The 288,358-nt window shown below is 42.8% G+C and overlaps 1 protein-coding gene across 1 annotated transcript; it reads right to left on the bottom strand.

The window, feature by feature from the left end:
• Positions 1 to 150,406: 150,406 nt before the first annotated feature.
• Positions 150,407 to 283,507, bottom strand: LRRTM4 (leucine rich repeat transmembrane neuronal 4). The gene is made up of 3 exons (XM_065651712.1): positions 283,268 to 283,507; positions 279,659 to 281,205; positions 150,407 to 150,929 (listed from the first exon to the last, which is right to left on the bottom strand). Exons 1-3 carry the CDS (start codon positions 283,269 to 283,271, stop codon positions 150,708 to 150,710), a joined length of 1,773 nt encoding a protein of 590 aa, XP_065507784.1. The 5' UTR covers positions 283,272 to 283,507; the 3' UTR covers positions 150,407 to 150,707.
• Positions 283,508 to 288,358: the final 4,851 nt, after the last annotated feature.

Here is a 288,358-nt window from a genome sequence, read left to right as displayed (position 1 = left end):
TGCTCTTACATCACTACTGAACCTCAGTGGCCTTTATCGCTTTTTTTTCCCACCGGGACCCAACAGAGGTGAATTCCTGTCGCATCCTCCTCCTCCAGCGCTTGTTCATCTTTTGCTTTGCTGGAGCCTATTTCCCAAAACACGGTTTGATTCCTAAGCAGAAATCCTCGGGGTTCTCCCCAGCCACCAATCTGGGCTGCTTCCCTGTGTGTATTTTCCTCCTAAGAGTTCCAAAGCCAATAGCTCTGGATAGGGATCATTAAGCCTTAAATGACCTATAAATTCCTATTAAAAGGAAGTTATATTTAATTCATTTCCCAAATGTCCACCCGGAATCGCCTCTGACTGTGTCAAACTCCATAAGGATCAATAACTCCAAACCTGGTTGCTATCGCCTCCCTGCACAGGAACAATTAATATCTATCTTGGGGTTTTACGCTGCCTCATTGCTATATAGTTTTGAATATTCTCTGCATCAAATCAACCACAACAATAAAGTCCTTGGAGGATATGAGGGACTCCCACAGCTCTGCCTTTTGTAAAGCTGTTTCTGCTTGAAATTTGTTTGTTTTTTCCTCAGGTAGGTGGAAATAGGAAGAAATAGGTAAGCAGAAATTGCTCTTGAGAAAAACATTCAACGTCAATAAAACACACATTTCCCTCGGGTTTTAAGCAACATAACCCCTTGCCAAATCTTGGAAAGCAGAGATTCCCCTTCTCAATCACCCTCTGCAAAGTTTTTATTCGCATCATAGTCCTTTTGCTCGTTGCTTCTTGTGTTCTTTATGGACGTGGGTCACTGAAGAACAGCCACTAGTGATGACAAGCCCATTTAAAAAATCCTGTACCCTCTATACCTTCCTCAGGGGGATTTATTACGGGAAGTTTAATCAGCTCAAAGAAAATCTCTGTGGTAAAATGCACTGGGACTCCCCTCAGTTAATACTATCGTACCTCTGCTTTCTGCCACTGCCCTGGTTCAACATGGGGTTTATCTCCTCTGAAGGGAATTCACGGGAAAACAGGAGAGCTGCTCATCTCATCCATGGAAAATCAGGGCCCTGGAAATCACCTTCGCTGCAGCGAGCACCATCGGTGTCGAAAGTCGTAACTCAAAACTGAACACAACAAACTCCGCAGGACTTTATCGGTGTCCAGCACTGCTCAGAGGAGCCCGCCCTGAGCAACAGAATCATCGATTCACAGATTATAGAATCATTTTGGTTAGAAGAGACCTTCAAGATTGAGTCCAACCGCTCCCCCACCCCCGGCACTGCCCCATGTCCTGAGAACCTCATGTCCGTCTGTCCAACCCCTCCAGGGATGGTGACTCCAGCACTGCCCTGGGCAGCCTGTTCCAATGCCCCACAGCCCTTTCGGGAAGAAATTGTTCCCCAGATCCAACCTCAACCTCCTCTGGCGCAACTTGGGGCTGGTTTCTCTCATCCTAAAATGCCACCGACTCCAACAGTTCCTTCTGCAAACAACTGCCAAGGACCAGACTTCAGCACATCCCTCACAGCTCTGGCCCCACCACCTTTACAAATCCTAATCCCAGATGCTGGCTTGCTGAGCCCTGGATTAAGATTTTGGATGCCTGTACTGGATCGTCCGCCTTGCTCTGGCTTAACCTTGGCCACGGCCGAGCAGCTGGAAGGACAGTTGCTCATTTGCTTTGCCTCTGCAAACACGAATCCATCCACCCATCAGGTAGATGCGATTCCCAGCACGTCCTCTCCCCACCTTGCTCTGAATCGCCCGTGTCCACAGTTCCCAGCAAAAGATCTACCTGCAAATAGCTCCGGCGAGCTGACAGCAGCCTGGGCTGGCATAGTGTATACTGGAATAAAAGTAAATATAAAATAATAAATATAAAATACTGGCCCAGAGAGGTGGTGGATGCCCCATCCCTGGAGACATCCCAGGCCAGGCTGGACGGGGCTCTGAGCAACCTGAGATGGTGCAGATGTCCCTGCCCATGGCCTAGATGAGCTTGGAAGGTCCCTTCAACCCAAACTATTCTGTGATTTTATGATATAACTCCTGAGCCTGTCCCTACATGACTACAGACACCAAACCAGCTGCTTCCATGGGTCAGTTTAAAGCATTTCCCCCCATTAACTGCACGTTAAAAGCCGCCAGTTTTTCCATCAGAAAAAAAAATAGAAAAAAAATTAAAATAATCATATATTGCATGTGGACTTCTGTCTTAGGGGGTGGTTGTGGGGTGGGAACCACACAGGCAGCACAGGGATGGGATAAAAGTGCAGAGCGGATCATCTGTTCTCTCACTTCAATGAGCAGCAGCAGCCCATTAGTCAAAAGAAAGCTTTTATATGTTTCATTGTTGTTAAACATCTGAGACAAAGCAATGTTGACATCGCGTAGATAACCTCCCATTCCTGCTAGCACATCAGATTCACGCTTTATTACTCAGGATCTTCCCTACCACCTCCAAAACGCCTGGGGAAAACATTAAGAGATTAAAAGAAAAGCTATTGCTCAATATTAGAATGAAATGGATCCAAACTCACTTGCTGTTTATGTAATAATAATTACAGCTGGGCGAGTCTAGCCCGGGAGAGCCTCAAGTCCTCAAGCAGGTTTGTCTTTCTAAATGAATTTGTCCCTAAACATGCTTAGTGATCTCATTACCAGTCTTGTATTGTTAATAAAAGTCATTAAATACGACACAGCCAAGAAGAGCTTGGGAAGAACGTTTAAGCTCGGGTTTGAAGTTCAAATTCAAATTCCTACGCTGCTGAGGCGACATCTGTGGCGGACTTTATCCATATTGTGTCAAAATATACTGGGGGGAAGAAAAACCTAAGATAGACGTCCTCAATCCTGACTTGTACAAACCTGGTTTTGGGGGAAATGTAATTAAATGTTCAGTGTTTTCATCCATGGCTGCGTTTCATCACCACTTCACTTCCATCTGCCTCTCCTCCCTTCCAGTCTGGTCCCTGGGACCTCACCGGCACAAAGAGAACAGAATAAATGTATGGTTTACCTCCGGTTGGACCAGAGACACCTAAATCTTTCACAGTTCTTTAAGGGGGCCTGGAAATATTTGCAGCCAGGCATCCATCTGATCTAGTTTGCTCTGGGCTGACTCTGAGCCATCTTGAAAATTTAATGTAATTGGAAAGGCAGGAGGTGGTTGCTCTGTGATGAAATGTCAGGATTGCACTGGAGACAACGGCCCTGTAAATACCGTCCTCAAGGATGCCTTTGGTTTTCCTTCCCTTAAAAAAGGTGGGGAGGCAGGAAAAGAGAAAAGAAACAGATGATTTGTGTCAGATGATCATTTTGACGCCCCATTCCAAAAAGAATGTTTTGTTAGAAGGAGAGGCCAATTAATTTGATCCTTCCCTCGGTGTGCTCTGGGTGTACGCAGATTTATTCAAGTAGAAAGACCTCTGACAGATGACGTGCTAGCACCAATTCTCAAGGCTTTTGGGCTTGATTTAAGACAGGACTAAATGTAGCTGCTGCGGATGGAAGCGGAGGCTGCGTAAAGGACACACCTCAGTACTCACATTATATAAATGTCTCTGCGGATAAATGAGCAGAAGAATCATCTTGCGGCCGAGGTGTGAGGGCAGGAAGGATTCGGGGTCAGTCCGTGGTTCTGCCATTCACACTCTGCAGGACATCTGGCAAATATCATAATTACAGTGTGCCTCAGTTTGCAAGGCAGAAGATGATTTCTCACCCATTTGGATCAGAGCTCTTCAGAGCAAGGACTGAAAAAAATAGAATACATCCAGAGATATCCCGGGTTTTGACACAGACCACTGATGAGCTGCAAATCGAGAAGTGCCGTGTAGGGGAAGACACAGATCTTGAAATAATGCACCTAACTAAAACCATCACTGCCAGGAGTCACTCGAATTTGTCCTTAGTTCTGGATTTCATGATCAAAACACTCGGCTTTTTATATAAAGCTTTACAATGGATTCGGGCATCACTTCACAGGTGGGGAAACGGAGGCACAAAGAGGTGCAGAGGTTTGATCTCCAGAGGTCCCTTCCAACCCTGACCATTCTGTGATTCTGTTCCCACTGAAGATAAATTAGGGATAGAAAAAAAGACTGAGCACCGGTCCCAGGCTGTCCTACCTCCCGCTAAGCCAAGCTTAGGAGCACTGGGCTAACGTTGGGCATGTCAAAATACTAAAGAAAGATTGCTTTAGCCAAATATTATGCCAAGGCTGTTGCCTCCCTTACCTGCCAGGGATAATCTCAAGTGGAGGTCTTAAATTCTGCATCACAACTTGCCATGGCAGCAGGAGGAAAGATGCGTTTGCGCCTGACATGGGCACAGATTCGTGCGCCGCGCTCGGTGAATCCCCTCCAGCTTCACCCAGTGCGGAGGGGGCCCCGAAACCACTGAGAGAAGCACCGAAACATCTGAGAAGTCGCTTTGGGCTTCCTTTAAAAACACACAAATTTCCTCCAAGCAGAGGGCTTGTATTACTGAAGTGTCTGAGAATGTCACAAACATTTATCAGGTCCGCCTTTCCAAGTCAGGATTTCTTCTGCGTGACTTTGTGCTGCTTAAAAACACGCTAAAAGATAATCCTCGCTGTAAAGAATTCATACACAAGACACTCGAAGGGGACAGAGAATATTAATATTTTATATTTCTACAGACTATCCACAAGGAAAGCAAATGTCTGTTGGCGATTAAGAGCAGGGCAGGAGTTCAGGGCTGCGCTACTGACTATGCTAAAGATTTTGGGCAATTGGTTTTTCCTCTGAATGCCTCATTCCCCCCCATTGTGTTCTCTTCCACGAGGATCTGATGTGAATTAAAAGCTTTGAGCCGCTGCACTAAAAACGTGAAATGCTATTTATCGTATTAATGCTTTTGCCTTTGACCATTACTGCAATCTTGTCAAAGCTAAACCTGAAGATAGATGTTGTGTCGTATATTTATATAAGGGTAACCGCACGCACCGGAGACAGACTGGAGGTCTATGATATCCGTGTATTGTCTATGGAACATAAAAAGATAGATCTAGACGCAACGCAGATGTCTTTTGGGTTGCACGATTTCAGATTTTTATGGTTAACTAACGGCGCTCATAATGAGCCTGATATTTTTGCATATCAAAATTATCCTACCACTTTAGCAGATGATGTAGCACATTAATTTTTATTTCCACAAATCAAGGCTTCTGTTTTGTGGGAAAGAGCGTGCAAAACTGCGATATTTAAAGTACCTGGAGTTCACATGTATTCATAGGTTTCTGACTCCCTTCTAAATGTAAAAAGGAGGATGATCCACCTTGAGCTGCCTGTGGGTCTATCTCGCGAGCACAATTTCAAGCATCCCTGGTATTCCTATTAAATAGCCTCGATTTATCCTAAGAAACATTCCTTGTTAAAAGAAACCCCCAAAAATCCAAGTCCTTCCCCATCAGAGTGACGACCGTATGCTCCAACCCGAAATGTCCTCAGAGTGTTAGTGACACCAAAACCTTGTCACAGTTTCCTCCGACTCACTCCTGACTCTAAAAATTGGCAATTTTAACGCAATTACAATGAGGAGCCCAGATCTTCTTTCTAAGTGAACAGCAGGAAGTTCAGTCAAATAAAACGAATGGGCCACAGCCTCTCAGATCTACGTTTAGGTGAAATTTTAGCTAAATTATGTAGTTTTATAACCCTTAGGACGACGGTTGTGTCACTGTTAAGTAGTTTCTGTTACTCTTGATGCCTCTGTTGTAACAGATCCGAACAAAACAATTAAAACAGCCAGTTATTTTCCTTCTTTGGGCCCCATTCAGAGCCATTCGTTGCTGTTCAGACCTGGTTTGTACCTTTACAATTGTAGAGGCACATTTTGTTTCCCACCTGCCCGATTTAGTATTTAACTCCCGAGTCCCACAGCCTCCCAAAATACCCACCGACTTCTACACTAAGAAATGGGGTACGGTGAATCTCCTCTGAAGAAAAAAACCAAGCCAGGACTAGGATATTACCGAGTTCATGTGATGCAAGCAGTATATACAATTTTAATCCCTAACTCCCATCAGAGAGAACAATCCCAGGGCCAGAGAAGAATGATTTTTAATGACAGATGGCATCAAAAACCTCATTGTATCAGCCAAAAAGGGGATGCACGTCACATAAGTCTGGAGAGATATCTACCCTCTTTCTCCATTTCACAGCTGAATTAATACGCACCAGCTTCACACACGCCTAAAATCACAGTTTCAGCTTTGAATAACATTAGTGCTATTGGTCTTTATTTACTTAATGCTGCTATTTTCCATGGCGGTGACCTCAGTTGGACAGTTATGCTCCAGCAGATCCCAATTTTCAAAACCAACTAGTCTCGGGTTAAGAATTCAGAGGACTAATTACAAAGGGAGCAAAAGCCAAAGGGCTGTGTGTACTGTCACAAGCGGGTTTTTTTTTTTTGCCAAACAGCAAATAGCTTCTGCGAGCTATCAGCAACCATGTCTAGCCAAACCTAAAAAAAATAATTAAAAAAAAAGCTTTTCCAAAGTCTAAGCCTGGATTTTGCATGACTCAAATGAGACTGCAGAAATCAGAGGTTAAGCTCAAAGGCAGGCCTGAGTTTTACTAGAAACGACCGTAGGTTTATGATATAAAGAGACTTTCTGATTAAAATCCCCACCTGTAAAGCAAAGAGCGATTTGGATCTCAAGCCAGCTCTGCTGCCCGTCCCCATTGTTGTGCCCACCTGTGCAAGTTGCTGATTTTCTGCACCACTTTTGCCAGGGACTCATGTGTGATTAGTGCCAAAAAGCAAATAAATAATACTGACTAATTACGGCAGAGTATCAAATCAGCCACGCTGGAGTTTCAGAAATCCAAGAGAGGCGCTGGTAAAGGCACAGAGTGACTTAAGAATCCTATGATTTTTAAGCAGAAATGACCCCAAGCCACAGTGTTTTAAGTCCTTGTCTTCCATTTTTACCTGGTTTGCAGAGCTGGATTTGCAATGCCTCGCAAGTCTCCTTTCATCCGTTATATTTCTTCCCTTGCTTTTCACTAAGAAGTAATAAACTCTCTTAAAGCGACAAGGGTGTCGGAGCTTTGTCTGGGAAGAGGCTTATCCAAGACTGACAAATGTTCTCAGCCTTCGTGTACCTTGTCCGGCGCATCGATGAATTCACATCATCAATTGCCTGCTACTCCAGGACTGATAACAAGTGTCTAATCCAGAAGAAATGCTCCTCTGACGTACTTTTGACAGCACCCAACCGTACCGACTCATCGAAATGATGGAGAAGGTCTCTCGGAGCCGGCTTTCTATAGTCCATCCATCTGACAATGAGAGAATACTCTCAAAAGCATTCTTTATATCATTGTCTGGTCCAAATCTCACGGGAGACTATTTCAGACCTTGCTTCTTTGAGATCTTCCTGGTAAAACAATCTAATTCCTTTGTTTACCGCCATCTCGTCAGCGCTCTGGACGCTTTCTCACCTGAAAGTTGCATCTCGTAGTGTTTGGAGCCTTCAAATTTATAGGCTGCCATCAGATGATATGGAACCCGAATCTCAAGGAAAAGCAATAACATAACATAACATTCATTCCCAGATATTTATTTTCCTGCGCTAACCTCACATAGCATCCACGGTAGCTTCAAGGGCTCAGGTTCATGATTAATTTATGACACCTTAGCAGCATCGACTGACCAGAAAGGATGCCCCAGACCCCACTGGTGCCCTCGACACCAGACCTAAGTGATACTACAAGTTTTGCATCTGATTAAATTTTGTCTTATGACCACGAACTCTGTTGACTTGCCTAATCCAGTGATTCCACTAGGCAGTATGTTTTCCTGCTTTATCACATCAAGCAGCCCTTCGGAAGGACTGTCTCCCAAGTCAAATTCTCTTCCAGGAAACCACAAGTCTATTGTCGGGCCAAGCAAGCATGACTTTGTTTTCAAAATTTTACTCCATAAAGACAAAAGTTCTATTTAGAGACACATCAGACAGGAGGAGACTGCCTAAAATAACCACCAGCTAACGCATGATGTTCTCAGGCATAGCAAAAATTCCTGTAACACGGTTTGGGCCGTAGAGGTGAGTCCTTCTCCAGCTGACACCCCACCACCATCTTCCGAAGACTTTCTGATGAAAAATTCCACCTACACTCACTCTTTTGAGAAAGATCTAGAGCATTTTTCTGATTTTTTTTTTTTTTTCCCAGGCGGGATGCCTCCCCAACTTTTTGTCACATCGGTTGGGTGTGAGTGATCCGAGCGCGTCTGACGTGCCTCCCCCGGGATGGTGACAGCTCGGGCGGGTGATGGCGCCAGCCGGGCGGCCGGGCCTTGTTCACAGCTCCACCTCTGAGCGCTGATGCCAACTGCGCTCCCTTCCTCCTCCTCCTGCCTCTTGTCTGCCTGCCAAGCGGAGCCTGAGCTTTTCAGGACGGGAACTTCTCCCTCTCGGTGGGTGCCAGACGTGATGAGGTGAAGACGCCGGGTGCTACGTGCTGGTAGAACACGAGCTTTCCCTGCGCTCTGTGTGACAGAAGATTGACGGAATAGAAGAGATTGTGTTGGAAGGGACCCTCAAAGCTCATCTAGGCCATGGGCAGGGACATCTGCACCAGCTCAGGTTGCTCAGAGCCCCGTCCAGCCTGGCCTGGGGTGTCTCCAGGGATGGTTCATCCACCACCTCCCTGGGCAACCTGGGCCAGGCTCTCACCACCCTCAGCGGCAACAATTTTTTCCTCATGTCCAGCCTGAATCTCCCTCCTTTAGTTTAAAACCATCGCCCCTTGTCCTGTCACAACGGGCCCTGCTGAAAAGTCTGCCCCTATCTTTCATATCAGCCTCTTTAAGTATTGAAAGGAATCAAAATACCTAAATTCAGGTGTTCCCGTCTGAAGGGGGAGACACCAGAACGGAGTACACCAGCAAAGCACTTCTATGTGCATAAGAACTTCTACATGGATAAGAACTTCTATATGTACAAGAACTTCCATATGGACAAGAACTTCTACATGGACAAGAACTTTCAGGCTTCCCGAAACAGCAACAGGTTGAAACTTTAAGCTACATAGAAATTTAATAGTTTGGCTGCCCAAAGGACATCCCTTCTCCCATCCTCCACACTTTCAGCAATCATCTTAATTTATTTCTAGTCATTGTTGGCTCTTTTTTAGTCTCTCTGAGATGGTGTTCAACTTCACATCTAACAGAAATGCAGAGAACAAATAAGAAAGGAGTAACTTGCTCCAACTTTCCTCACAGCAGAACCGGAGCGAGAGCGCAATCTGTTCACTACGACATTTTTAATATTCCAAAACCCCGGCAGAATCACATCTGCAGTCCATCCCGCATTGAGAGTTTTTCTCAAATTACACCTATTGAAAACCCAACTTTCTTTCGCACTCAGCCTAACAAATGACAGAGTGTGCGCGGAGAATAAATAAACACGCATATAAAAAAAATTGTGAACCATGTCGGAAAGCCCACAGTATTCTATCTTAAATCTCTCCCTTTGACAGACAGTGGATTAAACAGAAAATGAGTTACATCTCCCCAAACCATATAAATGTGAGTCCCACATTGCAAGGTAGCATGACAAATAGCTGCTGATATATAAGAATAAAAATAAAGCATGTCTGAGATCAGTGCAGGCATCTCTGCTTGTATCTGCCATGAAAATCAACTCAAAATCTTGGATAAGAATTTGAAGTGCATGGTTTCAATGGCATAAAAACTATGAAACCTTAAAGAATAAAGGGGAAAAAAAAGAGAAAAGATAGTCCATGGAAAATATTTTTTTACTCTGGCAAAACAGATAAGAAAAAGAATGCTGTTTCCAAAGGAACACATTCTCAGAAGTTAAAAAAAAAAAAAAAGAAAATCAAAGATGTCTCCAGAAGCACAAATGATACATACTCAGATGACAGTAATTCTAAAAGGAGATCTGGACTTCTTATAAGGCACTTCAAAACGCACCCTGTACCTTCAAAATCATTCAAAGCTAGGGATGGAATTATTTTCTCATGATGACAAACGTTATGCAATGAAAAATCACATCACCCAGCAACAGAAACACCAAACTAGAACTTGGGGCTCCTGAATCTGAGATGCTGCGGAAGGGGCTGGTGGCGAGGGCGCAATGAGCATTCGCCACCTACATACCCGGGTGTCTTAAAGCATCTTAAATCAGGTAGCTAAAAAACGGCATAAATTTTGATATCAATTTAGTTGAAATGTACTCGTTTTCTTTGCAGAAGAAAATACCTGCGGTATCAAGCAGCAGAACCTTTACAATTTTATGATTTTTTAAGTTTTTTTTTTCTTTTTTTAATTTAAACTTTACTAACAATGCAGTTCTCTGATGCAGAAAGCAGTAGCACAGTGGGCTTTATCGTCGTCTCTGGCCACTAGAAATCTTTTTCTTAATTCCATGTCATCTTCCCTCTTCTAATCTCCTTTGACAGGTGCTAGCTAAACGCAGGAGCAGGGAAAAAAAATCAAAAAGACAGTTTTCACTGTTGGAAAGATCCTTCTCATGGTGTGACTTCTCACACGCCGCTCGCTGCTGAGCTTTGGCAGATCGATCCTGCCCGGTGCTGGGCCAGAAAAGAGCGTTTCCTTCCAAGTGACCAGAAAAGAGCATTTGACGCTTGGCAGGATCAGGCCCTTACAGTCGCACCCAAGTATTGCATTCCTTTAATTCAGGTATTTTTCACGCATTAGAGCGTAAATAACGTTTATAGCCCGTGTGAGCTCCAACGACACGTTTGCAGAAATCTCGGTGTAAGGCTCGGGGTGTTTTAGGCAAGAGGCTGTTTGTTGCTTTCTGGGACGACCTGAGATTTGCAAGACAACGCTGTGTCCAGGCAAACTCCAAATTTCCCCTTTTTCCAAACAGTGGATCCTTCTACAATTCCCAATAACTGCGGCTGACTCAAAAGCACAGAAAGGAGTGAAGTTATTAAGGGTACCGCAGGCACAGCACAATTATCCACAGTTACGGGAGGGCATCCTTTTCTCCCCGAATAATTAAGCCACTTTCCATCTCTGAGAGTAGGGGATGGGATTTGGGGAGAAACGTTTGGAGGCAGAATAGCAAATCCTCCGTTTCTCATTCTCCTCCGTTATTGCAATCTCTTCTTGCTATCTATCTGGGGATGCTGCTAAATGAAAAGGTTTATGACAGCTCTTCAGCACTCAATCATGGAAAACACTCTCCAAAAGATGTTCAGTAAGTCAAACGAACTGCCAGAACTCAAAAAAAAAAAAAAAAAAATCATAGATTGGGACTTTTGGAGAAGTAAAGAAAGTTGACATGCCTAAATTCTGCCAGGTGTCAATGGGATCTGGGCTCCTAACTCGCTCAGGTTTCTGCAAAAATCCCCGTCTTACTCTGGATTTGCATTTCATCTGAGGAAAGAATAGCTCGCGGTTAACTCGCAGAAATAAGGTTAAGAATGTTTCTAAATGAGCAAGGATTTGAAAGTCAATGAGTTACTCCCAGTTTACACCATAGCGTCTAAAAGCAGAATTTGCATACCCCTTTTTAATTTTTTTTTTTTTTAAAAAAATTTTTTTTTCCAAATAAAATGAAGTTTCTCTAACACAAGGAAGCTAGCATTTCTATCGAGCTTACTCTCCGGCAGAGACTGGTTTTGTCTAAGCAAAAATAACTCTTCTGGACCAAATCCTCCTCCCACATCAGCTACTGGAAACCTCCAGAGACTGCAGTGCAGTTGCTCTGGATTTATCTGGATTTACTTGCCCTGATCCTTGATGATGAACGGAGAAATGTAACATTTCTGGGAAAAAAAAGATGGTCTCTCCGCGTGGCTGCTCTTGCCCTTCGCCTACTAGTGAGGAAGCGGCCCCAGCAGCTGCACGGACTCAAAACCACAAACCACTACTAAGATTTGATGTGAAAATAGCCATTTCCCAGAAATTTCTGCTCAGCAAACAAGGTGCAGGGTGGGGGAAGCATCTCCGCGCAGATCCCGTTTCCATGAAACAAGCTGCGCGAGATGCTGCTGGTTTCAGCAAGAGCGGCATCGGGAATTAAAAAATAAAAATACAGCAGGGTTTCTAACTCATTTTAAGCAAAAGATGGAGAAATCGTGGGTTTTCTTCTCTCCAAGACAGGTCTCTGGGGGCTGAACTCTCACATTTACACTTGTATCAACCCGGAGTAATTTTTTTAAGTCACTATTTAATCTGTAGGTTCTTCCAGGAAGAGGATCTGATCTACAGAAAACCTAAATCAATATCAGCTGGCTTTAGGTCAAAGACCTCAAGCATTAAGTATACCTGTCAGCTAGATATATACAGCCATATATCACAGCCCGCGTGATAATTACCACTTATTCCCCTAAGGAAACTAGTACATAAGTAAAATATCATTAATTATTGTATTTTTCTGGCCTTTGCTAACAAAGGGAGCCAAGACATTTATTTGTGCTCAGCATCGCCATAACTATTTCATGAAGAAAGCAAAATTCCTTTATTTTCTTTTCTCTGCATGGTCGAGTTTATTTGCACAGAACAGGGAACGGCTCCACCGAACGCAATCAACCGCAAGAGACAACCCGGACTGTCACAAATCTATAAAACATCCCTCCCTCCTGATCTGTCATTCACCTCCCGGTTGCTCCTGCTCTCCCATCTAACGTGTTTTCCTTGCTGGTGAAGGAGATGCTAAATTAAGTTCGTCATCTTGGAAATGCACAGAGCTTTGAAGGCCTGTCAATGGGGAAGATGTTAAAAGTAGTGCCTTGGTCCCTGAGATCTCCCCTCTATCCAAACAGACCCTTACCTTTTGAAATAAAAATATAAAGAACAGCTGCCCTATCGAAACATTTGCAAAATAAAAAAAATCCAGAGTTGATAGCCAGATACTGCTTTGTGGCTGTAACTCAGCGTCTTTTCTATAGGTTAAATCTGGTGTTTTTACATATTTACACCAATATTACCCATGAAATGTCTCAGAACTACATCCTGATGATTAACAGACGAGCCGGGGACATGAAAGAATCCAGGTTTGGTTGCTGCCATGCCACGAATTTCCTCTGTCAATCGGGGAAAGTCTTCAAACAACACAAATATAAAACTGTCATTTGCCTTCAGCAGACCCTCTGTCATCTCTAGCATGGGGATAAAAACTTTTGCCTGTGTCAGATAATTTTTTTTTTTTGGAGGAAAAGCACACCGAAACAGCGTGCTCTGCAAAAGATGAGTCAGATAATGGCGACATAAATACCTTTGTCAGATATTTTTTGGCTCTGCTCAGTGATTTGAACACAATCCGCTGGATTATATCAGCGTCCGACCACCAGCCGTGAAACTTTGCATTCCAGCTTTGCCGTGGAATTACGCGAGGGACTCGATTTGGCTTTTTTGTCGCGAAACATGCCTGGTTGTATTTTACGACTCTTGTTTCACATCCCAGTTTGGAGTGGGAGGCTGGGGGGCAACGGGAGTTTGCACCTGGCGCTGACAAGTCCAGAGCGTCGTGTGCCAAGAGGAAAAATTTATTTTGTTGACGATTGTTTCTGACTTTCACTTCCCCCAACTGGCTAGAGATGCAATTTTCAGATCTGCCCGAGGCTATCCTCTTTATTTAGAGCAACAACAATAAAAATCCCCGATGCAAACTTAACTGGTATATACGAGCTAGTTCTGGGAGCTTGTGTTACTCGCGACTAACGCGGTTTTAGGGAGCTCATTGACTAATTATTTTCAGAAGCTAGCAAGGTTCATTAGATAAAATGGACAGCGGTAATAAAAACTTGGAGGCTGCTCATGCAACATTTGGAGAGGGGAAAGAACATCTCTGACAATTTCTGGACGACTAACAAAAAGCTTGAATTTATTCTGACTTAATTTTTGGATTTTACTGTGAGGGTTATGGAGCTGGGATGGGACTGGATTGTCACCGAATCATAAAAAAGGGCTGAGGCTGGATGGGACCCTCTGGAGATCGTCTCCATCCAACCCACCAGCTCAAAGCAAGGTCAAGCGCTCCAACCCTTTAATCATCTTTGTTTGCCCCACTATGTCCATGTCTCTGTTGTACTGGGAAGCCCAGGACTGAACACGAGACTCCGAATGAGTCTCACCGGTGCTGAGAAAATGGGAATAATCATTCAGCCACCTCTACCTCTGCAATCATGCTTCAGGGTGCAGTGTCTGCAGCTCATTTCCCCAGCAAACAATCCCCAGGCAGTTTCTGTCATTAAAAGTCTTGCAGAAGATTCATTTTCTGCACACCGGGGCCTGGGAGCTCAATCTCGCACCTTCTCATCTGCCGCGGGATCACGGCGCACAAGATGCTGAACCATCACAAGGGGATTGGATCTCAGAGAAGGTTCCGGAAAGATTACTGCCTGCTTGGGCTATTTTCACTGTATATTTCCACCGAACCATTAGTCACCATCACAATTCCCATGCCTGCGTAGATATCCATATTTTAGCGCATTATCTAATTCACAGAGGTCTATCGATTCCCAGTTTTGCTCTGAAGGGCAGTGACTCATCTTTCAGGGCAGACAATAGAAGAGCTGCTAATAAAAAAAACATTTAACATTTAGATCCAGAGTCTCTGGATGAGAAATGCTCCTCCGCTGCAGACATCCAGGCATCGTGAGCTGGATTCAGAATCAGATGGTTTTTTCCCCCTGCCCCAATGCTCAATATGCTCCCGATATTCTCATTTTTCTGGGGAGCTGGATTTACCCCAGGTTTATAGGAACTTTCTTTGTGTGTGTAAATGTTGGAGAGGGTTTCTGGAGGGGGAAATTCTCCCCTGCCCACAAAAGGACATGACCACACTGGTTTTATTCCCCCTAAACATTCCAACTGGGATCTGAACAAGAAACGCACAGACCTCGTACCAGACTGATTCTTCCAGAATGAATCCATACTCTGAAACTTCCAGAACCTATTTTCTTTTAAAGCCAAAAGGATGAGAAACAGGCTGGAGCGAGAAAATTGCATACACAAAAAGGGAGATAGCGCTGCCGAAAAACACAAGAATCATCTATCAGTCGCTAATCAATAATGCCCAAGAAGCACCACTCGCAAAACTCTCATTGATTTCAATAGGAATCTTATTCAAAGAGACTCGGTGCCACCTATTGTGATGATTTCTCAGACTCAGGGCATTTTTTCTTAATAATTATTAAAACATCTTCCATTTTTTTTTTTTTTTAAAGCCAGTCTGCAGGAACCACGAGATCAGGTGAGAAAAACCTCAGAGGACTTTGAATAAAACTGCACAGGGCTCAACCGAGAAAGCAAACTATGTAAGAAAGAGATATAATTTTTTTATTATTATTTTTATACATGCCTCTTTTTTTTTCTTCCCGTGACCTCATAAGCTCTTCTGCCCAGCCTTGAATCCTGCCCTGACGCACGCAATATGAATTGAAAGAGATTAAACACGTAGGTGTGGTGACTGGGAATGCAGAATTCCTTCTCTCTGTTGCAAGCAGAAACAAATAATTTGACTCATGTGGCACTTCGAATCATTAAAAAAATGAGAAGTAAACTGGTTCGGTACATTGTAGGAAACGGGGACCACAGTTTGATGTGTAATTAAGCATCTCCTCTTGTCTTTTATGCCTTTTTTTTTTTTGACTTGATAATTTTTCAGCTGGCACATTTCATTGGAGAGCCACACAAATCTAAGTGGAAGGCAAGGACCGGCGCTTTTTCAGCCGTTCAGACATTTCTGTATTACAGTTACAGCAACTTAGTCTCCGCTTTGACCTCCCGATAGTGCTGGGGAGGTTTAATACCTGCTTACTAATGGTGACTTTCTATCTGAGAGCACAATGCGCTTAATTGGCAGGGTTTAAGTGATGCACAAAAGTTCTGGAAGAGGCTACGATCAATTCAACCTGCAGCTTTCCTATCTGGGAAAGAAGGAAAAAATAAAAAAGAGTAGGAAGGCAGGGAAGCAATTTTGGTCGCTTCTCTGAGGGACTGAGTTGTGTGAATGATAAACCATATATTACAACGCCAATGCTAACGCTCCTCGTGCTGAATCCATCAATTCACAGGTCACAAGGCAATATTATGGGTCTTATCGTGCAACCCGTGTGGCATAGGCCGGAGCATTTTATCCTCTGCTTTCTTTATCAAGCCCTTGATAAAGAAAATATTGCCTTCGACACTAAAACCAGACCTTTTGGCAACATGTTATCAGAGCCCAGCTCTGCAGAATCTCACCCTCCTGCCATCCCCTTCCCAAAATACCACAAAATTTGTGCAGACAGCTGGGGGACGGCGTTTGCTTCGCAAGTTATCGGGTGGATCCATAAGCCATCCCGCAAAGCTCATTTTCCAGCCAGTGGAGCGAACTAAACATCTCCGCGTCTTTAGTTCTGACACTTTGTTGTACTTCACATGCTGTCAAATGGAAGCCTCTGCCACGAATAAACCAAGATTTGTTAAAGGAAATGAACCTGGATAGGGTGAATGTGCTGTCTCAATCCTTCAAATATTTCTCCTGTTCTCATTTTCCTTCGCAGAAAACTTGCTGCTCTAGTAGACTTTCGATTCTTCTCGACCGTAAAAAAGTGACGTTTACAAAAATACCAGCTCCACTAAAACTCCTGTAATAAAAGAAAGTGCAATACTGACCAATGCTGCTCATTTTAACAGAGGATGTTAAGTGGAGATTTTTTAAGAGTCAAATCAGCTCAGTAAATTGGGGACCGTTATGCAAAATTTCCCCAATAGCTCCACCTTATTTAATCGAATACTTAACTCCACGCCACTCCAGGCCAGCAATTAAGCACGGCAGGAATAGAACTAAGCGTGGGCTTCAATACATTTTTTAATGAGGTTGTTTCCCAGGATTGGGGCCAAACAAGCCGAAATTCATCACTGCTTAGAGGTAAGCATAGTGCTGTACAAGGGAAAGGAGAATCATTAAGTTTCCTATTTGGACTAAACCTGAAGCATTAATCAGGGCATTAATTTAATTTCCCGTCCTACGTCAGCTTTTAATTAAGTGTTAATTTACCCTCCCCTGTGCTGGCTTTGGGGATCGCATGGAATTGCCATGGATTCCGTGGGCAGAAGGAAACGGGACCTTCCATCCCCGGGGCTGGATGTTCGGGCAGAAGGAGAATGGAGTCTCCAAGGTCTTAATCTGGCTCCATATCTGAACGCATATTCCACTGGCATGAATCTCTGCAGATGCACAAATTTAACTCCTGTTTCAGATCTGGCTCTAAAATGAATGCAGAAAAAAAAAGTACTAATGGTGTCTTCGTTAAATTATCTCTCACTTAAATTCAGCTCTTTAAAATGTAATATTAAACTAACAATGTCTGGTGGCTCTTAATTCATTACTCCTCTATTTCAACTTTTTAAGACTTTCTTTTCATTTCAGGATATTAGATTTGATATAACAACAATGGACTTATTAGAGGAAAAAAACTTTGTCCTAAATAATATTGTACAGCTGCGGAACGATAGCTCTTCATGATATTCATTTTCGTTGTACGCTTGATTCCATTACTCGTTTCCATTATGCATTAGAGTTCAATGAATAGCCACAGCTACTCAGAAATACAGAAAGACCTCTCATTTAGAAGCTTTTAGGGAATTAAGACCTTGCTGTGGATAAGGAACAAAATTGGGTTGGGTAATCTGGATTGTAATCCTGTTTCTGCCCTCGTTTCCCTGGATGATGCTGGACGAGCCATTTCATGGGTTCAAAGAGGATCCATCCACAACCCTTGTGGAATGTTGGAAATAGTTCCGCCTCTTACACAAAACTATTTGTGCAATCGGGAAACAGAAAGGACGCTGTGTGATCTAAGCGAAAAGGACTGAGAATCGGGAAATGGATCGACTTCCCCATTCCTACAGCGTTACTGCCGGAGTCGGCACGACGTGCTGGAGGGATTGCCGCCCTTGTTTCTATGTTCTTATGGAGCTGGGCTGACTTGTACCTAACTTAATCATGTTTTTCCATTCAACCGACCTTATTTATGTGGTGAGAACAGGATCAGGGGTTTCAGAAGGACAGAGGGCAGGCGGGAAAGGCAGAACGGGCCTGTTGGGACGTGCGAATCCCTCGCCGTGCAGGATTGCAGCCTGAGGCCTACCATGGAAATTACGAGTCCTACGCTTGCAAAAAGCCTATTTGCAGCCAGCAGAATAAGCTCCCCAGCAGAAAAACATCGCTCACATTGCTAAAAAATACCCTTCTCCTCCCTGAAGAAATCGGTCAATCGCTACTGAGGTGCTTTGTCACCCCATTCAAATAACCAGGAATCTGTTCCTGAATTTAATGGGGCTGGAGTTTTCCTCATCACATCTCCACAGTTTTAGAGAAGAGATAATTGAAGTGCACACGCATGATTCGGCAAAGTCCCTCCCCATCACCACCCTATTTCCAGCAAATTTGGCCAAGCACAAACTTTGGCAGGGGGGGTTCGGGACGATATTCAAGTGAATCATATTTTGTCATATTAAATTAGGAGCGGAATCAGTTAAAAATCATTTTAATCAAGGAAATAAATGGAAAAAGAAATGGAATGATCCCTTGTAGACTGCTTTTGACATTTGTAGATTTGTTTTGTATTCCCTCTCACTCAATAAACTGAAGGATGACTGAATTCATTTCACAGAAGATGGATTGTATTTTCTTCCCTCGGCTCTCTGATGTCCATCGAATTCAACCAGGAGAAAAAAAAAAATTACTGTGCTTTAAAAACTCATGATTCCTACATTATTAGAGTCAAACTGCACACCTGGGGCAAGGGGGAGGAAGTGAACACAACCTCCATGTACGAGATCAGTGATTATCTAATAATGGTGGTTAATATTTGGGGGAACTTTTCACGCAAACATGCACCAAGACACATTGATGAAGCCAAAAGCAAAAAACTTAGTTTATATACAAACCGTCACCCAACCCAAACAGTTGATTTTTTTTGGTGAGCCAGTTTGAGACTGGGCTCTATGCCTTTGGTTTGAAGAGGCTTTTAGAATAAATATTCTGGGGAAACTGGTCTTCGCTATGTTTCGACATCCTCTACTGGCACGGCAGCTCCTATCAAAGCCTCTGCGGCGACGCGTATCAGCTGAGCATCTGCCTTGGTATTTTCACAACAAAGGGCAGCAGAGAAGGGAGGTGAAATTAAGAAAGAAAAAAAGAAAAATAAAGAACAAAAAAAGGAAAAAAATACATAATGCTAAAACCGAAACCTGCCTATTCGTGGTGGGGACTGAAAGCAGAGAGAGGGAGATTGTTCCTACACCCAGGAGGTCCTTGTGTGTAGTAGCACCAGTTTACAACGCCCAGTAAATCTGCAGCCTGGATAAGAGATCTGCAATACAGATTGTACGAGACACATTTTCCCTTGAGGATTTGGGCTTTTTTTTTTTGGTAAATACAGAAGATAAACCTTAACCCTTTATCGGCAGAATAATGATATCTCCTGGTTTTAAGCTTTTGTGCTTGTAATATTATTTTAAGTCCTCTGGTGTTTAAGGGCACTAGTGGAACGCGACGATGATGTTACTGTGAGCACAACAGAGCACACAGCCCAAAGTAAACCCCGATTTAAGGTTTGGTTCTACAATTTCAGCATCGCACAAGTGCAGCTCCGATCTCTGTGCAGAATATCAAACCGTAAAATGTGACCGACAACACCTCTCCCTGCCTTTTCAGTCAAATAAACTGCCCACATGGGCTGATATTTGCCTTCAGCAAAGCCGAAATGTCAATAATTTTTTTCCCCCCCTCCCTCACCAAGATTTCTTTATTATCTCACAGGTGACAGGTGCGAATTGTGCACCGAGGAAATTGGAATTTGCAAATTGGCTTCGCTATTCAGTATGAAAGAAGGTGGTTAAAGATTTAGCGGGTCTAGTGCCAAAAAACTACTCTGGGAAATTGGTGGGGGTTTTTTTTGATCAAGTCTGCCCTCCATAAAGTCTCATTTGAATGCTGTTAACACACATCACAGACACTGATGGCACTGAATTATTTAATGCTACACACCTATCATAAATGAAATGTTGTAGAGCAAAAGGAAATGTTTACTTCAGTTGGGTGCAGTTTCTTTATACACAATATATGGTGATGAGACAGGCACTTGAAAACATTACAGGAACCACATCTCAGGAAATGAATATAAATCCCTTTCAGCTGTTGAACTAAAGGTTCAGTTGGTTTTAACTCCAGAATTTTACAAACACTTGTGACCCTCTCAATTCATTCTTCAGGCAGATAAAAAACACGACAACAATGTCCACGCAAAAAGTAAATCGGAAGCGTATCTCTTTGACACACCATCTCAGATCTTCAAACAGAGGAGTTTCAGATGGGATGCTACAGTGTGGGAACCTGTTCTCTTGAGAAACCCAATTTCAGATCACAACAAATGCATTTCCTTATGAAAACGCAGACAAGTGAGCTCCAAAGACTTGAACAATTAATAATATCAGTACTCCAGGCTGCACTCTTAAAAAACTGTGCGGCCAAAAATTAGGATTACGTATTCCCAACAGGACGCACTTTTCACTGCAGGCATTTGCAGAAGTACTCAACAGCCGACGCACCGAGCTAGTGAGAAATCTGAAGTTCTTTTGTTGGTGTAAAATTAAGCTGGAGACCTTGGCTCCAACGTCTTCACGAAGGCAGATGCGAGACCAATAGACTGACACACACAGCGATGAATTTTAAATATTCATCCTCACTGTCTAAAGTTGAAAAGCATCTGTAGAACACACGTTTGCACGAAGGCACCGCTTTTATATGTTTTGAGAAAAACTCTACTATCATATGGCCTATCTTTGGATGCTTCGTATCATCAAGCAGAATCCATGTAAAGCTAATTAAAACCTATTTGTCAAAGGGCAGAACTGACATCATAACACGCACGGTCTGCTCACAGCTCACTAGCTGTTACTCCAAGTCACAAATCACAATAACTCTTCTGCTGAAATTGTAAAAGAGAAGCTAGAAATCCTGCTAAACTCAATGAGCCATTAAATAGTTGACAATATTCTTTATAGGAACCTAGAATAGTTAATTAGTCCCAAAATACAAATGGTGAGCATGAGTAATTACCACCATAGATTCCAATCAAGATATCCAAGGCTAGATCTGCAGCTAGCATAAATTGACATTGCTTCATGTGCGATGCCAGCTCATCGCAGCTGTGAGACTGGCCCTAAATTGTGCTTAAAATATGGGGGCCCTAGTTAAAAAATGCCTTGGTTCTGTTCCCAATGCCGCCACTGACTTTCCATGAAATCTTCACTTTTTTTTTCTATTGGTTTACCTGCTTGCGGTGCTTTTGGCAGCATAGTTCTCAGCAAATCGTTATTTGTTTGTTCCTTCATCTTCCTCGCGACAAGAGCTGCTTCAGCTGCTCTCTCGTTATTCCTTCACCTCTGCTACTCAAGGTGCTCCATGCCCTTCCCTCTCCTGTCCTCTCCATTTGGGGGTTTCCAGTATCAAACCAGTAAGGCTCAGCTTACTGATGGGTAGAACATCCCCCTCGATTTTTGTCCTGATGAGATGCAACGTTCCAAAGTTACTACATTATACAAAGAAAGAAATGCCATCAAGTTGAGCGCGGGGAATTTCTCAAGCAATCAATATTTGCATATCCTTGGATGAAAGGCATCAGCAGTATTATTATTATTATTATTAACATTTAGTTGCAACAGCTCAATGACCTGTCGTGCATCTTTGTCTTTCAAAACGAAAACAGGTGCTTGAGCAGGGAATATTTGAGGACTTGTAAACTTCTTCTTTTGCTGGCGCGGTGTCCGCAGAGACCCAAGCGCCAGAATGTGCTTGTACAAATAGATTTGCTCCAGTAAACAGCCCAAGGCCATTTGCTGCACCCAAGGTCCTCGTGTTGATGCTGCACCGTTCCTTGGAGCATTCGTTCCTCCTTGCAAATTTAAAGACGTGAGACTGGGAGGGACCAGAACTTTGCTCCTGTGCATTTGCCAGCCTGAGGCCAGCCATGCAAAATGGATTAATAGACGCTGACAATTTTCTACGACTGCGCCAAAAAAACACCCAGAGTGCTAAAAACATCTAAAGCAAATAATACAGGGAGAACACCGGAAAAAGAACCAAACGTTATTTCTTTTCAGGGGTGCCCTATAGCATCGCACCCTAAGAAATAGAATTTGGTGAATATTTGAGGAAAATATTAAGAAAACAATAGTCTGCAGCAGCACTCACTTACTGCTCTTAACTTGGAGCACATGGTTCTTAGTCATTTCAATAGGAGTATTCATGTTAAGAGGGAAAAAAAGAAGAAAAAAAAGCCCTCCCACTCCACAAGAAAAATGCACTTAATTAGGTAGCACAAATCTAACGCCTCCAGCGCTCTTTGGTTTAATCTTCACAGTTGTCCACTTTTGATGGAAAATTTGTGCTGATTTCATGGTGGCTGCCTGGAGAAAAGTCACCACACTTCATGGTTATTTCATGGCTTGGGGGGAGGAAAGTGGGGAACAATGATTTAATTCGCTTTCTGTAATAACATCTCAATTTCCAAATGGCTGCCCAGATGTATTAACAGGGAATGATCTCGATTACTGTATTTTTTTGCATCCACGTGCAAAAACTGTGGCTGTATCTAATCAGTGCAAACACTGATATCAGAGACACTGCTGCTGGATCAAGCCCCTCGTTAGAACGGCAACCCTAAAGAAAGGAGTATCCTGATGCATGGACCAGTTAAGATAATTTAGCTTGCAGACTAAAGAAAAGCTCAGCCAAAAACCTTGTGGCATCCCCTCATTTTTGACTTCAACCCCCCAATCCCATTGCATCTTCCAAAATCCTGTCCATGTAAAATATCTGCATTCTACCCACGCTCACACGGTGTATTTTGCCTGCAAATTTCAGGAGATGGCATATATACAATTTAACAAGTCTTGATGGTCTATCTTGTCCGTAGGACTGGGTCAGACTCCTTATAGATGTGTAACTGTTGACATAAATAACAGGGCAAATATAATAAAACATAACTAGACCCCAAAGAAAAACCCAATCAGTAGCGTCTGCCTTCTAATTCCTCATTAGATAGAGTGTCAAAGCCTTGGCTAATCTCATCTTACTGTACAATCACTCCATCTGTTCCAGCCTCTAATTTCAATATGAATTGAAATAACCATAATTCCTGAAAATGTGAAAAAAGCATCTCTGATTTCCAAGCTCCTTTTGTCTCTTCGTGAATTTTACGCCCCCCTGTTTGGCACAGGGAGCTTTTCAAGCGCTACCGAGCTGATTGTATTAGAGAAGACGACAAATTGGATAACTCCGAACCCTCCTCGAGAGCTCTCGTATAACCCCACGCTCGGATGGAAACTGGAACAGATGGGCGAGCTCCACCAGGCGCGATATTAACCCCGCTGTTTGCTGACTGGTGGCCAACGACACATTCGAAAAGTACGGATCTAAAAATAAAAGTCTCCAAAACACAAGATGATCCCAAGCTTTTAATACACGGCGGCAAGACAGATGACCACTTGGTGACATGCTTTTGCTGTGATTGCAAACAACTTCTTCCACGGAAATACAAGCATTTCGGCATCTCGATGTCTGAAAGAGAGGAAGTATTTAAAAGGGAAAGGCCCGTTTCAAGGCAAATTAGTGGCCATTTGCCCATTGCAGCTGAAATACCTCAACCATCACCTCGTTACATATAGAGTAATAGCAAGGAGATTGCGACAAGAGCCGTAATTGGAGAAATGGAGCAGGAGATTCGCGATGCTCTGGTCCGTGCCGCTCTATAAAAACATCTCTGGTTTTGCTGCTGAGTACACGAATTCCCATTAGACTCGAAAGGAGCTTTGGGTGCCCAGAGCCTTTGAATCTCAGCCCACCTGAAGTTTTAAATACCCATTTTTTTCCTCCGTGCCACCGGTGAGTTGAATGACACGTTTTCACAGTTGGCCTGCGAGTTCTTAGATACCAAAGGGTGAAGATTTTGGAGATGTCCGAGGAATTCGGGCAACCCCAAGATGCTTGATGTGGAAAGTGAGACCTAGTCCTGGGGTGGGGGAACCAAACAAACGAAAAATCCATTAAAAAAAATCTATTGCTTTTCCCTCATTAGGTATCAAAAAGCCTCATCCAAACAAGCAGATCCCTGCACTTGTTTGTAGATGCAGTTTGTAGCATGATCATTCCCCCGAATGAACAAAACAAGTTCTATTCTTCGTCCTTTATGCTGACAGGCGGGATGGCTAATTGTTTAGAATTGCATTTCAAATGTCCCAGACGAGATAAGTGCCAGGAGGTAGAGTTAAATCACACAACTACCCACTTGCTGCCTCAGAGTTTAAATAAATCGAAATTCAGGGCTAATTAATACTTAGGAAATGCAAAACTTGTCATCTTAAATCAGGCTGAAACACAATAATCACATTAAGTGCTTACTTCAGCAAAATACCACAGAAATGCTAAGTGTTAGCGAACTATGTGCCTATTTATCCACTTAATTGACTCCTGGCTCTGACAGAACTCTATTACCCAGGAGTTAGAAGGAAATTTAATTCTGATCTGCATGTTTGCACTCAAGGACTTGTGTTTGACTTCAGCTTATTTTCGGTGGCAGAACCGAAGTGCTACATTTTTCCAGCTGTAATACGACTAAGTGGAGCAACAAATGTGACATTTAGCTTTTTGCGTGACGACCTTCCATTCATATGTGGGAAATTTTTCATCCTGCTCCACTTCAGTTTCACTTCCAGATGTCCTTTAAATAAAGAAGCCACTCGGTGCTTGAGCAGAGACAGAGTCTGAGGGGAAGCACCGAGGCAAATCGCCAACTAGAGTCGCTAAATAAGTAGCGCTGCTGTTATTTGATATCTAAATTTTGTAATATATTGTGCCACTGACACACAGACATCAGCTTGTTCTGCACAGTTTATAAAGGCTGCACGGAATAAAATCAAAAGCGCTACAGACCTACACAATAATTGAGTGTTTGAGCATCATTTCCTGCACAGGCCGCAGTTATGAAAACCTAAAACCCTTCGTTTTTTTGCAGGGTGGATGGCAGCTCTTGTGCAGCCGCCTTCGAAAGCCACAGTTCAGTGACAGCCTGACACAGCAGACAGCTGTACAGTGCTCCTCTTAAAAGCCAGACTTAAAAAAAAAAAAAAAAAAAGAAATTTAATAATCTCTCTGCTGTAACAGGGTGAAGCGTGATCCCATCTGACAGCTACGCCTTTGCTGGGCTTTCACAGCAAACCGGGACCCCAGTTTGCAGCAGCAAAGGTTTGTACATCAGCTGCTGGGAGCACTGGGCAGTGCCCGGGGATTTTTCCATTTTTGTCCTGCACATGATCTGAAAATCTGTTTTTTCTTTTTTTCCCCCACAGGCACAAATTTTGAAGGGCTGGGCTGCTCCTTTCACTTCTTCTGCATGCAACACATTTAAATCTTTAACAAGTTCACAAAGTATTTGTCCTTGCCTTTCCTGTGCTAATACACCACTATGAGAACGTTCACATTTCACCTTTCAACATGAAGCGACATCAGCCGAGCTAATTACACCTCTCAGATTGAAAGCCAACTCCAACAGACATAATTCTGAGATTTTCTGGAGCTGGGATTAAACAGGAATGTAAATAAATGTACACGTCTGTCAGCACACAGGACTTCACAGATTAAAGAGAGTATCTCGAATCGCATCAGGATACAAAATACAAACTCATGGAAAATCAGTGTTGACTGTTCTATGCAAAGAAACCTTATTGACATCAATGGGACTCCTTTTGCAGACAAGATGTTTGTTAAACCAGGTCTTATTTTAGCGTCTGTAGCCAGTTTCTGAATGTTTTCAGTGAGATAACCTGGCCTAGAGGTAAGAAAGTCGAGAATAGATCAACATTCACAATTTCCAGCCCAGGTAATGGTGTTAAACACTGATGCCAGCCCTTGGGTCAAGAGAATCCCCTATAAATGAGAAATATCTGCGCCTGCAGGTGATGGAGAAGCAGCACGTGATGGGGACAGCAGGACGACGCTGGCAGCGATTGTGTGTGCCCAGATACGGAATAAAAAAGCCTCAGTACTAGCAATATTGGGCAAAACAACAGAAGGGACTCCTTGTCCAGCTCCGATGCTCCGAGACAAGCCAACTGCAACAAACCTGCTCTCCTGCCCTGCCGCAAGGAAATAAAATAAAATATAGGGGAGCTGGTTTTGGGTTTTTTTTTTTCTGCTCAATGAGGAAACTGAGATAAGGTTTCTGCACAAAGCCAAAGTGACAATCCTGCTTCACTTGACAACAGAAATCGATGTTTTCAGATCCCTTCTAGGGACCTTCAGATAAAGGGAGCGCCTTTGATTTCCGCTCTGCGAGGACAGGTATTGGAACAAAGCTTTTGACGGATGCTCCAGCCCGTGCCAGCGCCTGCTCCTTTCTACAGCACCAGGAGCGCTTTGCTGGCACCATCCCGAGGACAAATGCATCCTCCAAACGCGATGTTTTCGGCTCTGGCCTCCTGTAGCAGACAAAGCAATTAGCAGGAGGTGCTTTGTGCGGCGCGGATGCCGGGGGAGAAAGAGCGAAACGAGCTCTGTCCTTGTTGTGCGCTCTCACACGGAAGACGACAAGTGCTGGTGTTGGCCAAAGCCGGGGACGGTCGGGGTGGCGAAGGTCTGGCAGAGGTGAGGAACCACAGAATCACATTAGAGAATCATTTTGTTTGGAAGAGACCCTTAAGATCATCAAGTCCAACCATAATCCAACTCTAGCGCTAAACCGTGTCCCTAAGAACCTCATCTATACATCTTTTACACCTCTCCGGGGTGTCACCCTTCCCGTGGTGGAGATGCAGCCACCAACGTAGGCACCTCGGTGAACTGGATTGCACTGGAGAAGCAACCGTTTGCACTGGCAGAGACACTGGGAGACAATTCCACCAGTGTCTCTTGCTGGTGTGTCTTCCAGAGGTGGGTGTGGAGCAACGCAGGCACTAAAGCACTGCTTGAATAATCTTGCTCAGTGTGCTAGATCTTTTTGGTTTTCATAAAAAATAAGGCGCAGAAAAGAGCCTTGTGGAGTTGCAAACCGGGCCTGGAAAAAGCTCATTAAAGGCAAAGCCTGGCTAAGCCATTATTACGGATATGCCAAGTTTAATTCCGCAAAGAAACAAAATGCCATTAGTGCTCCCTTCGAGTAATCAATACACACCTTGTATCTGCCTACAACAGGGAACACAAACCGACGGGGGGGACAGCACTGAACAAACCACCGCACACGTTCACGAAGTCTGAGTACTCAGACTCCTTTATTTCCATACTATTCCTACCTGAGTCATTACGAGACATTTTGTACCGTTCTCCGCCACGAGGACTCGCCGCAGGCCAGGATTAATGAGTCTGACTTCTATTGACTCCCTTGCACCCAGATCAGAAACGCTGGAGCTACAGAAGTTCCACACAACACACAAAGAAAAGCTCTTGGCGATAGAAGAGAGGACCAGACCCACAAGATACGAGCTACCCAGGGCCCCGTCATTTATTTCCGTCTGTCGCCAACCAGCTGCGTGACCCCGTGAAAATAGCTCTGTGCTTTCGTTCTGCAGCTCGGAACGATTCACAGGAGGATGAACAACACAGTTCCACTTTTTTGTACTCAGATACGTACGTGTGCATGTACAGAAACACACAAAAAATCTATATATCTCTGTATAAGCCTGTGCTGAATTAAATGTGCATGAAAGAAAGAGGGACTCCATGTTGGTAATGGAACATAACACAAAGCGCTTGTTCATTTTGTAACATCAATTCCAAAACACACCCACCAAGCCAGGCTGCCAGTAACGCCGTCTTGTTTGCTACAGGTTCACTCTTACAAAGCAACCAAAAAACCTACAATGACAAGGAGCGGTTGCAATTCCCGGATTGCCAGTTAGTCCCTCTATTCTTGTTTTATTCAAATCAACAAATGCTCACCCACCTTGGCAGGTAAGAAGACTTGCCCGAAGTTAGAGTCACCAGTCTGGGATTCAGGATCAATTCTTTGCTAAAATTTCCTGTGGGAGCTAATAGTAACTTCAGCCTGTGTGCCTCAGTTTCCCTGTAAAGCTGAGCTAATTCTTCCCTACCATACACAGAGACTGTGAACATTCACGTACCGCGTAGCGGCTACGAACGGGTAATATACCCTGTGTTTAACATATGCTACTAATAACCATTGTTCTTTTAACTACACACGCCTGCATGGGAACACCTGAATTTATTTATTTGTTCTAAATTGCATGTTCTAATACTTTCAGTTCAAAAACTCTTACCTGCAACTCAATTCATCAGCGAAGGAAACGCGGCTGGCTTCATCCCAACCAAAGTTCCTGCCAAACAAGTAGAAGCTGCCTGCTCGCTCTATACCCCTCCTTTTCAAGAGTCAAAAACTGCCTCTGAAGGTAATTAAACTGAATGAGCTTGATTATAAACATGACATCATTCCACACTGGATCTCAGATGAGCTCCAGACAAAAATCCCTTGCACAGTAACTGCCTCGTTCCACGCACCTGTGCACTTTGTAAATGGCTCCATATGCTTAATCGAAAAGAAATCTAATTACCTTAATTTACTTCGTCCAAAAGTAGAAGAATAAACTATATGTTTAATTATAAACTTTCCACTTTGGGCAGCTATAATTAATGAGTCAAGGAATCATGCAATATGCCTAGAGCAACCTTTATTACTCCTGAGGTACTCGTGGTTTAGAGCAAGTCACTTCCTATTAGTATTAGGAGCTCAAGTGCCTACCTAAAGCATTAATCACGGAGCGCTACAGCCCTAAGACTTTTAATTACATGCAGTGGGTATGCTATACATGGATCGCAGACATAGCACGATGTTAATAAATAGCCTTCCCGGGGCCATCGAGGGCGGTCGTTTGCTTCAGTGCACATTGTGAAGTTTGATGCGGACACGGGCAAGGTTTTTGGAAAAAGCAGACTGGGATTTTTGACCCCGAGGGTGGTGAGAGCCTGGCCCAGGTTGGCCAGAGAGGTGGTGGATGAACCATCCCTGGAGACATCCCAGGCCAGGCTGGACGGGGCTCTGAGCAACCTGAGCTGGTGCAGATGTCCCTGCCCATGGCCTAGATGAGCTCTGAAGGTCCCTTTAGCCCAAAACCAGTCCGTGATCTTATGATTTCTATCACTGGTCCAGTACAAGCCGTAGGTTCACAAATACCTTAGAGTCCGGAGAGCGGGATGCTGATGGAGGGTGAGGGAACTCGAGCACCATTCCCTCTTAATTAACCAACTTTGTCCCCTCTCTGAGGAAGCTTTGCCTCCGATTCCCCTTGGCGATGGATTCCTCTGGAAATCTCTCCACCAAAATTTCAGGATCATTTTATCCCTTATTTCAGTTAACGTGTCAGACAGCACCAAGATAATGGCATCGAGCAAATTAAAATCCCCTCCGTGCTCAAAGGAAAACACTACAGAGGAGAGTAGATGGTTTCCCAGATTCACCGCTTTTTGTCCCTGGATGAATGGCTTTTACCGAGGTCATTTTTCTCCAGTGCTCGGGCTCTGCTTGAGCACAGCTAGGAAGGCTGAACTCTCCAAAGCTATTAGCATGGAGGAAAAGAAAAATCTTCAACAGTACAGACACAAACAGGACAGATAGGAAAAGGGAGAGGAGAGGTATTTGGATAATTGCATGGTTTGTATTGCTGCCAAATGGGAAAAGTCAGGGTGATAATAGCTGAGGTTATTGCTAGTCCAGAAGAGAAATAAAGCGTCTTTGGTAGCCATCTTTGAACATGGAAAACAAACATTATTTTTCAAAAAATCTGCAAGATAAGTTGCTTCAATATTTTCCCTTAGTAAAATAAAACAAATCAAAAAATCTCTAGAGTGCACATTGCCTTTCTATCCTGCTATTTCTGCTGGTTTGTGGTTGCTTGAGGACGGACAAACTCTGCGCTGAAATGAATAGCAAAACACACCAGGTACCCAGCTGGGAGCCACTTGATGCTCAGTGCACATTCACCTGCGTGACCGCAGATGGTGAAACCAGTGGAAAATGGGTTTCCAGGCTTGTAAGAACCACCAGGACCCATCTGCATCTGGGCACAGGCCGACTATAAACACGGGACACGAGCTTTTAAAAAATTTAAACACAAGTCTCTCCATTTCCTTTTAAAATGTTACACAGGTGTTATCAGTCCCCATTTATGTCTGCTGTAACACTGCCTGCAATGTCTGCCTAAGCATGCGTTAACCCATACTGTATAGAATTGATTTTAAAAAAATCTGAATCCGCATGTTTAAGAGTCACCTGGACTAATCCTCAAGTCTTGTTTCATCAGGGCATGACAATACGTACAAGAGCGCAAAGGATTCCTTTGTAATATTTATACTCTGCTCCTCCTCCTTGCCCAGGGCTGCTGAAATTTTCATTTAAGGACGAGACAGTAAAAGCAAAGAGTTTTGTAAACTGGGAGACTGTGAACCAAAAAGGAAAGGGGGGACTTAACTCATCTCAGTTCTTGCTGGAGTCTCGGCACAGGTATAGACACAATTCTGTTCTCCACAGGTTCTTGAACAAGAAACCCATGAGAAAACAGTCAATCAGCCATTTGCTCCGACGCTGGAAACCGCCTATAGACTGTCCCATGAGCGGCTGCGACTGTAAAAATCTCCCCTTCGAAACTCTGGAGATAGTGTCCCTTTGTTCTTCAAGTGCATCATGTGTTATTCCCAGGTTCAGGACAAATGCCTCTGAAGAAAACCTCTCCAAAATGCCCCGTCACACCGACGACGCTCTGAAGAGCTCTTCAAGTATTCATACAACAGTGTAGAGCATTTCCCAGGCAGCCTTTACATATCTGTTACTCAAGGCTACCCATATATTAAGTTCCTCAGGTTTTGGGTGCAATGCTACCTCTTGTTTTCCTGTGCATTCAGGACATACAGTCCTTCAAATTGAGGAGGGAATGGAAGGACGTGGTATCGTTACAGCTGCCAGGAACAAACCTGCATCACTTACATCTGTCCTTGGTTACTCCCAATAAAAAAATAATAATTTCAGATACTCCTCTCACTACCACAAGAACAGGACCCAAATCCTCCCGTGAAAAGGGGAGTATTTTCATCCCTCTTGCAAGAAAATAACTAAATGACTTACCCAACATCACAGAAGAAATCCGCGGGAAAGCCTGAAACAGCGTCTCACATTTAGGACAGTCCTGTGCACACCTTTGCTTTGTACCATGAATGCAGAAAACAAATAAAAAGGAAATAAACTACGAAATTTTTTATAACTTTGGGAGTGCCGAGGGATACCGTTGCGATAGCTAAGAACCTTGTTTGTCCTCCTTGAGTAGCAGGACTCTTTTTGATGAGCTTGGACCCCGTTGAGCTCTCAACAGGAGCTCCCTGCTCCCCACATCTCCTGCATTAGCAGCCACAAAATCATCCTGACTCCTGTTTTCCTCCTTTATGCGCTCAGCTGTCTCTGTTCTCAGCTAATTACGCAGCTGTGAACCCTCCTGCCATGGAGCAGCAGAGGGCCCGTTCGCAGGATCAGGTCCCTTTTACTGTAAAAGCATCCAGACAGGCAACTGGTTTATAGCTGCAATATACAGTAATTCAGATAATAACTCTCAAGAAAGACTTGGTGCCAGGAAAAATGACTACCACTGGCAGAAAAAATAAAGTAATAAGCTAAAGAAGACGTTTCGCAGGTGATCTTTATGAGATGGGTAGGCTAGAGAAGCCCATTAAAGAGAACTCTAGTGTCTGTCTGTACTAACACGCCTGAAATCTTTCCATCTCAGAGTCTTTTACTGGCTGGCAATTTGTTCCAAGCTCAGTCTAACTGTGCTGGCCTCAGCTTGCCCTTTGCAAGGAAAGCTTTGCTGGCTGTAAATTGAGAATATCAGCCCCCTCCCGGCTTTGCTTTGGGGTGACCCCGCGCACTCTTGGTCCGACGAGCTGTCACCGTTCTGCTCCTACAACACGTCGCTCACCCCGATTGTTCGAGCGCTGAGAAACTGTGTTAAAACAACGGTCGGGGTCACTCACCGCGCTGTGGCTTTCTGTGGGACGTGGAAAAAAGATCTTCTGGTTTTTATAGCTTCATTTCCAGTGCTCCAGGCTGCTTTTCCTGTCAGCCAGTGCGTTGCTGGAGTTAGAAATCTCAGCTGGGATAGCGCGCAAACTCAGGGATGGTCCCTATTTCAAAAAAAAACCTAACTAAGACAGCTAAATAGCGTGAGAAAGGATTCTTCTCGCTTGGGAGGACTCAAAGCTGGATGGAGAGGCTCAGGTGCAGTCGCAATGAGTTGTGTGACAGAACCAAGGGCTGAGCTCAGATCCCAACATGTTTCGATTAACCAAGTCACGGAAAACCCCGGCAAGGGGTCCAAGCCAAACAGGTAAAGCAAAAAACCAGAATGACTTGAGGAAGAGAAACCTCAAATGAGCGAGTTCACGGTGTTTCATTCAAATGGAAAGGCAGGCTGAGCGCCCAACACCCGGCCACCCCCAAAGTTGGTGTAGGGAAGAACAAGACGCGCAATCGCGTTCTGCACGCGGCTCCGCACGCTGGACCGTCTGCTTGAAGCAACCGATACGGACCACAAACTTCAGAGGAAAATACGCTACCTCGGATGAATCGAGACTTCAGTTATTTCTAGGCTGAATCAGTAAAGTTTCCAAATATTTCTTAAGTGCAGTAAGGTCCAAGCCTGGCATCGCTCCTCTGCTGGGAGCATCTCCAAAACGATGCTCGCCAAAATCCAGTCCTCGCCCCTCTGATGGGTGTCCAGCAGCTATTTCTGAAAATATAAGCACTTCAGTGGGGCAAATTTCAGTGTAAACTTGTGCAACTCCTGCAAAATCAATCAGGCTACTTAGACTTTCATCAGCCGTGCTCCCTCCCATGCTTCTTTCCCCGCTTGCAGGAACAGACCTACGTAATGATGGTCTATAAATGTAAATTAGCACTTAAACACTAATTATTATAATACTATATTTGATCGTCTATAAGGAGCTACAGTTATATTTCTGGTTCTTGATGCAAAGGAAAAAGAGAGGAACATCATTTTAGGCACAGTTCTTCCTTGCTAAATTTATCAAAGACTTTAAGATAGGTTGCAGAGAGAATACTGGGAATAGGAAAACTTGATAATTCATTAGATATCTTGATTAACTACGTCCATTTATGATATTTACGGGGGGGGGATTATGATGGTGATTCTCTGACATATTAAAATACATCGTCTGCCTTCTAAAAAAAGCTGCGCTTCAAGATGACACTTAAAGCCTTCTCCTTCACAAAATGTACTCAATCCAAGCAGGATCAGGACAGCCCTTACCACTGGCTTTCTACGCTGTCTCATCTTCGCCCTCTCCTGAAAAATCTAACTTAGATTCTTCACGGCCCGTAAAATCCGTCTCAGTTGAACAAGTACATTTCCACCTAAGGAACCATCTCACGAACACTTTGCTGTTAAAAACCGCACAGTCAATAACCGATTATACGCCAATCACAGGATCCTGGTTTGTTGGTTTGCAGAAGGCAGGCCCTGGTTGATTTTTCTGCTCATTCAGAAATGTTAGAATGAAGAAAAAAAAAAAAAAGGGGACAGGGAATACAGAGATGAACACATATGAAGATTAATTTTGCATCCTAAGCTGGAACACGGAACAATAGTGACTTTATCTCAGGGGGCTGTGCTGCAAAAACCTCAAATGGGGCCAGGGTGTTGCAGCGAAGTTTCCAAACCGGAGCAGCAAAATCATCTCACAAGTGTTAGAAAAGCCTTGGTCGTATTTTATCAATCTCCTTGATTGTGCCCAAAGGTAACACGTGGGGAGACGAGGATGGTCTGAAGTTATTGGGCAGTTATTCACAAGAATTGAACTCAGGACCTGGACCTGGCTTATTTGATAAACTCAGACATATCACCGCTCCACCTCCAAAGCCTAAACCAGCCAAATACCCCCCCAGACCCTCCAGAATTCCTCTTTGCCATCCTCTCCATGATTTTTTATTAGACTTCGACGTCTTAGGCAGAAGTTCTGCACCTCCTACTCATATCTGAGCTAAAGATGACATGCACAACATTTATTGACTGTAGAATCTATTTAAAAATACTTTTATTAAAGGCTGAGCCTCAAGTGAGTACTTGGTGCCTTTGTGCTGGGCTTTTCACGCTTGCATTCATTTAACCAGGGCCAGAGATTAATTCCCTTTGCATTATCATTGCAGTGGTGACCTGCAGTAAATGCTGAGTTATGGCCAAACTTATCACCAGACACTGTTGCTGTTCATCATACCTCGCCATAATTCTCATTTCTACTCAACAGCTCAAAATGGAGAAGCGGCGAGATCCCTACAGTAAATCTTGCAAGATATTGTCTGTTAACATTTAATGCACGTCACCACGGTATAGTAAATAATTCCTTCCGTAAAAAACCTAGAACTTGGCCCTTTTTGTTATTCTCTGAACACTGGCAAAGACAAAAAAAAAAAAAAAAAAATCCAACTTGAGATGTTAAAAAAAAGGTCCTGATTCTGTCAAATTAGCGTCCTCCATCTCGCACGCATTAGCACTGAGTGACGTTCGGCTCAAAAATGTGCATTACTCAGCGCTGGGGACAGAAGAATCACCATCCTGGTTTATGGGGATGTGTTTGGTGGGTTTTTTTATACCCTGCCAGGGAAAAAGAAGCTGCAAGAGGAAGCGTGACTCAGCCTTTTGTGTAATTTTTACAATCTGAAAGTCATCATTTTAATGATTTTACAGAGCTATTGTAACATATACCTTAAATGGCTCTTTTGGGGAGACACAGGTTCATTATTTTCACTTTAGAATCAAATCACCCCCTCCCAAATAAAACAGCACACTTTTGTTCAAGTTGTTACTTGCTCCTATGACAACATTTTCACGTGTGCATTTTTTAAAAACACGTTTGTAGAGATGTACCAAATTATCTATACTGAGACGTATCCCAGAGACAACACCTTACAGAACACCCCCGGTCCACTGGCAGTGACCAGTTCTGCCTCTGAGTGGCAATAAAAGATGCTTATTTAGGCAGAACTTCCAAATTAAGCCACTTTTTGGTCTGTGCCCCTCATATTTCCAGAGCATCCAGGACTCTGTACCCGTTGCCTATGAAATGGGCATTAGCAAATTCAAGCGTTTACTTCACCAAGTCAATTATGCTGCTTCCTTTTAATCATATCCAACAAGACAAACACCCTTCGAGCATTCTAAGAATGAACCGTTGCTTCTTACAGTATTTCAGACAGAAAAATGAAAACCAATGGGAAGGCATACGACTGGAACTCGGGTACGATGCAAACACAAACTGCAATCAAAGTCTGATTGGGAAGGTTTGAGGAGAAAAAATGGTACGGAAGAGGAGCATCGACATGGAATTCAATAACTAAAGTCACACAAAATGGCTGTTTTACAAGTCAAGTTGAGGGCAGGAGGGAACAGGACATGACGGAACCAAACCAAGCATCAAAATCATGCTCCAGCACATACTGGTGACGTGCATCTTCCTTTTCTTTGGGCCTTTGCTCCTTTAAAACCAGAGGAGAAATATTTATTGCGCTACACGCACACACAATGACTAGGCTGTGTGCTACTTTTAGCCAAATTTTCTTGTTCTCAGTGTAGTACTCCAGATCCCATCTCGTATTTGAACATACATTTGCTTCATTAGCACTTGCGTGGGAGAGAGACGGAATGCAATTTCTGTGAATATTGCAAAAGATGGATGCCAATATATATGAAAATACTAATGCCCTGCAGTGACAAATCACCGGTTTATGCTAATCTCAAACTTCTTTATGACAGATTGAAATAATCCAATTATTCGCGAAAGATAACCCAGGCGCATACAGATCTAATCATCATAATTGGCCAGAATAATTTTGTTGGAAGGATGCGTAAAGACTGATCAATAAGAAATCCTCACGGCAGACCGCAAACAAACCCGTAGCAGCAGACAATTCCCATCTTAAAAAGCTTAGGACCTAAGTCTGAATATGCCAGCGATGGATCCAAAAGTAGAACCTAAAAATAGGAAAAAAACCCCACCAAACTGGAGCCAGACGGACCCTGCAGTGAGAACTCCAGAAAGGAATAAAACCCCCACAACACTGGCAACTTGAAAATGCTGCTGCTTTCAAAGTTAAACATTTGGGAACAGGCACGACTTCCTCTGCTTAATACAGTTCATCAACAGAACACCGAGGCATCCAAAACCACGGCAAATTTATCAGTAATAAACCTCAATAAAGAAGTTCTCGGAATGCATATGGAGGGACTGGACCTTCGTGAGATGAGAACAGAAAACAGAAAAAAAGACTCTAGGAAATTGGAAAGGACATTAGTGGAACTTTTTCCTGAGACATTAGATAATTATCCAGAAAAATATCGACCAAAACCAAACCCACCAAAACAGAAAAATTCAGCCAAGCCGAGATGAACCCAAGAGGTCTCCCAGGGCCTGCAAACTCCTATTCCTTGCCAGAAAAAAATCGCAGGTGGACCTTCCACACCTCTAATTGAAAGTCAAAGGCTGAAAGGCCTAAAAAGGCCTCAAGTTCTGTCCTCATTTCTGCAAGCGTTGCCCCAAGCGCTCTTTGTGTCGGCTTCTGATCCTGTCATGCAACCCCCAGACCTCACGTGAGCTTCCTAATCCTTCCGCAATCACGGCTACAAGTTGCCAATATAATTTTATTTTTGATCCCCCTTGCTCTCCAAATGAACTCGGGCAGCGCTGACCATGAAATCGCTCGCTGCGATTTGTTTGCATATATATTGAAAAATCAAGCGATGTTCGTTCAGATTTGTGAAGAAACGGGTGGGGGCAGAGAAAGGAAAAAAAAAAAATCTCAGTTGCCTACAATCCATAAACTGAATAACCTGCTGCTTAATGCTGCGGGGGCTCTTGCTCTTTCTTCACACCTCGTGCCTAGTGATGGTTCACATGGCACTATCTCGTAAAGCAAGGGGAACCTGGAGCTAATGCAGCGGCAAGTTTATTACAGGAATAAACAAAACGGTCAGAGAATAAGTCGAAGAAACGCAATGAATGGCGTAATTGAATTTTAGTCTGAACTGTAAGAAAAACACAAAACCTGATGCTCTTGTGCCTGACCCTTGGTTGTTTAATCCCTTCTACTCACAGGATGTTTTTCTATACAAAGGGCCCAGATTGCTGGTGTAAATCAGCATTAGCTACGCTGGCGATGCCAACCGAGGGTCTGGCACGAACATCCTAATATGAGGCCAGGAACGACAAACGTTAAGGAGGACAAAAGAATTCAATCCAGGAGAAAATGAGAAATCAGTATTTCCTCCACCAGCTGATCCTTCCAACGCCATGGAGAATAAACTCTGGTCTCAGCAGAGTTATTGTAAATCCAGACTGCACCCAGCTGTGTTTATTTTATATTTTGGAGCAGTCCTAGCAAAGGACTGAAATGGTAGGACTTGGTCACTGAGGCATCCAAAACCGCGGCAAATTCATCAGTAATAAACCTCCATACAGAAGTGCTCGGAATGCATATGGAGGAACTGGACGTCCCCAAGATGAGAAAACAGAAAAAAAGAAAGACTCTACGCAATCGAAGAGGACATAATGGAAAGTTTTCCCAAGAAATTACGTAGTTATCCAGATAAAACATCCACCTCAAACCAACCAAAACGGAAAAATTCAGTCAAGCTGAGACAAATTCAAGAGGCATCTCGGTGCCTGCAAACTTGTATTCCTTGCTAGAAAAAAAAAAAGACCCACAGGTGGAAAACTGGTCTGGTCACAGTGCTATGGCCTAAGTCCAACACTGAGGTCGGACCCAAAAGCACTTACACGCTTTCACAAAATACCAGGTTGGACGGGCCACGAGGATCATCTGGTCCAACCTTTCTTGGCAAAAGCCCGATCTAGACAAGAAAGCCCAGCACCCCGTCCGGCTGAATCTTAAAATTGTCCTAAATTGTCCAGTTTGTCACCTCTGAGTGACTAAACTGCGGGTAAGAATTAGGAGGAGGCAAGACGCAAATACGGAATCGAGGCGGCAAAATCGTCGTGAAACCTTGTAGGTGCTACAGGGCTCCAGACGGGATGTTTTTCAGCTGCCTTCTCTCGCTCGGAATCCAAAAGCTCAGAATTAAAAAGCACCGTAGCTGTGAAGGTTAATAATTGGCAACGGACAGTAAAGAGTAGCTCAGCCATCTCGTTGGAATCAATGATGCTGAACGCATAATTGTCCAGTACAGCTCTATTTGTTTCAGGCATACTGCAGAACATTTTCTCGTGCCCAAGGTATTATTCTCCTGCGATCACAGGAATATCTGAGCCAGATCAGCCTGCAAATGCTTCTTGAGGAAATTGGGTTTCTCCGCTCTATTAGGAGCATTTCATTTTTATGATTAAAATCAGAAAACAATGTTCTTTCCCAGTTAAAGTGAAATGTGCAAAATATGACTTTCCCATAACTAGGTTTCCAAATACTTATCTAAAGTGCTCTGAAAAGGCATTAATAAATAAGGATGAAAAATGAAAACTGCATAGCTAACATGTTTCATAATCTATATTTGCTGTGAGTTATGGACAACATGCGTTAGAGAAATAATAATAATACTTTACACGTCTGTACAGCACCTTTCGGTAGAGAAACTTCCATAAATAAAACACTGAATCTTAATCAGAAAAGGCGGCGTCAATTTCTCCATCACACAAAATTAGGTAAATCAAGGCAAAGACTAATAACCAGCCGACAATTAAAATCACAGTAGACAAATTTCTGCATAGACCCTTATTGACCGAAGTACTTTGATGCGCACTCACGATCCACTCGAATCAAAGCGATATCGGACTACGGCTAAAATGAAAAAATCCACAAAATTTTGTGTGGTTGTGACTCATTGAGCACATGGGGAAGAAAAATTATCTTTTCACTCTACTACGTGAGCTCAGATCGTACAATGGCAGAAAAAAATATCCAAAGCAAAATACATACAGAAAACGTAATGCAACACACAAACGGAGGTAACCGAGAGGCCTTTTCTTGAACAGAACTTAAAAAACCCCTAAATTCCAGGGCTTTACGCCTTCCAGACCATACACAGGGGGAGAGCAGCAGGTTTTTGCAGGTTACAAAGGTCTAAAAATGTGCCACTTCACTTGTGATGAAGGACAACTGAGAAAAAAGGAGCAGAGTTGAATATTGATTAAAACCCAATAATAATAATGAAAGTCCTTGAGGCAAGAATTAAAAAAATAAAAAAAAGAAGGATTCCTTGGCATACAGGGGTATGCCGAAAGTTCTGAAAGACCAGAATCAAAACACAACCATTTTTAGAGTACCTTTTCTTCCCTGCTCAGGTTGTCGTCTTTTGTTCCATCTCATTTCAGTGACCATCAATACATCTGTCTTCTCCCTTCTCCGCTGGATGTGGTTGACAGTAATCCAATTGGATCTAAGCCCAGATGCATTTCTTTCTTTCTTCCTTCTTTGTGATCTGTATAAAAACCAAAATCCACAAAAGACAAGCATTACTTACAGTTCAAAGTCAACCTCTATTTCAAACTAAGCCCCCACCTTAAGCAGCAAGAAAAAAAAAAAAAACAGAGGAAATTTATTAGAGAAATTAACCTGATAAGAATTATTTCCTTGCCCCTTGATGCCTGTACTCTTTTAGTATGGCAGGGCAACCTGACTCGGATAATCTGATCCACTAAATATAATGCATAAAATAGTTCCGAGGCATCTTTGGTTAGGTAATAACATGGAACTCAACAGCGACGGGGTGGCCAACTTCACAGAATCATAGAGAATGGTTGAGGTTGGAAGGGCTCCACTGGAGATCATCTAGTCCAACCCCCTACTCAAAGCAAGGCCAGATGAAGCCAGGGGCTCATAGAATCACAGAATCATTTTGGTTGGAAAAGCCCCTCAAGATCAGAGTCCAACCATAACCCACCCCTGGCACTGCCCCATGTCCTGAGAACCTCATCTCCGTCTGTCCAACCCTTCCAGGGATGGTGACTCCACCACTGCCCTGAGCAGCCTGTTCCGATGCCCCACAGCCCTTTGGGGAAGAAATTCTTCCAAATTTCCAACCTCAACCTGCCCTGGCGCAACCATGATCTTGTCCAATTGGGCTTTGAGTGACTCCAAGGATGGAGGCTCCACAAAACCTCTCTGGGCAACGCCGGTGTCACCAGCCCTGCTGAGCACATGGATATTGGCCTCAGCAGAGCTCCTGGGCCGTGACCCTTCCAGTTGACCCTCGCTTTGATTAACGGCTTTTGCAAATCTTTCTTCCTATGATCATATTCTCTGTTGAAGAGAGGAAACTTCAATGGTGCAGTTTTAGAAAAGTGCAAAGGACGAGCAAAGGGATCAGAAACGGACCCCTGAGAGGAACTTTCCGAGCTGCTGTACAGTCTCGGCCCCGGTTGCAGATGCTTTTGAAGGCACAGGGAACTATGTGGGGGCAAAGGCCACCAAGCTATTCCTGATTGCCTCCTGAGGGTTCCTAACATTCAGTAGCTGCCTTGCCAATTCAATACGGCCACGCTTTGGTGCCTAACAAAGTATTGTTGAGGATCCCACCCCCTCCTTTTCTTTTCAGATAAATGCTAGCTGCTAAGTCTGCAGAGAAAAAGGCTGAAAATGTAATTTTAAGTGTACCTTAAGTGTCAAAAAGCATTTCTCTCCCCCCTGCTCCTTTCTCTTTTAGCACGCCCGATTGCAGATTGGTGACTACTCTGAACTGGTAACGCTGTTGGATGCTTTTCAGCGTAGGGTACACATTCCTATGGATTTTCTTGACACATTCCCACCGGGTTTTAATAACAACTGGGCACAGACAAGTTGTCAGCCCGGCAGAACCTTCCGGATTTTTCCGAGCATCTTTGCTGTGCTGTGTAGCACCTGCAGAGCCCTGGGGACACGGGAGCTTTGCCTTCGGGAATTGTTCGCATTTTGTTTTCCTCGAGTCTGTGTCACTTGGCGCTAATGTGAAAGGAGTAAGACAGAATTTAAAACCTCTGGCTCTGCCTCCTGTCGATTTAATCTACCCCGTTCTCGTGCTTTGTCTGCAGGACATTGCTCTGGCCTCGCAAACATCAGGTAGCTGCAAAAACTTCTTATATACACCTCCTCCTCCAGCGTATCTATTACAAAATGCATCATTTTGTGCTCTGCAGAGCCAGGTAGAAGCTCTTGTTACAGAAGCTTGGGCAGAGAGAGCAACACTTGTTGAATTTATTCCTCTCCAGGAGCTCAAGTTGACCGAGGCTTCCAGTTCTTCCTTCTCTAATTGCGTCTCATTTGAATCTACCCTGAAACAAGGGAGGCTAGAGTGGTCCAAGCAGGAGAGCTGAAGATGACAAAATGGTCTTGGGTAGAAGGAAGAACTTGAAAAAAGCTTAGGAATCAGAAACTGAATCTCCATTTCTTCCACAGATACCCTCTCATGACTTGAAAGGAATCACACAATCTTTTTACACGCTCTATTCTCACTAGAGCAAGAGTTACAAGTAGTTTTCCATCATTGTTCATCAGTTTTGCCTCAAACACAGGGTTTGGCCAATGCTTGTTCTTGCTCAGGGCCTCAGAACGTCCCAGCTCTGTTGCTAACGAAGAAGAAACCAGGAAACTCAACCATTAGGGTCTCATAACCTCAAGTCCATTGATCTTCACGCCAGGACCTGTCACCAGCAAGAAATTTCATTTCCCAATTTTCCAGTATCCTTTAGTAGCCACTAATGCATGTGACCTACCAACTACCACAACCACAATCAATAAGTCCGCTCATTTTCCACCTTGACAACACTTAAACCAAAATATTTTAATCAGAGATGGTTAAAACCCAACCTGATTATTTATGAAGCAGTTATTTTCACCTCTCCTGTTGCCTCCTTTGCTCCACTTAATCACCACGGTCATTAATTTTAAATAGCACTATTTAAATAATAGCCCATCTTTTGGCCTTTCAAAGCGCATCTTGCCCATCTGCACTGGCAAGACCTCAATGCAATAAAAAATAAAACCAAAAAAACAAACCAGGGCTTGAGTCTTGTCAAAGCCAGGGAGGACGACAAGGGAGAATGTGCAAAGACACAGCCAAGCTGGTGAAGAGGAGGTGTAAAAGACACCATCTGGATATCCCGCATCACAGGGTGGATTTGCTCAAAATTAGGATAGACAACGTTGAAATGGCAATATTCTTACCCAGCCATGTTTAATTTTAGTGCTTTGGTGAGCTATTAAATGGCTATATTGGGTCAAAAGGTCCATCCAGCCCCACATTACCACGTCGGTTCACGAAATACAGTAAACAGCAGATGAAGCAAAGCTTCTCCACGTACCCTCTCCCAGCCACTGGCACCACGGCTTTCAAATATTGCATCGTCCTATCTGGTTAGGTATTAAGAAGCACCCACTCTGCAGCTCTCCGAAAGACTCCCTGTGCAAAAGAGAGCTTTTGTTTTCACCATTCTGCAAACATTCTGGAAATCTGCCTATTTCCAGGAGGCAACCTGAACCGAGAAAGCCCAGAAGATGCTTCTCTATGGAGACAGACGTGCTAAAATAAAGATATCACACCAAGTTAGAGGCGAAGGTGGGATAACAGGTGGGTAATGTCCCATCTCAGTTATTCTTATTTGAGAAGAATGGAGCCTAACGTATTTTGAGACAAAAGCCCCTGCCCAAAGTCAGCTGGACTCTGGCTCACGCTAAATGAATAGAATTTAGGATGAAAAGGAATTATTAGGTCCCCTAATGTGACATGCTGTGGAGTTGCTCAGTATTCAGGCCAAGCGAAACCAATCCAGCCACAGGCTCAGGAGTCAAATCCAAACCAAAATGGACTTTTAATTGTGTCTTTGCGTCTGTGTAAAGTTTCTCCTTTTCACCTTTGGTCATTTCTTTGTGCCAATTAGTTCTAAACGAGGGAAGGGGTAGAAAGCTGCAGCATCTTCCGACAAGAATCTGTCTTCAGTTAAATTTACAGCTCGGTTTTATACACCTCAAAAATTCTCACACTTCGAGGAAGCCAAGGACAAACTCGAATATCTGAAATGAACCTCCAAACCTTTTGAATCCTCCCCAGCATATGCAAAAGAAGGCAGCTGCCAATCTCAGTATACATCTACTTAGGCTGCTATTCAGAAATATATAGTAACTATTTTACAACAGAGCCTTGCTATGATTCAACTTAAGCTTGAGTTGCCACATTCTCTGATTAAATATTGGTTACACAAGAAGGATTTTGGCCCAGTTTTCCCAACGCTGCTCATGGCATCTATTTGCTCCGTCAACTAATAGTGTTGCTGATTTGTCTTTCGTTTGCTCATCTGTTTAAACTGCTGAACATTCATTCACAATACTGCTTGGAGAAGCTGAAGTGTGTTTGAAAAGCACCTAATCCTGCTTTTACTTACACTGGTGGGGTAAATGAAGTTTGGGACGAGGTCGACTCCAGTCCTGACTATTTTTTGGTCTTAAGACCTCCCACGGCACGTAGACATTCTAGGTGTACGTCTAAAATGTTGTGCTAATCCCAAACATGAGTATGAATAATTGCTTTTTTTATTTTTGCAAACCAACTCCCCGTACCCCACAAACTCTTCCAACCCAGGCAAGCTGCATCTTCTGCCTTAATTGCACAAATACAGAACCAAAGCAGACCCGGGATCTGTGAACACTTCCCTTTCCAACCACAAAAACATTGGTTTTTTTAAACCGCTACCCAAACCATATTGGCAAGCTGGAAACAGAACACGAAAAGTAAAAATAAACCAAGCTGAGCAGGCTTAGGTATAACAGCTTTGTTGCAAAGCTTTTTCTAGTGAAATCCAAGCTCAGCTGACGGAACGACGCAGCTTTTCTCCTTGTGTTTCTCTGCACAGGGCACCTCTACAAATAAACATTTCGGAAACACAACCTTTCTCCCTCTCTCTCTGTTCCTACCACCGTGATTTACAAGGTGAAATTAAAAATACACGCATCCCGGTGCTTGGGGTTTTACATCTTGGGTCACTGATTTATAAAAGCTGCCAAGGAATTTCAAATGCTGAGTTTTGATTTAGAAATCATTGCTCGAAAGTTGCATTTATCTCAAGTATTCAGCTGTATTGCACATGGCTGAAAATCTGATCTACGGATTGAAAAATGTATGCAGATAGACTTCAAAATGTATTTATAGATCACTCCCTCTAATAATAATATATGCAGCTCACCCACCCAAAAGATATGCACGTATTCACACACACGTGTACATGCATATATGTAGATATATCTCACATATTTATATTAAAACCTTCTCTCCCTAACCACATTTTTGATGGCAAGAGCAGGTAGCGTGTCAATATATAATGAGAGGCTCTGTGATGTCTTCCTTCCACCCCCAAACCTTATCGTTGCCGCTAACACGTGTAAAATTCAGCTTTTAGCTCAATTTCCAGCTCCCCAGGTGCCTCTTTCTCCCGCTGCTGCTGTCAAAGGCAGAGAGGCTGGATCCCAGCACGACAAACTGGAGTCGCGGGGTCGCAAAACTGAAAAAATGAAGGATAAAGGGACCGGATCCTTCATCCCATCCCTTGGGTGATGAGGTGGGATTGCTGCCGGTGTCCTCTGTCCCCACCAAGCTGATCTCTTCCCGCTGGGCTAGAAAGAGATCAGAGATATACAATGGAACCACGGGGGCATTGCTTTCCTTAAAGTTGAAAGGAAAAGACCTGCTTGTCCTTCCCAACTCATCCCAGGACCACTGGAAGAGGAGGAGGAAGGTCGGGCCCTCCCTGGGAGGATGAAACGACTTAGAGATGAACACGTTTCACAACAGCTTCATTTTCTTTGCCCAATTTCATGTCTTTAAAAGCCAACGATTCCCGGTCTTTCATATACAAAGCGCATCATCTGCTAATGGCATCACACAATGCCTCATCACCCGCTGATTTTTATTAAATAAGCCCAATGGCAGCAAGAAGTTGGGTCCTATTGTGCGAGATGCTCTAAAAAGCTCTTTTCAACCAAACGCTCTCCATCTAAATAACCACCGTTTGCAGGTAACAGGGCATGGGAAGCGATGAGATAATTAAAAAAAAAAAGCATAAATTAGATATACATGCTATTTTAGTCAGTCATTAGCACTTATTACAGGTTTTCCCACCTCCCTTCGCACTTGCCCTTGCATCTCCTGCCCGATTGCCACAAATTGACCAATAGATCATTAGCGAAAACGCTCCTGAGCTTTTATCCCTGGTCCCTCTTTAATCTGTGTCATATACGGGAACAGATCAGAAATAAATCCACCGCAAATCTACCTTACTTCGTATTATTCAAGATCTTGCCAGCTGTTAAAAACTTTGGTCTAAGCTAAGGAGGAGGTTTCGTTGTCCTCACTCCAGAAGTGTCACAGGGAAGCATAGTTAAGTTCCTAAATAGCAGATTTTGAGTGATTTTAAGGATAAGCCAGCACGGCACAACGTGGTCTGTCATCTAAGGAATTTGTAGGATTAAAATTTGGTTCATCCTTACTATAGACTAAAGAGATGGGGCTTATTTATGGCTAAGATGTGGTATTAATAGTTCTCAGTGCTGTCAGTCTTATGGTTTCCTCCACATCTGAGAGCTGAAAAGGCTGAAGAAGTCGGGTACTTCGGGAAAGTCTTTAAAAACCTGATATCGAACCTCTCTGGATCCAAATCCAAGAGTTTCCACGGACCACACAATCATCCTGTCCCACTGATCCGCGTCTTCTCCGTTCTCTTCTAACAGAGCTGTGCGGAACAGACGGAGGAGGCCGCAAATTCCAAAATATCGGTGTCAATGACTAAAGACACGTCAGGGCTGATGGAGAACAGGAACGCTAAAAACTGTCCCAGAGCAGAAAATGCACACACGGAGGGAAGGACGGTGAAAACAGACATTTACATCAGTTATCTGCTCAACTTTCTGCATAAATACACAACGTATACTATGTTTAGAAAGCATTAATAGGTATTTCTTCAGCTAGAAGGCAGGTTTATGAAGATACTCTATAAAATTACAATGTTGGACAGAGAGAAATAACAATAATAAAAATATAATATACGTGAATCCATCATCTGACTTAAATCGGGGTAATTAAAAGCTACGTATTTCAGCTGCCAAAAGTGGTAATTCGAGCCATACAGCAGCTTTACAGACACATTTCCATTAAGATCATCACTTATGAGTAATATAATTTCCTTTTTGCTGAGCATTGCTTACCTAATTTCACCTTTTCCTTAATAATATACATGACTTCATTCTCCAAACAGCTGTGTAATTTAACCAGGCGTGGTAAAAATCCACTGATTAGCCCGCCTGCAATTCTGAACATGCAAAGCAATCTACAGAATATGATTCTTCAAAGAAGGTTTCAAATTTAGGACAGCAGTGGGATTTGGGGCAACTGTCTAAAAGGCGCAATTAGGATAATATGCGAGGAAGGCAAAAGATTAAGATTTTTATTATTCTGTAACATTTGTAATATTTTATTGCCAATAACTACGCAGGTTTCTTTTCTATTTTCATTGCCTCAACATCTCCCAGGTTAATTATGTTGTCAAGATCATGTCAAAAAGCCACCGCTAAAATTATGATTCTCATTACACGATGATCTAATCAATTTTGTGTGGTCATTTTGGTCCAACCTGTTCTACCAACATACACATCCTGTACATGGAAAAATCTATTTCTCTGTCACACTGTATTATACTGTTGTTCTTGTGCCACGACAGCGAAGAGCCTGTCAGCAGTTCTGCTACAACCTCTTATATCCACGGTTTATAATATAGACATTTAAAAAAATAAAATTATTTCTGGCTGACATTTGATAGGCATTTTCATTATGGAGGCCAATTAGATCTATTTGGAATTTTGGTTGCGCTGGAATAGAGTCTCGAGTCTTACCTGGTATCCAAAGAGCTGTTAAAACTAGGGATTGAGCCAGGACACAGAACCACAAATCTAAACCATTCGTGAAAAATAAAGAGTTCAGCCATAGGTGAGAACATGAAACCGCAGAATGTTTTGGGTTGGAAAGGACCTTCAAAGCTCATCAGCTCAGGCTGCTCAGAGCCCCATCCTGGGATGTCTCCAGGGATGGAACATCCACCACCTCTCTGGGCAACTGGAAATAATAATTCAGAAGCAAATGGGAGAGCCTGGAGGTGGCCAACCCGACAGAGAAAACGCCAAAGGAACTTTTCATATAACACTTCCCCATTGCCATGGTTAACTAGATACATTTTGGTCCTGCCTGCGCGCCCGTATCTTATGTTTGCTTCCTACAAACATCGCAGCGATTGGCTTTTCGCCGCCAAAAATGTCACGGGGAGGGGAATTTTACAACGGTGTATGTGAATAGGCACAGTGGGAATGTTTTCAAACATCTCCACGCTTGAGTTTTTGCTCCAGAACAGCTCGCACGATCCATAGTCAAAAATGATGCTGAGTGGTTTTCCAGGCTTAGCGCAAAATGAATGGCAGAGCTTGTGTCACAGACTCCCACAGCAAAAAAAAAAAAGAGGGAAGTATCTAAACCACTGGAGAAAATCAAGAAGTGCTCATGGAACGTAGCTGCTCCCAGTAGCAGTGAGGCTGAATTCCATTTGTACTCAAAATTCAAAGCGTCGCTCCAGCCCCACCAAGATCCGAGCCGTGCGGAGAGCTCAGCAAACCGCACAGAGAATTTGTGCCACTTCGACTGAATTATTCAGCACAAAAATATTTTGCAAGATGTAATTACCTTGGCACACTTTGTTCAGAGAGGGATGCGGGCGGAGGAGGCATTAAAACCCTCGTCTCTTTGATCACGACGCGCAAGTCTCTCGCAATCCCTGAACAGCACGCGGAAGAATTTAAAACACGTGTGATTTCAAAGCAGAATGCAATATATATACAAATAAGAAATCAGGCGGTACCATTAAAAGAGATGGGTCAGATCTGCTCAGAGCAGCCCAGCTCAATGAATTCCGCACAAGTATCAATATTAGCCAGGGATCAGGCATAAGTAGAAATGAGTTCTATTGCTGGCAAGACACAGATTTTAAATGGGCTTTGCATTTAATAACACGTTTGAACTCTGCTATAAAAACAAAAGCATTCCCTCCTTGTACCACCCAGAATGATAAAAAAGCAGCTTTATTCACTACCTGCTTTGAATTCTTCCAAACTGCATCTACGTTTATGTAAAAAAATAGGAAAAACTGGTCATTGGAAAGAGTAAAAAATAATTTCCTGTTCAATTTTAAGTTGTGCACGTGATGTGGGCTGAGAGACCAACCACCTTCTGACCTCTTAAAAGCCAGAAGCCGAACTTTAACTCCGCTGCGGTTTGACACACGTGATAAATATGCTTCATGCAAACAGGCCACTGATATTTTTTTTCTGCTTAGCCAATGCCTCTAATTTTTCAACTGATTGACAATCACCAGCAAAGTGTAAATAGGTTGCCATGTGGATTGGCTAAGCTACCTATTAATCAACCAGATTAAAAAGATGATGGCAAATCTCCAATAATTATGTGGCATAATTAAAAGGATGGGAAGTCTGATTTAGGGCTTATTAGCCCTCTAAGTCCTTCATTAGCCATATTAGTTTCCTGCTTCAGATCCCAAAGGGAAAATATTACTGTTGCACCACGAGTCACAAATATCTGACCAGTACATTTAAATATCAGACCGACTCCTGATTTTTCTGATTTTTGGAATCTCAGCGTATAAAATTAAAATATTTTTGCCCTACGTTCTTTAAGTGGAAATAATGCCCACACGTTTTATGTGTGGCAAATACCCTTTTTTCATAGGGGAAATCCAAAAAAGAAATCCATGCTGAACAACCTATTTCATCCTAATGGATGTACCTCTCTCCTCCTGATCTTTAGGATGGGTGAGAGATACTGATCTTGTTTAATGAAACATTTTAACACGTCTGCTCTTTTTCATCTTATGCATGTTTATATTTTTCAAGTATATTTACTGTTGGACCATTGGAAAGAAAGGAGTGGGCAAATCAGTGTCTCAGCCCTTCAATCAAAAACCCAAACCAGGTACCATCACGTAGAATTGCAACGTTTGTCCCCCTTTCATTAGTGTTAGACAATCTCTTCAAATTGCCACTAAAACTTTAGATGATGAAGGCGAACATAGATGACGAGGGCAGAGTTCACACAACCTTGTACATCAAACCACTTTCCTACGTGCAAGATCCACAAAACAAAAGATAATTCCCCCCAAAACTTAAACGCTAAACAAATTGGTCCAACGCGCCGAGGTCAGGACAACCCTGAAGATGTGGAAGATACGTCACTTTTTCTTCAATAAAAATCGGTGTCTTCTGGGTTAACAGGTAATGTGTTGTAGACCAGCACCTCCCAGTGCGACGTTCTCATTTTCTCTGCTGCCTCCCACGTCGCACTGGAATCCCATGCCTCACCTGTCAACCAGACACTCAACGAGTCCACCCATAGGAGCTTCTCATGCTGTCATTTTGGGTACCCATCCACCGACTACTGCCACATTGACTAAGCAAGGACCGTAGGTCAGTACATAAGAATTCCTACCTAAACATAGGCGCAAACAGGTTCTGTACCTTAGTTTCTCTCTTTCAAATAAAACCACTCATCACTCCACAACTTCTTTCATCTCCAGCCTGCATCGCATCTTTAGGTTGTCTCGGACAAGTATTGGCACGGTCCCTATTAGCATGGTTCTGCTCTTTAGTTCTTAATGAACTTTGCTGTGACAATCTCGATCTCGTTTGCGTTTGGCGAGAAAAACCTCATTTACATGATCAGATAGAGGGATGCTCTCCTGACAGAATCAGCCAAAACAGGAATTGCCCGTTCACCTGATAATCACCCAAGTCCATCTCTGCCATCTAAATCAGGGCAGGATCCATCCCCACGGCATCATACTCTGTTACGGAATTACTGCCTGTCCTCCAGCACCTGTAAAACAAGAAGCTCGTCCTGCCTTCCTCTTTAATGGAGCTTTCCAAGCCCCATGAATTATTATTTTGGCTGGGCTGGCAATAAGCTAATCAGAGCTGCTTGTTTCTAAAAGCCTCTAAAAAGCAAAATCCAGATTGCTCCTTGTCTCTGCGGTGCTGAGGCACCACTCTTCCCAGCACTACGGATGCCGCTTTTCTACAAAACAACACCCCTGCTGCAAAACGTGAAGGGATCTGCTAATTAAGTCCGATTGCCAGTGGCTCCTGGCGGGGAGGCAGCTGCACTGCATGTCCCAGTGTTTTAAAAGCATCCCAGTGCTCGAGAACATAGTCATTATTTTCTGTGCGACATCCTCTGAACACCATTAAGCACAGCGAAGCAACGCATTTGCTCGTATATCACGTTGCAGGTGACGAGGTTTCACTGGAAGACGACGACCGTGAATCGCCTCTGCTTTGCACGCATCCTTCCCTCCCGCTCCTCCGAGTTGTTTTAAAGACCTTACAGCCTAAATGCGTGAAAAGAGGAGGTAACAGCAACAGCGAGAAGCACAAGGTAACAACAGGCAATTATTTTTGGTGCTTCAAGCAGACGCAGCTGGCTCCTCCATCATTACTCACACTCGGACTCTCACACTACAGCTTCATTCCCTTTTACTGATGCACAAAAAGGTCAACCCCCAAAAAAAAGCCCCTGAAGCCACCAGTTCCAGCTGTAGAAGAATCGTTGCCAACGTCATCGTGGAAAATAGTCAAAGACTGTGTGAAGAAAAAGATTTCACAATTCTGGCCAGGCTTTAGGGTTTTGTGGGAGAGTCGGGGAGTGCAAAACCACATCAGCTCTAAGCAGCAAAGCCCAAAACGGTCTAATTTTGCTCCTCATCCTCTGGCTGAGCAAATACAGCAATTGTGCATCTAGAGCACACCGGCACCTCACCCAGACCTGTTCAAAGTGGTAGGAACAGGGAGCTGAGAGCTCTGATAATGATCTGAGAGCTCCGATAACGACCTAAGAGCTCCAGTAACAACCCGAGAGCTCCGATAACAACCCAAAAGCTCCGGTAACAACCCAAGAGTTCCGGTAACAACCCAAGAGCTCCGGTAACGACTTCCCAAGCCGCTCAAAATCAGAGAGGTGCAAAAAGTTGGGTCAAAATCTTCTTCACCCACCTGGGGATTATAAATGTGGGAACAACGAACCAAGCACAGTCCCAGAGCTGTCAAGAGAGAGCAGAAGGTGGAGCCAAGTTTTAGGGGTTTTGTAGAGAGGACTAAAGTATTTATTTATTTTTCTGCTGAGGGTCGGGATGGGCATGGATGGGCACAGCGTAAGAGATGACAGAACAAGCAGGACCAGGTCGCGAAGACCTTTTAAAATAAGGACAAGTAGTTCCCATCACAGGGTATCCACAGCCTGGAGTGGAAGCCTGATCGTTCTGCTCTGGTTTACGTCAGTAATGGCAAAACACACCTGCCCAGCTGTTGAAAAGACAAAAACCAGGCTCACTTAATGTCTCCATAATCGCAGAGATAACAACAGATCTCTTGGAGCACCTCATTAGGATCCATTGCTTTCAGTTTGTCTGATGAAAGCGACACCACGGCGCAGGTAATTCCAGTTTTATCTTAGTGAGACTGCTGTGAATTTAAAATTACATGTATATATGATGGGAATAAATACACCTCCTTCAGCGTCTAGTCAACAGAGGAAAAACCACATGCGAGAGCTTTTAAAAAAACACACATACCAACAGCTGCATCTTAATGAATCCTCATCTAAACAAGCCCTTTAAAGCTTTAAACTGACAATCACCTATATAAACTAAAAATCCCAAGTATGATTGGGTTCTTACACAGATTCTGGGATTTTGTATTAGGCAGGACAAAGAGCTGAAGGCAGCTCAATGATACGGTTAAATCAGGGCTCCTTTCTTACGCCGTCCACTAGAAAGGACGAGCTTAATCCGTAGGGCAAGAGTGAATCATAGAATCATTTTGGTCATGAGACACGAAATCTAGCACCAAATAATAAGGGTCCCTCTAGCTAAAGAGAGGACAACGCAGGAAAAGCTTATTCTGCTTATCCCAGACCTATTCTAGGCAGAGCACCTGAGTTTTCAATTAATAAAGCGGGGCCAAGAGATAACTGCTACTATCACAAGTAATTGCCAGGAAAAAAAAAAAAAAAAAGCATTAGGGCAAGAAAACACAGAGCACATAAAAGCACTCGTTAACATTCTTTATACGTGTTTATCATGAATTTTATACAGGGTTAAAATATATTTTCTGGTGACTAACACTGCAAGGCTGAGGATTAAAAAGGATAATGTACAATGTGATTTATGAAGTTTTAATGGAAAATCCCCATGGGTTGTGTATAAATCTTATTTATAGCTTTAAAAGTATGTAATATACTTATTGAATATTTTAAAAACTGTGGGAGTGCAGTCCCTGTCATAGTTAATCCATTAAAAAAAGCAACTCCTAGGGGGCTCCTAGGGATAAAGCATTTGATATTTTAGAGACTATCAGTGTGTTCAGTGTGAAATGTCCAATATGATTTAGTTAGTGGGGGAGAAAAGGGGAATAAAAGAACCCAAACTGTCTTGGAGGAAGGAACAGAATGGCTGTTTCAGAAGTCAGCTCGAACCATTTGATAAAGGTGATGAGTCTGTGGGGGAATTAAATAACTCGCTGTGGGCTCTGTCCTGATGCCTTTGCGAGCTAATCTCTGCCAGAGGCCTGAACTTTGAGCTCCGTCTTTGTTTTTAGATTACAAAAGCCACTACGGGGCCTTGGATCTTAGCTGTCAAACGACGCACATCCTCCTAGATAAAGTTAATCACGTTAAATTGAACGCACAGAATCCAGTAGCTATATTTGGGGAGGGAAGGTGCGGTATCGTCTACCTGGTTTTGTTAAGTTGCTTCATCTCATCCTTGTGAAAGTAATTTTTTTTTTTTTTCCTACAGGTTATGGAATCAATTTTTTCATCAATTCAGGATATTAGCTCATGGGCTCTGTGCTTTAGACTTAAAGGGAGGGGGGAAAAAGGGACTCCTGTCTGAAAAAAACCCTGTTGCTCCAATGTAGATAAGGCAATAAAAGAACTAACTAACAAATTTGCTGTTTCAGACCATGCAGGTTTGTTCTTCTCAGTGGTGAATGTCCATCCTTTGGCCATCAGCCCAGAACAGCCATATAGCTCCTAATGAAGAAGTAGAATTATCTTGCAGGATAAAATCCGGCTTTACGAAGGATCCTGACATATCCTGTGTCAGGCTGTTGTTTGGTTCTCTTTAATAATAGGAAAAAATCCCAGGGTCTGACCAGGGAAACAAAATCCCTAATCTCATCTAAATTAGGTACAGAGGATTGAATGAGGGTGTCTGAAAGTTAATTTTGCTTTCTTGTATTTCCTGCAAATTCTTAGAAGGATGTTGATATACGGGAACTCCTGGACTAGACAATCAGGCCCAATGATTCACTCCCAATGTGCCAAAATGAGCTAGCGAGGTACTTTGGATGAGAATATTCCAAGAAATACAATTGTTTTTAAGGATATTTCTGAGAAATGATGATTCTTCTCTCCCAACACACTCCACGCAAATTTGTTTTAACTATGTCATGTTGCTCAACATTACTGCTGGTGCCTTAATAACAACGTGAGGTGTTCAGACATATTTTCAGCCTACCCAAGAAATAAAAGATAAGCATGTGCTAGACAGGCTTACCTTTTGAAAGGTACATATTGCTGCATCTTACATTTTACATCCAGGTCAGCTGCTGACTTTCTACTTCAACGAGGCAACATGAGGACTCACTGCTGTGGAAATCAAAATAAACGCCCTCGCAAAACTGGATGTTTGATGAAATCCATTATTTTGTGCAGTTGTAATAAATCTGGTCTTCAATGGAGCGTAGACATTGCGGGGAAGACCGAGGCCCCCCGAGGCCAAACGCACCCCATGGCAAGAGACGGTCCCCACTTGAATTAACCTCCAAGCTAAATCAACTGGGTAAATAGGAAACATAAAGATAATGAATTATAGAAAGAACACAAGTCTTCCCGGTCTTACGGCACGGCATCTTATCAGTGCATCACACCTTTGTATCCCAAGGTAAGACTCTGATCCCAATCTGCGTTCTCCCTTTCAAGTTCACACATACAGATATAAATCATCTCTTTTATGCATAGGCCCCTGCAAAAAAAAAAAACCCGTCGATGATGCCAAGATCTGGAGCATCTCCAGTAAATGGACTGGAATCCTATAGACTTGTCCTCACCTTCCTCCTTGGGGAATAAGCCAGAATGATGGAATTATTATAGAGTTATTCCCTCTTGGAAAAATAAATTGTCCAGATCTTTCTCCACCATCCCTTTCGATGGTGTCTTCATTGCCACTGTTTTTAACCTTGATAAATTGGCAGGCGCAGTCTGCTGCTTCTTCCCGCAGTAAATTACCTGCTTCAGCGATGGTGCCACATCCCAGCTGCACTCGACATATGGCACAGGGAGGGCGCCCAGCCAGCCCCTCATCTCCTGATGTTCGCTTCATTGGAGAAGATGCCCAGATAGAACCCCCGCTGCCTTCGAGCTGCAATCGCTGGAGACGGGTTTCACATCGTGGATACCTCAAGCATCTAATTTAGGTGAAACTGGGGGAATTTGGGCAAAGAGTCTCAGGTGATGCTGCTGAAGGAATGAGTCAGGGAATGGAGCTGGGGAAGGGGCTGGAGAACAAGTGTGATGGGAACGGCTGAGGGACCTGGAACAGGATGAGAGGAAATGGCCTCAAGTTGCGCCAGGGGAGGTTGAAGTTGGAAATTTGGGATAATTTCTTCCCCAAAGGGCTGTGGGGCATTGGAACAGGCTGCCCAGGGCAGTGCTGGAGTCACCATCCCTGGAGGGGTTGGACTGATGGAGATGAGGTTCTCAGGACATGGGGCAGTGCCAGGGCTGGGGGAACGGTTGGATTCAATCTTAAAGGTCTTTTCCAAGCAAAACGATTCTCTGATTCTACGATTTAAGATAGATCTAAAGCAGTCTAAATGGATCTTGACCCCATTTCCACAGCTTGGGCACTTTGGAGCTTGAGAAGGAGGTTACACCAAGCCCTTTGCTACCAAAAGGAAAGGGATCAACCAGAACTTGCACCACAGCAAGGAGGAATAGCAGATGTCACCACAGAACTTCCTTCACCACCTATGGAAACACCTCATTCAAGGGATCCTTCGGGCCACCACTCTGAAACACAAAATAAAGCAAATTTCCACTGTTTCCGCAAATTTCCTGTTTCCGCACCAGAAAGGCAGATGTGAACGCAGAACCGACGTGCTGGTACGACAACGTTTTATCAACCTGGCCCAAAAGGTTCTAGGGGATTTCAAGAAGTGCTAATTTATTGGAAAGCCAAATCATCACCTATAAAATATTTACCCTTCTGACAGCCTTATAATCCGAAAATTCAGAGAGAGAGATCTCATCGGCATTTTTCAGAACGGGAAAGACAGCTGAGAAATTAAAGAAGGGGGATAAAGTTTTACTGGATAATTGCGAAAAAGCAAGCTTGAAACCAGCCCAGCTGAAGATACATTACCCAGCAAAATGGCCTCTTGCTGTTATCAGAATAATCCTTAGGGGCATCTTCAGTCCTATAGAATTTAACAGGAATGAAGCCCAACAGGATTTTGCAGAAAGTGCATTAAAAGTCAGTATTTGTTATAGAAAATGATAACCTTTCTATAGGGTTTTAGAAGCTCTCCAGCAGAACTATTAATATATAGCACAGCCGACATTTTCTGTTATATTTTATAGGACGATTTTAAGGTTTTTTTTTTTAATGCCAGTGATACAGATATTGAAAAGATCACTACTGGTTATCTTACAAAGGAGGAAAATACCTACTAACAGAAGAAAAGTACGACGAAATAAACCCTAGAGAAAACAAAATTAAAATTCCTGTACCTCCCTTAATAAAGCATTAGGACAAAATTAGTTTCTTTCAACATCATATTCAGGTTAAAAAAGAGAGCTCGACTAATTTCAGAAAAACGAGCCAGAATAAAGAACATCGGGGGCATAATATAAATGAATATTTTGTCATAAATGAATTTAACAGACTTGGTCAGAAAACGGCATCAACAGCCACTCCCCGCAATCAAATACAGAATTAATAAGCAGAAATCGTTTCTTCATGTTGGGAGAAGGCTCTTTCCAAGTCTCGTTTCTACAAAAACTACTTTACAGCGGTGTCAAACTGGAGATAAATGACAGGCAAAGACCTCTCCATTTTGCCAAAGGAATACAAAGGTGCTTTTTCAGCAAATGAGAAACAGCACCTATAATTTCTCCCCGACAGCTCCGAGCTGAGATGGGTGTAAACCGGCACCCATCCCAATCAAAGGCCTGACACCATTTAACACCAGTTTAATTGCTTTTTCCTTAGTATTTAAAAGAACCCCAGAAAGTTCTTGTGCGTACCAGGACGTGCCTCAAATACCATTGAACTGAGAGGGTTAAAACCTGCCAGAGCCTAAAACATTTGCATGAATGGAAAAAGCACAAAAATCCTCCTTTCTTACTAGTATATTGCTACATCATTAGCTCCGGGGGAGTTGTTTCTGATTTGTGGCAGAGAATAGGAAAAGTGAAACCTATTTATCTTGCTGTTGGAAAGTCTCTCCTACATTAAAGAAATCTTCTTAGTCCTTTGCTTTTCTATTGAGTTTGCAAAAGCAGAAAATCTAGGAGAGCATTGCACTCAGAACCGAGGGTTGTTTTTTTTTTTTCCTTCAGCATTCAGTCTTTCTCACATAACCGCCAAAGTTATATCAAAGCAGCAACAAATTAGGTTCGAGGATTAAGGAACGGCAAAGCTTTAAGTGTGCTGTGATTTCTCCCCGATTTGCACCTCAGAGACTTCACGTACTTGTGCAAAACGAGCGCACGACCTTGTGCAAGTGGCGGAGAACCAAGCTGGAAGTTTGTGATGAATATTATTCCAGCATCAACAGCAGAAATGTTATGAAGGGGGAGCCCCCTCCGCCCCAGTTTCCTCCTATTCTCAAGATTCAGGCAGGGACAAGAGGGGGAAAAATTGCTTAAACTCTCTATTAAGCGCAGAAATTTGCTTCGTAAAAATAAAATCCTACTTTCTCGTAGCGCTGACTGCGCCTAAGCAAAAGTGAGACCAAAGCACGTCTCTGTAGGGTGTGTAAATCTCAGTTCAGGCCACCCCTGCGTTCTCACCTCTGGTTGAGCTGGACTTGAAGTCTAAAAGCGCTGAAAAGTACTAGAACTACAACCAGTACCAAACCATTTGAAAGTCAAAACAATTCCAGAAGCAAAGTAAGACTATTTAATCCTGAATTAGGGGGTCTACGCAGAAGTTCAATATAATTTAACTTGGGTCAAGTTAAACTAGGTCAACTTAAATTCACGTTTACCTGAGTGTCCCAAACAAAAAAACTAATTTAGCTATGAAGGAGGTGACTTTCTAACAGCAGGTTTATTAAAGCATGCCACTCTAAAATCTAAATGAACCGTTCTGAGAATGTTCCGATTGTGCCAGCTGCCTAATTCCTCTGCCTGCGATTAACTCCTTGCCATTGTCCAACATGAGCAGCCAAAAGCCGGTAACTCGGAGTTCTTATTAATGGCAGGTGTAGAACAGGGTCACGCCTGCATTTCTTACCACGAACAAGTTCTAAACCAGAAAGGAAAGGGGCTTTTGAACAGGATAATAGATACAGAAGTCCCAGCTAAATAGCTACCTGGACCTGGGCTGCAAACCGCAAACTTTAAGAGCTGGAGATGCCCAGATGTGCAGAAGGGTTGGGACTCGACGGGGATGTTTGTGCATTTAGGCAGCAGGAAGATTTTCATTGACTCTTGACAACAATCTATCCCGATAATTCGTTCCAGATGTCCTCCAATCTGCACACGCGGCCCCTCCTGCCATCTCGTTTTGGATGGGGCGCAACACCAGCCGTCTAAGCGCTTGGGATCGTTAAGAGATCTGATGGCGTTTAACGGCCCCAGAATCCTTGCCAAACTCCAATTTGCTTTATCACCTCCTGCCTAACTAGAGTCTTTTTCACGTAAAACCAACGGATGGTTTTTGACACAACGCCAAGTGAAACCCTAACTGCAAAGTTGTGCAGGCTCTGGACCATTCTCAAAGAAATAAAATGAATCGATACCAGGGAAACCCCAGTCTCCAACAGCATATTAATAAAAACACAGACAGCTAAGGAAGAGCCATTCCTCTCCAAAATCAGTGCAACAAAGACTAAGATAAAGAGGATTCTGATATATTTGTCAAGGCTACAAAATCCATCAGGAACGGACCCAGATGTTCAGAATCAGTCACCTTAACCACAAACTATAGTCGTGTTCAATTAATGTTGTAACCATGAAAATAATTCAGTAGCCAGAAAGTCAGCCCAGATTATCCCAATTTTAGGGCCAACCTAAACAGGACAAGTTTCTTGTACAAGCTGCCATCATGACGGGCGTCACGAAATTTCCTGATGGTGCCCTAGCCCAGCAGCCTGTTCCGATATCAGACCTCAAATTCCTGCGATGAGCTGAGCTCTACCCCGTGACATCTCTGCAGCACCGATACCCACGTTCGCGCTGAGCCGAGCACCATCCACAGGCAAACCCGGCCTAGCTGAGTCAGCATCGTGTGGCAACCGGCCTAATTACCCATGTTAAGAAGATAATTATCCCAGGCAAAGTACCGTAACGATGCCGCTTCTGGGACTGGAGCTAATATTGCTGAGATGGGGAATGCCGGTTTGTGTCAGGCCATATAAACGTGCTCTGTGCCCTGCTGGAAGGGAGGAGAAGGTGGGGGCAGCACTTCCACCCTCACCAGGGTATTTAAAAACTTAATTTGCTGAGAAGGGGGACAGGCAATGAAGTTCCAGCAAGTTCTGCAGCCACATAGAGCTCCTGGATTTCAAAAATCCCATTTAACTCGCGGGGACTGGCAGTCTGGGTTTGTGTTCATGGCCGGTTACCAAGTGAAACTAAATAGAACAGCAGCTTTAAAAAAGAAAACGGCAGCAGCGCGACTCTTTATCTCTGCATTAATGTTCCAGAACCTGCAGAGAGACCTGGGGTTGTGCGTCTGCACCCATTAACTTTTGCTTTATGGTTCCTTTTTTTCTCATTACGACTTCATTCTTCCAAAATCTCAATCGAAGGCGTTTTTTGTTTTTTTTTTTTTTAAGCAGATCAGCAACTTACGGCAACAATCACACGCAAGAATCCACTGAGAGGAATAAAGTGGATACGTGGGGGCGGAGAGGAGAATGGAAACGATGCTGCTTTGTGGGCAGCTTTCATCTAAGAAAGGAAAGTGGGTCACGGTGGCAACGTACGGAGCGAAACTCAGCGAGCCAGAGTTCGAGATCCACGTTAACGAGCCGCCCCTGATAAAACGCGGGAGCAGAACTTCACCGTCGAACTGTCCAAACCAGCTTGGAAACAAGCAGAGGAGTCAACGGTCGCAGATGTGGCAATGACAACATCAACAGGGTGTCACAAACGGCGGCAGGGGCCTCTCCCGATGTTTTCAAATGGGGAAACTGAGGCAGGGGTGTGAAGCGACTTGCAGCTCAGAGACGACAGCACGCGGATCTCTCGGCTCCCTCTGCTCTTTACACCGAGTTCGTTGCCGAAAATGAAACAAACCGGCTACAGGATTTTGGTGCATCTTTCAAGGGATGGATAAACTACAACCGTAGCAATTGCTCCAAATAGTTACTCACTTTGTAAGAGTTTGCACCTGATTTCTAGCACGAGATGGGGTTTTTTTTCCTAGACAACTTCCAGCTATCCGAAATTGTTAATTCATTATCTCTTAGCATAAGAAGCCCTTTTTAATCACGTAACTTCTCCCTGGGGGGACAGACTGTGATCAAGCTTCCTTTAGCAGCATTTTGATTAACTTATAAACTGAACTCCTTAATACTTTTGTTGCAAGGGGTATTTCCACCTCTTTTCTCTCAACCCGATCCTCAGAAATGGTGATATCCCTGAAGAAGAAAAACCTGTTTTGCTTTCAATCGCGGGAGTCTGATGACAAAGAAAAACCTGTTACTATTCACGGTGCACATTTTATCTGGAGAGAGACGCACAAAACCTGCCGCTGCCAGTAGAATTAAAAAAAAAAAATAAACAAAATTCAAACCTGAGATGCTCCGGAAAAAAAAAAAACCAACCAAACGATTTTATCAGCAGGGGAATTTTCCTTACAGATCTCAAAACCAAAGTTTGTCAGGGATACGTGTTCCTTTTGTGCCTTTTTTTTTAGCTCAGCAAACGTGCGTCTCCTCAACTTCGTGTCATCCTGCCTCCTAAGTAATTTAATAATGAGATTTTAGTGACCTCCTTTGTGATCCATAGACTAATCCCAGAGCTGCTAATTCCGAGTTTGACCACTGCGACTGGAAAGAGGACAGGAATTGTTAGAAATCATACCATTAAAATCTGAGTTGGCGACTCGTTAAGGATACGCACATGAGTGGAATCAGAGACACTTCTACCTAGACCAGTTCTCAGGTTTGCTTCAGTGTTATCTCCCCCTCTTCGCATGAGTGAGTTTCTCACAATTCGTCCTACTTGACGTTTTAGATATCATTTTTTTCCCTTCTTAGGTTTAGCATTTTCTTTCCTTTAGCTGATTCAGTGAACCACTCAGACTGAGCAGGGTTGTATTCTCATGTGGTTCACAAGTACATTGACTTTCCTGTTCTAATTCTTTGTTTTGTAAAGTAATATTTGCCTGATACAAATAACAAGAATTAAACCAAAACAAACAAAAAAATCCAAACCACCACCCTCTCCCCCAATTAATAAAAAAAAAAAAACAAACCAACCAAACCAACCACTGCCATTGACTCAGAATGCTAAAAAGACATTTAAAGGGGAAGGTTTTTCCAGCCCCTGTTTCACAGGATGCAGAAACTGATTATCAAAACGATCCCTTCTGGTCTGAATAAAGGAGGAGCTCTGAATAAGAAGCCGCAGAAGAATAAAATTCAGAAAAGAGGCTTCTTTCAGGAATTTGAGAAAGGCGGCCTCAAAATCCATGTCTTGAGGTACATCACAACATTACTCAAAGTTCATGAACAAACCATTGAGTTGCAGGCTAGAAAAAATCAGATGACAACGTCGATCCTTTGGGGAGCACAGTGCAGCCAAATTCCTTTTAGTTTGAAAAACATGTCGGCTAAGGGCTTTTTAAAAAAAAAAATGATTAAGATCTCGGTGGCATATACTATAATAACCGGCTTTAGGATGTTACAAAGAACAAACCTTCGGCTCCGCAAGCAAGACGGGGGGAACGAGCCTTGTAAAGCTCTCCCCAATTACCACAGATCCACGGAGGAATTGTATTAATAGGAATCTTTTATAAATAATAAGCATACTGTGTACTTAATATTTTGCCTGGTTTCTAGGTGCCACTTATTTCCCAACAATGTCCCGGCTGTCAAGACGCATACACAGAACTACTCATTAGCGCTATTGAAGGATGGTTTATAGAAGGTCAAATAATGGGCCATGACAACGCAATTATGTTCCCTGCTATAAAAGGTCACTTTTACTCATCATACTAATTATCTTGACAGGACTACATTTACTTTGGCTGATTTCAATGCAGAAACTTCTTCGGTACCTTGGCCTTTCTGATTTCAACACGGCGTTTGCCCTTATTGCTCTTTTTAATGCAAGACAAATAACAAAGAGACAAAACCGGTCTCCTAGGAAAAAAATAAAACCCACAACAACAACAACAACCAGGAAGCACTGTAATTAAAAGTTAAATAAAAAGTTAGCTTGTAGTTTTAAGGAGAGATTTTTCACACATTTAGCCTTAGGAATCATTATGGTGCACAAGGCAAGACACAGAATCACAAATAACTTGGAAAATCTGGGCAATTTCGTGTTTGTGATCCAGAGGATGTTGCAAGAAAGATTTTGAGAACCACTGTAAGAGACATTCTCAGACTCTTAGTGACTCTATGCATGTAAGTCCCACATTCTTTAAAAAAAAAAAAATCTTTAAAAAAAAAATCAATCGTATCCGGAATAGTTAATTCATTTAAACTGATCTGTTTCTCTTCGCCCTCCACATCCCTCACCTCGTCCCCTAAACAAAGAAAGTAGGAGAAAATAATTTCTCCTGTAAACTCAGAGTGGTCAGTGTCTGTTAGGAAGAGAATATATGTCCTATAATTAATTTCCTGATATGGTGGGTTGGAAAAAAATTCCTAAGTGCGGTTAACCTTTAAGAATGAAGGAGAAACAAGGCTAGGAGGAAGGTTTTGTGAATAGCTATGAATAACAGAGACAAATAATTGGTGAAAGTAGATAACTCATGTTACATGCTTTAATTATGGAAAAAAATGTATAGGTACTAAATAAATTATGTGCGAGTAATTTAGAAATATGAAGGGTGAGCAAAAAGCTACAATGAAGCTTTCGAAATGAGCTGGTAATATGTCTATAATTCTAATAGTAGTTGAAATATATGCGTAAGAAAGACTTTGACTTGCAGAATAAAAGTAAATACACACAATTTCACGAACTAGATGGGTCAGATTATCACCTGGGGTAGGTGGGAGTACTGAATTTCAGACGGTGGATGGTATGGATGGCTTTATCGTGCAGAGTTTTGCTAATTAATCCCAGCTAAACATAAAGCCGGCGTGATCTAGACCTCGCACACCAGCAGCAGGGTTGGAAAAGTAACGTATGCACTGATGTTATGGCACTAAAGGAGATGCACAGAGTTGGCGGAAATAATAATACATGGACTCTCAAGCAAAAAAGAACTTGTATCATGGAGGGGGGTCAGTTTATCGCAGCAAACGGGAGTCGCTTGTGACAACTTCCTCGGTGCAGAAAACACACTAAGCGTTTATCCTTCATTTCTAGAACTGCTTGGTCTCTCTCCATAACCTCTCGTACGAGCAGAAATTGCTTGCGAGCACCACGGAATAAGTTGTATTCCTTCAAAACACCCACGGTGCTGTTCTAGAGAGATGTGACGGCATCTTTGCTGCTGACACTGTACGGACACCGAGTCCACAAAAGCAATATACACATCAACTGTGACAAGATTCTTAGTTCTCTGTGGTTCTCTCCCTGGCCTTTCTTAGCAGTGGGATAAGCATAAAACAGTTAAAAGGCAAGTACGCCTTGATTCTTCACTGCGGTCGGGACTAAGTTCACGACTCTGCAGTGGGACATGGCCCAGTTTCAAGTCCTGATCACACTGCAGGAGAAAATGAAGCAAATGCCAACATCTCTTCCCAACTCTAGTGTGTTTTACTCTCCTTGGCTGAGAGAATCTGCTCTGCTCCTGCGTGATTTAATTAACGAGCTGCTAAGTGTGAAGAAAGAGGGAGAAAAGCACTTCCTCCCAATATTCTTTTCCAATACCGTGCTCAAACACGTTTCCCGTGCACGTGAAATTCCCACCAAGTTTAGGCTGCGCTTTGAGTCCTGCCGAAAACAGAGGCTCAGTATTTATTGCCACCCCATCTTTCCATTTTAGGGTCACTCTTCAAACAGATTTTCATTCTGCTTTTCCAGCCCAACATCGCCGGTCCAGGCGACTCTCTGCACTGATGGATGCGGACGATTTGCTACCAGAGAACGCCCAAGTCCCTGATTTTGTAGGTGAAACATGGGCTTTGTCCCACAATTTGATAGGCTGGGTCACCAAAGACAAGTCACTTCACGTAATCTGGCAATTACGACATTCATGTTACTTTGTAAAGCGCTTCAAGGCCACATATGTAATGAAAAGTATTATTAATGAGCCGGTAAGCATCTCTTTTAGGCAATAAACCTTTTCTCTCTGAATTGGAAGTTGACTTGCCCTTATTAAAACGCAGGCGATTCATTTGGAAAGGACAGGCAGGTCTCATAGACAGCGAAGAGGGCTTGGAATAGGACAAAGAAAACGCAAAGAGCCCCCTCAGACACAGCGATGATACGAGTGCAAAAGCGCTCAGCATCCTCCATCCTGCCGGGGAATCCAGGATCAATCCATCAGAGGAGCCCCCAGGTCAACGGTTACACACTCATCGAAAGGTCAATTATTTGTTTACAGCCTTCCTGGCACCGCACCATAAGACGAAGGGGAAAAATGGTTATATGTATGGCTGGTATAAATCATCTTAACTAAATTACTGGCCTGCTTTATTCCATTCATCACGAAGTATACTTTACTGAAAGGAGAACCCACTCTCATTTACCAAGGAAAAAAAATGAAGGAAACAAGCTCCTTCTCATATCGGAGTAATATGGTCATGATCCCATAAATATGTCATATTTCAGATTGTTTTTAAAGTAATCTTTATAGGGAGTTCACACCCTGATTTATGGCTGTGCAGAAAAGGGAAAAGGTGGCGACGTTTCCTCTGATGCTTCATAGAGCAACAACGGAACTGGGTCAGAATAGACAAGCAGGTTATTCAGGAGAAATGAAACAATCAGAAATAGCCCGCCTTGTACATTTTGAGCAATGCATAATTAAAGAAGTCAATTCCCAGCTGGGCATTAAAAAGGCCAAATTAAAAAACAAATAAGATATGAAACGCAACCAACCAAAAATCCAGCAATCTGAAAATGTGGCTGCAGATACCACAGCGGGGATTTTTGAGGACTGATTTTAGAAAATCCATTACTAGTTTGTCATCAAAACCTTTTAAGACGCACTGTTGGTCACTACGAGATGAACACTCCCCGTCCATCTTCCATTGGGGGTACAGAGGTGGGAGAGGGTCTCATTTCTTAAGAGCTAAAAACCTTTCGTAGAAGCAAATGAGGCACCACGAAATCCATCTGGCAGGAAAAGAACTTCGGAACAAACGCAGCACGTCAGGAGAAAACATCCAGTTTTGATTCTTCGATGAGTACTAAAAATCGAAGAAACTTAAAAGGGGAAAAAATGGGTAATAATTACTGCTTTCACACAAATACCCAGACACCCATTTCATTCCAGCACTGTGTTCCCTGTCTTTCCTTAACTATTATTACCTCGATGAACACACTTAATCATTCCACAGAAAACTCTTCCCCACACACGCACGTATTTTTAGCAGAGAGGGAAGAAAATATATCCAATTTATCATTATCTATTTCTGAGTCTCCATCAATTTGCATTTAATGCCAACTATAAAAGGGGCCTAAGGAATATGGAAGGCTGTTTAGTCATCAGTTTAAATCTGCTTTGTATTTTTTTTTTTAATATAAAATTGGTGTTTTAAACAGTAGCAAATGTAGGACACTTGCCTACCAAAATTAACAGACCTTACAGTTAATTTCAACGAAGCAGCGTGGCCCTTAAGTATTAATTAAATCTTAAATTGCTTTCTGGGGCAGAATCACTGGTCTAGTTTATGGCCACAGAAGCTTCGCCAAAAAGAGACTCCGATGTGCCCAAAGCCACTCGGTGAATCAACGAGATCCAGGAGAAATGATAAAGAACTGAAGAGTCAAGGCTCAATTTTCCCCCGCAAACACTCCAAACTTGAAAAGACCAAAGCAGCCAGAGAGAGAAAAGTGGGGACAAGACAAAAGCCCAGAGCTCACACCGAGAAGGCAAATTCTTGTTTGTCCAATTATTTGAACTCGGGGAAAATGAGATGGGAACATAGTATGAAAAGGATGAGAATGATAACAGATAATGAGCCTGTTTTTCATCTACACCAAGACCTCTCTGGAACACTTTAAGCCTTAAAATGACATAAAACCAGGCCCCAATAATTCATTTTTTGCAGCTCATGTAAGGACTTGCCTCTTGGTACCGTTCCCGCTTTCAAGGTGAAGTGAGGAGCAAACCAAGGACACGTTGAGAAATTCATTTCAAAGGATGGAATGTGCATCCATTTTTTCTGAGGCCAACACCAAGCCCAGTTCATTACAAAATTCCATGGCCTTGAACTATGGGAAGCACAAAGATGTCTCAAAACTGCGTTTGCTCTTTCCAAACAAGTGGTAGAACAGTAGCTGGAGATCGGGCCAAATACGATTCCAGCTACGACACCAGCCTCCCAACAAACGGCCAAGAAATACATTGTGGAACAGATGTCTGGCAGATATTTTTCAGCTTTGCCTGAATAAATATAATTTCCTAGCGCCGAAGGACAGGCCTGCTTTCGAGACCACAATCATATTTTCCCCACGGACAGCAGACTCGTATTTACATGCTAATTAGGACACAAAAAAGCAAAACAAAGCCACTTTTGTTTTCAATCAGACATGCCACCAGCAACGCTCGTGGCGATGCTCCTCTGTCACCCCGTGTCCTGCTACAGAGACGGGAGGAGTTTGACACATCAGAGAGTTCAGAATTATCCCACTTGAGCATCTTTCAAAATGCACTTGCAGAAAAAAGGACGGGCAGAAAATCCAAGAAATCACCTCAGCTTCACTCATCTCCAGGCTTACAGCAACCTCATCATCATGGTATTTCTTAATCGGAGCTTATTTCTCAGGTCATCAATTCAATTTCTCAAATTCTTATAGGTTTTGGTACTCTTTGTTAAATAATGTCAGGTCAATCAACCATTATCTCTAGGGCTTCAATTGTTCTTTCAAACTGCCATTTAAAACCCCGGGTTTCAGTCCCTCTTCTTTACTTCTTGCCTTAAATTCACCTGCTTCAACTACTCAGTATCTTCACTTGTCACCTTTGTGATTTTATTTTATCTCTGCATGCTTGGTTGGCAGAGATAACACGCACACAAGACTGGATTTAATAAATCTTACCTGTACCTCTGGGCATTCTGTTTCAGTGTAATGACTTATTAAAGGTCCAGAAACAAAAAAGAGAGACTAAAAGTAATAATTACTTTCCAAACAAACAGAAATACTCGATTCAAAAACTTGAAGTGTGAGGAAAGGAAGAATAGGCCACAGCTTTAAATAAAGCCTTAAATTCCATCAGGCTTCAAATGCAGGACTTGGTCAAACTCAGCTCTCGCCTACGAGCTTCAAAGTACTTCAAAGAAAGACTCCTTGAGAGTACATGGACACATTTTCAAAACCCCTGGAAAATATATTCACCGATGAGAGCTGATGAAAACATCCCTAAGTGCAATCACTCCGAGCCCTCAGGACACGGGGACTGGATTTTGAGGCTTCTCTCAGCTGCCAGAAGGACACAAATCTCAGCATTCGCTCCAGAAAAACTCCCAAACAGCGGCGGGTGAGATTCGGACTCCAGAAATAAAGGGACTAAGTCAAACCGCAAGGGTTTGAAAATCCGCATTACAGATACATGCACGTTTTTCGGAAAGCTTAGCTTCGAAAAATCCCACCAACCTGCGAGTTCGCTACATTTCAAAGGGCTGCATGGGCAGGAGCTGACCTTTTTATTTTAGTCTTTCATCAGAGATTGAGGGAAATTTCAGTCAACGGAGAACAACCCGGGTTTGCCTGGTGAAAATTCCACGCAGCCATTCAGATTTTTAAATGCAGCAAGCAATGAAAAACAAATTAAAAGGAAAACACTGTTGGAACAAACAATAACTGGCTGATAACACCGACGGCAAGAGACTGCTATTTAGCAATATCTGAGATAATTAACCCATACGTCATTAATACTTAGAGGCTTTTGGTGTATCTAAACTTCCAACATGTATCTGGCTTTCTCCCATCATCGACAATTACTTCGTGTGATTTACATCACACGATGCTCGAATTTTTGCCTGGTAACATGGAATCAAGTGGCTGATGCTTCAAGTTTGATACACAAGCATGCAGAAAACCTTCAATTCTTACGAAGTATTTAGTCAAGAAAACAGGCCTAAGCTACTTCAGCAAACCAAAGAAATGTAACGCCTGCAGTTGGGGAGGAAAGAAACCAAAGCAATCTAAAAATTCTTTTCCTCCCTCCAACCTTCCCTCCTCGAATCGCATTGATTTTATTTCAGTGGTTTCAATGGGTCCTGAAAACAGGTATTAACTTGAAGGTAACAGGTCTGAATTAGACTGAAATGCACGAACGCTGCCCCTCTTCTTTTAAGCCAACACTTTTTTGTTCACTGCATCATAAGGGTTTTTTATACAGAGCTATTGCAGCTTCCTTGAAATACACAGCCTTCCCATTAATATTTCCAAAAAATCTCAGAAGATTTTGGGGTCCACAAGAACTCCAAGTATTAAGTGGTGTCCAGAAAGATGGTGGGTGAATTATTATATTTGATAGAGCGTTTTATCATCTTTATCCATCAGGAGAGAATTCAAGAGTACGTAACGACCTTTGCGGGGCTGCTCAGAAGAAAACCTGCAATGATAAAAAGCATTTCTAAGGCTAAAATAAAACGAGGGTAAGTATGTAATTGGTTGCACGCTGTTCAAAATGGGATGGATTTGTATGTGTTCTGCTGAGCTGCTCCTTTCCTAGAGTCTGCAAGACATGAATTGCACTAGGAGGAACCTGGAAATATTCCAAAACTGCACAGGGCAAACACAAAGTTCACCGATTTGTTAGTGAGCTGCTGCTATCATGTTTCAAGTTGATTAGCAGCAAAAATTAACACTTCATTAAACCCCCTGACAGGAGACAGGACCCTTTCATTAAACACCAAGCATATAATTAGCAATAACTGTACCTGGGGGTTCTTTGTACCAAGTTCCTTATATTTGAGATGCAACAGGAAAACACTGTTTGGACCCATCATTGTGAGCCGGAAGACACCAGTGCATTAAAAATTACAACCTATTTTGTAATTGGTACTAATCTTTTTTTTAACATTCACAAGAATGAAAAAATAATCACTTTAGGTCTGAGCTACATGTACCTTTTGTCCTTAACTCTAGGTCAGAAGGGCTTTTTAATTGGTGCAGTTCTAACTGTAAGACTTAGCGGTATGTGTGCGAAGTGACGGAAAGGCTCTGTAATTCCACGTCTTTCAATGAACTCACGAAGTAAATCCCATACTGAGTTTATCGGTGAGGCTGCGCGTTGCTTAGGATTGCTGAGACTCTTCATGTATTTAAAGCAGGAGGTTTAAACAGGAAAATCTAGCAGCGTTTCCTAAGGGGAAATCCACGCTGTCTTCAATATAACCCGCGATGTCCTTGCCTGCACTCAGAAGCCCCTAAATAATTCCGAAATTTAAAGAAAAGTCTCTTGGCAGAGGCCAAACCTCATCAGGGTGGTGCGCTCAACAATTTAGTCCATAACCAGACACCCAGAGGCTCCATTTCTTGATGTAAATGGTCTCTGAGTGATGCCTCGGGAACGGCGATGTCAAGGAGACACGTTTTCCATCTGCCCAGTTCAAAACAAGTGTGTATTAGCAGGTGTCTCCCTTTTTATCCAATTCTTCCCCACAAGGGCTTATCAATTTTGTACCAGATTCAGTCACAGTTCATTCCCGTCACAGACTTATCAACACGGTAATTCAAATTTTGCAGGTGCAATCACACCTACATGAATACTGATGAGCTCGAAGTCTGGGAAGAGTTTGAAAAATGTGGACTGGTTGCAAACTGCTGGAACTACTCGGTGCTTCTTGGCAAATTTAACATGCGACAGGCACGACTTGAGAGAGGGAGGGCAGAAAAAGGTATATCAAGCACGAATTTTCATTTAGGACATGGACCTAATTTTTGTTAGATGGCAAATAACAAAACAGTTGCAATTTCTATTCATTTGGGATGACGGGATGCCCAGTGTTGCTGGCAGTCCTGTCATAAGATTTTATTTAAAGCGCCGTTGATTTTGGAGATGACGTAAATAAAAACAAGACCTTGGTCCCAAGTTTTAATGAGTCCCAGAGAATATAACGCTATCCAGTGTTTGCAATTCATCAATCATCTGTCCGATCCAGGGTAAATTAGAAAGGAAACAAGGCTAGAATTCAAATTTCTCCAAAATCCTGGCGCTCTGGATTTGAAAAGTTAATATTTTTCCATGCCGAACATGTTAGTGGAAGAAAACTGTTACGATAATAAAATCAGGAATAGTATGAAAGTAGGATTTTTTTGGCTCCTCTCACAGCAGATACTTTTCGGGGCAGGAGTCAATAGCAGAGATTTCCAAACAAAAACCACTGAAACATTTCTTGTGGACACAGACTCATGAAATGCCAGGTCAGGAACAAAGCTCCGTGTTCCATCTGCCTTCTGAGACCCGTCTGCGGCCAGAATTGGCGGCAAGTTGACCGCAATCAGTTCCACAGCCCGTTTGACGCCGTGTGCCGTTTCTCACCGCGTCAAACCCTTTGAAAGCGGGTTTATGGAGGAGCAGAACAACTTCAGGCTATACAGCTCCTGCAGATTCTCAGCCATGCTCCTGCGAGGCCCTGGGCTCCTGGCAAGAAGGATGGATCCCAAAATTCTCCTGAAAACACTTTATTAACATCGCACGCAACAGAAACACCATTTTTCTTTCTCTTGCTGATCCCACGGAGCGTTACCAGCGTAACTGCTGTCTCACTATTTAGACACAGTGCCTTATAACAGAACTGTTCAATAGTTTTTCTCACAAATAAATGCTGGTTATGAGTCTATTTTTCACACCCTGGACACAGAAACCCCACCAGTGACCTCAACAGAAGCTCAAAACCTTCAACCATTCAGATCCAGAAGCGATCGCTGCCCAACTTGTGACAGCAATACCTGTGCTTCTCTCACAGGAGACCTTGGCTGCGACAGCTGACCTGAAAATTAATCCTTCTGCACCGAACTTTATTTATTCAGGTTATTTAACCGGTAGAGATTGTAAGATGGTCGCCACATGCTTCTCTGCACTGTCTTAAGGGAAAGCTGACGGTATTAACCAGGTGAAAATGCTGCCTGGATTCCTAGGAATTGAGTTCTGACATCCTTTGCTGCTTCGTCCTTCGCAGCTGGATGCTCCCAAAACCAGTAGCCCACAAAACGAAGCTGGTCCCACAAATTCTAGGAGGCACCTCCCCTTGACTGCACCGTTTTCCTCCATGTTTGCCTTTATTGGCTTAGTTAAGGATTCGCCGCACGACTCCAGCTGCTCTTCCAGAAACCTGTTCGGCAGCAAGGGAACGCGATTTTTGCCAATGTTTTTCCTGTGCTGACTGACAACTTTCCAAACTCACAAAAGACAGATGATGGGATTGGCTTACAAAAAAATCCCAGGACTTCTCTTGTTTCGCCCTAAATCCCACTGATATGCGGCAGGAGCCATCTCCGAAACGCACGCAGCAAAGCAACCGATCCGTGGGAGGGAAGCACTTATTTCAAAACATGGATGCAGGGATAATGAGACAAAAAACCCCCACATGACAATGGAATAATAACAGCAAGTAGATGCACCATTCAAGCGATAGGTCTAGCTGGGGGTACACAAAGCTCGCGGCAAGTTCATGTGCCAACCAAGTCTTGGCCAACACTTGAGCAGGTTTATAGCTCCAGGAGACGCTGCTGCCAACCTGACACAAAAAGAAACTCCCCCTTCATTTCTTTAGGACAGGAGCGTGCCTGAAGTCTAATTATGCCCTCTTGCCTAACGAGAAATCTTAAAGCGTCATGTCCTTCAAAACCGCATGTGTTTGGCGGTCTCTCAGTCTGCCTTTTCCACAAAATAGGCATCTTCGCTATATATATAGATATAGATATACATAATAGGCTCTGCATCATGTCAGGTTAACAAGGTACCAACAGATCCTCCTTTAACAGCTTCTCTCAAGGATACTGGCTACACGTATTTCAAGACAATCCAGTGCAGCTATTAATCCCTGGCGATGTCCTGTGTTTGCTTCACCTTGTCCTCCCACCACCGCGACCCAACCACACTCACCGCAGCCGCAATCGGCGCCGCCAACTCCCCCAGGACCCACAGGATTTGCTGCCTTTATTCTCCAGCTGATGGATTCATGGAAATACGGAATAAAACTGAGGCAGAAGCTTGATTTTTGGTCTCTGCTTTTCATGGCTTAGCGGGTGAGAAAGATGACCTGAGAGGAAAAAGCTACAATGACTGAAAAGGATAATAATAATAATAATAATAATAATAATAATAGTAATAGCAATAATAGTAAAAAAATAATAATTTGAGTTAAGCATCTGAGTTTTCCATTCCATCTGGATGGGACCAAGCCCCACCTTTTGTTTTAGGCAGTTAAAAAAACAGGCAACACAATCCCAAGCAGAATTCACATATTAGGAGTATGTGAGCAATGGAATTTGGTTTAGGCTACCAGAAATAAAACCCATCGCCCCCGAAAAGCCTCTGGGGAGGAGAGGAGAGGCTGTTTTGGGGTTAATCACTGGCTAAAGAAAAGCCACGCAAGTGAACAAAGAAACAGTCCCCTGCTGCTTGATTCCTTCTGTACCAAGGGAAACAGAAGTTCAAGTACATACCGTAACAAGGACTGAATCCAAAGGGTATCTGACCTCAAAACCGATTTTTTTCTCTGAATTAAAATAACCTGCTAGACCTCAAATTCCAGTTTTTAGCTCATGACAAGCAGGGTACAAGTAAATTTTAATTTATCTTGTCTATTAACTTATACTTAAATGACCTTTTCTGAATGTGCATCATTTGGCTTTCATTTCATACAGTCACAAAAACATATCCTTGAGAAAAATCTTCCGTGGTAAATAGGTTTTGTCTACAGGGAGACTCCACAGGTTTTCACACCTGCCCAAAGTTCTAATTTTTGCTTCTAACATATTGTACGGCATAAATAGCTTAAATATCTCATTACCAGGATGGCTCCATCAAACAATTTTCTTGTCATTAAGTGCTCCGTAGATGCACTTAATGGGCAGCACTCAGATGCGAGCAGAGAAAGAAAACCAAATCCTTCTGAAAACTAACCCCAAACTAGTTATTCATTAACTTAAAACACCTCTGGAATAGGCAATTATTGAAAGAGCATTATCTAATGCTGGGTATATTTTCACCCAAAGAAATAATAACTAATTGAGAACGGTGGCGTTGCTAATATTTGTCTCTGGAAGCTTCACTGATTATTCATCTTTTACACTGTCTCTTTCCCTTGGAACGACTCGAGCAGCAGAGAAAAAGCTGCTGAGCTCCCTGGGGTTTTCCACAGGGATCGCAAATTCGGGAGGAACAAATGTTCCTGCTTGTTCAGCATCCATTTGAGAATCCAAACAGAAATACTACAGCAAATACAGTTTTTCCTGTGACGTTGCTTCTGCGGTTAAAGATGAGCAATGTCTTTACTCGGCTGTCGTGCAACTTTTCATTAGGCTGTTCAGTAAAAGCTTTAAGTTCGGAAAAAGCTTTAAATGAAAAAGGAAACCAAACAAATGGAAAAAGCACCTGTAGGAATAGCAAAGATTCCTGGGTGGGAGCACTGTATTACCCAAATCTAGTTGTTTTTCACTCAGTAACCAAATCCATAAAGATGTAAAAGAATCAATTACATTCATGTGTTTAGCATCCCTTTCTTCTGCCTATGGAAAACAATCAGCACAGTAAAATCCTGGTAAAGTTGGTGGAACTAGAGCAGAAATACTCTCCCAATCCTAAATAGCTCAACAGATTATTCTGTACTGCCATCTTCATAACATCAGGGCTCTCCGATTTTATTAAATCGCACAATGAGCTCTTGTTGCTTTTATTAAACTGTCACATCGAAATTCCAATCACAGGTCAGTACCCGACGACGAAAGGTCCTATACAAATCTAAAACCCAAGAAAAACCTCGCAAAGAAACAAAACTGAAGGCAACCTCAGGGTTGTTGTTTTTGGGGTTTTTTTTTAAGAAAGGCCAGGGCCCTTTAACAAGGACCCTCTGCCATCAGGGTTAATACACTGGTGCACCCATTTCTTACCGTCTCAGGGCAAACCCTGTGCTGCCTTTGATTGTCCTTCCCTCCCTGCACCCCCGGGTAACATTTCTTCTTGTATTCTCAGGAGATACGGGAATCGTCTCGGCTAAACCACCGTGTCACATCTCCAGCCCCCTTTGTCATCTCAGAGCACAACGAGATCAGTGCAGAAGTGCCTTGGTATTCTAAAGCACTGCGCTAACTTAAATTACCTTCACCTCAAACCATGTCTGCTTTAAAATATCTTTTCTTTCTTAGTAATACTAATAAGGGGCCAAACTGCACGGACGCAGCGAAGACAGGGCTTTGGATTTAATATAGTACATTTAAATTAAATGGGCCTAACGCCGCTTTCTTCTTTTCAAGTACCACCTTTCATCTGCAGATCCTACAGGTGTTCCAGCCTTGGCAGAGCTGGAAAAACTGACGGCTCAAATACATATTTTAAACATGCAAGGCAGGTCTGGATCCCTAGGGAAATAGCTCAGCTTTTCCAATATTCACGTTTGATTATTTATGCAGTTAAATAAGAAAGGAAATTGCTAACAAATGCACGCGTGGGTTTGGCGAGCTGCTCCCATTTGCCTTTTCCTGCTCTGCTCCCGTAATTGCTGCCTGATTGGGAGCGAGGAAGAACATCCTCGTTTCACACACCGGAGTGGGACGTGAAACCAGTTTTCCTAATTCACAGAAAACAAAAACCACAGACAAGTCATTTGCTGTAAATCCATAAAAACGGGGAAAAGTGACGCTTCCTTTTGCCTTTGCGCATTTTAGAGGCCAGGTATTTGATGCAGTGGCTAAACCCTTCTTAAGTCAAAACACCAACATGTATTTGCTCTGGCTCAGATATTACAGCACATAAATCACATTAAAAAGGCGTAAACAGTAAATATGAGGATGTAGTTCCTTTAGGTGCTACTGCGCATCCTGCCTTCCAACCTCATCTTCAGCATAGGAGGTAAAAAATAAAACACAAAGGACTCTTCTGATAGAAGTCGATAATCTGAAATTATCCTAATACAACCATGCTGCCCAATTTAGAGCGATTCTGCTCTAAAGCGGCATCAGGCCTCACACTTGGGTAAATCAAATTAGTTATAATCTCAAGTCGATGCCCGCATCTGCTGCTGTCTCTGCCACCTCCAACCTTTCTGCTTCCTGACAGGGTTGGTTTTTGCCCGACCTTTTGAGCGAGTTTCTGGAACTGTATTTTTGTCCGATACACAAACACAAATTGAGCTGGAGGAGGTTGTGAGCCACGGAGATTTACCTTTATTAACCCTCGGAAATGATGCACAGCTCGGCCTAAATGCCTTTCTGTTTAAATAACACAAGTGTTGCGATCTCTCCATTTCCATTACATTTGTGTCAACTCCTCCTCTCTCGAACAACACTTTACCTTTATCACTAGATTTGCCTAAGAGCGCTGTATGAGGTATTTTGTGTGAAGAAATTTTGCCTCAATCACTTAAAAATTAGTCCTTTCTTCCCCTTGAACACTTATCTGCTCATGTTTATGAACAAGTTACAGCTATAAAGAATTTACCGGCATCAGCAAGTGCATGTTGTTATTCTTTTCAGATTTTAGTATTCTATTTGAAACGCTTGTTCTGTAGCTTTGCAGCTTGCAAGGGCATAAATAGGAGGGAATGTGAGCAGATAAATACACGCATTAGTAAATACTGACCATTAAAAAGGGAATTACAAAAGTTACTTTTCGGAAAAGACAGACAAGGACTCGATAGCGGAGACCAAGAAACCCAAACTGTTCTATCACTGTAGCATCGTTCTGATGTTTTGAACTCCCTTTCAAAACTTCAACCTATTTGCATTTCATTTTTAAATATTAAATACATGCAAGAATGGCAAAATTAATGCTGCTCCAGTTTCTTAGCTAATACGCTCTTCACCTTTTTGGAACTTCTGCTCACACCTCAGTTACGGGGTAACCGGCATGTCAGCTTCCAACTTGCTTTGACCAACACAGGCAAAAACATCCTCACATGTAGCAACACTTGAAAAGGGTCAATCACCTCCATTTATTTCATCAGAGACCTACTAATTCATGGCAACCAACAGCCTAGGCTGTATCTGGGGAGATCGTCTTCCAGGAATCACATTTATGATGGTCTATCACAGGCATGAAGATAATTTTCAACTGTTTACTTCAAAAACGCAGAATTTAAACCTAATTAAAATAACTGAGACCGTCAACCTGAAGTTTGGCTCTTTATTTGTCTTGTATTCTGACAGAAAGGCAAAAATGAAGCCAAACAAAGCACCGACTCAGCTCAGTAGTTTTAGAAGTTACGATCATTTCAATTTGCCAGTTTTACTGGTATATATTAGGCATGTTCCATAACGTTTAATAATTCATATTTTTGGGTTACATTTATCAGGACGTCAAAAGGTAACGGGTTGAATTCATCACGATGCAAGCCTGACACCTGAATGAGAATGCTGAAGGATTCAGCCCTTTAAAAATTTCAGGAAAATAGCAGCACATTAGAACTGACAGGATGTTACTTTGATGTGACAATCATGACTGTAACTCACGTTGAATATTGAATATCAGCTCCCTTTTATTTCCAAGAAGAGCGGATACTCACAATGTGGTTTGTGCATCTCGTCGTGTAACAACTGACAACGCCAATAAGCTTTCTGAAAGTCAAGCGCTTGGAAGAACTCTGTATTATTTTGCTTTATTTTGACACCCACATACTCAATAGAATATATCTGAAGATATATTAAGAGTCACGTGCATAGGCAAAGATGGCAATCTGTCACTCACCATGAGAACTGTATCTTCTCTATAAATACTTCTCTTGCTGATGTAACAAAAGGAAGGAGGTTGAAGCAAGAAGAATTTTCCATTTGCAGTTTCTATATTCTGTGTGGTTTAGACCGGGTTGTTTTCGGTTAACAGACAAATGACAACTCTATGCAGTGTTACATTAGCAGAGACTGAAATGCCATTTTCTTTTTATTAAACATCCTGAAATCAGCTCTCCTGCCCAGCTGAGCCGAGGGAAAAATATTACCATTAGAACTACCACAGTTTCAGGGACTAAAACAAGCAAGCTTTAGGATATTAAATTCTTCCTAAGTAGGAATGAGATGAAATTTTGGAAATGACATTTTGGTGTCCTCGATCCAACAGAAAAAGCGCTGCTGTGATTTACGCAAGTCCACATTTAAGCTATTTGTGGTCTCACCTCTACAGAGACCCCAATATCTCTTCTGCACTTTCAAACCATGATGATTAAATCCATCTGAACATAGGAAAACACATTTTTTTTTACCGTGCAGGTGGTCCAGAGCAGTTGTGGAATCTCCATTCACAGACGCATTGACTGGACACGTTCCCAGACAAACTGCTCTACCTGACCCTGCCCGAGCAGTTGAACACGGTGACCTCGACAGGTCTTATCAAGCACTGGACTTGAAAATGACGTTTCCATTCACAAGCTATACAGACAACATGAAATGTCTCTTTAAATACGCTAAGTCAGAGCAAACTTCATTAATTAAATAGGCAGCACTGAGGTCATTACAGGATTTCTTGACCTGAAGGTGTATGGGGCTCTAAACACAACACTGAGCGCTTCAAGACGCAACATTTACACCTTCCAGCATTTGTTCTTCTCAACGCTTCTCAAAGAAACACCATCGTCTTCCATTTGCAACACACAACAACCAGTTATCCACATGGGGTAATTTACGCCATTCTTTCTTATTTTTTGATAATTACATTCTTACTGTACAGACCCACATACATCCAGCAGTAGTGCGGTAGGTTCTCCCAGCCCACGTTAACCTCACGCTTTGAAGTTCAAGCCTTAGGAGTCCTGTATCTCCCTCTAGTGCCTGCTCGACTTACTGGATGATGACCTGCTAAACTGACCAGATTCTGACCTGCTAAACCGACCAGATTCTGACCTGCTACTGCTGCCAACGAGTGGATTCTCTTTACACCTAATGGTTTGGAAGGGGCAGGATTCAGAACTTTCGCAGCAAAAAACTCAAGGAGATCTTCGCCCAAGGCACAGTCCTTTGTGTTGACTATGTAGACTATAGAGTATGCTCCCAAAAAGTCAACTTTGGAGACAAAGAACTGAAAAAGCTGGGAAATATCAGCTTTGCTCTTGCCCGTTCTGAGGTATAGCTGCATTGCTCTGATGCAGATCGGTTCCATCTTTCACAATCATATTCTTCCTTCACCTCAGCCTTAGTCTCCCCAGACAGAGGGTCCATGATGTACAAAATCAGGTTCTCCTCACTTAACCAACAGCTATTCAATACTTTGTCATGTCCTTTATTGTTTGCTGAGAGGTCCTATATCTTATTTACAGCATATTACTCTAAACCTTCCCCGAAGATACAATTAAGCTCCTCACTGGGCTTTTTATTGCTCTCAGCACTCTATTTTTGAGATTTTCAGAAACAATTTATTCTTCGCAGCATCTCTAAGAGATAAAAGACATCATGTCCAGATGACAAACGGCAAACGGAGAGAAAGAGGGGCCTTTATGGTCAAGGGAGACCACTAACTTCAGGTGTTTAATTTCCAGCACCCTCGAATCTGACATAGAGAGTAACACGCGTTTGGATGGGGGTTTTCCATCACTTCCAAGCCCGGCTCTGATCGCTCAGCACTTCTGTGCTTAAATACGCAAACTAGTCACGTTTTTGCTGCAATAGTAGTCAGCGTATGAATGAAAGTACATACACCAGGAGAGAAATCTCATGTAATATTAGATATCCCCCAAGCAGTGTGTTTGCTTCCAGGCACGCCAGCTCCCCAAAGCAATTTATTTCAATCAGGAAGGGCATTGCTGTAAGATGAAATTTATCCCTATAAAGACTATGAGCAACTTAGATCCCGTTTTGAGGCTTTAAATGGTACCCAGACCACGTGAAGACAGTGAATTTCATCTTGTGTGCTCCATTATGCTATTTTCCATTCAGTGTTACCATGTTTCCTCTTGTCCCTCAATACAAAACAACAATGCTCTTAAAGATTTCCTAATTTTACTGCATATTTAGACAATAACCTACGGAATTGTTTGCCTTCCCGGTGCATATAACTGGGTAAAACCAACCTGAAAATGCAGGTATACAGATTACGCCACTTCTAAAAGTGAAGGAAAGCACTAAAACTCATCAGTAGGTACGAACTAGAAATATAAAAAGGCTGGAAAAAGGAAGCAGCCGTTAATCACAGTAATAACCCCGCACAATTAGTAAAACTTGGATTTCTATTGCACTGAATGGAGCTTTACAGACTGTCAGCAGGGAAGAATTATCTGTATGAAACTCACTTTCTGTAGTTTAAGATCACTGTTCACACACATCCCAGTTCCAAAGAACTAGCGGGAGACAGAACAGCAGCCCTGAGTTCCAGTAATAAACAGCTTTCTTTTTTTTTCTGTGAAATCATCTCCCCTCACAGGACTTTCTACAATTTTCCATATCTGTTCATAGATACAGAGCTCATTCAGATGTGTGTAAGAGACTCACTTTTGCAATCTAGTGCTTCATTGAGCTATAACCAGGCAGTTCTTTTCTATCCATTTCTGACACTCTCTCCACCCTAAGCAGGAATTCAGTTATTTAGAGACTTTTTTCCTTCCCACTGGTAGGCTCAGGAGTGTGACATGGTCACGAACATCACCCAGTGTCCTCAGAATTGCACCCTTGTCACCCTGAAGGAGACGACTTTGTCTCACGGGCTCTAGCAGGTTCTCGGACCCATTACTGCACTTCACGCAACGTGACGAGCGCCGTGCACAATAAAACGAGATTTTATCGATACGGGAAGAAAGCAAAGAGGCTGTAGCCAGCATTTGCCAACATATCGGTGCCTTGAATGGTCACAACAGCCTTACAGACCAACCACCCACGTTACAACACTTGTGTTGTAAAAATGGGAGGGTTAAGTTAAGCTTTAATTTAAACAGCCAGTTCCTCAGCAATAGGCTCGGCAACGTCTTTTTCCTCTGCTAGAAGCAGGCACAAAACTTTTCCTCTTGTTAACCTGTTTACCCATCCATCTCTACAGAAACGATTTCCCTGCTTTTTCATTCCATGTGCATCTACACATGGGCACATGCATGTTCCACAAAATCTGCCCACCAGCTGGCTTAGCAGAAGAGCTAAAGAACTTTCTTTGCCACTAAGGCAGGGCTTAAGGTACGTGATTCAGGGGACAACAGATGACTCGAGGGCTTTATTAACCCCCTCCACCTACCAGCACCTCCCACCACAGCCCTCCTCTCTGCATCTCAGCTTCCTCCAGCTTTTGACATTCCTTTTATTCAGATTAAAACACTGCTTTAGCCAAAAGTCAGTCTAAAATACGGTTGAAAGCTTAATTCTGGTATTTTTTCTGTTCTCCTTCCAGTCCTGGTTCTCCTCCTCTCCCCCAGCCACCTCCACCACTCTCCCACTTCTTTCCTCTTTCGGCAGCTCTGCTGACAAAACCAAATGTTTATTCTGAGTTCGCCAGCTGAGAGCTCAACCATTTCTTGTGGAGGTGGGAGGGAGGAGAAGACCCAGGCATTTGCAGGGCAAATTGTTCAGCTCACAGCCATGGCAGAAGCATCATTTTCCTCCTCTTCCTCCTTCACAGCCACCGGCACAAACAGCTCAGCCCGGGCTCCCATCCTCCTCATCCCCAACGGAATTGGGGATGGAATTTCCCAGCCTTGCCGCGTCCCTTCTTGCGATTTCCTTGCAATTGTGAGTCTTCTAACACCATGGAGTTTTGGCTGGGAGAGATTAGCTCAAAATACGCCATTGAGATAAACCCAAACGCTTTGCCAGGACCGGCACTGGCCTCGCGATCACAAGCAGTGGCTTTGATTTCCACGTGCCATGCCAGGGTATGGAGATTACTCATGAATATACAACAATGCAAGTATGTTGGTTTTTTGTTTTTTGGGGGTTTTTTTAATATAAATTAAAAAATAATTTCAAAGTAAGCAGAGACACAAGCAAATATCAAAGCACAAACTCAAGAGTCCTCGTGCTCTCAAGGGAGACAACTCAATCTCAAGTGTCCTTTAGGTAGAGCCTGATGTCTTTGATAGTTCACCATATTTGATCAAATAAAGCTATTGATCCTTAGCATGAAAGTTCAATACAGGCTATCAGTGCTGTAAGAGTAGTACAATAAAATTCTTGGTCTTTTTGATCTCTGCTGAAGCATTTCATCTTGACATTTGTTAAATGTATCAGTAGATTGCTTAAAATGAGAAGCAGGTTTTAGAAGCTTACTGGAAAAGCAAAGCTCACATAAAAAATTCAACTTTTACATTTGGTAACTTTCACATTTGGTGCTTTTCATTAACTGTATTGCCCAGGCAGGTATTATTATCCAACTCCATTTTAAGCAAGATGGTGAGACCTAAATGGATTTCTAAATATATATTCTTGACTTCATTCTTACAAGTGTTTTTTATGAGGGGTTATCTGCTTCTGCACCTTTGCAGTTAATCATCCCTTCAGACCACCTTCTGACCCCAATCCAGCAAAAAACCAGGGGGTTTATATCAGAATATCCCTGAGCAAGACAGAAGCCAAATGCCAATGTTAGCAAGCAAATAAAGAAGAGAGAAGGACTAAAAGAATGTTTTCAATCATCTGCTCCTCCGTAATAGTCAGGACAGATTGCCATCTCCGTGACAGCAGTGCAAACTCAAAGCAAATGGCAAAACCACGGATTTTATTACTGTTGCTCAGGGCAGGATCTTGTGAAACTGGGTATATACATATAACCCCGCGCAGGGCATGGAGGTAACGTGTTCTGAATCATAAAGATTTCTTTATCATTTGGAGTTTGTAAGTTCTAGAACAGGTTCTGCATTGTAGTTACTGCACCTGCCTCCTTCAAGGAGATTTTTAAGACCAGCAGAGGAGGCCTTTGTCAAGCTAACCCAGCTTTAAGATGAGCTCTGGTTTGAGGATGAAGCCGGATTAATTGACGTGCAAAGGCCTAACGTGAAAACTTCTACAAGCTCGTGTCTTAAAACTCTAAAGACATTACCATGGTCACAACGCAGCATTAAGTCACTGTGAATTTCTCACTCCTTACCTCAGCACCTGTTCAGAAGCCAGAGGAAAAAGTGAACTTTTCAGATATCTGGCCTGGGCTGTGCCAGATTTGAGGCAGGAGGAAGCGAGTCGACCATAATCTTCTTTGTAGGGCCAGGCTGCTGGGAAATATGGAGACAAGTCCAGCATTTACTTACTGTCTGGCTTCTAAAGTTGTATAGAAAACAGACTGTTCACACATAAAAATGGCCTACGTATCTTCAATTACACAGGCATAGGAGCAGCAGCATATATTTGGAATATTATCTCATATAGTCTTCCTACAAGTTATTTTCTGCTGAGGTGATCTCACATGTTCCAAAGCTGGTTTGTTATTCACAGATGTACACGCTGCTTCTTTCCATTAAAGCACAGATCACACACACAAAGGAAAAAAGGTCAGAGCATTTCACTGACCCGGCGTTCAGTTCTGCCTGTACTTCACCCTAGAATATCAAACCTTGAATCTGCCAGTATGTCATGAATCCTGAAGGCTGGGAATACACAAACTCAGGGTTAGAGTCTCAGCTGGAGTAAACTGATGTAAACCCACACAGGTTTATTAATTTATACTCCTTAAGGCACTGACACCTAATCTGTATCTTTTGAGAGGATTGAGATGCCAGAAATGTCTTTTTGTTTGATTTTAAACCCAGTCAAAGCACTGTATCTGACATTTTGATCCTGGCTGCATCATCCCTGTTGCTTTGTAAAGCGGAAAAAGAAGAGACTGAGGAAGGTGAGGTGAAAGTATTCCGGAAGAATGAGAAAAACAAATGGAGATGGGGGGAAAAAAGCAGAAGACAGCAATGGATGTTCTCCTGAGAAATCAATATTATTAACTTGGTTCTTCCATGATTAGTTTGATTCTTCCCTGCCACACCAGGCCCAAATCACACACCAGGCCCAAATCACCACACTAGGCCCAAATCAAAGAACACTTGGTGAAGGAAAAGGTTTCACCTACAATTACCACATCCACAAACATGCTGTAGTAACAAATGGGTTTCTCTGTGGAGAACAATACAGCCTGATGACCTCTCATGCTGTTTCCTATGTTAAATTAGCAAAAAAAAGACTTAAAGGTCTGTTATAGGCACCCTCCAGCACACGCTTGCTGCTGCTGTCTTCCTTGAGAGGAGTCACCTTTGCAAGTAAATGGTTTAGAATTACTAGTAGGTCTGTGTGGATCAGTCTGTGTGATTTCAAACACTATTTCAAAGCCCTGAGAAACATTCAAAGATGCACGTACGCAACCTCGAGCTCCTGATGTTCCCTCGCCATTAGGAAATTTTCTGAGGTGATGGAGAGAAAAAGTTCGCGAGTAACTTCAACTCAAAGCGTTTCTTTCTCTTCTTTGTGGTCAGCATCCAAGATGCCCCACTGAACAGAGATCAGGCTGAATGACTGAAAACAGAAGCACTCAGGGGAGCAGACAAAAAAAAAAAGCAAAAAGAAAGCTCTTTTCCCTTTGCCTTTAAGCTAAGTTTATAACTGTGTTGGAAAGAACAATCAAGAAATTCCTTTTGAGATGAGAGGGCAGGGAACTAGGGGAGAAAGAGGCCAGAGTATTTCTTTAAGGGCTTTTTTTTTTTTTCTTTTTCCTCCAGTAATATTAGTATCAAAGAAACCATTGTTAGATTTGCTTAAATGCTGGGAACTGGACTGAAATTTGCTACTAGTCAAAATGAGACCTGCAGATAAGTTGCACCTCCCGAAGTAGAAATGGAAGAATTCTGCAGTCAATGAGGTTTATCTGATAGAAGAGTTCAGTAAAACCTGATGACGAGCCATATAAGATTTCTGTAGAGACCTAAAACACCCATATATGGGCCCAAGTTCTTCTCTGAGATCATGTGGCAAGTCCTGTACTCATAGAGATGACAGGAAGCCAGAACTCTGCTGCTGTTTGGCAAAGAGACAGGCAGGGCAGTTGTCAGGTTAATATTCTTTAGAGCGTCTTCTGTCCCTGGAATGGAAGGGAGTCTCAACAAATATGGTAGCTGGGTACCAGATAGTCTTTCCTAGTGAAATGAAGGACACGCCATAGTCAAACAAAAAGGGGGAAACTCAGATATGGCCAGGAACACACGTGTGGAACCAGACAATGCATCCAAATCCTCTTCAAAGACAGCACATTGTCTGGAGGTAACACAGTCTGCACCATAGGGGGAAAAAAAAAACCAACACAGGAAGACTAGCTGGAGCAGAAAACCACAAATCCACGAGAAAGAATCCGCTCTGCTTTGTTTTACAGTGTTTTTTGCACAAGAGGAAACAAGGCTGGACCAGGTTGTCCAGAGGAGCTGCGGATGCCCTGTCTCTGGAAGGGTTCAAGTTCAGGTTGGACGGGGCTCTGAGCAACCTGGTCTGGGTGAAGATGACCCTGCTCACGGCAGGGGATGGAACTAAACAACGCAAACCATTCTGTGAAACAAACCTCCCTGCAACCGTAGTTCTATTCAAAGGAACACTGAGCACTCGGTCTCTGCTCTGGGATGAAGTGGACCTAATGCGACTGCTGAGCGGCCCCGAGCGCAACCACAGCAAAATCAGCAGGAAGGAGTGAGCGTCTGGAGACTGCTTTATAGGATTCGATAAGCTCTATTGCATGTATTAATAGTACAGCATCGCCTAGAGAGGACATCCGAGATGCTTACAGGAGATGGTAGAAACAGAACAACCAAAAAAGATTATCTGCGCTCCCCAAACTTTCAGATAAGTGGGGGAAAAAGAGAGAAATCAATTTCCCAGGGTGTTTACACAAGCCAGTAACAAAGCAAGGAATATACCCCAGAAGGCCCTACCCCAGTCCCCAGCATCTTATTAACAATCACTTTGTGAGAGAATAAGCTGAACCGAACTAACTAAATGTGTCATTTTTTTTCCACTGTGCTTTTCTACAGCTTTAACCTCTCTCCATTCTTGCCTGGCCGGTTTTGAAAAGCTTAATCAGAGATGATACTCTAAATCTCTTCTTGGCAATGTTACTAATCTGTTTATTATTTTCCTGCAAAAGCACAGCCCTGATATGAAGCCGAACACAACTAAAATGCTTAATTACATTCTTTCCCTTGGGATGGGGAAACGATTTCTGTCTGTGTGAAAAGCTGGGGAAAACACCTTTATTAGAGAAAATGGAACAGCACATTCCGGGAGAAAAAAATGGAACACAGCCTTTAATCTACCATCATCCCTCAAAACAAGGTGGTATATGAAAGATGAAGTCCTCTATAAAACTGATAATGTACCTGTTAAATGTCAGTCTTGGCTGCAAATTTTTAACATTCCAGCTATTTAATGAGTTCTCTGCTTACTTGTTTTCTTTCAAACAAGTAAATGAGAAACTGCACTGCAAAGTTAATAATCATAATAGATTTCTTCGCAAGCGCCTGCAGGAAGATAAAGGATTCTGTCTGGAAAACCTGTCGAGAGAAACCAGACAGGGATCCCCAGACGAGCCTCCAGTTCCTGCGCAGAGACTCAGCCTCAGGAACCGCTTTTGTCTCTCCCCCGGCCACGGATGCACCATAGGGCAATTTTACTGCCCAAAATGAGACGTGGGGAATCTCTGGAACTTTTTGTACAGCTACTCACACAGGAAATGTGTGGTGGAACAGAGAATTAAATCCAGGCTTCCCAAGTTGGTATTGTAACCACATAATTTTACTACCCAGTGTAGTCATTGGCTACGATCTCGCTCTTGTGATTTAACCCTGGAATAGACGTTTGTTTTCAAACACTCCAGAGTTCCCTATGGCTGCTCCTGCAAAAGGAATGGATAAAAATTCCCCAGGTTTTGGATATTCCTCCCTTCCTTTGTAATAACAAACACCCTGGGGCCCAGTTCTGTCTTAAAAGCATCGTATACTCCAAGGCACTTTTTTATTTACTTCAAGTATTAAGTGGATTAACAAACCAAGAGGATATTAACTGTATCTACATACCTGTTATAACTATTAATTTGTTGCATTGTGCAGTGTAGAACAAGCCGATATTAAACAAAATGAGGAGCTAATCCCCCAAACGGTATAAACCTTTAACAGTCCTGTCCCCTTTCCTGGAAATGTGCCACGTGCATCACTAATTTTTCCTTCCAGGTGTCACAGTTTTTTGCCAGATCCAGCTCAGAAAAACGCCTTGCCTCAATAAAAGGGATAAAAGGCAAGAAGTTTCAGATTCAAAGCCTCAGATTAATTGTTGGAACAGCCAGCAACGTGCTCCCGAAACAGAATAATTCCTTTTCCGCAAGCAGGGGAGGAGATGCAAAAGGAGTGGGGAGCAAGCAAGACCCCGGCTCTCAGGCCTGAAATGCGGGAGGTAGTTTTGCATCTACTCCGGCTGCTCCATATAGGCAGAAATAGGCAGGAATAGACCCGAGAGCACCTTTGGGACTACGCTGCAACAACAGAAGGTCCATTAAAGCCCCTCGGTTGACAGCGCAGGGCAAAAAGATGTAGGATATTGAGCATGCTATTAAAGGAGTTAGAACTGCGCTTTGCCAGGCCGCAGGTACCGCCAACATCGCTCATTACCAACGCGACAGGGGAGAACAAGGACCTCGTTCACACCAGCATAAACCGGGAATAAAAGCACAATTATACCAAAGTCAATGAAGTTAAGATGAGAACAGATTCAGCCTCTTTGAAGAAGGCATTTGGATATATTACACAGGAACCTTTACGATGTGATATTTGGCCTTGGAGATGACACTGGAATTTCATCGGATAATTAAAAGACTGAACCAAATGCTACTTTAGAAGACACTAAAAAGATGCCCCTGCACCTCAATAGTACTAATGTTAGGATTGAAATAACATTAAAGCGAGAGATTCATTCTGACCTTACTTTAACTAATTGAGAAAACGTTCACCAGATGGTTTTATTAGACAACCGAAGGTAGAAACTGCTGCATCAGCCGTCCCCATATAACTTAATTAAACAATGCGCACAACTCTGACGGACTGTACAGAGTCTTTGGGGAGAGCAAAGGAGGAAAAGGCCACGGATAACAAAGGTTAATCACATTTCCTAATGTACTTGCATGCTCCGGTGGCCAGGAGGACAGCAAAAATAAATAATAACCCCGACAGCAAATAGATATCACGGATCAATGCAGGACAGATGCAGTTAAGTCAGATGGTAACAACTGCTTTGTGGATTCCATATGGAACCACTGGATTGCCTTCTAAAAGACATTAATGTCTTTAACTAGATACTGGGGCTCCAGGAAGATAATTTAGACAAGCAATTGAGTTTATGGAGCAGAAAGGCTGTTTATGATGAACTGCAGCCAGTCAGCTTGAAAACGAATCAGGACGAGAAAGCTGAGATTAAGACAAAAAAGTCCATGAACATCAGTAATATCGAGGAGAAGCCTTAAGTACAGATTATTATGATTCTTATTTTAAAATCAGTGGCCACTCAATGACACCTGAAATCAACAGGAACGAGGTGAGCGGGTAAGAGGGATCAGACTGGGAATCGCACCTGGCGATGGAATTGTAGGGCCTGCACACCAGTCCAAAGTATCCCTATACACAGCTGGATATGGACTGTGCCCTCAGCCTCATGGAATTCCTTAAGACTGAAATTTTCTTCAACTTTCCAGAGTCTGAAATATATCCCACTAACCCTAATGGGCCCGATTTTCCAGTAGCTACAGCCACGCGTAGTACAGCATGTGCAAAGTAACATCTAAGTGGATGAAAAGCTATTACCGTGATTTGGCAGCATTTTACATTCATTTAGCACTAACTTTGCACGGGCTTAAATGACTATGCTAGGTGTGAGGCAGGAAGCAAACCCAAAACCACGACCACACTGAAGTCAATACAGTTATTTCTGACTCAGAGAGGATTAAGTTTGGATGGCAGAACTATTCCCAGCTTCCCATCCACCCCCTTGGAACACCAAGAGACAGGGAACTACAGAAAAAAACACTACCCAAGAATAAATCCTGATCAGTATTAGACATGTTTCCTTAGCAACAGGTGCAGATATTCATCTGATGGCAAATAATTGTTGGGTTTTTCCAGCCCTCTCCCCAGCGAATCACTGAATTTCAGAAAAACCAAGTCCATAGGACACGAACATGATCCCAGTCAACCCCAGTCATTTAGCTTTTGCTGCCCTGAAGGCAATAAAGTCAAGAGTTCCCTGTCTCCTAATGTTGCTCAAAAATGCAACTTTGAGATGAAAGGAATTCATCCCAGCCTGGATATCCTTCAAGATATTATCTTTTTTTTTTTGGTGAGTGGCTGCAAACCCAAATGAGAAGCGTGAGAACGCATCCAAACCAGGGACGAATCTTAACCAGTGAAGATATATAGGATAGCAGGAAAAGAGTTACAGCTCCAAATAAAGTCTAAACTTACGACCCTCATTCTTTGCTGCACTTTATGGAGTAATTCATGTTGAAGCAGAAAGAGTGTTAAATGCTACCAAGTCAGCACGGTGGCTTTTTGTTCTAATGGATGAATATTACTCCAGGGAAGCAAAAGATGCAGCTCTGCCATGGCTCTGAGATACCCTGGAGCATCCTCATCCTTTTAAAGCAAAGAATGCGAATAAAGAGCAATGAATTTAGCTCTTGATTTCTCCGGGTTGAATTAAGAGCACAGAAAGTTGTGATGCAACAAAATGAAGTATGTAGAAAATTAAGTACAGATCATCTTTCTTTGGGCATTTGCTTTTCAAGGACATTACATATCCCATTGTCCTGTCAAAATGACTCTCCTTGCACAGTTATACTCATTAACCAGTTCAGCAACAATTTCATTAACAAGTTCTGTAGGTCCTGAGGACCTACAGAATCAGATGTGGAATCCTGTAGCTGTGGGCTACAGAAATAACTAGCCAGATAGCTGCTATTTCAGATAATCTGGGCTAAGCACCCTGAAATAAGCAGTTCCATCAGCTGCACGGCTGTGCGAGAGCAGAATCTGGTGTCGGCTGGAACAGAGGATATTTATTTAAAACCAAAGGGGCAAAAAACGTCTGCCTTAAGGAGATGATTATTATTAAATATAGGAAGATACACGGTACCTTTGGAGCAGGCTGAACGATTCCATTTTAAGAAAAGAATTATTCATAACAGCTCAGAAGATGTGACGTGGTCACCAGGATTCAGTTCCGACAGAAATTCCTTATGCGCTGATACAGTGATAAATTAACGTTTGACAATCCAGCGAAAAAGATCTTTAAATTGAACCATCATTCTTTTTAAAACGAAAATCAGGGTGGACACAAAAGCTGCTGCACAGAATAGAAAGATGCCAGTGCTGCGTTCTAAATAGAAGCATCTAGAAGAACATCACTTGCTGTTTTAAATCAGGAGGAAGATCAGAGAAGATCAAGCGTGTCGCGGGATCCAAAATCCCTGTCCCAGAAGAGCTGGGGCTCCATGGTTGTGTCCCCAGCATTTTAAAGTCCCTGTCTCACTGTGAGTGCCAGAGACAGTCTGGCTCATTATACTGAGAGTGACAAATTAGAGACATCTGAATAGGTAAAATCTGAACTTAAAATATATATATATATATGTCAAAAACCCACCCAAAGCGGCCTTCGAAAACTGAGAAGTAGAGAGGAAAAAAGGAACTAGCAGAAAATTTAGGGAGAACAGAGAGAATGCTATAAATACCTTAGAGAAACATTCTCAAACTATCTTTTTCTGTAGCAGCACAGACTAAAAAAAGAACATTGTCTTACGCTTTAAATTCTTAATGACTTAAGTGACTGGATACCCAAACTTTTCTCCTGGTTCTATGCACAACAGCAAAAGGAAAAAAAAGGAATCTTGGTTTCTGGGCAAAGAGCTGAAAAGAAGGTGCAATGTATAATATTTTGGGTTCAGCTGCTGTCTAGCCTGTTTCTGTGCGAGCATGCAAAAGATGGTCTTGCAAGGCCCTCAAAAAAATCAGAAATAACTGAGTCCTCTTGCACATGCAAATCTCAAAAAGTTCAAGTCTTCACAAGCACCCCAGGATCTGAGAACTATAGAAGTGAAAAATGCTCATTCAAGCCTTGATCCAGCAGCATTGGAATAGAAGCCTTGAAAATTACATCCATACATGTAAGACAAAATAATAAACTATGTGCGTAACCATCTCCTTCCAACCTCGGAGTAATGAATTTTTTAAACTATCCGACCACTGTTATAGTGTCTGCTGGAGTTTTGAAATATGGAGAAAATTAACACAAAATTACAAGGGAAAAAAAAAAAATCAAGGTTCAAATAAACGTCGAGTAACTTCTAATATTTGCAGTAATAGGATTTGGTGCAGTAATTTATAATTTTTGTACAAGCAACAGCTAAGATTAATGTTGCTAGTTATTATATGCAATAATTACAGGTTTTTTAGAAGCTGCCTGGCTGGAGGGACACTGCCTGTTTGTAGTAAAGATAATTATGGGACAAATTTAATTTTCCCATTCCCCTAGTTAGGCAACAGATAAACACATACCTCATTTTCAAGTGCTTGTTCCTTATCGCTGCCTTTGAAGTGTCACAACCCTCATCAAAAATTGAATTTTCATCCGCTGCCCAAATCGAGCCAAGTTTATCAAAGTACTTACACAACTCCTACCATTAGCGTTACGTTAGTACGTTATAACCTGGGAGATTTTTAGCCTGAAAATCCCCTTTTTAAAAATAAAGGGTCGCTCCTACTAATTTTCTAATGCCTTGTAGGAAATATGGCACTGATGTCCAACTACGACAACTTATTTGCCAACACAGCCTTTAAGCCCAAGTCAGACCAAGAGCAAAACCACAGGAAAAGATGAAGTTATGAGGGTCCATCTGCCAGGAAAGTAAACCAGGAACGTCGCATTTTAGTGAACTCGGGAAGAGCACAGAGCACTTGCTGGATTTGGGTCTTTTATTTACCCAACACATCCCAGCGACTCCAAACTTCAAACGCCTTTAAAACACAGAATCACAATGTGTCCCAAATGGGAAGGGACCCGCAAGGACCACCCAAGCCCAACTCCAAACCCAAATAATGGTTTCTAACCCAGAAGAACCTCGAAGGAAAGACATTTTTGCACCGTTTGCTCGGCTGGTTTGATCCCGCAATCCATCTCTAGCATTTTCCCTCGCAGAACTCCATTCTCTCATCAAAAGCCAAAGAGTTTTGCCATTGATTTCTTGGATTAAAAGCCAGACGAGGCTTTCAGCCCAGAACTCTGCTGGCTGCTACAAGAAAAGCCTTCAAACATCCCTCTTGCTGCTACACAATTAATTTCTTTTCCCGCAGGCTTTCAGAGTCTATTGAATTTTACTTTCTTTTTTTTCCCCTCTGCTGACTCTTCCGCCCTCTCTAGAAAGTGTTGCGTAGAAGTTAACGGGCAGAAAGGGCATTAACGAGATGAAAACAAAGAGACTCCAAACGGTTTCCTCATTCCGAGCAAACTCCATCCTGCACAGGGTTGCCCGTTTCCTGTAGTCAAAATCAATTGGTAGCAACAACGCGGGCTTTGAAACCAGTAATTTCCTGCTATCTTCCTTCTTGTGTCAAAATATTTACCTTCCTCTTTTTTTTAAAATTTTTCTTCAGTACCGTCACCCCTAATTCTGCTCTCGTTGTCTCGCTGCAGAGCGCAGCGCCCTGCGTTCACATTTACAGCTCCTCATTTTGGAATGAAAATCACCTCTTTGGCTCAACTTTCCTTCAGCCCTGTTGGTTTAAAACCACGAGCTGCCAGTAACTTCTAATTTCATCGCCAAGATATTTAATTCCACGCTCTGGACCTCCCCGCTCTGCCAAACACGCGTGACATTTCGGTGATTTTTTCCTTAGCTTTTCTCTATTTTGCTGACGCAGCTCCTGTGCCAAAGGCTGGTTCTCATCAAATTTCTACAATGCCAACATATTGAGATGTTTGTTTGAAATAAGAGCTCAAAATTACAATCCAATTAGTTTCCAGAATATGAATATAAATAGCTGGGACCTGTTACATCAGAGTTAATCATTACGTGCTCTCCACGGCTTTTCCTCCCAGAAAAACATCTGTTCCTAGGAAGGAACCAAACCCAGTTTCCCCGGGTGTTCTTGTTTGTTTATTTGCTTCCACGGCCGTATCACAGCAGAGAGGATCTACAGCAGATTTACCCTTCTGAAGATTGTTCTACGGACATTTATCCTTGAACTTATTTTAAACAACATACACTCAAAACTATGTGCTAAATTCGTCCTTCGAGTGAACAAATCTATAATTTGGAGCTTGTTCAGAGAAAGATAAAGAACATTAAAGCAGCTGGCAAGTACAAAAATTCAAGAACAAAACTAGTCTCGAGATCAAAACCACATTTCAGTATAATGGACCATATAATTAATCCATGAACGAGATGACAAAGTCCCTAATCATAGAGAGACTCAGCTGTTTCTTTGTCGATTTGGTTACTAACTCAACTGTTTCATTTAATACTCTGAGTTAATGAGGGGTCTCATATCCTAACAAGCCGAACATTAGTGGATTTCTACACTGAACCGAAGAACTTGAGAAGGTTTAGTGACAAACAGAAGCGCTAATTATTAAAATGAAAAGGTGGCAATGATGTTGGGAGTTTGTATGAGTTCACGGCGTGTTCAAAATAGGAATCGTTGACTTGGAAGTTAGTTTAACTTGGAGATTTATTTAGTGAGAAGATGAAACTCATTAGAAACTGATTTCAGTGCAGAAAATGAAAACTCAGGTGACTGCAAGACTGTGGTGGGAAAAACCCTTCCTGGTAAATACTTGATACGAAACAAGGTGAACACCTGGAAATGCTTTTCAGCAAAGGTCTTGCCGTGTTTCTTTTTCTTTACCCATAATAAGTCTTCTGCTAGAACTGACTCCCGCACAGATTAATGACCGGGAATCATTAAAATGTTGTTTAGCATTCCCAATTAAAAGCCCTTTTTGTAATATCAATTTGCATAATTACATTGGATGTTACAGGGCCCAATTCTCCCTTACTCTGGAGTCTCTTTATGTCATCTTGATAGCACAAAGCTTTACACCAAAGCATTACACCTGAACAGCTTTTCATTTTCACATTTTAACTATGGCCTTTGTTTCCACGCTTTTAATTCCCCGTCTTCAGCTGGGGGCGGCTGCTGCTGTTTGAGATGCAGAAAACTTGACAATTTGCACTAATATTGGTGAGAAAAACAAACCAGCAAAATGTGTAGCAGCGTGGAATGTAAATCTAAAGAAAAGATAGGGACAGCTGTCCTTGTGATGTGTTGTTATTTGGGATTTTCTAAAACATCATTAGTTTAATTGAATATATATTTAAATGGAGTGGTTCAATGGTTATTCTGAATGTACAGCTAGTTGGAGAAAATTAACACAATCTATTTACTTCAAAAGGCTTCGGAATGAGTAAATCAACATCATTTACAAATTATATTATAGCACTTGTAACAATTTATGTCATTGAATTCGTGCTGCAGGGAGCAGTTTGGTTGCAAATGTTTTGGGAAAGAGCTGCTTTAGGACTTGGGGAGCTTGGTGAACGCTGGATAAATTCTCACAACAGCTCCAGCCCGTGGCCTTCAAAACACATCGTTCCTCAGGAAACCGGGACATCCTCAATGGAGGTTCGCCAGTTGGCGTCTGCTGAGGGTCCCATCTCTTTGGACTGGAGGGGAAAGGAGAAGAAGAGTTGATATTGTGGCCATTAAAAAGTCATTGTGTGCCAACCATTGCCACTCTGCGGTAGCCGAGACAACCGGAATCCGTCTCTGCGTTAGCCTGGGAAATGACAGCGACAGTTCGTCGATTTATTTTAAATAACCACCACTGCACCAGCACGCAACGAAAACTACACACGTGGGTTTTCAAGTCAAAAGCAAGGGGTGGGAGAGGAAAAAAAGGAAACTTTATTTTTTTTTAATAGCAGTTAAATGTCACCATATTAATTCTTGCAGGGTTGAGAACACCCTGCAGGCTTAACCTTTAGGATTACTTAATTCCTGAAAGCAATAACAACCCTCTGCATCTGCCAGATAACCAGGAGAATGAAATCCCTATTTACACGTTTAGTATCGAGACATATCACTGAGTGCCTTGGGTTCGGTTGCAATGCCACCCTGCCCCAAGCTTTTCCACCCGAAAATCGAGATGAGCATCGCAAACGAGGGCTGGGTGAAACCTGAGGTCCCCGACAGTTGTCTCACGATTGAGCTGACACAAGAATGGAGTCTGCACCGAAATAATTCTGCTGTGTGTTGGTCCGAGAACGTCACGGTCCAATACTCAGTTTCCAACACACATCAGTGTCACCTCCCATCACGCTGAGCCCGGCTGATGAAGCCAAGATCCCGCTTCACCTCTCGCTGTCAGACCAATTCATCTGGACGCTTTGTGCGGTTTTTCTGCCAACAGACCGGCTGGAAAAGCCCACGGCAAACGGCAGAAGGGATGAGCAGAAATTCCTCCCTCAAGTTTGCTCCTCAACAGGTTGCGGGGAGGAAACGCGCCAGATGCTCAACTAACGCTAAGTTACATCCCATTTATACAGCCAAGCATCTGCTTTAGTACCTTTTAATATTTCTTTAGGTGGAGTGCACTGAAAAAGGCCGTTATCAACCTAAACGTGTGTAAACCAACAGAGCTTCGAGGTGTCTTTCTGCCTGCACACGTCCGTGATGGTTAATGCCAATTAAGCATCTAAGCCAATAGCAGCTAATCGATTTATGAAGAGACCGTTGAATCAGATAATGCTCCTACTTTGTAGGAGCTCTGACACAAATATAAGACCAACCGCAACATTTTTGGCCTCCAAGCCTTTGGGTCACACAAAACACAGATTACTACAGACTGTACAAACCATGCGACTCTGGCATCGCTTTATTTTTTTTTCTGCATGTCCATTCTTTTATACAAGACTTCTATCCATGGGACGGTACCAGTTTTTAAATATCCTGTATAGAATAAGAGAAAAGGAAGTGATAACTCAGAGCTATACAAAGAATATAGGGGAACGCAGAAAGCTCCGTATCACTTATTACACCCTGTTGAGGGCCGTACCCTATAACCATCTAATTAGCGACCCAGTTGGTCCAGAGGGGTCAGAAAAAGAGATTAAAGGCACATTTTTGCCTTTTTCCTAGTGACACTGAATCCTCCAAGGGCAGAACAGATGAGCACCTGCTGTTATTCCACAAGTTTAGGTCATTATAGTGCTGCCCTAGAGCGAAAGAATGATTTATTACTACCACTCACCGGCATAAGAGATGGTCTAGATTTAATCCTAAACTGAAATTAAGAAGTGGTTGATCTTGGCAAGATGTCAGACTGACAGGAGAGCAGATATAATATACAATAAAAGGCTATTTTAGAAGAATTTTATATAGTAGCTATGCACACAAGCTTCCTCCCGGAGCCCAGTGCCTCTGGAGCTGCACATTTATTAATACTCACACATTTGCTATAGTAACACATTGTATTTGCACGAGTATCTTGCTGCACAAGCGAGGATACACGTTTCCACGTGATTTTACAGGGGACCAGTCCCTTCATATGCACTCAATTCACCAGCCACATTTTTAAGGCACCAACATTGATTTGCCAAGAGTTCCACACACATCACGTAAACCAACATTACTCTGCTAGGAATAGACACTAAATCCCAAAAAAGCCTTTCGTTTTCAATCAAATCTGAAAATGAAGGGGACAAGAACTGAGGTGGGATCTTAGAATAGTCCCTTCTGTAGAAAAAAGGCCACCAATCAACCTCCCCTCATCATGGAGATACAGCAAAGAAGCTCAATTTTTTTTTTTGTTCTAGCGAATCTCAACAGAAGCTTAATTTTCACGGAATGGTTACTTGGTTTAAGGGACTGTAGCTCGGCTCTCACCCGAGTTGCAAACACGTTAATCAACCAGATGCAAAATCCAAGGGATGGGTTTGAACTTGCAAGGATAACTCATTTTTTTTCCGGGTTCTTTTAGTTTCTTTTTTAAATTCATTCTGGTAATGCAGTCAATTGACGTACTGCAAACAGACCGCACTGTTAAGAGACCATTTGATTTTCTAATTCCAGAGCTTTTTGCAAAGGAGCTGCTGCCGCAATTTTGTTGATTACTGTTATAAACCAGAAACATTTGATCTATTATAAACACTATACAGAAGACAGGTTTTTCTTTCGCACTTTTTTTCTAAGTGCTAAATGACTGATTCGGGGACTTCTCATGAAGTGCCTGCCTGTCCCATCTTTTTGATTTATTGCTCTTATACGACAAGATTGAAATCGCTAAATGTTTTCGTGACTCAAAGATTCTCATTAGGAGTTATCAACAGAAAACTTGAGAAAGTGGCTTATTTTGCTACTTGGTACTTGAAAGACAGATCAGTGTTTAGCAGCGACTGTTTTTTTCCAATTCTCTTTGGGGAAATATGTTTATTTTATCACAGACAGTGTATCTATATTCATTCATAACCGTTCGGAGAATCAGCATAATACTCCCTTCCCTCCATTATCTTTTCTTAATAACTTTTTTCTGCTTAGCGATTTTTTTTTTTCTTAGGCAGTAGTTTAATATTCTCTTTGGACAGTAAGAAATATTATCCCTGAATAACGATTGCCATTTACTAACTTTGTCCCTTTATCCTTGACTCCATTATTATTCATTCTGGATTTTACTCCTAGTACTTTCAGTGAACATTTCTATAGTTCGGGGGAAAATTTCACCCATTTCTGTTACGGTTGCAGAGGCCACTAACGGGGCGACCTCAGCTCTACATCTTCTATCGGGTTGAGCTTTCTCTGCCCAACTCTTTTCACATTTCAAGGTCAAACAACCCGAGAGCTTCTTTCTATACGTGCATGGACTTATCATCAGCCTTTTTACAGCATGCAAAAGTGATTATTTCTCACCCAAGTAGGGAAAAGGTGGAAGACGCTGGTCCAGAATACGCAATCACCAGGAGGCTTATGTCCAATTTCTATTCAAACCAGAGACTTGCAGACTGATAAGGGGTAAAGCTAATTGAGGACAGGTTGAAAATTGGATGGCAACCTCCCAGTTTTAAGCCTTGAAAAGACCTCTGCAGCTCGCCCGCCACCGAACTCATCTCCCAAATGGAATCGCAGCCCATTTCCAGCCAGCGCTTTGTCTGGGTTTTCTATTTAGACTCCGAACATCTTTCAAGAAGGAACTGACTCGCCTTTGCTACGGGCTGCAATGCAAATTTCAATTACCAGGTTGCAGTCACCTGCTGCCGTGAACAGGGAGCAGCGAAGCGGCACCCTGGGAAGCAGTTAAGGGCATATTTGGGGATGCAGGAGCATCAGCGAGTGTTATCAGCTGCCACTTGGCATCTTTTTCCAATTCACTTCGAGTAACTGCAGCCTCCCATGTCATGAATTTCTCTGGAGATTTAACCAGAGGTGTTTCTCGCATCTTAAAAAAAAATATATATATATTTGCATTTTAAAAATTACCTTTCAGCCCAAAGTGAGACCTTTTTGGATGGGGCAAGAAATTATGTGCTCAGATGCTAAAAGAAGGAGAGTTTCTTAGGGAATGAAAGACTGATCATCTGAATACTCCAACTTCAGCGTTTGGCACTGACCCTGCCTCGAGTAAGGCGAAACGCAGACAAATTACAGAACGCTCCAGCACTTTATCAGTTATACACAGGCAGACTATGGAAAAAAAACCAGGAAAAAAATCTGCCAAAATAAATATACTCAAGGGGGACTTGAGGTGCACTCGTAGTGTTTAAGCTGCAACTACAAGACGTGTGAAAAAGGGGTTTTTCAGTGATCTGCTGCTATCCTGACAAAGCCCAAGGAAACCCGGATTGTGGGCATTGGCCAGATGTTGGCAGATGTTGAAGACCAGCAGCTTTCTCATCAGCTGAATGGAAGGTCTGGAAGTCACGCCAAGTGTTGAGATGGGAGAAGTTTCAAGGTCTGACTAAGACAAAAAGCCTTTAAAGGGAAGGTCTGGGCATGCTTCCTGTGCCCCTGCTATTTGGATGTATAAACGGCAGGTGGGAAGTCAGATCTGTATTGTCTCAAGAAAAAGTATAAAAGAAAAATCTGCTTTTTCCAGCATCCGTATCTGAGACGAGATCCGGGCTGACGTGGATCCAGTCTGGCTGTCCAGTGTTGGCAGAAGTTGAAGTAGATGAGAAAACAGCTGTAGCCAAACCATAACAGCTCCAAAAGGAGATGTCGGAATAGCTAAAGACAAGCTGTAAACTAAACAGAAGCAACGGCAGAGAAGATATTTCAACAGCTTCCTTGGACCAAGCGCAATGTAATTCCCTCTGGGGAAAAAAAAAAAACCAAACCCTTCTATTTTCACCAACGCGTTCTTAAGGGCACCAGTTCTCAAAGACGAGGTGTAATGAAAAGGATAAAAGTTTAATGCGTTAAGTATGTGAGCACGGAACAGTCTGTGGCTATTTACAATATTTATGATAAAGCCGTGTGAGAAAGAGTCATTCGGAGAAGTGATGGGGCATTGATCACCAGGATATCAGGGAATAAACACCAGCAGAATGCTCTCATTCATCTCTGGATATTTACTGTGGCCCTTAAATTCTCAGTTTTAGCAAAGACTATGGAGAATATGCTAAGTAGCCTCATTACCCTAATTAACTTCTGCTAATGGGCCCGATTAACCTTAAGGAAAAAGGTTAAAAATCTCTTCAAACCAAAGTACACAGGGTATTTTTCTTACGTTCTGCAGTGATAGGGCAATGATGAGAACTTCGAAGGTTTGGTGAAGGGTTTTATTAATGAAAAGCTTGTGCGTTAAGAGTCCCGATATTCCATGCAGAGGTCAAAAGAAAAGCGCCAGCATTTGTTCCTGAACACCTCCGGAGATGCCTTCACATCTGCAAGCAGGGAAATCAATATTAAGAACATTTCTGCAGCCGCAAATATCCTTTCTCGTTGCAGCTTGGGTCACACGATGAAAGAAAACAGGCCGAAATTACAAAGATATGATTTATCTGCTGCAAGAGAAAATTGGGAGATAGGAGCTTTCAAGTCATGTGGCTCCAATACTAATTAACCCAGAACACCCACAACTAAAGAACAGAATAAACTCAACCAAATAAAGGTACTTTTACCCGCCCAACTGTTAAATAAGCACGATTCTGATTATCAGCTAAAGCCAACGTATTATTGCCACTTTTACCACAAATTGAGACCGTGCTTACGAACGTTCGTGTCTATCTATGGAGCAAAAGGACTGGGACACTATTTTATTTTTAAAGCTTCTTCAGCGTTATCTCCTGCCATTTTAATTGCACTTATTATTTATTAAAATTCCCAATTCTAAAGTCACATGATGATGTCAAAAGCTCCACATTTTTAAGCCTCCCAGCTATAAAGAATGAAAAGCAGAAAAATATGTCCTAGAGGGCTCCACATTTATTTTTCATGATTTCTAGGGGACAGGGGAAAGTGAAGATGATTTATGATTTTTCAATGCTTAAGTTGTCACAGCTGCTTCACTTTCCTCTGTTATTTGGTAACAAAATAGAGCGATCCATTCTTAACGCATGGCTAGAACACGAATTTTCATGTTCTGCTGTATAATACAAAGCGACAGCCTCGGAAAAGGAACCAAGAAACTTCTCCCAAACTTTTAAGATGCTCCAACCTTTTTGTTGTGTAAAGGGGGAGGATCAACAGCCAAACCTGCGTAATCCAGGCAACCAGGCTACCACCATGCACAACACAATTAAAAATAAAAAAAAGAAAAAAGCAAAGCCATTCCCGTTTCCTCCAGCTGAGCTCCTGGCAAAACCCCGGAAAAACAACTCGGTTTCTCATGTCACTTCGCCAAATTATATTCTCCTTGTCCAACTAGGTAGAGATCGCGGTTCTCTTGCGCATTTATTCTTAATATTCATGATGAAAACCATGATGAGTTTCTGTTCGGTGTGAAGCACAACCAGGAAATTCACCCTAAATTGAAAGATGTTTGACGTCTGTTGGGAATGAGACAGAAGATGCATCAGGTGGGAGGTTTGGTGTATAACAAACACCCAAATCGGCGACTTTTTTCTGAGTCAGCCAGAAGCTCAGTAAAAGCACAGATGCCCCCTTAGCAGGGTTTCCCCCATACCCCTCTTAGCTGGGCACAATTTAATATTTGGACTATTTATTTGGACTAAAATCCCAATATACACTCACAGCTACACCATCCTTTCAACTTTTCATTAAATCTGCTTCATCAAACCTGTTTCTCCACTTGAATTCTATTATCTCTGGCAGCAATGAAGTCAAATCTGAATATGGAAAAAAGGGAAAAATCCCCACAAAAAGGGCAAACCTGTTGCAGAGGCGATCTGTCCCTTTACAATATGGTTAAATGGTTAAAGAACAGCACCGGGCACAGAAGACAGCGGCGACTTTCCAGCTGCTGTTGTAAGGTCAAGGGGGGAGCGCCCGCGGGATTTCCAGCTGAAAAGTCGACGTCGGTGTCAAACTAAAGTAGCAATCGGAAAAAGAATTATAGAGACATGGTCCCCGTGGAGCTGGCGCATAAGGGCGGTGCAAGGAACAGACATCGAAAATTCCATTTATCGGGATTACAGCAACGCTTTCCGCTGTCCTCGTGATACGTATTGAATTCACAGCTCCTGTTCCACCCAAGCACTTAATCATCTGTTTGGAAACCAACGGGACTTACGGTACTTGTGGGGAGCGATGGAGACTGTTTTGCTAAACTGGTTCCTGTTCTCAGGAACACAAAACCTGTGCGAGAGGATCAGGGGCAATTTTCACCTTTTTTTGTAAAATTAACAGCATGGGCAGCTGCTTATGAAGCCCAATGCAGATGGAAAACCAGGCTCATTGCAGACCAAGAAGACGCTTGGAGCTCTACAAGAACCCATCAAAAGGTACCACACTGTTCCTTTTTGAGAAGTTTCCCGTACCCTTTTCAAAAGGATCAGATGCTTGTTGCTCTTAGAAACAGGATGCAAAACGATGGTCCGTCAACATTCGGGTGTGACTGCCACAGCAACCTGGCCGGTTCCGACCGCAGAAATTCAGTGCGGATCCAAAGAAAGGCTGAAAGAACAGTTCCCAACGCTATTTCCCATCGCCCGCAGCCCTGGCAATCTGCACAGACGCCTTTTGGATCTGTAAGCAGAGAAAATTTGATCTGGGAGTCTTGGAGAGAGCGAGCAAAATTTATGATGCTCTCCAGGTAATTTATTTTTTCATAGCATCATTTTTCTGACCTTAACTAAGTTTTAAATGGCAACAGCAGAGAGCCACTGAAGTTTCTAAATTAAAATGAAAAAGCCCCATGGTTTCTTTCTCCTTCACTGAATAAACATATTTAAAAGCAGAAGAACTGAGCTAGAAATCACTAGTAACAAAGCACTTTCATCACCACTTATTTGTGGTAGCCTCCAAACAATATGATACCATCTGTACTTTTCTGATCTCAGAAAGCAGCCGTGAGTAATAGCATTTGATTGTCCGTAGGAGTTGGGAGGAGGAGGACTGAACGCTATTCCACCACTAAACTCCTTGTTTTATAAAGATCAAGGAGCCTCATTTTCATCCTATTTACAAACCAGTATTAAACTGACTCCCAGTATAAGCTCTGCTGGGAATTAGGCTGCTGTGGATACACAAGAGCCTGATATTGGGAAGAGCTGATCTAAATTTTCATCGAGAACAGAGGGACCCTTTTCTCCTACTCTGTATCAGGCATTCCTGGCTCAGGCCTTGCAGATGCTCTAACACACATTATTACACACATGAAAAAAAATCCTCATTGTAGTTTTGCTAGTAATATATTTCCAAAAACCTTGAGTAAACCTTGGAATTAAACATTTCTTGTACTTATTCCATTTCCTCCCGCCAGCTCCAAGGCTTCCCAGCTCCTCTTTTGCATTCACCACGTGCATTAATACCAGCTTTTTGTTCGAGAACCTTATCTTCAGTGATAACTATCTAGCCCTAGAATTCTTTCTCAATCAGCTAATAAACCATCCCTGCTCCCTGTTGCCTCTCTCCTTCTGTCACTAAGCAGCATCAATTCCCATGGAGCAGAAATGGCGCAGAAAAGCAACAGAAAAAGCTCCGTGGCGACGCCGCCCGTTCTTTTGGGAGCGCGCCACGTGCAGACTGAAACACCCGCGTGCTCTTCAGAGCTGTGCTTTGGATCAGAAAGAAAAGCTGGAAGCAGATTGTCTTCGACAAACCTCTTGCAGCAGGGAAGAGCTGCTCCCGCTTCACGGACGTGCTAAATTGCAATTGGTGACTGAACGAGCAAGTCTGGTTGACTTTAAGTCACCCATCCATGGATCTTAGTGTGTTTAGGGGACACGGCAACAGCCAGGCTGGGAAGGATGCAAGGAATTCACCTCAAAGAGTTAAATTCAGCGAGCGGAACCAGAAAAGCAGCTGCCAGCTTTGCCTTTAAGCAAGGAAGCAATCAAAGATCGCTAACTGGACTTTAAATGGTCAGCGCTGAAATCGGGCGCTGCAGCTGATTTAGAAGCGTGTTCACTTACCTGCCTAAACCCAGAGTCGTTTAACCTTCCTGCGTAAATCAAAAGGTTAAAGAGCGATAGGAGCAGGCAAAGCAGCGACTGTAAATCAAATGATGGAGGGAAGGAAGCCACACAAAACACCGCCCGTGCAGTCCCTCTCTGCAGACTTATGATCCCAGATCGGTACGTCGAGCAATAGCTTGTGTTTATACGCTGCCTTTCATTCGGTACAACCAGAAAGCACTTTCCTGATTATATACAGATAGAGGTCGGTCATCTCCAAAATCAAAGCAGCCACGGATGCAGCGGAACGTGGCAGCGGCTCTTTGCAAAGCAAGCCAAGAGCTTCTGAAAAGGGAAATCAAAGAAGAAATTCTCTGAAAATGCATCTCTTTGTGTTTTGGAGATGCGGAGTATCATCAGCTCGGCAAACATTTAGCTAAGACAGGGCGATCACAGCTCAAGGGATAAAGCAAGGGGCGGGGCGGAATGCGGTTTTATATCCCTTGTTTTCAAGGTACCCACTTCAGCTTCATACAGCATCAGACTGCATGTTCTGGGTCAAGAAAACAAACCCAAACCTCAACCAAAAACAATCTGTAGGAAAACAGATCCACAGGATCTAAGTTGCTTGAAGTTCTTTGGAAAATGAAGCAGTCCAACCCAGTAGCAGATCTCTCGTTAGCTTCCAGATGTCACCTCTGGTGTCCGGGAGGCGGATGGAAGACACCAGGGTTAGACCTTGAGCATCAGCCTATATTTCAAAGGTACAGAAGGGGCTAGAAGAAGAGAGACCATGTGAGATGTTACTTTATCAACTACTATAGCTGGCTTCCTTTGTGTCCCTGCCACTTGTCGTACTTCTATGATGTACACTTTTCTTCCCTAAAACCAATTTCTACAGCAAAAAACCTGAAACCTAAAGGAGTATCAAGCAAAAAAAAGTGACTGTTACAAGGTTGACTGGCTCCTGGTATGGTCTGTGGCAGGAGTCATATATTTTGCTTAATTAAGATAAGGCTGTTGCTTCTTTGCAGATTTCACTAATACGGAATTTATTGATGCAGCATTACACAGCATTTTAAAGTGATAAAATACAGCTGACACAGAAGCCAAAGGCACCCTGAACTGAAAACCAGAGAACACGCTAATGGAGACAGATCTCGGTGCTTTGGCCGAGCATGAGTGCTCTCCACCGAATCCAATATCTGGTCCCGATTCAAGGAAGCAAGCACTTCGAGTACTGATTTAAAATTCATCCCTGCTGGTTTTAACTCAAGCTCAAGTGTCTGTACTTAGTCCGGGTGTTCTGCCACATCCCTACACACCGTTTGAAGCAGTTCAGCGTGCCACAAATTCAACCCGGGAGCCAGATGAACACCAAGTGACACTTCCAAAACCCACATCCCAAATTTGACGCTCTAGACCTCCATGGTTATTGAAGATTACAGAAGCTAAACGCTTGACTGTCCGTGCTATGTCTTAGATCTGCACGTAGAATCATTTGGGTTGGAAAATCAGATCAACAAGTCCAACTGTTAACCCAACACTGCCAAGTCCACCTCTAAAGACATCCCTGAGAACCTCATCTCCGTCTGTCCAACCCCTCCAGGGATGGTGACTCCACCACTGCCCTGGGCAGCCTGTTCCAATGCCCGACAGCCATTTGGGGAAGAAATTCTCCCAAATTTCCAACCTCAGCCTCCCCTGTTGCAACCTGAGGCCGTTTCCTCGCAGTCCGAGCTGCAGAGCCGCTCCCAGAACCACGGTCACCTCGGGGTTCAGGTTCCTCATTACCGGGACAATGAGCCTTTATAAGGCGACGGTTGGTCATAGCGGTGAGATAAGCATCTTCAGAATTGTACACGGTATTAACAAGTCATGAAGAGGTTTTGCTCCGAAGAACTTCAAATGCTACGCGCGGTTCCACAAATCTTCCTCCAATTAGTGAAAAGGGTAACAATTTTCAGGCTAAAAGAACCTTTCAAGCAAAATCATTAGTTTCTCAAGGAGTGCTTAATAACAGAAACCAGTTCCCGTGTCTGCTGCAGAAAGGCAGTGATTGCTCTGTAATGACCACCTGAATTAGCAGCACCTGCATCCAGAAATCTCAAGCTTTGCAGAAGCCCACACGGGCATTTAGATGTCAAGGCAAGGGCTTATTTCTCGATTTATCTACCCCGTAGCCCAAGAGAGAGCTGAAACAGATGCAAACATGCTTGTTAACAGAATTATTAGAAGATACCGCACTTCCAAACACGCCGTTCAGTGTCACACTACTGAAATCACGTCGTGTCATGCCCAGTTTAAACCTGACATGCTGTGCTACAAGATGCAGTTCAACAGAACAACACGCAAGCTCATGTTTAATCCAGTCTCCATTTGCTGATTATCTCTGAGATTCAGGAAAACAACTGTGATAAATTACTTGACAAACAAGATTAAAATCCCTGAAGTTCTTTATTGTTCCCGCTAGCTTCCAGGTACTAAAAGTGCTATGTCACATTAATCGAAATTCCTTTTTATTCTCTTAGACTTTGAATGTCAAGTATATCGTGTTACGATTATTTTCTGGTATTACTCTATATATGCACACTTCACAATCCCTCAAACCATTCTCAAGGGGAAGACATTTCTTTCCCATTTGACAAACCTTCCCGAACCCCAGTATCTGCTCTGCATGTTGACAGCATTAGAGGTGGGCGACCGTGCACAAATAACAGCCTAAAATAACTGCAAAAATGGCTCCTTCTCAACTGCAAGGAAAAGAAAATAATCAAGCACATTCCCGCTGTTTAATTGTTTTAAACTGAACATTCAGAGCGATGTTTTAACAGTTGCCTGGTGGCTAAAATATCGGCCCAACACAAACCCCTGTTCTGATCCACGCCGTGCGCTATTGTTTCAAAACAGGTACCTGAAACATAACGTGAAACGCAACGCAAAACAGCGTCAGACTTTTTGGCCCCATTTTCGATAAATCCCCTGAAACGCTCCCGTTTCCGGCGGCATTTTATCTAAACAGACCTGCTCGTCCTGCCAACTTTAGAGCTTCATCAGCGCGGGTTTTCCCAAATTTTCTGCCAGCAGCCTCGCTGGGTTTGATCACGCTGAAAACTCTGCAGAAATGCTCCTGCTCCCTGGATTCCCTTCGTGTCAGTGCTGCTCAAGGTGGGCAACGGACAAACACCACGGCAGCGAGATAATAATATTAATTATTATTATTACTACACTAACAGCTCCGAGTTATTGTTCCAATTATTTACTGATTAGATGCTATTAAATAGACTATTAACAGACTTGTGGGTAAAGTGTTAATTTAAAAAAAAGACAGCAACGTGCTACTGTTCACAAAGGGTAAGGAAAAAAATAGGGCATTCATCAGCTTTGTAAATAAACTAATAGCTCAGGGAATTTGGGAAGTTAAGTGAGAAATCAGCTAAGGATTCAAACTCTAATGCCATTCTGAATAAATTTATAGCCCTCTTTACAAATATATATAGGATTTTTCATGCAAAATATATATAAAAAATAAAAACGATAAAATGTATAAATGAAGATAAAAATACTGCGTAAGATGCCAAGTCCCAACATATGTGCATATATGTATACATGCCAGATTAAAATATACTATAAACCCTTGTAAATTAACGCGATGCACGGATAGAATTCGTCAGATACTCCTGGCAGATCTGAGTCAGATTCCTGACCCTCGAGCTGTGTAAAGACACTGGACATGCACAAATGAATCAGAAATGTCTTGCCAACGGGTCCTGCTCTGAAACAAAAAAAAATCCAAAATCTGAAAAATTTAGACTATTAGAGGATCTTCTACGTTCTGCAGGTCTCAGAAGCAGTCGTGTCACTTTGAGCAAACTTCTCTTGCAAACAGTTGCTGGAATTTTAAACAATACCATATATATACACCTCAATTTTAATCTTCATTTTGATCAAACCCAGGAAGCCAACCAACGAAAAAGCGATTCTTTATGATTGGGTCCTCGCCTGCACACACAAATTTAAATGGAAATCAAATCAGTCACCTCCGCCAAGAGTGAACAAAAGTCAAGAAGCATAATCAAGGTTTTCTTGTTCAGCTGACACTTTGCAACTCGTCTGCTGCAATCTCGACAACGCCAAACGCATCGTGCCACCAGATCCCCAACCCTGAGAGATGCACAGCATAGGACGAGACCAAGGTACGATCTTAGAAAACGCAACTTGTGATTAAAAACTGGCTACAGATGATTCTGAGTTTGAGAGAGACACCTTTTTTAACATCAGAAAAGGTCAAATAAACTTTTCTAGAGAGTTTTCCTTGCTCCTTTCCTCTTTGCCAGCGATTCAATCGTCCTTTTTCCTGAAGGTTTTGGCAGCATCTCGGAGCTGCTCACAACAGCAGCGTTAACCACGCCAGAACTTTCTCCTCCTTCTAAAATCCTTCTGGTACCTGCTATGAATTCACTATATACCTGCAGCAGATTCAGCTGACGTAGCACAGGTCTGTTCTTGGAGGCTGCAATAAACATGATGAACAATAGTTTGGAGAAGTTGCGTTTCCTGAACCACGAACACGCATTGGGAATTACCCTGGAGGGCTCCCATCCCATTTCCAAACATTCCACTATTGCTGGAGGGCACCAGCACTATATGCTCAGACCCTGGGGAAGGGAGGGTTGTGTCCAAAATTTTCAGTTTATTTCGGAGAACCAGGCTTGGCATGAATTTGAGAGCAAACAAAAAAGAAAAGCCATGTTTTCATTTTCACTAATTCAAATTGTTGTTCGCTAGCTTCACAATATCAGTAATTGTACAGAAATCCATCTCGAGTGTCATACAGCAGGGTATAAAGCATCGCAAAATGATCTCCTTGAACGGGAGAATCGGACCAAGGTCACTCCAAATGCTTTGTACATCTTCCGTAAGTTCATGTAAAGTCCAGGTTCAACAGGGGAAGAAATAAAATTTTACTGAAGCATTTAAGTGGCAGCTGCAGCCTGCTTGGAAGGCTTTGGATGGCCGGTATGTTAAGAAAAAAAAAAAAAACAAAACAAAACATATTCTCCATTAGAAAAGGAGGAAAAATTATGCAAGGATGGGAAACACCTGCTCACACCTCCCTAATGTGAACTTGCCGGGCTCTGAGGCAAGTTCTACACCCAACGATGAGACACATGTGCGGGTACACCCAGCAGCAATGCGAAAAGATCCCTCAGCATCTCCTTTAATTAAATCTTCTCCCGGATTTATACCTGGGAACCATAAGCCTGAGCTGCCCCTTACCCCGGAGGGCACAGATCGGTCCCTGAAAGCATCTGCCCCGACATTAATAACGTTTCCAAACTGCGCCTTTTTCCAGTGCTTTATGTGCTGCTTTACGGCAGCTGGTTGGGCCCCCGAACAGGAACAGAAAAAATAGTGGAGATGATGAGGTGTAACCTCACAGCCTCCCCCCACCCCCTTTACCCCAGGTTTTCTGAGGATTATTCTAAAGCAGACAGTGCGTCTCTAATTACTGGGTCAAAGCTGCGTAACAAACGATGGAAGTGTCTTCAGCGTTCAGGAAAAAAATAAAATAAGATCCAGTTTAAGAGGAGAGAGGGGAAAAGGAGGACAGTCTGCAAGCCTACGGATTGCTGCACAGGGTCTGGAGGGATGTAACACGGAGCAGGCTTGTTTGAAGGTGTTACTACCCTGGTTTGTGCGAGAATTCCCCGGGCTTCATCCACACACGTTTGCAGAGGATTATGGCTCCTCTGTAAGAATTTATTTTTACCCGGAGAACGGGGCTTGCTGCACTTTTAATGGGCTGGATCCTTGGCAGATGGAAAGCGGTATCGCTGCACTGACGTCGACAGCCGCAGCTTGCGAGGAATCCCCGAGACGAGGGTTTATCCTGAATTAATCTCCCCTTTCTCTTGATTTGCGTTGGAGAACGCGGCTCACGCCTGGCGCCGACCACAAAAACATCGCGGCAACACCCAGCGACCCTGTCCTGAAACACAGAACCGCTCGTGCACCTGCAAAAACCGCCTCGCTGGTGAGAAACGGGGATTTGCAAACCTGGCACGTCCCGCGCTAACGGGACACCGGGATGGAAACACAGCCCTGCGGCGGGTGCCCGTAACATACGCTCTTGTGTAGCATCCACAGACATCGCGACTCCAAAGCGGCGCTCAAAACATGCCAAAGATCACCAGTTAATAACGTAGATTTTAATAAAAATCCTCGCCACATTACAAGTTTGTTCCCTAAGGAAAACTGTAACTTTGGAGCAGGTTTGATTTGTTTTCTAGCTATGAACGCAATATACTCAGTGGTTACTTAGTTCTGTTCCCTGGAGCTACAGGCATCAGCTCTAAAGCAGCAAGTGGAGGCTTCTACATACGCACAAGACACCCCAAAAATTGGCTTTAAGAAGACAGCAAGTGCTGGGTCCGCCACCGAGCTATACCATGGGTGTAAAAAACAGCAATAAAAGACGACAACACAATAGAACGAGGCTTAATTACTTATCTCATGCTTTCTAGACTGCAGAATCGCGCGTCATTCCTCAGTCAGGGAGCAAGTGATACTGGGTGACTGTGAGCTCATCATTTCTGAGGGATTGCTGAACAATACACCAACAACCCATCTACAAGATTTCTGCGAATTACTATCATTCTATTACGTGAAGCCATTTCTATATCATTAAGAATATTTAATAGCCTGGACAACCGGTGGCAACCAGCACAAAAATAACTGGGTTTCATTTTGGAGCAAAAAGCCTGACTTAGAAAACCTTGTGGTATTAACAATGTATGTTTAACTACCCCAGTGCAACTAAGGTTTCACTTAAAGAGTGAGTAATGGGGACGGGCGGATTTTAAATGATTCCCAGCAAGCCCCTGACCCTCTTGTTTCTAGCCATTAGCAAGTTTCTGAAGCCTTCAGAGTAGTTTCATTTGTTCTCAATCACCAGGAGTTTTAACTGTGGAATTTAAATGATTCTCTCCCAGACAGACCTAATTTTAAGAGCCATTCAAGTGACATCCCTTTGAGCTACGGCACTTTGAGAAGACACTCCACGAGCATCCACCGTGCTGTTTGCTCCACCGCAGCACAGCAGAATAAATACCATTTATCAGAAGTGGGACGTGATCTCTGGGATAGAACCAAGGAGCTACGAGCAAAGGACAGTATGTGCAAAAAAATCCCCGGCAAATTTGGCACCTGAATTTGCAGGTAGAAATACTAATTTCTGAAATACTGAGGACCTGCAGCCCCAATGACTCCACAGAAACGTGAAGATCTTCGGCTCTTCTGAAAGATCCGCAAGATGAGGGTCTGTCTAAAGGAGAGATACAAGTGTTCACACTGAGATAAAAATGCTTATAAACCAGTTGTCATCTCTTTGGCTTGAGTGTTCCAATCCACACCAGAGTTTCCTTTACAGAAACTAAGACAACGTTTCATAAAGCCTTGTGTATGGTATGCAAGGCATACACTGTGGAGGAACCGTGTGGGAGCTCTCCACAAAGTGCCGAAAATAAAATACGCTATTTTATTAAATATCAGCCCGATGACCGCATCCCCAATACGTTCTTTCATATTACTGGTATATGAGTTTATAAAGCGGACTTGCTTCAAGCAGGTGCATAGTGGTGCGTTTAACTGACTGAGACGACAAAGTTGGGATTTTTTTATATATATATATATATGTATAAATCATATATATATCTATATATCTACACAGCAAGAGAGCTGTAAGAACCCAGCCCTACTAAAAATACTGCTGCTTTCCTTTCTGTCTTGGACTGAAAATGAGGAGAGAACTGGTAGGGACAGAACAAGCCTCACTAACCTGCTAGGAGACATTATAAATCTGATTTTCAGGAAGAACACGGACGCAGGTCGGCAGAGACGGGCAACAAGAAGATTGAGCGACTGGGAAGAAACGAAATGTGTTTTGTCTTCATTTGTTCACAATGTAGATACTTACCTTTCGCAGTAAGTTTGGGGTTTTTTTCTTCTAATTTTTTTGGTCATATTAATCCATAGACTTGCTAATTTTCAGAATTTGGTAGTTTGCAATGGATCTTCATCAGCTATTACAAAATGCGTTTAATCACATTAGCAGTGAAGAGATGTTTGCGGTGCAACGCTCCCTGTGCAATTTTCCCTCCTTATCATTCTCCGAGCAGCACTTCATAGCGAGGAGATATGCAGCATAAAACCTGCCAGAATAGGAAATTTTCTGAGCAATTCTGTCCCAAGTCTCCCAGGACACTCTAGTCAAGGATGAACAATTCAGTAAAAGCCCTACAGAACAGGAAAGAAATTAATCATGTATTTTTAAGTGTTTCAAAACTCCTCGTAAGATTTAACAAAGAATTCCGTTGAGGTTTTTAAAGGTAGAGAGAAAAAAGTCTTGCTTGGTCTATAAATCAAGTTCTCGGTGTAAATTAAATACATTAACATAAGAGAAGGTCTTGTTCTATCAATTCGGAGGCAACCCTTGGTTTCTTAGTGGACTTTGTGATTTTTTTTTTTTTTAATCGCCTACACGACCGCATCCATTTCCGCAGAAGTCAACAGCAAAGGTGCCATTAACTCGGGACCAAATCACTTCCAAACACTCGTTCCATTTTTAATGCGCCAAGAGTGGAAGTCATCCACTGGGCTACTACATAAGCTGGAAATTTTTAGCGTCATTAAAAAATAAATGGTTTCCCTACATAAAGCAGCGAGTAGTTTGCTTGGGAAACAAACCCTTTCATTTTCTTTCATTTAAAGGGTAAAATTGAAAGCAGGTATGGAGTGTTTCATACCTTCCCCGCTAAGTGCAGCGGGTCCAGGCTGTTAAGAACTTTATGAAGTGGCTGAGAATCGCCTGTACCTTTAGATAAATGTGATTTGCTTTAAAATACCCTGGGCACTCGCATACGACACTAAACCACAGCAAATATCATTGCTTTAGGTTATCATTTCAGGATAAGAGTTGAGCCAAGGTCACAAAAAGGAGTGGACATTTATAGGGCTAAAAAAACCCACCCGGAATTGGTGCATATAAAACCCCGGCCCCAAAGAACCTCATTTTCAAAATCATAAATCCCCGCCTTACTTCCAGAAACAGCCTCTAATTAATTGATGCCAGGAGGAAATTTTCCCTCGAGGGTACTTTATTTTAGGACTGCAAACAGGGTATGTTTTTTGCTGTCAAAAAGAGGATATTGAAACAGCCTCTGATGCAGGTGCTCAGGATAACACAGAACAAAGAGCTGCTGCCCACGGTACAGGTGAAACTCCGGCTTTTGAGTCATTATCTTAATTTTTTTTAATGGCATGCAAAGACTATGTCAGTAGCACTTTTCATTATCCACTTCACCAGTCCAGAACTCCCCGGTAATTGTGCCCATCCACTCTCCTTTGACAGGGCTAACGAACAGAACAAGAGCTCTGGATAACACACAAGCTGCTTGTAAAGAATTCGTGTACGGAGGCAATAATGTAAATGGCCAAGCAGATGAGTTTGCACAGCGCCTTGCTCTGGGGAATATGCATTTTTTCTAGTATCGAGCAAACACCTCACATTTGGGGAGCAAAGAGAAGGACTAAGATATAACTCCTTTAAAAGCAATTAAAATAGAGCTCGGGTGGCCAAATGAGCAATCCAGGCTGTCAACGGAACTAGAGAAATAGCCCCAAATAAAAAAAATTATTTCTTGTCGACCCCAAACAATGTATTTTCTGCGTTGTTTTTAGGTCCTCCAAAGAAGAGGGAAAAACAAAATAAATCTACTATTCACACTGATAGAGAATCCCCTCCCTTGTGATGCAGCCCAGATACCTTAGGGTGTGATGATGGTACCCTAAGGATGCTTAAATGGGACACTGAATTGGAACTATTTAGGAAAAGGTGCTCCTGTCCCCTCTAACCCAGCTCCCGTGTACCTCTTATTTTCCCCTTTATTCTTTAAACCAACAACAGGGCTCCAAAAATCACCCTTCTACATAAATCTCCCTGATAGCAGCTAAAAATCTCATTTGCTCACCTTTCATCCACCCATTCTTACAGGAAACATCTTACAAAATGCAATTAAAAACATGTCAAGATAATCTCAAATCTACAAAGTCTCAGACACAGTGTTCCCCACTGGCAATGAAATTAATTTAAAATATGAAAAAATATTCTTAGAGCCTTCATTTGTTTCATTATAATCTAAGGCACTCCTTTAAGATTAGCACAAAATCTATAGGAGCTTCAAGCCATTTTCTGCTGCATTTCTAGAATACGTCGGTAAGTTAATTGAACTTGCCAGCTCAGAGATCATCACCATAGCAGCATAACAGAGAAAGTTCAGACTACACAAACCGATGTATCAATCCGTCTCAGTCCTTGTAAGATATCTGAAGATTAAGATTCTTGGCTAGATCAAATACACTAGATTAGCAATAATGACATATTTTAGGCTTTTTCAACCTATATTCATAGACCAATCTTCTCAGTGGTGCAGATAAAGCTGCCTCATTAGACAGTTCTCCATACAAAGGCTTATAATATTTCACTTTTTCATCTTCCTCGTACCTTTAAGCCAAAAAAGAGAGATACCTTATTAAAAAAAAAGGAAAAGGAGGTATTTCAGCTATTCACTGACACACCTGACAGGATTTTGCATATACGACTTACAGAGACCATAAAGAATTTTTAAGAACCAAAGAGTCAGCCTCTTGAAAAGATGTTTTTATGGGCAAAATACCGAGTTCTAATTTTTATACTGCAAACGCTTCCGAAGACTTATTTCCTAATCCGTCCATCCACAAAGAAATAAAAACCTATTTTACTCAAAGAACAATTTGGGGGGTTATCTATATTTTGTCATTGTCTCTAAAAACGACACTGAGGCGTTCCATTATTTTATACACACCAGTTCATCCCAGTTCATCCCAGCAAACGCCAGCGCTCATGCCAAGCCCAAGTTCCTCTGCCTGGTGTCAAAGCACATTCTTTGGTTTCAAATTGTTCACTTCGCTATGGAATATGAATTTTCAGAGAGCAGGTGGTTGGGTTTTTTGCTTCATGCCCTGGATGTCTGTCTGTTCTCAAAGTTTCTTCTGCCTGGGAACCATCTGAACCAGCAGCTCCCCAAGACAAAGTGGGGAGGGAATTCGTGGTGTCCACAGGAACAGAAAAAAGGAAAGGAAATCATTAACATTCCCGAACTGGCAAAAGAAATAGGGAGAGAATCCAAACCTGAGACAAGCTCAGAGGCTGAGTATCGCTCTGGATTCCATCAGGTAAAAACATCCTTAATTTCAATTGTCATTTACCTCTGGGGATCCAGCCTTCACTTAAAACCATACCCCGGCACCTTTTTGTTAGTCATCCACGTATTTATATCCCCCTTGTACATTTTATCCCATTAGAAGAGTTATAAAGAAATAAATGAGAATCACAACACATCTCCAGCTTGTTCTGAAAGAGACTGCTAGCACTTGACTCACCTACTTAGGTGTCAATTTAGCACTCTTAGTGGGATTTAAATGGAGTTAAAACCGAACTGCTTAAGACAGAATCTGCATCTGTCCCATCAAGACTCAAAAGGATTAGAATAAAAAAAAAAAAAAAAAAAAAAAAAAGAAGTGGAATATTAATACAACCTGGGAACATTCAACAATTCTGAGTATGACAGGTTCATGCCCCTGCCCCACGGGGTCACTGCGTTGATTTTAGATACAGTTCTTTTGATGCAATGTGACCACTAGTTTAAATATAGACTCCGCATTTAATCCACATTATGAGCTAGTAATACCAGCTTTTCTAAGTTACGGGTGTCTGAGTTTCGGATATGCCTAAAAAGCAAGATCTTCAAAAGCAGTCAATAACTGTATCTATGTTCTTTTTTTAAAATCAAATACCACAGCACAGAAGCCTTAGGAGCCTGGTTTTCCAAGCATATCCAACGATTTCCCAAACCAGGCTCTCACTCTCATCCCGTTTTGAAAGTTGGTCTCGATGTTTAATTATTTGTCCAAAAAAAAAAAAAAAAAAAAGCCCGAGCAAATCCAATTCCAGACAGAAAACAGACGCGTGCAATGTGACGTCTTCTAAGGAGAAAAGTGCTGCCCCAGCTTCTCGGAATGCATCAATTCCATAATTAGGTGTATTAAGAGCTGTGTCTGTCGCATTTCACTCATTTCCACAGACATAAGAAGTCACATTTATAAGTCATTAAGCTGAAATAAAATCTTTGCCGGGCTTAATTAATTTAAATATTCATGGCAACAGGATAGCAGGGGAAAGTGTTGCTCTTAATCAAAACAGACATTGCTGTTCTATAATGCAAATTGCTATTTCTTATGTGGACAACGCCAAGTACCTACAACAAAAGGGAGCAGAACATTAACGGTGAGCATATAGAAAATGCAGCTAAAAAGGATGCACATCGTCCTTTACCTCTTGAATTTGCTGATCCAAACATATGCTTAATAATAATGCCGTGCCTAATAGAGTAGTTACTTCCAGGGTAATCTATCACACTTTACTCGAGCTGAATACAACACCCACCCTCTCCCCAACCTGCTTTCTAAAGGGAGTTATTCATTCATGTCTCAAGGCCTCAGTACGTTCACAGCTCCCAAGTCGTTCTCCTTTGGTGTAGAGCCCTGGCTCCAATCTACAAAGCCGTTAGCAAAGCCAGTTCCTCATGAATCACGTCTCAGGCGGCTGCATCGAAAATTCCAGCCCCCAACACCACGACCGAGCTTATTCCCCGTCCTCTGCTACATCAGGTCCTTCTGGGACCCCAGTGACAAGCAAGTCCTCTCCTTCTTACCCAACACCTTTTCCTGCTCAGGCCTTGCCCAACCCCTCAGCATCCGCAGAGGTTAATTCGGAATGCTGCGCTTCAAACGAGCGGAGCTGGAGGGCGAGCTGAGCTTTATCCAACCTCCTGCCTCAACGCGGCACCTCCCTTGTGCACGCGTAGACCCAGGATGGGTTTCTAAACCTGTCTTAGCTCCTCCACGGAGCAGGTAACGCTGCTGGGATGGGTTTCCAGCTTCCCGGGCTGCAGGTCTGAGAGGGACGTTCGAGTTTAAGCGGGTTGAAAAAGGCAGAATTTCTCCTCCTGGGAGCTCCTACAGCAAACCCACCACGCATCCACGGAGACGCGCTCTCTCCTTGCAGTGCCACAGTAGACAAGATTTTCTTTTGAAGATACGGCAGAAGCGGTAGCGATGGCTCCTCTTTCTACAAACCTTTACAGTGAGGGCACATGCCCGAGAGGTGGGAGATCAAAGCTCCTTCCCCTTGTCTGCCAGAGGGAAATCCAGAAAACTCAATTGCAACGGATGGAAGTTCTCCCTCCTACGGCTGACCTGTGCTGCTTAGCAGAAAAAAAATGACACTGCTTTTGCCGGGCTGAAAAGTGACACAGCAGATTGCTATGGTTTGCAGAAAAACTACTTGAAAAAAAAAAAAAAGAAGAAGAAGAAAATACAGTTTCTAATTTTTGCCTGTTAATAGCAGCTTTGGTTTCATTATCTGCCATGCCTGCATTCGGCTGTGGATGCAATTAACATCATAGAAATAAAATACTAGATGGAAATAGCAACATGTTTACTGGTAATGAAATGTTTATGGATCAATTTGGTACACTAGTAAAGAGTGAACGAATTTACTTCAGGATGAGAGAAAACAAAGTGTAGATAACTGCTGAAAATCACTTTAACTCCAGACAGTCACGAAACGTTATTATTATTCCCCCCAGAAAAGATAATATTGATCGCTGAGAATCATTTAGGCAACGACAACAATGTGTTTTCCTGATAGAACGCAACGACCCGTTTAGTAGATGTCTGGACAGAAAACAGCGCTGACCGAAATTCCAAATTTAAAATCTCCTTTGATAAACACCCGCAAGAGGAAACCTTGACGTGACCTCCTCGTTCTTCTCTCTCCAGGAGAATAAGCACCAGGCTATTGCTTGACGTGCGATGAATTTTGTCCGTCGCTACTTTATTTCCCGCTTTTAGCACGGGCAAAGTAGCGTTTGCATATTTACAAACAGAAAACAAAAAAGAAGTTCCTAAGGGCAGGAGCAGATTTAGACAGTGCCTAGAATAACAAAAGCTACTGCTACACCTCTGCTAGACCAAACACCTAAAAGAAGTTTTGATCTGAATGTAGTTTAAGCCATATCGCAGGGGGGAGAAAAATTCTCAGAGAATTTTACCGCTTTTAACAACGATTAAATGCTATGTATTCTTCTGGGTTCAGCCGCTATTAGGAACAGCATCACATCAGCATCCTACAAATGAATAACAAAGGTTTAGGCGGAATCAGCGGGATTCCCTCGCTACTATTTTTACGGTGGCTGGCGAAAGAAGAAACACGTCTTTCTCTAATGTGATGGAAAATAAAGAGTTTCATGCAAATCACCAGGCTTGGAACGGTTGTAATAAAGGTGCAGAGGAGCCGCAGCTCCAGAAAGTGTCAGAAATGGGGAAAAACAGGGCAAGGAAAGAAAGGGAGAGGAAGGAGATGCGGCTTGAAACGCAGGGGAGCTGGAGAAGCTTCATTCATCTCAGCAGAACAAAAGGTGACGAATAATAACATCGGATCCCGAAGAGACCTCGGCACGGCGGGCGGTCCAGGTATTCCTGGAAATCGGATGGCACCAGCACGACAGCTTTTGCAGAGGCTCGGAAAAGGCTCAAAAAATAAATTTATCACACGCTATTTCTGTTGGCCCCAGGAGGTGGCAGGTTAACCCCAACCCGAACTTTTTCATCCATCACGTCTAATCCAAACCGGCGGTTTTCAGCCATTTTTGACAGCGGATTCTGCTAAAGGCTTCACTGCACCTCACCCCTCCGCTTCAAAACAGGGAAAAAACCAAGTCCTAACACCCTCCTGACATTTTGGTGTGACCTGCAAGACACAAAATCCCTTTGTTAAAATCTGCCGCTGCACCCGCCGAGTCACTGGGGTTTAGTTTCCATTGCAAGTGACAGCAGGGTCAGGTCTCCAAAAAGAAAATAACTCGTCCCAATTTTGATCGCAAAGCGCGCTCGCCAGCGAAAACGCTTTTGAAAATACAATACCTGACCTACCATGGCAGAAAGCGGCACCTCCCGAAGAACCAAATAAATCGAATCTCTCGGCATCCGCTCTGCTTTTTTTCCCCCCTGAAGTGTAATAAAGTTGAAAAGTCACGATTCAAACTAACCGGCGACGCTTCAGTGCAAGAGCCAAACTCCCCCAAGAATCCTGACGAGCAACAAATGGTATAAAATATGCAAGGAAAGACTCATCTCTGCCTCAGGACTGGAAAAGTTGCTCAAATTCCAGCCCACGCACCTCAAAGGAGGTTTTTTGAAAGAGAACCGATGCTCCAGGACTCTGAGCAACGTGGATCCAGACTCCATAGAGGTTAATGCTCAACACGCAAAAATGGAACAGCAGCCAGAAATAGTCCATTAATTAAGTGTTTACATACAAGTTCATTAAAGTTCCCAGTTTCAGGTGAACTTTTCTGATGATCCCAGAAACAGAAGACTTGAGGGGCCTCCGTGCTTGAGCACCCCATCTGAAACACTTTAATTATACTCAGTTTTCAAAAAATACTCTATTTCAGGTATCCTTTTTAAGGGGTTGTAAACCGAGCTTACCAAAAAGCCTATTTTCTCTAATATACTGGACTTCTGTACCGCAAGCTGAATCATACGGTAGCATTTCAGTTCCTGACTGATTTTAAGCTGGAGAGTAAGGTATAAAAATATTTCAGGTAATAATCCATGAAATCTTTCCTTAGGCACAATCTTTTGTTATTTTTAAGGATATTTGATCCTAAACAATTTACAATTTTTTTTTTTTTTTCCAGTCCGTGAAGAATTATAAAGTAACCACATAACACAAGCAGGAGCATCCAGCCATTCCTCCAGCAAATGTGTACCAGCCTGGAATAAACCATGATGAAATTTCTGCAGACTTTGCTCCATGGATTAAAATGGAAGCCTAAATTTGCCAGTGTCAATTTCTCTATTTTCCATTTATTTTCAATTTGTTCAATTGCCTTCAGGGCGACAAGTTTGATCTTATGAAGAGCATCGTACCTCTCAAAGAATTTATCAGCCTGTTTATTCATTACTCACTTGATTTGACCTGTACTGGCTCACCTGCCACTTCAAGTCATCTTCAGGGAATTTAATTAGTCACCACACTGAAGAAAAGCTCTTAAACCAAGTTTCAACGCAATTCCCCACCTTTCCCAAGTGCTTCTTCATGTCCCAGCTATTATATTAATAGGAGAATCTGGAAATACCCAACAGCTTCAAACCAACCGGGCTCAGGTCACGTTGCAAATTCCAGATCCAGCTGCAAAATGCACTAATAAAGCTGTTAGAGAGGAAAAATGCAACATAGAAAGAGCCGGAAAAGATACACGCTCAAAAAAAACACGCCCCAAAATTTCAAAGTCTTCTAAAATATTTGGTTTACTCTTCATAGAGTTTCTTCCATCAATAAGTCAGGAGAGACTTCAGACTATCTTGCACAAAGGTTTCCATTACATAGCAGTGGAATTTCAAAGAAGTACAAGTGGCATCAATGTGATACAAATCAAACTTTTTTCTCCCTCCTTTATATTTTGTATTTCCAGCCTGATGCTATTTTACTGAGAGGGCAACAGATGCAAAATGTGCACTGTCTCGACAACAAAACGTGTCAGCTTTTGCAATAGTAGGGAAGGAAATGTGTGCACGTGGAAGAAGAAAGGTATTTATATTTTGGGGGGTCTTTTATTCTTCCTCGCCACCGCCAGCAGAAATATCTGCCCAGCAAACCCAGATTACACAGACAACTGCTTTGTAAGTGCTCCCACCTTTTCCTAATAAACTCATTTAACTTCCACACCATCCCCTCAACTATTTCAAGGGCTATTCAGACACCGCCTCCAGCTTAACCGGGTTAATCTGCTCTATCTACAGCTGACAAGAGGAAAAAAGATCCTTTCAAGAAGGATAACACCGTTCCTATCAAGCCACGCGGTTATTCCCGTTGCTGTGAAATGCCACAGCCAGTGCAAACAATTCTGTACTTCTTTAAAGCCAAGCCCAATCCTTCTGTTCCGTCACGTTTTAAAACAAACTATAATGCTGCTGGAGTCCCCCCCGTTACCGTTAAGCCGAGGCCAAGCTGACACCCCCAAAAGCATCTTCCCAATTTGTGTATTTTCCATCCCGTCCAATTTTTGACAGGTCAATCCCAAACTTCCACTTAGCAGAAATGTGAAATTTTGAATTCGCATGAGCAAAATGGCTCGCTTCCATCATAAAAGAATTAAAATTAGCTTGTTTTGAACAGATTGCTGGAAACAGAATGCTCGGAGGGGTGTTCAGAGCCTCACAAGCTGGTTCTATCCCATGCAATAAATGTTTCATCCACCCGACTCAGTTGAGCCTATTGGCAGGGAACTGCTTCCCATCCATCTTTACCTGCTGAAAAATCCACTTGTTCCTCAAACAGACAGTAATTCTTCAAATTTAGACAGAATTTCTTGTTCAACTATGACAATGAATAAGTAGCGATGAGTTTCAGAAAAAGGAGCGAGTCGACGACAGCTCAGGTGGAAGAACATGGAGTTGGCTCTGCTGAAATCGATAAAGCCACAACATATTTGTACCAGCCAAGGATACAACTTCTTAATGAGGACCATAAAATACAAAGAGAAATTCCCAACTAATTCCTCCTTCCATCACCCCAGCTCACAAAAGAACTAATAGCTTAACATAGAAAGAGCACTTGAGCTCCAAGAAGGAGTAATCTCTACCAGAATACTTTTAATAGAGTAATTTCATGGAATTGTTTCAGGAAACCTGTCAATTCTGGTAGAATCTCGGAATGGGAATTCATTTCCAGGGCAACACTGGTGGGAGGTGAAACATAAAAGTGAGTGATGGCTTAATGAAAATAAATGGTCTGAAATAACACTAGTACAGTACAGCAGATATTTATCGTGTTATCCAAGTTGGCTACATGAGAGTTATTAAGTTAAATCAGCCCTCATAGAGCGGAATAAATGGAGACAATTCTGATGATCCCAATGCTTTAATCTCACCGTTCAGAGTATATTAGTCAGGGACAGAAAGAGCAAGAAATTGCCACAAAGAAATACTTTAATTTTTAATGTAAACCTTTTGCAGAAAAGTCACTTTAAAACAGGTGTATCTCTTCAATTTCTAATTAGGACGCATTAAAGTTATTAGAAAAGGAATAATTTCATCCTTCCAGAACCTACTTGCCACTTAAAAGAATATTTGATCGCGTGGGCAAAGAGGAAAAGCTACAAATCAAAATTCTGCTGTTTGGTCCTTATCTTCCAAGGACATGGATCCTCTTATCATCAACATCGTTAAGTATCAAATTAAATAAGTTTGCTCAGCAATAGTGAAAAGCTGATGGCTGTACAAGCCAATAACGCCAGGAACTTTGGATCTTGAGAGATCAGTCCTGTGACTATCACAAGAATAAATCAATCAAATCTCCATTTTGGCTCATGTTTTTATGAAGGTGTGTTACAGGAACGCTCATCTCCTGATCACGCTACTGTATCAAGATTGAAGAAGCTACAACATCAAGATTGAGGGAGGACTGTCAGTTGGAATGGTATCAGTCACTGTGCCTCATTAAAAAAAGAAAATAAAAGGAGAGAAAAGAGAAAAAAGCAAAGAACAAAAAAGCCCACACACCTTTTAATCCCCCGTCGCAGCTCACTGAAAGCTCAAAGATGCACAAAAAAAGGTTTTGACTGAAAGCTTTGAAGAAAAAGAGTAAAGATCAGTCACCTCCATTCCCCAAATGAGAACATTTCATCGCCAAGATACAACAGCATTTCACCCCGTCCAAACTCAGCATTGCCTTCAACACACACAAGATCCTGGCAGATGCTTCGTAAAGGTGTGTGGGAAACACAGACAACTAATAATCCCTTATTTTCATGCACCCTTCCAATTTCCACAGATAGAGCAATCTGTAAATTTTTGAAGCCAGAACAACTTACATTATCATCTTTGTTTATTGGTCCCCAGAGGCTGTTCTTTTCTCCGTATATCTTATTTTCTCTCTCAACTTATTTGAAATTTTTTCCTCCAAAACACCCTGCGGCCATGAGTTCCACCATTGGATAACATGCCGCAGGAAAAAAACAAACCCCAAACTTTCTTTTTTAAAAAAAACCAAACCCAAACCTGCTGATGAGTTTTAAATGACCCTGCAGATGCTTTTAAGTCTGAAAGAAAAATAAGTGGCAAATCATCATTCCTACCTGTAGGCTGATTTGGAGTCACTATCACCGACTTGCTCCATGTCATTTTTTGCCTAAGTACCGTGTAAGGAAGAGCCGACAATGGACCAATTTGCAGTTACATCAACATAAATCCGGAGCAATTTCATTTACTTCGTTACACCATAAATTTAACCAAGCGCTGGTTTTACTAAAAGCAGAAATTTCCTAGCAACTCACTGGGTTTTTTTCCATCCAAAACCTCCTCAACGTTTTGCACAACAATGAGCCAAGCGCATCTATTGTTGTACACACCAGATGATATATCTGCAGCTATACACGATTTAATCCGCCACTGAAAAATGGGCACCTCGCAAAAGCTTATAGAAAGAAAATTAGAGTAATACACGAGGGAAAACGCAATCAGCCTTTCCCATATCTCCTTACAACTTATGGACTCTGTCGGGCTTTATCGAGCCCTGTCGGGTTCTGTTGGGCTTTACTGAGTCCTGTCGGGTCCTACCAGGCCCTGTCATGCTCTGTCGGGCTTTATCAAGCCCCGTCGGGCCCTGTCAGGCTCTGTCAGGCTTTATCGAGACGGTCACCAGCAGACCAGGCTCTTGTGCCACTGAAAATAAAGAGGAATTTTCAAGAAACTGAACGCTGTCAGACTGTTTCTCGCTGCCTTTTACCTTGCTGGCACCTACCCCATTATTTCCAGATGACATCCAAGAAAAAAAACGAACTCCCTTACCTACCTGTTGCCATGAATCAAGTTTTCAGGCCAGAGGCGGTGAGATTTTGACTATCATTAATTCCCACCGGGGATTTTAAGATACAGACGCTGGTCTGTGGTCATTCCTTTGCAATCTTGCAAAGGGCACAATATCAACTGACTGAAGATAAAAACAAAGCTAGAACTGAGAGCACCTCGGTCCTGTAAATTAAGAGTAACCAAGTGTGAATCTACGCCCCCAAACACCTTCCGTCCGGGAGAAGCGTAAAGCACCTGTGGGGATCATCAGCCTTGCGCATTTAAGAGTTCAGAGTCTATTTATATCCAAAAGACTTCACTGAGGAGGTATGTTGGCTCTCCGACTTAAAAAGTCTTTTTAGTGGCAATTCTGCCGCAAAATATAATGATGGTTACAGAGGTCATAAGAAGTATTTTCATAAAATATTACCTTCTGCTGACACCGTCCTCTGTCAGTGCCTTGGTCAAGTGCTTGGGACTGATCTCAGCATTTCCTCCAAAGGTCCGTTCCTCCTCTGGTTGTTGCTTTAGTGCCGCAATATTACAACCTCATAAAAATTCTAAAGGTCAGGCTTGAGCTCAAAGAACGCATCAGCAAGAAGTACAACCTGAGCTACATCACAACTTGCTGCACAAACACTAAATATCAAATTAATGCTCAACAGCTGTGTTTTCACCTAAACCCGCAAAGCAAAACCAAGCCAAGGTGAACCTGCCCTACAAGATAAACATCTCATTTCTTGCTCCTTTTCCTTCTCGTTAAGGCATTGCGATGATCTTTTTTTGGAGAGTGTTGCAGTGAACAGTAGCAGGCAATACCTACAAAATAATTAAGCCTTATATTAACGCGACCGCCCTATAACTTAGTGATTATACATTAATTCGACCGGAGGATGCTGCCGGTCTCATTTTTGATCTGAAATTCCATCTTGATGCAGGTTTAAGTAAAACCTGCATTTTGCTGATTAAAGACGACATGTCCAAGTGTTTCAACGAGCTTGGCAGATGCATCAGACGCAACATTCAGCCTCTAACCGTCTCAAAAAGCTTTGAGCTCACCGTGCAACTTCGGATGAAGAAAAGAAAGAGAGTTAAAGTTACACCAGTCTCACCAACCTTTGCCCTGTTCCTACCCGATCTTTAGTCGATGGCCCCGAGAGAACACGCACCTGCTGTTGACGAGGAGGATCTGACAATAGGGTAAATCTCATTATTGCATCTTCTGCCCTCCAAAGCTCTCGAGGTCAGCCGGCTTCTCCTTGTTGTGGCTTTCCACAGTTGATCTGGAGAAGTCTGAGGATGAGCACAAAGCCGCAGAACATCTACCGAAGGGTGTGTCGTGCACTCGCTCTCTGAAGCATCGACTTCTGAGCCGCGAGTACCTTTCATCGCGGTGACTTTTAGGTTCTCTCTGTAGTGGCCTCTTCAAGGCCCCCTCGCCAAGTCTTTTCATCCAAGTCAGACAGTCACATCTGCTTTCTTGGGTAGCTTTGAACGGGCTGTTGTAATGGAAGGAAAAGCTCCGTTGTTCTGGACCTCAGCTCTGTTTCATTTATTGTGGCTTTCGCAGCTGCACAGCACCCAGTTTTGTGAGGCAGGTCAGGAGGTGAAGGAAAAAGGGGCAAGAAATAAACTTATCTCCCCAAGATAGAAATTAGTGCTCACAACGATGCACGGGGGAAAGAAATATTATATGGTAAAACTGGCTACACACATTCCAGGGGCTGCAGTGACTTCTTTCAGTACAAGGCCCATTGAAACTACCTGCAATTGAATTAGCACTCCATGACCAGAAGAAAAGGCAAAACTTCGGCTTATGAATAGTGAAAGTTAGGGCTAAAAGTCAGCACAACTCATATTTACGACCTCCAGTAACAAAGCTTTGCACAAAAAAAAATAAAATAAAATGTCTGGTAAACAAATCCAATGATACTGCATGTTGGGACACAGCATAAAGCACGTTAATTGTCAGCAGCGCCTAATGTGATTTGGAGTCCATAGCAGTGATTGAATGAACGTTGCTCCATCTCTAAAACAAACTTATTCCTTCGCCTTCCCCATCCCTTGTTATACTCGCATGCTATTAATTCAGGCACCTAAAAAAGCACTGAAAACCAAGAGCAGAAACTGGTTTCCTATTAGTCCATGCCCAGCAGCTCTCTGCTCGGTGGTTTCTTTAAGCACCGAGGGATTTCTCAAGGCTTTCCCAAAGCCTGAGCCCGTGTCACTCGGAAAAGATCAGGCGGAATTTCCACCGCCTGAACACGGCCTTCGAGGCACAGACTGTCCTAAACCTCTATTAAACTCCGGCTGCATTGCAAACGAGCGGCATTTCTGGAAATCAGGTCACGGGAGCGTCAAACTTGGAAAGACTGAAAATTCAGAGCAGGTTCCACGGTGAGACGACCCACGTTAAAGGGTTCAGACGTCAAGACGAAACCATTTCCCCCGGCAAGCCAGAGCTTTTCCATGTTGAGACTGGTTTTACTGCCCCTGAAAGAATCCCCTTTTCAGGGTTTTGCAGAAGGCAAGAGCTCATTTTCTACTTTTCAGTATCTCTGTTGAATGTTAACGCTCACAGACGCTCCAGTGAGACTCGGAACGCGAAGGATCAAGAGCTCCTGGTCTGGAAGCAATAAGATGGTTTTGAAAGTATTACCCTCCATCTACAATACGCTACACTGCCTATTTATAAAGCGTGGGGATAGGTAAAGATTCCACTTTTTCAAAGGGTCTTTCCTAAAAACGACAGTCGTAAAATAAAACCAACCTAAAGTTAAAACCCCAATTTACAAATCCCATGTACAACACAATTAATAAAGCTGAGTTTTGAGTTGGTTTTAAAGGCACCTACATGAAAACTGTGCAGCAATCGATGAGTAGTTTGGTTTTTTGGGGGGGTTTGTTGTTTGTTTTTAAACACGCTTGCAGAAAAATTAACTATTAGAGAAAGTGCTTTCAACAGGCAGATTCTGTTTGCCATCAGAACCACCCCAGCAAGGTCATTCAACTCCCTCGCGTTAAAGCTTTTCATCCCCAGGATGAGACGAGGGCAAAGCGCATTTGGAGCCTGTGGAGAGCCCGATTTGTCAGCGGGGACTTGCTGCTTCTGTGCCAGGTGCACGGGGGAAAAGAAGGAATATTGCAGCACAAACAGGCTGGAAAAAGGAAAGGAAATGGGGAGAAGAGGTAGAGCAAGGCAGAGAGCGGGAGAGGGTCCAGGAAAACAGCGGATGGAGGTGTTTTGCTTGCTCTGCTCTCCTAGGTTGCAAACATCTGGGAAAAATTAAAATAAATAAAACAAACATCATCGCTGTCCACGAACCGCAGCTCAACCAGGCTGGTTTCAGCAGCTGAGCATGGAAACCAGACGTCCTTGATTGATTTTATTCCTGTTTCCCTGCAGGCAGGGCAGCCCTGCGTCCCTCACGTTCCCGCTCTCTATTTTTGTAGCTTCTCTCGCTCTTTTCTGCGTGTCCGGCGTCACGGGCGGCGCTCGGAGAGGGGCACGGCGCACACTGGGCATTTGCATCATGCTTATGCCAGCCGGTTCTCTAGGCTCAGCTCAGCCCCTCGGATCCCCACGGCTAAGTCCAGCCTTAAACACAACGGGCAACCTCAGAATCTCAAGCTATTAATATATAGAAAACCCCAAAATACACTAAAATCTATTCCTTGTGTATTTTTTATGCTCCCTAGCTCCGCATTATCGTAAAACAATATTAAAATGAATAGATGCTTGGCCAGAGGGTATGTAACAGGGATAAATTATTTACGATGTTTGTTAATTTTAACTGAAGTTGCTCAGTAACTTCCAAATTCAGTGGTTGCTCTCAAATGGAATTAAGTTTCAAAGGCTACTATAGCTCCCATCACCTTTAACATATGCTTTGAATTAGAAGAAATAAATTACTAACTACCAGCAGCATCCTGTTGGTCCTGTAATAATTTGCAAATGTGAGAAAAAAAAGACTAAAAATGACCTTTTTGGAGAGAAAACAACCAGTGGTACCATAGAGTCATTTACTGTGATGTCTAAAGCAAAACCAGAACAGCTTCACTAGGCTCTGTGGAAGTGAAAAATGTGTTCGGCCTCTAAGATAACAGCAGTTTTAAGGCTACTGGAATATGGGGAACATATTTTCTCTAATAGTTATTTCCAAAGATGTGTAACCACAGCCAATGTAAGAACAGATAAAAGTCCAGATTTTCAGCAGAGCTCAGCATGTTGACACCAAATGCTTTTGACAACATTGTTCACAGACAAAATGCTAAGTGCAAGCGACACGCTGAGCAATTTGGCAAATCAAGCCCTTGAGACCAAAAGGAGAACGTGGCTTTAAAATTGTATTGACCTCCAGTTCGGAACACACGTATTCCGGTGACTGGAGCCATTTACAACTGCTGGCAACGTAGATACATATAAAAGATGAACGTAACCTGGACCTGCTTTGCACGTTTTAATCCTGTGGGAAAAGTAAAGATTACTGGCCATACGGAAATCAAAATTTGATCAACATCTTGTATCTGCTGGCTTGACACAGCTCTGCGGTCTTGACGTTTTCATGGACACGGAAGACATGCAACACGAAGAGCCAGTCAACAACGTTCAGGGAACAATTTTTGTTGCTGGAAAATGTCATTCTGTTGAAATACGCAGCTCTGTAAGAATCAGAATGGTTTGCAAGAGAATTCCAATTTGAAACAGAAGAAAGAAACGGAGCAGATATTCATTCTCAAATGGAAGACGTGCGGACGCTCGGCTTTAGTCAATAACTACAGAGCACAGAGTGTCCAAACGCGAATGGACTCAGTAGTTTAATCTCAGCACAAACCAGACGCTCCCCATCTCCGTTTTCACCTCAGGTCCCTCCACCATTTACAGGAGCAGACAACTCCCTGGCCAACAAAAGAGCATATCACCCATTATTTAATTTCATCCATTACACACACAGATACTCAAAAGTCCTCTGCATTTGCGTAAACCTAAACAGGGTCTGAAACCAGAAGAACCGACTCCTAATTTATACGAGACCACATGGCTCTGGGAGTTAAATTTAGATGATGTGTTAACAGGCACCAATTTTCCACACTGTATTAACAGATCTGCTTGCTGCAGTGTTCCCGGAGGTGCGGGAGGCCAGATAACAGAACTGAACCCGGCAACATCACCAATATTGTTTGAGTGCGCACAAGGCTGGAGCATCAACTGGTTTTCTGCAAAAACGACAGAAGTCCGCAAGAAAAAAAGCGACGTCCCAAGGCTTTAAGCAAAGAGGGAAACAAGGACTGTGTTGCCATCACCGACCACCAGTTGAGCAGGAGCGTGTTTGTCAGGGTAAAATTAACCCATCACAAAAGCGTTATCAGGACTGGGTGCAGAGATGTGCAGCATATTCGTGAAGCCGCATGAAACAAATCTGTTAGATCCAAACAAAAATATCTCCTCTGGTCTTAGAAGGTGTGGGATCTAACGTGGCAGTTTGAGCTCAGGAGGACATTTCAAAACCCAGGTCTAATCTCCACATGAAGCAGAAACATCATTGCGCCCGTATGCTGTCGGTGACGAATCTATAGAATATGGGATGGGTTTGCTCTAGAAACAGCAGCGTGGAACATGGAAACAACATCGACAAGTTTGAAATGACTTCCACTGCCACCCCACAAGTGTGGAAGTGTCACAGCATCTCCCGAGCCGCGGTTTACGGAGAAATAAAGGGTTTGCAGCCCTTGCTGGTGGCAGCGGCTCCGTGGGAGCCGGCAAAGCTTCCCCAGGACCTCGGGGAGGGGAATCGCCATCAGCAGCAAGAACTCGAGCACGAACCTCCTGGCAGGACCTTCTCGAGTACAGACGGGTCCGGAGCAGCAGTTCAGACCCCACGCCCTGCGATTTCTCAGGATATTGCTAGAAAGCATCAATGCAAAGGCTTATGTGACACATGCTACTGATCTCTCTGCATACCCCTCTCCTCTCCACGTACTTTCTACAGAAATAGAACAAAAGAGAAATATTTTCAACCTGTTTCTTTCAAGTCAAGGCGAGGAAGTAACGAAAAAGCAGAGCAGCTTTCCAACGAACGCTCTGTGCGTTTCTGGGTAGCCAAGGACCACATTTGTTAGTTCCACTGGAAAAATAAAATTGACTTTCAGCTGGTGCCATTCCAGAGCGTTGGCTTTCGGCGTGCGCTGTCTTTTCACATTAGTGAACCCGGTGCTGCCGCTCCAGCCCAGACTGACATCCAAAGAATCAACCCTCAGCATCCACAGAATTGATACGGAGGTGATGGAGCAACTTCTCCCAACCTGCCTATTCCGCAGGCACCCCGAGGGCAGTTCCCTGGGACACATTCGTTCCTTTTCTGCCCAGGACACTAAGAAATGTGCCAATTAGCAGGAGGAGAACTGGACTGAAGTGACAACTTCAATTAGATGGGGACGGTGCGTAGGTCTCCTACGGCACTTCTGGAAGAGAAGGGTATTTGTCCTCCTTTACAAAAAACAAAACACAATTTAAAGGATCATGACATCTTATCCGTGTTGAAGGATTTCAGCAAAATCTACCTTCAATCCTTTTGGGTGCAGGAGGCAGAGGAAAAGGAGAGCCAAATGGGGACAGAAAAACACATTCTAGTGGTAAAGTGACACCGACTTCAGTAATGTGATTTCTGTAATGGGTTGGGGGCTGGAAGGCTCAAAGAAACAGAACTGTACAATATCTTCATTTGATAATTCAAAATTACACATTTCAATTTTAATTATTCAAATATTTTTTGTTGTAACGTAAAAAAGAGCATTAAGAAATCTAAAAATACCTTGATCTATGTGAAAATAAACTTTGAATCAAAGCAACCGAAACTGCTGGCAAAGCAAAGTGTGTGTTTATCTCTTCACTCATACAGTTCTGCTGCTGTTTAATATCTCGCTGACTTCAGAGGGGATTTTGAAGACCCATCTAATCAACTTGCACACAGACTCCATTTCATAGGTTTTCATCTACGTTGCTTGGATTACACAGAGAACTTTCCAACGCTACATGTACAAACAGGCAAATACTTTCCTATTGACCAATGCAGAAAAATAAATAAATGTTTCTCAAGTTTCCTCCCAAAATGTATCGAGGAAATATTTGCAGCTCCTTAAGCAGAAGTTCCAGACAAGCTATGAGGAAGCTCAAAGGAGAGCTGGGCACCAATCGCTCAATTTATGAACATCTAGGTCTCAAACAAGTCCTGAAAATCAAAATATTTTATAAATCTGGCATCTTTACTTTGAGACTTCCTCTGTAGTTTCAAAACAGATTCCACCCTTCCCCCAGAAAACGCAAAACCAAGCAGTCAAGGTTTTAAGTTACAGCTTTTTCTTCCTGCCACTGAACGCCAAGTCCAAATTTCTTACATCGAGACCTGTTAGCGTGGTGGAAAAAAAAAAAAATAAAATAACCAAACCAAAAAACTTCTGTTTCAGCATGGAGAATCGGCACATTTATCTGGACAAGTCTGAACTAAGTGCTAAAGAAAAGCTGCTCGAGCTCTCCATATGCTCGAGCTAATCCTGGGAGCGCCCACATCGCACGCGCTCTGCCCAACTCCAGCAGATGCTCCTCACGTCCACGCAGCTGGTGCTGCCTCCGAGTTGCTTTGATGTGCTTTGGGATTTGAAGGATCCTTTCTGTCAAACAAACCTGTCACGGCAGCCGGAGAGCACACGAGGAGATGGAGACGGCGACGTGAACCGGAGAACCAAAGGGAAAATGTTTGCTCCCGGTTCCTCTCTGATTTCTGAGAGCCAAGCCCTGAGCCCCATCCTAATCTTGGCCTGAATCATGGACACAAGTTTGAGCCACAATTAAGCATAAACCCATCTGCTTTTACTGGCGCCAGCCATTCTGAGCTCCAGGAGCTTGGCGAGTCGAGTCACTAGATTTATCTCTTTTTTCCAGAGAATACTCCAGAATGGGGCATCCTCGCCTTCAGCTCAACGTGACATGCGAAAGTGATGAGCTCTTTTTTTTTCTTTTTCTAGCTATTTCAAACAAAACACTCTTATCTTGTCGATTAAAATTCTTTACTGGTACAAGATTTCCAGTGAATGCAGACGTTGGCTTTGCCCTGGGGATTCGAGCTAATAGCACGGTACCAAACAAAGATTGTCTTATTTCTGAATTTTTTTTTTTTTTTTTCCAAACCCAGTGACCTTTAGGAAAAAAGAAAAATTCAAGACACAGAATGTTATTAATGCTTGCATTTATGTACTGATACGCTTTAAAACCTTTGGTTCCCCACATCCATCTGTCCTACCTATAAACTACAGATACCAAAGCAGAACCTACAACATACTTGGATCCCACCTCTATAAAACTCAGCGAGAAAATTCACGGGGTTCAGTGGCAACTGGGTCAGGCTCCTTGAATGAAAGTTGATTTTTATTTTATTCTTTTTATTGCTGCATCAGCTCATCCCTTCTCCTGGTTCCACCAGCATTTTGAACACCCACACAGCACCGATGTCACCCGCGAGACAACAGACAAATCACCAAAGAACTGAGCCTGACTTCACTCCTTTGGGTTCACCAAACTGCCAAGATACGGCGTCAAGAGGCAGAAAATACACCCCAGCTGACTCTGGAATCAACTTTCAATTTAGTAGCTTAAAGCTGCATCCCTGCCCTCGCCATGTGGCGCTGGATTAAAGTCTTTAGCTCTGAGGAGCATCATCTCAACTCCTCCTGAATCCGTTCCTAAACAATCCTTTTTCAGCTCAGCATATTAAAGTCAGCCAGGGGACATGGGGACTGCAACGTCGTCCCGACACACTGGGATGTGGCGGACCCAGATCAGCCAAGGGACATGGGTGTAAATGCAATCACAAAAATTCCAGCTATTTTTTGTGTTGCTGTTATTCAACTCTGAAGTTTTCCAGGGCCGTTGGTGATGGGGTGCGAGCGGCAGGGCTAGATGAGACAGATGTGCCATCCCAGTAACAACTGCGTTAGAAAAGCTGCGTGAAACGGCTGTTTCTCCTGCGCTCTCCACAACCGTCTATTGTTTCTCTCCCCCTGCCAAGATCTTCCAGCCCAAACCGCAAACACGGTCAGTCCCTAACACAGCAGAGTGTGCCAAAATAAAATAAAGAGACGCTTAAAAAAAATAAAAGCGCCCTACTATTTACGATCCTTGAAGTAACCTGATTCATCAGCAAAGGAAAACAGCGCGCTCCATTACGGACCAGAACAAATATTTTTCCTGCGAAGGGTTTGCCTTCATGGCGTGCTCAGATCTCATCTTTTGCCTCCCCGCATCCGCACGCAAGGAGGTTTCAAATCAGGAGACGCTTTCTCCCCAGGATAGTCAGTCATCCTTGGAGAGATGCTAAAATGCAAAAAACAAAGCTGTCACTTCAACCGCGAGCCTGCCTTTCTGGCAGCCAGGACGGCAGCTCCGCTCTTCGGGGTGCTGAGCGTCTTCCCTGTGGGTTGGTTGGCAAAAAAAAAAAAAAAAATAAAACAAGTTACATTTCAGGAAAAAAAGTCATGGTTTGCAACTTGTTTCCATAGCACGGCAGAACAAAACAACCTTATGACAGGGTTTAAAAGAAAAAACCAAGCAAACAACCCAACGCAGAGAAGGCAGCTTTGAGAAGCCACCTGAAATGATATGGGATTTAAGTTGAAATTCTCTTCTCTCTGGTACGGTGCAAGATGGTGAAGCTGAATCACCGCTACCCCAAGGAAACGTCCTGTGGCTAAAGCTGCGGGATCTGTCGTTGTAAACCAATCCATGCACAACACAGAGGCAGCTCAGAACAACGCGGTGTCTGACCTGACAGTTTGGGACGTAAAATCCTCCTCTGGGACACGGGGACCGAGCGGAGCAGGAACCGGGTACCTAGCTCGGCCCGTCCAGGGGGATTCTCCACCAACCGCTGGCTGTTTTGTGCTGAATCTACCTGCCTCGGGCTGGAAATTTGGGCAGGAAAAGTCACAAACAATACGTTTCACCGAAAAGCTTTGTTTTTGAAAGACAAATACTCTGCAACCAGCAGATTTTCCTAAGAAAACTGCCTCCCTCGGGTCTCCAAGTCTGAGACGTGCAGCGTACACGGGCACAGAAGACAGACAAATACCCTGGAAAAGACTCAAAAACCAGCACAGGAAACCACAGGCAAAACACCTACAGTTCCTGGCAAATATATCACAAGCGAGAACATAGTAAAATCCGAAATTGCTTTGCAAGGCGGTAATTTATAGCCAGGCTGAGGCCGCAGTTCCACATTAGTACCGGCGTTTACCGCATTCGCTCTCCCCCAGGCTCTTGTTCCCCCGTCCCCACCTGAGGATCGCTGTCTACCACCTCACACCCACACGCGGCGCCAGGAAAACCTTGACATTTCAATTCGAGTGGCACTCAACCTGTTGTGTAACGAGTACGTGCCCCAGCTGAAGCACGTCGGGCTCTGAGCAGACCCCGCGGAACTTTCCGCAGCGCGTCCAAGGCACTTGGGATGCTCCTGTCTCAAATCCCAGCACATTGCCCCAAAGCAGCACCGCGGAGCTTCATCTACAAGCAAACACCCACTTTTGCAGAGGCATCCAGGTTATTCTAATCTGATTAGGCCCACTCATTGTTTGCCATCAGTTCTGCAAACCCACAGCATCTCCTCCCTGCACCCACACACATCTGGTCACAATCATTTTCCTTCCTAAATAAACTTCGGAGCACAAAGCAAAGTTTCTAGGGCTTGGGCTTTTTTATGTTTTTTTTCTATCATCTCTGCACTTCAGCTGCTTATATCCCATTAAGCGTGGCTGTTCCACATCTGGATATGCCCTGTCAGGTGTAGCAAATGCTACAGAAGAGATAAGCAGCGTTCAGGCCCCTCTGTTTCGCACTGAAGGATACACACAAGCAGCCCAAGGCAGCAAACGTCAGCTCCAATGAATCACCGCTTTGACTCCACCGGCAGCGGAGCCTTTACAGGATCAGAGCTTTTCCTGTCTCCAAACACAAAGGAAATGCTGGTAGCTACATTCTCAGTCCAGCTCTTTACTTAGTCTATAATCCACTTCTCACCTCGATACATCAGAGCCGCGCTCCTCCCTTGGAGATTTACCCCAGTTCGAGTCAGCAGCAGCTGAAAAGCGCAACACCGGTGGCAAGAACTGGGTAAAACGCTGTAATGCTCAAAATGCAGAGATGAAACTGGGCTCAATTTCAAGCAGCGGCGAGTCACCGATGTGAAAAGCGGTGCCTGCTTTGCCGCGGGGGGATTTCCCTTGTCCCCTCCGGCTGGAAGCATCATTTCATATCAGCAGCGGGTCTCAGGTAACTCCTCTCCAAGGAAAGATGGTCGGTTGTTCTCCTGCACCCCAGTCTGTCCACGCTTGCCCCGCAGAACGAGCCTTATTGATTTCAAGTAAGTGAATTAGGGTTGAAGAGCAAGACAGGTACAGCAAAAGCCCGCGAACTACGGTATGATTTATGCAACATCACAGGTTGCAAGTGACAGAGCAATTCAATCCCAATTTCCAGCCATTTGCTTAACAGAAACAGGGCTACGATCAAAGCCCAGTTTACTCTCTTCAGATGCTGCATTTGCATTTCTGGGTGCTGAGCAAACGCTCGTCAAAGTGTTTAATGGCCTCGAATTGCGCCAGGGGAGGTTGAGGTTGGAAATTTGGGAGAATTTCTTCCCCAAAGGGCTGTGGGGCATTGGAACAGGCTGCTCAGGGCAGTGGTGGAGTCACCATCCCTGGATGGGTCGGACAGACGGAGATGAGGTTCTCAGGACGTGGGGCGGTGCTGGATTTAGGTTATGGTTAGACTCGACCTTAAGGGTCTCTTCCAACCAAAATGATTCATGATTCTGTGATTCTACGATTTGCAGCTTTTGGGATGTGCAGAACAGCCCACTCTGAACCTCCAGGTACCTGCCCGTGGGGCGCATTTCTGCTTCCCAGCACCCATTTGCACTCATTTGTAGGAATTTCATACTTTTCAGAACCATTGTCAGATCTGACTGGAACTGGTCACCAGGTTCAAAAGCACAGAACGCGATTGCCTGTGTCTTGTTTCCTTAGGCAAGCAAGACTATTTTTTTTTTTTTGATGCTTCCCGTCAGTGCGCGGCTTCAGGCAACCCATTCTCCTTCTGTTTATCCATCTGTGAACGTGAGGGAGCATCCACCTTCCCCACGGTGCCAGATGCTTAATTAATTCTAAGGGTGAAACTCGCCCCTTTGCAGACAGCCAGCACAGGACCCAGCCAGCACTTGCACCCGATTTTGAGGATTTTGGTGCAAAGCGAGGGGTGCGCGTATAGCAGCACACGGGGAGGTTATGAATGTGAAATCCCGCTCTACTTCTGAAGTCAAGTGAAGCGGGTGCATCTGTTATCGAGCCGCTAGAGGAGCATCCCCATCGCTCGGGGGAACGGCTGAAGTACATCCACCATTTCTCATGTTTAACGGAGCTGTTGCCTCATTTCCACCAGCCGCACGTTTGCGCTTGCTAAAAAAATCACCTGCTGTCATCTCTCTCACACTCCTCAGAAGGAGGATCTTCAATATTTCTAAGTTTCTGCGATACCTCACCCAATCAACCCAATCTCAGCGCCCTAAGACTCTTCTGTAACACGGCAATGACCCCGAAGGCTCTGGCTTGAGCTCAGGTATATGCTTTGTGGATACTAATCCAAGCTTGTTTTACAAGAATATTCACAAGCAAATGCTTCCCTACACATCATCCACTATTTGCTGTACTCCACAGGACTATTGAAACACTTTCCTCCAGAGAGCAGATGCCATATGGGTATGTAGGCTCAATTAGCACATGCTGACGGATAGCAAGACACTTAAAAAAAAAAAAAGATAAAATCAAAGTCTTGGCAAGCTCGAAAAGTTACTGTATCGATTATGTCATATTGCATCTTGCGGTGCCTTAACTTTCGAGGTTTCTGTGCTGGGAAAGAAAAGGAAAAAAAAAAAAAAATCAAAGCAGCAATAGGAAAGATGAAAAGGAAAAAGATGGAAGGGGCTCTTCAAGGTTGGGAGCGATCAGCAAGCGACACGGCAAAGAGCATCTTGCCAGCATCTCTTGCCAAGGGTGGGCAAAGGCCCTTCGCAGAGCAGACGTTTTATTATTCACACGTCTCTGACTACCCAAACTGATCTTAAAGCACTCTGGCATGTCCCAAGGGTCATTAGAGATGACTCCCTCCCTGCATTAATAATGAAACGGCTCTTAACCAAAATTAAACCGGGGCAGCTTAACAGCATTTCAAAATTGACAAATCTGAAACAGCTAATTTCTTATTCCCCTCTTGCCCATACAATTAGCAATGGGAGGAAACTTCAAGGTTTTCTCTATTAAGAAGCACTGAAGAATCTTCAAAACTTCTACACGAGACAGAAAAAACCAGCAGCCCCTCTCCGATTAAAGGATTTGACGCCACCCTCAGTGCTGCGCGGGGACTCCGCAAAAGCTCAGGCACAACGTGCCGAAGCAAAAGCAGAAACGTGGCTGTTTTTCCCAAGTGGAAAATGAATGGTACGGTGAGGTAGGGGCTCGTCCTCCGCTCTTATCGCAGAGGGATGATTCGCTGAATCCCTCCCGACTGGGCAGCGTACGTGTTTGTGTACCTGCTACTACATCACGCAACTTCAGCGCGCAGCGAGGACCAGCTGGACCCAGCACACGACCCTTCGCCTCCTGGTAAACGACCATCTGCACCTGCAGACACAGTTACACACTTTAATAACAAGAAAAAAAAGAAAGAACAAAGAACGATACTTCCCAAACCCACCTACGTGGCTTAGAAGCCGCTTTCAATTTGCAAAATAGAGCAGGAGTTTCAGTATCTGTAGCAAGCAGGTAAAGCTCCTGAGCGCTGTAATGATTTTTGAAATGTGATTTAGGCTTTTCATTGGGATAATATTGTCACAAGAAGCGTGGCGGACTTTGTTGTGAGAGCCCTGTGCCCTGCTTCTCAGCACGTGCATTTACAGCGTGCGAATTCAAAATTCACCAGTGCTCTGGGAGGGGAAAAGAAGCCACTCAACTAAACATGGAGCGGCTGATGCAGCAAGTCGGAGCAGACCGCGGATGCTCTACAACAACTCGGGCTTTTCCATTTCTGATTGACTCATCTGGCAAGAGCAAATGAAGAAGAAGTCACCGCGACAACCCAGGAGGAATCAAATTGCCATTGCAGTGATTTGTGATGAGCTCCAGAAAGAGCATCCAGCTCCGCAATGTTTTTGCTGCAGCGTCTATTCCACCGAGGCTCCGACGCCGGCACAACAAACATCTCATCTGGAGAAGCGTGAGAATAGGAGAGGGACAATAAAAGGTTTTCCCTCTTGTCTCTGTGTCAAACACAGGAAATAAAAATAAAGGATGGAACCAGCCCTTCCATGTAAGAACTAAACCTGAGTAGGAAAAGAAAACAAAAAATCCTGCCTGGTCATCCCATGCAAGAGCCTGGTGAGCAATACGCCAGAATAAGCAAGCACTTGGACGTGTTAATTGCCTTCTGATGAGATCTCTGTGTGCCAGCGCGGAGCAAAGGAGGAACTGGGAGGGGAAGAGGCACGTGCGGCCTTTCAAACACACCTTCCCGACACGTCAACAACCAACGCATCCAGCTCAGCTTCCAAAAACTGGCGGTGTATTTAGTATATCCTGGATGGAAACAAGCTCAGCGGTGAAGACTCAGCACTGAGTTTACAGCGAGAACTCTGCACTAGGGGACGTGGTACCTCGAGGTCTGATTTAGAGGGTGTTGGGCCTTTCTTGGTTTCATCTCAATGGTTAAATATGGAGCTGGACTGTGGCACCTCAAAGCTCCCAGCAAGTCCAGTGTCCCCAGAGAAAAGGCGCTGTTAAAACTACAAAGACTCGACCTCTTGTTGCCCCAATACTTTAGGGAAATAGATGGGGAATTGCTGATCAAACAGCACCGGTGAGCAACCCACTGCTCTGCTCCTAAAATCACACTGAGAACCTCCGTCGTTCACCTTTCTGAGCATCACCTCAAGGGAAAAGATTTGAAGATCACAGAACGGTCTCACATCTGAAGATGGGGACAAATGACCCCTTCCAGCTTTGATGAAACAGCAAAGGGGAAACATCCTTGGCTGTTTTGAAAGGGGAAAAAACACACAGTCACCCCAAGAAACAGATTCCTTAGATTAGACAAGCGGAACAGCATGTTGCAGAGCACATTTCCAGAATGTTTGCAGAAACCTGCTGCAAAGCCTGTGGCAAGAACTTCAGCCGTCGACAAGACGCCGGCTGGCAGGCTGCAAGCCATCTCCTGCCGCAGTCCCGGTGCTCTCGCAAACATTTATTTCGCCAGCCGGTTCCACCACCCGACGCTCGGCTCGCTCGCATCCCTTGGCCACCGCCGGCCCTGCTGCTTCGCTCGCCTCTACGAAGAAACGGACCCAAAAGGGGGCACAAAAATGAACAGTTGTTCATCCCGGAGCGGCGCCTCGATCTTGATTCCCCGCCAGCTCCTCTCCCCCTTCCCACCTTGGTTTCTAAACCGCGCAGATGTTAAACTCCGCTGCCCGCTTGTTTTCTCAAGCGCCTCATTGCAGCAGCTGCTCCCCTGAGACAGGTTTTGTTCCCCCGGCTCTCCCGTCTGTCACGGGCAGGACGGCTTGGGCTCTCCGTTTGGGAACGCTAAACCCCTCCGCTGTCACGTTAACGGCAAAAACCTCGAAAAAAGAAGGTTATTTTCCTCCCTTCTCTGGACTTTTTGCCTTTTTGCCCTCCCAGCCTTCATCTCACGCGGACACCACAAAGTCCACTCCGCGGCAAGGCTGGTCAAGAATTGCAGCAAACTGCGATTGCTCGCACCGAATAAAATTTAATCAGGGCTGAGATTCGGCGTAACACCGGTTACTTCCAGCAAACAAAAGCTATGGGGAACGGAGCGAGCAATAACAGGAGAAATGGTGCGGTGGTGTCTACGGTGTAGGGCAAGATGTGAGATAATTCACATCTCTCCCCGTTAGGCCCAATCACAAAGACTTCAGACTGCGGTATCCAAGCGATAACATAATTTGAAGGGAGCAATTTTTTCTCTTCTCCAAGAGAATATTAACTGAGATACAAAGAAGGCATGTTGATTTAAGCAGCTATCTAAAAAAACCCTCTTCTGTTCTTCTGCATTAATAACTTCTGGATAAACTGAACTTTTCTGCCAGGTTAAGTTCAATTTAAGTCATATTCCAGAAATATCAAATTTCTTCAATTTTATTAACATTGAAAAGCAGTTTATCAGAGGTGTATTTTCACGACAGACAGTTCTCGGGCACTATATTTTATATGGATGTAATTATTCCAGCTATTCATCACAGAACCACAAATCCAACCTTCCAAAAGTACCGCCATGCAAGGCTCATTGAATCCAGCTGATATTAAATATCAACAGGGCTCCACTATCAGTTTTTGTATCTGAACACTGTAATATCAGCTATTACTCTTCTATATTAAAGTTGTATCTTTGGAAGAGAATCACTTCCCCTGGCAACAATGGTAAATGTTAACTACCTTGAATATTTCAGTCACACATACATTATGTATAAGATTGTGATCTGCTAAACAATAATAGAGGAAAACAGAAAACGACAAAAAGATTTGCTTTGTGAAAGATTTCTTGCTGTTCTCAAAGCACATGCTATACAAGGAAAAAAATATTTGGAATAATGTGTCAAGTCTCTTTTTTTTTTTCAGCAGAAAGCTGATTTAGTATTTCTGAGAGAACGGAGCTCTGCACAGCAAAACAAAGCATTAAAATAAAGTGGTTAATGTTATTTGTAGGACAGTAATGCCTACAGACTCTGAGCAATGCTGTGAATTATGGACGGCGCTGTATGTGCAAACCAGAAGAGGTTCTTGCCTTTCCTATGCGGTCGGATTGTAAACTCTTCACAGAAAAAGCGCAGAGAAGAAGTAGTTACCACACACAGATTAAAGCACTATCCTATATATTATACTGCCTCGATCCCATTGCTTCCCAGCAACATATTGTATTATCCCCAGATCAGGATCATGGGGTTTAGCAAAACTCGCCAGACAATCTTAAGCCTCAAATTCTGATTTGGATACCTGTGACCAGACCATGCAAATTATCAACCTCATTGCTTTCCCTGGAAGTCAAGTTACATAAACCAGCCTTAGCATCAGGTTTAAATTAATGTTTACGTTGATAAGTCAATGGAAAATTACATTGCTTGTGTGCGTTACACAAGCTAATTCCACAACCCTGCTTGCAAATATTTGCAAAGCTCTAACTCAAGTCATTAGACTGGATACTTACAAATCATTTGGAAACCACCGGTTTCTGTCAATAAACAGCGAAATTAGGCATGAATGGGTGAAACTCCCCATCATTCCTCGTTCAAATTCACAAGGTGGTTATTGATGCTGTGGCTGAAGATTCAACTCTGGTTCCAGTTATGCCAGGTTGAGATGCAGGTTCTGAAACTTTTAAGTCTGTATTAATCACCCTGATGCTGGAAGAAAGTGATTTAAAGTGCTGACGATGCTGCAGAAGAGCCTGTGAGGATGTGACTTTTAGGGACACCGTATCTATTCCCTCCTGGAGTAAGACCAGGACGCCCTTGCTCACCACAAGTACTGCTTGACTTTTTATATATTCCAACTAATTTCACCAAGAGCACTCGTACTGTTCAGTGCCAGTATCTGCGCTGCAATCTACAATTCGATAGCTTCCACAACGAACTTTTAAGGATACGGATGCACTTTAATATAGATTCTATAGTTACAGGTGGCAACCCTTGCTCGTTTATAAACTGATTTTATAAAAAGCAACTATTGTGGATCAGTGTGAAATGTCACAGGTGCTCTTAAAACCCTAAAGGTCAGAGGATCTTTAGCAATATTATTGAATAATTGTTGAATAATATACTCAATGACAGAGATTATTTCAGAAAGATGGGCTATTTTTTAGCTGCAAAAGCATCTGTAAGCATTGTAAAATGGTATCAGAAAAAGAAATAGCCGTGTCACCATGCGCCGAAGAACGGAGCACTCGTGTTCTGAGCACAAATAAGAACCCAAGTAAAGGAAATATCGTATTGGCACACGCGGCCGTAAATCCCTCCTGAGCACCTGGGACCACGTGCAACCAGGCTGACAGAGTTATAGGCACCAGTATTCCCAGTTTAAACAAGGGCGACATAAGGGAGCAGCTGGGGTTTTTGCTCCCTGTTGCACGCGGCGTGCAACACGTCTCACTGCCCAGCTCTTTGCTGCTGAGAAGTGTTGAAAGGTCTCTGCAAATTCATTACTGAGGATAAAACCCATGAACTGAGGCCCCTCCAGGAATGCTCAGTATAAAGATGACCACAAAGTCAAAGCCAACAGTGACAAATCACTTCAAAGGAGAGCTCCAACCATTTCATGGGCCCAACAGAAATAGCACAGAAAAGAATTGTTGACATTCTTTCAGAGTAAAACTTGCAATAGCTATTGATTTTTTGTTTTCTTCACAAGTATATATATACATTATTTAATATAACTGAACAGTTTGTAAACCAACCTGCTTGTGCTTTTGAAATATTGATGCCTTTCAGAAGGTTGAAACCTCTACTGAAAACCTCCATTCCACATATGAGGCCTAAAATACCGTAGCTTAATCTACACAAAAGCAAAAAACTAAATATTTTTCTTAATCGACAGGGTGCTCTTTATGGTTTTTAAAAGCTGATGTTTGTGCTCCACTTCTCCCTACAAAAAAAAATTGCATCTTTTTCTTTTCCTTGTTCAAAAAGGACTTGTTATCTTTTCCAAAACTTCATTTCTTGCAAGTTCAAAAATTTTCACGTTAGGCCAGCAGCCTTTTCAAATCAGTAACATCACTCCTGCTATGGCCAAAGAATCAATTACTTCAGAGAACACACCGAGGAAATTCGGTATAAACAAGTATCAAATCACCTCCACAGACAAGTAGTTAGCTTACCCTATGCGGTCTAAAAGGCTTTTATAATATTTACATATCTTAACAGGAATACAGGTGGCTTTTATTGGGGAGAATTCAACCGCACTGTTGTTATTTACACTAAAACGACCAACTAATATTTCAAGATAAATATTCACAGCCAGTGCGCCAGTCTCCCCTACACCGCATCATTCTATGACTGAGATGCACACGAGATACAACAAATATCAAGTATTTGAATTTAAAGACAATCTCCGCCCACTGCTATTACCAATTAGCATTTCTTAAAGGCTTTTCTGCACACAGTTTGAGACTGAGACTAGTGCTGCCAATACGCTAAAATCCTGCGTGCTCTGCTAACGCAAACAAGAGGTAAAAGCTTTTAAAGTTTTCCACAGCGATTTAACTCAGGGAGGCACCTACAAAAGGGAAACTGAGGCACAGAGCGCTGAAGAGGCAGAGCTCGGCGGAAAACGCAGTTATAGACATTGATACGTTCACGGTGATCTTACAAACTCGATGGATTTAGACAATAGAAGGGGGAGAAGATGAAACAGCTTCCCTAACAGCACTGATCACAGTTGCTTCCTACCTCTCCACGTTGCGGAGTCCGTCGCAGCTCTTAACAACAAAGTGCATTTTAGCTGCTGGTAAAGACGGGTGGGATTAAGTTTCCAGACCCACTTGCTGGCTGCCTGGGTACCTGTGCGATCACACGCACCTGGGGAGGGCTGAACACAAACAGCTGCTGATCCCCGCAGCTGGGTTATCCCCACCTGGCAAGGAACAGAACTGCTGAAAACCTGACTTTAAATCTGCATTTCAACAGACACACTCTGCACAGCCCCAGGCCTGCATCTGCCCCGCACGGCAACCTCTGCTGCCGAAAATCAACTCCGTACGTGCGAGAGGAGCGGAAGCGCCATATAACGTTCCTGCTGGGGTGAAATCTCAGATCCCTCCTTGGACTTGACTCCCCAAATGCAGCCCGCGCGAAGGTCCTCTCGAGGTGGAGCTGCTCAGAGTTTTCTCTTGCTGTGCTCTTAGCCCTGGCTCAGATTTCCCCTCCGCGCATTGGTGGAACTTCAGGCCTGTGCGTGTATTTTCATGTATTTATTAAGCTACCTAGCGTGAATACAGAGAGAAATTTACTGTGCATGGCAGATCTGAACCCAAGTCTCTAGAAATGCGCAACCAAAACCTTAAGAAGTTCACGCCAGCGCAGCTTTCACAAGCATCCCTTTCTATCCTCTACATCAGCTCATTTAACTCTGCACTTGCAGATGCCACGACACTGACTAGTTCATCTACATCTCTATCAACCTGTCTCAACCGTCTGTCGTTTCCATTATTTATCAAATAACGTAAAAGCGCTCCACAAAAAACATGCTAAAGCAGCCAGGTCTTGCCCAGATGAGCTTATCACCTAAAAGGGACAATGTGTGAGATGAGAGGAGAGCCAGATGTGCACAGAACATCTGCCAAAGGGACGGACAAGACAAACTCCCTGCCTTTCTAATGTATTATAAGCACAATAAGCCGTAATCATTTAGATAGTCCCATTTAGCTCAGACACAGTTTTACCTCCGCAGAGCCCTTCTCCACAAGTCTGTTCGCAAAGTGAAAATCAGAACAACACAGAGCTACACAAATCCTACCCGAAATTTCCAAAAAAATTGCAATCAGGATCCCTTTACTCAGCTATTTCAGCGTGCCGCAATTCTTCACCAAAACCTTATCAAATGGGAATAAAATGTATCAATTAACCACCGCCAACCAAAAGATACTAGAGTACTTGGATTTGTAGCTATGTATTCCTCTTGTTGATGGCAGTTAACATGTTTTATCTGTCTTCACTATGGCATTAACACACACCTAGATGTTTCCACCACCATCAAAGCAGCTGATTCCACGCTCATTTAAGAATAACTTCTTGTCCATTAAGAAGGCTGTTTTATCTGTGTCAATAAGCACATAAGTAGACAGGGATACACACTTGACAAACACTCTATTAGTACGAGTTATTTTTATTTTTAACAGTTCTAAAACCAACTACATTCTCAAACTCAACGAGTTTAAGCAAAAAGACGACTCCATGCTGATCTACTGGACCAGAATGAATTTCAAGCACTACTTCAAAACTTATTTGCATAGATAAATACAAACTAGCATGCATTTGCATCTCAACAGGTGCAATTTCAGCTCTTTAAAGACTCAGGCCTCCTTATTTTGGTGTATTTTAAGAGTTGTATGCATTAAGTACTTACTTGGAGTGCACAGAAGGAAATTCACTGCCGAGATCTGCTCTTACAAAGCCCCTCAGGGCAACTGGATCAGAATGAGGTGCCCAAAACCCCTTCAGGTGAAGGGATTCAACTCCTAAACCCAACCTAACCCTTCCCTCAGCTGTGTCTCACCTTCCAGCTGCTGCAAATTATCTTTTTTTTCCTTTTTAAATCAAGGTGAAAGCTCTTTGCTAAAGCACCAAGTAACTGCAGATGTTCTTTCAACATTTTTTCTCAGTCTGCCATTCCTACAAAGTGTTTTCTAAGACCTCTTACGTGCTCTAGAACGTGCGGGACAAGTTTAAAAAACACCTTGCTTTTCAGAAGGCTTAGCACCTCTGTTATTTTAACTTTGAGGCTTTCACCCTAATTCCTTCCAATTCTTCTGAGTCATTAGAACAGGGGGAGATTCGGTTGCAGACCGAACCATGAACAACCAGTAGGTCCAGTACATCACCTGAGCCAGACTGGGAGCCCAGTGAGAACATGAGCTGTAAATCATTCCCAAAGCACTTGCGCATAAACTGGAAACTAATTAATATCGGAATTATTGATGCACAGCAAATCTTGCCCAAATACTTTATCCGAAACTCTGTCACCGCTGTACGCTTTACAGCACTGATATATAAACCATTGAACAAACAGTGGCATGTCCAATAAATACTTTATGAGTGTTTGCCAACAATTTATCTTACATAATATGATATAAACACACTGCAAATACCGCAATGTTTGAGTGTGCCGCTTATAAATTATAACCTGTGTACCAACAAATACAGTTTATAGAAACATTTGTTCTTTTGCCCGATACAAGGAATTTAAACAGGAATCTTGGGGTTCAGCAGTAAGAAGTACGAGTCTATTTCCAATACTTCTTACAGCCAATAGTCTTTTCACGTGCTCTTTTACACGTCTGCATCCATCTGCTTTGCCTTGAATGACCCTCAGATAAAAAATTATTCAGGCAAAATTACCTTTTTCTTGCATTCTTTACAGCAGCCAGGTCCCGAGGCCAGGACTGGGCTCACGTGTGCGCTGAACACAAATATTAACACCAATTCATTTTCTTACTACTTCTCTTAAATTCCCAGTATTCCGGCTTGTCTAGCTTCAGAGAATACATGAGAAATACACCTAAATCAGCCAAATTTGCTTCGTGTCTGCCATAACCTCAGAAACATCTTATAGGTACAGATATATCTAGAGGAAAGCACAGATCCCGGGGTTTTACAGTCAGAAAGCGCTGCTGTGCTCAGCTGGTCTGAGCTCCTGCCAAGCCGGGATCCCAGGGACACCAAAACCACAGGAATTTCTCCAGAAACGTGCTGGGCAGCCAGAAAAACCAGGCTGTGAGCAACCCCACCGAACTGGGAATTAACTGGAAGCTGATCTCCGTGACCTCCAGAGGACCCTTCCAACCCAGGTTGGAAATTGAACGATTTCATTTGGCCAGCCCGCTTGCTTTTAATGAATTAAATGTCCACATGGAGTTAAGTTCAATCTTTCCCTAAAAATTCAGCCTGAATAAACAAGGAAGTCACAAAACATATTTTGTTCTAAATTGTTGGGACGTGCATTTTTTTTTTTTCCCCAGCAAAACATTAATACCACTGTACACGCGAGCCTGCTTGCTTTTTTCAGCTCTAAATCTCAAGATGACTCTGGAGGAAAACGTTTTCTTTTCCCTCCTTCATCAGCCCATCAAGATCCCCTCGTTCCCGCTGCTCTGAGAACACACTTTGGGCAAACGAGAGTTCTTCAGATCACCGGGGAGTCCGAAGCGCTGATTGAAAGTCACGACCTACCGTAGTTTTTTGCGTTATCAACTCCATTTTGCTTGACTTTTGAATACGCCAAATATCGCCGGGGGGTGGCGGGGAAGTGGGGAGACACAGAGGGCTTTTCGGACTTGGTAATTTCTGTTTAACCGCACGCACAACAAGGCCTTTCTCTGTAGTGTCCAGAGGAATGGACACAGGAATGCAACAGGAATAAGATCTACTATTATACCTGCAGATGCCCTGCAGATGCACAATGTTGCAGCTGCTTCTGAGTTTGGACCAAGTCTCTTCCTTTTCTGCCCAATTTTGGACACTTCCTAGAGGAAAAAAAAAAATACAAAAAAGTCACTAAAAGCAGCATGAATATGTTTAGCAGCTTATTTGCAGCTATTTAGAAAACTTGTCTTATCTGTAGTTCGATCGCACAACAAAGAATTAATAAGAAATTATATATAAATTGCTCACTTAATTTTTCAAGTCACCTAAATAATTGCCTAAGGTGATGTACCTAGAAGACGCTGAAGCTCATCACGTCTTCGAAGCGAGCGGATAATGTTCCCATGCATCTCCGCAGGCCACGGAAAACCTCGAAGTGCTCAGCCAGCGACTCCACCACCCACCTGCTTCAAATGGGCGCTTATTTTTGCCACACTAGAATACGTCTTAGCGCAGTAATGACAAAAGTGTAACGTACCCCTTGACTCCAGTAATGACGGATATAATTCTCTTCTGTAGACTAATTTACTTTAACGTGCCTACGTGTTATCAAAATGCCAGCCACCGGGGTTTCAAAGCAAATAAAGGGCATTAAGTACTAGTGAAATAACTGCACGAGAAACAAACGCAGGGTTTTTTGGTACCCAACACTGCTGTGTTTTTAAGCTTCCTTATTCTGCATTTGACCTGCCTACTTACATCAATCCGTTTAACTCTCTTACCAGTACAGTCAGGTTGGCTGGATTTTTAAGGAAAGAGCTGGTTTAGTCTTATTTGCCACCGATAATTACACTTGCTAATGTAACGATAATCAAATCTCATCTTTCCAGTGACGAGCAGGACTCCGTGGTGATCAGGAAGAACATTTTCTGTGCTCGCTGGATACTAAGAAGCACGTGTTGTGTGCCCCCCAAATTTCTCTTTCCCCCTGTTTTATGGGGAAAAAACTGAGAGATTTCTTGCCCTCTAACAAGCCTAAACTCAACCAAATCTGTCAGAGCCCTCTTTATTGCTCTTAACGTTATGAGGAAGGCATTCCAACGCTTGTGCGTGACCAATAATATCAGACAGGTAATTTATTTTTCTTAATTTAAGGCAAGGTTCCAGCTTGATGAACTCTCAGCCTCATCAACCCCCCTTTCCTTTGCAGAGGTTTAAAAAAGCAACTAGTGACATTTAAAGGAGCCCGAACGCAAGAACCACCTAGAAACTAATATGTAGTACATTAGACTCTCGAATCTTCACGCGGCTTAAAAATACCTATAAAAACTCTAGATTCCCCATGTACAACGTGCCAAATTCCTTCAGGGACTCTTTCCAGTGGGAAGTCGTGATCAAATTGTGTTTATCAGTCTTCAGGACACTCGCAATTCATTACAGAAAAGGGCAGCTCGTTCCAAAAGATTTCGAAATCTCAGAGCAAAATATTGCCAGCCCTGGAAATAATTCCGTTTGGCGGACTGTTTTCACAGGCTCTTTTTCCTCGGTTGCAGCTCCCACCCACAGCATTATCAGGACAGAATAATATCAGTGCCCTACTGACATTCGCGAGACAATTATTAAGTTCCAGAATCCGTTATTTGGTCACATCACTTGTTGCCTTTTGCACAGCACAAAGTTCAACAGCTTTGGGCTGAAGGTCAGTCTGGTTTTTGATTTTTCTTGCCTCTCCGGATACTGCGGCGCTCTGGGGCACTCGGACACTGCGCAATGACCACAAAGATGCCACGACAAGCAAATATTCATTTCTCTTTAGCGAGGTCCTATTTGCTATTTGCTAGGAGAGGAATCATTAGGGACACGGTAGAAAAATTGTATTTTTTGGGTCTTACCTGGGCAGCTGGTGAGTTGCTGCGTCCTCCCTTTCAGAGCACAGTCCCTTCCAGCACAAGAACTGTATGAAGAGGAGTAGAAAGACCTTCCCTAAGAAGAGTTTAGATATATTTTTAAGCTGAAGTTGTAATATAATCACACGGTTCCAGGAACTGACACTTTAAAAACCAAAAAGCCAACACGAAACTCGTAACGCAAGACCGGAGATCAAAGTATTACAGTTCTGATTTTTTGCATTACAGCCAAAGTGCAAGTTTTTAATCAAATTTCTTTGTCTTTAATTGCAGCCGTGGTAGTTTAAGTTTCAATTTGTATTATATCTAGGCTCCCGGATAGGCTTGTATCGAGCCCTTTTAGTTCGATCACCACGACCAAGTATATTAGCTCAGTACATGACATAAATATTTAGCTCTTCATGACCTTCAGCACTTAACTAAGGTATAACTTCATGTCTTCAAAACATTCTTGGAACGTTACCTCCTGAATTGTCAAGAATACCAGGAAAAGTTAGAGGGTTCTTGCCCAAACTGACATCAGTGCATAAACAGCAGCAACATTTCAGGTGGAAAAGCATGAATTAGTTCAAGAGACCGTGCACACAGTCGTATGTTTTGTTCTCCTTGGGCAGCGCAATTCTCAATAATCGCCAAGAAATTCTGTGATCTGAGTGTAATGCCGGTTCCAAATATCCCCCAAATCACTGCTAAACTTAACTTATTTTAGATCAGGAAATGAAAACAGGGGAGCCTGTTTAATTTGACCTTTCCTTTCAGTAGGCACAAAGTTGCTTTTCCCAGAACAGGGCGGGGGAAGTTACACTGAAGATGATTATAAATAGAATTAAAAACTAAACAGCTCCTCTCCAATAGTCACATAACCCCAGCAGCTTGGGGTTTAAGGAAAAAAAATATATAAAAAGACAATAAGTACAATAAGTACAATACGTACAATAAGCACAATAAGCACAGTAAGTACTCCTGCTTGACATTTCCCTCTGTGGTTTTGCTACTATCAGGGTAGCAGATACATAACCGCCCTCTTCAAAACAGAACCAGAATTACCCAACAGTCTTTAACGAACCTTATAATAAAAACATTACCTTCCTCATCTCTCAGGAGCACGGGGATGCCGTTACACTTTTGCAGCTTATTGAAATGGACCCCACCGCTGATCCGGAGCCCACAGGAATCAATGGGAGTTCTTCCATTTTCAGCTCGATGGGCTGTGGGTCAATGTTTTAAACTCAATTTAAAGGAAAGTAGCGTTTCAAGCAGCTTTCTCCCTCTGTCTGTAGCGGCGCTGAAGCTGACAGATATCAAGCTGTCTAACAGAGCCGGCTGTAAACTCATCGCCTGGCCTTTCACTCCATTTTCTTTTCATTTCCTACCCAACACTGAATTCTAAGTACATTACCTTTGATGCATCGAGTTGACTTTGTACGTCCGTGTTTCCCTGCAAGCTGCCTAGCACACAGAACGCGGCTATCCATACACACTCCTCCTTTCCTTTCGGAGAAAAGTATGTCAGTTTTTCAGGCGAGAAACACAAAAGACAATATAATACCATATATGTGATACAAGGCTCAACACCTCCAGGAATTCATTAAGCCCTTAACTTGTGGCCAAGTGTATTTCTCATAAAAACATCCAATATAAACGCTTGAAACAACTATTAAATTCATTATGTCCTAAACCCCACTGTTATATTATTCACCCTCCAGTTAAAAACTTACACCTTATGTTCTAGTCTGAATTGGTTTAGCTTCAGCTCAGGTCTGTATCTGAAAAGCCTGCCTTCTGAAAGAAGAAACAAAAAAATACCTTTAGGGAAAAAAAGAAAGTTACTTCTCCCTCATCCCGCCCCCACCCCGGGTTCTGATAAAATCACCTCTTAACCTTTTCTGAGACGAAGTCAAAGACATTGAGCTGCTTCTGGCTCAGGGGTTTTTTAAACCTCACAACAATTCCTTGAGCTCCTTTGTAAGGGGTGAAACGGGACAGAGCGTCGGTCCGTCCGTCCACGAGCCGCCCTGTCACACAGCAAGAGAAATCATTCAAACGGCAGCTCGGCTGTGGTGTCCCAACCACAAAATAATATGTTTATTTTTTTTTTTTCCACCACTTTTTTTGTTGTTGTCATTTTATTGAGAAAAACTACACAAAAACTAACTGATCATAATAATTAATTAAAAAAAACCCAACCAAACAAAAAAACCAAAGCAAAAACCAATGTTACACATTCTCCTGTGTTTTAGAAATTGTGTCAGCCAGTGAGTTTCACCAAATATTCTTGCTTTATAAGATTTTCCTTCTGATCCGTTTCAAGCACATCACTTCCATTTCGGTTCCCAAACGTCCATTACATTTGCTTACAGCACCGCTGGACGGTCAAATCTAAGAGTCGTTACTCCGCTGCATGGTTTCCCCTTTTTTAGAGCCCAAAAAGTAATTATAGTGTCAACAATGAAGCACAATGAAGATAGTAAAAATCAGAAGCACCCTCCATAGTGTATAGCCTGTGTCTTAAATGTACATGCACCCGAGTTTCTTTGTTTCTGCTGCATCAATTGCCAATGTCCTTTTGGTTCAACATAAGCTTTAATGCCCATGTCTGAAGTTTGAAATATTAGCGCTTGACCATTAAAAAAAAAAAATAGAGAAAACAAGAAAAAATCAAACCAACAAAAAACCAAACCCCCGAAAGAAAATATATCTCTATCTTTTGTTTGTTTAAAAAGAACAAAAAATATTAAGCAAATCTGTGAAGAATAATAAACACTTAATAAGGAAACATGGCTGACCCACCCCCCAAACCTTGCCCTCCCCATCCCCTTCACTTTTTACCTGTGGTTCTCTGTCCCTGGAACCGTGCAATGTAGAAAAATCAAATATACAAACAAAACTCTTAATCCATCCCTTTATGTAGCTAGAGTGAAATCTATTTTTTTTTTTTTTAATAAGAACTTGACAATCTCTCTTTAATATTTACATTGAGGAATTTGTTTGAAAGTTTAAAGCAAAGAAAATTCTGAAGTTCTCAGCGTGTACTGCAGGACAGCACTTCCACAGTCCGCGGAGTTTATCCCCCTTCCCTTGGTCTGTGTTGGAACATTTGTAACTGGAATGGTAGATTTTTTTAGTTTCTTGCCTTGGTCTCTTCTGAGATGAAAGGTCCCTCGCAAGAACCCCCCGCTCCGCCGCCTGAAGAAGTCGTCCCCGTCGTTAGTTTGGTATTCTCTCGATGTAAATGGCCGGGGCGGCCGACCGCGCGATGGTGGCGATGAAGCTGTGGTCTCGACTCAGGTCCAGGTTGGTGGTCTCAGCCTGGTCCCGGCCCACGGCCTCGTACCCCTTGTTGACGTGGAGAGGCTTGTGGGCCTGGCAGTACCCGATCACCGGCTGGTCGTAACTGTAATAGGGTAAAGTCTTCATGTGGTGAGGAACCTGCGTCGGAGAGCAAAAAAAAAAAAAAAAAAAAAAAAATACGTTAATGACGGGCTTAGGCGTGCATTTGTACAGCATTACCCATGTTCGTCGCACGGCTTTTGCAGCAAGATAAAGCCGTGAGGCTTCTGGGCCGCCCGTAGCACACGCGGACCCCTCGGGAACAGGACCGCGTGTCGGTCCCCACGTGGGGATGGACGTTCCACCTGCCCGGAGGCTACGGGATCACGGACCCGCTCTGGGTCCAGATCAGAGGGGGCTGCTCTCCATTTCAACAACGATAATTGTGGGTGGATTTTCCAAAGGGACTCGCGTGCTGAATTCTGACCTCTTTTGGACAATCTGGCTATGAGGGGTGAACTGGAAGCTGCTGGTAATGCAAAGCTTTTGAAAATCATAGAAGAGAATCATTTCAGTTGGAAGAGACCGTCAGGATCATCGAGTCCAACCATAACCTGACTCTAGTACTACCCCATGTCCCTGAGAACCTCGTCTAAACGCCTTTTAAACCCCTCCAGGGATGGTGGCTCCTCCACTGCCCTGGGCAGCCTGTTCCAATGCCCCGCAGCTCTTTGGGGAATAATTTTTTCCTAATATCCAATTGAAACCTCCCCTGATGTAACTCGAGGCCTTTCTTCCAGTGTCTCAAAAGGCGCTGAGCATTTCTGCGAAGCTCAGACCAGCCCGAGCATGTCGAGGGATGTGAAAACCTGGCTGGCGGCACGCAGAGCTTGCGGCTCGGCTGGAACACGTGTTTGTTTTTTCTGTGACAAAGCTGCTTGCCCAAGGTCAGCATTTCCCGGGTTCTTCATCTTCCCACCTCACCCAAACGCTACAGAAACGGCTTGAGTGTTGCTCGCTGGAGCTGAGCAGATCCGCACCCTGGAAAATGGTCATGTACTTGAAAAGTCGGCAAGATCTACCCTGAATCAACATTCCGTGATTCTTGACATAAATACCCAGGAACTGCCAACCCCCCCGCCTTTTTTTTTTTTTCCTCCCCATAAATGTTCTATGCTTGCGAATGTTAATCCTGCAACTAAATATGATTTATGGCACAACATCAGATACAAATCTTTGCAGATAATTTTATCATCTGCAAGAGACGAGCTGATCGAGTAGAAAGAAATAGGCTCTTAGGGAGAAAAACCACACACTGCAGGAGATAGAGGCAAGACTTTATTCTAACGCCGCCAGAAAACCTGAGCTCATTATAGCTGGAGATGTCCTACGCATAATTCAATCTTGTAACAAACGCCCTTTTATTTTCCACACTGAACTTCAAGTGAAGACTACAGAGCTAATTTATCATAAACTTCCCTTGCAGGGTGCACTTCATTCAAAAAGGTATTAAAAAGCAAAGGCATTAGGATAATTGTTAAATTTTGCAGGGTTAGGGTTCCCCTTGCGTTTGCATCCCCTCGGCAGTTCGATTCCTCCCCTGCTTCTCTGCAGAAGGCTGGAGAGATTCCAAACCTCTTCCACTCGCTAGAATTCAGCTGAAAATGTCATTTGACGTGACAGTTGAATGGCAAGAACGCCGAAGACAAGCTGCTCGGTAGAATTTGATGGGACAACTGTGCTCACTTGTGGATCAAATTCAGCCTTTGCGCAAGAAACTATAACTCCCTTTGGATACAGCGATATCCGTGCCAATTCCTATCAGGGCTGGAATTTGTCCTCAGCCTTTAAGGCGGCTCTTTATGGTTCTATAAAAGCCAAGGGCTGTTTGTGTTCTGGAGAGCTGAGAGATTGAGGTCCCGGCTTTACCGCAATAATACACAGTCCATTACCCACCCGGGTTTGCTTGTTCTCTCCCCTTCTCCAAACAGGAGTCAAAAGGATCAGGATCTCAACAACATCCCTAAATGGTGGGTAAACACACTGCTTTTTCAACTATTTCGCAGTAGTTTTATAGAATCTCTCGCTTGTTCAGACAACCTGAAATTCAGTCTAAGGTCTGACACCTCTCTATCAAGTAATGCCAAGAGAATTAACAGAAAACCAACTTCTTCGTATTGACCTCAACTCCTGGCTCAGTGGTTTCGTCTGTGCTCACAGCAGCAGACTCATTGCAGGGAAGGCTCGTTGAGGATCAGACAGAGATTAACTCTCTGTCTCGCTCAGAATCACTTGCAGTTCAGCAAAATCTCATCGCTAGCTGTCCCGGGTTGAAATAATTTCCTGGTGAACCGTTAAATCAAATTTTGGAAACGCAGGTTTGCAGAACAGATCTATTTCATGTTGGAAATATCACGAGTTTTTTCTTTCAACTCAATTTTGAAGAAAGATCTCCTACCATCCATTAACCTGCAGGGAAGGCAGTTCTTTCTTGGGAAACGTGAATGGCCGTGGATGTCTAAGCGATTCAAGGGACCAGAATTATCAGCTAGAGGACAAAAATACAATATTCTGCAAAGCAAAACTGAAGCATGAACATTCTCGGGCAGTTGAACCTTGTCTGGTTTCACATTTGCTGGTAGTCTATGATCCAGGTAAACTGATTGATGTGTAAATGCTTGCCTAGTTAATGATGACATGATTAAATTACACGCAACTTTAGAAGTTGTCCGTATGTAGTGGAAACTCAGAGTTACAAAATATAGAAGCTATGTTTTCTCATTAGTGCTAATATTTAGTCTCATAACACCATGATTCCATCGCTGAATTAGCATCATAGCCGTTGATAAATCAAATTCAGAGTTCGTTTTAAAGCCTAGCATAATTTAGAGTAAAAATAAGCAAGATATACTGTCATAGCTTTACGATTAACAAAGCACACAGCTTCGCCTTAGAGATAGATTCATTAGGCAGATACAGCTGGTATAAAAAATTTCAGCGGATTCCACACTGCTGAAAAATCGCAGTTAACAACCCCGGAACATCCTTTTGGAGTCAGCTCAGAAAAACGTTCCTATTCAGGAAAATGCGCAAACACGCACTTCCGATTAAACCCATGAAAAGGAACAAATGCAGACACCAAAGTCAGTTCTGCAATATGAATGGGTACGTGTTTTCTTCTGTTTCCAACTGGAACAAACACAAAAGTGCCTGGCTGTTTTTTAAAATAAGCCTTTTGTTCTGACATGCGTGTCTCCTAAGGTAATTCTCATATTGACAAAAAGAAAAATCAAAACCTCATTCATTAAGAAATGGAGAACTCAGAAGTCTGAGTGCTGTGTTACTGGGTGGTGCGAGGTTTTTACGAGCTCTGTTTTTGCCGAGGTCGTCTGTGTGACATCTGAGCTGATCAGGAAAACCGCCAGCTTGATTTTCATGTGAAGGTCTTCAAAAAAACCTTTAATTAGTGCAGGTTTTCTAAGAAGTACAGATCCCACCTGGGGTTGGTGCACTGATGTTAGGCATGAAGCATCGAGCAAGACTCTTTCGGTCCCACAACCAATTTCCCGCAATTTCATGTTCAATTTCCTTCCTGCTCCAGACAAACCACTTCTTTGCCTCCTCTATTTCCCCCCAAATCAGATTAACGGTCTATGCAGCTCCCGCTGGGAGATGAGAGAGACAAGACAGAAGCTTCAGGCTGTAGCTAAAGGTCCCACCCCACGTGGTGCTGAGCTGAAAATCATCAGCATTGCAACGAGAACCCCAAATCCACATCTACCAGTTTTGCCCAAGACATCGAGGACATGCTGCTAAACATACACAGCGGGCTGATGTTCCACAGGGATGTGACTCCATCTCTTGCACGCACACATACAAAATTGCATATTTCTTAAGTCAAAGTGCTGTGCCATCTACGTTTTTCTTCTCAAAAAAGCAGCACATCTGCTTTGATCCCATCTCTGCAGTCTTTTTTCCCCTTGCCTTATGCTTACGTCCACTGTCATAGTCCTACAAACTGGTCTTAGGAGCATCGCACATCCATTCAGAGCTGGATCTATCGGTCCAGCGGGTTTGTGGCTAATGCAGAGTCACTGAACCACGGCTGCGAATGCAATTTGGACCAAACCAGACCCGGCGTTTCGCAGATGAGCAGCCAGGACAAAGCTCGGCCTACCAGAGCTGAGGATTAAATCAAGGTCTTCAGAACCAGGGCTGACATCTTCTGAAGGATGGAGGGGTTGGAGGAGGACACGGGATGACTTCTTCAATACACAGAAGCCTTTTCTTTATCGAAAATTAACCTGGAAATAAAAAGTTGTGGCTGGCAGGTTTCAGACCACTTCCTAGTAAAAAAAAGTCGGTATCAGTAAAAATTTGGAGCCTAAATACTACAAATGACTGACAGGTGGGTCATCAATCTTACTCAATTCTTGTACTTCTGGCTGGAAAAGTGAGATCCCCAAATTGACACAGACTGTCAGAAGAAAGGTCTTACTATGAAAAATCGTAGAATTGTAGAACCATTTGGGCTGGGAAAGACCTTTAAGGTCACCGTGTCCAACTGTTAAGCCAGGACTGCCAAGTCCACCGCTAAACCATGTCCCTAAGAAGCTCAGCCAGAAGGAGGCACAGGGCAGAAGATTACGGTTTCACGTCCTATTGAAGGTCCATTTATAGCTCATTAAAAGTTAACTGATAATTAATAACTACAGGAATTAAACAAACATCACTGTATTAGATACGATTATAAGCATATTAACCTTTTAAATTATATGCCGCGTTAATAAGAAGCTTATGGATATATGGGACTATATAATACTCTACAAAATTGACTGATTTAATATAAAACAAAGTTAATTAAAGTATATCTATTAATTTCTTATGTAGCATTAAAATATTCACCAACTTCTTAAACCATCTCTGAGCTATACAGGGTATACCATAAAGCCAAAATTTTACGATTTATTCGGTCATCCTTGCAGAGCGTATTTCATGTTTTAAACCCCTATGTAACATCACCTGTCAGTTCTGCTGACACTGTGAACTGGATTTTAAGCTACAGAGAACTTCCTAATCCTTCTCTCTCCTATCACACAAACGCCTTCCCCTTTAAAACCAAACCTCTCCATGGACTGTTTAACTAAGCATGTTTTTCTAGAGATCAGGAGGAAAAATCACGCACACCCCACTGCTCCCTCTATGGGCCGATTTGATCTTTCAATCAGCAAATGAAAAGCTCTCCCTGAAGGAAACTCCCAGAAAGAAGAAAGTCTTCCAAGCCTTGTTATTGTTCCTTGGGCAAAATATTTCTTTTAAATTGCTTTATCTGTTTTTTTTTACAGAGTATCTGGCTCCTGACAAAAAGGCCCACTGATGAAAAACTTCAAGTGAGATTCACAGTCGCCTTCGATTTTCCGCTGTGGAGGGCCAATAAAATACACAAACTATCCAGATATTCTCATTGGAAAGCCATTAATATCGCTTTCAGTGCTATTAGGATAATTTCCTATAGAATTCAATAGGAATAGAAGCCTGGTGGGTCAAAAAAGCTTTTACATTGCTTGGGGGCAGAAGATCGGTTTTTCAAAAGCGATGCGGTATGTTGTAGTAGTACCTATCTAGACGCAAAAGAAACCCTTTGGGTGCCTCTCCCCATCTTTGGGTGCCTAAATACATATATTTTCCAAAATGCCATCTTTTTTAAGGCAACTCAGCTGTCATTTAAGACTTTAACAAGCTGTATTTTCCCCAGGAATTTCTGCTCCCTCGGCATCGCGTTAAGAGCTGCAAAGTGTAGATCGTTTGTACTTCATCTGTCAGGATGAGTCAAAGGTCCATCTGGCCAAGTCTCCGAGGGATGGAGAAGAAAGAGCAGAGCGCAGGTCAACAATGGGGTAATAACTTCGGCAGAGCATCCTCCTGACCTCCAACGCTCCCGGCTTCGCTTTGCTCGCTAAATTCCCGGCATTTTGGGCTTGAAATGCTACGGATTGGAACATTCTCATGTATTTCAAAGCATCCTCACACGCCCCAGGTCCAGAGCGATATTTGGGACATGAAGCACGTTGCGTCTGTCGAAAAAGAATCCTAACGCTAAGGGAAAAGGCAGAGTTTTTTCTCCATGTAGCCATCGTAAAGATGGTAACCTGCTCCATCCGTTACTCACAATAAATACGTACAGTATTTGATATGAACATCTGATAATGTTGCTGCCACAGTGACAAATGAAGGCGCTGGCGAATGAGTGAAATAAGTCTTTGTCTCATATTAAAATATGGCTTTTCATTAGATCTGCTTAGAATTTATAGCGTGCAAAAGAGCTTTCCAGAAATTGATGGCTTCTCTAAAGATTTTTAAATGCTATTCGAAGTTGTACATGGATTCTATACATCAAGAGACCAAAAATGTACTTCCTAAAGCTCAATTTTTGCACAATATTTTGTTCTCAAGACATGAGGATGTATAACCAAGGCAACATGATGGCTCATTATTAAAACTCACACCAGTGCTAGAAGAAAGGGGATACTGGGTGTCTTATCAGACTGATAGAAGAAATAGAAGGTTTTCCTTCTATGTCATCTAGTTATACTGTACCCAAAACGTTTTGGCTGGAGTCAGATGACAGACTAACTCATTTTTGCCCCCCAAAAATGCTTAGAGCCACATTTATAATTGGTATTAATTCCATTTAATATGGCAATATTAAATATACAGACAGCATCCAGCCGCTGCATCTCCAACAAGCTACAACACGGCAGAGTCCTCTTCTGCCATCATTTAAGATCCAATGCTCAACTTCATGGCGTTCACCTATGAGAGGAGAGAATTTGTTCTATTTTTCAGTCATCTCAAGACAATTTGAAGGTGTCCTTCTTTACAGAAAATGGGTGCCAAAGAATAACTGGCAGAAAAAAGAAAGAAAAAAGATGCTCGTGGTACTGTGGTTTCACCAGATCGGATGGTCTACATCAGACCATCGACATCCAGAGCTGTTCGACGGGATTGTCCTAAACGACAAGGAGAGGAGCAAGCAAAGCGTCGTGACTGTAAACTGAGCACAAGTTCAAGGAATTATTCATTTCTCCTGAGAGAACAGTGAGATAAATTAATTCCAGTAGGAGAGAAGAAAGAAACCGCTGGCACTACAGACCTTCTCGGACACGGGAGGGAGCTCCTATTATACCAAATGTCTCAGCAGGATTCTATTCATGAGAAATTACAAGATTTTAATTGCCTCCACTGTCTCCCAGCAGAGGAATCGGTGTGTACGGTGCCACAAACGTGCTGGCAAGACCATTAATCCAGTCGCAGAAGGGACAGGTTTCTCCTCCTGATGTGACTCTGTCACCTCCACGGGCACTGATGGGAACAGGTACCGATACGGGACTCATATCGGGGCGAGGATTTATAATCCCTGTCTTCCCAGAAAGGTTAAGGAACAGTCTCTGCATCTCGCAGGGTAGTGTAGGGCAGAGCTGGAGGGAAACGGTTGGTTTAGGTTGAGGGGGAAAAAAAGAATTTCAGGATGAGGATGAGGAATTGGCAGGAGGGTGCCCGGCTATAAATATATTACTAGTAGGGTTTAGCTGTGTCGTTCACCCCTCACCCAACTGTGTCAAAACAAGACGCTACAGAATAATAAGAGGACTTTTAATTAAAGCTCATAAAATGCCTTGAGACCCTTGAATTGCTCCAACCCACTGCAATCCTAAACACATTCTGCCCATGTTCACCTCTGAGTGTGTGATGTGCAAAGGAGGGAGGATCACCAGCGGCGTTCCTGCTTTTTGGAACAGAAACGGCAAACAGGAGGAACGGAGAAGGCAGGGGAGGGATTGGCACAGCATCAGAAAATTAATAACAAACATGGGTTCATGCTTCAGTCATGTTCTAGAGAATCTTTGTACATCAGAGATTAAGCAAGCAGAAAATTAATGGAAGACTGGCCAGCATTGCAGGCAAGGGCATTTCACAATGATAGCATTATTTTTTAATAGTCTACAGGAAACAAATGACTTTTTCATTCCTCTGGGCAAGTTTTATAATATGCAGAGAAATCATCAGGAAAGACATACTCAGAATCCCTGAGAAAACTGGGAGAAAGCTGGGTTAGAAAATATCCTTGGCTTAGCAATCTTTGCTGCCACAAAACCACGCGGATCAATTCAATTACTCCATGAAAGCAAAAAGAATGGAAAGAATTATTGAGCAACAGTAGTTTAGTGACACTTTTAAAGCAGAAAGGAATGTCTGGATGACACTCAAAAAAAAAAATCCAAACGTACCACATGCCGAATCCTCAAAACAGCTGCTGTGTACATGAGAGTGCAGCAACTATACAGAAAAACCAGCCAGAAACTAAGGTTGAGTGGTCAACCCACTGAGAATTGGCACAGAAACTACATGGTCAAGATGACTAAGAAGCAGAGGACAGATACTCCAAGCTGTTTTTCCTCTGGGGAGATGCAAACGAGTAAGTCATGTTAATTGTGTCCCATTTTTAAGTGCCAGGGAGCCGATGTGGACGGAGGGTCAGGCGGGAGCAGCTTTGGGACATCTCTGTGTCGACACCACCACCCTCCCCTTCCAAACAGCTGCCAAGAGCCGCAACTGGAATTACCGGCAAATGGCTCGTGATGCGTAAATCTGGGACCGGCTCAGAAAAACAAAAAGCGTTCAGACACATTCAAACAAACAGAAATAAAGCGCTTTGGTGGAGCACTGTTGAATCCAGCCAGGAGAGGGCTGTAGAGTACATGGACTCTGGTTCCTGTAGCTGTTTAATATTTGCTCTGTACAGACTCTGGCATTTCAGGAAAGCCAAACAAAGCGGTCTCGTACTTATTCTGACGCAACCAACATTAATAAGCAAAAATAGTCGTTGCCGACTTGTACCATTTCTGTGCTCGGCACAGCGGTAGCGACAGAGTGTAAACGAAAAGAATCAGGTTCAAAGAATCCTGCTGGAAAAGAAAATCTGCCCTGCGAGCGAGATTTTGAAAACCAGAGGAGCTGCTGTGAGAAATACCTGCGGCTCATGCCGACAAGAGACGAGATGCTCGAACAATCACTCAACCAGCCAAAAGGTTTTCAGCTACTCTGATTTTGTTGGTAAACTTGTTCTGTTTGGCAAAGGTAACACCGGTGTGTCAGAAGGGATCAGCAAAGAGGTAAGGAATTCAACTTTTCCTGTGTGCGGTATTACTTCGGTGCACGGGATCTTTCCCTTCGATGGGTCTATATGATCACACGGAATAAATACTCAACATCTCGTTTATCTGTGAGACCCAGGTGATATCATGACCTGATCCCCAACCACACAAGGGTGAAACAGACTGGGAGAAGAAATATGAAGAGATAAAGCAGCCTCTCGACATGCAAAATCTGTTGTTTATTTGCAGTGCCTAGAGGCCTCGACCAAAAATGCAACCGCACCGTGGTAACCAATGCTCATGTGGTTAGTAAGTCCTTGCCCTGAAGAGCTTGTACTCCAGACAGGCGTGACAGATGAAGGGTGGGAGAAAGGAAAATTGCAAACGAGGTCTCTCAAGTGATGCACAGACTGAGGGACAGATTTTTCCACGAGCTAAATACATGAATACAGATCTTTTATCCCTAAATGACTTCCCTCATCATGCGGCCGCTGTGACTGTGTGTGTATTTGTAAGCAATACAGCTCAGTGTGAGCAAATCTGCAGAGCACAGGGGTTGGTGTTGAGTACACAGCGTCCACAACATACACATTGCGGAGGATTTACAGCAAACTACCTCCAGGCTGGTCCCATAAACCCTCAGAGCGGACCCAGTTCAGCTTCATCTCAAAAGGGTTCAGTCTCTGTTCTCTGTGGCTGTTCTGGGGTGTTAACTGAAGCACATTAAGGGGGGACAATCTTGAGACTCATGTCAAAAGTACAATCCTGATCTGAACTAAAACACCAATGTATTAATAAATTATTAATAGATACATCCTTTGGGGGCCAGGGAAGTGATTCAGCTCTCTAATATCCCGAGACAGCACAACAGAACTCAAACCTTCCAGTTTAAGGGTGTTTTTTTTCCTTTGACGCCATAATTTAAGCTGATGCTGCAGACCTCCACATAAAGGCTTTGCCTATTGCTATTTTTAAGAGCCCTCTTGCCTTTGGCGCAGTTAATCTGAGATCAACGAAGCCTCCGCAGAGCTGAGCACTTGCAAGGCTGGATGCTCACACGCTGGGTTTCTTCGAGAGGCAGCGCACAGCGATCTCGCTGCATCCCACAACACCGGGACAACAGCTCTTTGCAGAATCCCTCCGAATTGGATTTGCGGCCCAAAAAGATGAAGATAACCCGTGCAAACCAGAGCCCTGCACGCATCTCTGGCAGGGAACCGGGGGCTGTTCAGAGCCCTCTGCTCCCTTCCTGTCTCTTCACTCCAAACTCAAAAGAGAACAAAGGAGACATTGTGACTCCAGGCCACTTCTCCGCTGAAGAGACAGAAAGAGGAAGGCTGAAATAAATGATCCCGCAGTAATTGCGGCAGGAAAGAGAGAAAAGATTGTGGAAAAGAGGCTGGATTTCTATCACGCTGAGGCTTCTCAAGAGGACAGAGCCCGCTCTCCAGAACACGCGCTGCACCGGGGGTTTGCACCACCGTCAAAACCGCGAGGAGCAGAAGGCATCGGATCAAATGTGTGCTGTCCACGGGGTCTCTGGAAAGTAAAGCAAACCAAAATATCTCTGAGAAGGTTTTCATTCTCTCCAGGGACCAGAGAAGCTTCCTGAAATACAGAGCAGACTGTTTAAGGTACACTCTTTATCTTCCGTCTGCCCCGAAACAGGGATGGAGCAAATGAGGGATAGCAATAGGTGTATGAAGATGAATGTGGAATGCAAGAAAGGCAATTTATCTCAATGATCTGAGCTCTGTAAAAAAGAGCTTAAAGCACTGGCCATTTCTCCATATCCTTTAACATTATATATAACAGTGTTTTTCAATCACTAACAGAACAGGTTCATGAGATTGCTGGGTATTTCAGGAGCCAGATGATCACCCATCCTCTTCACACCGGTGGAATAGTTCAGGTCTAGCAATCAGAAATAATTCCGATTTGCACAATACGAGATCTACTGCGTATGTATCTTCCACAGAGTAAACTGTGGACAATAATCCTAGCAAGCCACGATCCACAGCAAGTGCCCTGCAGTCCCACCAGGTCTCTGGGAAATCGCAAACCTGCCACGTTCCTCAGTCAAATCAGGGAAGCAATGGGAACAAACATCAGCTGTTTGCTCTTGCGCTGCCCCTTCCATCCAAGGGCTCTGCAATCGTTATTCCGGTAAGTCTTGCGTTGCTGCTTTGAGATGAGGGGGTATCATTACCCTCACTTCAGAGAGAAATAAACAGAGGGCACAGAACTCCCCCAAGGCAATCCGGAGAGTTAGATACCGACATCAAAGGGTTTCACAAAGACTGATATCACTATTCCTACCAAAAAGAAAAGGAAATAGAGATGAGCTGAAGCTGTTAGTCCCCCATCAGATAACTGGCTCTGGATCTTTGGTCTCTAAGGTAACTCCACCCGAGAGCTGCCTCCCAATTGAACAACTAGTATCAGTTCTATCTAGAAACAACCACAATAATTTATCGCATCTTAACGCACCCCTGTGCTGGCTTATTGCTATATTCTTCAAACAAAGCAAGTGGTGAGTTTTCGACGCTAATTAAACATTTAGATGGAGTTTCTGGTCGTTGTTTCTCACCGGTTTTTGGCACTGTTTCCCTGGTGTCTCATTTCTGCCAGAAGATTCCTTCCAGCCCTTTTCTGCTCTGCTGCATCTTGCCTCGCCCCAATGATGAAGATCAAGGGCCATCAAATCAACTAGAGATGATCTTCCAATTCAGGAAAGTGAAGCTATGATATTACTTCTGCAGGCCAATATATATCGTTTTATTTCATCTCCATCGCATTCAACCGGTTCTATCCTTTCTCAAATCGAAAGGACTTTCCTGTACGGTGCTCTACGTGTTCTGGTGACCGACTCAACCACAGCTCCACACGGTGTGATCACAGCAAAGCTCACGGCATCTCCTATAATCCACTAATAATCACAACGCTTAACAGAAGGGACACAAACAATGGGGCTCTTGGGGAAAACGGAGTCCTCTAGGTGCCACCTCAGTTTAAATAACAAATATAGGCTTTTTCTTTGGCCTGTGTGTTCTCCCGCTCTCATATAAACAAAAACATGGGAAGGTTACCTAATTATCCAGTATTTCCCCAGGAATTATATATTGGTCCCCCCTCTATTCTTCACCCTGGAATAAAGGACTTGCATCGAAACACAAAAGCAATGAGAAAGACCAACACAGATGGCAATTATAACCAGCTCCTCACCGCCTTGACACAATACTCGCTGCTCCGAGGAGGAGCATCGGAGCCTTCATCTCCTTATTATAAATGATTAACCGAGGTAAGACGGGGTACGAGGAACCATAGTAGTGGCTGCCAGCTGGACAAGCGTTGACATGGTTGCCCTTTTTTTCTTTTGTCCTACAGGTATATAGTAAGTCCATCTTCAAAACCTTACTACGATGCAGCACAATGCGGCGCGGCCTCTTCCTATTGCCACGGAAGAAAAGAAAGTGCCATTGACAGAGTTCTGTGGCCTTTTAAAGCAGAACAGCTCAGCCATCAAAGCTCACAGCACTCCTCCGCAATCGCTATTCACTGCGGCTTTGTGGGCAGGAACTAAACCAGTTTTATGAAGTTCTAAGGGGAGGGAAAAAAAAAAAAATTAGCTCCTGAAAATGAGTCTCTTGTAATAAGTGCTGCAAATAATGAACAGCTGCAGTGTTTCCTTTGGAAGGTGAAACGAAGGAAACGCAGCCTTAATGTGCATTTAAAGCAGGAACGGGTCAGTCTCCACGATGTTTATTGGGCATAATGGAAACATTCAGTTGTCAAAGGAAGCATTAAAAAAAAATGGACAGAGGTAGGATGCATTATTTAAACACATATTTATCCATCAGAAAGAAAACGGCTGCAGATTAGAGGCGAGTGAGATCAACCACGGCTCAGTTGTAGCCTTGACCATTTGGTTTTGTCTGGCAAATCAAGGAACTACCTTTTTTTTTTTTCCTCTTACCCTTCACTCTTCTCTTCGAGGGACTGGTCTTCATCCTTTTCCTTCATTATCAAGCCAATGGGTGTTTCATTCCAAAATACCTTGGTTTCCAGGTCATTTCTACACCTTCTGCCATAGCACACTCCGCCTGGCCTGCTCTCCATTTATTAATACTCTGATTTTTTTTTTCTAGAAGTTACACCCAAGATAATCTGGAAAAACAACCGCTCAAACTGTACTGCAGCCTGAGCCTGCTTAAAAAAAAAATAACCTTCCCTTTCTCATATATACAGTTGCCAGAACTTTACGAATTTGGGGAAGAAAAGTTTACAACACAACAAAATAATAAACATTAGGATTTGACATAAATTTGGGACAGAAGAGAACGGAAGGACCCACACACGTAAAACACCTTCTCAGACAGACTCTATTACTGCAGGCTAAATACTACACAAATAGACAAGTGCATTAGGTAGAAACTGCAGAAGACAAATATACGGAAAAGTATGCTTGTTACTTTTCTGGCTGTGCAGCAAGGGAGGGAAGGGACAGTTAACCGTTAACTCACGTATATCCATGGAATTGCCCAGCTTGTTGGAATCGCGGTTACGCTGTTTAGGTCAAGCTCAGCAAAGCCCAGAATGGATGCTCTGAACACCGAGGCTGCCACGTCAGAGCTCTGATCTGAGCTTGAGACCTCCGGGTAATACAAACCAATTAATTCTGGTCCTGTTGAAGACTAATAGAACCTGTGCAATCGATGTGCCGGGCAACGGGATGCCCTCTCAGGCAAGAAACAAGAACAAATTACTTTTCCCTTTCATTTGACGGAAATCAGACCCTTCAAGTAGAGGTAAATGTAATTATCAAGCTACAGTCTCTTCTGTTCTGACAAGTTGCGCTTTATCCAACCCAGATGTGAGGCAAGGTCCTTATTCTGCAACAGTGCGACCTTCACGCTTCCCCGAACCGGAATATTCATTTGATAAGCAACCTTAACGACGGGACACAACAGAAACTTCTCTACCCCTGCCCATTCATATGCTCTCAGAAGCAAGGATTAATTGTCAATATATTTTGTAGAAAAACAACAGTCAAAAACGGCATCCAGGGAAAACCATGTCCCATCCAACGTTTGCTATGGAAACACCACTGCAAATACTTCCTGTCCCTGACTCTCGCTTTGTGTCTCTGTTTACGCTGATATAATTAGTACGGTTATGGAATCAGCGTTCTGTTGTCTAGCAAACTGACTCCATGGCGATTTTAGCCTGCGCTGGATTATTTTGACTAAACAAATCTCAATCTAAGCAGCGTGTAGAGTCCATAGCAAGATGATGGAGACTCGATCTTCCCAAACCCTACAGAAAACATCCCGTTGCTGAAATCTGTTTTCAGGTACTTCTGCTCAACTTGGTTTAGATTTTACAGGACTTTTTCATGGATCTGGATAACGTGAGCTTACCCACAGTGAGAAACGCTGCGTAATCCCTCCCTGGCTACTTTGCAATTGCATTTTATAACATTAAGAGATTTCATCCCATCTCCCCCTCGGCCTTCTCTCTTCTGAGCTGTGGGATGTTGTCCATTCCGTTCTGAATTCTATCTAGTTTTTAAGAGCCGTATTTAAAAAAATAATAAAAATATATTTGCTACTTCTCTTATTCGGTGACTGTTATAAGGAATAGGCATTTCCATCGAACATCACTACTGATTTCCAGCTTGGACTGGATACGGCAATTCCTTTCGACATATTTCATCCCACTTTGAGTCAGGTAATTTGTTTATCTCTAAATAAAGGAAAGTAGCGTCACTAAAGTAAATTGAGATAACACTTCCCGAAGCACGCAGACCTATTTCCACACGTAATATTAAACACATGTTTACTAATTAAAACAAAACAAGCTCTGACAGTACAATCTTTCGTGGCACTGAAAAAACGATTTACGTAATCCAATCCGTTTAATAGCGGCAACTTTTTGGTACCGTGTGCTGAAAGAAGGCGAGAGATGTCCCTGTTCTTAAATAAACTTTGTACCATTTTATCTCAAACTACTAGCAATAGTTATTTGTTCCCCTTAATGAAAATCCACTACTTTAAATTTGTCCCTAAAAGCAATACTGGCTTTTTTTGGGGGGGGAGGCAAAGGAGAATTTCTTTTTATTTCCCCTGTTTCCAGAGGTTGGTTGTTTTTTCTTTTCCTGAACTTTTAAAAAGTCACTAGTAAAACACGGAGAACCAAGATATTTAGCTGTCTAAAGATGGAAACTGAAATGCCTCTTTTAAAGCTGCCAGCACAAACATTTGTGTTTTTCTCATTCTCAGTGAGGTGTTTCTATTTCGCTTCCATCTCATCATAACTCGTCAGTACTTAATAGTATTAAAACCAGCAAAACCAGTTTTAAATCCTGCACCTTTACTAAATCTATGAAACTAGAAACAAATCACTGAGTCTGTCTCCATATAAATATGTAAAATGCACTTATATTACCCTCTACACACAAGTAGAAGGAAGGATATGGGGCTTATACTCCTTTTAGTTATGCTGCTTCTGGTGATGGCAGTAGATTTACTCCTTATTTCTATTGGTATAAGTACCAAGAGGACCGTTATTCCTGTTTTGATTTGTGCAGGGAAAACTGCAAGCAGTGTTAGATTTCCATCAGGAACATCCAATGTCCCGAAAAATCCAGTATTGATGGTAAGAAATGGTGTAACCGGTAAAAAAACAAAGAGGCACAGCGTGTTCCCCACTGCTATGAAATCTCTTTTTACTAACTACAACCAGCCTCATTGCATTGCTTTGTTCTTTGCCATGGTAACATGATACTGGTTTCACAGAGCTGATTTTTAACATTGTTTTTTTAAATGCAAAAACCTCTTGAAAGGTTGCTCATTCTAAAAAAAACCAGTCCTTTATGTAGGAAGGTGGGTCATCCTAAAACCCAGTCCTTTACCACAGAATTACTGTGTCAGAACTTAGCTCATCTCCACCCTTTGCCTCCTATAAAAATTTGATTCCCATTCGTTGTTCTTTCGATGTCGTCAAATCCCACACTGAACCCGAAACACCCACCTGTCCTTTATCATTTTTAACCTGTGTGTCCCCACAGCCGCCTTGTGTCCCCCTTCCCATGTCTGTGTCCCCAGGCCTTGATCCAAACTCAAGAATGAGCAAATAACTCCAGCCCCAAACCCCTAAACAACCCTGGAAAGAGCTCTGAGGTTTGGGACACGAATGGAGATGGGCAGAATTTAATGCGAGTGGACCAGAATTCATTTAAAGGCTTTCCAAAATTTGATATTCATGGATACTGCACTTCTCAATCCAGCAGTAGCCCCAGCAGAGCAAGACAGTTCCTTATAACTATCTTTAGTTCATTTTAGTATATAGATGGGAAATACATTTCTGGTTTTGAGGAAATAAAACCAAACCATTCACTCATTACAACCTATGGAAAAGCTACTGATGCCATTAGTAACTCAGAGTCTCTTCAGTGTAAATTTGACCAGCATAGAAAACCTTGCAGTAAAATCACTTCTGGAATTTCAGAATGATTTTTTTTCAGAACTCCTCTCCAATTAAAGTGAGCACGTTGGAATTTCTCAGGGAATTACTTGAAAACTGAAAGGCATTTTGCATCACAGGTTGTGCTCAAAACCCTTAAAGCGCTTAGTAATTCCTGCCTAAACCCAGAACTGTCTTAGACTCGACGCCTGTTCTGGGGGCAGCACAATGAGCCGTTCTAAGTAGCAGGCACAAAAGAGATCGTTACAACCGTCTTACAGGTGTCAGGACCACATCATCAAATCCAAAACCAGAGATAAGAAACCACGACATCCTCCTGTCCCCGAGGACTTGTTCTCTAGGGTACGTTACCAAGGACGATAAGCTCCGGTCTCCAGTTCAGGCTGGTCTCATTCACAGTTTCCTACATGCAGGTGCTCTAACTCCTCTCTCAACCAAGTGTCTCACTGGGATTAGCCATTGTATTCCTGAAAAAGGGGTTATTGAAGACTTTGTACCCTGCTAAGGATATTCTGTAGTGTATAAACAGATCAAGATGAAAACGGTTACCTTCAACTGTTCTGCATCTTTGATTTTCTTCAGTAAAGGAGTCAAAGCACTACATTCCTACTATGGAGTTGGCAGACTTTTGATGCCTGTTTAACAACCATCACATCAGTCACGTTACAAAGGCCACAAATGTAAAAAACGCTGCTCCTGTCCAGCCCCACTCCTGCGGAAAGTCTCTCTACATTGAGGTTCGTGCCAACAGGAGCAAATAACACGCCTAGAAAGACGCAAACACACGCGCACCAAGAAGAAAACCCAAGTGCAATTAAAGAAACCAGCGTGAGACGTTCACTTATGGAAAACATCGCAAAGTGAAACAGCAGCAGGCAACCAGCAACCCGGCGCCGAGTACAGCGACGAGCATCGGACAATCTGTTAGTGAATTAATTCCGTTCTGTTCCTGCGAAGGCAAAACGACGCCGAGCGCAGGCAACTGCTGCCCCGCGAGAGATGAATCCATTCTGCTCCCCGGCACGGCAGGAGCTGATGGAGGCAAACGGAGACCATGGGGACATGGTTTCTCTGGCTGTTGGAAGCTGCTGCTCCACCAACGCGGCGCGATCGGCTTCTCCGGGTGATGCTGGAGCATGTGGAAGCGACAGGATGTTTCCCAGTGGAGTTGGGCTCCATCTGTGTCGGTCCATCACCGCATCTCACTAAACGGCACTTGGAGAACCAACGCACAGCTCTCTTTTTATTAAGTGAGCCCTCTTGTGTTCATCTGCTCCCTAGATTTCACCTCTGAGGGCCTTCACAAGCTTAGAAAAAGATACATAAAATTAAATCATTAGAGACATAAAGACCAATCTCCTCTATAGGAACTGCTGGCTGTGAGTGCCTGACTTGAAAAACGGGTCTGTTTTTCAGAAAACAGATATTAATTTCTCTCAGTCGCGCTTCTGTTGTACAGCTGGTGACTGAAGACCCCGATTCACAAGTCACCAACAAAAACTCAGCTCAAAAGCTTTCTATAAGAAAAAGCACCGGCTCTGCAGCGACGGATGGATTTCCTTAGCAGTGTTGCACAGACCACAAAAGGAAATTATTTCCAGAATTAAAACGACCTAGAAAGTTTAAAACCTGATCCTAGAGTTTCTTATTAAAAAAATACAACTTTTTCAAATATGGCATTCTTTAAATAATAAGTACATTGAGTTGGACTCGATGATCCTTGTGAGTCCCTTCCAACTCAGGACATTCTACGATTCTACATTTTAAGCTTTCTATTTAATTTTTTCTTTCCTTCTTCGAACAAACAGTTTCTAACGGCAGCACTAACTAGAAATGGTGATGAGGCCTCAGGAGACCTGCCTTGTGTCTCCAGTATTGCCGAGTATCTTTGGACAGATCGGTTCTTTCATCACCAGTTCAGAGATTTTCAAAACAGCACAATTTTTTACGGAGTGCTTTGGGATATCCAGGTGAGATTATACACATATATACATATATATATATACACACATATATGCAGAGCCAGCAGCGCTGGCTGCCTGGAGACTGATATTCATGCAACGGGCATATCCCTCCATCCAACAATGGCTTCTCGACGAACAATCTCCCAACAACAACCACTTTGAGTATAATTAAGTAATTAATTATATTTTCTAATCTATTAAGCCGTGATTGCTTATCAAAGCATTCAGCTGGATCATTTTCCTCTTGTCATTTCCAATTAATTTTGCCTTTATTTTTTTTAAGCAAAGGAAAAAGTCTCTCAAACTTCACGGGGAATCAGGGCTTCAGTGGAGCAGAAAGAGTAGTTGCTGGGTTTTTTTTACAAACTATATCTTACTAACAGAAAATGATGGATACATGATTCCATATAGGTGAAGTACCCGAGTGCTAGAAAGTATGAAGTGCTTAATCTTTCGCATCAGTAAAAAACTCATCAAGCCAGTAATGCTTTTATGGCCCTACTAATCCCTGAAGCGACGCGGTTGCATTCGCCACAGTGCAGGATGAAACGCAGCAGCATGGGGTAATTAGCGCCATCAGGAATTAAACTTGTCTGGCATCACATCTGCAAATCGATACGGACTGATATGTGATGTTCCTAAGTGCTAACTAACCAAAATTTAAAATACCAAGATGTCCTCAGATGGCTGAAACTCGCACAGCTCCATCATGGGGCGACCTTGTTTCAGGAGAACTGCAAATCCAGTCCACACATTGTGCACTCGATTGTTAAAAATGAGTTTAAACTCTACAGTTTTAGCCCAAAACAAGGTGGTTAAAGTTATACTGAAGCTGGGAGAACAGGACTGGAAAATCACCCAGCTGGGTACTGATATATCACCTAAAAAGTACAGTCAAATGGAATAAACCAGACAAAATTAACTGCATTCACTTCTGAGGATAATGATTTGAAAAGATGCTTCATAAAATAAAATGTAATGTTAATTATGCTTTTATGGAACATGATTATTTAGCCTTACTAGCTATAGAGAGTGGACCATCAAAGCAAATACTCACTGAAGACACAAGCTCTATTCCAAACCAGCGCTTTTCAGACTTTTTCGAGTTAGCTGCTATCAACCCTGATGCACCATCGTGAAATATTCACATCATCTCAGCCACATTTGTAACCTTTTCTACCTACGTGATTCCACAGATCATTTAGAAAGGCCGTTCTGGCAGCTCTGAGTTTTCCATTCGGACCATTTCTGCCCCCCGGGAAAAGAAACACTGGGCAAAATATATAAAAGAGGGAGAACTCCAACATTTTGCCAGGACAATTTTCCATTGAAACCCACCATTTCTACAAAAATCCAAGCCTTTCATAGGAATGTACCGGTTCTGATTAATTTCTCAATCAGTAAAGTTCAGAATTTTATTTCAATTATATGGTTTTGTAGTAGATAAGAAGAAAAAGATACTTGCATTGGCCTTCTTGATATACTAACTGAACCAAAACCTCAAATTTCTTTTTAGGAGCCTCAGATCTTGCACATGGGAACAATCTTTCCCCTTAAGTGACAGTCACATTTTGGCTGTTAATGACACTGAGGTTGGCCCCGTGCCATTCTCAAGAAAGGGATACAGAATATATACATCTTTTAAATTGCTTCCTCTAGGATCAACAGTGGAAACTTTACAATCACAACAGAAAACTTCCTTAAGAAAACTAATCAAATCTATGTCTGAGATGGAACTTGGTAGAGAAATTCATTTCTCTGTCAATAGTATCTGTCTTGCCCTTCTCCTTGGGTACTGAAAGTCACTCATTTAAAAACAGATATATAGATGTATTGCCTTTTTTGACTGCTGAAACAATGCGCTAGAAAGACAGTTAACCGCCTCTGGATAGTAAATAAATTTCCTGCCTTACTGAGTGAGGTGAATACAAAGAGATGAAGCACCAAATCCTGCCCGTGGCATGCCAGCAAAAATTATATCTAACTCAGCTCAAGTAATTCTTGTCTCAGAAATATTCTTATTAAATACGTTGGGGAAGATTTGTGCATTGGTTATGTCTGTGTGAATTCTTAAGCCTGGGTCTGGATCCAGAGTTTAAGCTGTTCTAGGGAGGGGAATTTCAGCTGATGGCTCGAGCAGCTTTCAACGAGCAACTTCAGCATCAGAGCGAGAGAATCTGTGTAAGCAACTCGAGATGTATCACTTGAACTCTCCCAGGTCACCGTACAAGAGAAAGCAGTTTTAAAAACATGGTTTCAGAGAGTTATAATCCTAAGTGCATTAAATAAATCATAATCACTTTGATACCTGGTATGTCTCTTTACAGATTCGTTCCACTAGGCCTCTCCATCCTCAACATCTGCTGCCAGGCGCACACAAGACTTGCAGCTGCCTTGGACTATACGTATAAAGTAAAACCTGAAAACAGCGATAAATGAACAGAATAATGGTGGATTTTAGGTAGCTGCAAAATAGAACAGGCCCATATCCAAGTGCATCCAGTTGTTGTAATCAACACTTCTTTCCTCCTCACCTCAGCCCATCGCCCGTACTGCCGTTCCAGCATGGCATTAAACAGCGCAACCTGATTTTTTCCCTTTTAAAAAGAATATGTATTTATATATATTTTATATATATATATATATTTATATTTATATTATATATATATAAGCACACACACACCACTTTGAAGAAACTGGACCTGCTCCTGGGAGAACAGTGATGGGCTATTTGGATTTATGTCACAGAATGGCAGAGTTTTTCAATCACATCAGCTAAGAGCTAGAGATAAGATAGGGCCAGAAAGGGAATTACATGGGATATACCCGCTATAATTTGGCTTTATGCCTGGGGAGAAAAAAATCAGAGGCAGCCACAAAAAGCGCTAGTGATCGTAAGATTTCATCCTTAAAACAACTTATTTACTGGGAGTCAAAACTGGGATAACGTTTCAAAAACTGACTCTCTCAAGCTTAAAAGCTTGAATCTGGTTGCCAGGCCTGACTTAAGCCCTCAAACTCCAGTTTAAATTTTGAGTGCCTTGGAGCCTGAAAGCAGCTGAGATTTTTAGGGTTTTGGAGTTCAGAGTTTTTTTGGTTGTTTCTCACAAGGGAGGCTACAAACTGCCTACGCCACACCTGAAAAGGAACACTTATAATTGTGAACACTTTGAAAACTTACTTTAGAAGAGAATTTCTAAAAGCTCAAGAGCTTTTCTTCCCCAAAAGCTCTGACTTTTTTAAAACAGGCAGGAAAGAATACTCCTGGTAGAGCCCAACAGGGCCCGACAGGGCTTGACAAAGGCCGACCGGGCTTGACAAAGCCAGACAGGGCCCAACAAAGCCTCACAAGGCCCGACAAAGCTTGACAGAGCCCAACAAAGCCCGACGGGGCCCGATAAAGCCCAACAAAGCCCAACAGGGCCCAACAAGGCCCGACAAAGATTTTCCTCAGACCCGCTTTCTCCAAGTCCCATCCTCTAACCATCAATGTGACAGCTGCCTCCGGCTCAATGACATTTTGGGTGTAGGAAGCGATGGAAAAGTTATTCACAGCCACGAAAACACTGAGTCATGGTAGCAGCTCCAAAAATAATCCTTCCACTACTACAGGCTCCTGTCGCTTCAAGGAAACACTTTTTTCCCTCCTGGCCTTCCCCGACTCAGTGTCGGGGGGATTTGCAGCAGATTGCCAGACTGCAATCAGACGGAAACCTGGAGCAGCACCTGCTACAAGCTAATTAGTTCTTCCCGGCTCCAGAACAGCTGTTGAATTTGGTACGGGTTTTGTCTTTATTTCATTTTTTTAACTGTTTGCTCAGCGGAGCAGGAGAGCGGGGATGCCCTGAGCATTTGGTGCTCGCGATGTTTGCGAGGTCAGCTCTGAAACCTCCGTCTCAGCTACAAGAAATGTTCCCAAGCGGGACTGTGTCTGAGCAACCAACAATGAAAAGAGAAACCGTACACTCAGGCTGGTTACTATGGAGAAGACAGAATCTGATTTAATATATACGGAGTGCGCCTGTAGCTCTCGGTTTTGTTTCGGGGTTTCTGAAAAGCACTTCTCCCTCTTCAACTCCCACCCAAACCTCACCTAAACCTGAGTTTATCCAAAGATTTAAATCCCTTAGCCCACCTGCAAAGCCTTCAACAGAGAAACGGGATGAGCTTATACACGTTTATACAAACAGCTGGACCACTAAATGGAAATAATGCATGTGTACAGAGGACTGGATTCACAAGTCCCTACCAAATGGAGCCAGATCCTTTCCGTGCAAAAAAAAAAATAGCACCAAGTTCTCAACTGGAAGAATTCTGGCCCGGATGACCAGACTTTGGCCAGGTCCGGTGAGCTCTGAGGCGGCACATTTTGCACCTAAATATGCTGCGTCCTCCTGTTAGGAGCTACCAAGTGTCTCCTGTACCTGGCAAGTTATCCAAGATAGTCGAATGCATTTGTACGGTGACTCACAAAACCAGCGCAATCGTAATTACAGGTGATCAAGAGCAAATTCCCAACTACTGCGCTGTCTCTAGTCCACTAAAATCAGCCCCTTTTTAAAAAGTAGTACAGACATCTTAGAGTGCATGCTCAGAGAAGCAGCCAAATTAAAACCATCTGATGATTTCATCTGTCTTGGCAATCTAATTTACATAGAGACTAATATAGTTATGTGTTGTCTCCTAGATGAGTTGAATGATGAAACTAGTAACGCGTACATGACCATCTACGATTAAAAACCTGAAGCTTTATAGAAATAGCAAACCAATCAGCAGATGGCAAACAGATGGATACAAGAGTCAGAGATGTTTACATACAAACCTTAATTGAAATTAAAACTATTATTCATTGCAATAAATTCAGCTTAGGTGGATAAAAGGCAACATCCTTAAGTTAGGGGAAAAACAGTTTTAAATAATTAAGGCTCTATTTATGAATGTCTCTTGAAGTATTCATGAGAATCTCTTCACAGGGATAATAAAGAATATATTGCTTCCGCGTGACGAGCAAAGGTATCCTCTGAGCTGTAACCCCTGCGGATGAAAGGAGCACCTGCCAGTTTTAAGAGACTAGAGGACAGGTAAGAAATCCCAGCTGGTGGGGTGGGACAGCACATTTATGTACCTTTGGAAAAACTGTGCTGTGGCTCAGACAAACTGCTGTTCAACCAGCAAGCAGCAGAACCGAGATCTTTGACTCCCCCTGTTCATTTGCCTTGTCACGCTTTTAAAAAAGGTCACATAATACACATTTCTAACTATCATGCTAATCACTCTTTGCAAATGTTAATTAACAGTAAACAAAGAATTATTTCCTGCGTTTTAGCAGAGTGCTGATTTAGTTAATTGTAGCATTGTTCTGCGGTTTTTTATCCAAGCACAAAGAGCCCAAACTTGGAACCCAACAGCTGCATCGCACCTTTCAACCACGCAAAACCGGCTGCCTGGGACCAGGCTCAGCAAAATCGCCCAAACTCTCTTCGGTTCCAACAAAAGCTGTGGGATCCTGGCGACTCGTACAATGTTTTTCAGCATGTGGGTTCTGGGGTTCTCGGGGTCTGTGTTGGAGGCTCATGAATTCCTGCAAACCCTCTGGGATTTCGGTGCTCGGCCCCAGGGATGGTGTGTCCTCGGGACCATCCCCGCGCAGCCATAAGCGATGAAACCTGGCACTGAACACCCGAGAGAGCAGAAAAAAAGCACCCAAAATACCATCACTCATCTTTGGTTGCTTCTGCTCTCAGTCTGGAAGCTGGTTTTATTTTTGCACCTACATGCAGATTTGTCCAACCACGAAGCCCTCATCTCCGTCAGGAAATACTTTAACCCTTCCTCTAGCAACTGAAGGCAAACAATCGGATTTTATTTTCCAATTGAAACTGCAAGCAGAGAAGAAGCTGCAATATTATTACCTGGAATATGCCCAAAAGCAGATTCCCCCCCTTTTCTTCAAAGAATAAAGCAGGTGCTCATTTCTGAGATGCATATAATGGAGCGGAACTAAATTAGAAATAATTTGAATACAATGTTCATCTCCTGGATCTTCAGAAGGATACAACAGGTCCCAAATTGCAGGCGGGCAGATATTTCCCTTACTGCAGGTGGCTGTTGCTGTTGTTTAAACAGGGGAGCTGCATTCCAGTCTGCTACCTAGACGCTGTCTCATTTTAATGAATTGATACCACAAATTCATTTGCCTGCAAGCACAATTCAGCCCTCGGATAAACAAGCCTGAGCTCAGGCTGGAAAAAAAAAAAAAGCAGCTGTTTAGTGTAAAAACTGGAACCAAAGGAGCTGCCCGCAGAGGAGGCCCCAGGACAGAGCAACATCCCTGGCCCCATTTACACGAGAAATTTTAGGTCTTAATGGACCAAACTCTTTCTGTTTCGATAATTAAAAAAAACCAGACAACCTGCACGCAGGCTACTGAGTGTGCCTGCCATCCACAAACCCAATTTCACACCGTGACAGCCTAATTAATCTTCTTTTGTTTCAATAGCATACGGTCTCCTCTCAACTGTGGAATCTGGTGGAATCTTGCTGCGAACACATCTGTCAGGATTGCGGCGTGAATAAAGGAATACAGCGGGCTTTTGTGTGATTATATCTGTATTTATATAGCTATCGAGTGCTCCATATACACGTAGGATAGAACAATACATATAGTAATGTCCTGAATTTCAAGAAACACCTGTGAGCCCAGACACTTCAGCATCAAAATGCAACAGGAAAGCTGCTGAGAGCAAGGTGGCAAAACCGAGAGACTTGGTCACAACCACGTTCCGCTCACCTGAATGAAACCCAAACGGTGTTTTTGTTCGGTCTTTACTCGTGCGTTAAGAAGCTCCTTGGCCCCTGGGTGCCCAGGTCCTGGTTGGTTGTCCATCCTCTAACCAGGGGCACCTGGGCCATCTGTGATGTGAAAAAGTTGACTAAAAACTGAACAAAAACCCCTGTAGTCAGACATTCCTGTGAGCAAAGCCGTCTCAACCTGCGCCACGTCTTGGCTTGCTTACGGTGCTGAAGGCTCTTAAGGTTTTATAATGTTTCATAATATTTGTCTATGTTGTTAATACTTCAGTTTCTGATACCATGAAATTATGAGATTACTAGGATTTTCACTGAAAAAAAGGTTTCGAGACCTTTCACCTAAAACACGACTGTGAAGCAAGCCCTCAAGAGCTCCGAAGAAATTAAGGGCTCCAAAGAAATGAGCGTGCTGTGGGTTTCTGATGGGGGTTTCAATATCAATCAAGAAAAGTTGGTGCTGGTTTTAACTAACAGCTAAATTTGGCTCGACTTGAAGGGAATGCAGCTACGTTACCTTCGATGTAGTTTCTTGCATTTACACCAACAGAGAACGTCATCTGCAACTGAGCATTTTCTAAAGGCAAATGCTCTGCTTTGAACTACAGTTTTTTTTCTGAATTGGCTGCCTAAATTTCTGGGAATTGCTAAAGAAATTATTTGGCTAATGAGCAGCAATACCAACCATTTTTATTGGGAGCTACAGCGATAATTAGGAAGACAAAAAAGGGGGAGGGGAGGAGGAAGAACCTTCAGGTTCTTTCGGATAATTATAATTTGTGTCAAGTAAGACAAATATTTCAATATCGGGCAACATGTACCTTCAGAATAAACGTGGGCTGGTTTAGTCACAACATGTCACGGGAAGTAGTCTGATCCGATATTTGCAGTCGTGCAATTAAACCTGGCATGTAGTAATTAGGAAGGCAGGTGTACTCCATACATACTACAAGGTTTCTTGCTAGCTGTTGTCTTCCATTAGCCCATCCTTGACAAAGCGACCACGGAGACAGAACTGAACTGCTTAGAGGTACCCAAAGGATATAAAATAAGACGCTGGAGAACAATTATTTATGGTGGGTATGATGAAGAGCAATGTGAAGTGACTGAAAGGAACCGGAAACGCTAAGTGGGGAAAATCTCCCTGCAAAAGACCGGGAGACCAAGATACTTTTTCAAACACAATTACACGCCCTGATGCAATTAAGCACCCTGAAAGTGGAGAATGATCTACAGAAAAGCTGTTCGAATACATTGGATGTAGAGTATTCCAGTACATTTCCAAAACGCCACCATGTCTCACAAGTGATTGTTGCGGAGAGTAAAGCTGAGGTTTTGTAAATCTTTCTGACTTTGAACAGAAAACCCTGAATAGCAGGACCACACCTCCTACCAGTGACGTCTCTTGAAATTCTGATGTCTGATAATCCTCAAAAAATATCAGTCAAAGAACAGTTATTACTAAGAGTAATAAACATTCATTAGTACCAGCTTAGAGAAAATTCATTCCCCTGTTGAGTAAGTTCCAGTATCAGTAAAGCTGGTGCTAATGAGAGCTGTAGTTCACGTGTCAGTGCAGAGTGAATAATTAGGAGTTTTGTCCTACTTCATAAATACCAATATTGATGAAGTAGCAGAACCTTAAAATACCATTAGAGATTTTTATAGTTCCTAAGAACTTCCTGAGTTTTACATTAAGGGGGTTAAGGAGTTAAAAAGGAGCATAAACTTCTGAGCTTCAAGCCAACAACAAAGTGCTCAGAGTCAGGAAGAAAATGTCACCTCCAGAGCATGTCATTATAGAACTGTCTATAACAGGATTTTTTATCATCTTATTGTGAAGTATCTACCACTAATGAACTCCATACACAATTCAACTAATTCCAAATGGTTACTTTTATGCCTTCCACTAAAAGAGAAGATTTTTCAAAGCTACCCAGGGTGTTCAGATGCTAAATTCTCATAAAAATCAATGGGAGCTGAGCCTCCTAATTCCCTAAGCGGTTTGGAAAATCTCAGACCAAACATATATACAAGTTCTATTCATTCTGAAGGCTCCTGAAGCACTTTACAAGCATTAGCGGTTCTCCACATTTCACCGCGATGTAGCCGCCTCTGTGATGAACCACGGCACAGGAACACGACAAAAAAGTTTAAAGGCTGGAAGTGAAGAATCACCCAGGGGTACGTGGGTGAAACTTGAGGGCCTGTGATCTACACAATGACACCAAAATTTACAATAATTACATTCACAGTTTTTCATACTTACTTATTTTCAGACTACTATGAAAAAGTGCAATTGGTGCCCACAGCCTTGACAGCAAAGGACAAATGACTTGACAGGACATAATGCTTCTCTAAGAATAATTAAACCAAAGTATGGTGTAAATCCCAACGGTGCCTCTCCATTGGTAGTATTTCTAGTGAGAATCTTCAAAACCTTCAATCCAATATTTAAAATTTATGGGTTTCACCGATGGTCTCAAGGTGAGAGGCAGCTGTAGCAATGCTTTTATGCTTTGGTCTGTCTTGCCCTTTCTTTCAGTCCGATAAAGGAAAATCACAGAATCACAGAATCACAGAATGTTAGGGATTGGAAGGGACCTCGGAAGATCATCTAGTCCAATCCCCCGACAGAAGAACAAAATAGAAGAACAAACCTCTCACCATACGTAATTTCTAACTGAACAAACAGAGGTAAGAGTATTACGAATAAAAAAATCCCCACAAGCCTGATGGGTAAACATAAATATAGTATCAACATAATTGTCTATACTGCAAACTAAATGTTATATAAATAGGAGCAAGGTAAGGAACATGTATTAGGAGACATCACAAATAGACAGGTAGAACAGAACTCTCATTATCTTTGCTTAAAAATAGGGAACTGATGCACAAAAAGGTTCAGTAAATTGCCCCCAAATTATCCACGTTTCTGCCAGAGAATCAGCCAAGTACTGTAACTAAACACCGTCCGTTCAGACTCACGTCAAATATAATTGAGACAAAGATGAGACACAAGAAAAGACAAATTTATCCTCCCAGCTACAGCAACCAGTTAAAAGAAGCTATTCCTACCTGCAGCAAAAAGAAGGGAAAAGCGAGTATTTTCAGGAAGAATCTGATTGGTTCCTTTAACCATTCTGGAATCATTACCTGATGAGGGCAGGACTGTGGATGTCAGTGTTTGATCAGAAGAGTTTCTGGTTTAGTCCAAAGCAATAACATCCCACACAAAGACACCAATCCTTCGAACAACCTACAATCAAACCTTAAGTTTTGTTTTGACATGAAGAAGAAATCTTGTATCGGGAGCTTTGGGACAAATGCTGGACCTAAGAAACACGACGATTGTTTTTCCTGTGCTCGCAGTCATTACTCTTAAACCTTTCCCGCTTGGACTTCCCTTCACCTGTACATGCAACTTGGAGCCCTTGAAAACGTTTCCTCTGCCTCTCTTGTGGTTTTAAAAGCTCAAGTTGTGCTATGATCTTTGCTTAAGAGAAGTTACTGAAGCGATGGATCCTAAATGTTATAATCCAAATGGTCATGGCTGGATGAAAATCCAGTTTATTCGGTAACGCCACCAGCCCGGCATGCAATCGTATTCATTTACAAGACCGCTGCTGCCTGATGGGTTGAATAATAAAACCGTGGTAACATCAGCTTTGAAGATGAAGAACACTGGGGCACCAGTTTTGCTAGTTTTAATAAAATATCTGTAACATCATTTAGGAGAAAACCAGCTCCTTTAAGGCAGTCTAGACTGACACACTAAACTTGATTTTCACCTGCCAAGATCAACTCTGGCAGCATGCCGAGACAATAATTGCTTTTAGACCTTGTCCATGTTGGGATTTTGGTTCCCAAAAGCAAACCCCCAGGGACACGGGCTCTGGGGTCACAGTTCTCTGAGGACCATTCAAGCCCGGGTTCTCAGTGTACAAATATTGCGCATTTATCTATACGCACAACCACAGCCTGTAAACTGGGAGTCCAGTCCGTTTATACGCTGAACAGTCCAGAGAGACTGGGAGAACACCTGCCTTGTCCCAGTAAGCTTTACTGGTAATCCAGTGCAGAAAAAAGCTAAATTTGATTCGAAAGGCAAGATAACATCCTGATTTAATCCATACGGACACACAACACCAGCTCTCTGCCATTCCCCAACTACCTGGGGACTGTGGCCGAGCTCAAAGACTTATTTTCAGCCCTGCAGAAGTCAACGGAGAAAACGCAGGACCAAAAATAAAGCAAATATAGGAGGAGAAAAAAGTTTTGCTCTTCTCCACAAAAGCTTGTAGGTCACCTTTACTGGGTCCCTGTCCTTTCAGCTTTGTCGGAGCACACGAGGCACCGCGGTCGGGACCGAAGCACCTTGGGTGAAATACCCACGGAAAGATCATACGGCAGTAATTCGAGTAAATTAAATCCTAGAAATGCCGACCAAGCTGAAAGTAATGAGATATCATATTTGTAACTATTTAGCAGACACACTAAGACAATTACAGTGAAAAAGCTACACAGGCAGTACCATGCGTCAGACTTGTTTTGCAGAAGTCCATAAATAAGTAATCTGACTTGGTAAAGCACTCTGGGATGGCTTGGGGTTTGCAAAATGATATTGAAAAAAGAATCCATGTCTACACATGCGACTTATTATACTGTAGCGCAAGCAATTTCATACCTTCCTCAATGCATTTACATTGCAATACAATAGGAAGCAGGCTAGAAAGGAATGGTTGATGCCCCCTACCACTTATTTTTTGAATAGAGAATACTGTTATTGTCTAAGCAAAAATATCTGTGTTTAGATGGAGCCATGTTCAGAGTCATTCTGAGAACTGTAGGCTCAGCTCTGAAACCATTTTAAAAGGTCGCATGGAGTCAGAGAAGCAACCTACTAGATAATGTAATATATAACATCCAGAATGTCAGCTCTAAAGTAAACTTCCAAAAGTTGTTCCATAGGGGATGTCAAACTAGGAGGACGAAAGGATGAACTGACATGTAAATCAAATAAAACCAGCTGCAGGTGATGTTAAAAGTATCTCCTTAAAAGATTACTAAAATACATTAAAATGCCCATCACATGGGAACAGGAGGTATCTGTAAAGAATCTAAACATCCTTTATCAAAAACTTAAGGGACATGTAGGTTTTGAGAGTGTGTTAAGAAAGGATCTCTATGTATAGATAAAACTCTAACACAGAAACAGCACTAACATCTAATGATCACTCACTAATCTTTTATACCTATTAATAGATGACCTCTTAATAGAGCATGTGATCCCAAAACCCAGATAAGAAATACCTTGGGAACTGCTGCAACTCTCTCACGTTGTCTGTTAATATTCCGTTCACTTTTCTCTCCTCACATCCAAAATATTCCAGAAAGCACAGGCTTGATCCAGAGCTCACTGAGGAAATCAAGGGGCATTTTTTTAATCCTCTTTGGTACCAAGAGGGTTGAAGGAAAGACTGACAGAGAACACGATCACGCCCAGAGATGAAAAAGACATTATACTCCTCAGATCTCTTTTTTTTTTTTTTCCAAGGACAGAGATAACCCTGCGATAGGGAACTTATCGTATGTTCAGATGCTGCTGCACTTGAACGAAGCCAAAAGGCCAAATGTCTCGAGTGATGTCTCCCAGGTGAGCTCGTCAGGAGTAACAACGGCACTTACGGGCTCTGACCGCACACAACACAAAAGAGAAACTCACACTATTTGTGGCAGGCCTAAGAGAGCCGTTTGTAAGGACAACGTGGTTATTTCCACATTCCTTAGTTACGGACAGCCAGTGTCACTGTGTGAATGGTAGTCTCTTATTAATTAATAGTTGTACATTATTTAAAAAAAAAAAAATACCATGGTAAAGTGACCCAAATTATTCCCAGGTACTGCACTTGTGCTACAGGCTTCAGGATTCGTAGCTCTGCATTTAAAAAAAAGACACAGTCACAATAATGAGGTTTTCTTAAACAGCTGCAGCGCAAATATTGCATCTGCATGATACAAATTCACGGTGTTAGTGCTTAATACACAGATCAAAGGTACCTAAAGCTGCACTGACTAATAGATACAGCTCCTTTGCAGGGACCAGCCCTGGATTAAGCATCCCTAATGTCACGTTTTGGTATTACAGACTATAGCTAAAAGCACAACTATACATACGTCAGTTAGAAAACAAGTCCAAAGTTACGTTAGAGAAAAATTAACTAACAAAAGCTACATTAAGATAAAACTGAGATGCCGTATTCAACAATAGTTTACAAGGACATAAAATGATAAATCAACCAACTCTGAAATGGAAATTGCACATGGTAATGACATGATTTATATTACGTAAATAATGAATTAATATTAATTCATTCCAGAGATCTGGATTCTATTCACAGTTAAGGCAGCACAGTCCCTATGCAAAAAAGACCTTAATCATTCCATCTTGGTCTGTTACAAGAAAACAACTCTCTTTTACTACTAACCTTATAGTGACTCCTCAGATTGCAAACTCTTAAGGACAAAGAAAGTTTTCTTATTTTTAAATTTAAAATAATTAGAGAGTACCCTGAGACATTCTCAACAGAACAGATGCCACAACTATCAAAAACTGAGAGGTTTTGAAAAAAGCAGTATTTTTTTTTTCCACAGCAAAACAGAAGCATTAAAGAGGGAAGGAACCAATATGAACACAAGCTCAGCCGATATAAACCACATTCCTTTCCTCTCCAAACTAGTGCAAATCAGAAATGAAATTTTCCGTGACGCTGCTGCTGTAATTTGGAAGAAAATGTTGTCAGGTGTGTATATAGAAGAGTTGGGTTTCAAGTTTTCTATAAGAAGTCGGTACGGAGGGGAGGACGTGGATGAAGGACGCGTAAGACCCTCAACAACACATAAGTTGTTTGCAGTTCTAGCAGAAAAAACCACACACAGCCAGCCCAGTTTGCTTTCATATTCGCTAAAGCAACACCAAGAGTACAGAGATTCCCATTTTCTTTTCAGAGAAAGCTCTAGTCCTGCCACCCGCTTAACTCGGGCCTGGTGAACGGGCACTGAGGAGGCTCTGCTGAACCACCGCAACAGGAGACACCGAGCACCTTGCACTTGGATTGCTTCTCTCGATAACAACGTGCAAGCACAACTACACTTTTAGAGTCCCTTTTTTTACCAGGAACGGTGGAAAACCTCCACAAGGAATTCAAATTCTGTGAGGGCGGCCTGCACCACCGAGCTCCTCTCGCCCACCGCGCCGGGCCCGACCCCGGGTGCACCCGGGGCCCGGCGGTCGCTCCGATCATTCACCCATTAAATTGGATATTGCTGCCCCTCGGCATTGCTTTTTCTACGCAAAGCATCGATTACCTGCGGAGAAAGTTCGGGGCCAACTGTTTCAACAGCTCGTAATGAATGTTGGTCTGGAACTCCAGTCGCAAAGTTACGTTAGAAAATAACAACCAGGATTCGGGTTCTTTTAGTTTCTTAAAAGGCATTAATATAAGCACACTGTAACTATTCCAAATATGGGATCAATAAGGTATTAGACATCTGTTTTCCAAGTGAATACGCAAGTCATTTACCCGAAATTAAACACGCGATACCAGCACATTCCTCAGCAGGCCTGGGAAGTTCTGCCTCCGATCCCAGTTCATATGCAGAGCTTCCCTACAAACCATGGCACGGAATTTCCAGATTAGAAGTCTAATGCCCGCTTTTTCTGAGAATTAAAGTATTTGAATAAAGACTACAAGAGAACATTTGCATGTACTAGAGCCCTCAAATTTGTGGAACTTTAATCTAGGAAGATTACGCCTGTCCCACTTCAGACGGTTAATAATACAGATGAGAAAACCGTAAATGCAATCTTTGTGCTTGAGAATCCTTCAAACCCCAAAGTAACCACTGTAAAGTTAATTTTCTCATTAAAAAGCTATAATTTCATACGTCTCTTTTTTTTTCCGCTTTTGTAGGATTTACAGTGATATAGCTATGCACTCACGTATATCCAAGGGATAACTTTAGAGATAAAAAAAGAATTCCTGTAACTCATGTGAGATTTATTTTGCTAAGGAAGAATGTAAATTTGGCAGAGAAATGCAGGATCAGGATGATGTTGATAGCTGCCTGAAAAAAATTACTGGTGGAAACCTAATTTTACCACTGGAAGCAGATACTAGCAATGAGATGAATGACTGGAAAAACAATTTTCCGTTAAAAACAGCTCCATGGGGTAGTTTTCAACCATCTGAATGATATCTACGTATATGCACGCGTATGTTCATAAATCAAGTATGTTCAGACAAATAACAGGTATGAAATACAATCCAAACGCGTATTACATACACATCAGGATATATTGATAAATACACGAGTTCTGCTTCATGGAAGAACTTTTGAGAAAACACTTTTCTGTTTCCATCAAAATATACCTCTATTCTAATTTAAAGAAGAAAAATGTTATTTTCTAACAAGTGCTTAATTTTGCAAAGAGGTATTTGGCCTTAAAAATCAAACATAGGGAAATTTTCAGATGTTCTAATGGGTTTTTAACACCTGTTTATGCATGTCAAGGTCTTATACTTTTCTCACTAAAGAGACAAAATCTAATTTTTTTTTTCTCCGTTGCTTTCAAGTTTGAATGCCTTTGTCTGCTATAAAAGAGAAAAAAGCAAAGAAAGTAAATCTATCATAGAGAAGGATAGCCTGAAGTAAGATATAATACATACGCCATCCACGATTTAGAGGATTCTGACATAAGAACTAAACAGCAAGGCTCTGCATGCAGATTCATCGATAATGCAGTAATTTATGTGACAATATTTATGAAAAAAAAAAATTATGAAGGAGGAATACACAAAGATAAATTTCCTTCAACACAGCCTAAATTTAATAAAGCAATCTAGCAACTGCCAGTGAATATCAAAACTCCAGAGCGATTAAATGAGTAGAAGCATAAATTATGCAGCCCAGTTAATCAACGTGCGCGTGGTTTGGAAGAGCTCTTCTGCACAGCAATGCCATGTTCAGGAAGGAAACATGCCCATCTTATATATATTTTTTATATATATATGCATATATATATATATACACATTGCAGGAGAGTTTTCCCCTTTCCAATACCACCCATTGCTGGGCACGGGCTTTTGCAACCCTGCAAAAATGATGCAGTTACTCGAACATGCAAAAAGCATTTCCTTCCCCCGCTCCCTTCTCCTTTTGAAAGACTAAGGCTAATCCGAGCAGTGCTCCAGTAGAAATCTTGGATTTATTCTCCGTACCCAACTTTTTCAGTTAAAAGCACTAGCTTGAATTCACGACACATTTATCGCTGTGTTTAGCACCGCTGACTAGCTCTATTAATAGATTTCCCCATTTCTAATGTTAACATCAGTTTTTTCACATACCTACATGCACAAATTTTTTCTTTGCCATTTTAAAGGCATAAATTTATGCTGGCAATTTCAAATGCATTTAAATGGCGTTAAAATGGCATTTCGATGAGCCAAGCGGCTCAGTCGCTCCTTCACCCACCTAAAACGCAGGAGATTTAGGTTGGTTTCGGTGTCTGTCCAAAACTTGGATTTAGCTCCCGTAGGCCCTTATGTTCACAGGTATTTCTGTGTTATTCCGTTATAAAAGCGTAGAGACTTACATAACTATAATCCTTCAAACACCTGAGCCCGGAAATTACTTTCATCTTCTTTAAAATTCACGTTAGTGAGTCCTAAATTCATCAAGATAATGAAGGATGTGCATGCTAGAAATCATGAGGTGTTAGGGTAATTTTAATCGAGCTGAGACTGACAACTCCAAGGCTCCTTTGAAAATCACAGGTTTAAAAATAAAGTCTGTATTATTAACAATTCTGGGTGTGAAGGAATCAGAGCGTTATAATCAAAGACCTTATTTTCTATTAATTGATCCTGCGCCGCTGCCATTAACATGAAAAGGATTCAAATACCTTTTATACAAAGCTATTATAAATTTGTAAGCCCTTAATTCAGGGATTCTTGCCTTTTTTTTTTTTAGTTTTTTTAAATTCAGTACCAAATAGCTGAATTGCTGAACTAATCCCCACACCAGAACAGGAATTCAGCCCCTGTTAAATCACAAATTATCTCACGCCTTTCTTTAGGTTCTGGAAACAAGTCCCCTGCAGTTCTGGCTGAGTCCCTAGTTTATAAATTTCCGGTCTTCCTATTGTGATCTATTAATTATGCAACACGCGCAAACAAACAAAAAAGCAGTTTACACACAGGATTGCTTTTTAAACAGTCACACGTTACCTTCAAAACCAACCAAGACACACAGCGGAATTTATCTGCGTGACCTTGAGCGATAATTAATCAGATCTGCTGTGAATCATGACTGATTTATTGCAGGTGACCTTCCAAGACTCTGCTGTCCGAGAAGTTTTCCAGGGAGGTGATTAAAGCCAGACCCAACAGCATTCAGGGCTGCATTCGACAAAGCATTTTCCTTCTGTTTGGCACAGGTGAGACAAAAATGATGAAGGGACTGGAGAATGTGCCGTCTGAGAGGATGATGAGCTGGGACTGCTCTGCTCAGACATCCCATCGGCGTGGGGGTTCATCTGCTGGGCTGGTGGAGAAAGGGGGTTTGGTGAAGACAAAGTCTGGAGCCAGACACTCCGGTCTGAAAGGACAAGAAGACGCAATGGGCATAAACCAAAACAGGAGATGCTCTCCTGAGGTTCCCCAAGCACACCCGATGAAGACATTTCCAAAAGACAGAAGAGGCTGGTGCTACCCACACATATCCCCCTTATCGAACGTCAAAAGGGAGCGTAACTGTCTCCTGAAATGAGGTTTGATGAAAATTATATGGTGTTTGCACCTTTTCTCCAGTAAACACTGCTGTTCTGTGCAAAATGGCCACTACAGAGCGTGCACCGGAGCATAAACTGAGCTACAACTCGCTGCTTACACACATTTCTTACTGTAAGGCCTCCATCTGTTTCTCTGTGCTTCAACTTTGGAAGAGCTGAAGCGTTTCCCTTTACCCTTTGCTACTCAAATTCAGATCCATGCGATAATCAGAGCTTTATTTTGTTCGGTATCACAGAAAGCTGCGTGTAACTCTCGCTGGCAGTTTCCATCCAGTTCGCAGAGCAATCTTCCTAATCACCGTCTGAAGCAAAATCCAATTACAGGCCCACTCTTCTGTCCATTAGATTACTATTAGCAAAGATAAAAGCTATTGCTTGTAGCACTGCCCTCCCTCTCCGCTCTCCTAAAACCTCCCACTTAGACAGCTCTAGAAATAATAGCAACACGCGTCGCTATGGAAGGAGCCATCAAGAGGAATATCTTCCTTTCTGGTTAGCAGAAATGAAGGGACCAGCTGCTTTTGTAGCCGATGGTGCGTGTGAATCACGCTCATTACGGCCCAGATTTGAGACGAGCTTCGCACCCGGTCGCTTGTCTCCTTTAGACACCTACTGGGGCTTTTCAAACCTGCTCTGAGCTCCGCAGCTCCCACAAAAGTATTCTGGGGTTTGATGCTTGGTGCTGAGTGCTTTTGATTAAAAAAAAAAAAAACCATATCCCGCTCACAACCGCAGCTGTTGGAAACTCTGGCCAAACGTTAACAAGTTGTCGTGGTTTAAGCCGAGCTGGCAATACAACCACGCGGCTGCTCGCTCACCCCAACACGGGAGAGAATCAAAAGCGAGAGGAGAAACTTGGATTGAGATGAACACAGTTTAATAAAATAACAAAATACTACTACACTACTAGTAAATATATATATTAAATAGAAATAAAAGATACTCAGGGCAATTCCTCAGAGTGTCCTTGGCTCTCAGACCAGTGCAATTAAAAACGTTAACTCTGTGCCGGGATGTTATCTGCTTGTTCTCAAACCAAGTCCAAATACTGAGCGTGCTAGCTATGGAAAAGAAAGGTTTCTAACTGCATGAAGAAAATTAACCTGTTTTCAGTCAAACCAGCACACAAGTACATCCAGGAACGCTCTTTTTGTGCACGTCGCTGACCTTCCGTGCTATGAAGACAGACTGGAACGGATTCACCGCGACCAAGGGACAGTCCCACGAACGCCACAAATCCAGATAAAGGAGCCACCACGGATGCTGGACGGGGGGCTGGGTGACAGCAAAGGGACAGCAGCTTCATCCCGAAGGCCACAAACGGTCCCTGAAAGCCGGGGAGCACGTTTAGAGGTGTGTGGCAGGAGCTCCTCACGTCTGGGCTCTGACTTGGAGCAGGAGTTCACTCTGTGCCCTTTCAGCCACGCTCCAGCGCACAGAACAGATAGGAGCTTGCTGAAGGAATGGAGACAAGGGGACAGGGCAGCTAATTAAAATGTTAAGCCTGGCCTTGCCACTTATTTCTTGTGGGATCTCTCACTTCACCCGTCTGCACCGTTCTCCTCTCTAACTGCATTCTCATTAAGCAGCTCCGCACAGCCCTAACGTCAGGTCACTTCAGCATTCCTCTAATATCAATAATAATATGCTTAACTCTACATGTTGATAGGCTGAAAAGATCAGATGAACGCATTTTACACAACCCTAGCAGGGAATCTGCTGCGCTGAGAGCTTAGAGATTCACTTGAATCGCTGCTGGTGAATTTGATCCTCTGTATCTGGACTCCCTAAGTTTTCTGATCCTTTCCAATGGAGTCACATCATAACACTTGTTTCTGAACTATATCCCAGCACTAAGTGGAACAGCACGAGTTGTTTCTGATAACTTTCCATCTATTTAATTGTAACTGTATAGCTCAGATACATCCAGAGGAAACCCTAAGGTCTATTTTATTTTCCGTAACGTTCATCACATCCAAAGTGTATAAGAGGTCCAGCTCCCTGAGACCCCATTACACCTGCTGAGATGGTCCTGGTTTGAGGATCTTAACTAATTTTGCTTGGCAAAGATGTCTGGGGTGATATTTGTCCTCAACAGATATATTAGAGGTTCACTCTCTAACAGAGAGGTTTGAAGTAGCTCGTTGCTTTTCTTATGATCATCCACAGGTTACAGTTACTGGGCAAAAGAGCTTCCTGTCAAAGTGAAAAAAAAAAGAAAAAGAAATGAAAGAAAAGGATTCACAAGGAAAACTGGAATCCTAAGTTAACAGCAGGTTTTCATGTGCTTAATCAAGCTGTAGGTTTTTGTGTTTATCTTTGATGTTCCTCCAGAAATTTCAAACTGCCTGAGGTGCAAGTCCAATGAAAATCATGAGCGGTTGTTGGATTTGAAAGTTGCCATGTGAATACAGGCTCGTTTGGGTTTAGATATTTACTACCTCCAGCACGATGGAACGTGACATTGCCTCTCATCGCAAACTCACGCCTCTTTTTTAAGCTCAAGAAACAAAGCGCTGGATCCTCGGCTTGCTGAAATCTCAGTATCGCTCTGCAGAGTTGTGCTAAATTGCACATGTTTGGGAAATGTCTGGGCATTATTTTGTCCACTTGCCTATGGCACTTTTACTGTACCCGCCACCCAAGGAAATCCGTACACTAGTCAGACTGAAGAATTCATTCCTGCGCAGGGAAAAAAGCAGAGTTTCCAAACGGCTTCTTTTAACAGCACATCAGTGTTTTGCGTTGCTACACTCGGGTATTTTCCTTGTTGTATTTTTATGTAAATGTTCATATGCCTTGACAGAATGTGGATTGATTTTTTTTTTTTTCAGCAAAACAAATCTTTAATGAATATACTTGTATCTATACATAGTACTATTTAATACGCACGGAAACTTCATAATAGGGAAGAAATTGCAAAGGATTCTTAACATGCTGTAGGAATTATTCAAGGTTTTAGAATCCTGTCTCACAATAGCTCAGCCGAGCAGCTCATTCCATTCAATGGGGACAGTAGGGATTTTTTTTCAGTTAAAAATAAGGCTAATTTGTTCAAACAAACATTCCTTTACATGCAAGAACACTTGCAGAATTTCTTATTTCAAAACAGCGTGCAAGACTCAGAGTATTAGCAATTAATTTCAAGGGCAGGATTAACCTCATCCAATTTTAGAACATATACGTTTGTGGATGCATGCGTGTATGTCTAAATGTCTAAAAGCAGCTTTTGCAAATATTCACTAATACAATTTCGGAAGACCACGCCAGTGATGGACTGTGGGCTTTGCCTGCCTACATCTTTCTCCTGTTTGCTAAATAATAAGAAATAATAACGGTAGGACAAAAGGTTATGGTCATCTTCTGAAGTCAAGGAACAAGAAATGAAAGTTGCAGGGTTTGGTTTTGCCTTGGTTTTTTTTCCTTTGACTCTAGATGCATTCTAACCAGTGGGTTGCTCTTTTGTGCTAACTATGTCTGGGAGAGAATGGAAGAGCTTGCTGAGAGAGAGGCATAAATAGCTTTGATATGAAAGGCACTGAAAAGCTTTATTTACATTGACTCTGTGTGAAAACCAGCTCCATATGGTCAAACCCATGGATTACAGCTCTGTGGGGGAAGGTGAATAGGTTATCTAGGGCTTCTTGGACAAATTGTAGTCTAGCAGCAAATAATACAGTTCTCAGCTGCTTCTGTTTTAATGGATCTATCTGAGCTACTTTATCATTCAAATCCATTGTGAGCTGAAGTAATGTGGAGTTGCTCTAAACTAAGTCTATAAAACTGAAAAGAAAGAGAGCGGAGGAGATTGCGCTGCTCTTCAAGATCATTATGACAAGTGTGTTTTCTCTCCAGTGGGGATTAATGGAGGGAACTATTACAAACAGAAACAACAAGGAGTAGAAAACCACTTCATAGCCCTTGCTCCCAATCTCTTCTTGTGCTGCTGTAACGCTACAGAGCGAGACGGCGTCATCGTAGAATCATAGAATCACGGTGGTGGGGAGAGACCCTTCTGATCATCAACTCCAACCGTAATATAATACTAAATAATACTAAAGAGTGGTTGACTGAGAGCAATGAAGGTTTTGCCGCTGTTTGAGTGAAGAACAGCTGCCTTAGCGGAGATACGGCACGGGATCTTGTGCACCATAAGAAAGATTATAACGGTATTAAATACACGGAAAATTCTCTCATCTGTGTATGATAGGACACTCCAAATATCTATCCCGGAGATAAAGATTTAAAAGAATAGATGCCTGCAGACTGCTGGTGCCTTCAGAAAAAACAAGAAGCTGTCGATACATACTGGGAATATCTCAAGAGCCTTAAGAAATCTGCTGGTCTGATAGGGCAATATCAAACATTAAAGCCTCTTTACTTTTCTGTAGATTCACATATTTTTATAATTCACTGATCTCACACCTATTAAAGATACCTCACGCTAACCCGTCACGCTGTCCTTCCACAAGAACTTCAACGCGTTATTTACAGACGGAAAGAGCTTTGCTTTGATTGCTATTGGAACCATTGGGCGATCAGACAAAAATCAACCCCAATTATTTCCGTGCCTGTCCAGTTTCCCTCATCTGACGCCTTTGAAAGGCTGAAGAAATGAACTGCAGAGAATTTATGCCTTACTTTCTTCAGCAAAACAATTAGCTCGCTCGGCTCCTTAAAGAGAAATGCTTCCAAGTGTCATTTTGAATACTGGCTCCCTTGCTACGGATCATGTTCGCAACAAAATGTGTGTATTGGCAGTGTGTTACTCATCAGCCTCAGGCCAAAAGGAATAATACAACTTTGGACAGGGACTGGTTAGGTCAGAATCACAATGCTGAGAGGAGCAGGTAACACGGACAGGGGTAGGACTCGCATTTATTTCACTGAAATCTCTAGTTTAGGAGGTTAACTTAGTCCTACGGCAAAATCGGAAAGCAGATCTGATCTATTCACTGAAAATCTGGGGAATAAAGCGACTATACTCCTAATTTTAAGCCTTTCACGAAGTAAGAATCCAGAGTTTCCTTAAACATGGATCATTAAGCTCATCCTGGAGTAGTGTTTTATTTTTTTTTTAGCACAGTGCTTTGCAACTGTGAGAAACAGAAACAAAATACACACATAGAATATTCTTTTCAACTCACTGTTTTTCAGTTCAATCCAATAATAACTCCTAATTATTACAGCCTTGAGATTGGCATCACTGGGAAAGGATGTTTTTCTGTGCTCTACAAAATACTTGAGTAGCAATTGTCTATTAACCCGGGGACTCCTCCAGCAAACCAGCCCAGCGCTGGTGCCAAACAGCTGATTGCCGTGCAGCTGCGTGAGCGCCCGCAAAATTATTCACAGCTGGGTGATGGAAAAAGATAATCAACATCGGGGATCAAACGGTGAGGGGATGGAGAAAAGAGGGCATCGATAAAAATTCCAAAAATGCCAGCTGGGGAAATATGAGACAGAGGAGGTACGAAGAAGAGAAAAATGGGATCAAAGAGCCAAGACTGACTTTGTCGATTTTCTGAAAGGAAATCCCTCTGTAACGAAGAAAATGAATGAAACCGCTACCAGTTCTAACATTTCCAAAGAATACGACTGTAAGGAAGGAGCCGAAGTTTCATTTTCAGAGACTTCCCAGCTGCCAGTCCAGAGGATAAACCTCAATGAGAGCAGATGTTACGTGCCAAAGCCACTTTCAAAAACCACTTTTCACCTATCCTGTTGCTTCGTTCTGGAAAAACATCTTTGGAAGCTGAGTTATATTAACAATTAACTGAAATCATCTTGCAATATAACCTACAGTGAGAATCTCAGAGATCAGCAGAAAATATATACACACACATCTCACGTCTACTCATCCACATGCACCATTCTTTTAGTTGCTTTAATAGCTGAAATTCACGGGAAAAAGAGCAAAAAAATTCTTTAAGATAATTTGTTCCGATTAAATCACTGCTGCCGCGGGCCTCAAAATGGTTGTTCGAGTTTGACTTTGAATTTCCCAAGGTTCTCCAAGACTCGCTTCCCTTCACTAGAGGAACAGAACGGTGCCCAATAACTTGTCACCAGAAACAACAAAGTCATAAGATCCTTTTTCAAGCGGATCTGGCTCATCTGCCACTCTCAAAATGAGCCATTTTCTTTTGTCTCTAATGTTCTAAACACGACGCTTGGATGCGAATAGACACAGCCCTTCGCTCCTGGAGAGAAATCTGGTCAGCTGCAATTATTAATTCTCCACTGTTGTTATGACTTTAAACTGGTCTTTAAAGCCACCGTGATCTCTTTCAAGCAGTGGAGAAAAAGAGCACTTTAATCACTAAAAGTGCATTAAAAATTCAACGCTCGAATCCTGCCTAATAGATTCATATTTCCCATGAGCTGTCGGGGGAAGTTTCGCTATTAAAAATTCACTTTTCCACAGGCATGTTCAATCTACCTGAAATGGGGGTCTGCTTGTTTTCCTGCTTGTATGTTTAAAGAGATGCCCAAACTCCGACCTATTCGCTATTTAAATAAATCAGATCAATTTATTTCTGTCTTTTTAATAAGCTTTAAGACTAATTTCTGTTTCAAAAGCCAGCAGACGCTTGCTCCTGCTTGTCCTTTCCGAAGTCTCAACGCCGTCTCAACGTCCGTACCGTACCCTTGATAAAGACCGTGGTGTGAACGTTATTGCACCGAGCTTTAAGTTGAAGCCTCCTGTCTTAAACTCCTCAAATTCTGCTTTTCCACACACTTTTCCACTGGCTGGGACGAGGCCTGAAGGAGGGAAGAGACGTGAACATCTGCAGAGAATCAAGAAACCAAATTAAAGCTGAGCTCAGACAGACAGACCGAGGTTGTATCGATCAGCACAGGACGCAGTCGTCACAACGGACTGCTGTTGAGATTTTTTCTTTTTATTGTCTTTTCCCCCATAAAAAGGGAAGGAACCCGAATGCCTTGAATCCTGACGATGTTGGACATCTTGTAGCTATCTGGTCATAAATAACTAACGCGCCAAATTTAATTTAGAGGAAAAGCTGAACCGTGTTTGCCGTTCTAAGTGGATTCTCCTCTGCCGAAGACTGCACAGATCGCTTTCTGTTTCATTTCATGGTATTTCTTCCACCAGAAACCACACTGGGAACAATTTGGGATTGAATAGAAAATGATAGTGTCTAGACAGCAACTATGCCTCAAGTATTTTGGAGGAATATAAAAAACAAGCATTACCATCAGCTCTAATAGCCAGAAGCTAATAATGACAATGTTAATTTTAACTGATTCAATGTAGGTATTAAAAAAACCTGCCACAACAAAATCAATGACCTGGAATCAGAATTCTAATTTTCAAAGCTGGACGATTATTAATCATTTATATTATTCAATTAATACCGACATCTCTAATGAATAGTATACTTTATGTCCCCATCTGGTATTCAAACACATCGTTCATTTTGATTTTTAAGAAATAAATGGAGCTGCAAAGGGTTTTGATGCACAACTAAAAGGAGAGTAAAATTAGGCATCCCTTTCACATTTGTTTGTGCTTTTCAATGTGTTAGACTTTTAAATTAATAAAACTGCTTTCTCCTTCAATGGCACACAATGGATAATGAGAACAATCAGCTGGAATCTGTAAAATATTCTAGGACACTCAATAAACTTGATACAGTGCATGCAAGGCCATAATTTGCAGGGGAAAAGTGGCACACGTTTCATATTTAACCACTGCAATTGTCAGCTCTGTGTACATGCATCACTGAAAGACTAAGTGAAGAAGAAAAAAAAAAGAAACTACTAAATATGTTTATTTCCAACAGAACACCAGGCATTCACGTAATGTCATATTGAATTTAAAGCTTGGGCTGTTATACTAGCATTATCAAAGTTATTTTATGCCACAGAATATGACTGTATGGCTTTTATATTAATCCTCTGCCATTAACTAGTTTTCTGTGTCAGTTCTGAGCGGGGCCAAGTGGAAACGAACACAAACACTAAGGCGGCCCATGCAAATTCTCCTTTGTCTTCTTCTCCCTTTCTAGGACTCCTACCAAATCAAACTTGCCACTTCTTATTTGCACCCAGGTGCAGATTTCTGTGGGTTTAGCACCTTTTTTGGGCGGCAGGGAGCTCATTCCAGGAGCGAAGAGGGTTTAGCGTTCCTCCGTGAGAAGCTGTGACTTTCAAACGGAAGCCCTTCAAGATGGAGACAAATCCATCATTCTAATGCTCCCAGCTCCACTGTTGAAACCCGAGGAACTGAATCCATGCAGTGGATCGTTAGCCATGTGGAGAACGTTGCTCCGGAATGAATCGATGCCATGTCACGCCTCGGGACCACTTGCAACCAGTCAGCTGGAAAAGGACAGAGGGAAATTGCTATTTTTTCCCCGCTCTCTCTTTCTTCCTTCCTGCCTCCTTTTCAAAGCCGCGCTGCTCAGAACTTCTGCACAGAGCAATTCATAATCTAACTATGAAAAGAAGTGCTGCTGCTAAACATAAACCCAAAGATGAATTAGCAAACCAGCAGAATAACACTAATAATGCGGAGCTGCAAGCTCTTTCCAGGCACGGGACTGACTTGAACGGAATGTCTGTCCACCCCCGAGGCCAGTTTTAACGTTTTCGAGCCCCACGTTGGGCGCCATAAAACGTTAAAATTTGGCACTACAAAGTTTCCAGTCTCAAAGCACAACACCTGCATAACGAAACAACAAAAAGATGGTCCGATTTTACTGCTCAAACGCTGTCGAACGTCAGAGCCTCGGCTGCATATCTCAAAAAATGAATGTTTTGGCTCCCAGGGGTGCAACACTGCTCTAATGCAGCTGTAGTTTAAATTTCTCAGTCACAGACCAGGGACACACTTTGATGGAAGTGTGCACCCAAACTCATTTCAGATGGTTATACCTACCCTATCTTTACGTACAGAAAATCGTTTAAATTGCTGTAACCAATGTACAAAGCCACCATTAGCAGAGATGAAGAAAATTATCTATGTTACAGGGTCTAAAGTTCATAATAATGATGTTAATTCGACTCAGGTTTCTGGCTTTTTCAAAACAGGAAAAGCTCCCAAGAACTCACTTCAAAAGTGTTTACAGCTGAGAGTTATTCACCATTCTTATGATTTCTTTAATTATTGCTATTGATTGAATCTATTGATCTGTGACTTCTAGTGATGCCAAGTTTCCTTTTCGCCACGTTACAGCCAATGGAAATACAGATTTTACATGTGATGTAGACAGCGTGTGTATAGATACACAAACAGATTCCGGAGCAAGTACTGAGAAAGACTAATTTTGTTTTTAAAACCATGGAGGGGAAGCCAAGGCAGTTCACTGTGAGAGAACCGCGGCATCCAAAGCACTTCACTTGTTAGGAGATTTACGGTTTGCAGTGCAATTAAAGCTATTAACATCAGTCTTTTAGCTACTCGATAAGCCAAGAAAGATGACAAGAATACCTTAACTCTAATACAGCTCAGTAGATCTCAAGGCACTTTTTAAACTGTTCCCAAATGCACGGGAGACACTTTCTGTCCTAGATCACACTATTCCACTTGTTTCTCCAAATCAATCCAGTGAGCATTAAAAGTACAGTTGTATATTCTAGGGAAATAATTCTTGGCACATGAAGATACGTGAGCTGCCAAAAGGTTTTCCAATTTGTTCACTGCTAGAACAAAAGCATTTCCCTGAACTGGAAATGAAATGGTTTAAGACCTGACTTTCCTATAATTTGCAGTGAAGGGGAGAACCTCATCACCACAAGAAACAGCCCATCTGTGATCCCCACTGGGAGCTTACGCAGATTTAACTCCTCAAGTGTGCAAACATGTATTTACACGTGTGCTACCTGAGTTACTCAGATGCCAGCAATAGCCGTAATGTCAATACCACTGAACGGCAAGTGAAGGGATTTTCAGAGATGCTGGGAACAGAAACCTTTACAAATAAAGAAATAAATAAAAAGAACGAGCTGTTGGAAGGGCAACGGATGCAAATTCAAGATCTCCTGATTTTATTCCAAGCTTTTGCCAGCGACTTAATGAACAATCACAGACAAGCCACTTCATGTTGCTTCTCAATACATTAATTATGAACAACAACACTCATCTCACACACAGTTCCACAGCCGAAAGGTGCGATGTGGCAAAGATTCCACTTTTGTTTCGTTTAAAAAATCCCCCAGCACCTGGAGATACAAACAATTTGCCAGAACTCTCCACATCCAAACAAACAGCAACTCCCAAAGAATGCCAAACGCAATAACAACGAGCTTTCTGAACACCGAGTGCCACTGGGCAGAGCAAAATCCATTTGCCCTCAAAAGCTACATCTCTAGGGCTACGCTCTACTACATCAGAAGGAAAAAGCCTCTGAAAATTCAGTAGGAAATGTTTTTCCATGCCTAACTATCTAGCTTGAAAGAGTAGATCCTAGAAAAAAATACAGACTTTGGACTTGCCGGCTCTCCCAATTCTTTCCGAAGGCGATTTGGATTCTGGGCCCCTACAAGATGCAAAGGGAGGAGTCTCAGAAGCCCAAACCATCTTGTCCTGGGGAACACGACACAATGGTTGGCCCTTGTCCACATCTTACAAACCAGTCAGCATACTCATCCGTATGTTTGCAAAGGCCCTAATTGAGTATCTCGGTCCAAAGGCTGGAACAAGGAAAGGATCTGCTTCGGTTCTGTACCGCAGATGACGGGTACGGAAAGACGGCTTCGCATTTTACATGGGACACGCTACAGATCTCAAACTGTTGTCCATTTGATCGTATGTTTTGAAGACAAAGCAAACATCATTTAATTATTGCCATAGTTTGGGTTTGTATATTCCATTGTTGAATACGGTATCTGTTGTAAATTAAGGAATACAACAGCTATAGTTTAATTGGCTCAGCATAAAGAAAACCGCGGAGCCTGCATTTAAAATTGCATCTTTCACCGAACAACATTGCCCATTTTTTAGCAATCAAAACTTTCATCAAATATACATTGTTCTGTATATACTATGTTCTGTATATACTATGTTCTGTATACACTATGTTCTGAAAGCATCATCTTTGTTCGAACTGAAGACCATCCCCATTATTTGCATCAATTCCAAAATAACCCATGGGGATGAGGTAACATTTCAGCTAAGGAAGGAAAATCTCCTTAGAGGTACCAAACTAAGCTGTAAGCTTCCAAACTTTTCCAAGACAACAAAGCTGCAAAAGAACTCTGTCCCGTATCCAAACAAATAAGCTTAAACACTTTGCACATTCATTAGTAATACGCTGAATTTTTGAGGCGACCACTCACCATTGATGGACGCAGAAGAGCTGGAGCAGAGAGTTCCAAGCCTTTGTGCAAAATCTCAGCGCTGCTCGGCAGAGCCTGCAACAAAAACAGAGGGTCCTCTGCTCTAAACGCTAAACCACACGTGGCAAGTGATGTTGGTTTTGCTAAAAAGCAACAGAAACTGCCCCTGTTCACTTTGTTAATCCACAGGTGGCTGTTGCTTTGAGTAACTGGTTCTGTTCACAGCTACAAGAGCGACCGGGTGCTGTTAATATCGAAGAGGCTGGACTATCACTAGAACACACACACTACTGCAGGTGTGTAAAATTATATGGAAACATAAAAGAGAAAATGAATATGCTATTAAAATGTCTCACAGATATAATGTAAAAAGTCATAGTTTAATCTTAAAAGTCATCATCTTTGATCAGTTGAAGAACTCTTTAACATCCCTCTCTTGAAACAATATAATTATATCTAATTATACCTGCAATCTGGAATTTTTGGCGCGGAGCACTATCAACCTCTGGAATTCACCACTGCCGTGAATATCATGGTCACTGGTTATGTAGTTGGTTATGTATCACGGTTACGTATTTTCTAGACATTTGGATAAATGAAGAAGAGTCACTAGACAGGAAGGAGATTCGATCACTAAAACGATCGGGGGTTTGCAGGTGATTCATAACTGTAGCCGATCTTTCCATGTGGAAAGTATATTCTGTTCTGCAATCGACTGCTCATCTGGTGCCGTCCCATCCCCATCTGGTGGGGTAAAACCTGTTTCAGAGGAGACATTTGTTAGTCCAAGCCTGATGTGTTCAGCATTCTTTGGTTCGGTGCTGTTGTCGCGTTCTTTAAGTAAGCTTTCGAAAGCAGAAATCTGCCTTCAGCCTTATTTCTTAGCCTTAAATCTTTTAGTGTGTTAGAATGAGCTGCTCTCTTGATTAAACACCGGACTCTTTTACTCCATCATTTTCCGCATTATCACCAAGAAGAAACACATAAAAGCCTCACTGTAAATGAGCAAAGTTAATGAAAAAGAGCCACGTGAGGCTTGTAAAGCACCTCCCTGGTTCAGATCTCACTACGACCTATTGCTCCTGCAATGGAAATGGACCCGTAAATTATCTCTGTCTAATGCAGGTAATTGGGAATGGTCAGGATGAAGAAAGCACCTTAGCCGGAATGATCTCCGGGAAGAACAGAAAAGGCACGGAGAGGAGGAATTGGTGCCTGCAATTTAAATTTTCAAGGCTCGATTCTCCCCGCGGCCTGGTCTACCAGACACTTCCTGACACCAGCACGTTCCCCTGGGGTTTGGATCCAGCTCCTGCACCAAAACACCCATTACCCAGCGTCGTTAGCGAGGTCTCTGCTTTCTCAGAACTGAATATTCATCCAAAGAGAACAGCAAACAGACACAAAAAGAAGAATAGAATGAAACGGTACACAACTCCACAATAAATCGCCCTCTTGAACCTGTTTCCACGATGGAGAACAAGCCTAAAAGGAACGAGGCGCAGCCTGTGTGCAAACTGCCTCCAAAGCCAGTTACCTGGCTCGGCTAATTACTCTCCACTTTCCAGTTATTCAAAGTAGATTTATTAATTGTATGGAAAAAAAGCCTTCCATATTTCCTTTTATTAATTTTTAATTCATGCTCTTTTAATTATTAGGACCTACTCGACAACGTCCTGGATGAACGCTAATAATTAAAGTCCAGGTATTTGTTCGAAATTCAATCCGACCTCGGCTCTTGGGGGAGGGTGGTGGGGTTTTTTTCTCCTCTCTTGGATAAGGAAAATTGAGGAGACACATTTGTTTATGACACAACAGAATAGCTGGTTCTTAACAAGACAAATACTATACCACGTTAATTTGGCGGTAGTATACATAATGCAGCGTATCAATTTTTGTATGACATATGGGCTTCTGCCTGCATAATAACAACTTAAAAACAACATTGTGTTACCAGTGACAATTACTAGACTGTAAAGCATTTAAGTGGGGCACACATTAATTTAACTCGCTGCAGCAGGCAGGTTGGCACGCACCAAGAAAAATAACTGCAAAATGACAAATGCTTTACATTTCAGGACATAAATACTTCCTTCAGCACGACGAACCCTGTCATGACACAAGCACCTGCTGGCATGACTCCAATTTATTAAGTCGGCCCCACTGCAATTAAAAAAAACCCAACCTGCCAACATGAGAATCATCACCAAATCCGTTTCACTCTGTCCCTCATATGGATGCAACAGCGGGGAAAGCGTCCAGGAGCTTTCATCTACAAATTGTGAAGAGCATCATGAAATATAAACCTTAAAATCCACGACTCAAGAAACATTTCACGTGCTGCTGTGGGCAGCACGTTCAACTGGGGATCTCAAAGAGCTGGATTCATCTTCGTTTGACAGATACACGCTTAAACTCCATCAAATGGTCGTGGCAATTCTCCCAGTGATGCTAATAAAATAATGGAGAATTCCATTTGTTTCCGTGAAGCTAAAGCCTGTACCGGAGAATATATATAAGAGCATATATATATATATATATATATGGGTGTGTAATACTGCTGGTTCCTCACGGTTCGATCCTGCAATACTACACGGCCATTCCGCTGCTGATCCTGAATAACGCTGAGAACACGTAATTTAAATGGGAGTTTCAGGCAGGCACATGTATGGAATACAAACATAGCGTGACCGTATTTTGCTGCACTAATTTAACCTGACCAGCACGCGTGAGAGAAGAATATGTACAGTTCTGAGGCCAATATGCTGCTATCACCAAGGGGTTCTTCAGAATGAACTTAGAATTTACATTTCTGGTCTTAGCAGTGACCGCCGAGCTTAATCAGCATCTTCAAGCTGCTTCAGAAGGGTGGGGAGGAACATCAAAATTAGTCTGTTCATTTAACAATTCAACTCCTTTTCTTGTTTTTATCTCCATGTGCAATTGTCTTACGAAGGAAGGGACTGTATCACATGCCAACTATTTTTCAAATATACCGGGAAGCCACTTCACAGTGTAAAGGCTCTTGCTTAGTGTTTGAAAACAATGGAAAATTCAGGAAAAAAAAATAAAATCCCGAGTCACAAGGTCTTAAGCCAAAACACCTGGGGGGAGTGGGAGGAAGTCAGATTACCCGTGTTAAAAATAAATTGTAAATGCCGAGAAACTTTCCGCATGCTCTATTGCTCTAGACGAGCTACCGTCTTTCTCGGCCTTTCTATCAACTATTTTAAGCCATTTTATCTGTGCTGGCGTCAGTTGTCGCTAACCATAGTAATCTCCTTTTACATAAAAGTAAAAGGGCTTCACGAGATTATGTAAAATCAACCGAGAATAGAAGTGAATATAAATACCAAGGAATATATCGGCTGTTAACGTTCAAGACAAGATGTAATCTTTGGGAAGGAACAACGGTGAGATGTCTTTAGCAGCATTCACCTATTGTGTAAGATTTACGACATCCTGAACTCATCTATTTAGACGGGATTTCAAGAGAGGCTGGTGCAGGAACAGCTTCCTAAAGACCATGGGCAGTCGTATCACAATCCGGACTTTGCCTGACGATGGCGAGCGAAATCGCTGATTTTTGGCACTACAGCAAAACCGAGGCCTCATCCTTCTGTTTGTTTGTTAGGGGAGGAAAAGGCAAATTATTTAAGTGGGCAGGTTTTACCAGTTTTTAAAGACAGCACTTTTTCTCTCTCTCTTTTGTTGTTTGGCAGAGGATGGGGTTGCCTTTTAATTCTCTTCTCCCCATCATCATCATTTCGCTTTTTCACGGAACGAACGCCCTGAAGCAGAAACCTAAGACCACTGTAATCCTGACCCTAATCACACAGCACCCTGATTGCACGGAAAAGCTTTGCAAAAATTAGCTAGAGCTTCCAGTTCTAATGAACCGGGTTCAACAGAGCGAGTTTACACGCAGGAGAATCAGCTTCACTCCCATTACTGCCAGGTGTCCAGGGCTGCCAATTCCCTTTTGGTTGCAATTCCCAGAGGTTTAATTTCCATCTTTGCGGTACCTTTTCTCTCAGCTGCTGCTGGACATGATTAGAAGCTTGTAAAGAAAATGGAAGTGAAAGAGGCAGAAATGTTGGGTGATTTGGCTCTACAACGCTGGGGAGTTCACGGATTTCACCTCAGCATTCTGCAAGACTGAAAAGGTAAATTTTCATGTTCCTCTGAAATTGTCTGTATTTCTGCTCACCTATTACAACGTTTGGCAACTTTTCTGTAAGAAAAGCTTACAAAAAGAGAATACCACGACTAACAAACCGTTCTGCCACCCTCAAAAACTTCAAAAACCAAGCAGTGAATAACTATATCCGACAAATGGTCGGATTTAAGGGAAAGGAATGATTAGCACTAATAGCAGATCATGCGAACAGGGCACACGAACGCCTTCCTACCATGCATTATAACGAAACTTGCAATGAAATTGTTCACAAGACTTTTTTTCCTCTCTAAATCCTGAGTACGCGAACTTCTCTGTAGCTTCCGTAATGATATTTCTTAGCATGCGGAGGTCGTACCGCTATTCTCAATGCACCGCTTTTTTCTGCAACAAAAGATCTCAAATACCGGCCATTATGGGGCAAGGTATAAAACAGAAGATGGGAAAAGCAATGCAGAAGATTAAGGAAAATACAGATAAGTGCTCCTTTGAACAGAAGCAGTTTCTGGAATGCCGGCCTCAGCTCAGAATCTCCTTACAGCAGACGAAACTGCGGAGAGGACTTACCTGGCTTCAGCTCCTCAAAATCAGCGTAAAAAAACCAAAACAAATCAAAATATTTAGGCACTTTGGAGCCCCTGGCTTGTCAGTTAATGGCTCCTATGAACACCGACTCATATCTGCTGTACTGAACCATACAGATTGCTAGACAAACATAAGCAAGTCTGTAAGCAGTTAATCTGAATGAGAAATGAATTTTATATCTGTTTTGTTTAGCGCTAGATACTCGAGCGTTTTCAAATTTGGCCATAAGTCACAACTGAAAATATTATCTTTTATCCCTCCCAAATCCCTTTCTGTCCATTACATCAAATCAGAAGTTCAGAATACTGAATATAAAAAGCCAACGACGTAAATGCCAATGCTAACCCAGCGTCTCACACCTGGGTAGAATTACTCTGAGCCTCACACATGGAAGAGAATAAAGTTTAAACTAGATTTCAAGTCACCATGATGAAGAAGGTTGTGACAGTACCCTCTTTGAACGTGAAAAGCCAAAGACGCACTTCCATTTTTAATTCATTCCACTAGTTACAAACAATACAGATGCTTCAGAGCAGTGAATTACTCTCGCTCTCATACTCTAAGCACAGCAATAAGAATGAACAATGAGATGTGACTGTGATGGAAAACCAGCCTTTACATCTCTATTTCAACTGAGCAGCCCTTCTGCACCCCCTCCCTCACTTCTAGCACTGCAAACCGCAAGTACTATAATGCTATCTGGAAAGTAATTAATCATTTTTCTTCTCAGTCTCTCATCTAGCAAACTATTACGTAAAATTCCTGCATGTTCTTTTTTCCGTAGGAAGATGCTACTCCGGAATTATCTGCGCATTGAGCATTGATGATGAGATGCCTTGTACCTCTGTAGGATAAGATGCCTTCAAGTTTAAAGCTTCTAATGATTTCCTTTATGAAATAAACCTGTGTGCCTGATAAAAGCACTTCTTCATCCCTGACAGACAGCAGCTGTATCATTGTGTGCAATACAGATGAAGAAAAGTGGGGTTATACCCTTATGTTTTGCCACGTCTGGAGTTGATTCATGGTCCTTCAGTGATTTTAGCAGGAAACTGAAATAAATACATCTGAAATGTGCGTATGTCTATGCTACACATTTACATCAGTGGGGCTTCCAAGTTTTTTATTAAGAAAGCACAGATAATGACTGAAAGAAAACGCTAATTTTATTTGGTGCCTCTCCATTCAACTTCACTGATCGGACAGACAAATTAAGAACGATAGTGTGCTTACCCAGAAGCCGTTTGTTAGACATCTTCAAAAATCGATGCCTGACACAATTGAGTATCTTTTTGCAACAGAATTTTATTTGTCATGTTGGGCTAGAAGCGTCAAGTTAATAATTCACTCCACAGTTCCATAAACCTCGATTGCTATCTTTCACACAACCTTGCAGTTTCACAGGCTGTTGTTAAGAGTAGCTTAAAATAGTCTGTTATCAGTCCTGACCCTCACTGTTATAACTCAAACAGATGCACTATCTGTGATCGTTCTGACAAGGAAACAAAATCAACAACCCAGTAACTTTGAAAAGGACATATACACACTGAATACATACACATTTAATGGCTCCCCACTCCAGAGCTCGTACCGTAAGCGACGGAAAGGTCAAATTGGCGACACACAACAGCTGTCCCGGCCTTACTGGGAGCTGGGGACGGCACGGTCGCTCAGTTCTGATTCGGATTTGGATTTTTTGTTTTCCCAAGGTCTTGGGTGCTTGCACACATGCATCTGGTTTGAACAACAGAGTTCATAAAGCCGAGCTGCACGTCAAGGTAGCTGGAATTAGTATGATTTGAGTACACAGGTAAATATTCAAAGTAGCCAGGTTTAGCGATCTCTGATGTGTCAAAAACACAGAATAAAAATGCTAAGTAGGCAAGCTAGTTTGGAAATGGCACCTCCAGAGTCAAACACGCTGTTCTTAATTCCATCTTCAGTCCCAAACCCATCACACCTGGTTGAGTTCACCTGCCTGATTTTCAAGCTCATACAAGAGTGCGTCAGCTCCAAGCGTTGGCCTGACCTCCACCGTACTGTAAAGGCTACGACTTATACGTGTCCTAAGCCCAACAACTAATATTTTTTGTCCGGTAATAGAAAAACACGCACGTAGAGAGAGAATTCCTTCTCTCAGCCGTGACATGGAGTCGCAGGCCTGTTCGCAGGGCCCAGGCCCCTCACACACACCAAACCTGGCCACGGCCCTCCAGAAAACTGAGACCTGCCACGGAAGTTTCTGGATGAAACAATTCCACGTGCTACTCTAGGAAATGGGGGATTTCTGGTATAGGAAAACAGAAACAATGCGGGGCAGCGCACAGCGGCCATTTATAAATGCAGAGGGTAGGCCGCTGCTAATGTGATTTAACTTTTAACACGACAGGAGCTCCTCAAGTCCCCGACTTTGATGGATTCTATAGAAGCACGTGAATACACGCGTAGATTTGACGCCAGCAAGGAGCCTGTTTTGGTGCTACCGTGTTGACAGTCTGAAGGAACACAACCTGGTAGAGTGAAGAAACACTGAGCAAACAGACAGGCCAACCCAAATTCATTATCTCACTATTGTGCTCTGCCTTGAAAACGCAGGATACGCAGACAGATGGGACTCGGGAGCAAAATCCATATGCTTTCTTTAAAAAGTCTCACAGAAAGCTCCCTGAACTGTGTTTGTGGAATTAATCAGATGAGTGGCAAACATTACAGATTTGTCATATGCATAAGCAGCGTTGCTATAGCTAACACTCAATTGTTCCATTACAAACTCTGATGTTAAGAGTTTAATACTCCGAGCTGTGGAAAAAACCACCTTGGGCTGAACGCATTGGGAATCATACGGAAAAAGTACCTACCTAGATTCAAACTTTGTGGCCCTAACAAAGAATATATTTACTACTGCGCTAAAAATCAATAGGGCGAGAAAGGGGAAAACACATTCCTGATCTATGCAAAAATTAAATTAAACACCTATTCATTCCAATTAGTTTATAAGAATATAATTAAAAATTCTAAACGCTGAGAACAATCTGCAGGCAGCACAAACAAGCCTGGACAGAGAATTAATTAAAACTGTCAGCACCGCTTCAAAAAAAGATGTCTCTCTAGTTTTAAAGCTTTTCAAATTTGTAAATAACCAGATATTCTCAAAGAAGGGAATGTTAACAGCATAATTCTGAGAACTACTAGCAAACAGATGCTACTACGATTAAGAGGGAAATTAAAAAAATAATACGCTGGGAACTTTTTTCCCATTGTAATGGAGATGTTACTCAAAGGCATCTAAAGAAATATTTCTCGAGTTCCAGTGTAGGCTCTTAGGGATAAGTCAATGGTGGGTGAACGATAGAAGGTGTCTGGTCCCACACTTAACAAAACAAATGCCCGCGTGTTCCGCACTACTTAAGCCCCAGGACAGGTATGTTGCCCCATTTTTCGTTTTTAAAGAGTAAAGGAAATCAACTCCGGCAGCTGACTTTTACATACATCTTTATCTGTTGTAAACTATCTACCTGGGTCTGGAATAACAGGATCACAGCGGTTGCTCGTTACTGTTGACTCATTTTCTCTCCCATTGCCTAAAGCAGGCTGCAGCCAGAGGTGGTTCTCAAGTGGAAATAACACACGATTTCTGTGGTGAGGAAATTATCAGAAAATTAGCCCTAGGAAATGAGGGGGGAAAATACTACTAATCTGTCAACAGACTATATTTAATCTTCATATATTATGCTAAAATCTTTACTACGGAAAACACCTTTTATCCTAGCAACCAACAATTCTTTATATTGATCAGTGGTTCCTAAATGAGCTCTACCAGAGAACAGTCGCTGTAATTTTACGGTGCTGCCTATTGGAAGAGACTGTAGCAAAACTTCTACTGCAGACACAGAGCCGTTAATAGAACTTGTCTGACAAATAAAACACTTCGTAAAGAACATACAGAAAAGCTCTGTGCTCAACTCCTTCTCATTATATAAAAGCTTTTAATGTATTACCAGTTTTAAACAAATCTGCGGAGGGGATATTGTCTGTGCATAACAGTAATGGATTTAGATGACGCCATCGCCAGGAATCTCTGGGTTTGTGACTGAGGCTTAATGCTTGGAAAGAGGGTTGACCTCACTGATTTCTGAGGCCTGAACATAATTAAGCATCCTCTCAGTTACTGTGAAACTCGTGGCTTAAAATGTACGTAACATGGTCCTCAGTACTTCTCGGTCTTATATACATACACGCACGTATGACCCGTTAAACGTGTGTATGTACATTGTGATTAAAATCTCAGTCGCCATGAAAATCTAAACGGAAAGGATGACAAGCAAATATGTAGCTGCTCATATCATGAGAACTTGGGCACCAGAGGCCTCTCCATTTTCCTAGTTGTTAACTAACTGCTCATCATAGCATTAAAGGGATATTAAATAGCGTCCCTAGGATCTGCTCGGCTAAAAAGATTCCCCATAGGACATGCTATGTGGTTATATAAAAGCATTTCAAATGTTAGCAAGTGCCTGGTATGATACAATAGCATAACTGGGGAGGAAAAGTAAAGTTGAAAGCCAAAAAAACCCCCCAATTCTTCCTCCTCATACAAGCAGGCTACCATACGGAAATAAATTTGAGGCTATCCCAGCAAAGAGGGATTTTAAAAAATGAGGGAATGAGTAAGACCAGACACTTGCCTGTACAGTATACAATTAAATGAGTAGTGAAGAACAGGTGTGGCGCGCTAGTTAAACTGCTTTGTCAGTTAAATTTAATTAATGTCATTATTCCTGGCTGCCTAGTATATCAGATCTGTAATTAAGCAAATACTCTTTCCTGATTAAAAAAGTTAATGTAACTAAAGGTCTGAAACGAAGATAACTATAGTTGACAATAACAGACATTGTAAGGCTGTACTTAAGCTCTGAAGAGACATTATCCCCAGTATCCCTGTCCATAACTGGGCCGTGCTTTCCCCACAAGAATATTTATCTATCAAGCGTTGCACATAACATGAAAAGGTCAGAATTTCCCTCCCCTTACCAGGGGAAGGGCTTGTATCCATCTTTTCCTTCCAGCATAATCAGATTTAGCCTGAAAACCAGAGTTTATCAGACTGTACCGCAGCACACATTTTTATTTATAACATTCTAGAAACTACCAAGGTCAAAACGAGCAGAAACCAGTTTAATCTTCATCCCTTTTATGCTGGAGTAGTTTGATCACCTTCAGGGGATTCAAAACAAAGGTCTGAAAGCCATATGGGCCAACACAACCATTAATCGAGTTTGCCCTCCTCGCTCCCTCCCGTCCGCCCACGGGATGCGCTGCATTTGTCGTGGTCAGACGAGGCGCAGGACGGAACCGTCTCGCTCGCTTTCACGTTCCTGTGGATTATCCCAAATGGTGAGATTAGAGCAGCGCAGGCAGCTGGAAATCTCTCCCCCATCTCTCCCCCTTGATCCGCCGCACATACTCCAGAAATACTCCTGGACATCCCCATGCTTTCGGGGGGTCCTTGTTTGGTGTGTTTCTACTTTACGCTGGGGGCTTCTCTCGTTTTGAAGAGGCACGAAATAACCAGATCCTCGGGTGCAAGAAGTCAGAATTGGCTTGAAAAAGACCCCCGGGCTCCATCTAGGGTTAACACATGAAATATTTCGGTTAGAGAGGAGACTAAACTGGATTATCTAAAGGTTCCTTCTGGCTTTTAAAAAAAAAAATACATAGAGAAATCTGTGCAAGACAGCTGATTATCTGGCTCGGTATACTAAGCCTAAACACCGGGCTACTGAAGAAACAATTTCAAAACACCAGCTTACGAAAGGAAAAAAAAAAAAAAGAAAATACAACAGTATGTGCAAGGTTTCTAATTGTTTGTTTTTCCCACTGCCAGACAAACCCTGTCCTTAGGCATGTCTGCACATCCCCGCTTGCTCTCTAACCCGTGGACAACGGCAGGGCAGCAAAATTAAGTCCCACAGGTTTAAGTAAGAGCAGAATCCACTGCGCCTCCAGTCTGGGGACGGGCATAATCAGATTCTAATGAATTTTAGCTATTGCTTACGAAAAATAAAAATCCTCTACGCACATCCATGTAGTACTTCAAGTTTTTAGGAAGCTGGAGTTTTATTCTTGCCCCCTCTGTTTCTGTGCTACGTGGAACGAGTACAAAAAGCTGGCGAAGCAGAGAGGGAACGTGCGTTTCCCATCCCGGTTGCACGGGAGCGACAGACACGAAAACCCCGGGATAACACGCAGGAAAAGCCTCTCAAACCCCTCGGTACCCACGGAAAACAGCGACAGTATAAAGTGTCATCTGTCCAGGGGGATGAGACACTTGGCAATACGGATACGACGCAGATAAAAATACTCAGAAGCAAGAATTCCAGCACTGAGAAAGGAGAGAGAGAATAATTCCACTAGACAAAGATACAGATTTCCTTAAATTAAAATATAAAGCACAAGCAGGCTTGTAGAATTTCCTTATTAGCTTTGAAAAACTACTGTGTATTAAAAAGACCACGGAATGTATTTCATTTTCTCGGCCTAGCAAAGGAATCAACTGACACGCTGCCATTTGTTCATTTACAGCAAATATTAACATGGAACACAATTTTCTGCCTGACACAATCATTTTAATTTTTACCAAGACAAATGTTTTGAACGGCAACGAATAATTAAATCATGTCGTATCACCAAAAGAAGCCTCGCGGCCTCATTGCGTGTTTTCACCGTTTTGTAAATCATCTAATGATTTTCTGCTAGTTTAAGTATTACCTCCCCATACCAAACGGATTAGATAATGTGAAATACACAGGGCAGAGGGACTTTCAGAGGCACCAAGTTCCTAAATCATCCCAAGATTTCCCGCTGCTGTGAATGTTCCTGCCCTGCGGAACGGGTTAGTGTAATGGATACACAGCAGGGCCAAATTCCTGCCTGGGATGCTGCTGCTTCATTTCCAAACAAATCACCCCCTCCAAAAACAGGCAGGAGAAATTTCACCTTGAATTTCAAATTTTCACATTAACCCTCCAGTCACCATAAAGAAAAACACCTCTCAGTTTGCTCAAGATACTCCCTCTCTAATCCAAACAAATGAGCCGTAATACAATCCTGATGAGGACAAACACAAAAGTTTATAGACATAAACCGACATTTTAAAATAATCCAAATCTGATGTACGAGAGTCATAAAAAAGCGAGGAGTTGTCATTCTCTCCTTTTAAGTTGTTCAGGTGAGCAATGAGTAGCTCTTTGTAAATAATACAATCTATATTTCGCTTAAAGTGAAAATCATCTTACCTGAGTGATCTACAGATCAGGCCTCTTATTCTTTGTTTTGCTCAAAACCGGGGGATTAAGGGGCTCATCTCAAACACAAAGAACCTGACGGGAATGCACATGATGCATGAACCTGTAAAACACTGGATCCTCTATTGACTACCACTGAAACCCAAAACCAAATCCATCTCAAGCCTCCCTCATCTATACGTCCTGACAGAGAGATTTTAAGAAATGTTGAGCCCATTTCTCATTTAGGATGAAGCTAAACTGTCCATCCCCAGGAATATTAAAATAAAATTACACACTTTTATCCACTGCCCCCTCCAAGTAATTCTGATCTCGGCCACTTTGCAGCCATGAAACACCCGCCAGATGACCAGGTTTTTTCCAGTTCTCACCAACATGAGAGGACCAGGCTACGAGAAGGAATTCCCTTCGTTCTACCGGTCTTAGAAGCAAATTAAGTTGGGCTGCCAATTTACGAACCAACACCATCCCGTCAATAACGCAAATTCATTTCTGACAACCTCATGTTCCCATTTTTTTCCCAGTTCATACAGAGTAGCTAACCTGGCATCCTAATGAACTCCTGCTCTGTTTTGCAAATGTGAAAACCCGATAAACTCAATGAATTTCTCAAGGTCACGGAAGGAGTCGATAGCAATTTCAAACAGAACCCAGCCGACTGACACCTTAGCGACAGATTGACCGTTCATTTGCACTTGGCCTGGCAGCGCCAAGGAGGGCTGAGGCTTCCCAGCAAATGATCGCAATTTAATTTCACTTTGCACTGGTGGAAACAGGGCCATAGGTACGGGACGACAGCTCTAAAGAGTGAGCACGGCTGCTTCATAATCAGAATAAATGCGCCTTCTTGAACCGCACACGTCTACAGAGCTACCCGGGCTCTGCCGGGCTAATTCTCTTTGCGCCACGTTGGGCGTTCAGAAAACCACAGCAAACCCGAGCAGAACAATGAACAGAGTTGTCACTCTGGAAGAATGGAAACGGAGAAAGGAGATTGAAACTTTGAATTCCAAATGCAGGTAATTTATATCAGCAACTAGAGAGCAGGACCAAAGATTCCTTTAGTATCAATACAAAGATTTATTTTTCTTGCCATAATGAAGCTGGTATTCAAGTTTGCTCAGTGCTAAAAATCTGAATTTTAAAAGCATGAGGCTAATATGCACGCACTGAATTCTTCAACTCTTGGGTTTTTTTTTTCAAGGGGGTTAAGGGAGAGTATGACAAGTTAACAATGGTTGCAAATTATATTAGAGTCTTATTGGAAAGAAAAGAGGACTTGCTTGCATTTACATGCAGCAAAACTGTAACCTCTTCTGCCCACACGTCTCCAAAAGCATCAGTACTCTTTTCTGCTGTTAAAATGACAAAAAAATAACCCTCCACCCCAAGAGCTAATGCAATTTATTAGTATTTCAGTGCTGAATGCGCTTGTCAAATATTTAATCATCCGATTCTTTACATTAAAAACCGTGCAGGGGGAGTCTGCCACTGGGGAATAGTTAACAATCCGCAGAGGTGGGAATATTTTTGGAAGACACTTATCAAGAAGAAATGGAGATATCGATAGGAAAGATGGTACTGCTGCTATTGTATGCTGAGGAAAACATTAGAGGTGGCTGGGGAATAGAAGATGTGAGAACAGCGGGGCTCATCCATGCCTTGATTCGCTAAATGCACACTTGAGAAAACTGGTTAGAAAAGATTTGCACGCCACCATCTAGGTACGGCTTCGCATACAGAAAAGCTGAGATTTCTTTTAAAGGGGCATGGAAGCAACAAGGATGTCCCCCGCCCTAAAGTCTGCTGGTTGTAGGGACCCCAGCAAAGTCGGGATGGTTGTTCCCGTTGGACACAACGTCAGGAACTGCGGCTGCTCGGAGCTCCAGACCCTGAAGAGCAGGGACGGGTGACGAGGTCACTGAAGTGACAGTGAAACAGGACGGACGGCAAAAGCCTCAGTCACACTCCTACGTTTTCCTTTGGCTCCCTCATCACAACAGCATGAGCTGACAGAACCAACAGAACGGAGCGTCACTCAGAATTTAGCAGAGCTGACACTTCTTTAACTTTGCATCATCATCTGTCTCCTCTTTCCTGCCTAATTCTTTCAGTACTTTTTTCGTATTGCCTCTTTTCACTGCTTGACCATCCCCGCTTTCCCTACAACATTACCAATGAAAATCACGAGTACACAGAAAATCCGAGGGATAAAATAACTGCTCACTCAGGAACGACACAAAATCCTGAGAACTGACCTATCCAACTCAACCCATTTGCGCTATAAAGAATTTCAACTCTACCTTGTATGAGGAACTGAGCTGGGTTATATCTACAGAGGTTTATGTCTACAGACTAGACATTTATCGTATGAACGATCTTGATGTTTTGCCTCGCTGTGTAACGGATCACTTTGAATAATCAAAAGTCTTTCTTCAGCTAGAAGCTGGTTAAATTTGTTCGCATCGGTCATTTCACGTGAATCTATCTCAGCACTTATAATACCTGCACTGCTTATTTAGCATTTACATTTAAGCAGTATCTCAGCCTCCATTTGCACATCAGGATCTATAGATGTTGTATGGACAGATCGGAACACTGATTCCTTGACAGACCAGCCACAAGACATGAATCAGGAGATAAAAAACAAACCAGAGAATCAAGGAGAACACATACCAACCTGTATTAGAGCTGCTCCCAGAAGATGGAATTTCCCTCCCAGGGAAATTCTGCTGGTTTCAAATTTAATTTTCCTCTAACAGAGGAAGAAGAAAACACCTGCTACATTCTGCAAAAAAAAAGAAGATCTGTACTTGTTTCAGCCCTTGTAGACAAAAGGTTTTCAATGTTTCGAAGAATGAGTAACACAAAAACTTTAACACCACCACATATTTCAGTTTTATCTACATAATACGATATCGACAAATCTCTAAGGAATTGACGCTGGTTCATCTGCAACCTGCACCAAAGTCAACCAGGAACTCAACTGTGTTCCTCCTAAAGCTCCTTCCATTCCAGCAGGTGTCCACACTGCACGGCTAATTATTAATTAACATCTTTCTCCCTGCAAAATGGCACGTGGCAGAACTACGACGCAGGTACGGATAGAGCTGGAATTCATAATAAAACACACATGTCATTCACGTCACGGGACGTGTTAAGAATTCATCGCCAGGACAAGAAGATAATACTCCACACCTCGTCTCAGTCACTGGTATTCCATGAAGCAACCTTAGCTCTCTGTGTTCTTTCCATGATGAGCTGGGAGAGGAACCACAGCACTAATTTGACCATAAACCACCTACAGAAACTTCCTACCTTGTGTCAAAAACCTCACCTCTCTACATGGAGTTGAAAGGCCGTTCAATGAGGCACCATTTCGACTGATAATATGGAAATGGGAAGCAGAAAGAACTCCCAGAAGCCGCAAATTCGAGATTCCAGGCAGAAATACCTCTTAGGAACACAGCGCTGCTTTCACAGCAAAAAATGAGAATTAACCCTTTTTGCTTCTCGTCCCCCTGCCTGCCCTTCAGTTCTTGGCCACTGTCTGCTCAGCCACACGGAACCGAAATAAAACCTCCAGCCGAGGGGGGAGAATTCCTCGTTGTTACGGAAAATTCACTAATTCGGAGATTTAAACCTCATCGATTCAATGTACTTGAGTTGGAATCCCAGCAAACACCAGGACTGCGGCATTACTGGTAGTAGCAACAGTGAAATTCCGGAGTACAAAAAGCTCAACAGTCACAGCGCTCAGCATCTTATCAAACCATCAGCTTCTGATAGTCACACGGGTGCTAAATTTCCTTTAATTAGATATGTACGATCCAAATCAGCTTGACTGTGACTACTCACACATTACTAAGGAAGCGCATGACCCCTAAATATACCGTATCTTTTAGCAGAGATCCTGACTCATTCTGCCCACTCCACACATTATTAGCAATGTGCACCGGGAGCATCAAGACTCAACTATTCTTTTAAAATAATCTTATTTTATCAGTTAGTTTAACAATAAGTTTTAGAGTCCCTCACTGAAATTGTAGCCCAAATGCAGAACACAGGGGCTGTCACATGCGATTTATCTCCTTAAAATCTGAGAGATCAAACTGCCACAGGCTTCAAATGAAAATGGATAGAAGAGGAATAAATAAAAGCAAGGTATGTAGGCTACATATGTAAAGTGTCTCAGGTAGTAAAATGGTAATATTAATATGAAATTAAGCCAAGTTGTTTTATGATGATGACTACAGTATTACTTATCAGTAATAAGGGGAGGGAGGGAGGAAGGTAACAAAAACTGACAATAAAGGCACAGATAATTCTGAGGGATCAGCTAACGGAACTGAAGGGGAGAAGTCAGACACTTCCATATTTACTGTACTAAAATCACAGTTTTGACCTATGTTACTGGCATTTACCGTGCTGAAAATGCCATTAAAACTCACCTGGCTAATTACAAAAAGCCATTCCAAGCAGGACCCTCAAGTGCCCTTTGTGCAGGAGTGCACGGGTCGTAAAATATAAGGACAACAACAACACCTGATGGTAATTAATTTCAACCTCATTTGCCTCATGCCAGCCCATCGAATCCCTCCATGAGAACAGAAGTTCTTGCAAAGAGTGAAGAAGAAAACGTGACTGAAGTGCCGCATGGTTCAGGCTCCATCGTCAAGGAACCCAATTCACAGATCTGCTGATTAGCTGACGAAAGAATCACTTCACCGAGGGCTTTCATCTCCAGCAATAAACCACATTCACAAAGATGATAAAACTCAACTTTGGAAGCCTCGGAATCCAACGTGGGCGCTGAGAAGCCAGAGCTGGGCTGCGTTCAATCCCCGACGCTCCTTTCGCCAAACTCAAATATTGGAAATACAACTTGGGTCACTTCATGGGACGCTGAAACAGGAGCCCTCTGGAGAAGGGAACTAGTTAAGTTAACCAGTTAACAGCTGCACATCTGGAGCGCTGCACAGGCCGTTGGGCAGGGTGTGCTAAGCCGGGCTTAAGCCTTGCGGCACAAGCCAGCTTGAGTTTAGAATTCCAACGGCTGCCACGCTAAGTGCTCTTTGGATACGAGCTCTTTATTTGAGACTACAGATAAATCATATTATAGCACTCAACTGCGTTTTGAACGCGCTGAAGAAGGCAGCAGTTCTGTTCTAGTGACTTCTAGTTCTGCTTAGACTCCCAATTCTGCCTGGCAATCGTGAATAGCAATTCTCGGATGTCAAAAGTGGGCACCTTTAGCACAAGGGAGATAAGTGACACAATTACGCAGCGAGTCGACGATCAAAGCCCTGACTCTGTTTCACAATTCCAGTCCCACATCAAAGGAGCCTTGTCCTGACACGGCCCCACGTGTGCGGTGATGCAATTCCTATAAATAGTGAGATGTGAACCTTGGCGGTTGGCACAGGTGACACAATATTGACTCTTGTGGTTTTATACTGGTTGTAACTACAGCAAGAGCTGCTACAGATATCCATCCAGGCCAATAAACAGGACTGCGCCTGCCTGAAGCCACTTAGAATACATCTTAGTCATTCTCCCAACGCAAAAGAAAATCAGTGCCCACCATTCGTAGGGTAAAGTCCCCATGTCTATGACATATATCTAATTAATACACTTGTCCGATTGCATTCAGAACTCCAATGTTACCTCGAATCCAAGCCAGTTACTGCGAGCGTTGTGCGAAGGGATCAGATTTCTGCACAAAGCAGTTCTCTTCCCCCTGACGTTTTCTGTAGGATTCACAAAGTTCCTTCTTCACAGAAGTTCTTATTTTCTGGTCACACCCTGATCGCTTTTTCCTTGTACTTCTGCACAGCGTATTTTGACATGCTTTTTTTAATCTTCGGGAAAAAATGTTGTCATACGTTTAATGAATAATGAAACATAAAAATAACAATTCATTTTGTAGTGAGATTTCCCTCCCTAAATTAAACAACCTAATTACTCCCCACTCTCATTAAATAAGTCATTTTTATTGGCTGTTTTACAATATACCTGAAGTAACTTGGCTCCCAACTATTCTGAGCCCAATTCTAAAAAAAGGGGACCATCTTTATTGCATTCAGTCCATATTATGGAGAACTCTCCTGAGAGGAGTTTTACACAAGAAGGTTGCGAGAATGGAAATCAGCATTTCTATTCAACCACTAAATCTGGCTAAAAAAACCCAAACCTTTCCCAGAGTAACAGGTAAACTGAGCCAGAAGGCGACCCCCTGACTTGTGACCTTTTCTAAATGGATCTATTTTGTACCCAGAAGGAAAATCGTTTCCTCCAAGTTACCACAGAAGGGCAATGGCAGAACTAGAAACAAAACTTCATGACATGTTTTAGAATAAAGGACTGGTAAGATTTCTGAAACTTTATGCCTAAAGCAGAAAAATAGAGATGCATCTCCAAGCTCCGGAAGCATTTGAAGGTGTAGTTTCCAAAGTTTTTATTACATATTAAACCGCAATCTCATTTCTTGGCGTTACGGGGATTTGTCCATCCTAACAATCCGATTCAGCAAGACGTGGCTTTCACGAGGGGGTGGGAGAAGAAAATGCAAACTGTCAAGTCATATCTACGAGGCCTAAAATCTCAATTGAGCATTTTCAAAGCTTGTCAAGAAAATTAATTACCCTCTTGATTTAAGGAGTTCATTTTTGTCCCCACAGACAAAGGCAACATTTAACTATGAAGAGCTTATATTGGTCGACAACTGTCATCCAATTCATAACGCAGCCGAAGGCAAAATAGAGCATATTCCAAATAGAGATCCCCGGGCAGCCGGTTCTTCACCCCATCCATGTATCACTTTGACTTTTCTCAAAGTTTCCCTAACAATAAACCCTTCCCTTACGCAGAAAGATTTGCCATGAACTTCTTCGGTTCGCCTTTTTCTTCCCTCACTTGTGTCCATGAAGTTCAACATGACAAGGGACCCAACGAGCAATAAGGTCTAACGCAAGACACTGAACAGACGGAAGCACGGCGTGCAAACACGAGATGAAACAGCCCCTAAAATTAAATGTGGTTTGGTTTGGTTTTTAAATGAGAAAAATGGGTCACGGTCTATTTTGGAATGTAATTTTTTTAGCCCTCCAGAAGGGAGAGTTACCCGAAGCCAACAGAAAACAAATAGGAACCACAGGCACAGACACACAAAATCTTCAAGGAAAAGTAGCCCACTAATATTCTTTTTCTTCTCAGACCTTTTAAGCCCTTAATACCGTAAAAGTCATCAAGCGAAGACTTTATTTCGATATGCAAGCGAGGCACGTGGTATTAAAAACAACACCAAAACCATCACCCAGCACAGTGTGACAGGAGATATGATGAGCAGATGTGCCCCAAACGTCCCATCATTGTGGACCCTCCGACATTAAACTCTTCTCATGCCTGATATTTGTACTGAACAATGCAAGGAGAGCTGACTGACAAGTACCACGGCAGGTACAAAATTTCTTGTAATTTGCCAGCATTTCACAATCTCTATACGGTTCAATGCACGGAAAACTATTTAAGGTTCAGGGTTATTTTCCGTCTTCTTCAGTATAACCATTACCTTGAAAAAAAAATCATGCTTGGTATCTTCTCCCCACCCCACGTGATTAATGCTGGTTTACAGTCCATTAAAAAATTAGGCCGTAAAACTGCCTTAATGCACATGAAACGGTCTTCAGTGCAAAAGAGTAAGTGCAAGTCTCGGCTAATTTTATCACCAAGACTGATTCCTTGTCACCGGATTAGCTTTACACACGTAAACTACTATGTATTTGGGTTTGCCCTGTCAAACGAGCAGAAATGGAAATACAAGCATCTGGAGCCAGCCTGCCAGACAAGGGGAGGAGAGGAAAAGTAAGAAGAACTGGCCCTAATTATTTTTTTTTTAATTATTATTATTATTTTTGTAACCCGGGATGGACAGGGAGACCGTAACGCAGCGGTTGCAGCGACAAGAGAGGGCACAGCCATCACTTAACCTATAGAAATAGATCCGAGAGATATTTGGGGGGATTATTACAAATAAACGTGAACAATTTGGCAGCATTTAACAAATGCCCACGTACATTGCAACAGTAGTGATAAGATGATGAAGGTACCTTTTGGTAACGCGCCAACACAACCGAACGCTCCTGATGAAGAGATTTTTCCGAGCAAATGGTGATGCTGAGGATGATGGAAACCACAAGGATGGTGGGGAAGCAGCAGTAGCTGCATGATGAACTGTCAGCGTCAAGCAAATGCCATTTCAGACTTTTTCCAGCCAGCAAGTTGAAAGGAGTTTCGAAAGAGCAATCAGGGTTATTTTGCAAATTACCAAGGAAAATCTGCAAGCGCATGGGGAGAAGGCATAAAGTGCTCGTAAATTTAACATAAAGAAACAAACACAATTACCCAAGGCAGAGCCACTCGAATTGCTGCAATACTTCTAAAAAGCATAACGTGATGTTAATCACTCGGAGTCGGGTGCAGTTGGATAATGAACGCCTCCCGCAACGCGCCGAGCGCCCGCATCGCTTTGTGATGCCAACAGGAATTGTTCCTCAGAGCTGCCAATTTGCGATGCTGGTAGTAGGGAAGTGTCACCTGCTCCTCGTTCTGTCCGCACTAATCGATTTAGTGCAAACGCCCTCGCCCGGACCGGCCCCAGCCGGACTCCAGCTATTCTGCTCGCTGGGCTGTTCCTTAATCCCTTGGCACCTTTACAACAGGTTTTACACTTTACAACCGTCCTGCGCTGAATATGGATTGTTTTTTTTCATAAGAAAATGGAGAAAAACAATGGCTAAATCAGTAACTTTTTGGAGGATGAGAAATCTTGCTCCTCTGTTGAAGGTGGATGGTTATGGGAAGCAGCCATGGTCTGATCAGGTCTCCTGGGGAAAGGTAACTATGGAGATCGTCGGCAAAATCATCAGCATAACGGGTTTCATTAGTGCCTGATACGGAGCCGCAGACCCTGGGCAGACTCAGGAACCTTCTTTCTTCTCTTAATTATTGAAAGGATGTAGCTTTGATCTCAAACTGCTAAACTGAAGAGAACAGTTTGGGTTTTATACCGTGTACTTGAAAGAAAAATATTCAAAGTATCCCAATCCTGGCTCTTCAGAGGATGAGCACACATGGTTCAGGGAACAGTTTCTTGTCAGAATGTACAATTTCATTAAAACTGAAAACATTTCACGGAAACATGTCTGTACTGGCAGAGCGATTTCATAAGCGAAAATGTTTGGTTTGAGGTTTCCCGTTTCATTCGGAGAATATCCAGACGTTTGGGTTTGTTGAGATGAAATAATTGGTTTATTCACTTCAGTATTTATATTATATGAGAACATCATCGGTCTCATTAGGTGGGATTTTTGTTTTGAAGGTTTGCTCCATAAAAATGCGACATACCATGAACGTCCCTTAACGATTTGGTGTATCAACGTCGCGTTTTGAGACGGGTGACACTGGGTGACGCTACAGTAAGCAGCGCTGGATTTGTTAGAAAGAGAATTACTGCGGCAATACTGCAAGACAAGGCACAAACGCAACGTTTCTAAATGGCAGCCTCTCCATTCCCCTGCATCAACACGGTCAGAAAAAGGGTTATTTTTTTTCCCCGATGTTCTCTTAAACACTAAGAAGCGATAACAAAAGCACTTCTGCTGGCTCAGACAGGGAGGGAAGGCTAAAGATAGACTCAAAGGAACAGGATGACACGGCGAAGGATAAACTTTAAAGATGCTGACAAGAAGGCTAAAGCAATTTGTGCCTTCTACTTTCCATTGCGCTGCATTCAGTTCAGGCCGCGTTTTACATCTTACACTAGAAAACACAAGAGTTGAAACCTTCTGTAATTTTGGGGCCTCGTCCCTGTCCCGCGCTCATGATGGACACAAACAAACAACTCCAGAATCTTCGGGAAATCAATATTTTTCGAATATTTCCAGTATTTTTGACACTAACCTCAGCAAGGCTGGAAAAACCTGAAGCACAACCCATGGCCGCTGTTTATAGCGCCCGACAACTCGAAAACGCCACCACTGACCCCTAACGTCACTAACGAATATGAAAGGACACAACTTTTTCAACTACGAGAAGCTTTCAAACCCAAGAACCATTCGTTTGCAGAAAGAGAGCAGGAAATCTCCGGATAATGAAGAACTGTGAACGTTTAGCCCACGGAAAAGGAACGAATTATAAACAGATGGCCACAAACACCGAGCACCCTTCAATTTGTAAAGCGCTCATCCAATTTTTAACAATTTTTTCATTACCCATCCCTCCCGGAGATATTATTGGTGAGGATGCCATCAGTGCTGTTTCAGATCTGTCAGATATAATCTTCTAATCTGCCAAACTTTTCCCAAGGCGGAGATGAGCTCATGTACCGACTGACAAGCCGTGCGGAGAAGTCTGGGCTTTCTCGAATCTGCTAAAAGTTTCAGTTCCCCCATTGTGTGAATCCTGTCAAACTTGGCCCTGCAATTTTCATAATGACAGCTGCTGTCAGTTTAAAAGGGTAAATTATTCAGTTCAACTGGGTACGCTGACAGGAACTGTAAAAAGGGCCTCAGCAGTGGAGAAAAGAAAAAGGTTCCAGGTATCTAAGGAAAGATGTAGTAAATTCACTAAGATGCCTTAGAAACACTCCACCTGAGCTGTTTTCTAATCTCCTTCCAGAAACCTGGGAAGCCATTTACTTTGGCAAGAAAAGAATAATGGAAAATTAAACCGCATCAGTAATAAAGTTTAAGAGACCTCCAGTCAAGTTTACCGGGATATTTTAGCGTCTGTGATTGCACATCTTTACACCGTTCACAAGGACAGCGTGCAATTCAGATTGTCCGACTCCTGTGTGCTTTCAATGGCAGATCTGCAGTTATCGGAGATCATTTTTGATTTTAAAAGCTCCATTAGGTGCCTATCTGAATTTCTGGAAACCTGTTTCCGCTACTTCCTATGATGAAGCGTTACCATATATACTATGAAATTTCTCCTCTGCCCTACAGCAGAACTAGAGATCCACCTTTGCCAAATACCTTTTGAGATCAATCCATTTTGGAGACGGACAGCGAGAAATAAACCGCAATTCCGTCATTCTACTTGTTTGAATGAAAATGAGGAAAACCAACAGAAAACTACGACTTCTGAGCCCTGCCATGCGCATCACTGATGCTTTGCGAACACCGACTATTCCCATTCAAGATCTTCCATCTGCTCTTTTAAGAAATCGTGCGGGTATAAAGGACGACAAGCAGTAGCAAAAAGTGGAAAACTTACTCTCCGCCATCTACAATTGTATCTCTCCAGCTTTTTTCTGGAACGGGCGAAGCAGGTATCGGAACTTCTTTCTGCTTTTACTGGTTGACACAGCACAACTCGAAGCCTGAAGCTCGCCGGGATATTTCAAATGCAAAATGCCTGTTGTAATAGATACAGAGTGTTCGCCGTGCTCTGTTAATACATTTCTGATTCCTAGCGGTCAAAAAAGGTATAAACCAGGGGGGATGTGGCTCTTTGAAAAACTGAAGTTTGTTTAAACTGAGATGCATTAAGTCAGTCCGGAATAAGGTAAAATAACATCATTCCTATACCCCATCCTGGAGAAAGCACTATCTAAATCCATTCCAGCTCGCACCGTCTATTCTCAGTTACAACAGACACTGTGATACTTGTACACGAGCTATCAGAAGCATTAAATTAACTATGAAGTGATACAATCTCCCTCAGTAATCGCAGTCATCATCTTTCTGCTCTAAAGAAACAAGTAATTGCATGAGAGTTCAGAGCATCTCTGCTCACCTGTGTTCCTGCTAATTCCACGCTCTGTTATCCATGTCTCAGCAGACTCATCTGCCTATTGGGAAACAGGATTTCAGCCTCTAGAAGAACGTAAATTCTCTGCTCTGCCCATCCTTGCAGAAGCCGGCACGCTTTACTTGGTTCGTAAGGGTACGAGAGGTAAATTAATGCTTCAGGTCTTGGGGCTAAGCAGAGGTTGAACACTTACAGACTTACCATATTTTAAAATTTGATTTCTGCAACTACAGACAGACTCACAGTGATGTGGACCCAACTTTGAAGGAAAAGCATCACCCCGTCTATGAAAGCAAAGTGCTTAAGTTGCCTGCGGCCTTTTTCTATTGCCGGGGTCAAACGAGCGCTTACTCCGCAGAGATTTGTTACGAACCTTCCAAAATCTGCAGCACATTCTCCTTCTGAAACTACGACTCCCATAAATCTTCTAAAAATGATTCTGACTTCAGGAAACTTTCAGCGTGGGCCTGAATTCCAGTTTTGTTTCTCCCTGTAGCCAGTACCGAGAATATCAGCACAGTCTGCATCCAGAACAACCAAACCAAAGACATTATTCCCACTTCTTTCTCTTGCCAGTGGTTCGGTGCTTTGAAATTTTATTTGGATGGTGACTCAGTTTCCCCTGTCAGAAAGATTAAGAGATTGATCTTTGACTAGGATGAGAATGAGGCTTTTAGTATTTTTTTCTCAGCGCGGTGCATGTTTTTAGTGGAATCTTCCCCTTCTGTACTCAGCGGTTATAGCGTTAGGAACAATTCTGCTCCTTTTCTTCTTTCACGATCCTTCAGTCGCTCCTCTTAGGGATGATCAGATGACAGTGCTACATACACAGCAGTTGCTTGTGTGGTGATGTTAAGAAAGTATCAAAGACAAACACAGTTCTATGTCTGGAGTATTGTTGCTCAAAATAAGGAGGAGGAGCTGATCTTACAGAACAGCGATCTCTCCATGAACCACCAGTGACCTACAAATCACAATTTAGGAAGCTCCGTGTTGTAAAGAGTACAAAATGAGGGCGATGTTTGTATTTTGTCCGTAATGATACCCATAACTCGGGGCCATTGCACAGCAGATTCTTCTGCATTGCAAACAGAGCTGGGAAATGCCAATATTACCCGCGATGGATGCGTTCCGAATAAAGCCAGGCTTACAGGATCTTGCAAGAAAGTATTAGTACTACTCATCATTTTACAGCATCATTAGACATCAGAATGAGCAACTTAGGGCGGGGAAAACCAAATAAAACCCCCTCTGTACACATGCCGATACTTCAGATGACTGAAAAACTGATGGAAGATGAAAACTTCCCCACTGAGAAAACTAGAAGGAAATAATAAAAGCGCCGGTTTTGTAGAACAATCCGCATTCTTCCCCCGCGCACTTTTCAAGAGGTCACTGCCCTCGGCCTCGGTTCCCTGGTGCCCCTGATCTACTGTTTTCAGAACAAGAGCAGATGCCGGACCTTGATTTCCACCCCGACCATCGCCTGCACATCGCATGAGCGCAATATTTCTTTTAGAGCGAGATTTGCAAAAAAAACCCGTTTGGTTTTCACTTCCATCTGCTCTAATTCAAGTCGCTGAGAATAGTAATTGTCAACTTCAGTCAGAGGAGAGCAAGAGCAAAGTGGGATTTTGGAAATCCCATCTTCAATATATTCACTATCATGCCTGGCCATCTTATGGAGGTGTTGAGAACATTTAATTAAAGCTGATACAACTCGGAGGTCCCAGTTGTGAAAGGCAGCAGATCAAGGCAAAAATTTGTTAATTAAAGGCCTTCCATTCAGATAGCTTTCAACAATTTGTCCTCAGAAGAGGACAAGAAACAAAAAGTTGCAAAACCTCATTTTTAGAACAAATTTTATCAGTGAACTACTATAAAGGTCTCTACCTGTACCGGCTTTTTCCAAAACATAATTGACTATTAGATTCTTACACCGCCACAGATAAACACTTTGTAAATGATCTACAGACAATCAAAACAATGAACAAATCCCCAAAGGTAAAATTTTGAAGGCGGTGGTGAAAGAACAGACGCATTTTCAATGGAACTCACGCTGCAGCATCCGAATACTGAAATAATCCCGGTCAAGTCAGCAGTAGCAATGAGCAACCACAGGACTGGCAACTGTTCCTTAGCATTTGTGTTTTCCTTGAAGCATCGAGGCTGTTACACGCACGTCAAAAAAAGGTTTTATGGAGGCACTGATACCAAAGTTTCAAAGCCATACATTGATTTGAAATGGCTCTGTTTGAGGTATCCAATTTAAACATTTCAATACGTCCAAAAACCAGACCCTTCCCAAACAGAGGTTTATAGATGTTTAATTCATGCTCTGTATCATTGTCCAAAAGCAGCTAATTCGCAGCGTGGAATAAATTAATGAAGGTGCATGAGGTTTTGTGAACTATCCGCTGAAGGACTTCGACGGTCTGAGCGTCACCGTGATAAGTACTACAGAAAGTAAATAAATATTTAGAAAAAAGCAAGATAAAACAGACCTTAGATCAACCGCTGAATTTGCAGAAAGCCCGTGGCTACCGTGCGATTCCTAAATCAGTGGGACAGGATACAGGGCTTAACTATCCCTCCTCCTCCTCCGCTCCTGCCAGCGCGTGTTTGGATGGCCCCAGGCATCAAAGCGGAGCAGCCGGCTCCCGTTGTGCGCTGCAGCTCGGCTCTTATTGCCTCCCCGCATCTCAATCCTTCGTGCACCGGCTTTCGAAAGAATCGCGCGGCGCTTTGGAGAGGCAGACGCTTCTGTGCAAGGGCAATTCTTGCCCTGCTGAGGGCTGGAAATTCCTAATGCGAACGCCACGCCATGCACTTACCTTCTTATATCCAAATGAATCAAAAGCTTGATATATACTAAGGGACAATCCAGGGTGTGGGGGTTTTATTGGGTTTTTTTGTTGTTTTTTAAACAAACAGCAGTTTTCCCCCAAATGGTTTCCACTTCTCATTTAGACAGTTGAAAAGCAGACATGCAAAATGCATTTAGGATACATATGCACACACTGGAAGCCTTGTTAGCATCCTCCTTTATTGGGTGAGAACAAAGCAAGTATGAGTTAAGCTGCAACTTCAATAAAAAGAAAAAAAAACAAAGAAATGTTATTACAGTTAGCGGGATAAAACCCTCTGCAAGGGCTTGACAGCTGGGAGAAATAATGTATGTTGGCTCAGAGTAATGGGAATAATTAAAGGAGGAAAACATCAGAAGGCATTAGTGCTGTAAGTAAAACTCAGCGGATGCGTCAGTAAGCTCCTGTATATGTCAAAAAGCTCAGAGGTGATATAATGAGCAAAGTGAAATATATTCGAAGGAATTTAAGAATCGTTAGCACAGCGTAAAGGTCTGGACTACACTGAGCATCGTTATCCAGGCCGGACACACCCGATGTGTGAGTGATGCTGAAAGCAGCCGGGGGACCCAGATCCCGAGTGGAGAGATGCTGAGATACATGGAGTGGCACTGAGAGGGCAGGAACAGGATTAGGAAGATGGAAATAAAAGGTAAAAGCCAACAACGTTCTCCTCTCACCTTCTTCTCGCTGTCCCTCCTCTCCTGTCTCTGCCGCACACCCAGATACGACACAGCCAGCGTTCCCAAACCGCGGATCAGTACATCAGCACCGACTCGCGCCCCAAACAGAACGACCTTTTCTACTTTTCCCAACACAATGTGCACGTATCGGCCACTGCCAGACCTCTTCTGGAGCGTGACACCTCTTCCTCACCAGTTCACTATGTAAAACATTGAACCTTCATGCTTGAAAAGCAAACAGCCTTTAGGACGTATCAAAACAACGGTAATAATTAAAGCCCGGAAAAGAAAGAGGAAAAATGAAGATCGAATTTATCAGCTAATGTTGGATGTTTGACAAAAGTTTCTGACCGAAGAACCAGTATTAAGTGATTTTTTTTTTTTCCATGGAAAGATGGAATAGAGGAAACTGAAGTGACAGGAGGGAGAATGACCTGTTGTTCAATATGATGTGACACAGAGAACACCAAGGGTTGCTGTTTTACTCAGTTACTGTGATTAACAATGTTGTCCACAAAGACTGAAACTTAATTAACATTTTTAAATTGTGCTTCGACATTTTTAGCTCGTCCTATAAAAGCACTCGTGCAGCTGTGCCACTAAAGCAGAGAAGCTTCACAGTTTTAACTGTTTGAACCACTCGCCCACTGGAGGCTGATGGTGTTTTTAGACTTTTGACGACAGAAAAACACGTGGAATCCAGACGTTAAACTCCTGAATGCACATCAGCACTTAAAGAACTGGCTACTGAGCTAATTCCGTGACCAGTACAGGACCCTTCCTTCTGGAAGAAGATTAAATCACACAAAAATATGGTATTAACTTGGGTAAAGGAGTTTAATAAAATTCACCCTACTGGGCAAAAGACTTTCCAATAGCTGGAGTTATACCCACTGTACCAGATACACACTGCCATGTGTCCATGCACCAACTAAGACATGCTACAGTGAGCAAGTGTCATTTGTTTAACTGAATATTTAACAGCTTCATTCAGAAAACAGAGCTATTTTACCTTTTGTACGTGCACTAGGTGTCAAGACACAATCGCGTATCAATCTATTCAAATCAAACCTAAACCAGAGCCTCTTACATAAATACACAATGCAATTAGAAGGAAATGGTCATCTCAATATTGCCACACTAATGAGAACTGCCTCTATGAAATGACTAGATTCATTTAATTAAAACCCTTGTTATGGATCCCATTCAAAATGCTGTTCATTGAACTCTTCCATATAAATCTAATTTGCTTTTGTACAATGTTAGGAGTATTACATTGATTTGTACAAACAGATTCTGAAGAGCGAAGTCTTAGGAAAACACAGTCAGCCTCTCATGAAAGGGCTTTAGAAAAGCAAGCGATGGATATGAGCCCTAGAGATTATTTTCTAAAATACTCATGACTCACGAGTAGTACGGATTCCGCGTTACTCGCACACAGAACAGACATGATGCAAAATGCATCAGGGCAGAACTGGGGATGGATACATGAGAAAATGACATTTTTCAGTGGTGGTGTCCACTGGTTCGGGTCTTCACTGAAAAAAAAGTAGGAGTTGAAGCTGAAAGATGCAAAAGAATATGAACCGCTGGGGGAAAGCGCTGTCATTTTTTTACAAGCAGTTGTTTGGTTTTTATCTCCCTTACCCCAGAGGCTTAAGTACCAGGGAATAATCCCACCTTCAATGTGCAGAATCAGCACTCCAACAGACAAGCAAGTTCCAGAAAGGTAACCCCAGCGCAGGAGTATCTGCGAGATATTCGCCCCACATCTGCAGCTCCAGCTGCCCCAGCTTTACAAACACACGCACTTACAGCAGAAACCGTTGCACTGCGCTTAGTCCAGAACCACAGAATGATAAATATCCCCATGTCCTTCACCCACCAGGCCCCCATTCCCGGCAGCTGAGCAGGAATGGCAAAGGTGGGAGGGGGAGAAGCAAATCTGACACGTGCATCTGATCTGTGTAGCTTTTCAGGGCTTTGGAATCAAATATTGCCTGTGCAGTGGGTGTCCAAATAGGCCAGGACTGTAGTTTTGGATAATATCTCTAAGTTCAAGAGGAACACGGAAAAGTGATGGCCAACATGTTAAAGAGGTACTCAATCCCCGGGCTGAACTGCAGATTCAGACATTAAACTTCAGTTCAGACATCACAACACTTGAATTATTTATGTGATTGCTACTGTTAAGACCCAGCGTTTGAAACAAATGCCTTATGGCCCAGACTTTGGCACACGCATTTACTGCTAATGAAGGCATGTCATGCCAACGAGCTCCATTCCGGATTTCAGCTACACTTCAAATTTAGTGCACTGGAGACTGAAAATCATGGGCTGCCTGCACTTCCATCCCATGCAATCCTCTTGAAATTAATAGAGTTCTGGAGCGTACAGAGCCGGCAATTTGGCCCAGAGTAAGCAGAAGGCAAAATTTCAGCTTTTAGTGCAGATCATGGCACATTTCGTCAAGCTGTCGAGCATCTCTGGTAAACGGGGGCTAAAGGAGTGACAAGCCACAAGTGCTGCCCTTTAGCACTTCACATTTTGAAGGATTATTAGTTTCCACAGCCCCTCGGAAAACAGGAATTTGGGAGAGCCTCATTAGTCATAATGTCTACTTGATGTTCTAGCAGATGTTGCGCGGTGTTTTGGATACTTCAACCTACAAGTTATGCCAGCCCAGGATCTTGTTGTGTATCACACAGGTATCAATGAGGATAACGGGAGGTCTTGTGGATCTTTCTGTTTGGGCACTGCTACTGAATAAGATTTGGACCTTTTCTGAAAGTATTAAAAAATAAGGGCACAGAGAATACAAAATAGTCATATAAAGGATCATTCTGAATGGAAGCCTTTGTCAGAGCAAGAACCATTTGACCGTCATTAGCAAATACTGCCAGAATTTAGATATGTCCAGTTTCTTCTGGAAGCTCATTTTCTGAACTCTTGACTAAGAATATTTTGTTCTCTTTCATACGTTAAAAATGAAAACCTAGGAGTGATAACGCATTTGTTTTCTTAAAGATATCAAGCGTTTCATTTTAATCTCACGCAGCTTTCACATTACCAACATCTTTGAATATCTTTGCTACATGCCTGTGGTACTAATTTAATCTAGACGAGCGCAAGAGGGAAAATCTCCAACTCCAAATCAGCGAGTAGCACCAGGTCTAAGCTTCCCTTGAGAACTGAATCTGAGGATAGACGGAAGAGGGTAGTCGACTATATTTGACCTGCCCAACCATCGCCGCTCCGTAAGGAAGGGAACGCAGAGAAATACAGAACAAGACCAATCTCCAAGCCACTGTTAAAAGATTATATTCTTTCCGATGGCGAGGCCTTGCGGACAGGCCTCAACAGGCCTCTTCCTATTCACTCCTTGACTTGAACCGAGCAACAAGCTAAAAATACGAAAGGGCTTTTCTTTTCTTTTGCACTTCAGGTTATCACTAAGACTGCACAGTTCCTGCAGCCCCGAGAGCTCCATTTGGGAAGCCTCTGTCTGTTATTCTGTAGTGAACACTTAGAGAAGACAAAGCATTAAATTTTGCCTCATCTCCTAAGGCCTTTCAGAGGAACTCGAGGGCTGAGGCTGCCTTCCTGCGTTTGGCAATCCTTCTTTGCGGACCCATTTGCACTGGGATAGAAACCGAGTGGTTTAAAATTGGATCAAGTGTTTTAAGGGAGCTATTCAGAGGCAAAGAACTGTTGAATTCGCAGCTGCACTTATGAGCTATCACAATTTGATTCCAAAATCAACTTGTGCTCAAACAGTTGTCAGTATCAACTCTAAATGGCCTCCACGCTCCGCTCAGTACGGCTCAGGCTTCAAATGGTCCTGAAAATAGTAAACACAGGGAATTATTTAACAAAGCCAGAGGGTAGATGGCTTTGGACAACACCTTCTTGCCTAGAAACCTCAATCCATCTGCAAGCAGCATGCAAATACAAACACACACACAAAATACCAACCACTGGTTTTTTCCTTTCCGTTGTTCTAACAAGGCGATAGTCCAACATGAATGGGAACAACCATTTTTTTGTCTGTCTGCACACTAATAGCATCATTAGTGATTGCATGCAAACATTGCCAAATGAGCTCCAGGCCTCAATGACTTATTCTGTCTTACAGATTGTTTTCAAGGAGGTTCAAAGCCTGGAATTTAAAAAGTCAATCAGGAGTGTCGACATGATGCTAATAAGTCAAAATTAAGGTGTGTCAATAGGTTTTGACAGAAAAGTTATTATCTGCATTATACAAAACACATAATTGCATATGACTATTCCTTAGCGTATCATTAAAATACATTGACAATTCCATTTAAACCATCTTGGATATTGCTGTGACTATCCTTTAAACTACTACTCATCTTAATAGAGAATATACAGTAGAAGAGAAGGCAATAAGCTGCAAAAGAACCGTCTCTGTCATACGCAACACCTTCTATCCCAAGGATCACACCGTTCCCAGAGAATTCAGGGAAGAATCTGCTTCTTTAACAACTTGATCACTTCCTAAAGACTCTTGTTGACCCTTTGTTGGTGCTGAGTGGTCTTGTCTACGCTGACTTGGAAAAGAGGACGGGGAGCTTATTTCAGGCATTTCCTAAGAGCACATCTGCTTGCTTTTCATTTTCTTTTCTTTATATACAGCAGACTGAAAGAACAATATAATTATGCTTATGAATCAGCAAGACTTGGTAGCTGAAAATATGATAGACTAATGAAAGCAGCTCCTTTCTGTGTAATTTCTGTAGTTAGTGCAGGTTTGAGACACCAAAATCGATACTAAAGACTGATGCTTCACCCTTCCTCTCTGTAGCCAGTAGAGGATCCACCAGATAACACAAACAGCTTCCACTTAACGGGCAAAGGAGGAGAAATGACAAGGTCTGGCATTATATTAATCCATTGGAAGGAACACTATTATTTTGTTCAAATATGCTTTTGGAAAATCGTTATCAAACTCTGAGGATATGGCTCAAGACCCCATCATTCTCTGGACCAAAGGAATAGCTGCTCAGAAGCCTCATCTGGACATCTGAGTCCTCCCAGCCTGACATGTTCTATTGTTGAAATGTTGCGATATTTCACATGTACATAAGAAAATAATTGAAATCATGTGCTTTGTCATCTGGAACTGTGTTACCCTGGACCCTCAAAGCATGTTAGTGGCACTAACAGGGATCTTCACTAGTGGATCTGGGACGTCTGAAATTGAGGCTGGCACAGGAATTACAGAGCGGGAAGAGAAAGAATTAATAAAAAAATAAAGTCGGCTTAGTGTGTCCTGGCTACTCCCCAGTACAATAGTACAACCCCTAAGGTTTCAAATGATAAAACTGTTTCCTCTGTTCCTTGGTGAAATGGATCTTCTGAGTGGCCGGTACAAGACGCATTAATGGACAAGCAGAAGACGCTATTCTTGTGCTACATGTACACGGAGACTCAAATGTGATCTGAATGACTCCCCCGTGCTTGAATTTATATGCGACTTGGGGACACTGGATATAGCGTGTTGCTACACAGAGCTAAAACATTGCAATCTCTGTTGATAAATCTTGGAGAAAAATGCATTTTCCTGAGCTGCAGCTATGGCAACAAGCAACCCAATATTGAGCTGGGTTGCATAGTGTAATATAGAAAAGATTTTTTTGTTAACTTCTGAAAGAATTTGTTGGAATATCTGGGGCAATTAGACTGCTGTCCATGCATTTATTCAATATGGATGGGTCTCATATTCTGCAATGTTGTCTAATAAAAAAATCAAGTTTTTTTTCCTTTGTTTCTCAGTGCTGGGTTTTTTTTTTCAATCTAAAACCAAACCAACCAAACAAAACCCCGACCTGACACACGCCAAACTTCAAATTCCAAACTTCTGGGAAAATCCGTGATTTCGTAATCGGCACTAAAGGTTCCAGCTCCTCCAGAAATGAGACGCCTGATTTCATCACCGTTCGGAACTTTAGGTACATCTATTACTATGAGACTGTTTTGACACGGATGCAGCCGTGAATTACAGCAAGGACGAGGTTCTAGGCCTTAAGCCTGTCCCTTTAATAAATACACCTCTAAAATATCTCGGCTTCTGTTGCTGGGTATTCGAAATTTTCAGCTATTGGCACCAGTGTTTCAATTAACAGCGTCCTTGGTATCACCCGCGTACACGTTCTTAGGATGTTGTCATCTGAAGTTGCCATTTTACAGGGCAGGACAGTCATTCTTGTGCTACTTTGCAGAGAAATAAAAGCAACTTCCACGAATTATTAGTATATAGTTATTTGACCGAGGGAGTGACATTCTACGTTCACAGGCAATACGTGGCTAAAATCAGTCAAGGAATCAATATATGCCTCTGCACCTCAATTTCCCCTTTTGTAAAATGAGGATAACTTTGTAAAATGCCTCGAGACCCATGAGAAAAGGTCAGGTATTATTGGCGATATCCAATAGGAACACGAAATCCCTCAGTGCGTCTCCTGCCGTTCCAGGCGGTCACAAAGTAATTGAGAAACCGTCTGCATACAAATAACCAAATAAGGGACTCCAAATGCTTCTGTTTTCTTTTGTTTACTCCTAACGCTGCTGCAAAAAGCGCAACCTTTCCTGTTTCTGATGTCAAGTACTTCCATTCGCCTTTACCCCGTGTTTACCCAGGATGTTGTTCTCCCAGCCGCCGAGAACATCATTATCAAAGAAACGGCCAGCCTGAATTATTAAGAAAGCGCAACAATTGATGTTCCTATAACACACAGTATCCCCCATCTGAGCCTTGGAATCAATTATGGAAAACATTAGACGCCTCTGTCTTCCCTTGGACCAATTTCAAGATCCAATATTTTATCATCATTTATTCCAACATGCTCGTTGTCCATTGACACTGACGAAGCTCTTTTTAGCCAAAGCTCTTGAGCATGAAGACTCTTTCTTGCCTCTGAATGCATAAAGCAGCTTCATTTGTAGGGGTTCCACCCCCTTTCCCACACTCTTTATTTTTTCTTGCAGCTACATCAGTTACTTTCAAAGTATCTTCTGCAAACTTTGCTCCCATCAGATCGTTTTTTCTCCTTTACTCTCAGCCTAAACAGAGGTAGGTGCTGTTCTTGCTTAGATTTCTTTTCCTGGCCAGAAAATCCTCCAACTTGGAAGCACATCAAAAGAAGGAGATGCTCAGCCACTTGACACCTGCTTTTGGAGCTTCAGACAAGATTCCTTGAACCAAATTACCATCATTATTGACATTCTCTGCCAAGTTACCACTTCCCTGAAGTTCCGGGGCTTTCAAACTTTGGTGCAAATTCAGTATTTTCAATGCAAAGTGCCAACTCCTCACTAACGGCCCCAAGCACCCGTTCCACCCGCATGTTAAGACAAAAGTAGTTTGAGCTGAAAACCCGGTTCCGAAAGTCTGAGATCACCCGTTTCCATCACCCGTTGACCTGTCTGCCTCACTCGGCGAGGTACTTAAGCACCTACCTTACTCTGAGCAAACCCTTTGGCCGCTATTTGTGCACGCGGAGTAACTTACACAGCGACCACCAACTCTTACCACAGCGTAACGCTCTGTTCCGAACAAATTAAGTCTCTAAAGCATCAGACGGACGACTGAATTCCGCCGCCAAGTAGGGAAAGAGCAAAAAAAGAGCAGGGAAGGCTAAGAGGATTTGGCAGGTTTTCAGGCCTTGTGGGAAACGTTTCGCTAAAACCCCAAACCGGACTCGCGCGGTGCTGACACACAACTGCTAGAGCTTGGAATTAATATTGCTTAGCTCCCTTACAAACCCGTCCTTTCGCTGGCTGCTGCTGGGAATAAATTGTAGCCACTTGGGTCAGGGCTGGCTTAAAATCGTTATCACTCGAGCAGAAAGTCCATTATCCATTCAGACATTTGGCCTACTCTTTTTTATTTCCTTTTTCCCTTCTTAATACTACTGCACATCAGATGATCGTATTGACTCATCCTCTTACAAAAATAAGCATTCTTGGATGTTGAGAGCATATTTGAAATCAATGCCTGTCTTGCCTCACTGCTGCAAATATCCAGCTCTTTGGGCTCGTTCGGGGTTCTTTCTAAACTAAAAGGCAAAACTCTTATTAGAGATAAATTTATTCCATAAGTCACACGGATCCCTGAGACTCCGTAAGGTCCTGCAAAGGCAACTCCCTTTGCAAATGCCAGTCAAAGCAATGGCCAAAAAAGGTTAGGAGTAGGTTATTTCATCAGTAACGCACACGTCAGCTTTCTGAAAAAGCAGGACGTGAAACGGCATGAGCAGAAACAGGGAATGGGTCACCAAGTTCCGCATCCTCGCCCTTATTCGTTGTGTTCAACCCACACCCGAGGGATCAGGGGGATCCCGCAATATGTAGAAAACGCATTTATCGAATAGAGGAGAATTCTGTGGCAGTGATGTCCAGCTCAGTACTGCAATTTGTAGAGGATCTTGGAAAACAGAAAAAGTGCAGCAACACAGGCAAAAATGACTGCTGGACTTGAGAAAATGTCCTTCAGCAAGAGACCTTAAGACCTCAATTTATTTATCCCATTAAAAGAGAAGAGTGACTAGCTTATCATGTATACGTCCCTTTTGTAAAAGCAAACGAAGTACAAAAGAGATTTTTTTTAAAAATCTAGTGTAGAAAGATATCAAAAGAACCAGCAGCCGGACATGAAATGCCAGACTCATACAAATGAGAAGTCCAGATTTATTCAGTTATTTATACGGTGAGGGTGGTTAATCACCGGAACAAACTGCCAAGGGAAGTGGAGGCATCTCTGTCTTTTGGAGTGTTCAAATCGAGACTGAACGACTGCCCGGGCAATATGCATTAATCAAAGGTAAGTTATTGAGTTCGATAACGCCAGGTGAAATGCACTGCCTGCATATTCAGAAAGCAGGACTAGATGTTCTAATGGTCCCTTCTGGCCCTAGAATGTATTAATTGAGTGCACAGTGTTAATCATTTTAACAATACATTGTGCTTTCCTCTCCCTTTGTGCATTGCAACAAACAAGTCCAAATTCAGCTTAGCTCCCTCTACCTCTAAATATAGGCTGCGTTCTGAAAAACGCTCAGTTGGAATACAATTGATGAAATACAGGTGTAAATCACTAAGGATATTTCTATCTTGTGTTAACAAAGCAACATCTGAAACACATGCCATATTAAGGCATCTTTTCCTTTTGACGTAAATGAGAATCTCTCTCATTTCTTAAAGAAAAGGTCTCCCTGGGAGTTGCAGATTCCTAGGGACAGTATTCTCACTTGTGTTCTGTACAGTCTTTAGTATATGATATACAGACAGACAGACATACAGAGTTCGTGAGAAGAGAAAGTAATGTCTTAGAGATGGTCAAAAGCAAACACAGAATACCTTTCGCACCTTAAAGGCATCAAAGGGCATCTACCTGCTCCTACCCTGTAAATATCAGCTGTTTAAAAGCGTCAGTCAGCTTTCGAAGTCAGCCAAAGAACACCAGAAATGAGAATGAGAAAATACAGCTCCAAACTGAGGGTCACGCTAGTAAATAAAAATGTAAGCCTTTATATTAAAACAAACAAACAAACTGAACGAAAAACAAACCACAACTTTCTAGATCATACAGCTACGCAAAAAGTTATGCTCCAAAACCTTCTCATCTTTGAAATACTCTTCTTTTCATGGTTATATGATCCTTTCTTCAGTCACCACCTGACTTTGCCCTACTTGGACTCTTTCTGTCGTCCAGGACCTTGCGTGAGGGTCAGCAACAGCCTCAGTACGTCCCAGTAACACAGATCCTATGGGATATAATTTCCATTTACTTCAATGAGAGTTGGAAGGCGTTCAGTAGCCTGTGAAAAGAATTCAGATCTCTTTAGGGGGGCCGAATGAGCTGCGTATCATCTACAACATGGAACGTACGACCACACCAGCTTTTCAGCGGGTACCACTGCAGCTACACCGGAGAACGGAAACAATTCGACCTCGCTCTACTGAAGCGATATGTTGGAAAAGAAATAAAGATCCTTTCTTGACCTTGTTCTACTGGGCATTGTACACGGTACAAACCTGAATCTAACACATGCTCAGACGGTGGCGGGTAGGAACCAAGGCTGGAAGAATTAGATTGTTAATAGCTGCAAACCCAGCGTCCCTTCCAAGCAGGGCAGAGCAGCGCTGCTGACAGTGATGGAAAGCTGACAATCCTCGCCAAGCAGGGTGAGGCTATCATAACCCAGCAGACGATTCCTTTAAAAACTTTTAATGGATCTCTGTCCACTGCAGCCTGATGGAGTGAACGGTGCCGATACCTCAGGGAAATGTGAAACTATTTTATATCTCATTTGCAGGAATGAACACCCAGGAGGTACTTTCTTTTGACAGAATACATAAGACCTACCTGAATGCATTGCATTAGCTTTCGGTGCTGCTCCATACAGCAGATGCTAATATTTCTTATGCTGGACTGGCTTCATTAAACCTCTAGCATTGGAGGGAAAAGTAAACCTAACAGAAAATCTTAGTTCTCTTTTGTGTATTATACAAAACGCATTGACTGTATAGGGGGAAAGCATTAGCAAACAGTAGCAAATAATAAGCTGGGCTTAAGATAAGGGGCAAAGCAGGAGAGGTAAAAATGAGATTACCTAGAAATGCATTGGGAATGGAGAAGAGTATTGCCTGACTTAGTAACGACAGCATAAAAAAGCCTATTTTGTCCCACTACAGGAAAGAGTTAACGTCTGTCTCAGTCACACAGGGTGGGTGGTTTGTAGGTAAGTCAGGGGAGAGAACAGCAGCTCGTTATCAGTCGCTCGCTGGACGACGACACTTGTTTAGCTCAACAACATTATACCTATGGGCAGGGCCTCCAGACACAGAAGAAATAAAGAAACAGAAGAAATAAACCACGAGATGGCACAGCGGAGGAAGCGGAGAGGCCACGGCGCACGGGCCCCGCGGAGCAGAGCCGCAGCTCACCAATGGAGCTGGACGGAGCTGGAGCATCGTCCTTTGCTCTTCAGTTGCTTGTTCTCAGATCAGACCTACAGATGCTTCTTGTTTTTGAGGACCCTCGTAGGCTCTCGCACAGTTATTACGTGACCTCTAAGGCAAGTGAGAAAGCGGCTCCGGTCCCTACATCAGTCGCTTTTCTGCTGAAGCTCGTGCTCTCTGCATCTTCGCTCCATTCCCGTCACAGCGCGGGCTGAACGTTACCACCGCGCAGGGCACGCAGGTTGTGTCCAACAGCTAAAACTCACCTTCAGTTCAGCATCTACGAACCGTCCAACTGGCCACGTAGGCGGTGAACTGTTCATTCTGCTTTTTAGCCAAGCTCCGCTGGTTCTGTTGTTACCTCCTCATGTGTTTCATCTGCTCGCAGCAATTTCATCTGGTGAGCAGACGGTTCCTTCTCCAGGGCAGGGCCCGGACGTTGGTAACAAAGCCAGGGCGATGTCAGGCACGCTGGGGCTACGGCTACAATGAAAATTTCTTATTTGCGTTAACCCAAAATGAACCTACTTTGCATAGCTAACGAGCTTCTCAAAGCAATCCCAGAGATTTCGTAACAACTTGTTCCCACACAGAAAGGTCCTTCGCCGTGCAGTTTCTTTAGAGGACTGCACATAAATATTTTAGCAAACGAGATTAAAATTCCAGAATGCGCTTCTCAGCCCAAAGGTATAATCTTCACCTAAATAACGGAAACATTCAGAAATGTAAAAGTTTCATTAGGCTGCAAAGTGAGTGTCAAGTTACAATTATTCCAAGGAAAATGTAAGATTGCAAAAATTACCAGAACCATCCTTTTTATTAACATTCCTTGATAAAATGTGAGCAGGATCATGTTAAAACTATTACATTAATATTCCTCAGAGAGTTGTACTATAATTTTAGCTTCTCTTTCTCACTCTCACTCGTTTTGCCCTGTGAGTCAACATAGGAGGATGGCTGGCAATCAGCTCCTGCAATTATCTTTCTCCCTAGATTTGAATTGTTAACCGTAGCTTCCACTAATAGAACTGCAAATGAATAGTATCCTTTCCACTTGTATTTACTGGATGAACATTATACTTAATGACTCTTGTGCTCGAGGCACGATGCTAAACAGAGGGCAAAAAGGACGAGTTTGATTTCTATTCGCTTGCCTAATGGCTGCGGTGGAAATCAAGACAAGAACAAAGACCAAGGGGCCAGACTTGTACATCCGAGATGACCAGATGGCTCAGAAAGACTAGAAATGGGTGACATTCCCCGTTTGGGGAATTCTTGCACATACACAGGATCACAGGATGATGTTCTCTTCTTTCGTTTGCAGGTTACAAGCATAAAAATCGGTCAGTCTGGGTCCCTGCATATAAATCCTTTTGGAAAATTGAATTTATACTCCTAATGTGATTCTAAGAATTGTCACTTGCTGAAATTTCTCCATGAATATAAATATACATGGTAGCGCTCTATTGGGGGGACTTCAATAAAAGAATCTCATGATCTTTCTAATGTGCCTACATGCTGCAAGAGCAGAAAAGGATGGGAAGGACTATAAAACAGCACCTCCTCGCTCTTTCTTGGACACTTCAGGTACAACATAAAGACCGTTACGCATAGACAGCAAAAGACATATTGGTATAAAGTGTGCGTTATGTACCTTGTTTTCCAGTTTGCTAATAGATGCTTTTAATAATTGGACCTGCAAGCCACAAGTCCATCGATCCGGCTGCCCCCGGAGCTGCTTCTGTGGATCACGAAATTCCACCCAGAAGTGAATATTCGGGGTTTCACGCCCGTATTTTGTTATATATATTACGGCAGTAATTACACAGTCACACGGTTGCGGGATGGCTCTGTTTGTCGAATCACACAACGAAATTCCTGTTTGCAACGCTCTCTGCTGGCATTTGGAATTTGTTCACAAGACAAACACTGCAGGGAAGCTATTCCAGGCTCACCAAAAAATAAAAAAGAACCCGGCTTTCAAACTAGAGACAGTTACAGTAAAAAGAATAAGGGGAAGGAGAACATGAGGATGTATTTGATGATGGCACATTGCTTTCAGAACTCGGGTAATTACCCAGCTCTCAAAAATGTTCCCCGGAGGGAGCCAATGGGACTATAAATCTCTGCGGATCTATAAATTGTACAGCCTATGGAAATTCTACACCAGAGCTGCCCATCCCTTGTCATCGGCTGCTGGGAGACAACACAGAAATTAAAGAGTGTGTTAATGATGTTTTAAAGCTTGGCTTTCACATTCTTAATACTGACTCCCGAAGAAAAAAATAAAGCACGGATATTATGCAGTTATGTGAAATACTGATTCTAGACCGAGAAATTTCAGGTGTTCTGTATTTCAGTGTTTTTCTAAACGAAGAGGGCTGCTTGGAAATGGGTTTGAGCAGCTACAGCACAAAACCAAAAAAACCCCAAACTGTTCCTTCCTATGTTTCCTAAATTGAAGCCAATCCAATCTGAAAGCAAAATGCTTTTCATTTTCATCCAAATTTTCAGCAGAGGAAAATAATTTCCTTTTCCTCGCCTCCTTTCATTTTCTGATAGGCTCTGATCAACATCCCCCACACCAAACTCTGCTGAAAATCCGACGTGGAGTTACGCGATTCAACAAACTCAAGTCGCATTTGCTTTCAGCCGCCTTTACCCAGAAGATACTTTTCCCTTTGGAAAATCTGGCGCATAATGACTAAAAATTATCTTCCCTTTCTGCTGTTCGGTTCTTTAGTACCCAGGTCTTTCTGCCCTTCTCTCCACTCCCCTTCAAGACTCCACAAAATTGCATCTATTTCCTACTGTTCTCCCCTGACTCTTTCAGTTCCCTATACCAGAACCTACACGGCCTTTTGTATTCATAAAAAAGGAACCGGCATTTCTCAGATTTACTCATTACTCTGGTATTTAACAAGTCACAGAAGCCACGTTTGCCAAATTGCATCCAAGAAAACGAGCTGATACAATTTAATCCAGAAAAATGATACGCATTGGATCACGTTAATTCCTATCCATAAAGCATTCTGAACAGCAGAATTTGTGCTGTTCATTCAACCAATTCTATATACAGAGCGATGGGGAAGCACCTTCGCAGCTTCAACGGGAAGGAGAAGAGATCAAACCATGAGAAAAGGCGGCCACACGTTGAGGTCGTTGAGTTTAAAGCTGGTTTTAAATTCTGCTTGCTTACTTACAAGGCAAGTGTTCAAAGCATCCCAACACTCTCTGAAAATCTGACCATCCTTCCGATCTCCGGCTGAGCAGCTCATGGTTCTTTGAACGGCTCTTTCAACTCCATGTGCATATTTGCTACCTAAAAATCAGTGCACGTGCTTTTGAATATTTCTACCAATACGTCCGCGTGGAAGTTCCTGAGTTTCTTCTCAAAGTAAGACGGACTCCGTGTAAACAAAGGAAGGTGATTGTCATACACGTAATATTCTCTTTCCTACAGCTGTATATACTTCAGATGCTTTTGTCTATTTAAAACATGCTTCAAGAAGTCTTCATAATTGAGAAAGAGCCAGAAACTCTGTTACTAAAAACTCCATCTACTGGTTATGAATTAGTACAAAACTCAAAGATCGGTGTCCATCTTGACATCAGAACGTGATTTAATTCTTGTTCCCTTCCTTCAGATTTTCCTCCATGTGTCCCCAGGCTACGCTAAGCTACTCTCAGTGGTAAAATGTCTTGGATGTAGTTCGTAAATCGTCAAGGGAAAACTTGAGAAAGTAGGAAATGTCATATACACACATGCCTCTGACAACGTTCAAAGAGAAGTGCAAATTTTAAAGACAAAACCCGTCCAAGGGCAGAGATGGTTTTACACCACCAGTGACACAGGAACGCAGCCAATAGAAAACCAACATCTTACCAAGTTTCAAAAAACTTGGAATTTTGAAGCAGACGCTTAAATTCAACGATAAATACTTGCCTCATTTTTCACTACTCGGGTTTCTTACTGCCTTTTCATCATGGGAATTATTGTCTTGCTTTGCTTTTTTCCCATATATTATTATAATACTTAACCACTAAATGTACTAACGCACTAGAGCATTCACCGGGCGAAAATCGTGGGGGAAAAAAGGAGAGATATCGGTGCAACTCAAGGAAGGAAAAGTGGTTTGTGTGTCGTGAGACTCCTTAAACACAGGGTTGGGTTTTTTTCCAGAAATAATTGGATTTAATACATTACTATTACTCAGAACACCACTTCTCTGGTGACTGTCCCCTCTTTTATACTTTGCTCAGAATTACTACATTTTGGCAGTGACCCCATGTGGAGATTTGGGCTCAAAACTGGCGGGCTCAGTGCAATCGGAGTTCAGGAGGATTCTCAAGACTGAGCTTTTGTGTTTTGCTTTGTGAACCAGTTCCACCAGTTCTCGATGGGTTCAGCTTCGGCCCAGGGAATACACAAACTAGTGACAGAATGAGTATTTTTTATTCTGCGTTTCTTCAGCACCGTTCTCTGCAATACTCCCATGGATTTTACTGACAGTAATTAAACTGTCACTCCCCTTCCGACTTCTATTTACACTTAATTTAAAGATGCAGCCACTGGGACATGAACACACCAGATTATTTATTCAAGGTCACACAAAGAGCCAGTGACCAAGTCAAAAATAAAAATAATCCTGCCCTGATCAATCCACACTGTTCTCTTTCTTTTTACAACACTTGTGTGCCGGCTTTCAAAGCTCCATTAACACAACTCACCCATTTTTCTGCTTCCCAGTTTCACATATATCCCCGGAATGATCAACACAGTTAAAACTTCAATGGAAAAATCAGCAAAGGAAAAAAAAAAAAAATACCAGAAGCCAATGAGGCATCTTGAAAATCATCTGCATTTTAAGGAATAATTAATAAAGAATGGCATTATTCATTTACAGTGCTTGGAAATCAAGGCTCTGCATACGGCTGCTGGAGAGAGCTGTCAGATGTATCATTACACAGAAGCCACATAAATCAGATATTACTATTTACTTGTTCTTGTAATACAAGGAGGAAAAGGAACATTCATTGAAACAAATGCAAACTGTAGAAAATATAATTTTCTTTTATTATTGATAAATAATACTAATATCTAAAGAGCAAAAGCTCATGTATCATGAGAGCTACCGTGCAAATTTTTAATAACGGAGAATTTTTTCTCCAGAGAGTTTGTAATCTGAAAGGAATCAGATGAACACATTTGTGAAGGTTTTTTTCCAAGCACGTAAGACAGATCAGCAGCAGAGCTGGGTACAACCGTCCCACTCTTCTTGTACTATCTGCTACATTTCCTTAGAGCTTGTGGCTTTTTTTAAGTCCCGAAAAAATACATATTTGTTTGACCAGCATAAAATACAACAGGTTTCCAAAGCCTGCTTAAAATCACAGGATGCTCCTTCCATACAAACAACATATAAGCAGCAGATCAAACCCAAATTTCGGGAAGTTGCACCTACAATTCTAAACCTTCTGCGTCTCAAACGTCTTCTCCCTCCCCGCTGGCTAATTAATCACGTCTGTTTTCTCTCCGGCAGAATAAAGACTCTTACACGAGATAAACTGTGGTTTGGTAGAGAAACACCAAGGGCTGACCCCGAGGCCCCAGTTAACGAGGCAGCAAATCCCGCCTTAGGGCTTCTAGGAGCAGATGAAACCCGCGGTGGGCGCGTGATGCAAAGCGACCATTTGGTAGAAACTCGGTCTTGTGAGTGTAATTCGATTACAAAAAACCTGATGTTTGAAGCACGCGAGTCTCGCAGGCTTTATGCGAGATCAGATACTATTTGTCCTTCCTACCCAACTTAGGCCAGACTGGGTCCCAGCCATCAGCTGCAATCTGGATTAAGTCCGTGAGCGTTACCCTCAGCTCGACAAAAACGCAAACCTGTACCCACATCTGGTCATCCTCCTCACTCAAGACAAGGACTTAACTTTGTTCCCTAAACGAGTATTTTTATTATTTTTAATGAAAGCGTTTCTCTCGTAGCTCTGTATTTTGGCGAGGATATTTCTTCCAGCTCAAGTGTTAAACTGCGATCCTGACCCAGGCGGACTCCAGAAGGAGGCAGGAGCACTTTGAACTCCCATGAAGAAAGGTCCTATGAATATATTCACATTATCTTAGAGAAACTGAGTATATGACACTAATACCTTGCAAAGAATCTTCACCCCCCCCCAAAAAGCTTTCTTCTCTCTGCTGGCAGAAACTGCCAACTTAAAGCATTTCATTTTCTCACTAACAACATTTCTCTACTATGGCTTAAAAAAAAAAAAAAAATCCCAATCTGTTTAGCACCTTCTGAATTTCAGTCCTCTCATCATTCTTCTAGTTCTAATTTGTAAAAAGAAAAAAAATTACACAGAGTCACCTTGAGAACATATTTGAAATATATGAGAGCGCAAATTAAAATGACTGATGAGAGACTACGGTGCTGTGAATGTGTCATATTTTTAGTGACATCCATCGAATCAATCAGCAATCAAGAAAGATTAAATTATTGCTGGGTAAAACACCTTTGTTCTGTTTCTCTTCCCAAGGATTGGGCCTGGAGTTCTTTTGATACCGTGCCCAGCCTTCCCCTGGGATTTGTCCCTGCTTGAAGCTGTTTGTTTAGGCCTCATCATAGGGGTTTGAATAATAATTATAGTTCTATGATGGAGAACCACGGTACTGGCTGGATTTACAGCACACCAGATGGCTGGGGGACGCCAGATAGATTCCAACATTTGACTACAACAAAGAGTAAATTTAAGATTTCCCTCGATGGCCTAACACGGAGAGAGATCGCTGTGGCAATTACTGGATGATCTCTGTCACCTCTACAACATTGCGTGAGACCACTGCAAACGCAGTCGGTTTTCTGCGTGGCCCGCCTTATTCACAGCGTGCGCTGCTGCGTTAAATTATTTGGCCATTTCCCAAGCAACGGCGGTTCCAGGTGTCTGCGTTTAACGGAGATATAACGAGATCTGGTTACCTGGTATAACAAGGTCTGGTTACCCGAGCACCAGGTTTTGTAAAATACTTTGCACTTCGGAGGCCTGTGCCCAGTCCACAGGTCCCCAGATGAGATGTCAAAGTTCTGTTCTCTTTAGCGCTCATCGTCTCTGCAATTTGGAAAATTCACCTCTCCCCCTCTTTGCTGCTCCTCCATTGGAAGCTGGTTTTCATTAGTAATGCGTGGAAGCTTCTTGCTACATGGAATAGCATTTACTACACCCTTGGAGAGTCCACAACAACAAAGACTCTTTGAAGTGCTGCAATACAAATAATAGACAATAGATACTGTTTGATAGCAGCATCCAAGTCCTCATTCCCACTATGTCAGCGTTCTTATTGCGGGTCACAAACGTTTGCTTTATCCAACTGAATCAAATGGAAAACATCTCGAAGCAATAGAAACAACATATAGCCTATTAATTAAACATTCAGAGGTCATTCATTTGTTAAGAAAGCGGATTTCTAGGGGATAATTCATCTCGGCTGCACTCAGCTTGCCAATTCCATGGTTTTCAAGCAGAACCTACAAGATAAGATATTCTCAACTCTAAATCGGTGCCGTTTTTTTTCTCTTCCAGGACAATTTTGGTGTCTATGAGACAAACGAAAAGGAAGTGAAGAGGAAAATGGATCTCCACAAAATTACCTTTATATTAGAGGTACAGAAAACATTTTTCCTGATATGTTCATGAACACAGGCACAAGCCCATTCCCATGGTAATCTTTACGCTGTCCCGGGTGGGACGACATTAGCCGGAGTGATACGATCACCAACTGTGAACCAGAAAATAGCTTCTAATTTTGCATCTCAAATCAGCTCTTTGCTAGTTGAGCTTTCTCATTTCCCCAACCTACACAATGCAGATATCTTAATAGAAACCTATTTCATGGCTGTGGAGGTTGCTATTGGGTTGCAACATCAGCGAACACAGTATTGCTTCCAGCAAAACACTAAGTCATAGGGTTTTTTCATTAAAACACTTCCAAAATGAAAAAGTATTTTCATTATTAGGTATCGAGGTATCATTTAAAGTAACAACAAAACTGGAATCTGCACTTTAAAAGAGGCAAATTAAGAAAGGGATATGAAAATATGAAGTTGTGATGAACACTGCAGGATGCATATAAAATGTTCAGGCTTTCTGAAAATACTCGATGTTTCTTTCCTTTTCAGTGGGAGTTGGCTGATGTATAACACCACGTTATGTCAACGGATAAAAATCTTGAGGGTATTGAGTTTTGGGTTTAATAGCATTTAGTGAAACAAAAGGCAAGTTTTTCCAGAATGCATGCTCTGCCCTGTCAGCTCCCAAAGTAAATGAATGAAGACATTATTTTCAAAATGCAGAAAGCGCCAGTGAAGTCACAGGTCGTTCCAGCAGGTTCCTATGGATATAGAAAAGATCAGCAATTTATCTCCTTCAGTGGGAACTATGGAAGATCTGTTGTATGTGCCCCACCAGAGGAACCTGGGGAGGCTTCACTCATTACTCAGCAGGGCACCTTAAATCATCTAAACAATGTTAATGAATCGTTATCAGAGGAACTGAATGGTTCTTCTGTCATTCTCTATTTGGGTCAAAATCTCTCTGTTAAGTTTGTCATCCTTCACTGTGTCCCGTGTCACTGGAATTACCTTCTGCACTACCTGCCCCCCAACACGGTGGGTTCCTCCTCCCTTCCCTTGAGGGACCTGCTGGAAAAGCCATGAGAAAATCCTCCAAGATTCGTTTCCACGTATATCTGAGATAGTTCTCGGGCCACCTCATCAATCTCTGTCTGTACAGCTTCCACCATAGTGCTTATGACCAGATAATCCCCGTGAGTGCCAACATCATCATCATAATGAACAACGTACCACTGACCATTGAGCTGCTGTACAAAGACAGTGTTTTCCATCAGCAACAGCCTATTTCTCCCATGGTTTCAACATCCGATGAACCTTTCCAATTTACTTATATCGTCTCCATTACCATGGTAACTGAACATGTCACAGCCTTCACTGTACTTATCCTCACAACACAACTGCAAAATATGGGAGCACAAGAATTCTGTGGGTAGATGCTCAGATGACTGGTTTACACTCCAAATCCTGCCGCTTCAAATTCAGTACTGTTGTCCTCCACGCTAATTAGATTAAAAACCTAGTTTGAATGCATATATGGCTCCTATAAATAGATTTTTTCCCATTTGCTCTGAAGTCAGTAACTGGGATACATACTCGGAGGTCCAAGCAAGCTCCTCTAATCCGGACCAAAGTCCAGCACACGAGAATCCTCTCTTAAAACTGCAATCCATAAGTACTAGATGAAAGACGAGTGCATGTCTGCCTACCTGCATTCCCATAATAGTCGTTTGCTGAGCAGAAATCCCCAATCCACCTGTCTGCCCCGTGTCCCGCTGCATCTCAAGACGTTCTAAGGCTGAGGCACAACGGGATTTATGCCAAACCAGCCATTCCAGTTCAACTCTGAGCTGTGACAAGAATAGTAAATGACTAATGAACCCTTCTCCAAAACACTGGCTCATTAAGAGTGTGTCCTCATTAAAAGGGGCAAATTTACCATCAACAATTGCGTCCCTTCTGCACAGACGTCAGCAGCAGCTGAACAGAACATTCAACATTTCCCCTCTGCTGTGAGTAGACGGGAACACGGGATGTTCCCGGATTTTAACTGAACACACTCTGTGGACACCAGATCCAAACACAACGGGCTCTTTACCCCTCATTTGGTATATGGATCATCCCGCCCATCTATCCTGACTTGCGTGAACCCCTCCGCATTAGACAATCGGGATACTCGAGTACTTTTAGAAACTCCATCAGGCAAGCGATCTGAATATTCGAGCACGTCCGGTACCATTGAGCAATCAGGCTTCCAAATCCATTTTACAAGTGAGTCTTGGGCACTCGAGTCCCTGCACGGAGTGTCTGAACCCACGGACCCCAAAGTCCTTTCCCGTGCTCTACAAAAGGCGTTCGACTTGTAATTCCATCCAGATTATCACAATACCACTGACACTACTGCAAGAGGCACTTGCCAGTTGATTTGTTGTACATGAATATAAGAAGGCTTTCGATTATATTCAATCTTTAAGAAAAAGTTAGATTGACGAGTCAAGCCTACCCAAATTATTAAAGATAGATAACTATATAACCTAGTTCCAAAACCCCCTGAAATGAAAACTCTATTAAATTAATGCTCTATCCACATGATGGCCCTTTTACGAACCTTAACAATATAAATAATATAAAGGGGCTATTCTATAAGGAAGAATAAACTCCATTTATTCTTTTTCCTCCCTACTTTTACTTTAAATGTACATCTTCAGATGGTACAGCTCAAAGCTACTTCATTTCCAGCTTCCCCTTTCTGTACATTATCTGGTTTCTTTTTCTGCAGTTGCCATAAAAAAAGACGTGACTCAGAAAAAAAAAAATAGACGGATATATATTCTATCACCCTACAGTACAAAATAATTATAGCATTCCCTACTGAGTGACGGGCTCAGATAAATCCTCAAAGCCTATTTAATCACATAAATTTCTATTAGCTTTTAAACAACAGGTGCCGCTGTGGCCAAATTCGGCTGCCATGCCCGGCCGTGCCCTGCACGGATGTCAGCAGAGATGGAGATCGGCATTAAAAGCTTAACGATGCAGCTCATTTAACTACTGGAGTCAATGAGGCTACTCGCATGTGTAAATGCTCACCAGTACCAGTCAAACGTCTATAATTTGGCTCCCTAAATAGTTATCGCTTTTGTTTTTCACACCCAAACAGAAAGAAATGGACGCGGGTCAACAATTTGTGAAGGGGCCTCCGCTCTGCAGCTTTTCGTTATTTCATCCCCAAATATGACAGTGACATCCCCATCCCAGTAAAAGCCGATGGACCTGCAGCACCCCGGCAGATGCGGGAACCACACAAATCCCAGATTTCCTTTTTCCAAGTGCCCCGTTCCAGCTGCTGGGTAACACGAGCACATCTGGACGGGCCTGATTTAGGACAAGTCCCACTGCAGAGCACCTATTAACAATGGGAGAGATTCCAAGACTTCCAGCCTCTTTTGCTCCCCCGTTTCATTCTTTATCGCTCGACATTACGGCCTCACGCTCCGCAGCCGGACAGCAAATCTACGGGCCATAGTATGGCCATGAGCTCACCAGAGGCTCCGGCACCACCAACGTCTTGTTTTCGGGGCTGAAAAGAGAATTTAACCTTTTTAAAGCAGTCCAGCTTCTTTGGACCTTCTCCCACTTGGCATAATCATATTCATTCTGCATATGCCTGAGCGATGAATTTTCGGAGAGACGAATAAACCAGGTTTTTATGCAAGTTTTATGCATATCTGAATTTTCTCCCCCCAAAAGCCTTCATTCTTCTTCTCCTGAAAGCTCTGCCAAACTTAGGTGCTATTTCTGGTTAGCAATTAGCAGAAGAATCAGTCCCAAAAATACTGCCGTTTCCAAGCAGCAGGGTTTAGGAAAGAGGGGAAAAAAATAAAATAATAAAAAAAGAAACGCATGCCATAGCCCACTGGCATTCGATATTCTTTCAGAGACGAACAGGATTTCACATCACAAGCTGTGCTTTAATTTGAGAATCCACTTCTAATTGCGTGCTCTTTTTCCTCTGCGCCACAGTTACATCCGATCGCGTCCTCAGATCCGTCCCATTTCCCGATCCCTGGCACATCCAGCTAATTGACCACCTGCATCTGCCGTCATCTGACACGCGGGGCGACGAAAAGGCTTTTTTTTTCTTCGAGTTCAGCCTGTGCTTGGGCTCTGCCCGCTGCAAAGGGACCCGCACGCTGCCCTCGATGGGAGGTTGGGAATTTTTTGCAGGCTCCAAGTCGTAAGGACAGCACGTCACTGTCACACCAAGTCTGCATCCGCAGCTCGCGAGCACTTCGTGGCGAAAATCATCATTATTATCGCCACTTTACATATCTGAAGAAATATAATTACTCGCTCAAGGTCAGTGGATCAGTGGTAGAGACAGACGTGAAACCAAGGATTCCTGAATTCCAGCCGCACGTTCACCAGGACTCGGTGGCGATGCAGTATCAAAACAGGCGATATACAGTCACCACTGAGCGCATTTACCACTGATTCCAGGAAACACTGTCCGCCTAGCGATACCTTGCTGCCTTGGAGAGCCACGCTTGGCCTCTGCGAATTAGAGCGGAGAGAAAAAGAAAAGGGAACATGTGCAAGATGCACCATGTCAGAAACAACAATGAAATTCAGAAGCACTTTCTCGCGCTAACAACTTCGTGTAATTCTTCTTTGTTAGCTTATATCACAAGTAAATTGCTCTCCAGTCTAATTCTGGCAAACAGGGATGGAAATGGAGCCCAGGAACTGTCTAGTTCGCACCTCGGTTGTGCCAGAGACAGATGGCTCTGCCTCCTCCTTCTATTTATTCATTAGCACGGGGAACAGGTATTCCCGGGCACCCTTTATCCATCCATAGGGTTAAACGGCCTCACAAGCTGGGGGGCATTGTCCCTGTAAGCCATGGAGCGCTCTGTGCCAGCTGCACTGCTGCTTTTTGGTCCATAGATTTCTAAGGAAAAAAAACCCGCTGCCTTCGTAAAGATTCTGCAAACTGTGCTGCATTTCAGACCGATTCAGACTTATTTCCCTCCTGGAATAACGAGCACACGGGAATCAGTGAGGACATGGGAAGAAAGAAAAGTCCAGCTATGAAGGACTTTCATAAATATTGTAGTGAGCCTGTTTGCTTCTTTCAATACCCAGAAAGTTTTCAAACTGGTCTTTGGCTTCCATGAGAGTGATCTACTTTTCTCATTAGAAATTGGGACCAGAGTGTTGCACGACATTCCGCATCCATACAAAATCTTACAGCGCCCAGACGCTTCAGTAGGAAATTAAAAGCAGCCACGACCAGCCCCTCCAGGGCATCTCCCCACTTGGCCGTCTCCTGTTTTCACAGGAGTTAACTGGCTGCACTTTCCAGTGCCTGTTTAAATGATGCAGCTGAAAAATGAAGATAAATAGGTAAACGAAGGATATATAAATCTATTTCCCTGAAGTAAACACATACAGTGAGACACAGAAGGTGCACCCTCATCACCTCAGCGCCATCGATATTTGCAAAATCCAGGCACACTGCGATCAAGGTTGTGCTCTTGAAAAGTGCAACAATTAGCAGTTGGATGGATACCTAAGTCATTTTTTTTCTGCAGGAATTATTTACTTGAGAGTGGATGCACCTAAAAACATAAATACTCAATTTAAATACACGGGGATGGTACGTAGGACCTGGAGGAGGGGATGGTAGAAGCAAGTTCAGCAGAATTGCCAACTGCCAACTGAACATCCAAGAAAACCAGGAGAGGAGGAGGAGATGCTGGCGCTACCAAGTTGGCTTGTGGGCAGCTGGAGATCCTGGTTACCTCTTAGAAAGAAAATCAAGCGATGATTGCTTGCTGACCTGAGATTCTGATTAGCAGATCTCTTCCTGAGATCCAAATCTCGGAATGCCCTAGGGATCCTGCCCAGCTGTTCTCAGACGGATCCGAGCGCCCAACAAATCTGCCAGTGCAAACGTTCTTGATGCCACTTGCATTGCTGCCATCATCCACCTCGAATGCACGCTGCTTATCAAGGTCCATCAAATCAATCCGGGGTGAAGGACAGAAAACGGGATAATGACAGTTAGCCAAGCAAGGTATTACATGATCAACGATTAAACTCTGAGACAAACAGATGACGGATAGTGGGGTGCTACCAAACCTGCAAAACCAATGACGAGGAAAAACTGCAATACGGCATCACGGAATATGATAAAGAATAAATAATGCTGCACAGAACTGGGGAGAGAAAGGTGCACGTGAGGAGGTGACAACGAGGAGTTCTCAGATCAGGCCATAAGTTTCCTTAGAAACTTCCTGCGATCTGAGCAGGAAAAGAGTTTTAGCCTATTATTCCGTACAAACGGAGACACTACAGACTGCAGGAACTCAGGTGATGTCAAAGGTGACGGAAAACCATTAATCCCCATTTAGTGACTACCTGGACGCTTTTCAACGTCCGTGAACGCTGCTGTTGCTACATGGTGCACTTGACTGCCTCCAAGTACAGGGTTTATGTTGCAGCCACAGCCAGAAAAACATCGGACAAAAGATTTGTTATAGTTTTATATATAAGTGCAAAAGTGAGATGATACATATGGAAGAAAAGTACTCTCAGGACAAATAGAGTCTCTTCTAAAGATATTCTTTCAGAAACATTCGAGGTTAAGTACTTTGTTTTGCTGTTACCGGGCTGGGAGCAGAAAGTGTTTTCAGCATACAAATGACTTCAGAAAAAATAAGACTGTCCCTTCATATTTGCACAGCGCTCAAGAGACTGGAGTCGTACCAGTTGGAAACTCAGTGCTACTGTAATCTAAATTAAGAGCTATAGCAATTATATTTCAGCTGCTGAAAACCATATGCAGCTAATCTGTCCTATTGCTTGTGTTCTTCAGGATTTATAGGTCAGAATTTAACCATTTGCGTGACTAATAACTGATTAAGCGTCACATCTAATAACATATTTTAAGTTGAAGGAGCTCAATGTAGCTTCCAACACAGTGCACGAGCAAAGAACACTCGTATATCGGCAAATCCTGCAGATCCCACCTGCAGAGACCCCACCAGCCTCACGCTCCGGGTTCTTTTCAGAGAACTAAACCACTTCAGATCCTCCTCACGTCTCCAGCAGTTCATCCAGAGGAATTCTTCTGAAACTTGAAAGCGCACTATAAATGAGAGCGACAAAGTATTTTTCAACACCATTAACTAGAATTAGCCCAGTCGAGCCACTGCACATTGACTGCATATATTTTTCATACATAAAAAGCAGAGGGTGGGTAGAAGTAATGCTTGGGCTGTGCCATGCGGTATAATTTTAGTTGTTTTGATGTACAAAGAAAAAAAAGAATTAATTCAAAGGATGATATTTTAGGCTGTGTTGCTGCGCATGAATCCAAGTGCAGCAAGTTCCTCTAAAAATAAGTCTATGCAGAAGAAATTAAAAGAACAAAAAGGAAAGTTTGGAGGTGTGATGAAATGACTAATGGGTCTATATAATAAGAGAGCAGCTCACTGCTCAGCTTCATCGTACATGTGGCTGTTATTTTTGTCAGTGGATTTTATGCAACCAGGAATGCAGTTGAGAAGCCAACGCCGATTATTAATTTGTGTCTCGAGAACCTTGTTTTGTTTTAGGTATTCCAATTACTACATTTTTATTACCAGAATTACGACGAGTACTGATTATCATTGTATTACCACGTGCGCATCAAACAGGTTTGACTTACGTTCCTATTCGAATCTATCTATTGCCTTGGTAAAATATTTTGAAAATAAGTCCTGCGAGGCAGTTCTTCTGTATGTGTAAAACACCCATTACAGTGCAGGAAAGGACTGGCCACCGTTCCCAGGACCGGCCATACAAACAGGACCGTACCCGAAACGTTCGAACGACACCAAATAAACCGGCGCTTCAGCATTGATCTCGGCTGCAAATTTTTGGCCACTCTAAACCTCCTGTCTGCTCATATTAAAGAAAAGGTAAATGCCAAAAACCAGTTTAAATACTGGCCTCTGTTCCAAGTGGCTTGGTCCGTCTCGAATACGTATTCAAAATCCAACCCTTTTGCCGAGATACATTTTGATGAAAATTTGAGTGAGAACCTCACGTTATGTTTGTAAAACAGGAAAAACCAGGATGACAGAAAGCAAGCCCAGCCTGTGCCGTACCTGCTGCCAGCGCTGGATGCTTCAGTGGAGAAAGCAAAGAGAATTTAAATGAAGAACAGCAAAACGAGCTCCTCATTATTTCCACCATTCATCAGGTTCGGTCTGAGGCTTTCTGGTGGTTTTACAGCGTACAGGACACACGGGTACGCAGAGCAGAGCAGCTCCCTGCAATGTTTGACACGTTATCTGTTCCAGCGAGCACAGAACACTTATTAACGAGTGCTGCTACCTTGAAGGACAGAGATAGCTTCGCTCTTCTTTTAAACTACCTCATTATTTTAAGGCAAGCTTTTTATACGGAGAAGCATTACACGGACAAGATTAGTTTGCAAGGGACTCAATTACAAATCAAGCCTAGAAAGGAAGGATTCGAGGTTAAAACCGACGAACTAGAATTGTACGTATTTCCCAATTGTAGCGAGTGTGTAGTAGAGAGTCCATGTGAGCGTAACACTTGGGTTCCCCTCACAATGCTTGGAAATTGTGTATGACTTAGTGGCCCAGAAAAGGGGTCACATCATCTTCCCTCCCAACCCTAGAAAATAAGGTTTTGTGGACCAACCAAACAAAAATAAATGACTGGAGCTTGGTGGATTCGTCACTGGGACACGGGGGACAACACTCACTAGTTGTGAGGCTGAACAAACACCCACTTGTGCTCAGAACCCAACCCTGGGACACAGGATTCTGGGGCCACTTCTGCTCTCAAGATGGACGAATCGAATAATTAAAGCAGACTGGTTCGAAGCCAGTATTTCCGAGGGAAGCCAGTTATTTCAGTTGTCATAGCACGTGGAATAGTTTAGTCAGCTGAATTATTTGACAGATCTGAGGCCATCAGTGTGACTCGCTTCTTAACCTACAAAATGGGCGTAATAACGGACTTTTCTGTTGCTTTCTGATCTTCTAGTCCCTGAGCCTTATTCTCAGTTACACACTATTCCGATACAAGTCACATTACAACTCAGCCTTGTTCTGCAACCCCAAGTAAAGACAATGTGTTCACTTCAGAAGTTTTTATCTACTAGGGTATCCAAATCAAGCCTTTTCTTTACGACAGCGTTGTCATAAACAACTAGAACTGCAAAAATGTACTTACTTTATCCTACACAATCCTGCACAATGATTGTCAGAAGCTCCTTGATTCGCTGGCAGGGAAGATTGTGCTCAGTCCCAGCCAAACGCTTTTTCTTTTTAAATAGTATCTGGTTTGCCCACCCACCCTTTGGCACAGTGTGTTCTACAAAGTTTAATGTTACTACACTCTGGCCTAGGTCACTTCAAGTGCTTAATTTTTTATTATTTTCTAATTTCTTTTATCATATATCTTGACCTTCCAGACGTCAGCCCTTGGGATCAGGTTTATGTCCTTGACCATCAGACTTGGCATCCCTACCAAAAATCAGGACTTCATGGAACAATCATTTTAATCCTGAATATCCTCATTAATCGCATACATGTCTTGTGAAAATGCATTATTTTTATATCTTGTTGCTTCCTTGATTTCAAAGCCATCTCGCAGTCATGAGTTCCAAAGAACGACTTTATGTTACATAACGTGAAAAAACCACCGCGAAAAGCTTTTGTTTTAAATGCTTCTTGTCAGCTTCTCAAAAGGTTCCATTATTCTTTGGGCTTTTAAGAGAAATCCAAGTACTACACAAGGCTTTAACTGCCCTCCTTGATGAGCACAGACTTGTCGTTAATTCCGAGCATCACAAATTATCTGTCAGCTGAAGAACTGATTTTAATGCCAGATCTAGCACGTTATAATTTTGAAAGCAAATCAGATGATACAAAAACCCTTCTATACCCTATCTGGATTTTATACCTCTTCTATGTTATTTTATACCCTTCCTATGTTATTTTATGAGTGATTTTTCATAATTAACATATGGCGTTTGTTAAATATGGCTCAGTCCGAACGCAGGATCTTTCAGCGTGCGGTAAGCCTAGGTAACAGATGAAGGTACAGCAAAACCTCGTATTTTATTTATTGGTGAATAGGAATGAATTTGTGTGCTGAACTGCAGACGATCAAATCAGGTAATTTCAAATACACCTCTGAACTCAAGCCACACAGAACAGCTCCCATTTTTTTCGAGAAGCAATGGCTGATCTTTACCTACAGATATTTTCTTCTGATTTTTGTGTACAATCCCCAACCCAGCAGTTCCATGCAGATGATAACGGATCATTTACAGCCTTCCCTCAAGTGACTAATGGAACCAACTCATTCGGCACCGATAGCACTGAAAATAAACCGGATCAATGGAGTAGAAAGAATGGAGTTCTATAATCACATTATTTGAGCCCAGGTATCGCAGAGAGGCCACCTTTCTTTTAAACCAGTCTAAACTTTGGTCACAATGCATCCAAGAAGTGAACGGGGCCAAAGCAACAATTTGTTACTTCTTTTTCAGAAAGAAGTGCTATTGTGATCAAACGGGAAATCATGGGCTCGTCAGGAAGATCTGAGGATGGATAAAAGCATTATTTCTAAAAAAAAAAAATATAGTTTCCTTTCAAATAAAAGCAACTATTTGCCCTTAAAAAACGTAATGGCTGACACCAAAAAACACCAACCCAAGCACAGGCTGGGAAAGAGTCTTTTTCGCCGGATCATTTGATACAACAGCACTTCGATTACATCAGATTCAAGTACCAAAGAGCAATAATCCAATTTGGACAAGAAAATCTTGCTGTAGCCTCATAAACGCCACTTCAACATCTACCTCCAAATATTTTTAAATTTCGATCTCTCTAAATTGTTTTCTCATACATGCATTATGTTTCAAATGAGAAAGAAGATGAGGTTTTGTTTTCCCTCTGCAGTTGAGCCCAGAACTGATTAATTCCAGTTCAATGTGCACACTGGGGGTGTCACTGTTTTTGGGGGGTTTCATTAATTTTTCCAAGAATCCCGACCCATGTTGACTGGGCTGCGATACGGGCAGCACAAGGTACGTCTTGGAATTTATTAATCTGACCTAATTCACCAATGAAGAGACCCTAATAAAAATGATGTTTGATGACTGAATGCAACAGATGAGGCGTCGACGCGATGCCAATGGGTGATTTGCAACCGCATCCTTGCTGGGCATCCATTCCACTCCTAGAAATGGAACCAGAGATTATATCTATTAAAAAAACCCGCGGTACACAATGTTTTGCACAAGAAAAGACTCTTTTCGACCACGATTAATTCGTAAACCAGCTGCGTTCTGCCTGTGCATTGTATCTGAGCTCGTTATGGTCGTGTGCACGGAATAGGTTTGATTGCAGCGGCACATGGAATAAACAGGAACGCGTTCTGGCCACCTGGTAGCAATGAAATACCTGCGCTCTAATCACACTCGCTTACGGATCTTTAATCAGAACATTTGACCCCACCTCAGATGCCTCAGAAATGTTCAAACGGTGCTTGTTGAACAGGTTTTTTGTTCACACGAGGAAGGTCAGAACTGCAGGACCGGAGACGGAAAAGAAAAAAGCACCGCATGTGTTTGACACCCATCACTCTGACAAGTTGGGTACGTGCACAATTTACTTGTTAATTCACGTTGTTATTCCCTGAGGGATGCTGAGATGAATCGGGCTGGTTTTCCCCTTCACATCTTTAGAAATAGCCATGAGAAGAAGGTACTAAAGTAACGGCCCGATTTGTAAATACTGGTTTCAATAGTTCCAAACACCATCAACTAGCGAACAAATCCAGCTCCCCATCCCAAAAGATATCGTGGGGAGCACGTGGTTACTAGAATAAAACAGGTCTAGATACAAAATTGAACCTGAATTTCCTGATTCGAAGTAGTATTCCCTGGGGAATTTGTCTTTTCTTTAAGGGATTTGATTTTTCATAATTATTCTCTGTTCCAATATTGGAATAACTACTGCGAAACTTCATGAAGTAAAAAAATCTTTAAGCTGTGAATGCTGAGCTCACTCTTTTTTTTTAATCATAACATTCACGTAGAATAATAAACAACCTTTCAAGTGGAAAAGTATTTTCTTATTAAGTGCAGATTAACAGTGGGAATTTTTTTTTTCTTTGTTTTGATTGCCTGGTTAGTGGCGTATGAAGTTAAATATAGTATGTTCTAACAGAAAGCTTTGCTTACGACAAATAAAAAATAATCTCTTTGCAACGCTAGCAGCATTAAATATCATTATATAAATCACTTCCATACCAGCCATGCCTCTTTCCGAACATTTGGAGACACTGAACAGGATGTCTCTTGCAAAAAAATCCAAGTTCTGTTGAACCTAAGGAAGATTCAGGAGCAACACCCGCAATTCCCAGTGTTCGGTGATAATGTCTGATATTCCTAATTAACCGTGAGAAATCCCCTCGAACGGTCTCTTCCCATCTCCCAAGCCTGAGTCAGAACATATGGAAAGCTCAGCCCATGCGACTGGAGGATGGTACTTCACGGATTTTTTCCAAAACCTGTTGGAGGGTTCTTGTGTTTCCTATCGCTACTGGAACAGAACGGTAAGTAGAGAAAATTAAAACCCCTGGTAACGATTACAGTGTTTCCAACGCCATCCTGAGGCACCGAGCTGCACATCTGCATCTCCTGGAACGCAGCCTGCCCATTATAGCGGATTTATAGAGGGTCCCTTTCTGTTCCCTTTTCTTAAAGGGAAAAAGAATGTAAGTGTTCTTTAAAGGAATTTACAATTCATGTTCTTTTAACAACTATCCTCCCACAGCCTTGGGAAAGGAACTAAATCCAGAAAGTCTGAATTGACACATGCAAGCTTTCCAACACCCTTTACCTTTTTCTTCGTTTAATTCCATTCTCTCCTGCTTGTAAAGACACCGGACTCGCCTGGTCTCCATCAACCAAGAGTCCTGCGATATTAACAGCGCCCATTTTTGGCCCATTATTCAGAGATTCGAACCAAAGTTGACCACAACTGACTCCATTTGTTTCCTCCTCCGGCTCACCCGTGAACGCTACGGATGGTTTGGGGGTTGGTTTTGGTTCGGAGGGGTTTTTTTTTTTTCCTTGCTTTGTTTTCTTTAAGTTGCCTTGGAACCAAACCACCTCTGACACCGAGCCACGTACCCACACGGCAAACACAGAACCCCAACACGGACAAGAAACGCAACCCCGAAGGCCATAAAGGGAACCTCATCATTCACAGCCGCATATAGCCACAAATATGTGCTCAAGACTTGTTTTTCCATTAGCAACTAGAAGAATATATCCCGCGGTCTCTCTCACCAAATACACGAGGATTTTGGCCTCTGCGCTGGCCGTAGTCACCGCGCGATAATATCTGATTTATTTTATTCATGTTATGCATTGGCCTTAGACTTCGAGCTCAGTTTTAGCGCTATAAAAACAAGATGTTAATCACTATCTTTCTGACAGAACGCATATTTCACCTTTTTTTTTCCCCCTCCTCTATAAAGGACATCACATCAAGGAAACGAAAACAAAGAGCGTGTCCTTTACTAATCGAGTCGAAGCGGCGGTGACTAAAAGGCGGCCAAAGCAACGACAGTTCTTGCAGCACAAAGAGCTGCGAGAGGGACGTCAAATTCTGAGCAAGGGGCAGGAACAAGAGCCAGGAGAAGCGAGAAGGCAGAACTAGGCCCTTACTGCTGCGTTCTTATCAAATCTAAGTAAATGACTTCAGACCAAGTTAGGAACTGTGTTCGGTTTGCAATGCGGGTTACAGAGAAATCCGAATCAGGAGCTAGCCTTAATTATAATGACAAGCTAACTGGTACGTACGTAAATCATGAATCCTGCGTCGCCCACTGCCCGGCTCCAGTTGCTGCTCAGAACGTCGCGTTATTTTAAGGCCCGACTACCAGCTGCCCCGACTCCCACTCAAATAACTTTAAAAATCCTGCCTGGGCACTCTCTGTATACTCAGGTTTTCCCAATTTTCCCGTTGGTAAGCAATTTCAGTTCTTTTTCTGTACTGTGATTCAAGCTGAGATAGAAGCCTGAAATGCTAATATAACACAAGGAATAATTTCACTCACCCCTCAATAAATGATAACCCAGCCCAGGCTTCAGTAAAATATCTATTTTGTTGTAGTGGTTATTATTCTGCTGTCTCCTACTCAAGATGGATGCTTTTGTGTTGTTTGTACTCTGATTTTGTAAATGCTCATCCTTTTAGTGATGTTTTCTTGATAACAGAATGACAGAACCAAAAAGAATAAGCAGCGAAGTGAACGGAATATGAGCTACAGAAGGTACCGGGAGGTGCAAAACTGATGGTCTGACCAACACCTAGTGTCAGCAATGACAAATTATATCTGCATTTTAGTTGGTAAATGTGTTAACTGGCTTCTCTAGCTTCTGAAATGTAACTTGTTTATCGTTTCAACAGCACCGGAGTTTTCTCGTTCATACACCTGGGACACCACATGCAAATGATGGTTTATATTCAGCAAAGACGAGTTGCTGTAACGGTTCAAGGGCAGCTAGTAGGGAAATAAAGTTTTGCATCTCTTCCTCAAAGGAGGTAAATATAGCTAAAAAACATCCAACAGGTATTGGCTCCAGCTTCAAAAATCACAGACTCCTGTCCATCGAAGCAAGGACAGGCAGGTAATCGATTCCCTTCCACATAAATTCCTTTCACCGAATTCCCTACTGGACTATTACTGTTCCTCTACTCACTTCAAATGGAATATTGGTTCCGCTAAAACCGACAAAAAAAACTTCTTCGACACATGATTTCATTTTGTCTTCGGCTTCTGCACACCCAGGAAACACATGTGGATAATGTTGTCAAAGGAAAAGCTTCTCTTCAGTCTGTTCCCTAACACCGAGTAACTTATAGGCTAAATAATCAAAACAAGGCAAGGAAAGGAAATCAGAACAGCCACTCTGAATTTTGTTACTGTTAAATAATTAGAATCCCTAAAACTCCAGCAACTGTGGCATCCAAATTCTAGTCTATTTTAGAGATACTATTAACTTCATATTTGACTAGGAGAGGATAGGAAAAAAATGCAAATTATCATCTTTAGCACAAATTTTCATCAAAGCACAAGTTTTTAACCAGCCCTCATTAGTATCCATGACAGATGCATATAATAGTGAATTTCCATACGTAGAAAAAAAGAAATAAGCACAATTACTTTCATCTCATAGCTGAGGAAATTAAAAGCAACCATTTCTTTAATTTAACTTGGTCAGAATAAGCCCTTTGTAATATTCCCATGATCATTTTTGAGACTACTGCTGTAAGTGGAAGAAACAAAGCATGCCTATGCATACATCAGAACACGGAGAGGTTTTTTTCTTGTTACTAATTAGAAGGCACACGGATGTAATAGCTACAACAACCATTAAGGAGCACGAAACTAAGATAAAGTCAATTTAGCTTTAGACAAGACTAGACAGTCTATGCGAAAGCCAGGAACAGGTCACAGATCTTCGCGAATATCCAATTTGGCAACACGCTATAAACTGTGCTTAATCTTAAAAATATTTATCAGTTGCCCAATCATCTGTTAGTCTCTGGTTGTCAAGGAAACAGGCGGTTATGAACATCTTCTTCATTTCTGAACATCTTTTGCAGACACACCGTGCCCAAACCCCCTGACTGCGACGCAGGGCACCAGTCGGCCCCGGTGACACTTTGGTGACACCGCGACTGTTGTCACCACCCCGGCACCGCTCGGGGTTTGCGGGGAATCTGCTCCCCTCCTGATGAAACACAGAATTTTCGGCCGGAGCTTCTAGTCCATCCAAACTCGCTCCCTACAGGTGCACGAGCTGACGCCTCCGAGCGCTCATTCGTCACACTCAAATCCTACTTTTTTAGACACTAAACAGCAAATTTTCTACCCGCAACCCTCGGAGAACTCGGTGACGGCCAAAACCTGCCCCGGCTTCTCATTCTAGGATTCCAGAAGCCATTCCTTTAGCTCGGAATTTTCATTTTAATTCCTAAAGGAACTATCCAGGCACAGACCCATCCTCGTCCTTACTTCTTGACAAGCCTCATGCGTGAGAGCTGCTTTGAGGATTAATTAATGCCTTTTTCTTCGAAATTCTTTGAAGATCAGGCAGCTAACTACACCTGTATGGAGTGAACAGGAGTTCTGCAATCCCATCAGACGCGTTTATTTCTGAGGCGTGTAGGCCCTTCCTTTAAGTTTCTCAATAAAATCTTTTTTTAAATGGAATACCATTAAAACCACTCAGTGTCAAACCGGGGAAGAACAATTCTGGGAAGTATGTTGCAGGCAGATATTTATAAATTCACTGCATTTGACACAAAACGAGCATTTTCTGATACTCACTGCAAAGAATGCAAAACCCCAGCCAGTTGCTGTGGTTCCCCAACCAATGCTGTGCCCACTAGAATAATCCCCGGAGCTTTCACACACCAACATTCTGCATTTGGACCGTATTCGTATTTTCACCTCCTCTTCTTTAAAACAGGGGAGAAAAAAAATGACAAGATGGAGAAACGAGAGACTTCCTTGCACGTCTATTACCCTTCACCTTCTGTTCCATCTGCATTCGACACAGAAAATTCAAGTGGTAATTTTAGTGTGTGGCTTCGAAAAGCAGAGCAAATTAAGAGCAACTGTTAACCGCAAGTGTGAATATGGCAGACAGGAGAGGAGGTTCCATAAGGAATACATATATAGCAGCATTTTCCATAAAGGGACAACCTCATTTCACACAATGATTTAAGAGCCGGGGCCTTTCAGCTGCATCGTACAAATGCAGGTAGATCAGCTGAGGCCACAAGAAACTCTACGAGCAAGAAGATGAAAAATAATGGACCAGACAAGACGGGAAAGGAAACTTCTTCCTCACGATCTGAGACTGGCTTAAATGTGAAGAACGAAATTTTAGATCTGTGCATGTTTTTTAAAACGTTACCTATAATGTGCTCAGTTATTCTTGGGCGATCGTCTCTAAAGCAAGGAAATCTCAGTCTACAGACATCTCGTGGCACCAACTTTCACAGGTTTCTTTCAGTGAAAAAAAAAAAAAGGTTTTTTTTCTGATTTTTTTTTTTTTTTTGGTTTCCTATCTTTCAGTTTCATTATCTTCTAATTTTTGAGTAATGAGGCAGAGGAGAAGCTCCAAACAACTCTTCTCCAAATCAGTCATTACTGAGAATACTTTAATCACTCTTCATCTTAGTCACCTCTTCTCTGAGATTAAACACTTCCAGTCTCACTCGTGCTCCAAAAAATGCTGGGAAAGCAACAGCAATTAACGCGCAAATACAAATACCGAGCCATTTGCAGAAGAAGTACGGATTATACTTGGCTCCTGGTGTGTGTATCTCTAGATCTATGTATCGGGGGGTGTACAGCGCTAACTGGGGTGTCAGGCACGGGGGCTATTTGCAAAGAGCTTGTGAAAGCAGCAGCTCGGGGCCTGGACAAGGCCGGGGATGGAGCTCAATGGGCCCCTCTGTTCCTGAAGCGCTGGCGCTGGGAACACCCCCGTGTCACGGCGGGAAACACTGACCTGCTTTAGAGAGAAGAGAACAGCAGTTCTGGGGACTTACGCAGCTACCGTGACATGGCGATAAATTGTTCCGGCCTCATTAGAGAAAAGGCGTTGTCTGAGGGAATGGATTTCAAGAAATCTGCATTTCATTCCAATGCAATCACAGGGAATGGATTCGCTCGACACGCTCCTTGACCGTGGGCCTATCATTTATTCCTTCCCTCCGTATCCATTTCCCTTCTCACCAGTTTGTTCCTTCTCTTTATAGCAATTCCCATTCGGGTCACTGGTATTAACGTACAGCACTTCGCACAACAAAGTCTCATACGCAACTGGGCCTGGAGATGCTGCTGCGATATCAATAATAATCACAAACCAGCCTCAAATGACTAAAGGAATTGATTACGCAGAATATAAAGGATACATTTTACTGTCATTATGGCAAAGAGAGATCAACTACAACCACAACACCTGGGATTATTTTGCAAACAAATTCACGGCAGTGAGGGGAAAAAGGAAAATTTGCTGGATAATTTATTCACAAGGAATGATTCCTCCAGCTTTAACGGTAATACATAATTACATACCATGATGGAGTATTATGTATTAGTTGGGGTACTAATTAGTTAATGTTTGTACAGCTTCCTGAAGATGTAATGTGCTTAAGCATTATTATTAAGTAAGGAGCATTCCGTTTTAAATCATTTTTTACCATAACTCAGAGCAGTATCACCTACACTCTTTCAAAGAGTTGAACATGGTGTCTGCTGATCCTTTGTCAAGAAGTGAAATTCACGGCACTAATTAGGTACTCAAAGCATTAACAGCTTCCTTGTTGCTGAGCAGACTGGAAGCGAGATGATTTATTGCCATTTTCAAGGATCCTCCTTTGAAATAGAGGCGGGACTTTCTCTGACACACACGAGATGGCAGAAGCCAAAGCTTATCGGGTAAGATCAGACCGATTCTCGATTTCACAGAACAGCAGAAGCTTCCAGGGGCTTCCGAGCGTTACAGCAGATGCCGGTACCTCTGATAACTCAAGGAACGAAGCCAGATAGGTGCCTTACATTGATATTCCTTCACTACTCAAAAGCCACTAGATATAGTTGTACTTGCACAAGCCTGAGCAACTTCCTACTCAATTCCTGCAGAACGGAGGGAAAAAAAACCACCACCAAAAAATCTATTTGACATTAAAAGCTTCTGAGACTCAGAAATAAAGAACCCTGAGGAAGTGCAGTATTACCATTAAGAAGGGCTTTTAATTTAATAAAATCTCCACTATACGCAAGACAAATGTAACTTAGCCATAAACATCACAGGTTAATATGCTCCAAAGAACCATGCCAGATAGCACCTTGCTTTTATTTTTGAGACAAGAAGTAAACCTAGTGGAAATTTTCCATGTCAGAGTAGCCCACTATCATTTGCAAGGCACTATATTGGTATTTATAGCTGCCAAACTCAGTGCAAAGGACACTAATGGAAGCAAACGCGCCTGCACTTTGATGCTAAAAGAAAGGAGGATTATTTTTCATGAGCAGTTTCATCAAAAATCATCTACTTTGTTTCAAAAATTTCAGTATTTGCGTTTTTTCATAGTTCTAGGCCCTAGGTCACCGATCCGTGAAAGAGTGCATATCCATTTTTACGCAAAATCCACGGAAAACGCAGCTCAGTTCTCATCCACAAAGGCCAAGCGCTTCAACTCCTGCCTCTGGACTTCTGCAGGAGCATCTCACATTAAAAATCTCGGGGACTGAGGGGTCTGGACCCCACAGGTGCCTCTGCCACATGCAACTCATGGCCCAAGGAAATGTTGAATAAGGACAGTTGCTACACTCAGCTTTTTGTTCCATAAAGGGTTCTGGCGTCCGCTTATGAAGTCAGAGAGAAGATTCATTACACAACTTGCAATCACATTCAGTTCCTGACAGTCTATTTGTGTACATACATTACTCTTGACAGATGCTAAAATGAACGTCTCCTAAATCAAGCGCAGTGTGAAAATGAAAATCAAATATTTTACGTTTAGATGAGTCATTCCTATTAATGTGTATCTGGATTCTTCTGGGGGTCTAACTGCACAATCTTATCCCGGTGTGGTTTTTTGTTATTCATACGTGAAACTACGAGAACTGAGTGGTGGGTTGTGCTGTTTGGAGTTCAAGTTTCGATGCCAACACGCAAACGCGCGGGTTTGGCGCAGCTGACGGCGACCGGGTGCATCAGCGCTCGGGCTGCGGAGCTGTGCAGTTCAAACGATGCAAAGGATGAGTAACGGCCAAGAGCTCCAAGACAGAGATGAGCTGGCACATTTTCAAGGCCAAATGAAGAATTTAGGAAATTGCGCTTGCGTAAGTTTGAAGCAAATACATTCCTTTTTCCTCCAGATTTTTCATCAAGGTGTTGCGGCTCGATTCATTCAACAGCATCACAGCCACTATATGCTTAATTCAGTGGTGTAGCACCTTGGCTAAACTAAGATTTATCGATGAGCATAAAGCATCATTTTAAAAATCCAAGCTACCTCACATTCTCACCGGGACACAACAACAAACTCCTGCATCTCCAACTCAACACGCTCTTCCATAGGTAACTTCAGTCGAAGACCAGACACTGTGGATGTAGAAACAAGGTTTTTTTTCTAGGATTATTCTTGAGGATTATTCTTGATGACTGTCTTGACACAACCTTGCATTCCCCCAAGACAAGTCCTGCCTTGTGAAGAAAGCCAGAGCTCCCACCCGACGGGGAACAGACACGGCGAGTGTGCAGAGATTGCACTCATCTCCCTAGCAGAGATTATGACACAAAAATTAATTAGCTATTTGATTACTCACAATTTTAGGAGCAAAATCACTCCGGAATCTTACACAAACACACAGATGTCATTCTGCAAGGAGTCAGATCAGATGATGCGCACTGTGAGCCACGGTTGGCTGCTTCCTAAATTAAATATGACAAATCCAGAGCATCTCTAAGTAGGTTTCTTATTAATACATTGTCCTGTCACTGCAGGAATACACCAGGTTTAAGGTTGTCCTGTACCGCCTTCTTGCAGTGGCTTCATCTGTTAAATTGGTTAAAAATAATGTCCAGGTCATGCAAATAACTGGCCAAATACACGCACACAGATGCTATAAAACCAGCACGCAGCCAACACCGATACTCTCTTGATGACATAATAACTTAAAGACTTAGCAGGAGACAGGCCTAATTCTAGTACATAAAGTAGAATAAGGTCAATAAAACATACACGATTGTCTTTAAGTGTATTACCTTTCTTTCTCCAAGAAATTTTTCATTAAAGCTTTAATAGCCCAGTCATCCATATAGCAATAACTGATTTTTTTTTTAAATCCTTGGTTAAAAGTTGATGCCCTCTAGCCAAAAATCAAGTGCAGCATGTCACTTCTGATAGTATCTATTAGTATTACGACTACTTTTGTGGTTTCCTAGTAGCACTTGTTCACACTTGGTTAAATCAATAAGCAATTTCCCCATTCGTATGTAATATACAGTAGCTGTGACAGGAACCAGATGGCTTATTCTACCTGCAACTGAGTTCAGGATTTTGCAAAAACAATAATAAGAAGAATAAACAGCATGAATTTTGTATATGGACAAAAAATACCCTTCGCTTAATTCCTCTTGTGCTACCTACCGCAGCAATAATAAAACTACCAGTAACACCAGCATAACAAGGTAGTGGAGAATTAGGGACTCCGACGTTTAACCAAGTCTCAAAGCATCTGAAAACCGGATTTACCTCCCTACTAGTTACCCATTCTAGCTCCTAAAGTACTCAAGGGAAGTCACGTTAATTATTTAAAGCCCACATCAACACCGGGTTTATTTCTAGATTGCCTTGAAATCTTTTTATTAAGCATTAAGGAAAATGAGATTTGTTCAATTAAAATATATTGGCCATTACTTTGAAGAAGAAAGGCCGAAGCCCATCGCACAATTAAAAAAAAAAAAACCTCTTCCTTACCAATATTCCCCTTTTTTCTGTCCTCTCACCGACTTTTATGGGCCTGAGCTGTTTTTTACTCTTAAGCGTCTCTTCTTTTCTCCTTAATTTCCCTTTAAACAACCTTGATAACCCCCTTGTTCCAGAGCCCGTTAGTTTGGTTTCCCTCGTGCCCTTTTCCAGCCCTGTTCAGGCAGCCCCAGCTCAATAATTCCTGTTTCTTAGCTGTGTGTTCCTAGCGAGCATCCCATGAAAGCACAGCGAGCACTGGAGAGGTAAATGTTTGCAAATGACATTTTCATATTGTGATGTGCCGCCTGCTTTTCTAAATGGCAGCAAAAGCTAAAGACTACTGTGAAAAGGGCAAATTTATTATTATTTTTATTGCAGAGGTGAGACCTCAGTGGGGGGAGGACAGACAGACTTCGGAACATCATTTTCTCTCAATTTTCTTTATGAAATAAGGGGTATTTAAGAGAAAACATCTCTCATCTGTTGGTATACGTTGAAATAAGTATCAACGGCTTGGGACAGGCTGTAATATTTTTTCATTTGCATGTAATTTAGTAGAGACTGAAATAAACCGCACAGCGTTTCAAACCTGAGCTTGAAGGAATAACTAAGTCTCTAATTCCTGGTACGTTTGTCAAAGCTGCTTCTGCACTGGCCTATTTCTGCAAATATTCTTTCTTTTTGTTGTTGCGATCTCGTGGAGCGGGAACCTCGAGTCCTGGGTGCGACGCAAATGCAGAAAAACGCTCCCATTCATCCTTTAAGAAACTACCTGAGAATTAGCAAGTGCTTTTCACGCGGCCAGAACGCTCAAGCTTTTCATCTGTAGTTAACGTAGCTGGATTTAAACCGACAAATTGGAGGTAAGATCTGATACGGCTTTTACTAGATGCCAACATATTGCAGGAGGCCAACGATTCACCCTGATACCCTTCCTCTCTGCCTGGTACTTTGCTCCTGTTCAACCATTTTTCTGGGCTGCAATGATCGTTTCGCGAGTTGATCGTACGACCCCCAGCACCACACGGCGCGGCCAAAATGGGTCAGCACACACTATACCAGCGTTATAAAGAGGTTTTCGAGGTCTCCCTGTAATTTTGGAATGAACGGCACACCCTAATTTTCATTTCTAGGCTCCGCTTCCATAAATACTTCTTGTGTCCCATTTCTGCTATTGCACATATAAAGCTACAATTTTACGATAAGCCTGTTCTAAAGCACTTCAAATTGAAGGAGGAGAGGATGTCTGACCTGAACAGCTCATTCCTCACATTCTGGGAGCATGAAGATCATCTCCTAATTGACCTGTGCTCATTAAGAGGATCCTCCTGCGCAGGTACCTGAGGGACCTGGCGTTACAGACCCAGGCATTAATTAAAGAAAACTGGACAGATGCGACGACGTTTTAAAATGGGAATCGGACTAGAGGTACTGGGCATGTGGATAAAGAGAAAACTTAAGTTAAAACCTGGCAAGTCCTGATCCTGTTGTCTGTCTACATTGTTAAAGCACAACGGGCTCCAACAGGATTCAAGACATGAGAAAGGTGATTATGAAAATCAATGTATAGTAACAGCACGAGAGGAAAAAGTCGTAGAAAGACACAGCGACTTTATAGCCAAGTCTCTAGGCTAAGATACAAGTAGAGAGATATTTCGCAGCCCGGTGACCTGTCTGGCTACCAGACAAATATTCCATCACATTGCAGGTGGGAACAGGGGGATGAACCCACCTGTGTCCAAACCAACGCTCTGTACGTGGTGCACGAGCTGAGCAGGAGCCTTGATACTGAAAAGAGTGAGGGAGGGAGAAAACAGCTTTGGGAATGCAAAGTCCTCTCATGCCCCTATGATGCTATACTCCAATAAATAAAAATTATTACGACGAAAAGGAAAAAAATGGGAGGAAAATCACGATAAAACTTTTCACGGACAAAGTGATTTTTTTTTTTCTAGAAAATTTAAGACAGCCTTGTAAAACATGAGGAGGGAAATAACACTTCAAACTGCCTTGAAAAAAAGATAAAAATGGACAGCAACAGAGCAGCAGCAGCTTCTTCTAAGGATCCTTACTGTAAAGAAACCTGGCAAGTTCAAGGACATTCCTTGAAGAAATCAGCTGAGGCTCAGAGGTGGGTAAAGTGAAAAAAGGGGGGAAGGGAGGAAAGGAAAGAAACGCTTCAGATGATAGAACATCAAATGGATGAAGAAGTAGAAATAAAATAAAAAATAAAATCAGAACTGACTCCCTGGAAGGGAGACAGGTGGCAAGCGAAGCTTCTACCAGCTCTCTGTTTGATATTCACACTGTTGTCTGGTTCAAAGATGAGGATGAAATATTCCCAAGCAAACGCTTTTAAAAGGAAACAAAGCAAACCTCGCATCCACGTAATTAGCAATCAACACAGGACAGAGGAAAAATATTTAAGTGCCTACCTGAAAGAAAAAGAATATTGCAGCGTTCTGCAACACAGGCCCAGCCTGATGCACGGGGAAAAGCAGCCGTAAACACCGGTTGCAATGAGAGCGTCAGATAGAAAGATTGATTCCATAAACATAAGCAGAGAGGAAAGCTGATTTTTTTTTTTCTTTTCCTGTTTTTGAAAGATCTATAAAGACTCTGGAATTCAAAGAACAAATTGTGCACGTTATCTGTAAGTACCGTACCCATCCATAAATGACACATACGGCACCACACACTTTGCTCTTCTACAAAAACAGCGACTCACAAACGGGGCATTTTTTGCAGTAACTACTTCAATTTGAATCAATTCTGTACTGAAGAAAACACCACGCAGCGTTTCTTCTCTTCCGGAGAGGAAGGACGGTGTTGCAGGTGCATTGGTTTTGTGGTTTCGTGTTCTAACGCTTCCAGAACTTTCCTAATTGGAGGGAAATTAAGTCTCATTGCAAGACTTGCATTTTGCACACAAGCCTGTCTTGTTCCGATCAACGGCACCTCCACCACGGGTGTACGCAAAGAAATACATGAAACGCGCGTTCAAACATTTGCACAAGTCTGAGCTCTCACCTCCATCTGGAAACCTTGGAACTTGGATATTAGAATATTCAAAATGAGACCTCTAAAAGGGAGCCAACGTTTTAAAATGGAACCGCCTGACTGATGGGCCCCGAGTCTCTACTTTTCATCCCAGCATCAAATACGAACAATTATAAATTATGTGTTGTTCATGGAATGTTTCGACCTCGTTTCCCTGACTCAATAAACTGCTGTTTCTGTGAAGCAGACATGAGTTTTCTGAGGTTTTTATTTGCTTTCTGACTACAGCTCGTTCGGGAATGTTTCAGATCTGGCATGCATTTGTAAATAGCTTATCAAGAATGAATGAATAATTAATGCACGCTGTAAGAAACTATCAGAAATCACATGTGACCTCTTATTTATGTGCTTATCCTGTTTTAAAATTCATCAATGATTAACCAGTACTTTTTAACGCTCTTACAAAACGTACATATAGTGACTAATTAATTGCTACGTTAAGTCTGAGATACTGTGAACCAATACCCCATGTTACCTGCCCGCCAAGTGGAGATCCAAAATAACAATGTATTTTAAAAAAAAAAAAAAATATTTTTTTTTTTAAAAAAAAGAATAAAAGGTTGTGGTTTGTGTGTTTTTTTCAGTTGACGCCTTGATGTAACTGAACAGGAGTTAAGCAGCATAATTTCAAGTATGTCAATGGAAGAACATATTCATATGCTAATTGAACTTGATAATAAGCACACGACAAAACTTAGAAACCTTACCACTATTATGCTACTAGGAAATGTGGTTTAGAGGCTGGAGAAGCAAGCAGCAAACCCACTGATTCCAGTCCTTCAATGGAACACACTTGAAAACCTGTCGCCGGGTCACTGATTCCCTCTGGTCCTCAGATAAACCATTGGCGTGCATCACGTTCTCCATCCTCAATTAGATGTTCCAAATAGCCCGTGTATTTTAGGCACACATCAGCTTTCTCTTCTGCTACGCTTGTGTATCAATAAAAACAAGAACTTTCTTCTTCTTAAAAAGAAAAAAATAAATTCATATTCATATAAATGAATACATGAGCTTCCTGCTACTGAATTTCAACTTGGATTTCTCTTCAGATCCTCCCTCCCCCATGTACCTCAAATAACAACCTTGCTGCTACCAGTAAAAGTAACGATGAATAGGAAATAGTGCAACTCCTGAATATAAATGAAGATATTTCTACTTTATACATACATATACATACAGGAACGAATGAGGGAAAAGTCTCGTTATTTCCTTTGGGCCGAGTTCAGTTGTATGCTGCAAGTTTTGATTAATGCTTCATCATTACTTAAGAGAGGGAACACGAAAGAGTTAAATCATTCAAAGGCATGTGGTCTTTTTTTGAAGTCGCATGCAAGATTAAAACCGTCCTGCGAATCCCCCGCTGAAGGCAGAGAGTTAACACTTGCTAGGAACAAAGAGAAATCATTGCTTGACACATTTTCAAAGGGAATATTATTTTTTTCCTTTCGGGTCCTGGTATTTCTGCTTAGTGATGATCTAACACGCTGTTATATCTAAAACTAAAAGATAGACTGTAAGCCCTTTCAGGTAAGGATTTATTTTATAGTAACACTCTGTGTCTATAAGATACATCTCAAAGTAGGACCTTGGCCACGAACACGAATTCTATCTACTGCATATTTAATTCCTACCTTTAGCCGCCCTGACTAAAAGTGTCACTGATTTAAGTGAAAAAAGCATTTTATTTTCAGAAATGAAAGCATCCATAGGAAAATCTTTTGGTGGTGTCCAAGTTAATGCAAACTTACATCACACTGTTCCAGTGACGTGCCTCAAATGGTATTTCATAGTATGATAACCACGGAACAGGAGGAGGAGAGATGTGCTCAAAATTGCTTATTTCAGCAGTTTGGATAAATAGATACTTTCCTGTATGGATTCAATTAACATGTAATTTTGCAGCGGGGCTGTGTCGGTCTCCACGGGATTTGCTGGGGTTGTGTTTGAACCGCTCTTGGCGGAGCTGCAAACATCCCCACATCTCCTCAGCCAGACATTCACCAGCGGGTACGTCGTCCTCTCCCATCGACTTCACGTCATTGCGGAGAAAGGGATGATTTTAACAGCTGGACAGGATATTTTTCACTGGGAAGCTTATTAACCTTTGGAGCAAATTAGCAGCGAAGTGGAGGTTTCTCTCTACGTCCCCAAGTGACGCTCTGAAGCCACTTTTTCGTCCAAATAAACTGTTGGGTTTAGAAACAGTGGAACTTTGTGAAGTTTTGTGGCCCTTGATACACACAAGGCAAAGCAGATGGCTCACTCTCTCTTCTCCACTCCAATTCTTGTTATGCGTATCGGGATAAAATCTCCTCCTCCGATCTTGATTAAGACATGAGAGGAAGTGAAAAATGAAACGTTACTCCTACCTTCTAGTTATAACCTACGTGGAAAATTCACTGAAGCAACGTTAATTCAAGTCTCTTCTCTATGACAGAAAAACAAAGAAGCCTGGACCTTGTCCTCACAAGCTAATACAATAAATATTCGGGAGCTAACCACAAATAGAAAAAGGCTGATCAGTTCCTCAGATTGTCAAAGCTTCACGCACGCTGGGACTCCTAATATATTCAACAAAGAAAAGGCAGCAAAGAAAATACCCATAGATTTTGTTTTCAAATAGAGATTTGTAATAATTCAAAATCACCAGCGGGTTGCAAAAACATACAAACTGCCTTCGCTTCCCCGCTTCACTTTGCGTGTGACATTGATGTGGGTTTTTAAGCCAGAAGCCTAACGTATGATTTAGAGGCTCTGAGAAAGAAAATGATAATGCTGGGGGAAAAAAGGGATCCGAAATTTACATTAAAATCACGCAATTTCACTGTGCTGCGGAAAAGGGAAAACTACGGGGACAAGGGAACACCTGAGTAGCTGTAAGTCGGTCTCTGTTGCATCTGAATACAGTATAGGGGTTTTAAAAGAACTAAATAGGCATGTGCTAATAGCAGAGCAAGACAAAGCGGACCACTCCAGACTGGCTTTTATGCCAGGAACAAAACAGAGGCAGCAGGAGTCCCTCAAGGCTTCAGACAATACTTTGTTCTTTTATGTGCAAGTAGTAGCTGAAGCCCCAGCCCCATTCTGTTCACCACCAGGTAGGAGGAGAGGGAAAGGACACGGAGCCAGCCGGGCCTCGGGTAAGCAGAGGGGAGGGCAAAGACTACGAGACAGGAGAAATTTTCAAAGGTTTAAGGATTGCTTTCAACGCTCAAATTCTAATGAAAGTCAACGTGACCTTGCTTTCCTTTTTTTCTTTCGACAGCCTGCAATGAAACCGTCTCTCCCAGCTCACACAATAAATTAAGAGCGGAGTTTAGAACGGTTCCTCAGTCTTGCGGCCTCCAGCCAGAGCTGACGGTGATCACCTTGCTCCCCAGGTCACATCCTCCAGCCTCGGACCTGCGTGGAATCTCTCTCCCATATATTCCTGAAGCTTATTTAACCCTGAATTATGCCATGACACATGTCTGCACTCAAGAGTTCAAGTAAGAAAGTGGCAGTTTCTTTGTGTAACGGGAGGAGTAAGGAGGATCCAGAGCAGCAGACTGAGATCGAGCCGCGGGTTCTTCCACAAATCAGAGCTGTAAACGGCGTGCAGAGCCACGTTCAATCGCCTGATGGGATCCTGCACAATGCAAACCTGGGGATGTTCCCAACGGCATCATTCCTGCCTCATCCTCACCGCAGGGGACGGAGCTGCTCTGAAGCCAGGGGAGATCCAGAGGCAAGTAGAGAGTTTGGGACAAATTCTTGGTCAACTTCAGTATTTTTAGCCTTTTTACCTTCTCGGTACTAAGAATGAAAAGAACTGTAAGCAGATTGTTTCCAAACGATGTTCAATCTCCAGTTGTTCCAGCCCAGCAATGATGAACCTGGCAGTTTGATATGGGGGAGCACAGACTAAAACTCTATTAAGAACACTGAGGCTTCTACTTCCACAAAATCTCGGATGAGACACGACATTATAGATGGAAATAAAATTATTACTAAAAGACATTAATCTTAGGACTTGTTCTGTGTGTTCTGCTGTATGTTGGCGGGTGGGTGTGTATATACACAGACACCGAACATCTGCCCTGACCTTCGGTACTCCTTAATACACATTCTGTTAAATTAAATGGATCATGACGACCGAGAAAACAAATTTCTCACATCTTCACATAATGTGAGAGGCGCGGGGTAATTAACCAGCCTTTACGAATGACACTTGTCTGTTATTTCAGGACAATCAAATAATAGCAGAGCAGTGGAGTCTGGATGGGAAGGCCCGTGTCAGACGGACAGTACAACAATAGCTGTTTTGCCATCATTGACACCAAATTACTGCAGGAGGGGGGAAAGAAAAACTATTTATAACCTGTCAGTCTCAAAAAACCACAATTATGATGATTTAATTAACACGTGGAGAGGCTTCAGGCAATCACTTCATTCTAAATTTAAGAACCAGCACATTTCAGGCCCAAGATGATTTAGAATATTAACAAATGCGAGTTGAACCAGGGCAAGAATTTGATGGCCTTGTTGCTTCCTTTTAAAGCATCCGTCATGGCACAAAGATAATCCAAATGGACGTGTCAGTGAAAGATGAGAGCAGTGAAGAATCATCTGGGGCTTCAGGGGCCATCGCACAGAAGGAGAAGCTGATTTTTAACGAGAACCAAGTTTGAAAATGAGCAAAACCACACAACTCAAGTCTATTCATCAAAGACACTCGATGCATTGGAAAAGTCTGGAAAAAACCTGAGTTAGGGTGTGTGAGAGTGCAAGGCTGAGTGAGAACAGAAACAGAAAAGGAAACACGGAATCTTTACAGCAAAGAGCTGTTGCATAAGATTATGATGTATGTGACACAGCAAGAAAAATTAGGATAATGTTAGTTATTTGATGAGTCTTGTGAACTTCACATAAAAAGTACTACACAAAAAGTCCTTGCTTGCTTTTGTCACACAACGGATAGAAAACGAAGAGGAGAAGTTCGAGCATCCTCAGGATCCCACGGCACAGACACAGACCACGGAGCTTTTACCAAAGACTCCCTGGCTTGCTGGCATCCATGAACTTCTCATATTCTAGCCAATTATATTTAAATGTGTCTGAAGAACCACATACAAATAGCTTGCATGTATCCATCCATACCTGAACTAAGAAACGTGGGTGAAGATCTTGCTGCAGCCAGAATATGGTGAGAGATTAGAGCCGATCGGCATTTTCTGGCCTTTCTTGCCTTCCCCATCCTCGCAGGTGGCACGACTCCCATCCAAGTGCCCACGACAATAGTACGGCCGATAAATCTAACAGGAGGAGCTTTCTACTTCCTTTAGACTTAAAAAGGCAAAGACAAATTCATTAGGCCAAGAAGCCAATATTCCCATAAAATAACACCCTCTCACGCCATCCCTGAATTTTTGCAGCTAGGAAGAGAGACAACAACCGCCAGGAAATCTCTCCGAATTGATCCGGGCATCTTTTTTGTGTGGACGGAGAGATCTACAGGCAATCTAAGCCTATTTGGCTGCACAACAGGCAGATGTGATAAAAGCTGATTAGTGTCAAAAACGTTCAGTGCTGCGGCCCATCTGTGTTCAGTCCTGAAATACCTGCCTTGAAATGACCAAAAACCGGGACGGCAGGAGCACTATAAACACAAATCACACAGGAATTGCTCGTATCTGTTTCCAACACGGGCGGCGTGATGGGCTCAGAGCTCCGGGCTGTACCAGCCTGGCTAGTTCAGGTCGACATTATTCTGGAGGAGAGTTTGAGGTACATTTCCAGAGCAGGATACTTACTCAATAAGCTTGTTCGCCCCTTTTTGAGCGTGGGTGGGGGGGTTTGTGTGTGTGTTTAAAAGGAAAAAGCAAACCAATCAAACAAAACTCACCATCAAATGAAGAAGTTCAACAGATTCCTTGGCTATTTCTGTCAGCATTCTCCCTCCTGGCATCAGCTACATGATGGACTAAAATTGATTTTTTTTCTCCTCCTTAAAATACTGGCAGCACATCACAGAGTTTGAGAAATGCAGAAGGGGGGAGAGAAAGGAAAAGAGAGATGGAGAGGGCAAACTGCATCTGTCACAATTCTCCTTCAGAGAGCCGGAGTGCTGATTAGAATAGGAATGCAAATACTTGCTTTTCTTGTACAAAGGTTTTGCAATGCAGCATCCTCTCCATTTGAGCAGGAAAATTTGCCCCTGTGCATTTCTTGCTACATCACTAGCACTGCTAGAATGCAACTTTCTGTACCCTGACGGTGTACTTGCAAGGACAAGTATGCAACGCTGACGAATTCTCTGAACGGTAACAAACGCAAATTTCTACCTCTGGTCCTAATCCTGAAGACACTTCTAAAATTTACCTTCTCCTCAAACCTCCCCCTGGCCCTGTGCCTGGAAGATTTCACCTCTGAGCCACTTCTGACATATTTCTTCCAAATATACTGCACCGAGGAGAAGCGCTCTCAGCTCAGCCCTTGCTTACTCTCCCAGGACAAACACAGAGCTTATGACAGAGTTCCATCAGATTGATTCACCCTTCAGTTTACAACCCAAGCAAGAATTTAAGGTCCATCTATAATCGTGGAGAGGTGGAAAAGGAGAGGCAAAGAGCCACAGCATGGGATATGAGAAAGCTACATTAACATTGCCCATCCTACAGCGTTCCAAAACAGTCACTGGGAAGACAACAGAAATGATGACCGTGAGCTCTCTAATTAACAGCTGCTGCTTCCCATACTCCTCGCTCCTCACCGCCCATATTCTTCTCTTCCTAACGCGATCACCCTCCTTTCGCATTGCCCCAAGCTACGATGAACTTACACCTCTGCCCTAAGTCCTTGCTGAGTATTCCTTATAAAAACACGAGGCTGATGACCAAAGGAATTACAATCACTGCCCTTCAAAAAACAAGGAGAAATTCTGCCAAATCATTGTGTGACTTCTCTCCTGAGGTCGCAACATCCCATGAGCTCACGCTTCTTAAGTCGAGTCACGGAACCATTAACGCCCTCACCGAACCTCAGACTGAACACTAGCTGGGCCATGGAGATTAACATTGTTTTTTCTTTTTGCATCTCGTTCCAAACAACACAGTAATGGTGTTTAATAAATAAACAATAAACACCAGTGGCGTGTCAACACTTCCTTTAAAACCAGGCCCAAAAGGAGGAGGTCAGCAACAGCCCACACGTGTTGTTTTCAACCCGTCTCTTCCCACTGGCAAGGGAGGAGGAAGTAGAATTCAAAGCGAACAGAATTTTGCATGACTGCTATAGCACGGATGAGTCCAAGTGACAACTGCCCTGGTTTTCAGCCCAAAGGAGAACACCGCAGCATCACGGCCGCGATGTACTTGTGCGAACAGGTGGGCCGGTCTGCCAAGCGCCGGGGTGTAGCGAGACACGGAGACGCTGAAGTGTCAAAAGTAACTCACAGGGTCTGTGTCAAGAGGCTCTCAAAGGGCTGCACATCAGCTGTGCTCGGTTAACGCGGAAAAGATGTTCACTTGTTTGGTTGGTTGTTGTTTGTTTAGTAACTGCCAGCCTGAGAAACACGAGATAAATAACCTTCCAGTGAAAGAAGGAAACATTTTTGCAGCAATATTCCTTTTCCCTGTATACCTTCATAACGTGCTATATATGGATATTTCGTGTGTGATATGTATGAAATACATAATATAATAGCTTGGTTTACGAAATCACTTTTTATGGCTCCCAGATCTTCAGCAAATGTACAAATAAATATGAAAGAGAGAGGCAATAAGATGCACATGCACAAAGCAAAGCAAACACCAAAATGAGATAGCAGCAGACTGCTAACGGGACGGTGAGAGCCAAAATCATAAGCATCCAGTTATTTTAGCAACCCCTGCCAATAGACTAAATAGAATATCGCAGGCCAGGTGTCCGTGATTATAATCCCACCGATGCCAAGAGATTTGCTCCCATTTACAGCAAGCCTGACTCCGGCGCTCGCTCTGGAGCACAAGGAATAATTCATAAAGCGTGGAGGTGAAAATGAGCCACACGAACCGTCCCTGCAACTCCTCGACTTGCAGCGCGAGGACCCAACACGGGGCCAATCTCCTGCACTCGCGGTGCTTTGTTACACGCTAAAAATCTCACTGAACTTAAAACAACAACCACCACCTCACCTCCTGCTCACGTGTGTCGCTGCTGTGAAAACAGAACCCGCACAAATACCTAAACGTGTTGTTTCAAGGCCAGTTCTGCCCTGGGAAACAAGTGGTTCATGGATGAGATGAGCTGGATAAATCTAAACATAAAATCATCCCTGTGAACATAACAGGCGTGCTCACACGGCCTAAGGCCACGCTCAGAAACCATTAATTACCACCAGTGACCAGCACCGGAGTGTGTTCAGGCACCTCTCCCAGGTTAAAATGGAACCAAGCCATTCTTTCTTTCCGGAAATACACACGATTTTTGGACATCTTGGCTGCTTACAGGTGCGTGTGCGGGTAGACCCGTGAAAGTAGACAATAATTGGAAAAATATTCATTTAAAAGTAAAATCAATACACTCACAAGCGATGAATTCTGAACTGCCTTCACTGTGACAACCAAGCACCCTCCTCCTCTCAGGGGTCCTTTTTTGGGAGGAACTTCATTCTGAACACAATGAATGGAGAGACCTACAGGAGGATTGGCCTGAGCTCTGTTTCTCTCGTACAAAATCGCAGTTTTCTCACAAGCTCCTCTGGGTAAATCAGTGCGTAACGAGATGGTCCTTTCCCCTCACTACCCACCCTCCCAAATATAAAACCCTTCCACTGCTGAAGACACCACGGGATTTTTTTTCTTACCATTTTTAAGTACTGTACAGTGCATATCTACCCTTTTACAAGTGGAACCTTGTAGCTATGGAGACGAAAACTGTGAAATCCAAGCTGAAGATAGTATTCGAGTGGAGGCTCATGGGTTGCTACAGGTGCCTTCCATGATCTGGGAGGACTCTTCAGCTTTTGATCTGTCATAATTGAAATTATCTGAATTTCAGTCTCCCAAACAACATCACATATTCCCTATCTTCTGCGCACTACAACCGTGATCCAAATTCCGTTCCAGGTTCTGGGTTCACTACATGGACTTTCAGATTCAGCCGTCTTCCACATCAGCTTGCTGTAAATTAAACAGCGTTTTATTCAAGCTAATGAAACTTCAGCCGTGTAAAACTTCGGCATGAAGAGGAGACAGCCTTTCAAGTCAAATTAATGCTCCTTGTGACGGTCAGTGAATATTCTAAATAACTTTGTTAGCATCAGTTACTTTCTACTTGTGCTGCTACAAGAAAAAACACAAACCTTCATTTGCACGATACTGGTAGAAATGACAAGGGTATGACAGGTGGTTTTCTTTTTTTGCAAACAAAACTGCTCCAGAGGAAGCAACCTCGAAACATACACTTTTTCTTTTTTCTTGCCCTTAGGCTCCATGGGCAGCTAGAGATTTCGGGCGTCAAATACGAACCATCTTAAAGATGCTCTATTGTCAGAAAGTGAGAATGTCCACTTGGAGAAGATGAGGATCCTGGAACCGCCTGGCAGAGTCACTGGGCAAAATCCACCATAGTCAACCCCAATTTTCATAAATGCATAGAAATGCAGGCCCGTTCAGCACTCTCAGGTAGGATGGCCACAAGCAAGGAAGCAAAATCAACCGTGGTCTCCTAATACCAAATCATGGGCAGGATTAAGTTCCAAGTACTGAAATGTCATTGCTCAAATCCCCCTTACCACGTAGAAATGAGCAACGGAATTCACAAGTAAAACCATTTCTTACATAGATATTAACAGAGTAATTGACAATACTGCAAGGAAAAAAAGTACTTTCTTGCCAAAGCTGAAAAACAGACACAAGAAGCACCGAGAGCTTTTTCCTACTTGGATTTCCCATGTTGCTGAGTCAACATCGTAACAGGACCTTAAGCATATGAAACCATTAACTCCAGTGGAGTTGTCTCTCAAGCCAAACCTTCACTGACTACTAAAATGAAGTAAAAAAACCCCTCAAGAATCCCCCTCTCCCAACCCAGACATTTGCAAATGGACTGTTTGACGTGGGGCCTAACTCTGGACTGGTGCTGCAGTCCTCTTGTCCCCCGGTTTACTCCTGAACCAGACGGAAAATGCAGAAAAATCTATGACGTTACCTTTAAATAGGCCATATACCCCGCAAGATTTGACGCGAGGTCTGGAGCAAAGAGGTTTCTAGATGTATTTTTAAAACAGAAAAGCTTCTCAAACTCCTCTGTTTCTACCAACACATTAAAATGGGACTCATAGCCACTGCTAATAAATGGGTACAAGTAGGAGGAGAGTAACACTCCAAATGCCTTTTATCGTAGCTGTTTACTTCAACTTAATCTATTTTTTCTTTAGGTAAGTCTGAATTACTCAAAATCATCGCCAGCACCTCCCTGACCGCCAGCATTTAATGAGATAACCCTTCGGACCGAGCAAACCCAAAAGCGAAAAACTCTCATTCATTTTTTCTAGCGTTTAGAGACACCTCAAGAGCTTCAAACATTTACCTCTCCTTCCCAGCAGCTGAAATGGTTTTAGGAGGATCATGGTTCATACCTCACATTCCCTGGAGCCAGAGATGGTATACGTGCAGGGCCCAGATCCATTAACCGATACATCCATGGTCTCAGAGTTTGTTGGCTTGTAGTCCACGTAATACTCCTGTAAAGGGGAGTTCATTTGCCTTTCAGACTCTCGAGCCTTTTTCCTGCGCCTCTTCATGAGCGAGTGCTGCTGGAGCTGTTTCATGCTGGCCGGGTAGCGCTTCCACGACACGTAGATGACCAACAGAATCATGGCCACGGAGAGGAAGAGGGCGACGCTCCCGGCGATGATTTTGTGAAAAGAAACGTGCTCGTACTCCGGCTCCAGCCCAGGCGTCGGGAGCTCTGCAGACGGGCTCGGCAGAACGGACGTCGGCTGATTGCTTTCCAGTTTGGAAACGGTAGGTTTAGGAATGAAGATGGGCCTCGGGGGGGTTTTGGGGGCCTGGTATGATCTTTCGGTAACCACCACCGGGATTTCAGCACAGATATTATATGTTTCCACAGCATCGCTCACTTTTTCGCCCTGGATATGTTTAGGGCCTGCACATATCATAGTGCTCTCTTTATTTCCCTTGAAATTCTTAAGCCAAGTAAACAGAGGGCAAATGCTTCGAGTACATTCCCACATATTTCCGGACAGAGTGATGGAGATGAGCGAGATCCACGTATTGATGGTCTCCTGGGAGATGTTGGTGAGTTTGTTGGAATCCAGGTTGAGCTTTTGCAGGTTGGGGAGGCACTGGAAGGTCCCAGGCTCTACCCCTGTAAGGTCATTTCCTGATAAATCCAAGTTGTGCAAGGAACTCCAAGTCCACGTTAACCCTTGGCTGATGGACCGGATCCTATTCCACTGCAAATAAATCGAGCGAAGGTTGAAGAGGCGTGGAAAGTGGGCGAAATTGATCTTAGAAAACTGGTTGTGCTCCAAGTGGAGCTCTGTCAACTTCAAAAGGCCAGCGAAAGCATTACGGGATAAGCTCCGCAGGCGGTTGTAGCCCAAATCCAGAAAGTCGAGGTTTCGGCAGTCTTGGAAAACTCGGATGGGCACGGTTTTCAGCGAGTTGGACCGCAAATGCAAAATCAAGAGTTTACGAAGGCCCTTGAACTGCTCAGACTGCAACACCTGCAACTTGTTGTAAGAGAGGTCCAGATTGCGGAGGTTGGGGACCGGGTGAAAGGTTTTGTTGTGCAGATGGGTAATTTTGTTGGAGCTTAGAATTAATTCCTTCAGCCTGCGGATGCCCTGAAATGCATCCTCATCCACGGAGCTGATGTAATTATGGTCCAGATAAAGCCATATGAGCTGATTCAGGCCCGCAAACTGATTCGATTTCAGCTTCTGAATGCTGTTGTACCGTAACGATAAGCCTTGGGACCCTCCAGAGATGTTCTGAGGGATGTCTCTGAACGCGTGAGATTCGCAGTACACGATCTTGCCATCGCACCTGCAGTTCTTGGGGCAGGCTCGCTGAGCCCCCGCGAGCACAACCAGCAGCACCGTAGGAAGCAGCACTAACGCCACGCTCATGCCTCTCAGCCGCTTAATTAAATGGAAACCTAAAATATTAAAAACAAAACATGCGCGTTGGAAAGCTATTAAAATAAATCGCCAACAGATTACGAAGGTCAATGGGGTTTCTAATGAAGCATTAGTGAAGCGGTGGATTTGGAACACAACCTGTTTGCCTCCTGTCTTGCACTTTTTGTTGTGTAAATGCCTGTTCTTGGTGTTTCTGGCTTGCCAGCTCTCCTACCCGCACCGTCACCAGCGCTACTCGTGATTCAATGACTTGTGTGTGATTGATGAGCCCTCAGAAGGACCAAGAGCCTCTTCTCTCTTCGCGTTTCTCCTGTCCATCTTCTCTCAATGTAGCTGGTATATCCTTATCGCTAGATGCTGAGGTTTTCACAATAAACATATTTGTCAAGTCACTGTGCTGAATGCTCCACAGTGCTGGAAAGGAAATGAGCCAAAGCTGCTGGTATTTATGTGCTGCTAAACGTGCCCTTTAATAAAAGCAATTGCAAGTCCAGTTCCTCTGAAAATTACTGCAAAAAGCAAGGAATCTAGTTATCCTAAAGTTTGATCCATCTTTAAAATGTGTATTGATTGTCAAATTAAACAGCAAGCAAAGGTTTTTACTTTTTTGCACAGAGTGGTTTGTTTTTAAGAGCAGGTTTAAGTAGGTTTACTCATTATTTTTATGTGCCTAAAATATATAAATAGATGCACAGAAATAAAGTACAACCACACCGAGAAGTATACCATATAACGCTAGTATGGGACCTCAATACCAAGATAATGGTAGAAGACATATTTCTTTAAAATGAATCAGTCTTAGCACATATTGAAGTTATCGCCACGTAGCTGTGCATACCTAAGCATTTCTTATATGGTATATACAGTATATACTCTATGAAAACATCAACACAAATACTTACATATAAGCACTGCATTAGGAGCAGCAAAACACAAAGTTTAAAGGGGTATATTTGTATTTCAACTCCCCTCTCTCCTCCACAGCTCTACTGATTTGAAGATTTTGCCTCTGAGGTGTCAAATGTATCATATAGTAGCAATGATGTTACGTGAGGACAGTCACATTTAACACATGCTTGGAATAATTAGGAAAGGGGGTGGACAGGTTGCTAGAAAATCCAACATCCATACACACGCTTTCCTTAGCCCGTCATCATTTTAGGACTGGTGCCTCTGTCCAGAGTTGCAATCTCCCGAAGAATTAAAACGCATCCTTCCAAGAGGAAATATTTTAAGGGCTGGTTATCTCCTCGATAAATAGTTACTTCATTATTTGTCACATACGCAAAACCACATCCCTGTACTGCAATTATTTAATCCACTTTTAAACCAAGGAGCAATCTGCAAAATGATTCCTAATCTAAAATGCCCCTGACTCTGTGCCTCTGCCTTTCGCTTTAATGGTTTGATTTTTAATTTAAATCCTCATCTTTTGCTACTGCCAGCAGCAGCCAGCTAGAAATATGTTCTGGCTGTTACAGACTTGGGGGCTGAGGGGGAAGGAGGGAGGGAAATAAACCTGTCACACTTGAAAAAATAAGGCTGGCAAATGACTGCTGGAAATCCAGCAGCAACATGAGGGGTATCTGTTCAAAGACCAAACAAGCCTTTTCAAAACCACCTATACAACCAAATCACCTCCTCCCTTTGGCTTCCCACACACTGCAAAGTGTTAACGGTCCCTTCTGACAGCCCGAATAATCCCACTACAGCCTCGTCAAATAGGAAGATGAAGGCAGAAGAGATTTTGGGGGAGCGTGGCTCACGCATCCATGGACTTCTCTGTCCGTGTGCAGGTGTGTGGGTGGGTTGGACAGACAGACAGACTCTGGACGGTCCTTCACAGGTTAATTACATATCAAACCACCGCAGGAGGAAAGGTGTGTGTGTGTATGTGCGTATGGGGGGTGGGGGGGTGAATACATGATCTAAAAATACAATGGCAAGTACAGTGAGTCACCTGGCAAAGGAATGCACTGCTGCCGTTCAGACCGCTTCCCCCTCTCCGCCAGCTAATAATCCAACCGAAAAATCTACCATACAGCTGTGCTAGGAAACAAACACGAAAAGTTCACTTACCCATCCTTTTGTCATCAACAAACGTCCTCCTTTTCCTTTCTCCAGCTGTTTTCTCCCCTCTCTCTTCCCTTTTTTTTTTTTTTTTTGCGTTCCCTTTGCCTCTCTCTCCCTTTTCAAACCCGGTCTCCTTGCTTTAAACCATCCGAATCTTCTTGGCACGGCACGGTTGCCACTCACATCGCCGCCATCCAGCGTGCATGCCAGTAACCCCCCCCCCAAAGTTCCCTAGAGAGGAAAAGCGAGAATTTGGGGGCTGAGGAAGGGAAAGGACAGGGAAGGGGCTGGGGGTGGGGAAGACAGGACGGAGGCTGGGGGGGGAGCGGGGGGGTAGGGAGGGACTCTACGCTCTGAGAGCCATTGTGTAAGTCATCAGAGAACCAGCAGCATTAAGTGGCAATCAGCAAGGAAAAGCTAGAGGAGAGCACGGAGGTAAACCAACTTCTGTGGCAGAAACGGGCAGATCTTCGCCGGTACCCAGCGCTTCTCATTCTGCTGCCTTTTGCCATCCCCAGACACAGCAATCCATCCTCCGGCTCCCCGCTCCCGCCGCAGACAGGCCTCCCGTGCTGTTTAAAAGCTACGCAGGGTAGGTTTATCCATTTAGCCGGTCAGGTTTAAAGTGTTTTGTAGCTGTGCTGAGAGGCAGCTCTTGTCTAATTCCGAAGGTTTTCCAGAGAATGATGATGCTTCGGAGCTTGTGGTGCTAATGCTGGAGTTTGTGATACACTGAGTGCCCTCCACTGGAGAAAACAGCTCACACATTAAAGGCACGAACAAGTGATCCTGTCATTGCTATGCAGACTTTCTTCCTTCGGAAAAGAAAATTAAAGACACAGTATTGCCCTGCCCACCATCATCCCTTCCCGGACCGCTTTGCCTTCCCTAGATCATTAAATGTTTAGATTGTGGATTTGCTGGCAGACAGTGTAAAACACTAAACAAAACACCTGCTCCCTGGGTATCTGGCAACCTGATCTTTTTCTAATCCATCTGACCTGTATATTTTTCTTGGGCAAATTCTAAACTGTTTTTCTTTTACAGTATTCACAGGGCGAAAACAGGAAAAGGACTGTTTGCAGATGAAAAATGAAAGTCGTGTTAAAGGGTCGAAGGGGGCAGCAAACAAACAAACTGATCGTCTACGCAAAAGGCATTTAATTGCATGCATCAAATCCAACTGTAAACAGCCTGAAAACAGCCCAGTGTTTCTTTTTTCATCTAAGTGCCTTTCAGTCAGGAATACTGAGTTTGATCAACAATGCAGAACTGAAGCTGCAGAACCAGCGGCACGTTTTTGCTCCCAAAGTCGGCTGCCCCGTTGAGGAGCTGGTCGGGATTTCCGCAGGATTCAGCCCCAGCGCCGGGATCCAGGGGGATGATGCTGATGCTGATGCTGATGATGCTTCGACGCTGTTTCACCTCCTGCTATTTGGCTGGCTGGCTTACTAGGGCTTGGATGAATTCTCACCCAGTCCAAGAGAAAGATGTCGAAGGATTTGGAGCGAGAGCAGCAACACCCTGAGCTGCTCCCAGTTAGTTCTGGGCAGCCCCGTTAAACAGAACGAGCAGAGAAGCCTCAGTGGAGCCCCCCAAACACACACGGATTATTTTTGGTTTCAAAGCAGACTCGGGTTTTTAGAGGGCAGCACTGTGCTGTTCTCTCTCACATGTTTAATCTGGGTTCCTAAAGCTCATGTATTTGTGCTGCCTGCCCAGCTGCTCCCTCCCTGTGCTGCACACACAGCAGGTATTTTGAAAACAGTTCCCTGCCCAAAGCTTGAATTTTGATGCCAAAATGGGGGAAGTACTTCACAAAAAGTCCGTCGCGAGCTAACCATTATGTGTTATTTCTTTTTTAAAGTATTTTTAAAATATTTCCCCTATGACTAAAGAGCACCCTGCTCAGCATTTTAGAGCCTGTATCTCTTGAGGTTTCCGTCTACCGCTCCTCGTAATTCCGCTACTATAACCGACATGAAAATTGTATGAAACTCAAGGCCAGATTCTGAGCTATTATATTTTAGTTCCTTATTCCTGGCTCAGATAACAAGACCATTCCCTGCCCCTGCAATCCATTCCATATCAAGTCCAGTACCTGGCCCTCTGATGTTCTCCATGGGAGCAAAAGCATTGGGACACAGCATGGGCAGAGTAGTTCAGCCGCATTTAAAAAGAAAATCCACAAAAGCCAAAGTTTCATCCCCTATATCCACATCCAGGCTGCAACATCTCAAAGCCTCTGAATAAAAAACCTGGTTTTCTTAGTCCTGTTATGAGAATTTGTCGCTATCTCTAGATCAGAGATCGATTTCTGTAAGAAAAATACCAAAATTAATCACTATTTTTATTCTCAATTGGCCAGCAAGACACGCACCTCCCTCAAACAAGATCAGAGCTTAATTAGCATAAATGATGTTGAAAGTACTTTTCCCCATATCCCTATTACCTCCATCTGCATTACAGCCAGTATCGCTTTAGCTCGCATTCATATTTATTCATGACATAATTTCCTAATGAAGGTAAAAGCTAAAGTGTGCAGTTGTTACACCTTGTACTGATAGCTCTCCAGGAAGAATCCATTTGAAGCTCCGCCAGGTGGGAGAGCGAACTGAGGAGAGCGATGGCCGACGGAACCGCACTGATAAAAAGCTCCTAGAAGAAAGGAGGATGAAAACGGCCGTTTGTGGTTGTGTTCCGTTTCTTTAGAGCCGGGGAGGTACAAGATCTGAGAGGAACCGCCAATGTTCTGAGTGCTCGGCTGAGCCGCGGCCAACTGGCAAAGTTTTCTGCCACCTCGCCAACCATCCAACCAATAAGTTTGTGTGTCATGGGATCTATAGTTTCTCTTCCAGGACAATGTACATGTCTAATTAAGTTTTTGTTCAATACTAACAGTTGTGATTATTTTTTATATATATATATATGTTAAGTATATATATATACGCACACACTTCCAAGTATGCTTGGAAATTTGGCCTTGAGCCTTTCAGCCAAACAACTGGTTTCCATTCACAAATAACAACAATAACTAGTATTTACACGGTGCGTTGATTTTGCAAAACACACCAGCACCAACAGCCCTCACAACCTGCCCATGAGGAAGAGAAGAACGTCTCTGAACGTCCCTGTAGCACCAGCTCTTCAGTCACTGCCCATTTCCAGCCCCGAAGAACTTCTCACAGCACCAGGGGTAGAACTGCTGCTGGAGAGAAATGAGCTCAGGCCCTTGGGGCAGTTTCTTATTTTCTGCCTACGGAGCCCTCGAAGCTTTGCACAGTCTATTCAAAATACTCCTCAGTGAGAAAGACATGAGAAAAAGAGGCAAAACTTCAGAGATGCTGGGGCCGGTCCAAGGTCTTGCTGGCTCCACCTTTACAAAGTTCACAACTCAGGCAGCAAACAGCACTTTGTATTTCCCTTGATGTTTCCACGATGAGCTGGAGCCAACACCAGCCCAAATATCGGGTTCAGATGCTCTCCAGCTTGTTTTCAAACCACTCCTCTCACAAGGATATCGTCTTCACCAAGATGCATTTCCTCCTCATTCAATTAAGGTTTTATTTAACAACTTCTCAGCCATCTGATAAGTGCTTTTATTTATAAATTTATCTGCCCAGTGACAAAGGTCTAATCTCAGCTCTAATTGCTTTTAAAGCATCTAACAGCCTTAGCAAACCCAATCTAAAAATAAACAGCAGCTCAACAATACGGATCCCCAACAATACACATATTGCATAGCCTAAGATTAACTAGAACATCCTCAAACGCAAGCCACGCTTTTCTATCCACCAATTCCTTCATTTACGCTTCTAACAAACAGTTTGCAGGATCACAGAGGAGAACTTGCTGGCAGCATGATAGGGCCAAGAGATACTTAACATGTTTTCTGCTGTCAACGTTTGGGAGACTGAAATGAAGAGGTGGTTGCAACCACAACAGCTGGACCACCCTCCACGTTTGCTGGGCGTGTGGTGCATCAGTAAAGCGGAAAACAAAATGCTGAGAGTGTTTTTCTGGAGTGGGGAGAAACTTGTCCTCGGTTGGAAACTAGAACACGAACCATTGGTCACCGGTCCAGTTTCAGATGCTCACATCCTTCCTTTTTCCAGGAATTATTACAATGACTTCTGTGCTGGAGGATTTTAGCGAGATGAAGATACTCACACCGTCCCAGTGCATCTCAGGGGGAAAGAGTGTGGAGTTTTGCCCATGGAGTATTCCTCTAGGTAAACTTCATCTGAGATTACAACAGCTTTTTTCTGATTTTTTTTTTTTAATTCACATCACTGTTATTTGCCAAATAACAACACATCAAGGAATTGACTGAGCAGGGAGAAAGTAATCAATGAGTAGTATCATAGGTACAGTATCAACTCTCATTGCAACTGGCAACAAACAGAAGCAAAGCTGGCCTAGCAAAGAGATAACGCACACGTGCAAACCCACAGAGTAACTAAATGCAATGCAAAACTGCTCCGATGAGCTCAAGATTAAACAACTTCTGCTTCTTTGTTGCATTTGGCTGCAATAAGCAGGGAAACTCCTGCCCTGCGCTGTGCTTATAGCAAAATGTATATTCCCTCATGTGTGCTCCAGCGAGTGATTCCTCCGCTGCCGGCGCGACACACCGGCAATAAGAACAGTCCCAGCGGTTCTAGGAGGCTGGAAGGAGGATTTTTAAGAGTGAGAAACGCAACAGAAATCCAGCAAAGCAGGACTAGAAGGCTGAGCCAACAACATCCAGTGCAGCAGAGTTAAACCAGTTAAACCAGAGCGTGTTCTCAACATCAGCCTGGTAAGACATTGAGAAAACAGCGATATCAGCGCAGGGAGGAACTCACTAAGCTCTCGTCTAACTAAAGACAACACCAAAGTATTGATCGGCCACCGGGTGAGACCTTGGAGCACGGTTTTTAGACCCCCCTTGTCAAGCAGCTGGGCTTTGGCAAACATTTCAGTGGGCATTTAAGTCAGGTTTCATTCCAGCTTTTAAAAAGTGTTTCATTAAAACAGATAGGATTTAAATAAATGAATTCATCCCACAGGACATCTGGACATCTGTTCTGTACCAAAGTAAATTTCTATTTAGCT

This window comes from Caloenas nicobarica, chromosome 25, assembly GCF_036013445.1.
Source record: "Caloenas nicobarica isolate bCalNic1 chromosome 25, bCalNic1.hap1, whole genome shotgun sequence".
Classification (NCBI taxonomy): domain Eukaryota; kingdom Metazoa; phylum Chordata; class Aves; order Columbiformes; family Columbidae; genus Caloenas; species Caloenas nicobarica.
The sequence above is the reverse complement of the archived record's forward strand: the minus strand, read 5'-3'. Positions and strand labels throughout refer to the sequence as shown.

Bases quoted from the DNA above. Each gene is read 5' to 3' on its own strand.
- LRRTM4 (XM_065651712.1), bottom strand. The intron at 150,930-279,658 runs GTATGAACCATG...TCTCCGACGCAG, and splicing joins CTGGCTCCAGGGAATGTGAG to GTTCCTCACCACATGAAGAC.